The sequence below is a fragment of the Triturus cristatus genome, chromosome 10 (assembly GCF_964204655.1).
Source record: "Triturus cristatus chromosome 10, aTriCri1.1, whole genome shotgun sequence".
Taxonomy (NCBI): domain Eukaryota; kingdom Metazoa; phylum Chordata; class Amphibia; order Caudata; family Salamandridae; genus Triturus; species Triturus cristatus.
In genome coordinates this window covers 239,341,158-239,629,515 of record NC_140593.1, presented here as the reverse complement: position 1 = coordinate 239,629,515, position 288,358 = coordinate 239,341,158, and the positions used below count along the sequence as shown (strand labels likewise).

At 45.3% G+C, this 288,358-nt stretch overlaps 1 protein-coding gene across 1 annotated transcript; it reads right to left on the bottom strand.

Annotated features, from left to right (window-relative positions):
* Positions 1-141,398: 141,398 nt before the first annotated feature.
* Positions 141,399-287,160, bottom strand: C1GALT1 (core 1 synthase, glycoprotein-N-acetylgalactosamine 3-beta-galactosyltransferase 1). Its single transcript, XM_085630876.1, has 5 exons — positions 287,029-287,160; positions 277,689-277,789; positions 206,721-206,960; positions 200,796-201,463; positions 141,399-145,034 (listed from the first exon to the last, which is right to left on the bottom strand). Exons 3-5 carry the CDS (start codon positions 206,941-206,943, stop codon positions 144,834-144,836), a joined length of 1,092 nt encoding a protein of 363 aa, XP_085487002.1. The 5' UTR covers positions 206,944-206,960; positions 277,689-277,789; positions 287,029-287,160; the 3' UTR covers positions 141,399-144,833.
* Positions 287,161-288,358: the final 1,198 nt, after the last annotated feature.

The window sequence follows — 288,358 nt, the reverse complement described above, 5'->3', positions numbered from 1 at the left end:
CGGACAGCCGGCCATAGGTCATCAACTCTCCTGTCATGGGGGAGAGATTTACATGAGGATCGACCACATATAGTGTTATGTCGTCCACGTACATAGAAACGGTCAGAGCCCGGGAAGAGAACCCAATGCCTCTAGCCGCATGATGCTGCCTAATACGGGCCGCCAATGGCTCGGTAGCAATCGCAAACAGCAGGGGCGACAGGGGGCAGCCCTGTCTAGTGCCCCTGCTAATGGCAAAGGGCTCAGATATAAGTCCGTTCACTCGTACTCGGGCAGTGATGGTAGTGTAGAGTAATCTAATATAACGAATAAAGGCCTCACTCATCCCCATGCGCTGAAGTAACGGAAACAGGAAACCCCACTCCAAAGAGTCGAACGTTTACGTGGCGTCCAGTAGCACCACTGCGGCCTTTACGTGCGGGGCCAAATAGTGCAATACCCCAAAGAGGGTTCGAAGGTTATGAGTCGTGGAGCAGCCCGGCACAAAGCCTGATTGATCTGGGCGTATCATGAGGGGCAGTACTGGCTGTAGTCGCATCGCGAGCATTTTGGCGAAGATTTTCACATCAGTGTTGATTAAGGATAATGGCCTATATGAGTCGCATTTCTGGGCATCTTTATCCGGCTTTAAAAGTGCGATTACGATGGCCTCTCTCATTGACGCTGGGAGCATGCCCGCCTCAACCGACTCCGCATAGACGGCCAACAGCCTGGGGGCCAGGAGTTCAGCGTATTCCTTATAAAACTGCGCCGGCAGGCCATCCGGTCCTGGCGCCTTTCCGGCCGCCAAGGAGCCTATGGCGTCCTTTACATCGTCCACTTCAAAGGGTCGATCGAAATATCCCTTTTGGTGCGCAGTGAACCAGATCAGCTGCACCGTGTCCAGGTAATCAGACAAGTCCTCCAGTGGGGGACCTCCCTTTGATCGGTACAAGTCTTTATAGAATGTCCGAAATGTGTCCAGAACTTCTGGAGGAGTGTAGACAGGTTGACCATGCGCCGTCTCGATTGATGGGATGTAAGAGGAAGCCCTTTGCGTAACAGATTGGCGAGCGTTTTGCCCGGGCGATCTCCCTCACCATAGCGGCGGGCCGACACATGTTTAGTTAGAAATTTGAGTTCCCTATTCGCCTCAGTCTGGTATGCCGTAAGGGTAGTGCGCATATCCGCCAGCGTTGCCGCCGAGGGGTCAGAGCAGTACTGCACCTCCAGGGCATGTAGTCGATCCTCCAGCCCCTTTAGCGTGTTTCGTATGGTCTTCAGCACTCTGGCTTGTCCCGCAATGCAATGGCCTCTTATAACCACCTTGAAGGCGTCCCACAGGGTGCCCACAGATGATACCGAGTTCGTGTTAAGATCGAAATAGTCGAGGATGTGCTGATGTATTTCTTCACAAAATACCTGATCTAACAAGGCCTGCGGCGGCAATCGCCATGCGAAGGGAGTGACGTATGGCTGGGGGACTCGCAGCAGCAGCTCAACAGGGGAATGGTCGGAGAGGGTGCGCGCTCTGTGAGAAACTTCCGTTACCCAAGCATGTACATGTGGGGCCAACAGCCAAAAATCTAGTCTGGACCAGGCCTTCCTGTGTGGGGTGAAGCAAGTGCCCTTCCGCGACGCGGGGTGCAGTATCCGCCACGAGTCCAGCAAATTGTAGTCTTCCATAAGACCTCGGAGAGTGTCCGCCGCGTGTGGGTGATGTGTGCGAGCGGCCCCTTCTCTATCTAGTTCCAACGAAAGGACCACATTAAAATCTCCGCCCCAAATATACGCCCCCACGCCCATGGATTGCGCCTTAAGCCACACTTGCCGGAAGAAACCTGGGTCATCCGAGTTGGGGCCATAAGTATTGATGAGTATAACCTGCTGGTTAAATAATTTCCCCATGTATCTCCCCTCGGAGTCTGCGTGCGCCCTCAGTGTCTGCCAGGGCAGGCCCCTCCGAATCAAAATGGCCACTCCCCGGGAATAGCTGAAATAGCCGGAAGTGTGCACCTCGCCCCATCTGGTATGCCTAAGCCGCTCCCCGGCTCCCTGCAATAGGTGGGTCTCCTGTAGGAAACAGATGTCTATATGGTGTCTGGCCAAGTGTGCCTGAGTCAGTCGGACCTTGCGGTGGTCATTTAGACCGCGAATATTCCATGTAAGGCAGCGCAGCGCGGTCAGAGATGTGTATGTGCCCTACGTAGCGGTGTGTCTGTTCGCGGCACAAGAGGTGGGGCGTGCGGTGAAAGTCGTAGCGTACAATATCTAGCACCCAATAGCCATGCGGGCATGGTAGGGAACAACGCCGCTCTATCAGTAAGTCGTGGAAGCGAATGCTGCAGTACATCAACACAAACCAACAAAAAATATACCCTCCCACCTCCCACTCCAACCCCCAATCAGGTTGAGATTCATCGCCCCCCCCTCAAACAAACCCAACAAAAACTTTCCTGTGACAGTAGCATGGGAATCATCCCGGTGAGGGCGTGGGGTCCCCGGCACACTCCCCCGTCTGTAAGTGACAGGGTGGCCGAACATTTTCGCCTTCTACATTTACAATCAGTCTAGGGCCATCAGGACATACCCCGCGTAGCATCCACCATAACCTTAGCTCACGGCCACAAAAGTGACATCAGAGTCCGCCCCACGGCCAATCATCTCCGTCAGTCCAGGTCCGCGTCTATTGCCAGTTTCAGACCGCAGGCAAACACTGGGAATGAAAACGGCATATGCTGAACCTAGAACCCGCAGGGCGGCAGGCAGCACTGTGATCAGCCATAGTGCTCGGATCCGCACACTTAACTATTCAATGTCGCTCAGCTGGCCAGACGGGGGGGTTCCCCGGCCATCGCTCAGTTCCCGATGGGTTTGTTCTGTCTGTTGTTTTAACGCCTCCTTCGCCTCCGTGAAGATCACCGGCTTCCCTTTGATTTGAACCCTTAGCTTGGCAGGGTACAGCATGGCATACTTGGTCCCCACTTTTTGGAAGATCTTTTTGGCTGGCAAGAACTCACGCCGTGCAGTCTGCACAGCTTGCGTAAAGTCCGGGTATAAGGAGATAGCCATGTTTTGGAAGGTTAATTCGCCTTTTTCACGGGATAACCTCAAGATCGTATCTCTGTCTCTGTAATTCAGAACTCGGGCCAGAATCGGGCGAGGTGGCGCTCCCGGCACTGGGCGCGGGCCCTTCGTCCGATGCGCGCGCTCGATCAGAAACATGGCCGACAGGTCAGTTCCAAACAACTCACGAAACATACCTTCCACGAAGTGTTCCATATTGCTAATATTGGTGGATTCCGCAATCCCAATAATCCGTATGTTATTTCTACGGGAGCGGGCTTCCAAATCCTCGTTGCGCCCACGTATTACTTCCAGTACTTTATCCATGCGCAACAGTTGTTCTCGAGTGTCGCTGTGTCCCTCCTCGCATTCCGCAATCCGCGTCTCCGCTGCCGCCAGTCGCTCCACGTGTTGATCAACTCTGTAGGACATGCCGTCCATATGTTGTGCCATGGAGTCCAATTTAGTGTCTATGTCTTTGAGGCATCCCTTGAGGTCGTGAAACATACTCCTGACGTCGTCTTCTGGCGTGGGCTCCATCTGTGTCTCAGGGACCACTGTCTGAGACATGCGGGTCCTCTCAGCGCTCCGGGCTGTGCGCCATTCAAAATGCAGTTTCAGCTGCTTGGCATCTGTCTTCCCCATGATGGTTTAGGGGAGACACCTCAGGGGGGCACCAGGGGGGGGGGGCACCAATTGGCCACCAATTGGCCACGTCTGTGGGTCGCCCTCGTTCTGATCGGTGTGGCTGGCACGTGGCCGTACTCTCGCCCGGCCCCACAGCCCCCCGCCGTGTAGATAATCCCGTGCAAGCCGTTCAAGCCCAGTGATTCACCAGAACGCGCTATCTGTAGGCCTATGGCGGCGTCCTCGCCACAGCGTCAGCGCAGTATCAGGATAGGCACTCTGGGCAGGGCAATCTAATCTAGCACTGCATTCAACGCGCAGTAGCACCAGTCCGCAATCTTCCGCTTCACAGGCTATGAACAGTTGCAGCCATGCAGTCAGGCGCTGTAGATATGCAGGTCTGTGCACTCCTCCAGGCATCAGCAGTCATTTCTCCCCATGGTGGCGTGTATTGCAGCAAGCACAGTTCGCCAGGGCGCTCTCCCTCACTCCCAGGGCCTCTGCAGCACGCAGCTCACCTCACCATGCGCCTCACCTTCGTCAACGCCGGCCTGCAGGCTGACGGCCAGTCGGATGGTCCGCTTCAGCAGCCCCGCCACACACGGCGAGCCAGTCTCACTCCCGCGCCCCGTCTGGGCTGCGCAGCTCCGCGCGTCGGGTCACAGGCCCGCAACCGGGGACTCGAGTATCTCCTCTGCCCGCCCAGCGAGGCGTGCGCAGACCGCCGACGCAGCGAAGGCCCCAGCGTCCGATTGCCGCCGCCGATTTCAGTCACGGTGGCCGCCTCCGGAGCCGCGGCGCGTAGGCACTCCCCTCCGCAGATTTATTTCGTAGATATGAAGACTTTAGGCGGATTGGTGTCCGGATTGTGTGTTCGGCCGGCGGAGCCCCGTTACTCGGCGGCCATCTTGCGGCTCGGCTCGGCCACGCCCCCGTAATTCATTAAGTCTTAAATTAATTCACATTACGAATACTTCCTGCCCGATCCGTATCACAGCGGCCGATCAAATCGGGCATATTCCAGTATGTTCTCGTCAGCAAAATGATAATGTTATCTTGTATCTTTATAGCTTCAGCGTTGAATTTTATTACTAATCCCCATCAGTGGCCACTAAATATGATAGCGGCAAAACTCTCCCACTCCACTAACCAATCTCAAACGTTCTTGTCTGCTTATTCAACCAACCAATCAGAGTAGTCGTGTTACCAGTACTGCGCCGTAAACACCACACATATAACAAGCAAATGTATCCTTGATTTAAAGTCCATTATCAGTCCAAAAAAACATACCCACTCACTGATTAAAAATACATCCTCATTCTATATACGTATCACAAGTTGATATCCCATTCTAATGTAAACTATTTAAATAATTTGTTCCTCAAATGATGAGATGAAGCAACCATTTACTATGTACATTTATCATGTATGCCAATATTGTAAAACTAACTCCTAATAGTTGTGACCAAATCGTCAAGCGTATACAGACCCACATTTTTTTACGTTTAATTAACAGTTTCATCATTCCAAGAAATAATGTAGCTCTGTATCACTATTAAGTCCCAGCTCTAACGATCTACACCGACTTATCCATCTTGCTTCATTTTGTCTAATTCTAAGTTCCCAATTTCCTCCTCTTTTTCTTGGTACGATTCTCTGAATACCATGAAACTTGATGCCACTCTCCCCAGGATGTTTCTCCTTAATATGTAAATACAGTGGGGATCTATTATCATGATTCATTATTGATCTTCTATGTTCTTGAATCCGAAGCTTTAAACTACGCTTGGTACTACCAATATAGATCCTTCCACAAGCGCATATTATGGCATAGATCACGCCCACACTATTACAATTGATAAATTCCTTAATAGTGTATCTTTTCACAGTGTCATACATAAAGTTTTTAATCTTGTTAATGCCAAAGTCACACACATTACAGGAACCACATGCAAAGAAACCATTCGACGGCTTGGGCAACCAATTTGCATTTGTTTTTGCTATCAGTTCAATATAATTCCTTGTGATCATTTCTCTTATAGTTGGACTGCGTTTATATATCACCCCAGGTTTATCCCCAATGATATTGGTTAAACCCGGTACGCCTTTCAATAGACCCCAATTTCTTCCCAAAGCCTTAAAAATTTCATTTTTTTGTGAACAGTAAGTTGCCACAAATTATATTCGATCAGCAGAGTTGCTTCTGTCTTTCTGTACCAAGGTGGTATTTCTCTCAACCTTCATTATCTTGCCCCTGGCTTTATTCAGAATATTTTTGGCATATTCTCTCTGTGATAATCGTTTGTGGAGATTATCCAATTCCTTAATGAAATCAGTTTGTAAACTGCAATTCCTGCGTATCCTTATCATCTCCCCATAAGGGATCCCTCCGATCACCGAAACTGGGTGAGCACTTTCCGCCCTCAGAATAGAATTAGTAGCAGTGCTTTTTCTGAATTATTTGCTATTAATGGCATCTCCATCAATGAATAGTTCCACATCAAAAAAATGTATCCTTTCTGAACTACATCCCATTGTAAAAGTAATATTAAAATTATTACAATTGAGATATTGCAAATACTCATTCAGTTTCTCTGTGTTTCCTCTCCAAATCATTAAAACATCATCAATAAAGTGGACCCAAAATAGAATATAATCAGTCCATTCTGAGGCACCACGACCCCAGGCATGCTCCCTCTCATACCAACCCATAAAGCGGTTGGCATAAGAGGGAGCAAACCTGGAACCCATCGCTGTCCCCCTAATCTGATGAAACCACTCATCCTCAAATAGGAAAAAATTGTTATTTAGTATCAATTGACTCATTTCTACTAGCATCATAGAGTGGTCCCTCAAACTCGCACTGTGACTGCTTAGGAAGTAATTCAATGCCTCCACACCTCTCCCATGATCAATGATCAATACATGTGTAGAGTCCAACCACATCTAATGTGACTAGACTCATGCCCTGTTCCCATTAAATGTCCTGTAATTTATTTAGAACATCCAGAGTGTCCCTTATGTGAGAAGGTAAGTTCGCCACCAATGGTTTTAAAAACATATCAACGAATTCTGACAAATGCTCAGTCATGCTTCCAATACCCGATACTATCGGTCTCCCTGGCGGGTCAGTTCTGGATTTGTGCACCTTAGGCAGAGTATAAATAAACGGGAAGGTAGGATTTCTTATATACAAATACTTGAATTCTGCCTCATCTATTATACCCTCCTCTTTCCATTCAAAAAACCTTTCTAAAATACGTTTGTTGGCTTGCTCAATGGGATTAACATTCAGTTTCACATAACAACTAATGTCATTCAGTTGCCTACGTATCTCTCTACTGTAATCCCTTCTATCCATGATGACAATATTTCCGCCCTTGTCGGCTTCTCGAATAATTATACTATCATCCAATCTCAGATTTTTTAAGGCTATTCTTTGATCATATGTCAAATTATCCTTTGCTTTAAAATACCATTTATCTTTGTTGTCACGATCCTCCAATTTGTGAAATTCCTTGATAGTACGTTTAACATACATGTCAATCGCTGCAAATTGAATTCCCTGTGGTGTGAATTTAGATTGAGGCTTCAAACCACTCGTACAACTGTAATCTGTTGTCACATTCAATAATGAGGCAATATCACCCTCCCCAAATCTCTCACCCTCAGTCAGTGACATAAGTAATTGAACATCACGGAACTCTGCTATTGTCATGTCTGATCTTTTAATTTTGGAACATACATTTACATTTTTATCCATTGTAGAGAAAAAACTCTTCAATTTCAATATTCTTGAAAATTTAAACAAATCAATCTCTAGTTACGCAAAGTTACAATGGTTCACAGGGCAAAATGATAATCCTTTTTTAAGAACATTTAACTCCTCCGAGCTCAAAATTCTGTTAGGGAGATTAATAACCTCCAATTCATTCTCCAATGTATCATTAATAACCATACCCTCTTCAACAGTAGTCTTGACCTTGTCCTGACTGTGGGTTTCTATCCTTGTATTTCCTATGTTTCCTCCCCCTTCTTGTTCTGTAGGAGTTTTTTTCTTGCCTCTTCTTATTCTCATAATTTCTTCGGAAAAAGAAGAGCTTTTCACAGGGACACCACCTACTGCTCCCAATGAAAGTTGTCTGTCACAGCAGGCAAGACTCCATGGCTGGTGGACACACAACACAGTTCACGAGAGTAACCAGAGATCACATGTGGGGGTCAGACACAGTGATATGTGCATCAAAAGGTTAATTACAGGCTCCCAGCTCTACTCTTTTTGATTCCCATATCAGTCCCATCTTTTTTCCTGAGGTGTGTCCAGGCGCCTTCCTTGTGATCGATCGCTAAATCAAAGAGGAATCTTTTGAAGTGTAAATGGAGGGTCCCTTCCTCCAGTGTGTGTCCCACCCAGCTCACGGGGATGCAGCAATTGTAACGCCCTGAACGTCTCAGGATCGTTTAACAGACACGACAATGAGGACGCAACCACTTGTGAAGGGTTAGTTCTTTTAATGAAGGCAAATAAAATACAAAGAACAAACAAAAGTTATAGTCACTGGAATCCTCCAGGCTAAGTACGTTACCAGCCCACAGCACGGATGGTCCTAACCGTCCTCTGCATATACGCCGATCCCGGCGTATGCCAACAGAGGGCAGAAATGAAATGGCCGACAATGCCAATCGGTAGGCTGTGAGGGGCACGAAGAGTGTTGGGGAGAATCGAGGAGTCAGGGAAACACCCAGCCGGGGTCTCTACCTGAAGGGAGCAGCCGCTCAACCTCTTCCTCAGACTGCACCGGGACGCGGAGTCACCTCCTGGTGATGCGTCACCGATACCCCAATCACAAGCAAGAAGACTGAACCGAGAGCAGCCGCTCGATCGATCCTGTGGACTTCCGAGTCTGTAACGCGGCAAACACCTCCTGGTGTGCGTTACAGCTGGCAGTCCCTGTGTCTCTGGTCGGGCTGGGAGTTACGACTCCAACCAGCAAAAGCGCCACTGCGCTTGGACTCAGCCGAGTCAAAAAGCAAAGCTCAATGGTTGACCGGTAGAGCTTCCGGGTCCTTCACAGGTGACGATGGGGCAAGACACGGCCCAGGGAGTAACGACTCGACGTACCTCCGTTCTTGCCTTACTGGAGCACCACTCCGGAACACTGCTCTTCACGAAGCAGGTACGTCGGTGTAAACACAATATCCAACAGCCTTGTACCTCCCGGTTCCTCCCTTTATAGGGCGTGTTTTCCTTGAGTTATGTAACAGCTCTCCTGTTTACATAAGGGCGTGTTTCCCTTGAGTTATGTAACAGCTCTCCTGTTTACATAAGGGCGTGTTTCCCTTGAGTTATGTAACAGCTCTCCTGTTTACATAAGGGCGTGTTTCCCTTGAGTTATGTAACAGCTCTCCTGTTTACATAAGGGCGTGTTTCCCTTGAGTTATGTAACAGCTCTCCTGTTTACATAAGGGCGTGTTTCCCTTGTATGACAGGAATTCTTGACAGTACATCCTCCCTCTCAGCGGCTCCCCACGGGTCCAGCGCTGGCAGGAAAACGCCGATGGAACAAGGAGACCAAGCGCGGAGCATGAACCCCTTCAGCCGGTTCCCATGAATGCTCCTCCGGGCCATAGCCTTTCCACGCAACCAGGTACCACAGCTTCCCCCTGCGCCATTTGGACGCCCGTATGCCCGACACTTCATACTCCACCTCCGACTCCACGCATACCGGCCTAGGTGTCCCAGACGGCTTGGAGGGTGCTGGTTTGAGCAATGATACATGAAAGACAGGGTGTATCCGCAATGACTGGGGCAAGCACACCTTCACGTTCACGGGACCCATACACTTGGTAATTCGATAGGGGCCCATGTACTTGGGATGGAACACACTGTTCTTTCGAAACCTCATGTTTCTTGTGGATATCCAGACGTAGTCTCCCGTGCGGTACAGTGGCCCGGGCCTTCTCTTCCTATCTGCCGCAGCCTTGTATCTTCTCTTGGCCTCTATTAGGACAGCCCTTGAGCGCATCAACGTGTCTTTTATGTGTGCCACCCTGTCCGCTGTGGCGGGAATCCTGTCCTCTCTGAACGGATGTAGAAATGGCAAGAACCTGGGATGTTGGCCATAGTTGCTATAGAACGGAGATGACTGTGTGGAGCTGTGAGTGGCGTTGTTATAGGCTATCTCTGCAACCCTTAGCAAGTCGACCCATTCTTCCCTGCCCTGGTCCACAAAACATCGCAGATACTGTTTGAGCGTTTGGTTCAGGCGCTCGGTTTGGCCGTCCGTTTGAGGGTGGTAGCTGGTGGACAGGGCGGTCTTAACATGCAGCGCAGTGCACCAAGTCTTCCAGAATTGCGCAGTAAACTGCGACCCCCGGTCCGACACGATCACCCCAGGTAATCCATGCAGTCGTACCACATTCTTTAGGAGTAGTGACGCCAATTCCCCGGCCGTAGGGACTCTCTTGCAGGGGATGAAGTGCCCCATTTTCGTCAAGTAATCCACCACCACCAGTATTGCCGTCATCCCCTGGTCTACCGGTAGGCCCACCACGAAGTCCAGTGATATGCTATCCCATGGTCTATCCGGGGTCGGAAGTGGATGTAAGAGCCCTTGGGTTCGGCCATGGTCGGCCTTCATGGTAGCACACGTAGGACACTCCTGTCCCCACCTCCTGACATCCACTCTCATGGTTGGCCACCAGAAATGCCGTCCCATGCTAGCCACCGTTTTTTCAAAGCCCAAATGACCTGCGCATGGAGAGTCATGGCACCAGATAAATGCTTGTTTCCTTAGCCTAGGCGTGGGTATCAATAGGCACCTGCCCTTCAGGGGTATCCCGTCCTTCAGCTGCCATTCTCTGTGACTGAGGAGCCACCTCCGCCATGCGAATGACCTGATCCCTCTCTTTATTCCCCTCAGGAAAGTATCCGGTTGGATAACCCCCAATACCATCCTCGGGGAAATGATGGAACGCTCGGTTGCAGGCAATGGTTCCTTAACTGCAGATTGACGAGACAGGGCGTCCGCCTTCCGGTTTTCCGTCCCCGGACGATATGTGATGCGGAAGTTGAACCCCGCAAAGAAGATCATCCACCGCAGCTGCCTGGGAGAAAGGTGTCTAGTGGCCGTCATGAACTGTAGGTTCCGATGGTCCGTGTACACCGATACCACATGTCTTGCCCCCATCAACCAATGCCTCCATTTGGTGAAGGCGTCCTTGATTGCGAGAAGCTCCTTCTCCGCAATATGGTAGTTGCGTTCGGCGTCGTTGAGTTTGCGGGACATGTACGCAACGGGATGAAGCACCCCTGTGTCGTGGTTGCGTTGGGACAAGATAGCCCCCAGCGCCACATCCGACGCGTCCGCTTCCACCACGTAGGGGAGATCCGGATCGGGGTGAGCCAACACCGGCGCCTTACCAAAGGCGCTTTTCAGGGCCTCAAAGGCTTTGTTCGCTTCAGGGGACCAGACAAACTCCTTGGACTTCCTCAGTAGCTGTGTGATTGGGGCCACCACTCCTGAAAATCCATCTATAAACCGCCTGTAAAAGTTGGCGAAGCCAATGAAACGTTGGACGTCCTTCACGCTTTGGGGCACCGGCCATTCTTTCACCGCCTTGATCTTTCGTTCTGCCATCTCCTGTCCCTCTGGACTCAGCATCACTCCGAGGAATTCCACGGATGTGACGTGGAAGTCACACTTGCTGAGTTTACAAAACAGCATGTTTTCCCTCAGCTTTTGGAGCACAGCTTTGACGTGGTGTACGTGCTCCTCCACACTGGACGAATAGATGAGGATGTCGTCGATATATACGACCACGTAGATATCCAACTCCTCTCTGAATACCTCATTCAAAAAGTACTGAAAGGCTGCCGGGGCGTTGCACAGACCGAACGGCATGACGAGGTACTCAAAAAGGCCGAACCTGGTCTTAAAGGCGGTCTTCCACTCGTCTCCGTCCCTCATGCGCACCAGATGGTATGCCCCTTTCAAATCCAACTTGGTGTAGATACGAGCTTTCTTGACCTGTTCCAGAAGTACACTGATGAGAGGCAAGGGGTACCGATTTTTTATGGTTATCGCATTCAATGCCCTAAAGTCCACACAGGCTCTCAGCTCCCCATTAGCCTTCGGGATGAAGAAGAGTGGCGAGGCGGCCGGAGACTTGGACGGGCGGATGAATCCTAGCTTGAGGAGTTTATCCAGGTACCCCCGGAGATGCACGTTTTCAGGCTCCGTCAGGGCATACAGCCTGCCGCTGGGAACGCTGGCCCCTGGCACCAGGTCGATCTGGCAGTCAAACTGTCTATGTGGTGGTAGCACTTCCGCCTTCACCTCATCAAATACATCCTCAAAACTGTGATAAGCCTGGGGGAGAGCCACATCTTTTTCTGCCGCTGTAGCCACCGTCTGACTCCCGCTCTCATCTGCGTCAAGGGATTCCGTTCTTATTCCACAATGCAGGATGCAATACGGTGACGTCATTTCGATGCGATGTGTTGGCCAATCCACAAAGGGGTTGTGTTTCTGTAGCCACGGCAATCCCAATATGACGCCATATTGGGGCGCTCGGATGATGTTAAAATCGATTTGTTCCAAATGGTTCCTCCCATATCTCATCGGAAGGACCCCCGTGTGCTGTCCGATGGGCCCCGTCACCAATCGCCTTCCGTCTACCGCATAGACGTCTTCGGGTACTGCTTTGGGAAGAAGCACTAGCCCTAGCCTGCATGCCTCGTTGTGGTCCATAAACATGCCAGTGGCCCCTGAATCCACCATGGCCACAACGGGTATCCACTGGTCATGCACTCCCACGTGCACCGTGATAAACAGGTGTCGTTGTCCCTTAGTGACCGAGTTGGAAAGTGAAGGGATGGATGAGTGACTCCGAGATGCCCCTTCTCTGGTCTTGAAGTCCTCTAGTTTTCCGCCGGTATGTCCACCACGGCTGTTACCGACCGGTTGGCCCGATAACGTGACGTCTTCGGTTTGGCAGGGCATTCACGTACGTAGTGGCCTTTTTTGCCACAATATAGGCACAATCCTTGTTTACGGCGTGACTCTTTCTCCGTGGCTGTGAGGCTCGCTCGTATTGCGCTGATGTCCATGGGTTCTCCCTTGGATGCGGTGGAAGTTTCAGGACTTCCCACCGTCACATAGGATGGAAGGGATTTTCCTTTTCTCCCATGATCCCCCTTTCTTTCACTTAGCCTATGTTCCAGCCGTAATACCAGGTTGATAAGGCCCTCACATGTCTTGGGTTGAGGGTCAATATGAGCCACGGCGTCCTTGAGCTCATCGCACAGCCCTTGATGGAAGAGCGCCGTCTGTTTAGCAACAGGCCACTTGGTTTCCGCAACCAGCCTTCGGAACGCGTTGAGATACTGCACCAGGTCGTTGGATCCCTGTCTCAACTCAAGCATTTCACGGTCCGCCGTGTACGAGTCAGCCCTTCTGTCGAATACCTTCAGGAATTCCTCGCGAAAAGCACCCCAATCACATAAGAGGGGGTCGTCCCTGCTCACCAGAGGTACGGCCCATTGTGCCGCGTTTCCAGCCAAATAGGATATAAGGAAAGCCACACGAGCCTGACTCGTGGGGAACGCCTTTGGTTTGCACGATAAATGTAGCGCCACTTGTGTGAGGAATACCTGCACTGTGTTAGGATCCCCACTGTACCTCTCTGGTGTTGCCAAGGGGATGGCTACCGGCATTTCCACTACTACCGCAGGGGTCTGGTTCGTGAGGGAGGTGCTGGGCGTGAGCGGGTCCAATTGGAAAGCATCCAGTCTGGCTTTTACATCGGCTGTTTCTTGCCTAGAGGCAGCCACTTCAACTTGCATGGCCGCTAAAGCAGCCAGCACATCATCAAGGGTTGCCATGTCTGTTATCGACCGGGAGACAGTTAGTGTTATTAAGGTCGGATATTTTGTAACGCCCTGAACGTCTCAGGATCGTTTAACAGACACGACAATGAGGACGCAACCACTTGTGAAGGGTTAGTTCTTTTAATGAAGGCAAATAAAATACAAAGAACAAACAAAAGTTATAGTCACTGGAATCCTCCAGGCTAAGTACGTTACCAGCCCACAGCACGGATGGTCCTAACCGTCCTCTGCATATACGCCGATCCCGGCGTATGCCAACAGAGGGCAGAAATGAAATGGCCGACAATGCCAATCGGTAGGCTGTGAGGGGCACGAAGAGTGTTGGGGAGAATCGAGGAGTCAGGGAAACACCCAGCCGGGGTCTCTACCTGAAGGGAGCAGCCGCTCAACCTCTTCCTCAGACTGCACCGGGACGCGGAGTCACCTCCTGGTGATGCGTCACCGATACCCCAATCACAAGCAAGAAGACTGAACCGAGAGCAGCCGCTCGATCGATCCTGTGGACTTCCGAGTCTGTAACGCGGCAAACACCTCCTGGTGTGCGTTACAGCTGGCAGTCCCTGTGTCTCTGGTCGGGCTGGGAGTTACGACTCCAACCAGCAAAAGCGCCACTGCGCTTGGACTCAGCCGAGTCAAAAAGCAAAGCTCAATGGTTGACCGGTAGAGCTTCCGGGTCCTTCACAGGTGACGATGGGGCAAGACACGGCCCAGGGAGTAACGACTCGACCTACCTCCGTTCTTGCCTTACTGGAGCACCACTCCGGAACACTGCTCTTCACGAAGCAGGTACGTCGGTGTAAACACAATATCCGACAGCCTTGTACCTCCCGGTTCCTCCCTTTATAGGGCGTGTTTTCCTTGAGTTATGTAACAGCTCTCCTGTTTACATAAGGGCGTGTTTTCCTTGAGTTATGTAACAGCTCTCCTGTTTACATAAGGGCGTGTTTCCCTTGAGTTATGTAACAGCTCTCCTGTTTACATAAGGGCGTGTTTCCCTTGAGTTATGTAACAGCTCTCCTGTTTACATAAGGGCGTGTTTCCCTTGAGTTATGTAACAGCTCTCCTGTTTACATAAGGGCGTGTTTCCCTTGTATGACAGGAATTCTTGACAGCAATACACAAATTTAGCTGGGGGGCAGGGGTACACATCTTTAACCATGCAGAAGACTTTTCCATCCCTACAGAGGCACAGAATCTTTCTTTAGTTTTCTTGTTCATCAAAAACTTAACAACTCATCAATGTGCGTACCCTCCCTAAGCATGTACAAGAGATATCTGAGTTGATTACCAATTTAATCCTCATTTACTCTTTCTTACAGAGACTTGGTTGTCTGTCTCTACCAACCCTTTTATCACAGTTGCTGTTCCCAACAATTATTTAATTGTGCAACAGGATTAAGTAACAGAGCCTTTGGTGGGGCCATCATTTTCAAGGCCTCATATAGATGCAATACCTTTCCTTAGTAGAAACTTAGCCAAGCAGAAGGCCTAGGTATTTTCTTAAAAAAGTAATCCCAACTTTTCTCCTTTTCTTGTGTGCTTATGTTTTGCCCTCGCGGAGCTTTCTAGGAGGTGCGTTAGCCCCCTAATGTTTAAACTTTGCAAACTCTTCAGTTTTAGGTGATTGCAATTTACATACGGAAGACCCTAATGATACCTATAGAGATGTTAGCAGCATTCAACTTGCATCAACCTATTACTTCTCCCACTCACATTGTGGGTCATATTATTGATTTGGTGTTTTTGCATATAGACCGGATGGTAGTTCGGAACCTAGGCCCAGTGGTCTGGTCAGACCACTATCGGATTCCCTTTGACCTTTTTATTAAAGGACAAAACATGACTAAACAAGTCTTGCCTAGGATACCCCATAGTTGCAATCCAAATTCTAAACTCGTTTTTTCCCTGGTCATGCACCTGACCCACACGTTGAGGAAGCCTGGCTGTCCGTTCCTAAATGTCTTACTGGTGCTGCCCAGCAAGCTGCACCCTTGCAAACTATCCATTCTACCCGAAGAAGACCATCTGCAGCATGGCTCTCCCCTGTTCTTGACAAGAAAAGAGACACTGTAAACAGCTTCGACGCTGTTGGCGGGCTGGATTCTCTAGCCTAAGTGATCTATAAATCAGCTTTAAAAGAAAGTAATGTAAAAATATTAGCTGGCTCTAGCAGGCATTTTTTGCTGATAGAATTAGACATGCTGATAATTCAATGTATGAAACATTAAAACATGTAAATCCATTTCTTCATCCGAAAGCCTGTCATGTTAAGATCCATGCTACTCGGAAATTCTGCAACCAGCGAGCCACGTTCTTTGTTGATAAAATAGAGAATAGCCAGAGTTCCCTTGCCAATTCTAAGATGCGTTCTCCCTTCACAGGGGTGGCCCTTAGACTCAACTCTCTTAGCACCTTACATAAATTTGACCGAATTTCACTTGATGAACCACGTATGGCAATTCTCCAGTGTATGTCGGGGGTCTCCTTTTGATCCCTGCCCCCAGTTGTACTTTTGCATGCTACTGAATTGATCAAACCATGACTCAAACATGTTTTTTACTCTTTACTTGCCTCAGGGTAGGTTCCTAGAGGTTGGAAACAGGCTGCGGTCATTATTTTACTAAAAAAACCTATGGCTGAACCGACCAAGTTGGAAAATATTCAGCATATTACTGTACTGCCAGCAACAGCTAAGGTGCTGGAGAAATCGGTCAATTGCAACTTAATTCTTACTTGGCAGAAAATAATTTACTCCATTCATCACAGTTGGGTTTTCGCTCAAATTATAGTACGGAAACAGCCTTATTGGAAATATCTGACTAGATTAAATTTCACCTGGGTCAGGGTCAGATGGTCGCCCTTATTGTGCTAGATCTGTCAGCGGCTTTGGACACTTTTTCTCACCAGATATTGCTAACCAGTCTAGCTGACCTGATTACTGATGGCCAGCCGCGGCCCGTGCAGGTAAGAGCGGTGGGGCCAGGTGGGGGATTTCGCTGGACAATGAAGAGGGAAAATTAAATAAATAATTAATTTTCCCTCCTCGTCGTCTGTCGAAATCAACCCCACCCGCACCCACCGCTCTTACCTGCACGGGCTGCGGCTGTCGACAGCACTTCAGTGGCTGCAATAATTGTTATCTGATATAGAACAGTTGGTATATTTGGAGTCATTCTGTTGAGCACCTATAGCATTGAAAGCAAGGTGCCAAACTGCATTCAGCTTCTTAAAAATTGAGATGGCATAAAACAAAAGTACTTGAAGATAAGTGTAAGTGAATTACATGCCTGCAACACCATATGTCGCCTTGAAATCCTGAAAAGACCCCAAAAGGCCGTGCAGCTTGCAATCCAGAGGAACATTCAATGGTTCTAGTGTAGAGTCCAAGTGACGGACTTCTGCTGCCACATCTCCTGCGGTGGCAGTAAATAAGAATATGATATGTAAACAGAACTTGGCCTCCCCATGAAATTATTTTTGAATTATCCTTTCACCACTACCTCAGCAAAAAAGTAAAAGAACCCTCCAAAAAGCATTCTTAGACGTATGCAATATTTGGGAAAACTGCTGTTTTCCATCAGCCAAAATGGGAATAGCAGGCCATGTTTCTATTGGCAGGTGAAGCTGATCGAGGCTGAAGAGAGATATTATGGAACCTAAAAAATACAAGAAAAGCAATAAGAGCCTCCGAGAAACAGGCCCAGGAGCTCAACAGCCACTCAACATCTGCACCCTGCCTTTAACATCTGGAATCTTGGCGCAGACCAGGAATTAAGCAGCTATCTTCATGAGTGCACCAGCACCATGACTTTGTATGTACTGTGTAACACATAAGAAAAACTAGGAGCAACCAGCCCTCAGAAGATGCATGAGAGCTTTATATTAATTTCTAAATCAGAGCTCTAATTGAATGCTTGATGCTGACTTGGAATGATCTGTCGACCACAGACATGCACCCAGTAGCTGCTGCTGTGGAAAAAAGTGTGGGGGGGTGGGCAGAGCGGGGGAGGATAAGTTAAAGAAATGGAAAAACACTTACCTGTTGGCCACCACCTCGGTCCTATTCTGCTCCTCTCAACTCCCAGCAGGCTCCCAGACTCCCTGCACCAATCCAGAAGCTTCTCTCTTGCTGGTAGTACCCAGCTTGAGAGCAGTGACAGGATTGGTCTGAGCAGCCTGGTTTGATGCTCAGTCAGGCCTTGGGTGCCTGCGCCTGTCACCACTCAGCTGTGCAATACAGCTCGGTGGAGAGATCTAAATGCGCATGTTGGTTTAGCCGTCCTAAGACGGCCGGCCAAACCAACATCCACATTTGCAGTAGTATCACCACAGCTTCTGTCAACGAAGATGGCCCGGCACAGCCTCACCGTGGACTTGGCTCAGCAAGGGAAAAATAAAATGATAATAACATGTTTCATTATCATTTTATTTTTCCTTTTTTCATTGCTGAGAGGAGTGGGGTGACGCTCCTCCGCCTTTACAGTGGAGCCGCCACTGTGCGAATCTCGGCAAGGCAAAGGCAGCATTAAGACACTGAATATGATCTTGGCCAGTTAAGGAAGTAGAAAAGACTGCGGTAGTAATACCATTGCTGACAGACCTCAAAACTGGGATGGAAACAGTAGTAATACTGTCACCTCCCCTGTTTGCATAACCTTTCTCTGGGAGCAAACCACTGCTGTAGACCTCTCCAAAAATGTCTGAGTTAGGTCTGGCATTCCCAGTATTGTTACTGCATTGTCCATTGGTTACCAAAGTTCCAAATTTATAGTCCCGTGCACTGCTTATCCAGTACCTGCTGTTGTTCAGTACCACTGCCCTGCAGACTTAAAATGGCAACAAATGGAAAAGTGCACCATGAATAAATTACAGTCCAATCTGTATTTTCCAATTATGAATGTATTCTTTTTTATATCCGTTTAAAAACATCCAATCAAACCATCCAGCCAACGCGTTTCGTTCAAATTGCTTATTGAACTTCATCAGGGCTCATATGTGTGTTATTCATATATCTCAGTTCATATTATAGAGGAATCCTTATAAATCCATTCCATAGATGTTTGGGATTTATGAGTTAAATCTCTTTCTCTCATCAACCGTTACGAATCGACATACATTTTGTGTGGTTGCATCCAAAATAGAAAATAACCGGGAAGAAACTCCCTGACAGATACCTTGATACGTATCCCTTCGCACCATAACGTAGTCTGGTTATGAAATTGTCTGGTGACCAAATTAATAGATATTTCTTCTGCCTCATCAAAGTTGCCCTCATGAACATAATGGGGGTCTCAACTGGGTAGAAGTAACACCTGGTATTCAGTTTCAGTTTATTTATTGAAGTGCACAGTTAATTAAAACCATTGCCTACATAAACCCATTAAAGTAAAATCATTTGAGGAGGAAGAAATAAAGACATAGTGCAAGAAATTACAAATGTAAAGGGATTATTGTGATACGTTGTCCGTAGGATAAGGATGCAGGAATCAATCTTAAGCTGCTATTAAGTTTTTAAGTGGCAGTGCAACACAAGTTAAAAGAAAGGTGTACGCAGAACTTAATCAAGGAGCTTGAGCAGCTGCAGAGTTTATAGAATGGGTTAGGTGGATACTTTTTGGTCAAGTCTGATCAAGTATTTTGTGAGCCTGCAGCAGAGCTAAGTGTTCACTGTGTTAAAGCAAGCTATAACCCTGAACCTTTGAATCCAAACTGGTCTTAAAATTGTTCTTTGATATTTTATGTTTGACTTGCATATGCAGATTCAGTGTCAGGTCCTTGTCTGCATAGTCGACAAAGTTCCATTGCGCTGGTTCGCTTCCATGGTGACAGATGCAGGATTGATGGTAGGCAGCCCAGGCGATATTTTAGGAATGATGTTTTGATTGGGGCTTTAATGTCAGTGCCCAAATACAGTTGTGGTGCTAGCTTGATAAAGGGAAGCCATTTTGAGCCAAGCGTGCCGTCTCAATGCAAATGCATCTTTGTCTGCCAGCAGCAAGCATGTTTTAACTGTCTTGGTTTCCACGGCTTTAACTTGGGAGAAGGTGGAGATTACCTCCCATTGGCCTGCTAGGCCAAGGGCTGCTAGGGAATTGAGAAGGTAGTCCCTAGCCGGGGAGTGGTCTCTGCTGGTGATTTCTGTCCAGAAATGGTAATTCAGGGTCCCACTGTTGGCTTGGTTTAGCTTGTAGTAGAGTTTGATGGAGGCTCCTTGCCTTGCTATTGATTGCTTAACTAGGCCTAACTCAAGCTACAGCTAGGCTGGGGACCAGTGTCCCGGCATTGAGAAGACTAGCTTAAAGAGTTTGGTGAGGGCGTTATCCAAGTGAACAGCATCTCTTCTCCGCAAGGCGTCACTCCCGTAGGCGATCGTCGGGAACAGTTTAGCCTTGATAGATTTCAGGAGAGGGAGATATGTGGAAGTTGCTATGATTATTTGTCTACGCTTGAAGGCTACAGTGAGTGGTATTGATTTCCCGCACATGTCCAAGTACTTGCACTCACTTACCTCCTCTACACTGTCTGTGCCCAGGGGCCACTAGTGGGGGCTACCGCCTGTTTTCCCAGAGTCATTATTTTGGGCTTCTTTAGATTAATTTCCATTGTGTTGGATATGGAATATGAGACTGCAGCACACAGAAGACTTTAAAGGCTGATTTTTGTTTAGCTGTGTAGCACTAGGTCGTAAGAATACATCAGACATGGTAGCAGAATCTTGCCCAGTTTAGGTGAGTGTGAGTTAACCTGGGCTAAGCTCGTGGGCAGGTCAGCTGAGAAGCGAGTGGGGGCTAGTGTGCACCCTTGCGGCAGCCCTTGATGGGTTGTGATCTTTCTCTATAGGTGGGCACCGTCACTTAGTTGATTCTGACCCAAGTGTCAGTTTGAAGAAGGATCAGGGCTTTCAAAAATGCATCAGGTATATTTCACCTGGCCACATTGGTCCACAGCTTTCCTCTGTCTACTCAGTTAAAAGCAGCTTTGTAGTCTATAAAGGAAAGAAAAAGGGACTGATTGGTTGCATTTGGATTGGTCATACAGCAAGGATATAGCCAGTTAATTTATTATAGTTCCTACTCCTTTGGCAAACCCTGTTTGATTGTTCTGGATAAGGCTCTTTTCAATGGCCCTTGATACTAGCTCCTCAAGGAGACAACCAGCAAAGTATTTAGATTCCATGTCCAGGAATGCTATAAGACAGTAGTTTGCTGGGTCTGAGTTGATCCCTCCTTTTTAGATTGGAGTAAGACTGGAGCCTTTCCATGAGGAGGGAATAGTGTTTGAGAAGATTATGCTCTTTTATCCAAACTCCAGGTGTCTTGCCCAGAACGGATTGTCTTCTTTATAAATAGCTGTTGGAAAGCCATTTTGGTCTGGTGCACCTTCTCTATGGCTTTTTGAGATATGACACTCAATTTTTACTGCCCGGATTGGCAGGAGATTTGTGACAACAGTCCGGTTTTAGTATCAGAAGGCGCAGACGTTTGATGTTCTGTGACCTGTTGCAGACATAGCCCACTGCCCAGGTAACTGAAGTGATTTGAGAGGTACTGATACCAATTTTATTCTGAAATGTTAACTATATCTTTAAGCTGAGATAGCCTACTTAGGTTGTTCACCGCCTTCCATATTTTTTTGTGCTGTTGGTGTTGATGTTGGCTGAGAGGTTGGCAGTTAAATTGTCATTGGCGTCTCTTTTTTAGTCCCACAAGTTCTTTCGGTAAGCAAGCTTGGACTTTACCAGTCTTGTTTTTATGGTAAGCTCGAAGAGTTGATTAAGGCCCCTTTTTAGCTACTTTGTTTTTCTGTTGACTATCGGACGGGCGGCTGTTTGCGTGTTACTGGAGATACCACCTGGTTGTTGACAAATTCAGTTGTAAATTGCTCTCAGGTAGTGTGGGCTGCACTCACGTTGTCTAGGAGGGCTGTCAGTAAGCATTTTGCTTCTTCCCATAGGCATGGATTGTCCTAGATGACCATTTCAATTTCTTGCTGTTTATCATGTAAGTGCTGCCTTGAATTCCATCTGTTAATTTGTGGCTGTCGGGGGAAAGTGAGAGGCATACCTCTTGCGGTAAGTTGTCATTTAATTCTTCCAGCGTTATGGAAAAGTTAGAACCAAGTGTATAAGTGGAGCAGAAAGCACTGTGAAGTCTATTAAGGAGCGGGTCTTGTAACTGTGGTAAGTGAAGGACGGTGGGAAGTCATCTAGGAAACGGCCGTTAGTTGCGCGTAGGTTCAGGAACTCAAATTCTCTGATGAGCACACTGGCCTTTTTGTCATGCTTGAAGATGGGATTTTATACTTGTTCTGGGACCAGCCAGAAGGCGTTCTGGATGGACAGTAGGTACTTATCTTGCGTTGACCCTAGTAGGTTCATGTTGTAGTCCCCGGAGGCTGGTATTTTGGAAGGATGTGGTCTGTCTTGAACAACTGTTATTCTGTTTATCAAATGTTCTTCAATTAGCTTTTTTGATTTCGTTGCTGGGGGTATGTAGATGTTCATTAGCGCTTAATTGTAGACCTGTGAGTCCTGTTTAAGAGTGGTTAGGACTGTTTGCAGTCTGCTCCAAACTGTCGGTTTCATGGTGTGATTACCTTTTAGAGCTGTCGTGATGTAGATTGCTAGGCCACAGCATAGGTGGTCATAGGTGGCTACTTTTGTGGCTGGTGTTTTGTAGCTTATATAACCTGGAATAGCTGCCACTTTTTCAACCCATGTCTTGCAAAATAATTATTTGGAAAGAGAGTAGGTATTTCAATGTCTTGTTGTCTGATTTGTTTTGGGGGGGGGTTGTTTTATATAGCGCCGACTCGACCCGAAGGTATCAAAGCGATGTACATGAGCACCAGTTGCGTTACAGACAAACAAATTAATTTTTGTTAGGCACGGGGACATTAAGTGATTTGCCCAGAATCACAGGATGTTGAGCATCCCTGCTGAGACTCAAACCTGGTTCCTCAGCTTCGAAGTCGGTCTAGCTGTTAGGCCACATCCTCTCCCTAATGCATGTCTGACAAACCGTTGATATTCCATGAGCAGATTCAAATCTTGGTAGCCAGGTCGGGCAGTGCAGGTTCTGTGGGGCTTAGTCACGCTTGACGTTTTGATTGACCCAGATCCCATGATCCCACTCCAGTTTATGACATGCAAAGGTCCTCTGGTGGTGCTTGCGTGCTGCGAAAGAGCAGACGAACTTAGGGGTGGAGGTGATCTGCTCGGTGCGCTCCTCAAAATCAAACTTGAGTGTTTGTGTGGAAGAATGGACGCCTGGTCCATCTTGTGAGCTATTAGGACATGGAGTAAGCTGGTTCTGTGTCTGATGACACCAAAATCCCACAGTTTTTGAGGGGTATTAAGACCCCTAATACTTGGTTAGGAGCTGCTGGTGATGACCAAGTCACCTTGGCAGTTTAGTTTGTTCGTCCAGATGCTGGGGCCAAGAATTCAACCGAAACCATGTCCTCTGAGGTCAGGTTCTCGGTTTCTGGAATTTGGCTTTATAGATGAAGGATGTATCCGGGGTTGAGAAGGTCAAATGGCCTCTTGATTGATATTCAGGATACATTAGGACTGTCTGGCTGCTGATTGCGCCAGGTTATTGGGACCTGGTATTGGCGGCACTGTTCCCAGAGCCTTGAGGCTTCTGAGCCACTGTTCTAAGAGGCGGCTCCCGGGCATCTGATTGCTCTTTGAACCGTGCTTCGATGGTGATTTGGCCTAGTTGGATGAAGTCCTGGAGTTCAATTTTTCCTTGACCTGAGTTATGTGAGCCCCAGGTGTGCTTGATGGTTCACGCCATTATTGCGCGGTCCGTGGCTAGCACTGAACAAATGCTCCTTTCTCATGATGTGGTCTGTTATTCACCAAAATTTAAAATGACACAAGGGTGGTATGGAATGATATATAAAAAACGAATTGTTATTATGATATGTGTAAACATAAATCGTAAAGGCAGTATATCCAGTGTATAAACTGCATAACGTGGAACCAGGAAATTGCTGAAATCCCCATTTCACCTACTCAAACAAAAAACTGGTGATTGCGTGCAAATAACTTTCATTCAATCAATAAAACAACACTTTTACATAGTTCTAAAAGACAAAGCTTTCCTGAAAGTCCTAAAGTTTACCAATGCCTCTTAACTCAGCCCATGCAAAATATAGATACAAAAGACTTACGGGCATATCAGCAACAACCGACGATAATTATCGCTAAGCGCACTTAGTGCTAGGATAATTATCGCCAGCTATCGCTGATTGATATCACCGAGATAGCGTGCTATCAACAACGGTTATCTCGATTGTGATAGATAAACCAGCGATAGTTGATAAAAGGTGCGATTATCGCTGGAAATCCAGCGATAAACGCACAGGGACAGAGGTTACCTTGTTGATAGGGCTGGGTGGTCTCAGCCCTATAATCCACTACCCATTGGCTAACATTGTTTAGTCAAAGGAAAAGCAGGCTTAAAGAAACCTGCGATGAGTGCGGTTAGCGCTCCTTTTATCATCGCTGCACAGGTTAGCGTGCAGGTTGATAATAGTAGTAATGTCGCTTAGCGACATTTTCGTAGAAATATCTCTGTGTTACGCCCACTTTGCATCTCATTAGCGATGCAAAGCTGGGCGTTGTTGTAACAGGCGCTAAGTCAGCAAAACACGTGATAGCGTGTCTTTACTGATAAGGCGATGAAATTATCGCCGCTTTTCGCCTGAAAACGGACGCAAAATCGGCGATAATTTCATAGCGCCGCCTTGATGATATGCCCCTTACCTCTTCTTTTTTCCCCGATACCTTATAGTGGCAAATGGAGCTTTTGTAAGGAGATTTTAAAACCCTTGTTGGAGTTCAAGCCACAAATGTGGCCGCCACGCGTTTTGGCACTGCCATGAATCGATTTATTAGTTAGAACCAAGGTTCTAAATTTTATTTTTTGATGCTGTAGGAAGTCGACACCGGTTTCCGACGGCCTGGGAAGCGTGGGGACCTTTGTAAAGTTAGAGCACTGTTCATACTGCAGAATTTCGTAGGACCTGTATTTTTGTAACTTAGCCTTCGCTGTTCCAACCAACAGACAATTACAAAATCTAGCTATGAATTGATTTGCCACTGTTAATCTCTGTTTCTGAGAAACAGTTTTTTCACAGCACGTGTCATAGTGAGATAATAGGTAAATTCCTGGATTTTTTTTCCTTTGCACTGACAACAATCAGAGATTTGCCAACTTGAAAAGAAGTGCTGCGGGCTTTATTGATTTTAAAACTGAAATTAAAACTCTTGGAGTCTTAGAGACATGGATAGATTACTGATGTGTAATTCGCTAAGTGTTGAATTTTTTAAGGATCTCCAAAATCCACTTCTGCACTTTCAGTAGAGATTGAAGAAACACTGAATACAATTTGTCTGTTGTCAGTGTAATTCTGGATTCCTAAACCAAGCTGTAATAAGAGCAGCTGAAGTGACTGAAAAGAAGTGGTGATAGGCATGTTCACTACAGAACTCCTTGTTAGACAACCTGTGGCTCTATCATGCCCAAACATAACACTGCTCATGATTTCCCACACTGGCGAGATTGTCATCCAGGTCGTAGCTACATCAGACCACCTACAATCCTCCTCACCCTTTCCAACAGAACAGCATAGTGTGCTCAAGGTCATTGACTGCCGCTAAGTAAAGCTGGGCCACTATTATCCATCATTTAAAATATAGTGTTTTGAGTGTGCATCAGTGCTGTCTCAGAGAATTAACATAACATAAGGCGGAGTTGTAAAGCGCACGTTCACCCAAGGGCACCTAGGTGCTACATAACAGATGTTTAAGTAACTTTGTGAGCAAAGAAACCAAGATATGTTAACCCCTAACATGTCATTATCTTCGACAACGTCGAGTAGCTGACATGCTGCCTTCATTTCCAAAGGTTTCAGTAACCAAGAGTAATTAGAGCTTTGTGGATAGTTCTCGATCAAACTTATCCAGTGTTGCTTTTTTATTTATTTCAATAAATGGGTTAAGCATGACTCCTTCAAAGACTCCGGAATGTGGCGGGTTCTATGACAGTCATTTATAATATCACGAATATTCAAGGCCTACTTCTAGGAACAACCACAGTATCTTGCAGAGAGGTTCTTTAAATTAGAAAATGTGACCTTCACACTCATTGCTCAAGCCTTTCCTGTGTGTGAAAGCTTCATCTAATAAAGACAGAATTCTGTCTATAATATCTTAGCAGTGAAAATCTTTTTGCCTCACAGGAACTTTTTTGTAAATTTGCAATATTATCAGTGGGGAATGGATTGGAGAGACTTTATAAAGCTGTGCTTCATTTTCCTAAACAGAAAAAAAATTAGGAAGAGATCACTGGTCCATAGGACTACCCTACAGATGATCCCCTTTATGATACCAAACTAATTAAAATTAGCTTGCGGCTTGTGCATGGCAACATCACTGATAGGTGCATTGATTGGGATAAGATACAAATGATTGCACCTTCATTATGGTCATCATGTTACTGGACTAGAAGGCCCAAATGTTGACACTAGACATGTTAGGAAACGTCCAAGAACCGATGTCTGAGTTCTAAATTTTTATTTGAGATGTTGTAGGAAGTTGACACAGTTTCCCTAACGCCTGCAAAGCATGGGAACCTTTGGTAAGTTTGAGCATTGTTTTTACTGCAAAACGTCGTAGGATCTGTAGTTTCTAAATTAGCCTTAGCTGTTCCCTCCAAGAAAGCAATTGCAAAATCTAACTATGAATGTATTTGCCACTGTTAATCTCGCTGTGTCAGAGAAGCTGTTCTTCACAGTACCTTAAATGATAATTTCATAATGAAATAATGGTAAAATCCCTGGATTTTGATTACCTTTGCATTGACAATAATCAGAGATGTGTCAAGTTGAAAAGAAGTGCTGCAGTGTTTGTAGTGTCCTCCCTAGCCTGGGTACCCATCAACAACTACGCCACACATGCAGCTCAGTATTACACGTCTTTATCATCTGCGTGTGACTGAGTACTCCACATTCTAAACCAGCCTTCATTGCATTCTGCTCTAACACTTACGCCACAGTACCAAGGAGTCTATCAGGAACCAAAAGGATTCCATCATTTGTAACTCGCAAGACACTACAGGGCATATTTACTAGAAAACGACGCAGCATAGTGCTGCAAGTCACCTTGCTGCAACGGGCTGCATCATTCGGAAAGTGTAGGGAAGCATCACATTTACAGCAATACGACGCATCCCTGTGCTTTCCTCTGTGCATGGTGCAAGAGTGCCTGCATTGCAGGGATGATTGTTATTGTGCAGGATGGGACACCTTTCTGCACAAAAACAATCATTGACGGTACTTTCCTTCTTCTATGTATGCTTCAGGATGCAGCACAGTTAGAAAGAGCAAACCATCAATAGAAATGAAGGTATTTTCCTCAATACACAGAGTGCTACACATATTTACCCTTTATAAAAAAATACTCAGGTTATACTATAAATTGGGACAAATCGCTCTTATATATTCTGTGTGGGACGGACATTAACCTTCCCAGTGTCTGTACTGCTAAAATAGTCACCAAGGGGTTTAGATACTTGGGGATTTATGTGACTACAAGCCCAACAGCTTTCTATGATATAAACCTGGCCCACTGTCACGATTCCCCCGTGGCGCGGTTCGCATGTGGGTAGGTAGGGAAGAACTACACCACACTTGATGCATCAGGACAGGCAGCTTGGCCTTACCTGGGAGGTTGAGCCGCTATATAAGGCCTTCCTCTAGGGGAATCCGGTGCTTGTCACCTGCTGCAGTATCTGGATCTTGGATCCTGAAGACCGAGCCGTTGAAAGGCGGATATCCTTCCCGCCGCGAGGAGGACGCCATGGAAGCCCTGGAGGCTTGTACCAGAAACTGAGTCATCAAGAGCGGCTGGGAAGCGGCTTACGTTTCTGCCCTCGTACCCCAGCATGTCGAATGGGACAGAGGAGATTTCTGAGGGGGTCTGGAGTCCCGCGAGTGCGCGGTAAGCCATCAGGTCCCCCAAGACTATTTACACTGTTTTGTTGCCTTTGCACGGAGCGCACAGAGCTAGGGCTCCGTCAGTTAACCAATGGAAGGGACCATTCCGGTTCCTATTTTGAAAGGAGATTTGTTTTGTTTGACTGTGTGTTAGGGGAACACACCAAAGAGTCACATAGCCGCTCAGCATTGCTGAGCAAATCATGTTCGTGGCACACATGAGAGACGTATCACACCAATGTTTAACATGTGTTCATTGCTTTTGACTTTAGGGCTGACTCTCATGGAGAGAGCCTTTCCGCGCTGCTCGAGTACTTTCTTTTTGGTTGGCATTACCTCCGTTAAGCTGCTTACTACAAGAGGGCTAGCAAGAAAGGGTTGACTGTAAGTATTTTGATGACCGACCACTAGAGTGTGTGTGAGTTAGTGAGTGGTTACTGGATTAATGTTTATTCTTTCTTTCATATACAGCGCGCTGTGAGCTGTTGATGGAAATACCCTAGTGTGAGCACATTCCAGTGATCCCCGATGTAGGATATTCGTTAGGAAGAGTGCAGCTGAGTTTCTTTTTATTATCCCTTGTTTTCCCCTTTCCCTTGCGCTTGCAGTGCAGGGTGCAGTGTTTTCTGTCCCTCTGTGGGGTAGTGAAAAGGGGGTTTGGGATCTATGCATCACCCCTGCTGGATTTGTCTCTGGAGGTTAGTGAAAACCTTTAATCGGAACCTGACAGAGTGGCAAGCCCAAGACGCACTTCCAGCCTGGGCGATGGATACCAATGCGGTGTTAGCCGCACTCTTAGAACCCATATCTGCCTTACAGGTAGAAGTCAACGCCTTCCATACCGAAACGCAAGACCTTAGGAATGAGATGGGTACCATACATAGGGAAGTGGCTGGGTTAAGCAGGATGGGCCACTCCGACCAAGAAGGGAGGAAGTATATCAAGGACTGGACGCTTCCACCCCCTCATCACAGGTCAATGGATCAACCAGCTGGACCTGTGGACCCCATGGGAGGGGGTGCTACAGGCTCAGGGGTATATCCCTCGTCACACACTCCCGCAGTGTGGGCAGGTGTGACAGTACCGGTTCCCATAGTTCATACCCCACAAATACCATTAGCGGCCCGAGCACTTTTATGGAGACTCAAAGAAGTTTGGGATCTTTATCAGTCAGTGCAGGTTGCACTTCCGGTGGAAACCAACCCTATTCCATGATGACCAGGCAAAACCTCCTTTATCATGTCTTATATGGGTGGGAACGCCGCAAGCTGGTCCATCCCTTTGATAGAAAGACACGATCCTGTGCTGTACAGTTACTCTGACTTCTGCACGGAAATGCGTAAGCTGTTCGACAGAAAGACGCACCTGCTAACATCCGATAGGGGTGACAAAGGCAAAAACAACAGTGGATGGACAGAATGCAGAACAATGTCATACATTCACCCCAGTACAGAGATCTGAGCCTAAATCCATTGTTTTTTTGCTCATCATGCCATTCCAGTTTGAACCCAGCCATATGCAAATCAGTCTAGACCCTGTGCCTCATGGGAACAGTCCAGCCCGAACTGCCAAGCCAGGTCCTCCCTCGATAGGGAGCTGCTCACCCTCAAACAAGGCACTCAGGATCTCCTCTCCCACGTTACCACGTTCAAACGGCTGGTGGTGAGCTGAAGGATGTTCTGGCCCAGGTAATTCATCTACCGTATACGTGCAAGGAGCTAATTGAGCCTACCGTTCAGTTAGACCATTGGATGCAGGAGAGAAAATACAATAAGAACAAGGGCGACTTCAAATGTTTCATTCCTTGAGGTGCTTCTGCTCCTGGAGGAGGAGCCCATGCTCAAGAAGGACCAGAACCTATGCAGATAGGCGGAACACGAGGACCCCTTAACTACAGAAGAGAGAGAGAAGCGAAGGAAACAACGTCTTTGTCTCTATTGTGGAAAGGAGGGAAACTTTATCCGGGAATGCAAGGCCCGAACAAAACTACCGGATAGGATGCCTGCAAACAAAACCCAAGCGGTGACATGGGGGTCATGGAATCAAGGAGAAGAGGCGGGAAACTGAAGGCCCCAAGCCGGTGTGAGACTCCTAGCTCGGGGCATTCTAACTAGGAAATGTCTCCCGTGATCGCCAACACTTTACAGCACACAGTTCCACACCTTAACGTTTGTGTTTCCTTGTGGTTGGAGGACGGAGTCTTAAAACAAGTACCCACCTTAGTAGATTCCAGGTCCACCGGCAACTTAATTGTATGAAACTACACCAAGGATATAGGCATACCGTGCCACAAGAAGCTTGTTCTCGAACCAGTGAAAGCAGTAGATGGAACCGTGCTGACCTCTGGCCCGTCCAATACCATACCCAGCCTATCTTCATGCAATTCGGTTCAGATCATTATGAAACGATCCAGTTTGACCGGATTGACGCCCCTCATTTTCGCCTCATACTAGGAATGCCATGGTTGACACTTCACGACCCCAAGGTAGGCTGGGCAAGTCAGTCAGTGGAGATGGACTCCCAATACAGTAAGGAGCATTGTACGAAGAACCATGCTTTAGTGAGAGAACCTATAGAAACCCAAGCCTTGCTCCTATCTACGGTATGCACTGCATGCATACTGGGCTTTGTGTCCACAGTCCCTTCTGAGTATCAACAATATGCCACAGTGTTCGACTAGAAACTGCTATCTATTTTCCGCCTCACAGGGATTATGATTGCTGGATAGATCTGGTCCCTGGAGCAGCGATCCCATGCAGTCGTGTTTACACCCTGACAGAACCCGAAACCCAACATCTGAGGGAATATTTGGATGAAAATCTGGCCAATGGGTTTATACGTCATTCGTTGTCCCCTGCTTCGTCTCCTCTTTTCTTCATCCCCAAGAACGAGGGCTATTTGCGGACGTACATTGACTTTAGAGCCATCAATAGAGTCACGATAGAGAACAGATATCCTCTTTCTCTGGTACCGGTGCTGCTGGATCAATTAAAGGGGTCATCCATTTTCACCAAGTTGGATCTTCGTGGAGCCTACCACTTGGTGAGGATGAAGTGAGGGTACGAATGGAAGACAGATTTCCGCACAAAGTTTGGGCTCTTTGAATATCGAGTGATGCCATTCGGCCTCTGTAACGCACCAGCATCTTTCCAATACTTTATGGATGAGGTGTTGAGGGGCTTGTTGGACGTGATGTGTATGGTGTACATAGACAACATCTTGATCTACTCTTCTAACATCACCAAGCACATCACTCATGTGAAGCAGGTCCAGGAACGATTGAGAGAACATTCCCTGTATACCAAAATGGAGAAATGCCTGTTCCATGCCTCGGAGGTAGAGTTCTTGAGGTACATCATCAGTTCCAGTGGAATACGGATGGACACGAGGAAAGTGAAAGCAATCACCCAGTGGAAATCACCGATGACCCAGAAGGCCTTACAGAGTTTTATCGGCTTCGCTAATTTTTATTGGAGGTTCATAAAAAACTTCTCGCATATACTACAACCCCTCACCCACCTACTCAAGAAAAGAGTAACTTTCATGTGGTCCGAACAGGCGGAAAACGCTTTCCGGACACTGAAGTCCTGCTTACCGAAAGCACCAATATTGAGACAGCCTGATGTACAGCAGCCCTTTGTTTTGGAAATCGATGCCTCGGATCACGCCCTGGGAGAAATCCTGATACCGGACAGCTACATTCTGTGGCTTTTTACTCAAAAAAGCTCACTCCATGTGAGTTGAATTACAGTATATCCGATAAGGAGTTACTAGCAATCAAGAGGGCATGTGAAGAATGGAGACACCATCTATTGGGGGCTAAGCATACCATCGAGATCTTCACGAACCATCGGAATCTGTCGTTCCCGAAGATGGCCAGAGCCCTCACGCCCTGACAGTTGAGTTGGTCTCTCTTCTTTGCAGACTTGTCAGGATGCAAATTCTTCCTCAGGGTCTGTCGTGAAGATACAATGGCCCACCTCTCGATAGCTTCAACTCTGCTTTCAATGTGCCAGAGTATTGAAGTGATCAAGCGGGGGGAAGGGAAAGAGGAAGGGAACAGCTGGGAAGGAGATCTGTAAAGGAAAACGTTAATAGCAATCCTATCTAAACATTATCAAGTTACTATACTCAATACAACTGTTGCTATCAGACAATTCCGAACAATATCACACTTCTGTAGAATATATCTTACTCAAACTTCAAACTTGTCTGTGTTTTGTGGAACAATTTTCCTGTAATATCACTCACAGCAAAACAAAACAAATCGCCCAAATAAGCAGTATTTTCCACCAAAAACACTGAAATTCTTTGTGTGCCTTTTAAATGCTAGGAGACGAACTTATACAGGCAATTGGTACATATGAGTTATGAACGATCTTTAGCGCTCTTGTAATTCACTTGTCCAAATATTGAGTAGAATAATTAACACATAGCTATAACCACTCACCACAAGAGTATTCCCAAAGTCTTACAAAACGTTCTCCAAACTACATTCCTTTAATGTATGCAAATGAAGGAACGATTGTGCACACGATCGTAAAATAATGTTGAATTCCCTACTTGCAGAGTACGACCTACTCTGAGAACACTGAGATGTTTCTTTACTTTACTTCGAAAGGGGAATTCACTTCGGGAGCCGGCTGGAGCACTGAATTTACCGGTATGCAGAATTCTCAGAGCGGAGGAATCGGCAAACAAAACTCGCGCTGATAGAGTGCGACTCCAACTGCCTCTGTGCAAGCCAGAACTGAAACGCCAACAATCTCCGCGGAAGCCAAAGGCAACAACAGAGGCCGGCGTCAGAACAAAGCCTCGATTCAAAAGGGAAAATGAGCCGCCGGCAAAATACAAACACCGAAGCTCGCGGGTAACACTCCTCACTCAATGAAAGCAGGAGAATAGTGAGCACCAACGGAAGGGCGTGGCTGCACACGTAACGTTACCACGCCCTGAATGTAGTTCCCAAGGACTGCTGGGAACTGTAGTACTTCCTGCCTAAACGGAATAAAAAACGTTATAAAGGCAATATGAAAGGTTATCTTCAATATATCTTTTATACTGTGCCTGCTGTCATAATGTGAAAACAGATAAACAAACATTACCTCAAATGAGTACAGGTTAACCACCATCGTCCTACAGAAAGAGCAGCATGTATCTTTCCACAGGCAACCTTAGTACATAATGGCATACACAAAGGTACATAGACTGGGGCGGGCCCTAGACCGCGTGCCGCCCAAACCTTGACAAGACTACAACTTCGTAATAAACTACAGATCGGGGAGCCAACATGGCAAAGCGGATGCATTATCTAGGCCTAACGACTACCCTAGAGCGGAAGACCAACCACGTTCAACGCCTCCTCCTATCCTGAGTAAGGCAGCATTCTTTGCTCAAGAGATTGCCCTGGTTTTCGAAGAAGGCTTCCTGGAAGACCTTAAGCTAGAGCTGGTGGAAACGGATAAGCAGGCTTGGGTGGAGGAAGACTCCGCAAACGGAAGAGAGAAAGAGTACTTGCTTTATCCTCCATGCTTTGTATTTGACGGAAACTCGATTGCAAGAACAGGTAATTAACTGGGCTCACGACACTATCTATAAGACCATCGCCCTAGTAGAAAGACATTTCTGGTGGCCGGGATTAAGAGAAGCAGTACTGCAGTACGTCCTGGGGTGTGCAGTGTGTGCCCAAGGCAAGACCAGTCACACAAAACCTGCGGGGTTACTGTGCCCTATCCCCATACCAGACCCTCCATGGCACACCGTTTCTATGGACTTTATAGTAGAAATGCCACCAAGCAACAGACATAGTCATCCTGATCCTAGTGGATCACTTGACCAAGATGGGACATTTCGTACCTATGAAATCCATTCCTTCTTCTTCTGTACTATCCAGTGTGTTCCTGCAACATGTGGTGCAAGTGCATGGCATACCAGCGGTTCTCATTACGGATAGAGGCTCTCAGTTTACATCCCGTTTCTGGCAAGAACTATGTCGGATCATGAAAATAGATGTGCGCCTCTCCACCAGCTATCATCCCCAAATCGACGGAAAAACGGAGAGGCTAAATCAAACGCTGGAGCAATATCTGAGGTGTTTTTCACTGCACCATGAAGCTGAATGGCGCGCCTTGCTGTGGACTGTTGAGTTCGCCTACAACAATAGCAAACACTCTACATCGGGTTGTTCACCTTTTTACTGTTTGTATGGATACAATCCCAACATGCTTCCTTTCGAATGGCCAATAACAACCTAACATCCGCCCATTCAAGCTCACCACGCGCATCTCCGTGCAGTACCCATAGATGCTAAGAGTCATTTGCTCAAGGCACAAGAAACCACTAAACGGTTTGCTGATAGGAAGCGGTACCCGGGATCCCCGTATAAAATAGGGAAAAAGGTGTGGTTATCCACAAAGAACATACAACTGAAGGGAACCGACAGGCTGGAACCCAAATTCGCAGGGTCCTATCCCATAACACAGGTTATAAACCCAGTAGCCATGAGATTGGGACTGCCACAAACTTGGAGAATACATCCCGTCTTCCATATTTCCCTGTTACGTCCTTGCCTGTCCCACACTCGACTGATTAGCGGTCCAGACCCTGTTATCATGAATGGGGAAGAAAAATACGAGGTACAGAACATACTAGACTCAAAAAGAGCCAGAGGAAGGGTCTATTATCTTGGAGACTGGAAGAACGTACCTGGGAACCAGTGCACTACCTACACTGTCCCCACCTCCTTCGAAGATTTCATGCTCGTTACCCTACTAAACCTGGTAGACCGTCGGGACGGTGGCCGTTGCGGAGGGGTACTGTCACGATTCCCCCACAGCGTGGTACGCATGTGGGTAGGTAGGGAAGAACTACACCACCCAGCATGCATATAAGGCCTTCCTCTAGGGGAATCCGGTGCTTGTCACCTGCTGCAGTATCTGGATCTTGGACACTGAAGACCAAGCCGTTGAGAGGCCGATTTCCTTCCCGCCGCGAGGAGGACGCCATGGAAGCCCTGGAAGCTTGAGCGGCTGGGAAGCTGTCCTCGTTTTCCAGCATGTCGGCTGGGACAGAGGAGATTCCTGAGGGGGTCTGAAGTCCCGCGAGTGCGAGTAAGTCATCAGGTCCCCCAAGACAAATTTTACCTTTTTTCCTGCCTTTGCGCGGAGCTCACAGAGCCAGTGCTCCTTCAGTTAATCAATGGAAGGAACCATTCCGGTTCCTATTTTGAAAGGAGATTTGTTTTGTTTGACTGTGTGTTAGGGGAGTCACATAGCCGCTCAGCATTGCTGAGCACATCATGTTCGTGGCACACATGAATGAGACGTATCAAACCAATGTTTTACTTGTGTTCATTGCTTTTGACTTTAGCGCTGACTCTCATGGAGAGAGCCTTTCCGCGCTGCTCGAGTACTTTCTTTTTGGTTGGCATTACCTCCGTCAAGATGCTTACTACAAGAGTGCTAGCAAGAAAGGGTTGCCTGTAAGTACATTGATGACCGACCAGTAGAGTGTGTGTGTGAGTTAGTGAGTGGTTACTGGATTAATGTTTATTCTTTCTTTCATATACAGCGCGCTGTGAGCTGTTGATGGAAATACCCTACTGTGAGCACATTCCAGTGATTCCCGAGGTAGGAGATTCGTTAGGAAGAGTGCAGCAGAGTTTCTTTTTATTATCCCTTGTTTTCCCCTTTTCCTTGCGCACTGCAGTGCAGGGTAGAGTGTTTTCCGTCCCTCTGTGGGGTAGTGCAAAGGGGATTTGGGATTTATGCATCGCCCCCGCTGGATTTGTCTCTGGAGGTTAGTGAAAACCATTAATCGTAACCTGACACCCCCCCACAACGTCGATTGCCAGAGGACGTGCAGACTGCCCCTCACGCTACTTTGCAAAGTCGCCCTGTACAAAATGATGGCTCTCCCCCGGTTTGTATATATATCCTGCAGAATACTCCATACCTGGTGCCAACAAGATATTTTCAAACAATAGAATCAGAGATTCGTACTTTGCTCTGGAGTAATGGTAACCCTCATACAGCACTAACTAAACTTATGAAATGTTGGTAAGATGGAGGTTTGCCCTCCAACCAATCCAATATTATTACTGCCCATCTCAATTGATAGTGACAAATCATTGGGTACACTGGCCGCAGACAGAACCAGCCTATAGAATGGACAGATATAACAGGAACCCGGGGAATTATTTAAGAGCAATTTATGGAGGAAGGAAAAATACCCTGAGAAATACATCAACCTCTACTACTGTCACTCTATGGCACAAGGGCTCGACAGAGCTGGGGTGGAAAAACACGATAACAAAGGCTACTCCACTTTTGGAAACAGTGCAACTAGTGATACTAGCAAAGTATCTGGGGTTCGATAAATGGGAGCTGATTGGACTTACTAAGGTTGGAGATTTGTGGGCAAGAGAAAAAATTGTCCCCTTCAATGAGCTCCAGAGAGACTATGAGCTAAATGAGGGGGAAACTTTTTGATACCTTCAGGTATGTAGCATATTACAAAAAGCAATCCCCAAAGGTACTGAATTCTTGGCCTCTTCACCTTTAGAGGATAGGCTATTAGACAACTATATACCAAAAAAGGCAATATCTGTGACATATAGGAAGATACAAAATAACTCACCCGGAAAGTTGGAGAAACTATGTTCAAAATGGGCGGAGGATGTGGGGGACATGAGTGATGAAGAATGGCAAGAAGATTTGGCATCCCCTCGGGATGTAGCGATACGTTCAAGATTTAAATTAATACAGCTAAAGGATCTACTTAGAGCATAATATACCAGTATGGCATTAGATAAAATAGGTACACTAAGCTCACCATCATGCCCCAGGAGCTGTGGTCAGGAGGGAACGTTCATACACCAATGGTGGGAATGTCCAGTGATTAAGTTATATTAGGAGAGAATAACGTCAAAAATGCTAACTTTGTGTGGGAAGGAGTTGAAGATCTTACCTCGATGGTGCCTCCTTAACATATGGGATGCAACGGACCTCACTGCGAAAGAAATAACTTGGGTTTCCCTTCGATATATGGTCGCAAAGCGCAACATTGCAAGGGCATGGAGGGGAACAAACGGACCTAGATACCGAGACTGGATGACAGACATGGATTGGTGTATGCAAGCCGAAAGAGTGGTCTATGAGGGAAGAGGCTGCCCACAAAAAATGGTCCAAGATGTGGGGGGAAGGGAACAAAAGTAGAGGGATGATATGTATGCCGTTTACTGACCCCGCCCAACATGGGGAGTAATGGTAAACAAAGATACGTGTAAAGCGGCTGACAAAAATGATGATGCTAAAATTGATTGTTTTTTTTAATGAAATGAAGGTATTTCTCCATGTTGCACCACTTTAATGCCTTCCCTGGAGAGGCGTTAGAATCTGGCTCATTCCCAGGTTTATGAAGCCTTGTAAATCTGGGAATGTTTCAGATTCCATGGGTGTCGCAAGGGAACACTAACAGCAACACCATGGAACTCCCCTTTCATGCAGAGTAATGTGTGAAAGGGGGCCCTATTTACAAGGCCATGAAAAGCCATGCAGGATGGCTTTACATGGCCTTGTAAATATTGGCGGGCACACTGCCTCTCCAGAGTATCACAAAAGTGATGCTGCAGTAGCGTAAAAGTGCCTCAGGGGCATTGTAAATATGCCCCTATATCTCCCCCTCTGTTAAATAAAAAATATCATATTTTTACAAAATATATATAAACATGTACAATTAAATATCTTCAATCTTTTTTTGGCACTTTAATTGTTTAACCTGATCTTGTTCTTGGAAACTGGGAACTGTCACCACCACTGTCCAGGATCTACATCAACGGAATAGAGGCAACAGCAGTAACTAAGGTTTCAGATCTAGTCTCACCTTCAACAGTTAGATCTGATGAACAATTAGTTAAATGCCGAAAATGAGAAGAGTCTCTGGTAATAAACTTCCAAGGGCGCCGGCCAGTCACCATGTGTCCCTTGGTAGACACCACTTGAAAAAGGTTCTGCATCAAATGGTGCACCAGATTTTCTTCTCTGCTTTTGTCGTGCAAGCACTGGATTTCCTGTATAAGAAACAATGTTTTTGGCATGTCGTCTTTTATCAGCATATGCTTTCATCTTTTGTTTGTTAACCAAGTCCTTCTTATGAGTTGCTTTCTCATCTTTCTTTCCCTGACAGGCCAAATGAAGTAACTTAGTGTTCTTTGCTCTCCTGAACATCAGTGTTGCAGGACTATCCCTTGTGGTCGAGTGAGGTGTTGAACGAAAAGTTGAAAAGGTAGAATTCAACACAGTTTTCAAATCGAGCTTCTCAAGAGTAGCACACTGCACTGTTTCTTTATTTTACTCGTAAAACGCTCAACAAGTCAGTTGGCCTGCGGCCACACAGGTGTTCTCTTCTGATGCTCTATATTCAAATGCTCCAAGAAATATTTGAACTCTCTGCTATTGAAAGGCGGGCCATTGTCAGACTTCACTATGGCTGGAACACCCCATGTCACAAAGATCACATTGAGTCTTTCAATGACTCGCTCATGAGTGGTAGACGAAAGATCTTCAATTAATGGAAATCGTGAGTATTCATCCACAATCATCATTAGGTGATGCTCATTGTCAAGTGGACTGAAAATGTCAATAGGTACTCTCTCCCAAGCATGCTTCCGGAGTTCTGACATGTTCAAAGTGTGTGAGTAGTATTTGTAGAAAAGCAGTTGCATAGATGGCAGGCCTTTAAATTGTTATAAACCCTGTCATCAAGAGGAGGAAACCAGACTCGGTCTCAGAAAGCGTGTTTTGTGGCAACGATTCCACAATGTCGTTCATGAGTCACCTAAATTATTTTCTGTCACAAACTCTCCAGAATCAGGATTCTCGACCCTTGTAGTATAACTCCATCATGACTTAAGGACAGTTCATCCTTTACATTTTTGATATTCACTATCACTGGTGAGCTATCGAGTGTGTTGGTTAAATGACTGATGTGTAATTTTAGCTTTCAACTTTAACATGTCACTATCGTGGCAGTGATAATCTGGGCCAATGAAATGGCAGCTGGTGGGTTTGATTTTACAATGTAGTTAATATAGGCCTCAGCCATTTTAGATTGACTACTGTGACCTTTTACAGATTCTCTGGAAAAGTGGTGAGCAGGTTTCTGATCCTTCCCTGGTAAATGCACAATAGTATAATTGTACTCTTCTAACTGTAGTCCCCATAGTGCAATGTGAGGAGGCATTTTGTCCTTTGGATTGCCAAATATAGTCAATAAAGCCTGATGATCAGTTACCAGTGTAAACGTTTTTCCGTAAAGGAATGCATATGAAAGTTCACAAGTTCACAACCCTTGTTTGGGACAAACCTTTACTTACATATGCCACAATATGCCTTTGAACATTCGGGTGTCTGCTGTGCTGTGCAAGGATCGCACCTAACCTGACTGGGCTAGAGTCAACAACAACCTCTGTATGAAGCTACGGATTGAAATATGCCATTTCATTAGTATTCTCAATAGTTTGTTTGATTTTTTTAAGGCTTTTTCACATTCATGTGTTCAATGAATCGAAACATTCTTTTTTGTCAGGTCTGTAAACAGAGCACTTACAGTGGCAAAGTCTTGTATGTATCTGGAACAGTAACTGGCCATGCCAAGAAATGAACGCACCAAAGAAACATTGTGTGAGGGATCATTATTTGAAAGCATTTGTTCTTTAGCAGGGTCTGATATCATCCCTCATCAGAAAAGATATGGCCAAAGCACTTCAGCTTTGTCTTATGGAACCCACACATATCTGCAATCAATGGAAAACCTGCTTCAGGAAGTAAGCAACATACTTGTTGCTAAGTTGGAGTTGTACTTCCAGATTTGCCTTGTCATAAGCCTTTCTCAGTAGTCTTGAAGTAAGGAACCATCTGAATTGTTATTTTAAAGTATAAGAACTAGCCAAGTGGTGGTAATTTCTACTTGAAGATGGTTTTCCTGCGTGCAAATTCAGCGCACCCTTATAGGGGAGGGAAGAGCGCATTGCCATTGCGCCCTGGCACAGGGTGAGTTCGGGGGAAGAGGGTGGTTAGGCAAGGGGGATCACGCTGGTAACAAATGGGGAGGGTCCCAGAGAAAAGGAAGGTTCCAGGGAGGGGGGTGAAGGGTCACGGGGGTTGAGAGGGGGAGGAGCCAGGGGTAGGAGCGTCAATAATAAAATGTGGCAGTAATAGAATTTATGCTTGGGGTAAATGCACAAAGTATCCATTTAATATGAGGTATTTCGCATAAGTGCCTAAAAATAATATCATGTCATGTGAACGGGTTTAATAACAGAGTGAAGTGCCAGTCTATGTTGTCCTGGTTTAAAACACTGCAAGCTAATATAATTTTAATACAAGAGACACATTATAAGTAAGGCACCTCACTTGGGAAAATTCTGTGATTCATCCAGCACAAGTTTTGTGCCTCATCTAGTGCAGCTATCAGGGGTGTAGCTTTGCTAGTAAGGAAAAATCTCCAGTGTGAAATTACGATGGTTCATGGAGACCACAGTGCTAGGTGGCTAAGGGTTCAGATGAAGATATATGAACGGCTAATTAATATCATGAGCTACTATGGTCCTATTGAGGACTCATCCGAAACTCTGCAATCTCTCTATGATTTAGCAACAGCACAATCTAGGTTGTTATTGATAGGCGGCAATTTTAACATTCTGATTGATACAACTTTAGACTCCTCATGGGTGCACAAACTGCAGACAAAACCTGTCGAATAAGCTCTTGCAAGACTTTATGCGCGTATTTGCCCTGGGTCATTGTTGGAGATGTGAATTCCCAAGCGAGAGGAAGAATACATGTTACTCGGGGCGTTTTCATTCTTCCTCTCGTATCGACTTCTTTCTCATCTCCCATGCACTGTAAAAACTGAGTTATAAATAATTGAAAATCCTTTTTCAGACCATGCAGTAATTACTGTCAATTTTGAATCACAACTCAACGAATGGCAGAGAGTAGATCCATTTTTGATAAATCCTTATTAATCAATGAGCCGTGGGCTATTCTGATGCGCGAGGTGCTAGAGGAGTTTTTAGAACGTAATATGGACACAGCATCTGAATCCTTAGTATGGGCTGTCTTAAACGCTTTTTTTTTTTTTTTAGAGGTGAAGTGATTGCTTACAGGACTAATAAGAGAAAGAGAGAAAACAAATAAAGATTGCAGTTGCAAATTGAATTCAGTGAGGCAACAACAAATTATCTATCCTCACATACATAAGAGAGCAAAACAAAACTAATTTGTGCCAAGTATAACCTCCAGGATTTTTTTTACATCGAAGGAAAACCTGAATTATAACTTGGTCTGACAAAAAGGTTATGAGGAGGGCGACCTTGTAGGTAAATATCTAGCCTTGTCTTTTATAAGTTGAGCGAATGCAAACTGTGTTATAAATAGAGACCTGGTTTCGGCAAGACTTATTTCACATCCTCATCCTTTCTTAATCATTACAAGGGGCTCTATTCTGAGTTGCATAATACATCTCAAGAGAAAGCAGAAAGGTGGTTTGGAGGGCTAAATATTCCAACACTAACTGTAGAACAGAAAGAGAACTTGATCTCATGATCTCTATTGCAGAATTTACACAGGCGGTAAATACATCCGCCTCTGCAAAAGCGTGTGGGTCAGATGGAATACCTACAAAGGTGTAAAAAGGTTTTCTTACCCCCAACATAACACTTTTTTAGCGTCACTTTTTTTTTTTACCCTCATATCACCAGAGAGTGTCTGCAATACTTTATAGAACCCCTTCCTCAAACTAACCACCCTGCGGCCACTGCATTTGCCCTGGTCTGGGTACCTACCGGACCAGCACCTTTGTCGGTGCCTTGGTGGAATCATTAGATTGGAAAGTCGATACTCAGAGATTTACTCCATGTCATAAAGTCCGAACAAATATCAGAAATAGTCCCCTTTTTCCACTCCCTGGTCAAAACGTGCAACTTTGATAGCTGCCCTAACCCAGTCTTCCACATTCGGAGGCAGAGGATCCCACCATTTCATGCAAATTTCTCTTCTGGCGATCAAAATCAGGTAAAAGAGCAGCCCCCTATGTGACCGCCTCAGCACCTTACTGACTTTATCGTCCCCTCCGAAGAGGACAAGAACTATATTCAGATTGATCTCTCTGCCAAAAATTAACCCTGGGCGTAGTTCGCGAAGTAGCGCTACGCGTAGCTATGCAAAGTACAGTTCGCACTACGCGAGCTACGCGTAGCACTTCGCGAACTGCGTAGTACCCTGTTCGCACTGTGCAAGATGCCGTTTTCAATGATTGCACAGTGCGGACAAGCATCCGGCACTGTGCAATCATTGAAAACGGCATCTTGCACAGTGCGAGCTGTAGCTTTCTGACGCTCGAGTAGATTTTTACTCGAGCGGCAGCTTTCTCAACGCGGACTGGTAGTTATTCATCGCGAGCGGTCGTGAGCATACGCGACCACTTGCAATGAGAAACCTGACCTCCCCGCGTTGAGAATCTCGCCGGGAGGTTTATTTTCCACGCTCGCGATCGGCAAGTTGATGTTGCTGATCGCGAACGAGGAAAAGTCTCGCCGGGATGTCATTTTGCTTGCTCGCGGTCGCCAACTTGACGTTGAGGACCGCGAGCAAGCAAAAAATGACCGCTGCACTATGCTATGCATGTTTGCACTGTGCTAGGTGCAATTAGCGTAGTGCGAAGTAGCGCAAACTTAGCAAACTACGCGAGCATAGCGTAGTGCTTTGCCCAAGGTTACCAAAAATACCTTTAAAAGCAAGTTCGATTCCACTCCAATAATCCCTCTGCCACGGACATTAAAAAAAAATATGAAGATCCTTTGCTCCTATACAGCCGCATCTAGCACACTTGGGGGCAGGGGGACTAGAAACAAACTTTGTAATTTTAGCTGGAGTCCAATAAAGACAATTATTAGTAAAAAAAAAAAATTATTCCTCTTCAGGTTGGCTGGTTTAACAAGGCTGTAGTGAAGCCTCAAGGAGTGGTCCCAAACCGTTTGAATGTCACACTCAAAGGAGGACCCACTCCAAACTGAGTGGGGAGATGCTAACTCTTTCTCGTCTGCCTCCAAAAGCTTCCCATACCACTTAGAAACTTTCTTGGTCAAAGGGCTTATATCTTGGAGAGATAGCTCCAATTCTCAATCACCCCTGATTTCATTTATAACGGCCATAGACCAGGAAAAAAGTTGGATGAACTTAAACCTAGAGAAATCATTTCTAATCTTTGCTTTTAAAACTTCCCATGGATACACACCCTCCGATGACATTACGTCTATCCATGTTGTAATACCGGCCCTTCTAAGTGTACCACTTAAGCTATCTTTTAAACATAGCAGGGTCCTGGGGGAGTCCCAGACTGGAGCCAAGTCAGAATAATAACCTAGGTCCCACCTACTGCTGACCTTGTACGACAGGTGTAAGACAGACCTCATTATTTTTAGACGAACTTTCTTAAAGTATCTGGGGGCACCCAACTTATATAGGAACCCATCTCCACCCCATTGCCTTACCATTTCGCCTAGGAGCTTACCCCAAGTAGAGTCGTCAGCCTTCACAAGCAGCATCCAGATGTTTTTAAATTGGAAAGCTGCACAGTACCAATTAAAATCTGACAGGGCCAATCCCCCTTTGGCATGCCTGCAACAAAGATTTTTCCATGGCAACCTTGCACCCTTATAAGCCCATATGACGCTTACGGACTTCCCCTGGATTTTATTGATGTATGATTTGGGAAAACCTAGGGGGATAGCATTGAAAAGATAAGTTAACTTGGGAAGTATGACCATTTTTATTAGATTGACTCATCCAAATATGGTTAGGGGGAGATTTTTCCATCTAGCAAATACACAGTCTATTTCTCTTTTTACTCTTTGTAGATTAAGCTGCGGAATTTTAGCGATCTAATCTACTATTGTGATTCCAAGATATTTGAAGTTAGGGCTAACTTTCCCATCCCAATACTTAATATTACAGCACATCACCTCAGTTTTCGAGGTATTGACTGAATATCCAGATAGGGACCCAAACTCCTCTAATAGATGTTCCACCCTCAGAATAGAAATAGCAGGATCAGTCTTATTGAGTAATAGATCGTCAGCATAGAGCGCAACCTTACTGCTATAGAACTGAGATCTGAAATGAATTATGGAGATGTCAGATCTCAACAGTTGGGCCAATGGCTCTATATATATATATCGAATAACAAAGGTGAAAGGGCCGTGTCCCTCTTAATATACCAAAACTGGGGGTTGGGACCCCATTTAACAGGATCCTAGCTGAAACTCCCACATAGATCATTTTAAGTGTATATAGGAGGATAGGGCCAAAACCAATTGCCCCCATCACCTGCCACAGGAACTCCCATCACTCTCTATCGAACACTTTAGCGGTGTCCAAGGCCACCACGGCAAAGGGCGCAGAACGTTTGATGGCAAGATCTATTGTACCAATGAGCTGCTGGGTCTGCTCCTGTATGTACTTCTTTGGAATAAAGCCCTTCTCGTTAGGATGTACTAACTGTGGAGCGCATTTTGCCAATCTCTCCGCTAAAATACTCATAAAGATCTTACAATCCGCATGCAGCAGGGAGATTGGCCTATAAGAATTAGCTCGAGTAGGATCTTTAGAGGGCTTCAAGATAAGTACAATTGTTGCCTCTTTTCAAGATCGAGGAACTTGACCCCCTGGTTGGTAGATTGAATTAAAAAGAGTTTCCAAAATCAGTACTAGCTCCTCTATCAAAAGATTATATAATTCATTAGGGAGGGCATCGGTACCTGCAGCTTTGCCATTCCTGCTTTTATTAAGACTTAGACGAATCTCCTCCTTTGTTATTGGGGCATTCAAAATCTCACAGCTGTTAGTTGTTAGGCTGGGTAATTGTATCTTTCTCAGCCAGGCCTTGAGGACATCCGGGCTCGGGAACATTTCTTCCCTATATAAAGCAGAAAAGAGAGAGACTAAGCAGGCTTGCATATTCTCCACTTTATTGGAGACATCTCCATTCTCATTCACTTCTAGTTGGTTGATATGATTCCTAGACCGATCTACCCCGGCCTTCCAAGCCAACAGTGCAGCCGCTTTCTTGCTATACTCACAATTCTCCATAGATCGTGTATACCATTGGGCTTTGCACTTTTGATCTAGCTTAACCCTGTATTCCTGTTGTGCCGCTTCCAGCAGTTTCTGTACCCGTGCCCTTGCGTTGGCGGGCCCCGAGTGTACCCAGGATATATCTGCCTCCAATTAGCCCACTTTATCCTCCATCTTTTTTAGGGTTAAAGATTCAGCTTTATTTTTAGAATAGGTGAGGCTATGTAAAGTACCCCTAAAGGAGTCTCATACCACATCCAGGGAGGTAGACCCGATATTAACCGCAAAATAACCCACACATTTGAGTGCTCCTACTATCTCTGGATCTGTGAGCATTAGCCTCTATAAAGTCCATCTTGGTCTAGATGGCTGGCTATAACCTACAAGGGAGACACAGAAGTCAGCATGGTTTGAGATATGACTCGGGATAATGTTGATAGTAGTTATAGATTCTAGAATAGATCTGTCTGCGAAGAGATAATCTAATCTTGAAGAGTGCCCATGTTATTTACTACTAAAGGTGAAGCCTTGGCTATCACCCATCTTAGCCCTTCATACGTCCAATAGGGCCAAGTCATGCATCATGTTATTTAGGGTCTGAAAAACCCGAGGAGAATTATTTTGACAGCTCCTATTTGACCTATCAAACAGAGGGTCAAGTAAAACATTGAAATGCCCCTCAATTATTTTAGGGCCTGCAATTTCCATCAAATTCCATTGGAGGTTAGATAGGTGAGTAGGGTTGTCAATATTAGGGCCACAGAAAGCTGCACATGCTAACTCTGTCCCTCCAAAATCTAAGATCGCAATTAACCACCTCCCTGCTTCATCAGTTTTGGAAGATTCTATCACGCAGCCTGCCCCCGTTGAATCAACATAGCGACACCCTTACAATGTGCCGTCTGCTCTGAGACAAGAAAAGACTCTATCCAGGGGTACCCAGCAAAAATGACTCGACTCGCAAAGATATCCAAGGGGGTTTCCTGAATCAGACATATCTGTGCCTTACTTTGCTCAACATATTTCATGACCAGTCTCCTCCTGCGCTTACACCTGAGGCCATTAACATTACATGAAAGGAATACTAACTGGTCTAAGTACAGTCAAAACTAATATCATAATGAAACAAAAAGCTTTCTGGGTGTCACATTTTAATAGGATCCTTCAAGGTGGCTCAATTCCCGACACTTTCACTCAAGCGGCAGTGGTTAGTTTCATTAAAAAAGGGAAATCTGAGGAAGAGGTCAACTCCTACTGGCCCATAAGCCTACTAAGTGCCGATAATATTCTCAAAGATTTTATGAAACCGTCTTGCACAAGTAGCTCCCTCGATCATCCATTTGGATCAAAATGGTTTCCTGCAAGGCAGAATTCTGACAACTAACATGCACTACCTAACTCAGGCCATTGATTATTTTTCTACAAATAAAATTGGAGTAGTAATAATATTGGATGTGGAAAAGGCATTTGACGGAGTCCAATGGAATGTCCTTTTCACGGTCTTGGATAAATTTGCTGTGCCATCTAAATTCAGCTAGGTAGTGCAAAACCTGTATTATAATGCTAGGGCATCTATAATTATTAATACAACTATGGCAGGATCAATCTCAATCAGAACCGAGGTTGCCACCTATCTCCTGTGTTGTTTTCTCTATTTCTTGAGCCTTTGGTGTATGCTATTTGGCAAGATGGTACCATTCAAGCTCCTGTTTAAGACTCTGCAAAATGTAAACTATTTGCGGATGACATGGCTCTATATTTAGCGGCAGAAAAGTATAACATTTCATGCGCCTTCTCCAAAATAAGCAAATATATGTCAATAGGGGGCTACAGAATAAACCATTCAAAATCAGAGGCACTACATTTAACTGCTCAGCAGACATATTACCACCTTCTATGCAGGCACACTACTCAACCACCTCAGTAACAGGATATTCGGGAATATTTGTGACCACTACACTAGAAGATCTATTCACATTAAAATTCATTTCAACACTAAATAAAATGCGTAAGCTTCTAAAACAATGGCAAAATCTTCTATATCCATTATGGGGCGAGTGGCACTTATTAAAATGAGTATTCTCCCACTGTTTTTTTTTTGTTTTCTCATATAATGATCAAGATTCCCCAGTCTTTTTTGATGCTATCAATTTGGAAGTTATACAAATTATATGACAATGGAAAAGGCTGAGATTGAGAATCCAAGCTCTACTGTTGGATGTGGATGAAGGAGGTCTTGCTCTTCCCAATTTCAAAATGTATTACCAGGCGTCCCTTCCTAATTGCCTAACTATAATATCTTTGTGGGGTCGCAGGCAGACAATTTCTTTTTAAACATAATGCTAAAGGAAGATAGGTCTCCCCCAACCTTACAAATTCGTAGGCTACCTAAGATATCACGATATAAGATTCTTCGGCCATAATGGTCCATTTCCAAAGAATCTGTGAATTATATGGAATCCCTTGGCTTCATCTACAATTAAGGGTTTCAGAATATATTCCTTTGGGGCTGTGGTGGTCCCAGTACACTTACCTTCAGTGGTCTCATTTGGGGTTTCATAGAATACAGGATTTATTTGGCAACAAGAACTTTCTATTATGGCAGGAAATAGCAGATCGAAATTTAAAGATTAACACGCACCTTTTTTGTTGTTGTTATGTTCAAATTAAACAGTTCTGCTTAGGAATAACAGGAAGAGAGGAAACTAGTGGATTGCATCTGAGGAAGGCATAATTTGTCTCTAGAATTGAAGGCCTGGGAAACTAGTATAGACTACTTAAACCTGCAGGAAATAAGCTGGAGATTCCAAATCATTTGGAGGGAATTCAAATGTCCACAGGCTTCTGTTTTAGCATCCTGCAGTGGCAGGGATATAATAAATGGAGTTGCAAAGCAGTAAGAGGAGTCAACCTAAGGAGGATGGCGCTGTTTAGCAAATGAATGATTTATTACATCCATGCCAAACTCCATCAAATTCATCCCGGCATGGATTCCAAATGCTCCAGATGCAGACAATCCAATGGAGACTGACTGTTTTTAGATGTAGTTATTTAATGACCTTTTGGCAAAAAGATATAAGTAGAAAGCTATCTATTCATTTTTCTCCAGGGGTCTTGGTCACTATTTTTGGTATAGCAGGAACAGCTTAAGAATTAACTATCGGTCAGCACCAATTTATTTTTATTGCCACCTCAGTAGCAAGATCACAAATTTTAGCAAACTCAAAATTAGAGACTATTCCGACACCTTCTTAATGGTTTGTGAAAATGCAAAGAGTCTTTACTTGAGAAGTCTTGTATGCAAAAAGGGTAGGCTCCTTAGTAGAATTAATAAAATATAAAGAGTTGGAGCTGAATAATTAAAGAAGAGACAAATAATGGTACATTTATCTCAATAAAATAAGGTAGATATAAGCGATAAAGGAAATTTATGAACATAAATGTATTTAACTACTACTATAATATCTTTGTAGATAGTCTTAGATTAAGTTTTGAGAAGCACTTTATTATTGATGGATAACTGTGTAAGCACTTTCTAAGTAATTGCTCCTAAACTTATTGTACAGTGAAGTCTATTTATTGATTTTTTTTTTAAGTTAGCACAAAACATCATGCAACTTTTCTATCTATTATTGGAATATGTTTGTGGATAGTTCTAGATTAAGCTTTGAGCAGCACTTTATTATTGATGAATATTTTTGTACGCACTTTATAAACAATTTTCTTTTTTTTACAGAATTTTATATAGCTCGAACTTGACCTGAAGGTATCGGGTATCAGAGCGCTTTACATAGCACCAGTTGCCTTATATGAGGACACATTAATTTTTGTTATGCATGGAGAGATTAAGTGATTTGCCCAGAAAAACAGGATGTTCAGTGTCATTGCCGAAGACTCGAACCCAGTTCCCCAGATTTGAGGTCGACCGCCCTAGCCATTAGGCCAACTCCTCTCCCCAATTGATCCTAAACTTATTGTATAGTGAAATTTACTTAATGAATTTGTTTTAATATAGTAAAAATGAAAGCCTAGGAGGGAGAATGTTAATGAGAAGTAATATACTTTTTCCATATAGATCGCAAAATGAATTTGGGGAATGAAATTGGGAATTAATTTGATAAAGTCATTGTACTTTTGCTCTTGTGTTTTCTTTCTCTTTCTGGAAAAAATTGAATATGTTAATTATGAAATTTATTCTCAGCTACCACATCATAAATAAATAAAAACATTTTAAAAAGTAAACAACATACATGTCTAAGAGCTTTGTCATCCTGTTTTTGAGTAGCCCCGAAAACCAATCTGTTATTGCTGTAATTGAAGGCATTAATGATAGGCTGTATGATACGTCGAGTCACGTCTTGAACCAGTTCTGCGGTAGATAATACACCTAAACTTTGGGGTATAGTCACAAGAACGTGTGATAACTACCCCAAGAGTAGCTTAACGCAACTCTTAACATCGCAGCCTATCGCAGGAAAAGTACGCCGTGCCAACCAATTATTCAGGACGCGGCGGTAGCATGCGATAGTCACCAGATAACGCGTCGAATGTCAGCATTAAAATCAATGCCACGCTGCAAAAATGCAAAACGCGAACGCAAAAAATCATGCGATGAGGCCAATCGCAGTGCAAAAGTCAGCGAAAACCAGCCACAGGCCTGCAAATCCCACGCATCTGGCGGGAAAATGCACTATAAAAGAAAGAAAAAAAACACCAAAACCAATCAAACTGCGTAGCACCATGGATGCACCTGGACCGAGTGCAGAGGACAACCCGAAACCTCATAAGCCCCACGGAGGACCAGTCAGGAACCCCGTGTTCGGGGAAGGGCAAGGAGAAGAGGAAGACCGGATTCAGTCCGCAAGAAGACCGGATCATCGTCACGGAGGTGATAGAACACCATCAACAACTGTTCGGCACCTCCACTGCGGCGCTGGCAACCCAAATGGAAATATGGCAGGCCAACGTCACCAACATCAATGCAGTCGGAGTGTCGAAGAGGTTACTGGAAGAGGTCAAGAGGCACTGGCATGAAGTGCACAGCCAAACCAAACAGAAACTCGCCGCCTTGGAGCCCTCCCCTCTCCTTGCCCTCCTGGGATATGTAGAACCCATACAAGCTTCACACCGCAAATTCATTGCGCTTGCCTTTTTGCTTGCTAAAAGAAGAGTTGCATGTAGATGGGGCAGGGCCCCGAAGTTCAAGGATTGGGTGCGGGATCTTACCTACTGCCAGGAACAAATCAGTACATATTCTGAACTTTTGCCGACAACGTCACGTCCTACGGATATCTGGGCTCCATTGCGTTGCTACCTCTTGGCGGGGGAGTCTGCCGCGGACGACAGGGCGCCCACGTAGATACCTGCTGCAGCAGCCCTCACGAACTACTGAGTAGTGGGTGACCGAGAACATTGCCCTCCGGGTATTGTTATGTAGACACTGCATATTGAGAGTCCCCACCCGGATGAAATCTATATTGTTGTAACATGTTATCGATGCATGGGGGACGAGGCGGTGGGCTCCTCCGGGTAGAGAATAACCACAGTAGTCTCTATATGAAACCAACTGATTGTTGTGTGGTACTGCTTTGATGATAATGTCCGCACTATCGCTGCCTGATTGGGCTTGTTTTTCTCCCTACTTTCACTGTATTAACTGTGAATGGAATGTGTACTCATTGCCGCACCTTTGCTTGATGCTGTATGTTCGCTCAAAAGTTCAAAAATAAAAGTTTTTTTAAAAAAAATAAAAAAAAAGAAACTCACCGCCAACAGAAAGGCAGCAACGGCGACTGGAGGTGGGAGTCCTGCGGCACAGGAGGAGCTGGATAAGCTGGAGGAAATGGTGGCCACAGTCAGCAGTGTGGAGACGGTGGCAGGATTTGGGGGCCTGGACACAGCTCGATACGACCTGACCCAATAGCAACAGGGTGAGTAACGACCATGGACTGGAGGGACGTGGGGAGATGGGCACCATGGCACACTTGCACAATTATGTGCAGCACACTGCACACCCACAATGATCGTGAAATATTTCCCTGATAGCTTTGGCACACTGTAGCACACATACAAACACCATGTAGGCCCCCGTCAACAGTGTGCACAAAGGGGCCCCCTCTCTATCACCAATATCACAACCGACCCATGCACATGTGCTGAATCCTGCAAAGCAGCGGCTCTGTGACCCACACTGACTATGAAAGTAACACTGCATGTCCAATAGCATGGCAGCAGCCAAAAAACATGACATGGCCCACTAATCGACATGGAGGTGGCCCAGTGCGGATCACATCCGTAAAGGAGCAGGTCACATTCTGACAAATCCACATGCACCCACCACCCATGCCGTACAATACACGCAGCAGACGCACAATGCACCAGGCCACAAAATCTGTCCGAGAGCACATATGACCCAAGTCAAAAACAAATCAGCCCCCGAAAGGCACCCCGCCTCAAAGGGAGAAGGCTATACAAAATCAGAGCTGCAGGGGCAACTCTCCCACAATGCAGCACACACACATAGCAATCACAGAACATCAACAATGACGGCAATGTGGTACAAAGTGTAACACCAACACCACAGGACAGGGCTCACAACAGGTTCCGCACATGCGTAGTAACTGTCCACTCACATCTGGCATTGCCTGACAATGTGTGATGATAATGTACAGGTACTACCACACATCCGTCATGTAGTCGAAAAACACACTGACTGCCATCAAATAGCTAGCTCCACCAAAACAGTCACAATGTACATTGGCATGCAGTCTGAATGTAAACATCTGCAAATCTTCAACATACATGTGTAACTCTGTTAACCTGCATCTCCCCTTACATTGCAGAGGTACAAACAACACCTTCGGCAGAGCACACCACACTTCCCATCATTGATGATGAAGAGGACAACCTGCACATATGTCAAGACACCCTCCAACGGATAATGGACAGCCTCCGCACCCCATCCCCAGGAGCAGGGCAGGCCAGCTGCCCCGAGGTGACCCCACCACCTGCACAGACCACACAGCAGGAAACACACACCACTACGGCTGTCTCCCAGGACCACCCCGACCAAAACATGGAGTTCCAACAGCATATGTGGGGTTGAAAAGTGGAGTTGGCTGAACAGCTGCGGGTGGGTTTCGAGCTTGTGGCAGCCAAACTCTATGCCATAAGTGGGTGTCTGAGTCTTATCAGGGACCACGTACAGTCCCTATCGGACAACCCCTATACGCACCATGCTCCCCCACAGACCTTGGCTGACCTCACTGGGGCCACTAATCGAATACAAGAACTGGCTAGTTAGACAGGCACCAGCGTTGACAGCACAGAGTTGGCACAGATGCGGAGGTCAATGGAGACCATGGAACAGATGCAGGCTGGAAGTATGGCTGCCACAGCTGGACACCAGCGAGTAGTAGCTGGGAACTTCAATGCCCTGCAGTTCATCATCTTGCCATTGCTGCCACTGAGCCTGTCCTAGATGACTGAAGCGTGAACATCGACACACACAGCTCCGACCCCTGATGTGTCAGTGGCACACAGTGATGCTGCCCCAGCACCTTCCCAGCCTGATGTGTCAGTGGCACACAATGATGCAGCCCTTACCCCGCCACACACACCTGACACACCGGACACAGAACCCGTATCAGGGGAGTAAGATGGGGATGGTAATTACTGTGTGAGGAAGGAGGCAGTAGAAGCCATCACTGCCAAATGGCCTGTCCCTGCCTGGTTCCGCCCTATGCATCATGCCCTGGGACTATACCTCCCTCTGACCCCCGGAACACTCTGCGACATTCACCCAGACCCCGACACGGACTGTCATACCTTCACTGCTGGACAATTACACAGCAATCCTGCTGCGGACTGCACTCCCCCTGCACTTCCTAATCACTGGTTGGCCCACCACTGGGCTTCCATGTAATGTGGGCTTGGATGGCCATGTACAGCTCCAGCTCCGTCAATCACCTGAATGTGAATAAAACATTCTAAATCACACAGCTGTGTCATGACTATGTTCACTCATGTATGGAAGTATGGCTGGATGCAGGGACAATGATTGCACATGAAGGTACACCCTTGTAACTGACATCTATGCACATGTGTATCCCTGAGACACATGGCCAATAGGATGACTGTGAAGGTGAGTACTGGCTGTGTCCCCATTGCACATCAACAACAATCTCACAACCCCCAAACGTAGGCACACGTCCATGTATTGAATAGGGCTGTGTGTAGGAATGTCCAAATCGGTAGCAGGCCAGGAGTTTTGTCCTACATCAAATGTGATAACAGAAATTCACGTCGCATACCTACTCACACATATCTGTGTGGACACATTCAGTTATGATATATGACATTGCTCCACATGGTCAGAGGTTGGACACCATACTCACAGTGCTGAAGTCACGTAAGTGCACAGGTCGGCCAGCACCTATCCCACAACAATGTCTGGCTCACAGAGGTGGAGCTTGCAAAAGGGAGCCACACCCATTGCACATGCGTCAGTCAGTTTCTCCCTGTGTAGGAACGATGCTCATTGTGGCACACGAGTGGACAATCTAATCAACACACATCACAGTTAGACACCAGTGGAGTGGCATAGACTTTATTGGCATGTGCGTGTCATTACGGACGAGGCAACAGCCACAACATGCTTAAGACACTTACACGCACTTACACGCAGAATGGGTACACGTCGAGGTTCAGAAAATGGTGAGGCAAAAATAGACAACAATCATCACGGATGGAAACAGTCTCAGCCCACCTTGCCTTGCTGGATGAGTCATGTGTTTGGCGTCTGCCCATTGCCCCGTGTGAGAGGGCACGAATCACTGCCCATGGGATCTGCATAGTACTCTGCCACCGGAGTGCGCCGATTGTCTGCTCTGCTGACAGTGATCAGGTGAAAGGGTCCGACAGGTTCACATGTTGTGCTACATTGCCATGTGTGTACTCTCCCCCAGCAGTGTGTCCGGATTGGTAACGTTGCCAAACGATTCTGTGTTGCTCTGACCATTGACCTCCATCACCTTGCACAGGTGTGTGTACAAACGCATAGTTCCATGCACATGCGTCCAGCGTCCAGACGAAGGCAGACATGTCCTCTGTTGTGGTGGGATATGTGAGCATTCCCCACGATGCAACACATTGTTGGGACCTGTGCTGTGGGTGACAATCGGATGTGGCTGCAGGAACGTAGTTACTCGTCCATGAATGCCCATGCAGCTTCATGTGTAATGTGTTCCAATAGTACGTCGTTGTCGTGTTCAAGGAACACCAGGGTGAACCAATCCATTAACTGTCTGGGCAGGTGTGCTCAGCCCACGCCGTTTCCCCAATCTGCAACACAGCCCGATAGGGGAGCGCCTCGATGTGGTCACTGTACACAAGGAATTGTGCAATCTCCCATGCACAACTACCAATACATACGCAGTGTGTCAAGGCATCCCATGAACGGCTGTCTCGGTTACACTCCTGTTCGTGATCCAACAAGGGGCGAACACACAAGCATAGTCCAATTCATCTACGGTTGTTTTGGATAGGCAGACATCCATGGGACACTCGAATATGCATGTTCGGCAGTGGAACCAGGGCTGGATGCAGGTGACGGAGGCAAGGGGGAAGCTCAGCCGGTAACTGATCCGTTGCACTGCCAGTGGCAATGCGCCCAGTAAGTGCAGCATACGTGCACTGTACTGTTCCACATGATGGGGGTTGCGCATGTGCCCGGGATGGCCTGCCATTGCATTGGTGCGTCTCGTGGAACTGGCACTCTTCTGAACTGCGGCAGTTGTGTGGAGGATATGCCACAGCTCTGAGTAATGATTTGAATGTGTGTGCAACGTTGGGGAGAATGGGTTGCTATTTCCGTGAGTGTCAAGGGCATCCCATGCGGGGGTACCTCAGGCAAGTGCTTCTGTGTGTGGGGTGTGAATGAGTCTGATAGTTCATTTGAGCAATGCGTGGTGTGGGAGTTGTCCCCATCGGCCATGGCATCTCTCTCAGGGTGTTCCAGCTGCGTTCCGGACCAAGGTCAGAAGTGCAGATGTCCTCCCGCATTCTGCATTGGAACAATGAAGCTTTCATCCCTGATGTTTGTCTGACTACTACTTGCATTTCCGGAATGTGATGTGGCTTTGGCGCTGAGATTGGGACAAGGCCTTGGGCTCATGGTGTATGGATGGCGATACAGACATACCTGCTGGCATGTGGAGACAGGTGCTCGAGAGTCTTTGCGCTGCTTGTGCAATCTCACTCCGTCTCTCTTCCTCGCTCTCTCCCTCTCTTTCCATTGTTGGGCGCATGGTACACCTGATTGTCCAGTGTAGACCCGCAAGGACTCATCCGAATGGTTGTTGTGACTTTTGTGTGAATGGTATTTTGTGTTGGTGATTGCATTGCTGTATGACTGATTCTCAATTTTCTGGCCACGCATGTATGTTGATTTTCGTTCTTGTGCAACATCAGGCAAGATATTTGTTTTGGGATTCGTGGTGTTGGTGTGCAGTTTTTTTGTCCGGGGTTGGAGGTGGGCCCGGGGGGGGTATTGCGGGCCTGGGTGTGGTGTCGGTGGGTGTTGTGGCCCTCTTGGGTGTCCGTGCTGCATGTCCAGTTGCTCGGGGGCATCTGTTCTTCATGTGTGGCTATGGGCTGTGATCCCTTGTCTGGTGCAGGTTGTGGCCCGACTTTGCACCAGGTCTGAGCAGGTGTCAGTTTCCTGGTGCTAACGTGCCTTATCGCCTGTTTTGTGTTCTTATCGCAGATCTGGCTGGTCGTTGAGAATTTTGCGGAGTGATGTTGTCGCTGCTTTTTGCTCGGGAACGCCTACTCTGCATCTCATTAGCGATAGTTGCCGGGGTCATCTGTGGCGATGTTTGTTGCGGATGCTAATGCCGGAAAAGTGGTGCTGTAGGCTGTTTGCACCGGCTTGTGAATGGGGAGGTAAATTTATCACGACTTTGGCTGCGCTAAAGTACAGTTAAATCGGAGATAGCTCCTTGAGAATATGGCCCTTTGTCTTTTGTATCAATACAGACCAACGTGTTGAAAAGGTTGTAATGTACCTGCAATCTTCTTCGAGTTCCAACTGATGTTAACCTTTATTTAAATCAATGCGAGAGAAGACCTTTGCATCGTTTAATTGTCTTATGTCAGCAATGTGTGGAGCTGGATGTCATTCTCGTTCAATTTGCTTTGTTTGCCCGACGCATATGCATACAGCTCCTCCACTGTCCTTTTTGATATCAAAGCAAACTAACTAAAATTAGCTTGTGGCTGACGCAGGTCAGCATCACTGATAAATGCATTGATTGAGACAAGATGTAAATTATTGCACCTTCATCATGTTAATGATGTAAGCAAATACAATTTTAAAAGCCTCTACTTTATCTCTGTATTAAGGATGTGGGGTAGCACATGCTATCTGTGCACAGAATAAAACGAAGGCAAGGTACAAAGAATGTGCCTCACCTAAGTCACCGGTCATTCTGATTTTCATATAGCTCTGTCTGAACTGGGGTGGCAAAGTGAGCTAAAGAACGATGATGGATTCAACTCAGATCTGTGACTGGGGGTGAGTGTCTGAAAAGTTTCGGCGCTCCGTCCATCATCTCCTTGTGTTTGCTTTGTTCGCCCTATGTTGTCAGGGTATGCCCAAATGTGGGTCCCTTGCTCACTTTGCTACTGGATTCAAGCTAGCCTAGCTGATGAGGGCTGTTAGCCCAAAACCAGTCCCAAGATGCTTGTTTCCGGTCCAGGGAAGAAATGGCTTGGCAGTTCGGACTGGACTGTTCCCATGAGGCACAGGGTCAAGACTGATTTGCATAAAGCTGTGTCTGAATTGGGGTGGCGAAGTGAGCAAAAGAATGATGATGGATACAACCCAGATCTGTGACTGGGGGTGAATGTCTGAAAAGTTTCAGAGCTCCGTCCATCATCTTCTTGTGTTTGCTTTGTTCGCCCTAAGTTGGCAGCGTATGCCCAGACTTGAGTCACTTGCTCACTTTGCCACTGGATTCAAGCTTGCCTGGCTGATGAGGGGTATTAGCCCAAAACCAGTCCCAAGATGCTTGTTTCTGGTCCAGGAAAGAAATGGCTTGGCAGTTTGGGCTGGACTGTTTCCATGAGGCACAGGGTCAAGACTGATTTGCATATAGCTGTGTCTGAACTGGGGTGACGAAGTGAGCTACAGAACGATGATGGATTCAACTCAGATATCTGACTGGGGGTGAGTGTCTGAAAAGTTTCAGCGCTCCGTCCATCATCTCCGTGTGTTTGCTTTGTTTGCCGTAAGTTGGCAGGGTATGCCCAGATGTGGGTCCCTTGCTCACTTTGCCACTGGATTCAAGGTAGCCTAGCTGATGAGGGCTGTTATCCCAAAACCAGTCCCAAGATGCTTGTTTCGGGTCCAGGGAAGAAATGGCTTGGCAGTTCGGGCTGGACTGTTCCCATGAGGCACAGGGTCAAGACTGATTTGCATATAGCTGTATCTGAACTGGGGTGGCGAAGTGAGCTAAAGAACGATGATGGATTCAACCCAGATCTGTGACTGGGGTGAGTGTCTGAAAAGTTTCAGCGCTCCGTCCATCATCACCTTGTGTTTACTTTGTTCACCCTAAGTTGGCAGGGTATGCTCACTTTGCCACTGGATTCAAACTAGCCTGGTTGATGAGGTCTGTTAGCCCGAAACCGGTCCCAGGACGCCTGTTTCCGGTCCAGGGAAGAAATGGCTTGGCAGTTCGGGCTGGACTGTTCCCTTGAGGCACAGGGTCAAGACTGATTTTCATATAGCTGTGTCTGAACTGAGGTGACGAAGTGAGCTAAAGAACAATGATGGATTCAACCCAGATCTGGGGGTGAGTGTCTGAAAAGTTTCAGTGCTCCGTACATCATCTCCTTGTGTTTACCATAGAGAACACACAGTGTCTACACATTAGAGTTTCCTCCATGACATATGCTTGGAAAACAAACATTTGAGAAGAAAGGGGTCCCCCAGTGGCGTAGCTAGAGCTTCTGGCGCCCGGGGCTATCCCTCAGATTGCCGCCCATGGCCAGTAGCAAGGGGCGGGCGGGGCTGGGGAAAAAGGACGGCGAGCAGCAGGGGTGGATTGGCAGGGTTTAAGTTACGACACCACTCTCTACTCCACTGCAGGTGAAAGCAAAGGTCGGAGCTGAGTTTGCTACGTGCTTCCACCCACTATTTTCTTAAGGTGAACACCATTCACCCTGCCAAGAAGTTGGGCCACGCAGAAATATGCTGAACTTGTCCCGGTATCATTTTCAGACTCCTGGACAAGTTATACTAATTATGAGATCCTCCGCTGGCTTCTTGTGAGGCATAAAAGAGCCTAGTGATTGTACACCATTCTATCTACTCTTTCTCTGCTCTTTGTATCAGGGATACACTTTAATAATACAGCCCAATATTAACTTTGCACGCCACAAATAAAAATTTGCTGAATGTCCTCAGGAATAAAATAGCTTCCTTTTGGGACAGGGCCTTTTAATTTGCATTGGCTAGAGAATGACCTTCCCCTATTGTGCATAAAAAAACTTAAGACTTGTATGTAATCTGTATTTTATCATTTTGATCTATAATTCTCTATGATTTTCCTTGTTTTTATTACACTGTTTTTTCCTATTAAGTTGTTCTATAGTGCCAGGAATCCAAGTTGTACATGCTTGTATTAATAAACCATAGCATAACATCAAATGTGAACTGAGCTCTCGGAGAGCTGTCAGCTGCTATTTGCTCTCCCAATTCTCAGCTCGCAGTTTTGAACTGAGCACAAAGAGAACTGTGAACAGTTCACAGCTCACTGAGTGCTCAGTTCACAATTGCAATAAGCGTTTTGAAAGAGCTATGGGTTGTTCTCAGCTGAGGGAATCTTGAGGAGGAGGTCATGAGGGAGAGCCCAAGAAGTGTCACTTGCCTGGTACTCCCACCTCAGAAACCTCCAATTCCCATCAAAGGGGCATTACAAAGAAATATACTCTATTTTGAGAGCGATAACATTTAGAAAGGGATTTGGAAAGAAAATAATGTGTATTAATGAGCCCTTGTAAGACTAAGGAGAGATAAAGGAGGGCCCTGAAGCAGGCCTGGCATATAAGTAACAATCGGGCGTGCAGTGGCCCACCCGAATGTATCCTTGGCCCAGCCGAATAAAAATTCCTGTAACCGGGCCTGTTGGGAAGAAGCACTGTGCGGCAACACGTACGTCACGGGTTCAAATACCGGTAAGGTGGGCAAATCGTTTGAATCTGGGCAGAAGTAACTATCATTCAAGCACCTTGGGACAATTTTCTGTTTGTGCGCGATATGACGACAGAACATTTGCGGTCACCCAAAATGTGACTAAACATGGAGCCGAAAAAACAATTTCATCCACACACTTTTGCAAACAATCCCATCTACCCCAGGATAAAAGAGTATCGCGCGCCACAAGGAGAGGCCCTTGCGTATTCCCGCCATTCTACGTTCCACTCCATCCATTCAGTGCAGAATGGTTTGATTTCTCACAAAAAGTACGCACCGTTATCGCCATTGGCTAAATCTGTGACTTGAGCAACACCACAGGCTATGTTCAAATTATGACTACGACTGCCATGATTCCAAGCACAAGTTCAAGTGATATGGTCAAATGCTATGTGGCCACACTTCCAGCTTGTCTTGCCTTTTTGGCCGCATTCTAGGAATTGTAGTTGCGTTGTAAACATTGAAAGTATGTGCCCAAAATATTATCTTAATAGCCAAAACTGGTTGGCGGTGTCGCGCATGACAGGCACTAGTTGGTACATATACATTTGAACTCTTATAATTTAAAATTTAAAACGCCGTACATAACAAGTGTTATTAGTGCACTAGTCAATAAGGAACTCGATTTATCGACCCAGAAGTAAATATAGTGTGGACCCCGAAGTGATTAATACTAATCACCTGCTGATAATACAGACGAGCAGAGAATTGTAGCGCGCTGCAATGATGCATTTTACTCAGATAATGTGCGAAGGGCCTGCATTCATGCAAACATTGATCAGATCAAATGCTCTTTTGGACAAGTTTTGCTGTTTGCTTTTAAGTAAATGGATCAAGGGGGTTGCTTGTGTCAATATTATATCAACTGATGAACCAGGGTAAAAAGGGATAACGAACAAATTCCAAGGTGCAACCTATGTTCATAAACCATTTTATGCGAAGGTTTTTCAGAAATAAAAACAGAACACAAAATAACAAAACAAAAACTGATTATAAAATTATAGGAAAGAAGGAAATGAATTTACCTCAAATGTATTTTCATCTTTCACATTTTTACAGTTGAGAAAATATATTGTTTACATTTCTTGTTACGCAAACACGGCAAATCAGAGAAAATTCAGTATGCCCCACATGCAAAAACCTGTGTGTGCTATGGACTGCGATAACTCCTGTTTGCTCAAACGCTTGAACGCCATTGGCGACGAGGCAGTCACCAGCTCTGCTGTTCACATACAGTGGAAGAGCTGCGCGCTCAACAGACATCCAATGAAAGCACTTCTTACCCAGTAACACTGTGGTTAAGAGAAAGAAAACAGACCTGACATCCGACCCCTGTGAAATGCAGACAGTGTCTGCAGCAGATCTGCATTTCCCAGCACGAGACTCCTCCACTCAAAAGAGAGCGCACGTGGTGGTGTGCGGCGTGCGCGACAGTGTGCATCACCGCTGCAGCGCAGGGCTGGCCAAAAATTATGCCCAGGGCCGTCATTGGTAGCGCTTGACGCTTGCTACAAGATTGACGGCCCTGGGACTCACATAAACAGTACTCCGGCGCCGCACCACCACTAAGTTAGGTGGAGGTGGTGCAGCATTTTGTGTGGAGCGGCTTTGCTTGCAGTAGACACCGCGGGGCTGGCCAAAAATTGTTCCCAGGGCCGTCATTGGTAGCGCTTTACGCTCGCTACAAGATTGACGGTCCTGGGACCCACATAAACAGTACGCCGGGCCCGGCGCCGCACCACCACTATGTTAGGTGGAGCAGCATTTTGTGTGGTGCGGCATTTGGGTGCAAGCAGGTGCGCTTGTACTTACAGTAACACGTGTGGTGTGCTGGCTGCTCAGCGACGGCACCAGTGCCACGCAGCTGCCACGCAGCTGCCGCTGGCCACCGAGAAAATCGTGCTACGCCACTGATTTCACTGCGCCACTTCTACGACTTGACTGCATCACAATCCTTCCGCCTGCTTCAAGCAGGCGTAAGGACTGACGCAGGGCCTTTCACATGGGACTCGCCCATGGGCAATGGCACATTGCTAGAGTTGCCTCAAGTTTCTGACACACTCCAGCAATGCATCATTACTGTGCCAACAGATACGTCAGGATTCCTAACGTATCTGTTGACTCCTTGGGACATGGAGCTCCATACAGTAAATACGACGCATCCACGGTGTTGCAAGGAGGGCGCAATGAAAAGTGTTGCATCGCTGTTTTTAACCCGCGATGCCACACTTTTCATAAATGAGGCCCTAAATTATTATCAATGGTTGTTTACAAAATGTACCTAGAAACGCTGCCTTTGTCACAGCTTTCCCCAAAGGAGTGCTGAGGGGGAACACACTATACCACGTCTAATTACATTCATGTGTGTTTACTTTTCAGCAGTTTATTGGACAGAAGTGCTTTAAAAAGAGCATTTAACACATATTTACTGAAAGTTGCAGTGTCCCTTGCTCACTGTGCTAAAAAATGGGCCATTTCCAATATATTATTACAAACAGTTGTAAATATAGAATAATAACACTTAAAAAAATACTGCAAAATGTGCAACATTCTTTAAAATCTCACCATATTATGTCTTTTATTAAAAGATATTGTGAGGGATCGAAACCCATGCCCATCACCGAGACTCAAGTGTTGTTATTGGGGACCGTGCTCCCCCAAAACACCTCGCTCCGGCTACGGGCTGTTTCTGCACCATCTTCCCCTCTGTCTGCACCATCTCCACCTCTGCCTGCACCATCTCACCATTTGCCTGCACCATCTCACCCTCTGCTTGCACCATCTCGCCCTCTGCCTGCACCATATAACTCTGTCTGCGCCATCTCACCCTCTGCCTGCGCCATCTTACCCCTGTCCGCACCATCTCTCTTTGCCTGCAGCATCTCCCCCTCTGCCTGCACCATATAACTCTCTGACTGCACCATCTCACCCTCTGCCTGCATAATCTCATCGCACCCTCTGCCTGCACCATCTCCCCCTCTGCTTTTACCACCTCCCCTCTGCCTGCACCATCTCACTCTCTGCCTGCAACATCTCTCCCTCTGCCTGCACCATCTCTCCCTCTGCCTGCACCATCTCTCCCTCTGCCTGCACAATCTCACTCTCTGCCTGCACCATCTCTCCCTCTGCCTGCACCATCTCACTCTCTGACTTCACCATCTCACCCTCTCACTCTCTGCCTGCACCATCTCACCCTCTGCCTGCACCATATCACCCTCTGCCTGCACCATATCACCCTCTGTCTGCGCCACATCAACCTCTGTCTGCGCCACATCACCCTTTGCTTGCACCATCTCCCCTTTGCTTGCACCATCTCCCCCTCTGCTGGCAGCATCTCCCGCTTGCCTGCGCTACATTACCCTCTGCCTGCATCATCTCACTCTTGGCCTGTACCATCTCTCCCTCTGCTGGCACCATCTCACCCTCTTCCTGCACCACTTCCCCCTTCCCTGCATCATCTCGCCCTCTGAGGGCACCGTGTCCCCCTCTGTCTGCACCAACCCCCCCCTCTGCCTGCACCATCTCACCCTCTGCACATCTTCCCCACAGTCTGCACCATTGCCCCCTCTGTCTGCACCATCTCTCCCTCTGCCTGCACCATCTCACCCTCTGCACATCTAGCCTCTGCCTGCACCATTTTCCCCTCTGCCTGTCCTGTCTCCCCATCTGCCTGCACCATCTCACCCCCTGCACATCTCCCCCTCTGCCTGCACCATCTCCCCCTCTGCCTGCACCATCTCCCCCTCTGCCTGCATCGCCTCCCCTTGTGTCTGCTTCTCTTATAACCCTTTTCTTTTTACCTTCTATCCACCCCCACCGATGCTTTCTGTCTCCCAGTTCACAGCTCTTCTCAATGTGACTGAAAATAAACTCTCGTGAAATGTGCTTTGAATTTGTGCACGCGACACTAAGTGAAAAGTTTAAATAACTCACACTCACCCTCACCTTCACTCTGCCTTCGAGCACACCGCAGGGACTGGGGAGGACTGGTCAGGCAGGGAACAGGAAGCGTCTAAAGGGAGGGGTTTTATGGAGAGAAGTGAAAGTTAGGCATGGAGCTTTGCTTGCAGTAGACACCGCGGGGCTGGCCAAAAATTGTTCCCAGGGCCGTCATTGGTAGCGCTTTACGCTCGCTACAAGATTGACGGTCCTGGGAACCACATAAACAGTACGCCGGGTCCGGCGCCGCACCACCACTATGTTAGGTGGAGCAGCATTTTGTGTGGTGCGGCATTTGGGTGCAAGCAGGTGCGCTTGCACGTACAGTAACACGTGTGGTGTACTGGCTGCTCAGTGACAGCACCAGAGCCACGCAGTTGCCGCCGGCCGCCCCGAAAATAGTGCCGCCTGGGGCGGACCTCCCCCACCGCCCCCCCCTAGCTACGCCATTGGGGTCCCCTGCTACAAGATAACTTGCCCAAAGTATGGATAGTATCAATGAATTTCAAAAGAGTCTCAGGCAACTATTTACAACACAAACAAGGTAGGGGGAACATTCTTAGCCAAACAGAGATACATGCATGTTGATACAAAAATGTAAATGTCCTGTTTATTATTATTATAGATAGAAATATCACTTTTTCACTATACATAATTATTTCAAAAAGAATACATGATGATTAGGTTTTCTCTTCAATAGAATTATTACAATTAATTCACATGACATACTCAACATTGCACATACTCATACGTGCATCCACTTCAAACACCTCTCATACTAGATATTGTTTGAAAATAAATTGTAATCATATAGGGCCAGATGTATGACCAGTGTAAATTGCGAATCGCAATTTGCGCTCGATTGTGAGTGGCAAATTGCGAGTCGCAATTTACAATGTACAACAGTGTCAGAGACACTGATTGCGATTCCCAATGGGGTCGCAAAATGCGAGGCTCATAAATATTAATGAAGCACTCGCAATTTGGGACCCTATTGGAAATGGCTGGCTCTCCTAGGGATGGTGGCCTCAGCCGACCTCCATGTCTGGGACTGTTTTAAAAAAAAAATGCAGACTTCCTTAAAGGAAAACGGGATGCATTTAAAAAAAAAAAAAATGAAACATTTTCGTTTCATTTTCTAAGGGCAGGTAGCGGTCCCTGGGACCACTGCCTGCCCCTAAAACTAAAAAAAAGTGTCCCCTACATTTGCGACTGCATTACCACCCTCTTAAAGAGGGTGGTAAATTGTGAGTGTTTTGCGACTGCAACTGCGGTCGCAAAACATTCACACATAGGGCTGCGAGTCGCAATTAGGAAGGGACGCCCTTGGAACGCTGTAAAGATCCCCAAGAGACAATGGTATAGTAGAAATAATGTATATTTTACTCAGGTAGGACTTAACACCCCAGCCTGCTAACAACACCTATAGCTAAGATCTAGTAAAACTTTCAGTGAATCAAATAGATACATTCTATACTGAAGCACAGAAACACATTACAATGACTGAATGTAACTTACAAATAAATGAAGGGGAGAATACCACACATCTCCCTTCCAATAACAAAAAAAATAAACCAAAAAAAATAAAGTACAATGTAAGTCAATAAGAAACATTTCTAATGCTGTACAAAATCATCCAAATATTTTGGGGTGACATGTGGCCTGGTACTTTTTTCTCGCTCCATATCATCCCTACAACCTTGCTGTTTGAGTAGAGCATCATTTTTTGCAAAAACATCAGCAGGAGAAACAACAAGTTTGGCAACTCTGTTTAAATTCCAGACTCTATGATCTTCAGTTCTAATGGCATTCTTGAATACTTTAATTACTTTCATCGGTTGTAAGAATTTGGATCCGCAAGGTCATGGCCCTTACGAGGATTACGAATCCTAACTAAGTCACCAATCCTCACAACCGTGTTTTAACAGCTTTCCTTGTGTCAAACATTTCTTTATTCATGTGCATTTTCTTAACTTCTTTTTCAATGCGTTCTTTGTCACCCTCCTCAAATATCGAATTAGAAGATTCATTAGATATCCAGGAAGGACATAACATGGTGGAAGATTTTAGTTTGCGAAATAGCTCAAAAGGAGTCCTCCCTGTCGTTGAATGAGGAGTCAATCTATAACTTTTAACCTTGTTTTGTACTTCAGAATACCAACAACTGTGATTAGACAAAGCTCTTTGAATGGTCTCTTTGAGTACCCGATTAAAGCTCTCAACTATTTCATTTGTCTCTGGATGAAAGAGAGAGGATCTTTTGTGTATAATACCCATCCAAAAATTGTATCATTTCTCTTGAGGTGAATTGAACACCATTGTCAGAAAGTAGTTTTGAAGGAAAACCTCAGGCCACCTAGAGTAAACATCAAGAAGCACAATGAGATACTTATCCACACTAGTGTGCTTTATGGGCCCTAAAACATCAATACCTACCTCATCCCAAGCTTCCTTGGGAAGCAACCTTAAGGTCATCGGTTGTACACGAGGTTTCAAAATCTTATCACACCTGCTGCATTCACCGCATTCTCAAACAACTCTCTCAACTATTGTGTCCATCCCAGGCCACCAGTAGATTTGTCTGAGAATCTCTTTGGTTTTGGAGATTCCAGGATGTCCATGGTGAGCAAAATCTAACAGTTGCGATCTTAATGAGGTTGGAGGTATCAATCTAGTACCTCTCAACAAAATCCAATTTTTACAAGCTAGTTCCTCTCATACTCGAAAGAAACTACTGAGATCCTCATGTACTTTTGCGTGTTTGTCCCAATTTCCTGCAATTCCATTAAGTACAGATTGTTGTATAGCATCTTTAGCAAGTTCATCTTCCCACACAGCCCTTTTTATCACACTCTCATTGGCTAAGCACCCAGCGTACTCCTCTAACTCATCACTCTCATCTTCAACGACCTCACTCTTGGAGATATTGATGTCCTCCAAGCGCGAACAGCAATCGGCCAAATTATTTTTTTACCCAGGAACACAAAAATCAAACTCTTGAAGAGCCACAACCAATTTCCTTATCCTTGAGGATATACTGTCTAAACCCTTTTTTCGAAGATCTCTCTCAACGGTTTGTGGTCAGTTTTGACAGTGAATCTGCATCCCCACAAGAATTTTCGTAGTTTCCTTATCGCCCAAAAGATGCCCAAAGCTTCCTTTTCCACTACAGAATAATTAAGTTCAGATCCTCTTAGCATCCTAGATAAGAACAGTATGGTTCTTTCTACTCCTTGATTATTTTGCTGCATGACAGCACCTAAACCTGCTGAACTAGCATCAGTCATGATTACAATATCATGACATGGTTCAAAACTGTTTAAACAGGAAGCTTTGGACAACATCTGTTTAACTAAAACAAATTCTTTTCACATTCAGCATTCCATTCAAAACTTACTCCCTTTTTTAGGAGGAGCTTCATTTTCTGTGTTCTCTGAGCAAAGTTAGGTATGAATTTTGCATAATATTCTGTCATTCCAAAAAATGTAATAACATGGCCTTTACTACTCGGACTTGCCATGTTGTGAATAGTGTTAACTAGTTCCTTCTTGGGTTCTATGCCTGAAGTAGATACCTTATGTCCCAAATAATCAATTTCAGTAAGACTAAATTTGCATTTTTTTGCTTTCAAAGTAAGACCATTGGTTGCCAAGATTTTTAGGACTTCTCTCACCCTTTTGTCATGTTCTTCTTTGTTACGAGCAAAGACAAGTATGTTGTCTTGATACATTTTTATACCTCTAACATTACCACGGATGCGTTCCATCATCCTTTGAAATACTGCAGCAGCAGATATCAACCCAAAAGGCATTCTGAGGAATTTAAATGTACCAAATGAAGTGATAAATGCTGTTAAATCTTGCGAGTCTGGGTGCAACTTCACTTGGTGGTACGCTGAAGCCAAATCCAAAGAGGAGAAGAACTTGGCTGCCTCTAAAAGAGACAATATCTCTGATATGTTAGGAAGGGGATAATGATCAACCACCACACACTTGTTGAGTCCTCTCAAATCTACACAAAGTCTGGATTCTCCATTGCTTTTAAGTGCCATCACGACTGGTGACAACCATTCTGAAGCTTCAACTTCAGCAATAATTCCACCACTCAAAATTTTGTCTAATTCCATTTTCATATTTTCTTTCACCTTAATGGGAGCTCCTCTTATCTTGCTAATAACAGGAACTGCCCCCTTTTTTAAGATTATTTTATGTGAGTATCCATTCAAGCATCCCAGCCACTCATTAAAAACCAAAGGAAAATATTTCTCAAAAGAGGAAACGGAATTGGAACCAGATGACTCAACTTGACTTAAAGGTGCACATTTGTTACTATAATCACAAGTTTTTAACATAACCGAAGGCGTTTCATTGGGATCCAGTATAACTCCTAGATCCTTTTGATACAACCAACTAACTAACGAATCACCTCTCTCTGACACATAAACCTTTCCAAAGGTGACACGATCCTTGAGATCAATATTCCCATTAAAATATCCTGAAAGTTTAATCGATTCTCCACCATACCCTTTTGCTTTGATATCAGCTTTTTACAGTACAACTTTATCCTTCAAATGTTTATCATATACATCTTTAGGAACAAGAGTAATTTTTGACCCAGATTCAAACAACATTCGAACAGGAGTACCATCGATGTGAACTATTTCAAAGGGAGCACTCTTTAAACCTTCAGAGACTCTGAGTTTTATTTCTTCATCTTCATGATCTTCATCACAAACAACCTCCTGAACTTTCTTTTTTTCAATGCCAGAGCGGCAACATTTAGACACGTGTCACTACTTTCTACATTTCTTACATGTTGCCTTCCATCCAATACAACCCTTGAAACTGGCTACATGTCCATGTTCTCCACATTGGTAAAATGTAACTTGAAGTTTGCCAGATTTAATAGAACTTCTGGTGTAATTGGTTTTATTAAATGGAAACTTATTTGTGACAGACTTGTCAAGATGGGAATTTGTCACATCATTTTGTTTGCTTTTGGAGTCGTATACAGTTTCTACTTTGTCTTCCTTGGGTACCTCACCATTCCCTTTTTTAAGTTCTGCTACACATGCTTTTGTGTGTTCACAGGATTTGGCAATCGTAATTACTTCTGATAAAGATGGATTATCTTTCTTCAAACAAGCTTCTTTGACTTTGTCTAGAGAACATCCTAACATGAATTGATCTCTCAAACTTTCCTCATAATTCCCCCAAAAATTGCAGGTTGAAGCAAGTTACCTCAGGACAGTGACATAGTCCTCCACAGTCTCTCCTAGTCTTTGCATACGTTTACCAAAATGATGTCTTTCTAGCACAGTAGACACTTTGGGTAGAAAATGTAAATCTAACTTTTTTAAACATATTTTGTAATCATTTAAATTATCTGCTTCAGAAGTGGATAGATCTGGAAGGTGTGAAAAAATCTCTTGTCCCTCAGGACCTAAACAGTGAAGAAGAAGAGACATCTTTCTTTTCGCACTCAAAGAGACACCACACACACGAGAATAGTGTGAGAAAACATTTTTCCACTTTTTCCAGGGAATATTAGGTTCACCTGGACTCATCAGGAAGAATGGAGGAGGTGGAACGTTTGCATTATGAATGTGAAGCAAGTATAAATATACACCTGTAAAAGAAGAGATTTGTGTGCCAGTCACCGTATAGAAATTAAAGGCAAAGAAAAACAATAAAGAATATTTAAACAAAATAATAATTAAGGTTGTCAGTGTGTTCAATGGCGTTGTTTGATATAATATTTTTGACAAGCAAAAATAAGAAAAATAGTGTGCTTGTCACTGAGATGAGTTTGACAAGCACAAATTAAAATAGCGTGCTTGTCACAGAGAGGAAGTATCCAATTGAAGAAGTAGAGGAATTTTTCCCACGCTGATTAGAACACATTAATCTTTGAAACAATGAGTCATAATTAATAATGTTCCAAAAGGGAATTTCCCATGAAGAAAAGATGAAGTGGAATGGTGTATTGTGAGTAGAATCTTCAGGGAAGAACCTTCATGCAGGTTGGTTCTTAATGCAGTACACAAATGTTCCAAGAAAAAGAAGGTGAAAACCATGGAAACCAGCGCGCATAGAAGAGCGTGAGCAGTGCGCAGGAACAAGAGCCACGGGACCTCTTTAGAAGGTAAACAGGAGCGTGAGGAATGAAGGTACCAACAGCCACTTCCCGCTTCACCGCGTGTTGAATAAAAGAAGGTCACAAATTAGGCAAAGTAAGACGGCAAACGAGGGAAAATGACACAGGTGCAGAGTGAAGCATGCATAAGAAAGCAGTCAAATTCACGATTTAGACTGATGAGACAAGTCCAACACATCCACTTGAATAAAGGAAAAGTTTCCTCTAACACAGTTCAGGAACACATGTAAAACGTCGACATACAATTAAGTATGAATCCTCTAGTATCAATAAGTGAAGCGTACACAAAGAGTATCAAGCGGTAGACGTAATCCTTGAAAACAGTCAATACTTGTACAGTTTTGAAGACGGTCATACCTATGTAAAATGCATGAAATACGATACCAAAAGTTCCAAAAGCTCGCTGGAGCCGGTTTTCTTCTTGTTGTCTTTAAAGATGAAATAAGAAGATCTTGTCTAGTTTTCTTTTCTTGTGAGGTGGTAGCGTTGAGGTGTGAAATAAAAGTCCAAAATGGGTAGTTCTCAGCTCATTGCCATTGTAAAGATCCTCAAGAGACAATGGTATAGTAGAAATAATGTATATTTTATTCAGGTAGGACTTAACACCCCAGCCTGCTAACAACACCTACAGCTAAGATCTAGTAAAACTGTCAGTGAATCAAATAGATACATTCTATACTGAAGCTTGGTGCTTGTAAGATTCAGGACAGTATGATGTCATATTACAATGTTAAGGATAATAGCACAGAAATACATCACAATGACTGAATGTAACTTACAAATAAATGAAGGGGAGAATACCACAAACGCCCCTTCCTAATTGCGAGTCACTAAACACTATTTTGTGAGTCGCAATTTTGGCGACTCGCAAAATAGTGTTTGTAGATGGCCCACATCGATTTTGCATGCGCAAACGTGTCGCAAATCCGTTTGCGCATGCAAAATCACTTTATACATCTGGCTCATAATGTATAAATACATCACAAAATATAAAGTTTCTTTTCTGATGCAACAAAGGTCAGTTCATATTTGTGGCCCAAAAAACATTTATATTTATATTTTTCTACGCGTGTTTCGGCAAGCTGCCTTCTTCAGGAAGCCACGAAATTGACGGATCAGAGCTACATCAGTGGTCAACAAAACAATCCTTAATTCTAGTATGTGCCCTCAAACCTATAATGATATAGGCAAATATATAAACTTTTAGAATTGAATAGTTAAAACAAGAACTTGCGTCTTTAAAATGTTTCTTCCGTGGGAGCTACTTTTTTCTTCAACTTTAACCAGCCTTGGCGAGTGCACCTCGGCCATCTTGTTGCCTCTCGTTGTACTGCCCCTTCACTCCCCACCCCATTGCTTACTTTTTCAAGACATCGTTTCCACTTTAATTTAAATATATCTTGCAAAGCTGGTGTGGCAGCACACTCTTGCCTTTTGAAAACGCTTCCACGTGGATTCTTGCACAAACATCACATGTTGCACAATACTTTCTATTTAGGGCATTCCAGTGGCATAGGTATATTTAACATTTTGTCAATGTTCTTTTTCCTAATTCTGGTAATGAACCCAGGATATTGAATAAAGGCTGCTCTGCTCCCAAAATGTTTTGTTCAACATCTTTATCCCTGATAAAGTTGTAGGAAGAAAGGGCTTGGTTGCTGTGCCCTGTTTTTTGACTGCCTTGTGGCTGCAATTCTTTAATTGCTGAATGTTGCTGTTTTTCGTGGAAGGTGTTTCACCAACATATGTCATGACTTGTTGCTGTACACACCTGGCAGTCACCTTTATTAGTGTGTAGCAGCAGGGTGCCTGGAGCCAAGCACTTTAAAACTTGCCGGCTTCTCCAATGCGTGTTCATGTTCCTAAGGCGGGTTGTGTTTATTATCGGCAATAAACAACTGCCGGAAGGGGCGATGGTCACATACTTTTTGTTTTCCTTTTGCCGTGTAAACTTTGCAGCAGAATCGCACTTGAATCACTGGAGGACACATAAGTGAGCAAGGAGGCACACGTATCTTAATTGTCTACAGGTAGGGCGACTGTGCGATAACTCTGTGGGTGAGTGCCTCTGTTGCTGAAATCTGAATGCAACCTATAGGACATAGCTTTGAATATGGCAGGTCTGTTCATTCTTCTAGGTCAATACTATGAGGACCAGGCTTACAATTTACAATGAATGACAAAGGCAATAGGTGAGAGCTACTGCCTTTGTCAGAGTTAATTTTTTATTTTAAAGATGCTGCCCAGTGTGTGTCTCGATGCTGTAGGGTCCATCAAAAAGCAATTACCAAAGCCAATAGGTACCAAAGATGAGACCTATTGGCTTCTCCAATGTGTGTTTGTGGGCGAAGACATTGCAGTCCAATCATATCAACACGTCCATCAGTCTCTCTTGCATCACCAAACTGCATAAGAGCTAAACACTTGGAGGCCTACCTGCCAGCGGCTTCTTTGAACAATGTACACCCACCCCTATGCTTACACGGCTAGGACACCCCCCACAGAAGTCCAGAAGGGTATAGAGCTTTTTCATCTCTGCAGTGGCGTAGCTAGACGTACTGACACTCTGGGCAGCCCCTAAATTTGCCACCTGGGTGCAGGTAAGAGCAGGGGTGTCGGCGGCCGACGGATCACTAGTTCGGGGGGGGTGATCGATAACAACTTGTTCAGGGGGCGGTTGGCAGCTAGCGGACGACTTGTTCTTGGGGCTGGGGGGATGGTGGTAGTCGACAGACACAACTCCCCCCCCCGCCCCAAAAACAAACAGTGCCCCACCTCCCCCCCTCTCCCCTAGCTATGCCACTGTATCTCTGGGACCTCTGTGAACATATTTAGATCTCTCTCATGCCTGCTACAGACATAGGGAAGTTTAGGATAGGAGGAAGCTGCAGCCAATCGCACAATCGCACACACACAGTAATGAATGCTTGAAACACATAGTAACGGCACACGCACTACCTATGAATATTGACCCTGCTAAAAAAATATCACAACACAAGCAGTTAACGAGAATATTAACTGATGGACCAAGGCATGCACTGTAGCAACGCATACTCAGGGGCGCATTTACGAAATTCTGGTAAATCTGACAATGCATCAAAATTCGTGGAAGCGGTTTTGGAACACCCATGCAACACCTTCCCAGGGCAGAGTAGGGCAATGCAGCAATTTGCACTGCATTGCTTTACTACAGATATCTGGGGCCACACAAGGTGGCCTTGCGTCAGTGCTTAATTTGTTAAACAATAAGTGCCAGGGCCCTGACCAGGAGGCCACTGCAGCTTGCCCCACCCATCACCCCTGTCATCGCTGAAAAACAACTGCTAACCATCTCTTACCTGCAATTGCGACAGTTCAGATTGTTCCAGGTCCCCAAAGCGAAAGCAATGGCTGGGGAGCAATCGCGGCCAGCATGATTCCCATGTGGGAAAGGGGGATCATGCAGGGACGGGAGGTTTATAAAAAAAAAATTATTTAAACTTACCTTCGCCTCCGTTTCTGCGTCGCATCTCCTCTCTGCGCCTAACGCCTTACAGGAAGCAGGAAGCCTCCCTCTCTTTCCCTAAGCCAATCACAATGCTGCAATGGCAGCGTTGTGATTGGCTAGAACGCCGACCCCACAGGCGTCTATGGGGAGGCCATTTTCTCTATGTAGGCTGCATGCTGCCTACATAGAGAAATGCAGAGTGTGCATGACTGGTTTGCCGACCAAACAGTCAGCGCCCACCACAGTGGGCAAGCCACTCCTCCGCTGCCTGCTTTCTCGCAGTGCGAGAAGCAGAAACATAAAATGGTATATAAAATACCATTTTATGTTTCTGCATCTCGCACTGCAAGAATGCCGCTGACCGCGGCCCCCGCAGGGGGCCAATAGGCGGTCGGCGCCTTAGTGGCCCCGGGGCACCGGTCCCCCCTCCCACCGGGGGGGGCGGGGACGCAGACCGGAGCCCCCCTCCTCGGGCTTGGCCGGAAGTGACGCGCAATGCGTGTCACTTCCTGGCCCTGGTGTGAGGGGGAGGCTATTTAGCCTTCCCCCACCCTTCCTGGCGACCTCTTTGTCTCCCACCTCGCTTTTTGCAACATCGGTCGTGGTTCCCATCTCGTTGCACTGGGCGTCGTCTCGTCGCTGAGGCCTAGCACTTACGGTGAGTCTTGCTGTCCCACTCCGCCCTGACCCCGTCCCTGGGCAGTACCAGGTCGACGGGGCCCTGTGGCTCGGATGGCCACGGGCGGAGGGGGTGCAAGATCATGGCGAGGGTGGCGATTTATTAGAGTCTGCCGGCAACGCAGCAGGAATAGGGAGCGCGTAGAATGTGAAATACAGTAGGAAATAAAACCTTCGTGAGTTAAAAATTGCATTTTCCCTCGAGATAGGGGGAATTGGCATGTACTGAGGCCGCGGCTGGACACAGCTGTGCTGGCGCAAGACTCGGGGGGCCTAAGTACAAAGTCCACGCCTATTCGTGGAGAGCTGGGCCGGCCCTCTGAGGCATAACACTAGAACCTTCAATAATGCGGCTGGCAATGAGGCATCCATGCTGAAAGGAAGCCATTTAGTGGGTTGAATGGGCTCTAGAAGAGGTCCCCTGTACTTAGCATTAGGGGGTCCGCACGGAGCCCTGCCACCCGTTAACGACGGGAACAAGGAGCCTGCTGGCAGTGCGTTACATAAGGGCACCTGGCCACGCAGAAGGGCATAAGCCACCAACAAATGGCTCGTCCCCCACGTGTGAAAATAGGGGAAATAAGAGGCTTAGCGCAAAGCGCTTCTTCCACTTAACGGAGGAAAAGGGCCCTGGGCAGCTTACGGCGCACTTTTGTTTCATAGTTCACAGGGGTGTGTGGACGCTTTCTTTTCCGTTTCACAACTGCTCTCAAACAAGTGATTTGCTCTCACACTTGGCCACATACTGTGGCAAAAGCCACTTTCTTCTCAGGGCAAGAGGGGATGCACTTTCTTTAGCAGGTGCAAAGGCAATTCCGTCCGATACCGCCTCTCCTGAGCGAGGTTTTATGTGTCTTGATTTCACGTGACAAGTGGTGTTGGCAACTATGTGGATTTATTTTCGTGTTGACTTTGCGTTGTCATAACCGTTGCCCCACCTTCCTCCCCCTCTCTGCCCCTGTGTAAATGTGTATGCAACTTCCTCCTGCGCTCTTGTCTTACGGCAGGAACTTTCCTGAACGTCCATGTCTGGTTCTGCAAGCAGCGCATCAGGGGCGTGACCCTTGCCCTATGTACTGCGCGCATGAACCATAACCATGAGCTATGAACCCAGAGGTTTGGAGTTCGAGTCTATATTCCTCTCTACCCGCACCGTGCCCGAATGTGTAATGAAAATACGAGCTCTGTTAAAGCGCCTCAATAACTTCAGGTCGGGTTCGCGCTATATAAGTCTGCACCCTGTGATACTGGGCAACTCTCTCAACCGCACCGTGCCTGAATGTGTAATGTGAATACGTGCTATGTTAAAGCGCGGCAATAAATTTGGGTCGGGTTCGCGCTATTTAAGCCCGCATCCTGTGTTTCCGGGAAACTCTCTCGATTCACCGTGCCTGAAGGTGTACTGTAGATACGGGCTTTGTTAATGCGCCCAGTAACTTCGGGTCAGGTTCGCGCTATGTAAGTATGCATCCTGTGATTCTGGGCACTCTCTCAATTGCACCGTGCCTGAATGTGTACTGTCAATACGGGCTTTGTTTTTGCGCCCCAATAATTTCGGGTCGGGTTCGCGCTTTATCAGCCTGCATCCCGTGATTCTGGTCAACCCTCCCAACCGCACTGTGCGTAATGTAAAATGTGGGCTATGTTGAAGCGACCCAATAGCTTCGGGTCGGGTTCGCGCTATATAAACACAACAGGCGGCATGCGATGCTACACCCGGGGGCGGGGCTCGAGAGATCGGGGACGGTAGAATGTGTGATTTAAATGCGGCGCTCATGTGAAACGCGCCTATACCATCAGGTTGGTCTTGCGCTACTAGCATGTAGTGGCTGGCCGCCTAGAAGGCCGATGCTTGATGCAGGGACAGCATGGTGCAGGAGAATTTTGCGCCCATACCTTCTGGTTGAGAGTGGGCTATGTTGAAGCGACCCAATAGCTTCGGGTCGGGTTCGCGCTATATAAACACAACAGGCGGCATGCGATGCTACACCCGGGGGCGGGGCTCGAGAGATCGGGGACGGTAAAATGTGTGATTTAAATGCGGCGCTCATGTGAAACGCGCCTATACCGTCAGGTTGGTCTTGCGCTACTAGCATGTAGTGGCTGGCCGCCTAGAAGGCCGATGCTTGATGCAGGGACAGCATGGTGCAGGAGAATTTTGCGCCCATACCTTCTGGTTGAGAGTGCGCTACATAAATATGCACGCTGCAACTGCTGGCTGCCTTTAGGGCCTTAAGTGACATATATGGGGCACCAAGTGCAGTTAGCATGGGATTCGAACGAGCAGGTCAGGTAGAAAGCGGAAGGGATGGGCCTCGGCTGGACTGCTGATTTGGGTGCTGGTAACCAGAGTTCGATCATTTTGGGTCGCGTCCACATCCTGTGATTCTGGCCGAATCACTTAATCTCCCCGTGCCTGAATGCGTAATGTAAATACGGTGTTCATGTAAAGTCCTCCAATACCTTCCGGGCGAGTTCGCGCTATATAAATATGCAACATGTAATTGCTGGCTTCCTATAAGCCAGATACATGACACAAGTACAAGCATTATTCACATCACGCGCTTACAGGCATTACTAAACCCCCCGCACCTCAATGGTTAATCTGGTGCGGTACTCGCGTGATTTGGCACGGGGTTCGTGTTATATGGTACGAATCTCTCACTCTCCCCGTGCCTGCTTGTGTGATGTAAATATGGTGCTCATGTAAAGCGCTCCAATACCTCAGGCCAATTTCGTATTGGAACAGTTAATACGGTACTGAGCTCCCAGTGCCTTGTGATGCTCATGCAAAGCGCTCAATACCTCGGGTCGATTTCGGGCTATATAGTAGGCAACAGGTATTGGTTGGCTGCCTACATGGGCAGATGCGCGATGCATAGATTGCTTGGCCACGAATTTGGCGCCAATTCCTTCGGGTCGTGTTGGCGCTAGATGAATATGCAAGCTACGATTGCTGGAGGCTTATGAGCTCATGTGCAGGCAGTGTTCGCAAGATCTCGATCGTGCCTATATGCGCGCGCATTAGGTGATTCAGGTCATTACTCGTTGGCGCGTATTACTGTTTTAAGGAACTTCGTCGTTCCCCGCGCAGGCATGTGTAGCATGTAGCGGGCGTCCAGCGCTCCAGTACATGCGCCCTCACCTGACCTGAGTTAGGTGGTACGGTGCTCGCGTCCAGGCTCAGTTGCCTTGGCGTGCAGTGGCGTTAGCGACAGAGTCTTCGCGTAAACGGGTTGTTTGGCCTCGCGTATATTGGGGCCGGTAGATTGACGTTGTGGCCTTTTGCTCCATACGCTGAGCTGGGGGCTACTGTCGCGTGATGTAATGGGGACAGTTGTGCGAGTCAGGAACGAAGCCAATAGTGCTGACTTGTGGTAGGTATGATGTTACGCGTATCATACAGCTAGGAGCAAGGTCAGAAACAGCAAAATTACAAGTCGGCCCGCACAGTATGCTGAGCACATAGTTGTGCTTTAGGCCCCCCCGCACCTCAAGGGTTAATCTGGGGCAGTGCTCGCGTGACCTGGCACGGGGTTCGTGTTCCATGGTACGAATCCCTCACGCTCCCCGTGCCTGTATGTGTAACATAAATACGGTGCTCATGTAAAGCGGTGCAATACTTTTGGCGGCGAATTCGCGCCATACAAATATGCAACATGTATGTGCTGGCTTCCTATGAGGCAGATACTTGATACAAGTGCAGGCATTGTTCACAAGATTTTGCTCCAGTTATCTCGGGTCGAGTTCACGCTAGATAAATATGCAACATGTGTTGGCTGGCTTCCTATAATGCAGACACATGATACAAGTGCATGTATTATTCACAAGAATTTGCTCGTGCCCACATTCGCGCGCATTAGGTGAATCTGGGCATTACGACACCCCCTGCACCCAAATGGGTTATTTGGTCGGTGCTTGTGTCCGCGCTCTAATAATTTTGCGAGCATTACGGTTTGATCTAATCACTAATCCACCGTGCACGAATAGGTATATATATAACTGGGCTATCACTGATCACCCCATGCCCAGATATGCATGCGTGCTGCTGGGCCTGGTCTGCCTGGACCCCCGAGGGTCGCGAATATGCATGCGTGCTGCTGGGCCTCGTCCACCGGGCCCCCCGGGGGTCGCGAATCTTGGCGGCTCATGATCCCACTTCCGTGCCCGAATATGTATGTAGATATGGGGCGCATGGACTGCGCTCCACATACCGTCGGGAGAGTCGCGCTGTGACGGCGGGCAGATCACTTAATCTCCGGTGCCCGATTATGTATGTAAATACGGTGCTCATGAACTGCGCGCCATTACCTTCGGATCGAATTCGTGCGGGGTTTGTGACGCTGGGTAAATAAATGAATATCGCCGTGCCCGAATATGTATGCGAGCTGCTGGACCTGGTATGCCTGGGTTCCCGAGGGTCGCGGACCTGGCGGCTCATGATCTCACTCCCGTGCCCGAATATGTGTGTAAATATGTTGCTCATGCACAGCGCTGCCATACCATTCGGGTCGAGTTCGCGCAATATGAGAGTGCTAATTACAGCAAGGGTCGCGCAGTACGATCCTGACCACACGTGACCACGTGTAGCTCGTCGCCAACCTTTTGCTGAAAGGGGGCTTGGGTCGTTTGTCGTTTTTGTTGTTGTCTCGACACCCACCCCCATTGCGTACGGCCTCGCGCTCCCAAGTGCATCAGTCCTTGGGTAGGACGGACCAGAGTCGGGATAGTCCTAACGTAGAACGGTCATTGCCATATTAGTAACAGTTAAACACGGGTCGCTGACGACAGTCTATAAGAGGTATGCTTATGCCCGCATCTCTGCCCCGCCAACATGCTTATGTGGGCCGCCTTCAACTGTCACTTATAGTGGCACTGATATGGGGGAAACCACACATAACTAACTGTAACCTAGACACCCAGGTGGGTGCCTAGTCGGCAGGGCAACGCAACCGAGATAGAATGGTAGTTATTATCTAATGCTAAAGGAAGTCTGGATTGAGCCACTAGATGGGTGTAGATATGGGTGTAGCTCAGTGCCCCAATCGCATTGGATACGGGGACGCACTGACTTAGCAGCAAAAGAATAAGTGGTCACCACATAGGTTACCGGCGTGATTGACCAAGTGGTTGCGGGTGCGCCGCTCGCGAGCGGATTTTAACCCATGGTTATTTCGGTGTTTTGGAGTGTACCTCTGTCTCAAATCCACCGATAGTTCATTGTTAAGCCGATTAGCCTGCAGCACACTGAGCTGGGCACCATAACCAAGAGTTTGGCCTGCAGGAGAAGTAGCTAAAGGAACCATATAGGAATAGGTCCAGGTGTACTTTGGGGGGCATTCCACTGCAACCAAAGACAGATTTCGGGTTGCTTCAGTGAAGACCTTCCACCCGCGCTTTAGCCAGGGCGGCTTGTGGGTGGTATAGTTGTTATATAGCAAGGGTGCAGTCGTTCAAAAGTTTGGTAAACACCACGTAGAGCCTCATGGCGTCAGGGCATTATGGACCTTGCAGCATTCGCAACATTCAGAATAGGGCCGGTATTTGCACCAAAGTTTCCGGTTGGTTCCCACAGACTTGTCCGCCCCCGAGGTTACCCTTTAGGGGTAGAACTTGAGACTAAGGGGTCATCTCCTGCTCCGGCGTCACAAATAAGCGTTAGCTACGCGGGGATGGAGTATCATGCAGGTCCTGCCACCATTGGGTTCCCGCCAGTCGATTGGATCATTTTAGGTGGGACCATGAAGTCTACGGTTCCTGGGAAGCTTCCAGCCGTAGGGCAGTTAGCATCAGATGAAAGTATCAGCGTGTGGGTATCGGACATCTGCTTTCAGGGAGCACCGTGCCCTGGGAGCACGTGCGTTGCCCTAATTCTGAGGCCTACCCATAAAGGGGCCGAGTAGCAAAACAATTAAATAGGCTCCATAGGCGGGCCTCGGGCCTTACAGCTGGGTGAAACCACCATCATTTGGAGATAGGCCCAGGTAAAATAGGGCTTTTCTTAATGTCTAGAGGACCATTGCGGTTGGGGGTATCCCCCACTGGATTCACTGGTCGCGTACCGCAGCTGCGGGAGACTGGGATCCGGGTTTACGGACACGTTACCGCGCTAGGGGCGCTGCCAGCAAACATAGGGTGCTGCTGTCCCAGTAACTAGGGTGTCAGCGGGGCAATCGCAAGGGGACAGTATGTCAATAGTACATTTGACACGCCCAGGGTGCACTAAATCTCCACTTCAACGGAGCAGGAATTTGGCACCGCTGGGGATGCTCTGGGTTTGTGGTGGGGGGCACCCCCCGCCACCCTCCTTCTGAGGAGCATGATGGGAGGGGCGTAGTAGGACTTAGTCAATCCTCAATGCATGAACTTTACTGACCGCACGCAATGTTTAAGCCAGACAGATTCCCGAAGCTGGTATACCTAGGGGGTTACATCACTGAGGGATCTGTAGGGGCATAATTCCCATAAGGAATAGGGGATGGTGGGCAGGGGCAGGAGTCGCCTCTTGCCCACGGTCACGCGCTGGCAGCTAGGAGCACTCCTGTGCTCCAGGTTTAGCAATCAGAGGGGGCTGGCCAAAGGTTAAGTAAACCCCTTCTCGCCTTCATAGCCTAAAAGGGCAGGCCCAGAATTGTGAAGAGGGTAACCTGCCCGCATGGGGGGCGAATAGTTCTTGGCACATCTCCCCAGGCCCAACGGGTCCTTTATTTCAGCAGACCCTATTCCGATTAGGATAGCGTCTCGGGCCTTGGGGGCTTAGATGGGGCCATCTACAACACCAGGAGCTATAGCTCACTGGTAAGTCTTGGGCCTGTGGATATAAGGGATCTCACAAGGTTTGAGTCCCGCTAGCGCTGTCACACTGTCATGAAGTGGCAGAATTTAAAACTCTTCTTTCTGCTAGGATGGTTCCCTTCCAGCTAGTTGCAGGAAGCCCTAGATAGGAGAGGTGGCAGGTAAGACTATAGCGGGTTGGTGGGGGGCCCTGGCTGCGACGGTGAGCCGCCTCCAGGGCTGTGGCGGAGTTACAGGGCGATCTGGAAGCAGGCCGGTACAAAGGGTACCTCTGCGAGGCACCAGAGGTGGTGCCTGAGCCAAAACGAGGAGCCTCATGGGAGGTCCCGGAAGCCGTGTCGGCGCCCCGCTAGTCCTGCGGGCGGTTGTGGGCCTGAACAACCGGGGGCTTGCTATGTGACGCTCCGCCCCGATAGGGGGGGCGTGAGTAGAATTACCAACGGCGCGTGATCATAGAAAGAATCACCTGGAGGGCAGCAACGGCGGGCATCGCTCCCGCGCTGCCCGGCTCATCAGGCGGGCAGGCGACCCAGTTGGTTGCCTGCACTTGGATCGCCCGTAAGATAACCCACCCATTACATATTCTGGAATTATGTAATAAACCTGCAGCATTTTGTTACCCAACACCAACTGTCTTGTGTGTCATTTGGGTAACCCATGATGGGGGAGGGGGGACAGCGGGGTGCCCCTGGGGGTACTATGCCGCTGACCGCGGCCCCCGCAGGGGGCCAATAGGCGGTCGACGCCTTAGTGGCCCCGGGACACCGGTCCCCCCTCCCACCGGGGGGGGCGGGGACGCAGACCGGAGCCCCCCTCCTCGGGCTTGGCCGGAAGTGACGCGCAATGCGTGTCACTTCCTGGCCCTGGTGTGAGGGGGAGGCTATTTAGCCTTCCCCCCACCCTTCCTGGCGACCTCTTTGTCGCCCACCTCGCCTTTTCCCTCCCTACCGCTTACCCGGCGTAGGCGTTGGGTGGGGGGGGGTTTTGCTGAGCGTTGTAATGTTTTCCTTTTTCGTTGCAGGCGGAGTTACAGGGCGATCTGGAAGCAGGCCGGTACAAAGGGTACCTCTGCGAGGCACCAGAGGTGGTGCCTGAGCCAAAACGAGGAGCCTCATGGGAGGTCCCGGAAGCCGTGTCGGCGTCCCGCTAGTCCTGCGGGCGGTTGTGGGCCTGAACAACCGGGGGCTTGCTATGCGACGCTCCGCCCCGATAGGGGGGGCGTGAGTAGAATTACCAACGGCGCGTGATCATAGAAAGAATCACCTGGAGGGCAGCAACAGCGGGCATCGCACCCGCGCTGCCCGGCTCATCAGGCGGGCAGGCGACCCAGTTGGTTGCCTGCCCTTGGATCGCCCGTAAAATAACCCACCCATTACATATTCTGGAATTATGTAATAAACCTGCAGCATTTTGTTACCCAACACCAACTGTCTTGTGTGTGTCATTTGGGTAACCCATGATGGGGGAGGGGGGACAGCGGGGTGCCCCTGGGGGTACTAAGCAGTAGGGCGACGCTCCTCCTCTCACATGGAGGAGCTGCCCCTGCTGGGGAGCCAGGTATTAGTAATTTTTTTTGTATGCAGTATTCATAAACAACTGTTGTTCTGCTCATCTCTAAATTAGATGAGCAGGCCACTATGTGTCAGACAGTAAAAAGTGCGGTGTTGACAATTAAGTGCCAAGCACCGGAAACCACCGGCTCAAATTAACCACTACCTTGCGTGGCATCAGAAATCTCACTTAAGGTTTGTACTGCGCATGTACCACGTTGCGTGGTGCATACGAGATGCAAACTGGGTCATAAATATGCCCCTAGAATGCAATTGCTCTTTGTGCATGGCAGTGAACGATGTATGCAAATGCTGGAACAAAGTCACACAACATAGCTTTGGCATTTTAACAGAAGACCACTTATGACCATAAGTATGATGCTAAAGTACAATACATGACGAAAGGATGTCACATGATACACAATTATACGAGTGGCAATATTTGGCACGTTCACGGCTGTTCACATCTGCCATGCAGAGGTCATGACCACATGGATACAACCAGGAGCTGCACTGCTTCAAAGGATAAGGGAGCGCGCGCTGTAGACTGATCATAGGGTTCATTAGACATGCAATTCACCTTGCTCACTGGCCCAGGATTCTGCTTGATGCAAAGATAATTTGTGGGGAAAGCAGTTTACAAAATGTTTTTGCTTACTAAAGCTTAGTAACTAACCGCTCCCACTGCATGCAAAATGAATGAAAAATATTTGGTTAAAAAAAATTCTAATTTTACTCAAAAAACACAAGCGGACAACTTGTTTGACGTTTTTCAAACGCACTTGCACCACAGACGTCAACTGGGACAAAATCAAGAGGCATGATTGAAATAAAGGTTCCTATTTCACACAATTCAGCGCCATCCGCGGGGCTATGGGTTTTTAACTGTCTTGCACTTTACTGTAATGTATTACTGTCTTGCATCGGTTTGGAGACTTTACTTTATTGTAATTGATGTATGTACATCGCTTCGGAGACTTTATTGTAATTGTTGAATGTATTGAGGTAGAATAGAGCTTTAGCTCGGTGCAGAACAGCTCTCAGCAGACGACAGCAGGAGAAGTGCGTGCCAGTGCAGCCGAGACACTACGTCTCATTAGGTAATGCCAGTGCACAGCAAAGAACGATTATGCGTGTCTTTCCAGGACATTATCGTGATGACGTCTATTCATGACGGGATATATTTACAGAATATGCTCCGCGGGCTTCATGTACCGGATTACCTCAGTGAGCAAACACGCACACAATGAACGCCACGTGTCGCGGTTTCCCACCGGTTCGGTTACAAGGAAATGTCATTTCTTCTTCCTTTTGCCTACACCCAAAAGACGCAGAGGAGCCAGAAAGACAGGATTACATGCAAACATCGGACGCGGAATGTCCCCCTTGCTGGGGCGTGCATAATGAATGTGGCTGCCCTTCCTTGAAAGAGTTAGGTAAATAAAGGAGGGCCTGGGCGGGAGGCCTTCGGGGTGCGGCTTTTAAACTAGGTAAGAGAAGACAAACATGAGGTGAGGTTGTGTAAGGGAGACTTAGAAGTAAGGTATTGTGCGTCTCTCGTTTTTAAACATATATTTCAGAAAGATCCGCTTAAGAAAGAAGGTAGAATAGGCGCAAATTGGAATGAGTTTGTTGGCGTGAGTACCTAAAATGACTGAACGAGACCAATGTTAGAGGGGTGGGGCAACGGGAGATCGTTTACATCCACTCAAGTGCACACTGTAAAGAGCCGTGGTTAGTACACCAGCAAATACTGTTATATGAGGGGCTTAATTTAAAAAAAAAAAAAAGCATAGTGCCAGGGCTCTCGACAGGAGGACACTAGAGCTTGCACTATCCGTTGCACCTGGCAGCACTGCCAATGACAGCAGCAACACACTACTAGTGATCACACTCTTAAAAGTGTGACCATTCATACTATTAAAGACCCACAAAACTATAAGAATGGCTTCGGAGGCAAATACTAATAATTGGAAATTAAAATGGAAATAATAAACAGAAGTTGTTGTGCTCGTACCAAAATTGGCAGACACCACTACCATGTGGCAGATAGTCATAAGCCCCAGTGCTGGCAATCAAGTGCAGGTGTCGAGCACCAGCACAAATTAAGCACTGGTTATATGGAGCTAAATACAGCGTAATAATAGTGAGTAAATTATGCAACTTCATTTGTTTCAAACATAGGCTTTAGAGTCTTTACATCAGACTTTTAATCAGGAAGCTTGTGGATGAGTGACCATTCATAGATGCGGCTGTATATTAACTTTGGCAAAGCCAATAGGTCTTGCCTGTGCGATTGTGTTTTAGCCATGCTGTACACCAGTGTAGTTGCTGTTTAGCCTGGCTATAGTGGCATGGGGTTGAGTGTGGTAGAATGGAGTGGGGTGAATTGGGATAGATAAGAGTGTGGGAGTTGGGTAGATTAGCATGGTAGATTGGAGTGGGGTATATTGAATTGGGGTTGATTGCGGTGGAGAGGAGTAGATTGAGGTGGAGTGGAATGGGGTAGATTACACTGGTATATACTGGAGTAGACTGGGATGAAGTGGGGTAGATTGGGAAAGAGTGGAGTGCAGTGGATTGGGTTAGAATGGAGTGGGGTAGATTAGGGTGGATTGGAGTGAGATACAATGGGAGTGGAGTATATTGCTGTAGATTGGAGTGCAGTGGGATTGAATGGAGTGGAGTAGTTTGGAGTGAAGTTGGATAGAGTGGTATGGGATAAATTGGGATGGAGTGGGGTAGACTACAGTGGGGTAGATTGTGTTAGGGTTGGGTAGACTGTAGTGGAGTAGATTGGGGTAGACTGGAGTGGGCGGATTGTATTGAGTAAATTAGAGTAGGGTAGTTTGTGGTGAAGTGGGGTAAAGTAGACGAGTGGGGTGGATTTTGGTGAAGAGAGTTAAATTGGACTGGAGTGGGGTAGATTTGAGTGGCATGTGGTAGCATGGAGTGAAGTGGAGTGAGGTAGATTAGGTAGAGTAAAACTGAGTGTGGTAGATTGGATTAGAGTAGAGTGGGGTAGATTACAGTGAGGTGGGGTGGAGTTGGAAAGGTTGGAGTGGAGTTGAGAATGGAATGGAGTGAGATAGATTGGGAAAGAGGGGAGTGTAGTGAAGTAGATTGGAATGGAGTAGGGTAGATTGAAGAGGGATGATTGTCATGGAGTATTTTGAAGTGGAGTAGATTGGAGTAGAGTGGGGTAGAGTGGAGTGGGGTAGAGTGGTGTGGGGCAGAGTGAAGTGGGGTCGATTAGAGAGGTGTAGAGTGGGGTCGGGTAGATTGCAGAGGGGTGGAGATTGGGGTGGGGTAGATTGGGGTGGGGTGGGGTAGATTGGGGTGGGTGGGGTGATTGGAGTGGACTGGGGTGGAGTGTGGTAAATTGGAGTGAAGTGGACTGGGGTAGATTTGGAAAGAGTGGAGTCGGATCGACTAGGAGAGTGCGGTAGGTTGGGGTGGAGTGGAGTAGATTGGGATGCAGTGGGGTAGATTGGAGTGGGATAGATCAGAGTGGGGTAGATCACGGGAGAGTGGAATGAGATATATTGGGGTAGATTGAAGCGGAGTGGGGAAGATTGGCGAAAAGTGAAGTGCAGTGGATTGGGGCAGATGGGAGTGGAGTGTGGGGTAGACTGGAATGGGGTAGATTGAAGTGGAGTGGGGTAGATTGGAGCGGAGTGGGGTAGATTGGAATGGCGAGGAGTAGAGTGGAGTGGGGTAGATTACGGTGAAGTGGGGTAGATTGGAGTAGGATAGATATAAGGTGGGTTCATTTGGAGTGAGGTAGATTGGAGTGGAGTGAGGTAGATTGGAGTGGATTGAGGTAGATTGGAGAGGAGCGTTTCTGCTAGAGCGGGGTACAATATGTTTAAGTCGTATTTTCCTTTAGTTAATGCTCATATTGTGTCTTAAGTGGATGACTTAGCATATGCAGAAGTTAGAGTCTGAATTAGTAATTCTAGTTGCTATTTAAACATTTTTGCTTTCCTCTTCGCAATGGTCGAATCCCTCATCAGTTCCCTTCTAAGTCATGCTTTCCCAGCCCCCCCCAATGTCTTCAAATACCTTGATAAGTTAAAATACCAGATAGTGCACCCTGTGTATTCACAGTTGTACTGCATATTTATTTATTTATTTGAAAAGTTTTATAAAGCGCAAACAAGACCCAGAACGGGTATCAGAGCGCTGTACAAAGAGGAAAATTAACGCGGACGTGAAGAAACAGTACAAGTACAATACAAAAAGACAACATAAAAAGAACGACAATACAATTCAAATCCAAAGTGAAAAATGATTGTCAAGTACATATTTCAAAACATGAAGAGAAAATGAATGTCAGGCATACATTTCAATACACAGTGTAAGTATGATTGTCAAGCTCTAGAGGGAAGTGAATATCACATGACATAGAAGCTATTGCTGCTGAAGGTCTTCCAAAAGAAGCCATTTGACCTGTTTCTTGAAAAAAGCAGTTGAGGGGTTGGCTCTGATTTCCCTCGGTAGGGCATTCCAGACTCTTGGAGCCAGCCCTGAGAAGATGCGATTGTAAGTTCTTTTTTTGTTGAATTTAGGTGGTTTCAGGAGTAAAGTATTGGAACTTCTTAAGTTTCAACTGGAACCAGAGAGCTCGAGTTTCTTTGCCAGGTAAACAGGGCTGTTGAGGTGTATAGCTTTATGTGTCAGACAGACTTTCTTGAAGCGGATCCTTGCTTCAATGGGAAGCCAGTTAAGTTGAATTAGGTCAGGTGTATTATGACCATGCTTTCTGGAGCCTGTGATTAGTCTGGCAGAGGCGTTCAGAGTAGCCCTTAGCGGAGCTAACCTGGATTTAGGAAGCCCTGCTAGGGTCACCAAGCCATATTCCACTTGCGAGATAACAAGTGATTTGACAGCTGACTGGATGTCCTCAGGAGGTAGGAAAGGTTTGAGTTTCCTAAGAGTGTTGAGCTGATGATTGGCACTCTTAGTGGTGGCACTGATGTGTCCTTGCTTGTTTAGACATTTGTCCAGGGTGACTTACCTAAAGAGCAAGCGGAGTCCACCATATGCGGGGTGCAGTTGAGTGCAGAGATATTTTTGATCCAGTTTTGCATTGGGGTCTCTTGGTTGCGAGGGGTAATCAGGAGAAATTCAGGTTTGAGGGAATTTAGTAACAGATGGTTATGTGTTAGCCATTGTTGAGTTTTTTGGAGCGCTCCATTAAGAGTTTTAATGTCACCTGGAGAGGAGATCTTCAAATACAGTTGAGTATCGTCCGCGTATGGTACTGAATGTTTTACCCATTCAGAATAGCAGTTAGCGGTTCCATGAAGAGATTGGAGAGCGTGGGCGAAAGTGCAGAACCTTGAGGTACCCCAATAGTGACTGTGGTGCTGGCAGCCAAAGATTGGTTGACTTTGATTCTTTGTGTTCGGTTGTGCAGGAAGGAGAAGAACCAATTTAAGACAGGGCCAGATAACCTCATCCTATATTGCAGAAGGTTAATCAAGTTATCATGTTTGATAGTGTCATAGGCAGAGGACAAGTCCAGAAGAATTAGAAGACAAGCCGTATCCTGGTCCAGAGCTCTCAAGGTATCATCAACAATGTGAGTTAGCGATGTTTCTGTACTATGACCTGATCTAAAGCCTGACTGATGTCGGTCTAGTAGCTGAAATTTCTCGATGTGTTTGCAGAGCTGTGTGTGAAAGCATTTCTCAAGCAACTTCGCTAAAGATATGATGCTGGTGATCGGCCTGTAGTTATTGGGGTCTGTTAGGTCTGCATTGGGCTTCCTGGGGATGGGTGTGACTTGCCCCATTTAAGGAAGCCGGGAATCCTCCCCTGTAAGAGAGATTGTTGGATGATCTTGGACCAGAGAGGCAGAATGGCTGGGATGAGGTCTTTGAGCAACATAGCGGGGAGTGGAGCACTGAAATGGTTGGATGGTTTAAGAGATGCCAAGGAATGTGATAACTCCTCCAAGTCGGAGAGTAGGAAGGTATTCCAGCAGGCATTGTTTTTGGGTGTGTACTCTGTGGGGTAGATCGGAGCACACACTGCTGCAGGAACTGTCAAACCCGGGGAGCTCATCGACAACAGGTTAGCAGCGGCACATTGCGGCTCCCGCTCAATACTCCTAGACATTCCAGAAAAGTGCGCTGAGAAGTCCGCCTCATTGGAACCATCGGTTTTGATTGCTGGAGTAGGATTAGCCTGTTGTTTGATGATATCAAACAGTTTTTTGGGACGTTTTTTAGCACTGTCAAGGTGATCTCTGAAATGATCTGATTTAGCAATGCGAATGTGTTTGTTATAAGAGCTTCTCATCTTCCTTAACTGTTTGAGACTAGAGGTGGAGGGGGCATTTCTCCAACTTCTCTCAGAGAGCCGCTGTTGCAGGATTTTCTTGATCGGACGTCTGCTGCAGGATAGACGGGGTGAGTTGGAGCCCGCTCACCCCCTTGGTCACCAAGCCGCTCATTTTCCTTGATATGGCTGTTGATGCGAGTTTGGCGGGGTGAGTTGGAGCCATTCTACCCCTGAACCGCTTGCTGGATCGAGGCAATAGTGTAACCTGAGATTCCTATATGTAAACTCGTCCCTACCATGGGGAAAAGCAGGCAGGCAACTGTAGATTAAAGTGTTTGTAAAGATATAGGGGGGCTGCTGCGTTAGAAGAGACGACAAGAGTCTTTTCCACTGCTGTTGACCCCTTCCCTAGGTTTTCCCACCATGGATGCTTATTTGATGGGTTAATTCCTTATACTCAGGCTGCATCTAAATCCTACCACTACAAATGTAACTCTCTTATTTATGAGCTACATTCCAACCTATGGTGCCTGTTAAACCTGGCATCCTTGGCATGGTTTTCCCCTGTATTTTTGCCTCTGCCTCCTGTGTTTTTGCTGTGTGCTGAACTTCGTTTTTGCTGATCTTGATGCTTTGGGCACTTTACCACTGCTGATCAGTGCCAATGTGCAAGTGCTCCCTTTATAAATTGTGAATATGGATTTGTGTTTTCATGATTGTCTTGTTTGACCTACTTCTAAGTCCCTTGTACAGTGCACTGTGTGTGCCCAGGGCCTGTAAGTTAAATGCTGCTAGTAGGCCTGCAGCACTGATTGTGCCACCCACACAAGCAGCCTTGCAAAAGGTTCTCAGACCTGCCACTGCAGTGTCTGCGCGCAGTCTCTACTGCCCCCACTTGCCAGCCCTAACCTTCCCTTTCCTTACATGGGAGTCACCCCTTAAGTAGGCCCAAGGTACCCCTGTGGACAGATTGCAGTGCACGTGAAAGGTAGGACATGTCCCGATGTGTGTACCATGTCCTGATAGTGAACTACAGTGAATTTCATTTTACACTATTGAAAGGCTATCTGTCCCATAGGACAGAATGGGAGTTTATTTATGACATCCTAGTAATATAACTTCCCACTGGGACAAGATGAGAAGATAACGTTTAGTATGCCTGAACTCAGAATATAAATATGCATCTTTTGGTAAGGATGTTTTTTACATTCTGGTTTGAAAATACCACTTTTAGAAAGTAGGTATTTTCTTGCTTAGCAATCATGTGTGCCTCAGCTGGTTTGTGTATTGACTCTGGTTTTGGAGTGACAAGGGCTGGAGATGTGCATTTACTGTAGAGAGCCACTGGGGGGCTGAGGTGTGTCCTGCCTTTCCTGGATGAGACAGGGCTGGGCTGAATAGACCTGGGCTGCATTTAGAGAAGGGGGAGATTTCCTTGCACCTGAATGGGCCTGGTCTGCCTTAAACAATGCTGTCTCCATCTCCTACTGGGAAGCTGACCAGAGAGGACAGAACTGGTTTTGACTGAGCACAGAGCCTCTCTACCACAAGAGAACAAAGAGAAATGCTGTATAAATATTGGGGCCCTTACCTTAGAACTTTAGATCGTTTCTGGAATTCAAAAGGAACCTTTGCCAAGGAGAAGAGCTAGAGGACCTGAACAAATATTACAGCCCCTTTGTTGTGTGCTGTCTGAGGTTGGCCTGCAGTGGCTGTTTCTGCCAAGGAAAGGATAAGGACTTTCCTGTGTGCTGTGTTCCCTGCTCGAGGAAGATCTCCAAGGGCTTGAAGTAGAGCTTGCCTCCTGTTCTGAAGTCTCAGGGACACAAAGACTTCACCCCCAGTCCCCTTGAACTCCAGTGCTGGGAGTTCTGACCTGCCAAGTGGTGCTTTCCAGTGTTCTGGGCCTCTTGAGGTCACTTCTGGGGGTGGGAACTGCAAATGACGGAGGAGCTGAGAAAATCGACGAATCACCTGGTTCCAACGAAACGCAGTGGTGTTAGAAGAATTTCCGCCGCATCGCCGCATCCGAGGAACCGATGCATCGAGGGGACATGGCTGAAATCATTACAGCGCCTGTTTGTCACCGCCCCGACCATCAGCGCATCCCGGATCTTCACGCATCGCATTGTCCCGGATCGTCATGAATCGCATTGAGGCGCCAAGTCAGTTGCAAGGCTGAGGGACACAGTAATAAACCAACGCATCACCTCCCCACGCAATAAAAAACGGGCTAATCACCTCATCTCCGGTAAGAAACCAATGCATCACCTCCCATGCGCAGCAGGAAGGAACCAACGCATCCCCACCCCCGGAGCAAGGAACTGCCGAATCCCCTTCCCTGTGTGTAAAGATCCAACACCTCACCACCCCTGCATCACTTTTTGCTTACTGTTTTGATGCATCTAATGTACTTTGTGTTGAAAGTGTCATATCCATCATTTCCTATGGACAGAACTTTTTACATTCTAAAAGTCATATTTTGATTATTATATGTTGGATTTTTGTCGTTTTGATCTTGTTTGGTTTAGATAAAGTTTGCTTATTTTTCTAAACTGGTGTGGTACCCATGTGTAGTGTTTTCACTGTGTTACTGTATGTTTGCACACATGCTTTCCACACTGCCTCTGAAATAAGCCTGTCTGCTTGTGCCAAACTACCAAGGGGGTGAGCAGGGGTTATTTTAGAACTGTATCGCCCTTACCCTGACTAGGAAGAAGAGTCCCTACATGGACAAAGCGCCACTTTCCCCAAACCACTCTTCTCTTTCCAAACCTGTCATGGCAATTTACCAAAATGGAATACTTTTGATGGGGGGTTACCACATCTTTATTGTAGTAAGCATCACACATTCTTCTTTGATTCCAATGACACTGCCACTACTAGATTCCATCATTTATAACTTGTGAGATCTGTGCATAGGTATTGAAACTTAGTGATATGAAAGTGTGCTATCCAGGCTCCCCTGCACTTAGTGGAATCCTATGGATCTAGGTCCTTCTCACCGAACGCAAAGTTTTGGAAGACCAAGGCCTCTTTCCCTCTGTTATTTCTTTGTAATTCCCCGCATCTCAGAGCCCGGACCCTTTTTGGGAATCCTCCTCATATACATTACACTTATCAATGTTCAGGAAGGACTGTACCTATGAATTTAAATATCCCACCTTCCCACATTTTAGTTCTTCACAGATTTTTTTTCCCCCTCAACATATTTTATTCTGTTTCCAAGGCACTTGGTGGGTGGAGCCCAAAGCATACAATATAAAAACAATTCGGATTACCAAGTACCAATTATTTTTAAGCATCAAACTAGTCTGCAGAACGGCTGGCCCAAGAACTGAAACTTGACACAGGTTACCAAAATATTTACTGGATGCAATATGACTAGAGGTGAAAGTACAGACAAAGCTACACCTCTTGGGCATCTTAACAGTCAGATAAATGGACAGGCAGAGTATGTGGGGGGTCAGTTTGTGGCAAGAGAGGTAGTTATATGCCTCTAAACGTCACCCAGGGGGACCAAATCTTCCTATGTTTCTGCAGGGAGCCTCGTGCCTGATAGACATCAATCTCCGCCCCCATGCATCTATCCATGGCCATTCCCCCACCCACCTACTGTGGGCGGTGAGGTCTCCTTCCATGCATGGGTGATGTCCCTGTTAGCAAGTGTAAGGCCTAGAAACAGTAAGTGTTGTTTGTAGCGGTTCCCGCCAATTCCCTCTGTATTGTGGAGCAGAAACAGCTTCGGGTCAAATGGGAGGTTCCAGGACAAGATGCGGCCTACTGCCCCACAACTCCAGACCGTGTGAAAAAAGGTTCTGTCCGCTATCCCACATCTGAGGCACGTAGGGGACTGGATAGTACCCATCTTCCAGAGTCGGGAGCGGGTAGGCTTGGTGGTTCTTCACAGATTTTAAGATGCAATCTGGATTTGTCACTCGTGCAGTTTGCTTCCGTTGTCTCTGTTTGCCTCCCTGTGACAATCTTTGTGTTACTTTCTCCCATCTAAGTCTTTGCTTGTGGTCCTCACCATCAGTGCCTTCCAGACCACCCCTTACATTCTCATGCTGTCTTGGTCTTATCGTCAACGTCTCATGTCTGTTCCATCCATTGATTCCAACGGCTTCTCTGGAATCCTTTGCATTCAATTTTTCTTCCATAGACTTCATTGCAGGGTCCAGTAGGCTGGATTTTTTCGTATTTCATCTCCACCTTTCATAGGTGTGGTATAAGTCTCAGGAATCATTTCCTCTTAGTGTTGGGTTCGTAGAAGTATCCTGAAAAATACACTTCATCATTTTTAAAATGCTATAGTCTATGTGCCCATGTTTTTTGCCACAGTGAATATTTATTTTGTCAGTTAGTTTCACAGACAACACGCCAATATGTGGTGTGGTTAGTTAATTTTGCTGCTATTGCAAGATCTCATTCTGTGCATCAGCTGGAATTCTAAAGATTGTTCAGAAGTTATTTGTAGTAGGTTTTAAAAAAACCATGAACAGGAACGATATCATATTCTCCTTGGCCGGCTAGATTGTCCCTGAAATACGGGCATTGTCACTGTTGCTTTTATCTTCCAACTCAACAATTTGTATCCGTAGTATGTACAAGTTCATGGCCTCATTTTGGTTGTGCGTCTATTCACCTCTCAACATCTGCAAGTCTGTTTTCTGTTGAGGTCAGTTCTTTATAGGAAGAGGTGATCTCCAACCTAAGTAACTGTACTTCAATGGTCGTGGATGCCACAACCAAGTTCAGTGTGCCAATGTATACTTTAATGTCTGTAAATTCTTTCAGCAGTGTGCTCAAGGCTGATTGTTGGATTGCTGACGTGCCTGACATTTTCTGCCTCAGGAGGTTTCGATTTCAGTTTACTGACTACAGCTTCAGAGAAAAGGAGTTCCCTTGTGTGTTTTAATTTCGACATGTGCAAGGAGGGGTGTTACAGCTTTTTATGTGTCGGGAACAGTTGAAGCTCTCTACACCACACGACAATAATATAAAGAGTATTTTGCAGTGCCCTCCTTAGTTGCATAAATGGCTTAAGCTCCCATCATTCACATTAAATCTTGGTTCCAAAACCACAACAAAATGCATTTGGGGTTCTCCATGGAGGATATCCATGTCCGATCAGTCTTATCTATGTTCATAGATACTATTTTACAGCTGTGGGGGCTCCTCCGCTATGGCGGAGGAGCGTTACCCCACTGCTTTGAAGCTGTGCGAAGTAGAAGCGTAAAATTGTAACTTTAATTTCTTACTATTTTACGCTTCGTTCTGCTTTGTGGGTGGGCGGGTGGGCAGGGCTGCTCTGCTCTCAGAGCAAGGCTGGGGAGGAGTGGTTTGCCCACTTCTAAGTGCGCAATGACTGTTTGGTTGGCCCTCTCGGGCCACCCACACCAGTCATGCACACTTTCCCCATTCTCCATGCAGGCTGCATTACAGCCTACGTGGAGAACAAGCTCAGGCCCCGGTTGACAGTCAAACCAGGATGCTCAAAACCAATCACAATGCTGCATTCCAGTGTTGTGATTGGTCAGGGGAGCCTGGGTGCCTACCAATCACAACGCTGTGTTTTCCGCCGAGACGGAGAAGAGCAGGAGCAGAGACGCGGGACCGAGCACAAAGGTAAGTTTATTAAAAGATCTTTTTAAAAAACAAAAATATGCGCTACCCCTGCTCCACAGCCCCCCACTCCGCACACCGTGACCCGCCCACCCCGCCACTGGCGAGCCATGCCAGTTGCCACTGTTTAACAGTCTCTCCGTCAACCCTTGTATATCTCGTCTTTTACCTGCGGAACAATTTGATGCGACCCAGAGACCAGCACTCTTCATTCCATTGATTTGGTAAACAGATGTTTCGTTGGCCAGATGAAGTTGTGCTCCAAACAGTCAGAGCCTCTCAGTATTACATCAAACCACTTAACCTCTTCCACGATGGATGCCATTTCTGATGAACAATGACTCCTGTTTTTACTTCTACTGTTTGTTTGAACCATTCTCCGGTCCAGTTATCCACAGGCAGCCTGTTGGCTCCAAAGGAGCTATCAACAGATGTCTTAATACTGCCCTCACACACTTGGTAGTGTCATGCTTCATCATTGGGCCGCATCATACATCCAGGTGCAGACCAACACCTTGGATGGAGCGCAGTTTTTTTTATATAAAAAGATGAAGAGAAGTGGTGAGGGTAGAGTATAATAAAGAAAGACAAAACGAAACACAAAAGTGTAACTCAAATCAAAAAGGAAAACAAATCTTCTCCTGGAAGAAGGGACCAAGAGAGGTGCAGATATAGATGTAAAACTGTCTCGAGGTTAACCCACAAATTTTATTATTGTCAACCTCTGGCAGGATTAAAACCAACAATATGGGGTATTTAGGGAAGGAAACGACCCTTCAATCCCCACTGCAAAAACCAACATGTTTCTGCCAGCTTTTTATGTGCCCAACCGGAACACTCTGGCATTCATCAGGGTGTTGGTCCCTATTCACTGGTCTGTACCACTAATCGGGTATTCTTTACCTTTTTACTTTGTAATTTAGGGTGTTGCCCCAACGTCACTCTGTCTTGAGATTTCGAAGAGGATATACAATTCTACAGCAAAAAAGTTTCCCATGCGTCTATTTAAGTGATTCATGTTTATCATTGCAGCCTATTCTTTCAACACAACCCTCAGACCTGTGCAAGTGGGCATCACCCCCCACGTGGAACCCTCAACCAAAGGTGTAAGTGCCAAGAGATTCTTGATCAAGGACCTACAAGTGTATTTACAGTGCTTATACGTTAAAAACAGCAAATTGCTCAACCATAAATCTCTCTAGAACCCCAGAGAGGAAGCATCAGGTGTTTATTGTCAATCTAAGATTGACAAGAAACACCTGATGCTTGAAAGAATAGGCTGCAATGATAAATATTAATCACTTAAATAGACGCATGGGAAACTCAATAAGAATTAAGGATATTGAAAAGAACTATGAGATTGGAGATCACGATGTGTTTTCCCTCTTCTGTTTTTTCTTGCTGTAGAATTGTATATCCTCTTGGAAATCTCAAGACAGAGTGACGTTGGGGCAACACCCTAAATTACAAAGTAAAAAGGTAAAGAATACCCGGTTAGTGGTACAGGCCAGTGAATAGGGACCAACACCCTGATGAATGCCAGAGTGATCCGGTTGGGCACATAAAAAGCTGGCAGAAACATGTTGGTTTTTGCAGTGGGGATTGAAGGGTCGTTACCTTCCCTAAATACCCCATATTGTTGGTTTTAATCCTGCCAGAGGTTGACAATAATAAAATTTGTGGGTTAACCTCGAGACAGTTTTACATCTATATCTGCACCTCTCTTGGTCCCTTCTTCCAGGAGAAGATTTGTTTTCCTTTTTGATTTGAGTTACACTTTTGTGTTTCGTTTTGTCTTTCTTTATTATACTCTACCCTCACCACTTCTCTTCATCTTTTTATATAAAAAAACTGCGCTCCATCCAAGGTGTTGGTCTGCACCTGGATGTATGATGCGGCCCAATGATGAAGCATGACACTACCAAGTGTGTGAGGACAGTATTAAGACATCTGTTGATTTTCCCACGTTTAGCGTCCAGTAAAGTTATTTGTGTTATCTATTGTTTCTCTGTTGTGTGAGACTAAATATCGGTAAGGGAGTCAGAGAAAGTTAAATCCCTTGTCTCTTCAATCTTGTGTTTTCTTCCAAAGGAGCTGTAACACGATGCTGCCATGCTCCTCAGCGTCAAACTCCGCTGTATATGAATGCATGTTTTGTACATGTCCAGTTATGGTATTTTGGTAGTCTTGAAGTCTTTGAAGTGAAAGTAGGTTGCTAGGCCACTGCAGAGGTCAGGTATGGACAGCTTAGAAAACATTGCAAAAACTCTTTATGGAAAGGCTAAGAATTGGACCTTTTCAGTCTGCTTAGGAAGCAGAATTTGACTTTTAGTACTTTTTTAGTGTTAGAAATCCATGAGAACTCGCAGACCACTATGAAGGTGGGAAAGGCTATGGTGTAGACTGGTGTGATACTGTAGGGGCAATAAAAATGAAAGATTTGTGACACAATCGCATTATTCTAGACTCATCCAGGTTGAGTTTGAGATGGCTGGCTTACATCGAACAGTGTACATGTTAAACACTGTAATAGAGTGCTCTGGTAAGCTATGGATAAACTGGGACGTTAAAGCATTTCGGAAATGTTATAGACATCTTGAACTGAGCGCCAAGAGTAGATAATGTAGTTAATGAAGGAACAGAGGCCCTCAGTGCTGCAAAAATATGTTTATGACAACAAAAGATAGAAAAATATGTCAAAGAATGCGGAAGTCTTGGACATCAGCAGCCGCATTACACAAGCAGTGAATGTACCTAAATTGCGCCTGGCGCAATGAAGGTAAATGCGCTGCATTACAGGTAATGCGCTGCCCCCAGGACAGCCGCGAACTCGCGCTGCCCTGTGGGCATCGGATTCAGGAGAAATACAGAGCAGTTGCTTTACAGCCGCTCCGTGTTCCACCAGCACTTTTAAAGGGGCACACTGTCAGTGCGCCTCCTGATGGCTTCTTTGCCTCCGCACTTGTGTCGGTAATACGGCAGGTGCAGAGGCGAAGGGATTCCCTCATTTGCATGGGGCACACACCCATGCAAATGAGGGAACACCTCCTTGAAGATAGGGCTGTTTATGTGCGCCAGTGCTATTGATATTACAGAAGGGGCCGCAGAAGCGTTTGCAACCACTTCTGTAATAACAAAGTGCCCTGGGGGCGCACAAAGTGGGTGCAAACACCCGTTGCGCCCCCCGGGGCACTCTCTGTAATATGGCAATAGGATACTAAAAAGAGACTAGCTTAGCTCTTGCAATAAAAATACATATGAGGGCAAATATGACGAATAAGATATCGGTAAACCATATGTTGTAAGAAGCAGTAGGAGCTGAGTAGGTGAGGAAGATCTCAAACTCAGTACTGACTGAAGAAAAGCAGTAGAAGGTACCTGTTCTTCTCAGTTGTCCTGAGTACTGGAAATGCTTCCTGCCTTTAATCACTTAATACAATAACAACAAGCAGTAAAAGATTTTCACCTAGCCTCCTTGACCTAATCTTGATATTTTTAGAGAATTTAGTAAGGGAACCAGACAGTGTCTAACCCATTGTCAAAGTGCATGGTGTGGCCTCTACACAGTAGTGGAGGAAGCCTATGAGGTATTTATCCGAACTATCAAGCCTGCAGCAACTACAGTGCAAAAAGCTAGAACAGAGTTGGAGTTCACTTATGTTACCTGGCACTGAGTGATGACTGACACACACATCAAGGGAATGGGTTGAATTATAACCTACACTGTAGAAGCTCATGTCAAATAAACCAGTCCAACTGCCTGGCACTGAACAACAACAATGAATAGTTTGTTAACCCTTTTGCTGCTAGGCCTTTCCCACCATATGCTAAGCCTTTTTTGGCTATTTGGGGTAGTTCGCGATTAGGTCCCTGCATCCTTTTTGTCCACATAAGGTATCCATGCCAAATTTGCATCCTATTCTTCCAACATCATGAGGATTTTAGAGGTACTAATGGTTTGTGGATTTCTCTGGAGGGGACCCAGAAATCAGTCAAAATACAGCTACATTTTTTTTTTTGAATGGGGAAAAAGTGCTGCAGAAGAAAGCATCTGGCTTTCTCCCTGCAAATAGTATCAACAAAGGGTTTGTGGTGCTGACATCACCAGCTTCACAGGAACAGGCAGACCCTTGTCAGAAAACCAAAATTATCTGCACAGTTTTGGCATTTTACAGGGACATACCTTATTTTTGCTACTTTTTGTGCTTTCAATCTCCTTTCAGTTAGTGGCAGCATTGGGTATGAAAGCAATAATGGATCCCAGAAGGCTATACATTTCTGAAAAGTAGACAACATTCTGAATTCAGCAAGGGGTCATTTGTGTAGATCCTTCAAAGTTTTATTATAGAAACTAACAGTTGAAAGTAAGAAATATTGAAAATGTTTTGGAAAAAACAGCCATTTGTGCCAATGTTTTCACCTGTAACTTCTTCTAAGTATGACAGATTTTTTAAAGCAATATACCGTTACATCTGCTAGACCATTCTGGTTGTGGGGATATATAGGACTTGTAGGTTCACCAAGAACCAGAGGAACCCAGAGCCAATATCTGAGCTGTGTCTTGCAATGGTTTTTCATTGTGTAATGAGTATATAGCAATTCATTTGGTAAAATATAAAGGGTGAAAAATAGATATCAAGGACACCTATGTATTCCCTAAATGGGAACAAAATTTGGAGTTTAGAAGCAGTAGTTATTTGCACAGCTCCAAAATTGATCCATACTAGCATTTGAACTATAGGATATTTTTCAAAGTGACTTCTTTTTTACACATTGTCTTACATTAGGAAGGCAGAAATGCGTAGGAAACCAATAGATAAGAACAGTTGCACTACAATTCTGTGTTCCCCCTAAATCTCCTGATAAAAATGGTACCTCACTTGTGAGGGTAGGCCTTGTACCCGCAACAGGAAAGGGGCCAAAATGCAATATGGACACACCACATTTACACAGTGAAAACTGACCCTTTTTTTTTACCAAAGTGCCGAGCTGTGGATTTTGATCCCTAGCTCTGCCGACACCCAAAGAAAACTAGCAAACCTATATGTTTTTGAAAACTAGACATCCAGGGGAATCCAGGATGGGGTGACTTGTGTGGCTCTCACCCGGTTCTGTTACCCAGAATCCCTTCCAAACCTCAAACTTTGTAAACAAAAACAAACACATTTTCCTCACATTTCTGAGATGGAAAGTTCTGGAATCTGCGTGGATCCACAAACTTGCACCCACCCCGCATTCCCCAAAGTTTCCCCCAAAAAAATGGTACCTCACTTATGTGGATAGACCTAGTGCCCGTGACAGGAAACAGCCCACAACGCAATGTGGACACATCACATTTTTCCAGTGAAAACGGACCTTTTTATTGCAAATTGTCTAACCTTGGATTTTGAACCCTAGCTCGGCCCTAGCTAAGAAAACCTAATAAAACCATACAGTTTTGAAAACTAGGCACCCAGGGAAATCCAGGAAGGGGTGACTTGTGGGGCTCTCATCAGGTTCTGTTTCCCAGAATCCCTTGCAAACCTCAAACTTAGTAAAAAAAAAAAACATTTTCCTCACATTTCTGTGATTGAAAATTCAGGAATTTGCATGGCTCCACAAACTTCCACCTACCACACATTCCCCAAAGTCTCCCAATAAAAATGGTACCTCACTTGTGTGGGTAGGCCTAGAGCCTGCAACGGGAAAGGGGCCAAAATGCAAAATAGATATACAACATTTTTACAGTAAAAACTGACCCTTTTTTTGAAAAGTGCCAAGCTGTGGATTTTGATCCCTAGCTCTGCCGACACCCAAAGAAAACTAGCAAACCTATAAGTTTTTTAAAACTAGACATCCAGGGGAATCCAGGATGGGGTGACTTGTGTGGCTCTCACCCGGTTCTGTTACCCAGAATCCCTTCCAAACCTCAAACTTTGTAAACAAAAACAAACACATTTTCCTCACATTTCTGAGATGGAAAGTTCTGCAATCTGCGTGGATCCACAAACTTGCACCCACCCCGCATTCCCCAAAGTCTCCCCCCAAAAAATGGTACCTCACTTATGTGGATAGGCCTAGTGCCCGTGACAGGAATCAGCCCACAACGCAATGTGGACACATCACATTTTTCCAGTGAAAACAGACCTTTTTATTGCAAATTGTCTAACCTTGGATTTTGAACCCTAGCTCGGCCCTAGCTAAGAAAACCTAATAAAACTATACAGTTTTGAAAACTAGGCACCCAGGGGAATCCAGGAAGGGGTGACTTGCGGGGCTCTCATCAGGTTCTGTTACCCAGAATCACTTGCAAACCTCAAACTTAGTAAAAAAAAAAAAACATTTTCCTCACATTTCTGTAATTGAAAATTCAGGAATTTGCATGGCTCCACAAACTTCCACCTACCCCACATTCCCCAAAGTCTCCCAATAAAAATGGTACCTCACTTGTGTGGGTAGGCCTAGAGCCTGCAACGGGAAAGGGGCCAAAATGCAACATAGACACACAACATTTTTACAGTAAAAACTGACCCTTTTTTTGAAAAGTGCCAAGCTGTGGATTTTGATCCCTAGCTCTGCCGACACCCAAAGAAAACTAGCACACCTATAAGTTTTTTAAAACTAGACATCCCGGGAATCCAGGATGGGGTGACTTGTGTGGCTCTCACCCGGTTCTGTTACCCAGAATCCCTTCCAAACCTCAAACTTTGTAAACAAAAACAAACACATTTTCCTCACATTTCTGAGATGGAAAGTTCTGGAATCTGCGTGGATCCACAAACTTGCACCCACCCCGCATTCCCCAAAGTCTCCCCCCAAAAAATGGTACCTCACTTATGTGGATAGGCCTAGTGCCCGTGACAGGAATCAGCCCACAACGCAATGTGGACACATCACATTTTTCCAGTGAAAACGGACCTTTTTATTGCAAATTGTCTAACCTTGGATTTTGAACCCTAGCTCGGCCCTAGCTAAGAAAACCTAATAAAACTATACAGTTTTGAAAACTAGGCACCCAGGGGAATCCAGGAAGGGGTGACTTGTGGGGCTCTCATCAGGTTCTGTTACCCAGAATCCCTTGCAAACCTCAAACGTAGTAAAAAAAAAAAAAACATTTTCCTCACATTTCTGTAATTGAAAATTCAGGAATTTGCATGGCTCCACAAACTTCCACCTACCCCACATTCCCCAAAGTCTCCCAATAAAAATGGTACCTCACATGTGTGGGTAGGCCTAGAGCCTGCAACGCGAAAGGGGCCAAAATGCAACATAGACATACAACATTTTTACAGTAAAAACTGACCCTTTTTTTGAAAAGTGCCTAGTTGTGGATTTTGAACCGTAGGTCTGGCCGCACACTGGGAAACCTAGAAAACCTATACATTTTATAAAACTAGACAACCAGGGGAATCCAGGATGGGGTGACTTGTGTGGCTCTCACCAGGTTCTATTACTCAGAATCCCTTGCAAATCTCAAACTTGGTAAAAAAACACATTTCCTCACATTTCTGTGGTGGAAAGTTCTGCAATCTGCATGGATCCACAAACTTCCACCCACCCCGCATTTTTCAAAGTCTCCCAATAAAAATGGTACCTCACTTGTATGAGTTGGCCAAGTGTCCATAGCAGGGAAGGGCCCAAAACTATTTGTGGAGACAACAAAATTACCAATCACAAAACAACCTGGTTTTGCAAGGGGGGGACCTGGGTTTTTGGCCCTGGACTCGGCGGCCATCTTGGGAAACCTACCAAACCCCACTTTTCTGAAAACTAGACACCCAGGGTGGTATGGCCCCAAAGTTGTTCTACCCAAAATCCCCTGCAAAACTCAAATTTAGCTGAAAAAAAATCAAATGTTCCCACATTTCTGTGTGGGAAAGTTGTGGGATCATTAGACTGACACAAATTTCCTACCACCCAGCGTTTTCCTAGGTCTCCCGATAAAAATGGTACCTCACTCTTGTGGGTCGGCCAAGTACCTGGAACAGGCAAGGGCCCAAAACGTATTGGGGAGACATCAAAATTCCCTATCACAAAATGACCTGGTTTTGCAAGGGAAGGCATCTAGATTTTTGGCCTGGGGCTCAGTGGCCATCTAGGGAAGTCTACCAAACCCACACATTTCTGAAAACTAGACACCTTGGGGAAACCAGGGAGGCATGGGTTGCGTGGATCCCCCAACGTTTTCCTACCCAGAATCCCCTGCAAACCTCAAACGTAGCTGAAATAAATCAAATTTTCTACACATTTCTGTGTGGGATCACCGTGTCAGCACAAATGTCCTACCACTCACCGTTACTCTCGGTCTCCCGAGTAAAATGATACCTCACTTGTGTGGGTGGGTCAAGGGGCTGTGACTAGGAAGGGCCAAAAACATAGGGATTAAGAGTATGGCACAGCGAATTCTAAGCGCTACATTTTTTTTAAAATATGTTTTTAGCCAAATCTGCATAGTACAGTCGCACAAATGAGGTATCATTTTACTTGGGAGACCAAGGGGAACGCTGGGTGGTAGGACAATTTCCTTGGGAGACCAACAGGAATGCTGGGTAGTAGGAAATTTGTGCCTGTGCGGTGATCCGACAACTTATCCACACAGAATTGTGAGGATAATGTGACTATGTAAGTAGATTTGAGGTTTGTGGGGGATTCTGGGTAAGAAAAGCTGGGGGGATCTTGCAAGTCATACTGCCAGCCAAGAGTCAGTACACGCACACCACCATCCACGCACACCACCAGCCAAGCACCATCCACGCACAATGCCAGACAAGCGCCATCCATGCACATCGCCAGCCAAGCGCCATCCATGTACACCGCCAGCCAAATGCTATCAATGCACACAGTCAGCCAAGCAATATCCACGCACACCACCAGCCAAGCGCCACCCACGCACACTGCCAGCCAGGCAGGGCCGGACTGGGAACAGCAACCAGCACTGGCAGATTGCTGCTCTACCGGCCCTGGGAGAGGGGGGCGTGCTAGTAAAAAGCACTGCTCCCACTTTTGTTACTGGGGCCCGATATTGCAGCACTGCTGCAAAACTGGCCCCCGTAACTAAACCGCCCCCACAGCCAGAACCAGCCCCCCAACCCTCCGGACCACTGGGGAAACGTCTGGTGCCCGCTACGGCCAGTCTGGTCCTGACGCCAAGTACCATCTATGCACACAGCCAGCCAAGCACTAGTCCACATACACTGCCAGCCAAGTGCCACTCCAAGCACACCACTAGGCAAGTGCCAATCTACACACACCATCATCAAGCGCAAGTCCACCCACACCATTAGCCAAATGCAGGTCTGCACACACCGCCAGCAAAATGCCAGCCAAAGGTCAGTACACACAGGCCGTCAGTCACACTTCAGTTTACACACATACAAACTCTCCCTGGTATCTAGTGGTTTTCTGCCCCCGCTTGGGGGCAGATGAGAATAAAAATATCACTGAAACAGCCAAAATGTGTGCTTAAAAAAGGGAGTGACCATTGCCTATGGGGTTTCTCACTGGCATGCCTGTAAACATATCTCTGGTGCCTACTGGGCTTTCTGCCCTACCGGGGGGCAGATTAAGGACTATTGCCCCTATCTACCTCCTGGGGGAGGTAGTCAGTCTGTAGGAATTTTTGGGGGGAGGGGCGGGGCATACCAATTTTGGGCAGCCCCCACCTCCTACGTATAAGTACAAAACAATCCATGGTGCCTAGTGGGCTTTCTGTCCCCCGGGGGGACTGAAAGAGTGTAATATTGCAGGGTGGGGGCATTGGCATGCCCATCTTGGGAAGCCCCCACCTCTAAATTCAATATAAAAAATAATTAATGCAATCTAGTGGGCTTAATGTCCCCCATGGGGGGCAGTTGGGTGTTACTGCCCCCATTTGCCCCCCAGTGGGAGCAGAAAGACTGATTCCCCCCAAATTATTTTGGGGGGAGCAAAGGCCCTTGCCCAAGGGGCCCCCTCCCCGGTGTCCAGTGGGTGGATCCCTGTTTGGGAATCGCCCTCCGGGGGTGATACCCAAGCAGGGATCCACTATAAAGTGTAGCATCGGATAGGGGAGTGTCTCCCTTTTCCAATGATACCTCTCCTGTCTTTCTACATGCTCCGGGGGCTGAGATAGCCCCCTGGGCACGTAGAAAGTGAAACTGAAGTGAGCCTATAGGCTCATTTCAGTTTCACTGAAATTACATCAGTGCGATTCATTTCAGGGAAACCAGGGGAACAGCCTGAGGAGCTGGGGAAGCTCTTCCTGAGCTCCACAGGCTGTTGGGGGGCGGTGGGAAAGGAAATCCCTCTGGCACCCAAACCAGAGGGGCAGGAGCCGTCTGACGCACATGAGCACTTATGCGTTGGACGGCTCCCGCGCTTCCGACGCATAGAAGGGATTAAAGTGGAATGCAACAGGCTTAGGGGCCGTATTACACTAAATGCCCGGGAGGCGCAACAGGCATTTGCACCAGCTTGCGCACCTTGGGGCACTTTGGTATTACAGAAGGGGCCGCAGACGCTTGTGCGGCCCCTTCTGTAATACTGAAAGCACTGGCGCACATTCAGCGCCGACCCGTTCTCAAGAGGGCGTTTTCTCATTTGGATGTGGCGTGCCCCATGCAAATGAGGGAATCTCTTTGCCTCTGCATCCGTGCCCTATTACAGACGCAGGCAAAGAGGCACAGAAGCTCCCAAGAGGTGCACTGATATTGCGCCACCTAAAAGGTGGCGTAATGTCAGTGAGCCCCCTGATAGCATCCCTCTATATGGGGGTAAGTGGGGCCTATGGATCCCCCAGATGTTCCCTTGCAGGTGAGTGTAGTCATTTACCGCACCTGCCTACAAGTGGATCTCTAATCGCCTTTGAACGTGCAGACGGCAACCCACCTGCACAGTGAAACAAGGTGTGGCAGCTTCAAAGTCGCTCTGTATTTCACTTGAATTTACTGCCCCCTGGGCAGCGTGAGTTCAAGGCTGCCCGGGGTCAGGACGTTCTATGTAATAGGGTGCACTTTCTCTGTTTGCGCTCAACACACCTATTTTAAGATGCGCTAGGGCGCAAACAGGGAAAGCGCGCCCTATCCATAATAGAGCCCAAGATGTTCAATGTTGTGTGATACAAGTAGTATAGAGACAGCATCCAACAGCCCAGCTCAACAACAGGGCAAAGGTACAGGAATGTAGGTGGCAGCCATCTGCTTGGGTATATAGAATTCTGATATCAGTGGTACCCGTACTTTGGTCCCACTCACTTGATATTGTTTTGAAACATTAGGAAAATATGACCAGTGTCTCCCATATAACTTTTCTGCATTCACTGCAGACAATTGACCAAGGATTTCTATACTCTTCGGGGCTCAGTATAAGGAAAGACCAAGACAGGCATCTAGAATTTCAACTTTTGTACCAAAGAATGACCTGTAAGCTAAGTTTTGCCTCGTTTTTTCTTCTGATATTGTATCATTATGGACAATGTTGTGCATTTGTTCAGTAAGACATTGCCACTCCACAGCATAAACCATCAGTGGAAACTTGGAAGCACTACGGTCTCAAATGTGCTGACCAAATAGGAAACGTGCAGCCTGATTTAGAGTTTGGCAACTGGGCTACTCCATGACAAACATGACAGATATCCTCTATGTTACAAGTGCATTATATCCTCTGGCACTTGTAATATGGCAGATGGGACATCTGTCACATTTCTGACGGAGTATCTCATCCGTCAAACCCTAAATCGGGCCCTCTGTCTTCTTTTGAAGTAAGCTTTCTTATGTCTGAATGATCAGAGAAACAGAGCTGAAGCATAATTAGTAATGAAAGAAAAGAGAGCGTTTTAGTGCGAGATTATGATTACATTCACCTTAATTTTATTTAAATGTTGTTTCTTAATATTCTTCCTTGCTTTACAGGCAATCAATATTAATGTTGAAGCCCCTAAAATTGAAATCTAGCAACCGACATGCGTTATCAGTAAAACTATTTCTGATGGGCACTTCTAAAAACAGATTCCTCACTTTGTGAATATTAACCAGGCATCAGACTGGATCCGAAAACTTTAAAGCAGTACTCCTGCATGCCAGTAGGAGGCATTGTGCAGATCCGCGCTGACGTCGTTCTGCTTGGACGTGATGAGTGGAGCCCCATATAAGCGCCACCTTCACACGCTGACAGCAGTTTCTTTTTTCCTACGTTCCGATGTGGATCCAAGACCATTTTTAGCAAAAAATGTACAGTATGGAAGACAAATGTCACGTCCTAAGACAACAGATTTAAAAGCAATCAGGGACTGTTGCAAACAGATGACTGTTATAGACCTCACAAAGTATGTCTATGGGGCCAGAGCATTATTCCAGAGTCTGTGACGACTGCACCCAGATGAATCTGAAGGCCATACAGGGGTGTGAGCGGAAGCTGTGTGCAGCCAAACATCGGGAGACACCATGCTGTGACCGGTCGAAGTTGAAAGGAGGGGCCCGTTCCCAGAGTAGTTTCCCAGGTCAAAGCATTCAGTTAAGTCCAAGAAGAAGTACAAGAAATCGATGTGGAAATCTCCCCTTCCAGCTGCTTTCGCTCTCCAGAGAAGGTACGAATGTGTCAACATGCCACCTGGTCTCACTACTAATCTTCAATGGAGCCGACTTCAAACCTGTTCCTGCTGCGCCCTGTATTTTCAGGTCCATTGGTGACATCGCAGCAAGTTTTAATGGCAGTTCCACACCACCACAGGGTGTCCCTGATGCAAGCTATCCAGGGCGGGTGGCCATGAAACAGCTAAATTTGGGTTTCACTCTGGCTTGGACACGACACCAGGTGAGGCGATGGGTAGAAGTGTGACACTTCTGTGCCACACCAGGATGAGGGCTACGGTCTTCTCCGGGGATGTCCATCTTTAATGGACATGCCTTTCGACAGCTCTCACCTTTTTGGTAACATAGCATATTCAGTCACGGAACGGTTTAAGGAAAGCAGGACCACATCACATTCCTTGGGCCTGGTACCATCACTCTCTCAACGCCTTTCTCTGGAACTGCATATTCAAGATGCTCATACAAGCCTAGGTCTGGTCTGCTCTAGATCTTGGAGACTGGATGGTGCCGTTAGACCTGCAGGACTCATATTTCCATATCCACGTCCTGCAGGCCCATAGACACTACCTGAGGTTGACAGTGGACCAGGAGCTCTGTCAGTTTGCAGTACTACTTTTTGCCTCAGAAGTGCCCCTAGGGTATTCACGAAAGTAATAGTGGTAGTCTCAGCACACATCTGGAGGTTGGGGTACCAATATTTCCCTACTTGGCTGTTAAGGCAGGCTCATCTCAGGCAGTCGTTAACCACCTCCAGATGATGGCGAACCTTCCAACATCATTGGGGTTCTCTATCAAAGTGCGGAAGTCACACCTTACTCATTCCCAAACACTCCTTTTCATCAGAGCCATTCTGGATACAGTGCAATGCTATATTTCCCCCAGAATGGAGAGTCCAGGGCACTTGAGTAATGATCCAAATGTTTCAGCCTCTGTCGTAGACACACTGAGGGTACTGGGATCGTTGGCCTCCTGCATCCAGCTGGTGTGACATGTCAGACGACATATGAGGGCACTGCAATGGGATCTGAATCTAGTTAACACATCACTAGGGGACTCTGCCAGATTGTATGCAGAGTTTGGAGGAGACTTCTGGGCTGCGCTGGGCTGAGGAGGCCATCTGGAAGAAACTGAGATAGGAGGCATTTGGTCTCTAGTGGAAGCTCGACTCCACATCAAAATGTTGAGGGTGTTTAGCCTGGCTTTGAAGGTTTCCTGCCCACCATCAGAGGAAGGCTTGTGCAGGTTCTCACAGACAACACCACTGCATGTGGTACTGCACCATACAGGATGGGGTAGGGATCTTGGGTCCTTTGTCAAGAGGCTCTATGCTTCTGGAAGTGGCTGGTCGGTCTGGGAATTTCTCTGGTGGTGAATCACTTGGCAGGATCTCTAAATGCACGGGTAAACAAGTCTCAGGTCTGCCACTGCAGAGCTTGTATGCGTTTACACTGCCATGTCGACTTGGCATTTAAATCCCCATGCCAAGCCTTAAACTCCCTTTTTATCACATATAATTTACACCTAAGGTAGGCCCAAGGTAATCCATCAGGCAGGTTGCTGTATAATCAAAAGGTAGAACATGTACTTTTAAGTTTTGCATGTCCTAGTAGTGACAAACACCCAAATTGTTTTTACCTACTGTGAGGCCTACCCCTCTTATAGGTTAACATCGGGAATTCCTTAATACACTTAATGATGGTGGAGAAGTGTGGCTCAATGGTTAGAGCGGCAGACCCTGATGCAGAGGTCTAGCCCGGGACCAGGGTTCAATTCCCTGCCTCGGCGGGTCTTGGGCTCAAAAATTCCACAGACCTGATAATTCTCGCCTCGGTGCCATTCCAATCATGGAGTCCCACTCTGCAACTCTGGGCAATAGCTTGCTTAATCTCCACAACAGCCCCCACAACGCTAAGGATGCCTGGCCTCCACCTTGGGGGTGCCCAGGAGTGGACGCCTCACAGGGAAAGCCAGGATGGGTTCCACAGCGGTATTCGTACAAGCGCCTTGAGACCCTTGCGGGTGAGTAGTGCGCTATACAAGTATCAATTTACAATTTACAATTAATAAGCTATAATTCCTGATTAATACGGAGTAGATCTGTCATGTTTCATATTAATTGAACTGTAATGATGAATCCTCTGTACTGGTAAAAACGAATGTATCATTATCCTTTTAAAAATACCACTTTTAGAAAGATGGCATTTTTCTGCTCTTAACCCTGTGTGCCTGCAGCCTGTCTCCAATACACATCTTGGGTAGAAAACAGCTAGACTTTGTGCATTCCCTCTAGACAGCCACTAACAAAGAGATCTTAGGTGCGACTAAGTGGCCAGCTACATCCTGATGGGTTATGCTGGGCAGGATGGGAGAGAGGAGCCGACACTTGCACCTGAATAGGCTGTGTCCTGTCCCCACACAAAGGGCTGTATACACTACTGGACTGAGCCTGGATCCAGAGTTGGCAGGGAGGAGCTCTGCACACTTCAAAGCCCTTCTTTTGAGTCATCCCCACTTTAAAGGCACAACTGGGCATAAGTATTGGGCATCTGACCCCACCAAATCAGTACAGTACTGGACCTGTGAAGAACTCACTCTGCCAGAAGGAAGGACTGCCACTCTGCTGCTCTGGAATGACTGCTTTTCTGCTGTGCTGCCCTGCTGGCTGCTATCCTCTGCCTGACTGAGGATTGTCTGGACACATCTCATTTGAACCCAGAGTGACTCGAAGGGCATGCTAATTATCTCCCTGTTCTAAGTATCAAGGACATCAAAGAATTTCTATCAGCCTGCTACAGCACCTGGACTTTGCTTGCTGCAAGTCTTGCCCTGCTCAGTGGTGCCAATCCATTCCTGGGCCCTTGGAACGGAGTATAAAGTGCTGTATCTGCCTGAATCCATTGATTGACAACATGGCTCTGATCCGAACTTGCTCATCTCATTTGACGCCGACGCATTGCCGTAGCTGGACGGACCACCGACGTTACAAAACTGACTGTGCAGTGTATCGTCTACAGTTTCCGACAAATCTCTGCCTTTGCGCGGTTTGACGCTGGCGCATCACCTTCAATCATTTGCTTTGACGATGATGCATCGCCTTTTGCTTCCAGCATCTCGGCTCAATCCACAACGCATCTAAGGTAGTTTGCAGCCGACCATGCCTGGTCCCTGTATTGGACCTGCGCTCCAATGTGGTTGGCCTTAACTTTTGGATTTACCCTGCACTAGCACGACCAGATAGTCCCGGTTGGCGCTTTAAGCTTTTAAGCACTATAATTTAATGTAATCTTTAAAATTCATAACTCCTGTTATACTTTATTGGATTTTTGTCATTTTGGTCTTTTTTCATTCATAAAACTATTAATATTTTTCTAAACTGGTGTGGAGTATTTTTGTGATGCTTACACTGTGTCACTGTTTAAAGCACTGCACATCTACTTTACACATGGGTGAGCACAGGTTAATTTATAGTGTGTATCTCACTTGCCCTGACTAGGATTGTGGTTCCTGTTTAGACAGGGTTCATACCTCTGCCAACTCCAAACTCAATTTCTAACAGTTTGGGATTTGCTCGTGTTGTGTGTTCATTATTTTAATGTTTGAGTGCTGTATAAATACATTATACATCGCTTCTAAGTTATGCCTGACTGCTTTTGTGCATAGCTACCAGAGGGTAAAGCACAGGTTTATTCATTTACTTTTGTTGTTCAGCCTGGTAAAGATTATGTTATTACTTGAGTTGGGAACTCTTCTTCACAACTAATAACTTAATTCCTTAAAGTGTGGTACCCAGCATTCATGGGCATGCACATCTGTCCTCTGATCAAGCTACGGCTTTGAGAGGATCCTCTGTTGCAGCAGCAGGGCACAGTGCTATAACCTGGCCAGCCCAATCTGCACCTCTATGCTAGGAGACTAAGCTGCGACAGATGACCTAATTTAAACTTCTTCTGCAAATCAGTAATGTCATCTTGGCGGTGAGCTGCCCCTTCTACAAAACTGGTTTACTCCAGTCATTGGAGCAAATTTGCAGCTCAATATAGTACTCGCCAGACAGATCCACTGCACGCCAGGTTCTGTTGTATGTTTTGTCTGTGGTCCTGTAGGAACTTCTTTTGGGCACTTTTAAAGGCTATTTGTTGGCTCTTTCAGCTTTTTTTAAGTTTGCTGAATGATCCTTCATTATTTAAATCACCTGGTGTGATGAGATTTTTGAAAAGTTTCCAACACTTATTTCTACCAAAACCATTTCTGATGCCACATTGGGACTGGAATTAAGTTCTCACTTTTTGATGTGAACCTCTTTTGAGCCTATAAACAGCTGTCCATTAAGACTTGTGATGTTGAAAACGGTCTTTAGTACTGCCAAAAAATTGCTAGACATGTGAGCAGGGTGCAGGCTCTTTCTGTCAACCTACTCTACATAAGTTTCTTCACAGATAAATTGCTGTCGAGGAGCAGAGCTTCCTTTCTGCTGAAAGTCACCACTCCATCTCATGTTGAACAGGCTATCAATTTTTTGGGCATTCTTTGTTCCACCTCATCCAACTATTAAGGAATATAGACTCTACAGCTTGGACCTAAAGAGAGCACTTTGCTTTTATACAGATTGCTTAAAAGAACATCAGGTGGAGAATCAGCTTTTTTGTGAGGTTCTCCGATGCAAAGAAAGGCAATGCAGTGCAAAAATCAACCATCTACCGATGGACTTTTCTCTACATTAAGATCTGCTGCCCAATGGCTAAGAAACAGCTCCTGGAAGACATGCCGACTCATTCCTACAGACACAAAGCTAAAACACTGCATTAGCATGCGGAGTGCCTGTTCTGGATATCTAGCAAGAGGCTATGTGGGAGTCGGTACATACATTCACAAACCACCATTGCCTCGACAGTCAGATCCATTGAGAGGAGCCGGTTTGCGGGACTTTTTGATCAGCCACTTCACACTCACGTCCTGGGGAGGTACTACTATTGTATCTATTCACACAGTGAATAGTTGGAGGTTAGAAGTATCTATCAGAAGAACAAGTTAATTACCTTCGGGAATGATCTTTCTGGTGGATACTGTACCTGCAGATTTCTCACCAATGCTCCCACCTCACCGTTCTGTCGACTGATCTCTTTTTCCATTTTAAAAGATCTGCTTACTTGTAATGCCAATCTAATAATAGGCTCTGTATCTGAAGGAGTGGACAGCATAGGAAAGCAACTGACATCAGCTTGCATGGGTGGCGCTTATATGCGGCTCTGCTTGTCACTTCTGCAGTGGTATGATAATGGTGTAGAGCTGCACAAGGCCACCCACTGCTTTAAAGTTTTTTGATCCAGTCTAACGCCTCAGCAATATTCACAAGGTGAGGAATCTGGGGTTAGAGTACCTTCAGAAATGTTATCGGAAGTAAGTCACTTGTTGGTTTCATCCCATCATGTGAGTAATTAACTATGTAGTTCATTATTGGGCAGTCCATCTCAACATTTATGTTTGTATGTTTTATAAAGCACATTTACTGCCCCTACTGGGGCATTTGGAACTAAATAGCGGTCATAAACTTAACCCCAATCTTCCAATTTCTATGAGTGGGTCTGAGAGAAAAGCTAGGTCTTCAGCTTTCCTCTGAACTTCAAGTAATCAGATTACATTTTCAGTCCATCTATCAGACTATTCCACTTCTGTGCAGCTACTGCCCAGAAAGCCCTGATACCTACTGTCTTTCTTCTAAATCTAGAAATCTCAAAGCTAAATTTAGAAGCTGATCTTAAAGAGTGAAACTGGCAATATAGCTTGTAACGTTGTTTAAGAGGAGTGTGGCATGGCTGATACAGTACCTTGTATAGTAGGCAAAAAGATTTTGACAAGATTATCTCCCTTATTGGAAGCCAATGAAGCTTGGCTTAAACTGCGCCAATATAAGAATTCTTTTGTACAGCTGTTTCTAATCTAGTTGCAAAATTCTGGATCAACTACAATGTCTTTATTAAATAAACAGGGAGGCCCAGGAAGATGGAATTGGAATAGTCTAGTGGTGATTGCAGTACATGTATCAAGGAGTGCAATTGGGATAGACAATTTTTTAGTAACTATTTGCACCTATTCATTTAGAGACTACGTGAAATCGAATTTAATTCCTAGACTTTTTACCATTGGTGTCAAGGAGGGAGGCAGCCCTAGAGTATTGGCCAGAACCTGCATGGAAGTGGGTTCAAAGGTTTAGCTAAACTTAGAATTTCACTATTTGACCCATTCAGTTTTAAATGTTTTGCGTTCATTCCATGCATGTACTGTCTCCAAAAGTTCCCTCATTTTTGTTGTTGTATTTAGATTGTTGTCCTTACAGCTGGCTATGATCTGTGTATCTTCTGCATATAAATAGAAATTCAGTTGAAAGGAGTCAATCAATTGGGCTAGTGGGATTAGGTACAAGAAAAAGAACTGCGGTAACAGAATGGAACCCTGCGGCACTCGACAAGTGCTATACCTCGATGAAGACTCATGTAATTATAATTTAACTCTGAATGACCTGTCTTTTAGAAAATCTTGGAACCATGTTAAAACTGTGTCCTCAAAGCCAATATTCGAGGGTGCAAAGTAGGATCTCATGACTCACAGTATCAAAAGTCACTTTTATATCTAGCAATATTAAAGTTGTTGGTGTTGCCTTATCTGCCATTTACATTAGTGCATCTAAGTTTATTACTATTGTTAGCTCAGTAAAATATCCCTTTCTAAATCCCATTTATGGCGGGGGGCAGAAAGTTGTTTGTCGCTACATAAGTTGCTAATTGCTGGAACAGTCCTGTTCAAGGATTTTGCTGGTAAAAGGTAGTAGTTAAACTGGTCTATAATTAGAAAAGTTTCTAGGTCCAGGTCTGCCTTTTCCTTTTAAATAGATTTTGCTGGTGAAAGGTAGTAGTTACACTGGTCTATAATTAGAAAAGTTTCTAGGTCCAGGTTTGCCTTTTTCTTTTAAATAGTTTTTATTGAGATCCGTTATAGCAAAAAAAAAAATACAGAATCGGCAGATATTCTACACCAGCACCTAAATACATGTTCAGAACAAATTCATACCAGTCAAAATCCTTTAACAGACAGGTCACCCTCAGACTATGTAATTCATTATGCATGGAATATCTAAAAAACAATCTGCTTTTTCTACCCCTTACCCAGGAATTTCCACCATAAATGGACCCCAAATGTTAACAAATTTTGTAACCCTGCCCCCGCCGCAATGAAGGGCATATAGCAACTCTTTATCTTTCACTTGTTTCATCTTCACTACTCACTCACCCATGGAGATCAGCCGAGTCCTGCACCTTTGAAGCCATAAAGATCTGGCAACCTCCATTACAGCATACATTAGTTTTTAGGTCGAGCCTATAGCGGCAGGGCGCATGAGCTGCTCGCTTTGCGAAGCATGCAGTATTCAGTATGGAGTGGAAGCTCCGTGGAAGCTCCGACCTTCTTTTTCATTGGCTTGTGTCTTAAATGCTGTCTTCCGATTGTTTTAAGGCTTTTTAGTTTCTCCTATGTCGGCCATGTCATTTGTATCCTTCCATGGTTACTGGCACCTTTACTTCGAGTGTTGCACAGTATATTTTTTTAGATTGTGAGCACTACTTTCTTCCTGTGCCTCCCCCCACAGTCTATGCCTTCTTACCCTCCCCGCACTCCCGTTTGTGCCTTCTCGACCACCCACACTCCCGTTTGCAATGCAATAGGTCTCACGTAAATGCGAGTCCGATTGCATTGCAAATGCTAGTTTGATTTAGGGAACCCAATATTAATTTTTTCTTATGAGAGAAAAAACGGGTACGTTTGCATGTTTACCACACAGGTACACACTATGAACTGATAGATATCTTGGTTATCCAAATTCTGGTTTTGTTCCCTAGAGCTAGAGTCTCCTCTTCGACTGCCACTCAACGTCGTATGTTTACAGTCTAGCCGTCTAAAAATGTTTTCCTTTTTTGTCCATGACCTCGAGACTGCGCGCCTTTTTTATTTTCAAAATCTTTGTGGTTTCTCAACAAGGACCAGCCTGGACTGTATCCCTTCTGGACACCAGGTATTATACTATACTCACCACATTTGTATCCCTTGCTGATAATCATCACTTCTGCAGAGCGGGAGGGGGATCTTGCTCTCTCTTTAATACTTTGCTGAGGGTGCATCTCGCTAACAATCAGCTCTCCAGAGCCTGGTAGTTTATACAAATAAGCATATTGCAAGCACAGCGAGAAAACCCCTCCAGTTAGTGGATGATACTTCCGTGTGTAAACTGAGACATACCAGATTCTCTACGGAGCGTGAAAGCTTTATCGTGCGGCTTAACCTCGCTGTAAAATCTAACTAATGGTAATATACATGGTGTTTTAATTCTCCCTTATGTTATAACTCACATGGCAGCAGCTGATCTTCAGTCTTGGTCAGTGACATGCCTGCGGTGCGCTCGTCACGAGATGCTGATGTTAGGGCAGTGAAATGCCTTCAGTGGGGCTCCAAAAGGCTGCTGTACATGACACTATAAACCGCACGTAATACGTGCTTTCATGTTACAAGCAGCCCATCACTTGTTTAATATATGCACGGGCTCGGCGCATGATCACGGCGCCCGCCTAATTTAATGTGCACGAGCGCTGCGTGGCACAGCAACAGAGGAGGACTGCTTGCTGCAGAGACGGGTCTGCCTATGAAAAGATGGCGGCCCAAAGTGTATCTAAAGAAACTAAACCAGGAGCGCTGACATCAGCTTCTGTGCCTCGAAGCTGACATGTAAAGCAGACTACGAAAGGAAGTGCTCTCTCTTTTGCATGGCACTTTGATTTCCATGTGCATGCGTGAGCCCGGGCTTTGCTCTGCTAACTCCAAGTTCCTCAACATGTTTATCACTGGTGGGTCATGTAATCTGATGATCTTGCAAGTGTGCGTGTGTTTGTACATATGTAAAGGATGGACTGCAAATTTGTTTTCACAGGGTGACCGTAACAAAAAGACACATTAATTGGCAGTGTTCCTGTGGGATAAATACGAGAGCTCAATATTTCTGTAAACTACTTAGGTCGAGCTTGAGTCAGTGCAAATGCACTTGCAACCGCCGGTTCAAATTAAGAACTGGGTGGAATGGTGTATTTTCTGTTTTTTTTAGTTAGATATTTTTTTATTGAATATAAGAAAACACAGGGTTACAAATATAAACTAATCAATAATGTTCAGAGTATAAGCATACAAACGTTCTAAAAAATAGTAACTGCATAATAGGATAATTGTACATATAAGGTTACAGAGTATATAAACATTTATAATAACGTGCTTATAATGATAATAAATTAAAAACAGGGAGAAAGAGAGTATACCCAAGGGAAAAGATATAAATCTAGGATATTACAGTGGTATACAAATAACCTGTGTGCATATTAAAATGAATATAATATTTAAAGTGGTAGAGTAATTTTTATAAAGGAAAGAGACAAGAAAAAAAAAAGAGAAAGAGAGAAAACGAAAGAAAAAAGAAAGGAAACGAGTGAAGAAAAGAGAAGAAAAAAGGAAGAGAAAGAGAACTCAGTAATAAGAATAGAAAGGGATTAGAATGATAATGAAAGATAAGTCGTAAAAGGTAGCCACAATAAATCAGATTTAATTTGAAGGTGTAAAGAAGACTGAGGAATAGAGGCAATTCTACGCTCATCACATATAATCAATCAATCAATCATGGAATTTATATCGCGCACTACTCACCCGGAAGGGTCTCAAGGCGCTTGGGGGAGGGGGTCTGCTACTGCTCGAACAGCCAGGTCTTGAGCTGTTTCCTGAAGGCGAGGTGGTCCTGGGTCAGCCGCAGGTGGACGGGCAGGGAGTTCCATGTCTTAGCCGCCAGGTAGGAGAAGGATCTTCCTCCGGCGGTGGCTCTCTGGATGCGAGGGACGACGGCGAGGGCGAGGTTCGCGGATCGTAGCTGTCGGGTGGGCGTGTAGAAGGTCAGGCGGTCGTTGAGGTACCTTGGGCCCAGGTCGTGGAGGGATTTGTGTGCGTGGGTGAGGAGTCTTGTTGACAGGGAGCCAGTGCAGGTCTCTCAGGTGGCTCGAGATGTGGCTGCGTCGGGGGGCGTCCAGGATGAGACGGGCGGAGGCGTTCTGGATACGCTGAAGTCTTTTCTGAAGCTTGGCTGTTGTACCGGCGTAGAGGGTGTTTCTGTAGTCCAGTCTGCTGGTGACGAGGGCCTGGGTGACAGTCTTCCTGGTCTCGGTCGGGATCCATCTGAAGATCTTGCGGAGCATGCGGAGGTTGTGGAAGCAAGATGAGGAGACGGCATTGACTTGTCTGGTCATCGATAGGGAGGAGTCCAGGATGACGCCCAAGTTGCGTGCGTGGTCCGTTGGCTTGGGTGCGGTGCCCAGGGCCGGGGGGCACCAGGAGTCGTCCCATGCGGAGGGCGACGGTCCCAGGATGAGGACTTCTGTCTTGTCCGTGTTCAACTTCAGGCGGCTGATGTTCATCCATTCGGCGACATCTTTCATCCCTTCGTGTAGGTCGGCTTTGGCGGTGTCGGGGTCTCTGGTGAGGGAGAGAATCAGCTGGGTGTCATCGGCGTAGGAAATGATGTTGAGGTTGTGTTGGCGTGCGATGGCAGCGAGGGGTTTCATGTAGATGTTGAAGAGAGTGGGGCTGAGCGATGATCCTTGCGGGACGCCGCAGATGACTTCGGTGGCCTCAGAGTGGAACGGAGGGAGGCGTACTCTCTGTGTTCTGCCGGAGAGGTATGAGATGATCCATTCCAGAGCAATCCCCTGGATGCCGGTGTCGTTGAGGCGTTGGACTAGGGTGCGGTGGCAGACAGTGTCAAATGCTGCGGAGAGGTCAAGGAGGATGAGTGCCGCTGTTTCACCTTTGTCGAGCAGGGCTCGGATGTCGTCGGTGGCTGCGATGAGGGCGGTCTCGGTGCTGTGGTTGGCTCTGAATCCGGATTGCGATGGGTCGAGGGATCCGTTCGTCTCGAGGAAGGAGGCCAGCTGCTTGTTGACGACCTTCTCGATGACTTTGGCAGGGAATGGAAGGAGCGAGATTGGGCGGAAGTTCTTGAGGTCGGTCGGGTCCGCTGTTGGTTTCTTCAGTAGTGCGCTGAGCTCGGCGTGCTTCCAGCTCTCCGGGAAGGTGGCTGTGTCGAAGGAGGCGTTGATGATGTCTCGGAGGTGGGGTGCGATGGTAGAGGCGGCCTTGTTGAAGACATGGTGGGGGCATGGGTCGGTCGGAGATCCGGAGTGGATGGTGTTCATCATGCGTGTCGTGTCTTCGGGGGTCACTTTGGTCCATGTCTGGAGGATAGCGGTGGGGAACCTGCTTCGGGTGGTGGTGGACCGTGTTCTTCTTGAAGCTGAAGTGGACGCAGCTGTGGTCAGTCCAGTGGAGTCCGGTGCAGTGGCTGAAGGTGACGTGCTTGCTGGATGAGAAGAGGGGGTCGAGCGTGTGGCCGGCGTAGTGGGTGGGGGTGTTGACCAGTTGCTGGATTCCGAGGTTGGCGAGGTTGTCCAGCAGGGTGGTCGTGTTGCGGTCGTTGTTGTTCTCCAGGTGGAAGTTGAGGTCCCCGAGGAGGATGTAGTCGGTGGAGGGGAGGGCGTGAGGGCTGATGAAGTCCGTGATGTCTTCGCAGAACTGTGCGCGTGGTCCCGGGGGTCTGTAGATGAGGGTGCCTCTGAGGGTAGTCTTGGGGTCGGTGTGGATCTGGAAGTGCAGGTATTCGGCGGTGTTGAATGCGTCGGCGGAGTCAGTCGAGATGCGAATGGTGCTTTTGTGAGCGATGGCGATGCCCCCTCCGGTCTGGTTGTTGCGATCTCTCCTGATGATCTTGTAGCCGTCCGGGATGGCTATGGCGATGTCGGGGGCTGAGGAGTCGTTCATCCAGGTTTCCGTGAGGAAGGCGACGTCTGGAGATGCGGTGTCGAGGAGGTTCCAGAGTTCCACGGCGTGCCTGTGGACGGAGCGGGTGTTGATCAGGATGCACTTGAGGTGGTTGCTGTTGTCCGTCTTGGTGGGCGTGGTGCTTGTTTGGAGGCAGGAGAAGTTGCAGGATCGGCAGACGAAGGGTCCATGGGTGCGCCGCGGGGACGCTCGGTAGCATCCGGGGGCTCGGGCGGTTTTGAGTGCGATGAGCGTAGTTGTAGGTCCTGCGGGGGGCTGGCAGGTGCGGGGGCCAGGGGGTCTGGCGCTGGGCGCGGTCCAGGCGCGGACTGGCGCAGACGGGCTTACCTTTGGCGCACCTTCGGCGCTCCCGCTGCGCGCATCCGCTGCGCGGTCGCTCCGGGGGCGTCATAAATAAGGAGCCGGGAGGGAGGGTCAGCTGGGAGGCGGGAGCGGGTTGTCCAATGGGCAGTGAGGGGAGGCGGGACTGCAGGCGGAGGCGGGAGCAGGAAGGAGGAGAGCGGGTCAGCGACGGCAGGAAAAACGGAGCTGAAGTGACCGGGGCAGCGTCGGAGGTCAGCGGGCGAGGAGGGGCAGCAGAGGCAGGAAAGCGACAGGCGGAACCTGAGAAGCAGCAGGCAGCAGGCAGGAGGCGGCGGCGGCGTGAACCAGGTAAGTGGCGTCAGGCGGTAGTTACAGGGTGGGCAGGTGCCAGGCAGCGACAGGTAGGCAGAGCAGTGGAGAGGAGCGACCGGCTGTGGGGGCACAGGGGTCACACTGACCAGCCCGCTACTGTCCCCTTAAATAAGGAGCCGGGAGGGAGGGTCAGCTGGGAGGCGGGAGCGGGTTGTCCAATGGGCAGTGAGGGGAGGCGGGACTGCAGGCGGAGGCGGGAGCAGGAAGGAGGAGAGCGAGTCAGCGGCGGCGGAAACGGCGGGAAAAACGAGCTGAAGTGACCGGGGCAGCGTCGGAGGTCAGCGGGCGAGGAGGGGCAGCAGCGGCAGGAAAGCGACAGGCGGAACCTGAGAAGCAGCAGGCAGGAGGCGGCGGCGGCGTGAACCAGGTAAGTGGCGTCAGGCGGTAGTTACAGGGTGGGCAGGTGCCAGGCAGCGACAGGTAGGCAGAGCAGTGGAGAGGAGCGACCGGCTGTGGGGGCACAGGGGTCACATATAATTCCACCAATGTAAAAAGGATAATTTAGAATTGTCTTTCCAGCAGGTTAATATGACTTTAAAAGCAACCGCAAGAAATACATCAAATAGGATTAACTTGAGCCAAATCAGGCGACATGGTGCCTAAGAATATATTATGAATACTAAGTTGAATTTTGTAAGAGAAAATCAGGGTACACTTTGACCATATAACAGTCCAGAATGCATAAACCTTAGGACAATAGAACAATAAATGCAATAAAGAACCTTCAGCATTAAGACAAGACCAACACAATGGTGAAGCAGAGTGGTTCAACTTTTTTAACAAAAGGGGAGTAATGACAACTCTATTAAAAATAAAGTACAGGGACTGTGTGATATTAGCAGCTTTGGAAGTCTTAAATATTTTCTGCCAAAACTTATCCCATTGCGATATCAACCAAGTCAAAGAAAGGTCATGTTCCCACTCTAGTTCAACCTTAGATTTAGTCCGTGTACCAATAGGGGTGGACAAAGATTTATAGATAAAAGAGGCACTAGGAACAGTATCAGCAGAGCTTTGATATAGTGGAGTATCAGGAAGAAATGAAGCAGGAGTTGGCAGAGAGAGACATTTCTGTACACAATCCTGAAGTGTTAAAGCTAAAGTGTTATACTGTTGAGTACAGGAGTCAGGTAATTGAAAAGATTCTTGCAACTGATGGAAAGTAAGAATTACATTATTCACAAACATTTGGTGTACATAAATAAGACCCTTTTCTTTCCATTGTTTGTAATAAAATGATTTGTGACGAAACTTAATGTATTTATTAAACCAAAGTGATGACGCTAGAAAAGATTGATAATCATCCAAATTCGTAAAGAAAAGTGTATGTAACAAAAATTGAGAATGTTTCAAAATAGGGTATTTGGAAAGAAAAGTACAATTAGTCATGTGAGCAACATCTCGCATTGAAAAATCATTTAACAATGAACATTCAACATTGACCCATGAAGGTTTAGGTGAATCCTGATAATCTATAGATAAAGCATAAAATTGACGAATCAAAAAGGCATTATGATATAAAGCAAAATCAGGGAATCTTACCCCCCCCCCCCCCTCATTCTTAGGACGAATCAATTTAGACAAAGCAATACGTGCATGTTTGTTATTCCAGAGAAATTTAGTGCATAATGAATTAATCTGAGAAAAATAATATTTAGGAATTTTAAAAGGTAGCATAGATAATATGACCAGATTCTGAGGAACAATCATCATTTTAATTGTATCAAGTCTACCCCACCAAGAGAGGAACAGAGGAGACCAGATGTTTAACTAATTAGCAATTTTGAGTTTTAAGGCAGTAAAATTATGGGACAATGTGTCATGAATGTTGGGGGAGAACCATATGCCAAGATATTTAATTTTTTGGGGACACCAAGTGAAATTAGATGAGTCAAACATATATCTATAGCATGAAGGATTTAAGGGTAAGATCTCAGTTTTAGAAAAGTTTAATTTGTAGCCAGAAACCTTAGCGAATGATGAGATCTCCTGCAAAAAGGGGGGTAGGGAAGACACAGGATTAGACATATAAATAAGAACATCATCAGCATATGCAGATAATTTGATTTGTTGGTACTTGAAATTAAAACCATTAATGAGGGGGTTATTTCTAACATGTTCCAGAAAAGGTTCCAAGCATTACAAGAAAAGTAGTGGTGAAAGGGGGCAGCCCTGACGAGTACCTCTTTAAAGAGAAAAATAAGGGGAGAAGAGACCATTAACAAAAATACATGCTTTTGGATTGGTATATAACAATTTAACATATGAAATAAACTTTGGACCAAAACCAAACCACTGTAATGCATGAAATAAGAACGCCCAATTAACACGGTCAAAGGCTTTTTCTGCATCCAGGGATAAAGCAGCAAGTGGGGCAGGATAATTTCTACTAAGAGCAATAACATTGGAAAACATTCTGGCGTTATCAGAAGCCAAACGACCTTTAACAAAGCCAACTTGGTCTGGTTTAATGAGAAGAGGGATAATTTTTTCTAAACGAGAAGCTAAAATTTTTGCAAAAATTTTACAATCATAGTTAATTAATGATATAGGACAAAAAAATTTGCAAACGAAGGGGTCTTCATCTGGTTTGGGGATTACAATAATAAGGGCTTCCAAAAAAGAACCACAGGCTTGGGAGTTGGATATAAAGGAATTAAAAAGTTGTAACACTTTGGGAGCAAAAATTGAGGAGAAAGTGGAAAATAATTCTACTGAAAAACCATCAGGGCCAGGAGCTTTCGCTTTTTTCATAGACTTAAGAGCATCAGTTAATTCTTGTAGAGAAATATCTTCTTCAAGGGGCTCGAAATTATCCTGGGAAGTTTTAGGTTTGGGGATATCTCGGAAAAAAGAAATAAAATCTTCTTCAGAGGGCATGGTAGTTTCTGTATATAAGAGATTGTAGTATGATTGAAATGTGGAGATAATATCGGAGTCAGATGAAAGGAGTGTGTTGTTCGATTCCGAATGAATGGGACCAATAACTTTACGTTCTGATTTAATTTTTAGATAATTTGCTGGCATTTTCCCAGCTTTATTTTGTCCTCCATGAAATTTTGATTTAATCTTAAGGAGGATGTTACAAGCGTCCGCAGTGACTATTTTATTCAGAGAGGATTTAGCCTTAATTAATTCTTGTAGTGATGAGGGAGATTTAGAAGAATAATAGTTATGTTCTAACGTTTTTAGAAGGGTTAGGGTTTCTTTATATTTAGTGTGCAGTAATTCTTTCTTCCTTGAGGAGTATGCAATAGTGAATGCTCGAAAGGAAGCTTTAAAGGCGTCCCAATTGTTGTGAACGGAAGTGTCTGAGGAGTTATTAAAGGTAAAGAATTCCTTAATAAAATAAGTCGCTTCTAGAATAAAGGAACGGTCCAATAGAAGGGAATTATTAAAACGCTATCTACCTTGTTTACATGTGGTGAGAGATAGGTCGATAAGGGTGGAGACAGGAGCATGATCGGATATAAATATGGATCCAATGTCAGAAGATTGGAGACAAGGTAGTAGTGATTTGGAAACTAAAATATAATCAATACGGGATCTGGTATGATGGACAGGTGAAAAGAAGGTAAATTCTAAGGTATCTGGGTTACATGTTTTCCACGTATCAAATAATGGGCAAGAGGAAATAGCTGTCTGAAATGATTTGTGAGATTTGTTAGGTTTGAACTTACAGTTGGATTGCCTATTAGAAAACGGATCTAACCAATTGTTGAAATCACCCCCAACCACAATATTAGAATTAGCACATGACAATAGTTTCAGCTTTATAGAGTGCCAGAATTCAGAATCTGGTTTAACAGGACCATAAATATTGAAAAAAGTTATTTGCCTTTTATTTATAATAACCCCTGCCAATACCCACCGACCATCAGGGTCACACTCTGACGATATAATCTGTGCATTAATGGATTTATGGAACAATATAGCAACACCACCATGATGATCAATAGCAGGAGAAAAAACAATTTGATTAACCCAGTGGCGTTTAAGTTTAAGGGATTCTTTGTCATTACAATGGGTTTCCTGTAAAAAAGCAACTTGGGTATTAAGCTTAGCAAGATGAGACAATACCTTTTGACGCTTGACTGGATGACCAAGACCACGAACATTCCACGAAGTCACATTAACCATAACTCTGGGAACAGGTAAACATGAGGGAACAGGAGCACAAAACTGCAAAATCGACAAGACAAAAGAAGGAAAGACAATGTTCAATATGTGAAAAGAGAGACTTAATATTAAAAATGAGACGGGAACAGAAAAAAACGGATTAAAGCTGAGTAAGAATGAGCAGATGAAAAGAAGAGATAGACAAAAAGAAAAAGAAGCAAAAGAGAAAAATTAGAGGAGAAACATAATCCAAAAATTCGGATTAAACATAAAAAGAAACAGAAACGAGGGAAATGAAAGAGAAAGAAAAGAAAGGAAGGAAACAGAAGAAAGAAGTAAGCAAACAGATCAAGGATTAGCATCCAGATCTGTAAAGTAGAAGGAAAGCTGAAAAAAAGAGGAGCATAGTGACGCCGAAGGACACGGACCACAGTAATAACTACAAAAGATGAATGAGAACCTCATGAATACAATAAGAACAGATAATCAGAGGATATCAAACAGGCAAATCAATTTAGTCTAATTAGCAAACCTAAAATATAAGAAAAAGTCAAACATTTGTATCCATGCCCTGAGGTGAGAGACTATGAAGAAAAAGTTTACGTTTATCCGGATCATCAAAGGAACGTGACCGACCATCATGTGTAATTTTACAAAGGCAAGGATGGAGAATTCCATATTGAATGTTAAGTTGTCTCATCTGAGGTCGCAAAGCAAGAAATTCCTTGCGATGGGCATTTTTTGCATTGGAAATATCCTGAGATATGAAGATATTATGGCCTGACCAGGTAAGACGGCGTTTAAGTCTTACAGCCTTCAAAACTTGCATAAGCTCAGTGAATTAAAAAAAAAGCATTATGATTCCACGTGGCTTGTTGGCATGAGTAAGAAGACGCCCCAATCAGTGAGCTCTTTGTATATTGAGGAGGCTCGACGATGGTTGAAGATCTAACAGTTTTGGAAGGAATTTCTGCAGAAAAGAGACCATGTCGGAACCTTCAACATTCTCCGGAAGACCATAAAGGCGCAGATTATTTCTACGATTGCGATTTTCAAGATCCTCTGTGTGGATTTTTAACTTATGGATTTCTTGTTCCAGTGTGGGGATCTTAGAAGTGATGTCTTGTAAATCGCTTACACGCTGTTCAAGTTCCAAGACTTTACCCTCCATGACAATCCATCTCTCCTCAATCTGCTTTAACTTTTCGTTATAGTGAAAGCAAAGAACAATGGTTCTGTCGGGAAGTAAACAAACTTGCTTGGACATGTACTGAATACACTTTAGAACTGTACGGGACACACACAGACCCAAAAGAAACAGAAATAAATTCGTGTTGCTGGATGGAATAGTATTAATTATTGTAATGAAAACACCGAAGTGTTTACAGGGACAGACTTTCTTGTCCAACTATTACAAATCGCAATGGAGAAAAACTACTTCATCTTCCATAACACGTTTTATTTTCAGTGTAGAGGAGTAGCTATGGGGGCCGGATTCGCGCCGTGTCTAGCGAATCTGTATATGGACCATTTTGAGGACACAAGCATCTACTCTGTCCTGAATCCTTTCATTGACAATATCACAGCGTGGAAGAGATACATTGACGATGTCCTTATGTTATGGACAGGGTCAGAAGCCCAACTAATGTCATTTGTCGCATGGTTAAATTCTCGAAACTTGAACATTCAATTCACTATGGTACACAATAATGAGTCTATTCCCTTTTTGGACCTTACATTAGAAGCGGAAGAGGGAAGTATTCTGATGTCTCTATACAAAAAGCCCACTGATCGTAACACCTTGCTACAATACAATTCTCATCACCCGAGAAACCTAAGGGACAACCTACCGTACGGACAATTTTTAAGATTGCGACGCAACTGTTCGAGAAGAAAAGACTACTTCAAGGAAACAGATATACTTATCGGCAAACTGAGGGAGAGAGGATACCCAAAGGGACTTCTCAATAGATCACGCAAAAGGGCCTGGTACAGGCCAAGAGAAACTCTACTGGAAGTACAACCCAAATACCGAGAAATGGAAAAACTTATTTGTGTTACAACATTCAATACTAGAAGTAACGAGATAAATAAAGTTATTAAGAAGTATTGGAATTTGGTTGGATCTGACATTGGCTACACTGAAGCCCCCCTGTTTGCTTTTAAGCGCGCAAAAAATATCAAGGACTTTGTTGTATCCTCATATCTAGAACCACCACCTACACCAAACATAAGATCTCTGCTCCAACTACCACAGATCCTAGGACATCATAAATGTGGTCACTGTAAGGTCTGTGAATATACCATGATTGGAATCAGCTTTAATCATTATGGAAAGACCTATTCTCTTAATCACTTTACCAACTGCAATAGCCAAAACGTGATTTATGCCATCAGATGTCCATGCCAAATGATATATGTAGGTCAAACTACCCAAAAAGTCAAAAATAGGATCCAACAACATCAGAGCAGGATCAAGTGCAAATCACTAGGAGCTCCACTAGTTGAACACTACACAAACGCACGACACACATACCAAGAACTGGAGTGGTGGGTTTTAGAAAAAAATCACACTACACAGAAGGGGTGGTAGCATGGGCACTTCTCTTAACTATAAGGAATGTCGTTGGATCCATCTCCTTGATGCAACCAATTCTGGTCTGAACGAACATGAGGAGACTTATTTGCAAATGAGTAAGCTCTAATTTCATTGCTGGTCATTTTCCTTACCTCTTCAACTGCTTTATATGCCATTTGGTTAAGTAAGACATATTACTTGGATCTTTTCCCTCTTGCAATCCTGGCATATATATGAACTTGACTTTTTTATTAGCATAACATGTTGACATTGTTTTATACGTCATATGTCATTATCATCGTCATGTTATTGTAATAATGTACATCATGAAACTATAATGTATACCGTGCAGTCCAATCATTTGGGATATTGTCATGTATACTGTGGGATAATCCATTTTGTATTTTATGACATTTCTACACATTATGTTTTTATAACTTGTATAATTGAAACATCCGTATCTTCGTACACATGTAATATAATGGCCCGTATTTGCTTTGCAGTTTGACTATGTTAGAAAGCTCATTGATAGGCACAGTGTGAGGAAATCCCGCGTTGCGATCTATGAAACTTCGTTTGCAATGTACAAATACTACACTTGAAGAGTCTTGAAAGAGACGCCAATACGATCGGCTCTCATTCGCTCTGCATAAAATTGTCCTCTGCCTTTTAGGTACCTCAAATTGCACAAGCCCATTCCGTTTTCAATCACTCCGTACGAGTTCATTCCCGACTAATCCACCCCGGGTTTTCCCGATCGGTCTACGAGTTCAGGTCCCCGCACGTACACGGCCTATCTGAATACGTAATATAGTCGGCTCTAGCGAGCGCTCGCTGTCAGTTGCAGCTGAGCCTTTGACGGATAAAGACGTCCAGTTCGCGGACTCCACGTAAGTCGTTTCACTAACGTCAGGGTTTTTTCAATTAGTTTCACTACGATGGTGTGAAACCACTGTGCCGTAATTGCTCTACCTAATGTCACTTCCCAGCGTTCGGCAATTTTAACTCCTTGTAAGTTGTTTCACTAACGTCATGGCTCTTTCGCTCAGTTTCACTACGATGTTGTGAAACTACTGTGCCGTAATTGCTCTACCTAATGTTGCTTTCCAGCGTTCGGCATTCCTTTAACTTAGTTTCCATGTTAAACGATTTTGCTACAATTGTCTAATTGCCACCGGTTTGTCCCCCCATTTTTTAAGTGGTAACATTGGGGGTATGACAGCCCTTTACATGTACTAGAAACAGCTCAATTTATGCTGTTCCTTGCATTTGTTGATGTATAAATGTGTACATATGTCCTTAGATATCTCGCAAGCGATTATTACCCCTTCTAATTTAACCTCCTTGGCAACCTTAATCATAGTGCCCCCTTTTTGTCCGCAGTACGTGGCGATTGTCGTGACAGCACCACTTTTCTTTTCGAATCGAAATTACCGTCCTACAGGTACGTGCTTTTCTTTTAAAACCGGGTATATTTTAATTACGTTAACACGTAGTCTGTTTAATCCGTGCAACAGCCCCTCCTCTTTAATTTTTGCAGAATTTGAGCAGAATTCACTACCAAAGTTGATGTCGGCCTCCTGCATAAGAGACACGAGGAATCTATTTCCAATTAATTAAATCGTTTTCCCAGGTGAGCTATTCTGCCGCATAAGGGAATTTAACCATTTCCTTTACATGTGACGCACACATTGCCCTGACACCAAACTCTTTGCGCTTACAGGTCCCCAACCTATTCCTTGTCCTGATGAAGACCCCCTTTGATGCATACTAATTGGCACAACCATATTGGGTCGAAACGTCGACGTTACCTGTCCTATGCTTCCGTGAAAATCCACATATAGAACAAGGAAATCACAGCCTATAGTGGCTTATGTACTTCAAGCTGGATCTGATTGTTTATTATTTCTATGTATTGTCTATTGTACATATCTGTTATATGTGATTTTTTGTTCAAGTAACCACTGTTTCACCAATTGTTCCATTTTGTATGTGTATTCTGGTTGGTTCACCCTGTAAACACTTCGGTGTTTTCATTACAATAATTAATACTATTCCATCCAGCAACACGAATTCATTTCTGTTTCTTTTGGGTCTGTGTGTGTCCCGTACAGTTCTAAAGTGTATTCAGTACATGTCCAAGCAAGTTTGTTTACTTCCCGACAGAACCATTGTTCTTTGCTTTCACTATTACGCCCAGGTTCTGAGGGTTACTGGGTTGCCCCATTATCTTTAATGGTTAACTTTTCGTTAGTCGTGGACATAAAGGGTTGAAGGCCACATACCTCGTCTAGTATAGAGTCCAGGACCGGGTTTTGTGAGGAGAGAATAGGAGACGGAGGATAATTTTTATGTCTTTTTGGCTTGGTACTGGAGGAGGAAGAGCGAACAGCATGGGAATCACTAGCCATTGTGACTTAAAATGCTCTGCGATGGATAAAAACGCAAAAATATAGTGAGAATGTTCCATATATTAATAAAATACAGATATTTTATAGAACTCACCACGAGTCACAAAGTGGAATAAAAATCAAATTGAACACTAGTGACATCAAATCCTCCATACAGAACAAAAAACGTCTCAGCTGGCATATATTGATGCAAAAAATGCCATTCCAGTTGGCGAAGCCTCAGTATAGAAGAAGTCCGGCCAAAAAACGATGCACTGGCAGAAAAAAGACTGTCATGACAAATATTGTGAGAGGCGCTGAGTGACGTTAGCGGTTAAGGCTTTGCCATTAGGTATTTTTAATATGGGCTGCCATATCATTCACTTATACAGAAAAGTGCACTGAAATGCTCATTGCTCAAACAGACCACTTGCAGCAGTTGGCATTGGTACATTAACAAAGTGACACACCAAAAAGCAACTGGAGTGAGCACTTATGTCGTAGGGTGCACCCATTATATTATTAAGGAGGCAGTAGGCAAAGTTTGGCAGTAACACGCCAAATGCAGCGCTCCGAGAGAAGAAAACGCGGGCGCCGCAATACAAAATGGCAGGCGCCCGCGAGTCACTGAGGAAAAAAAATAATCACCGCCGCAGCGTATGGGCTCGTTTGCTGTATAACGACGATTCAAAAGCGGTATTCGGACTCACCGCATCGTCAGACAGCCATGCCCGCCTTACAAATACGGGGATAACATCCGTGTGAGGCTCCGCACAGGTTAGAGGTCCCGCATCGCTGCGGAGCCTACATCGGGTCCGCCATTTCACTTCGGCGCTCAAGCCACGCCCCCCAATGGTGTATTTTCTAACCCTGCCGGAGCAGAGCAGGCAAAATCCCTACTACCCCTTTTCTGCCACCATGCTTCTACAGAATATTAACAAGAATTTGCAATGCAATAGGTCTCACATTTACGCGAGTTTAAGCTTTTGCCATTGTAAATGACAATGTCTTTTATTTATGTTTAAAAAACAAAATAAAAGGCATAGCCATTTACACTGCCAATAGTTCACACTTGCGTAACTGCGAGACCTATTGCGTTGCAAATGCTTGTTTAAATTTGGGGGCTAATTGTACGTCAGCATCATTACCTATTAAAATCAACCACATATTAAGAACTTGTTGTATCTGACAAACTGCTTACAGAAACCGGAATAACTCTCTCCAGAATTCTTGAATGATGGCGTAATGCCCAACGATGGACATCAATCACTCCCATAAAATTCATTATCGAGTGCGCAAGATTAGGATTAACCAAAAGCTATTTCGAGTTTGAAGGAGAATATTTCCTACAGACCCATGGCACTTCAATGGGCATGACCTGTGCGCCCAGCATAGCCTGCCTTTATGTCCATGATTTTGAGACAAAGTTCATCAATACCAACACCAACCGGTTTTATAGAAAAATGCCCGTTTGGAAGCGGTTTATAGATGATATTTTCCTCATCTGGAAAGGGGATGAAAAAGAAGCCAAGGACTTTTTAAGGTGGCTCAACTCGAGGGCTCAGTACCTAAAGTTCACAATGACAATAAAGAAAGATTGGATTACTTTTTTAGATTTGAAAATCTGGCCAGATAATGGAAAATTGAAAACCGAAGTCTTCTACAAGCCCACAGATGTGAACAATTTACTGATATATGGTTTCCACCCAAAGACCTTAAAAGACAATTTGCCAGTAGGGCAATTCTTAAGACTCCGCAGGAATTACACAGACAAAGAGACCTATGACGTTCATGCTAAGAAACTTAAAAAAAAAAACTACAATGTAAATCGCACCCAAAAAAACTTGTGAAACAAGCATACAAAAGGGCCAAGAATAATCCAAGAGAATCATTACTTGAGATACACCAAAAACCAGAAAACAAGAGACTGGTATGCGTAACCACGTACAGCACAGAATCAAACAAGCTAAAAGGGATTATATTAAGACATTGGAAAACCCTAGTTTCAGGAACCCTTAAAATGGACAAACCACTTTTTGCGTTCAAGCGGGGGAAGTCACTTTGGGATTCATTAGTACATACCCGTTCAAAGAAAAAAACAGGAGCAAGAGAAAACACCAATACACTCTGGAATCTACCCATGGTAGTGGGACATTTTCCATGTGGTAGTTGCAATATATGTTGCCTAAACCCCATGGCAACAGAGAAAATTCTCAAATTGCAACAGCCAAAATGTGGGGTACACCATGACTTGTAAATGTCATTGGCATGGCTACGCGAAAAGTCAAAGTTCGAATAAATGAGCATCGTAGCACCTTCCGGTGCGGCAAAACGGTTACCAAGATGATGCGTCACTTTCAAACAGCAGGACACAATTGGAATGATTTTACATGGTCAATCATTGAGAAATTACCAAATACATGCAATGAAAAACAACTCCTTAAGTTAGAACAACGCCGGATCTACCGGGTCTCAAATGTTACATATGGTTTAAATGAAGAAATTCCATGGTCACTGCTGATGTAACAATACCCGCAAAAAATAAACAAGCCCCAGTTCAAAACGACTGTCTAGTTTGCGGATTTGAAGGATAACTTTATTGTCCACAAAATTAAGCAACATCGACTAGAAAAACGGTCTAAAAAAACCATGGTGAATGCTCCAATGGGTAATCGGGAATAATGATCACAACCGTGTAGATATGAATAATTGAACATCGGGCTCAGACCGAGAATAACGAACGAACGTGTCATGAAAGGCAGAACAAAATAAAATAACAAAAACGTTACCCTCAAGAACTTCCTTTTTAGAAATGCTAGCAATAGGGGACATATGATAAATAGAAACAAAAATCGGGGCGAACCTCTTGAAGAATAAACAAGGATGTGATAACGTGTGGTACAGAAATAAAAACAACGTTGTTTTGATTCTCCCTATAAACTACGAATCCCATAGGCGCAATTGACTTTGAAGCGCCGATGACGGGCTAGGTCGTCACAACATTCCGCCAATGGGAGGACACGTGCGAAATAGAGCTGACACCAAGTTTCAAAAGAAAGGAAGTACTTAAGACACCGCCCGATTACCGAAGTCACACTGCGGCGGGCGGTGAAGCTTAGGTGGCATCGCGGTGACCGATCTTTGATGAAGTAAGTCGGGTGTGTGTGAATGGCGGACACGAAGGGGTGATCCTAGCGTGTATAAATAATGATACAAACATATGGTTAATGAGTAGACTTTGAAACGAGTGTGAACATCCAAAATAACCCACATATAACAATTGGCTTAGTACATTTGACAACGAACAAGACACAGCAAACTTTAAAAACCTCGCTCGAAGTATAAATATACATGGGTTATATGAAAGCACTAGGGTGACTCGGGAATGACGTACAACAAACAGCTTAGTGGATCTGACAATGAACAAGACGCTGCAACATTAGAAGCCTTGCTCTATGTAGAAATATATACGTGTTTATATCTAAACATAGTTGGGAGTCTGGACGAATTTTACTGAATGTTTTAACAACGGTGATCTGGGCATGAGTCGACTGAATGTTGCTTAGACAATGACCACCTGTGGGAAGCATTAGTCTGTGCAAGTAGGATATGTCTCTATCAGACACAGTTACGGTACAATCTCAATGAGAAACAAACTTAGCAATTGATTGAATAAGGTTCAACAAAAAGAAGAACGCAGGAAAAATAATAGATCGCGTTTTTAAGTTCTCAAATGCGAAGTAGAAGAAAAATGAATATCGCATATAGAAATGATTGGGCGGATTTGAAAATAACACAAAACAACATCATTGTGTGAGAGACATGTATGTGCTTTATTTCTAGTGTGTGACTACAAGACGGCACCCTAATTCACAAGTCCCGTATGGTGCATAGTAGCACCACCCAGTAGGTGAGAACAGTGAACTTTAGGGGTACCATGTATCACCTAGAAAAACTTAACATCAAGACCAGAGCATGTATCTATAAGGAATGCGTGTTTCCTATAAAGATCCCTGCGTTTTTTAAAGAACCACATCAATCTCTTTTAGTGGACTTTCTTAGGTGATTTTGTCAATTTTAGAACATCCCCGATATCCTATTCCTTTAAAATCAAGCCCATAAGATAATTCCTTAACATTCCGCCTGACCCAAGTTTCGCATTAAATCTGGATATGTATTGTGCAAATTAAGCAAAATAATAACCCCTCAAATTGGGGAGTGCTAAACCACCATCCTCCAAACATTTATATAAAGTGCCAAGTGCTAGTCTAACAATTTTATTCTGCCAGATAAAAGATGTAAAAAGAGATTCCACTTTTCAAAAAAAAAAAAAAAACTTTAGCACACACGGTATAGCTGAAAAAATAAATTAAATAGGAAAATAACTGCCATATTAATCAGCAAGTTCCATTGTGTCAAGAAATCTTTAACTTTTAAAAGTAACGGTTAAAAATCAAGATCGTAGAAGTCTTCAATCTTTGATTAATAGATGATACCCAGGTACCTCTTCAGTTGCTCATTTACTTAGGAGGACATATTTGGGAGCAATAGATCAGGCTGGCAATTACAATGTCTTCAGTCTTCTTCTTAATAATCTTATAGCTCCCTGGTACATCAGGCTCGCAATTACAAACAATGTCTTCAGTCTTCTTCTTAATAATCTTATAGCCCCCTGGTACAAAGAAAGGACCTTAAAAGCTTTTCCTGTGAACACCTGCAAGCATGAGGAATCAACATTATGTCATCCGCATGAAGTTTTATCTTACCCATCTGAGAATGTCCCTATTCTTCCTGATTGCAGTCGCTAATGGCTCCATGAAAAAGGCAAATAAAGCTGGTGACACAGGACAGCCCTGCCGAGTGCCACAGCAGACTTGCACTTTACCCTCCTCGGATACATTAGCTATAATCTTTGCTTCAGTCCTCTCGTACATTCTATATATCAACCTCGTGACCTGAGACAGTACCGAAAACTTCTCTAGAATACAGAAAAGCGTCTCCTAGATCACAGGGTCAACGATTTCTCTGTGTCTGATAAAAACCAGCATTGGCATAGCCAATAGGTCTTGCCTTTGGGACCTTATAAGTTTAGCTGTGTAGCAGATTATCCCCTATTAGCATGCCCAGACACTCAACATGTTGGCAATATTGCAGGGGAGAAGCAAAAGGGTGAGTGAGGAGAAGATGGGATTAAGGTCGTGGCTTAAATGTACGCAGGCTAAAAATCTGTACTTAGCATAGTGTGCAGCCCAACTAGTATTTTGCTGCTTCTGTCTTTGCATACAGATATGTACTACTGATAAAACAAGTAACATTACAAGTACAACAAGCTAGGGCTACATAACCATCATTTTTGTTTTAGAGCATTTCTGGGTTGTTTTGATCATATGCAGCCAAATCACTCGCTTTGCACAGTCTCTGGCCATGTGCAGTAGAGGTGAGCCACAGAGCCTGGCTTCAGGCCGGATTCTGCACCAAAAATCACCATGGGCTGTGTTTGGTTGTGTGCAGTATCCAATCCAACACGGCTGTTCAACTTCCTGCTGTTTATGGCCACAGGGACTGGCTCTGGCAAAATCCTGCCCCCATCTCTTCCTGCACACGGGGAAGTTGGCAACAGGGCAAGAAGGCGACAAAAGATAAGTTGTTTTACCCAGTCGATAAATCAGGGACAAGTTCAAGTCAAAGATAATCCCACTAATATTTCTCTCTATGGGAATAAAGGTAAACCCATGGAATTAGTCAAGGGGGATTAAAGCTCCATTTAAAATTCTCAAGCGAGGTGTGCACAGAGATAATTGGAAACATGCACACATATGGAAGTGTGAATATGGGCATGCTGTGTATGGTCCTGTTAGATTTGGGGGTCTCTAGTTGGCAGAGGTAGGTACCTTTGACCAAATAGGGGCCCTTGCGTCTATACAGGCTTATCTCCGAGGCAGTGTGTTAAGTATTTGTGAACACATACAGTAATACAGTGACAACACTACAGATGGACACCACACAGGTTGTATTATAAACAATAAGTATCTTTATAAAGGCTTAACACAAGACCACAAACGACAAAAATCCACAATACTGTACTTTAGAATGGTAGAAATAGCTTAGTTCTCTTTAGATGGTAAATGTGACACTTTACGCTCAATGTACCTTTGGATGCGTAACGCTATACAAACAAAAGGGTTGCAGGGAAGGTGATGCGTCGGTTCCTCAAACGCAAGAACTGTGATGCGTCGGTTCCTTGCTTCGGGGGAGGTGATGCGTCGGTTCCCTACTGCTGCGTAGGGGACGGTGATACGTGGGTTCCTTACCGGAGAGGAGGTGATGCGTCAGTCTTCACTGCCTGGGGAGGTGATGCGTCAGTTTCTTACTGAGCTTCTGTGGCGATGCGACTAACAATGCCGCAATGCGATGACGACCCGGTGCAATGAACAAAAATGGCGTCTTCTTGCTGTTGCGACAACAAAGGGGTGATGGCTGCACGCACGACGGCGACTCAGTGAATCTTCTTGAGCCGCGACAGGCCCTGCGACACTCTTCTATGGTGATGCGACGGCGACACTCTTCTCCAGTGATGCGGGGCGCTTGGGCGATGCAATGGCGACAGCACCCTTCTTCAGCGATGCGACGACAGCTGCTGCAACAGCGACATGCTTCTCCAGTGATGCAGTGACACTCTTCTCTGGGGATGCGAGGCGCTTCAGCGATGCGATGGCGACAGCGACGGCACGCTTTCTCAGCAATGCGACAACTGCAGCAGCGGCAACACGCTTCTTCGTCTTGAGTCGCGCTTCCAGCTCCCAGCAACACGCAGTTTCTCAGAAGGCCCAGCTCGACAGCAGGCACTTCATATTCCCAGCAAGGGAACTCAGAGGAGCTGGTTGGTGAAGTCTTGTATCCCTGAGACTTCAGGCAGGAGGCAAGCTCTAGTTCAAGCCCTTGGAGATCTTCTTACAAGTTGATGAAAGCAGTCAGAGTCCTTTCTCCTTTCTTTGGCAATCAGGTAACCACTGCAGGCCAATCCGCAAACAGCACACAGCATAGGGATAGTCTCCTCCTGCAGTGTCTCTCTCTGTTTCCTCTACTCAGCAAAGGTTCTTCTTGTTTCCCAGAAGTGAGCTAAAGTCTTGGGGTCTGGGCCCCGGACTTTATACTCATATTCTCTTTGTTCTCTGAAGACAGAGAACTTTGCCTAGTCCAAACCAGTTCTGGTCAGTCTTGGAGCACTTTGTTTACAGGACTCCTTCTTTCCTTTGACAGTGTGGGCCAGGGATATCAGACGCATCACAGGAGGTGGAGCCAGCATTGTGGAAGGCAGGCACAGCCCTATTCAGTCCCAGGTGCAACTCCTCCCACCACTCTACATGCAGATGGGTCTATTCAGCCCTGTGCTGACTCACCCGGTCTCCTGGAATCCCCCAGCCCCTGCCCCGGTCACTCACAAACCAGACATGAAATACACAACCTAGCAGAGGTAGGCTTGGACAGTTAGGCAAGAAAATACCTACTTTCTAAAAGTGGTATTTTCAAAAACAGAATGTTAAAACCAAATTGACTAAAATATGTATTTTATCATTCTGAGTTCAGGCATACTAAACTCGAATTTCTACCATGTTCTCTGGGTCAGTTAGGATTATAGGATGTTATAATCAAACTGCCCATTCTGGCCTTATGGGAAACAGGTAGCCTTGCAGTAGTGAAAAACGAAAATGGCTGTAATTCACTATTAGGACATGCCACACATATCGGGACATGTCCTACCTTTTACTTACAATGCACCCTGCCCTTGGGCCTACCTTAGAGGTGTCTGATATGAAGAGAAGGGAAGGTTTAGGGACTGGTAAGTGGGTGCAATTGGCCAGTCAACATGGCAGTACCAGACTGCACATAGGCTCTGCAATGGCAGGCCTGAGACACACGTTACAGGCTGCTTTGGTGTGTGGCACAACAAGCCCAATAGCAGCATTTGATTTACAAGCCCTGGGCACCCATGGTGCACTGTACTAGGGTCTGACCAGTAAATCAAATAATCCAATCATCAATTTACAATAGGAAGCCCTTGCACTGTTTGACCGGCATATGATGCATGCAGAAATACCATGTTGCATGTGTGAGGTGCTTGTGAAGCAGGTCATACCCTTACACCTTCAGTGATACTTAGTGGACTTTGGGTATTTGCTACCTTGTAGGATATCCCCTTGCCCACACATACTACCAAGCATGTATTTTTGGAATTCCACTGCACAAAATGCCCTGGAGTTTGTGAACCTCTAACCTTCCATACTGAAAGATGAAACAAATATTTCCAGACTTCTTCAGTCAATCAAAGTATGGTGATTCAAGAACCACTTCAAAAAACATGAAGAGCCCCCACTGAAAAAAGAACTTGCCGGCTAATCAGATTACATTTTTCATTTAAATATTCAGTATGGAAAAACCAGCTGTCGAAAAAGCGTTAGATTTTTTTATTTTGCGCAAAATAATCCCAGACCTAGTCTGTTTCCAGTCCTGGATAAAGGTAAGCAATGTAATTTAAAATTGAAGAGAGAAAGAGATCTATCTATCTGTTTGTGTGTGTGTGAGCAGCAGCTTGTGACACACATAGACGTATAAATCTATGAAAAGCAGCCAACCAATTGAAATGTTAACTCTTTTCAGTGCGAAAGGTTTCTTTAGATATGTTAAAATAATTCAGCCATCCGTCTTCTGCGATCTTGGGTTTTTCCAAACTTGGCAGCTTGTAATAAGTAGTTGAACAGAGATGGCGAAGAGGGTTTTTTGGCGGCATTTGCATTTTATGGCACCTATTTCTATGCCATACTGAGCTATTCTACAGAGATGAGATGGTCTTTGAGGCACCTCTGCTGTATTTGCATTTGGTAAAACAGCCTTAATGTGTTGAGAGGTGCCACCCCTGCCATTGTTGAAGCTGCCGTGTGGGGGCCTGCTAAGTGTAGGGGGGATCAGTGTACACAATTTATGGTGTCTAGAGCCATCCTTTCCTGAGACACAGCCCCGGAGACAGAGGATGTTTATTTCAAGGAAGTCCAGCGGCCTTCGCGTCTGGGCTGCATTTTGGAAAACAAAGTACACATGTTTAGAAGCATTTACATATTCATAAGCATTTAATCCATCATGCAAACCTCTCATTGCACGCGGGTGGAATGTTTCTCTACTGCGTGTATTTTTGGCATCAACAGATGCAGGGAGGATGACGCTCTGTTGAAGGGTGCAGCGTGGGACCCATGGTGTCCTTGGTTGTTAAGTAATGTTTCGGCTGAGATAACATTGTAAAGGCTGAAGCATGGGTAGTTAAAAACAGGTGCAATAACAAAACGTGAAAAATGCACATATAGTAGTTGATGCAGCAAAATCTATATAACCGGTATCTACTCTACAAGAGACCGCTCTGAGTGCTGTCTCCACGTTCCACATTTGTGGCTGCTGCTAAAGGTTGCATCTACTGACGTGAGTCGCATAGAACAAAAGAAAGGCGCATGGCGGCCATTAAGAAAGTTAAAGCACTTCATGGCGTGCTGCCCCAAAAAACGAGCGCTGAGAGACCCGCGCAGCCGCGAAAGTTAAAGCGACGTGCTCTCTGGACTTTTGGGTACATTTCACTGCCCCAGCAGTAAGACTGAAAGACAAGCGCAGCCGCGCGCACTCTTGTGGAGGTGGGGTGGAGGGGACGTGCCTTTAAAACCTGACCCAAACCAGACTGCCCCTGCGTGCTGCTGCTGTCTCCCGAGAGCAAAACGCTCTGGGAGTAAACATTTCCCAAGAAAATGGAACATCCACACGCCTTTGGCCAATTGTGTGCTGAAGCCAGACACAAAGAACAATCGTGTGTGAGCACCACACGCACGAGCTTCTACTGAAGCTGAAGTGATTCCAAGAGGTCGATTTCCTATGCAGCGCATGCGCGCTGCCATAGGCTCGACCTAAAAACTGTGTCAGGGATATTAACGAGGCGATAATCCAGCGCCTCAGCTCAATAATGTGTATTTGTCCCAAACTGTCCTCCAACAATAAAACTGTTTTGTCCTGGTGTATTAATTTCTCAGCTGTGTAATTAAATCTATTGGCTAGCAATTTTATAATTATCTTATAATCTGAGTTTAAAAGTGTAATCATGCGATAGGAGTTTAGATCTTCCTCATTCTTTCCTTTTTTTAACAAGCTGACAACATTCCCTATATTAAACGAAGACGGTATGGGGCCGCCCTCCAGCAAGAAATTAGCAACCAGCAGCAAATATTCCACTAAAACCTCAGAAAACTACTTTTAAAACTCAGCCGGAAAGCCACCTGGGCCACATACCTTGCAACTTGGAAGGCTTCTAACCACTTAGACTAGCTTTTTTTTTTTCAAAAAAGGCGAGCTACACTTTCCACATCTTCCTCGGTAAGTGTGAGAATATCCAACCCTGCCAGAAAATCCCCCACGGCTCGCTTATTGGTTATGGCTATAAATTCACCTATAGTGTTTAAGCAAAATTTCACCCAGCTCTTCCACTTCCTTACAGCGAATTCCGGAAATAGGGCTCTCTGAAACATGGATCTTGTTACTCGAAGCTTGTTCTCAGAACTGCCATGCAAGAAACCTTCCAGTAAATTGCTCTTTTCTGCATGTAGGCCCAATTTAATGTAAAGTACTCAGCGTAGTAAAAGTTACTTAATTCTCGGTTAGCCTTCTAAAGCTCTTTTCTGTTCACCACAGAAGGCTGCCTCAAAAATGTATTGTGCATTTCCTTGACACCCTTATCCAAGGCCTATTTTTGCTCTTTGGCATTTGTTGCCCACGTCATTCAATATCACCAGCCCTCTTATATATGCTTATAATGCATCCCATACCACATTTGGTAGGCCGGCCCATGGCTCCTTGTCACTAAGTCTTTAATCTCTTCTTTGCCTATTCGGACCCATCCCGCCTCCTGTAAGTCCTACCTATTAAAAATCCACCTCCTCACTTAGGGACTGCCCCTTTACACAAAAATCTCCAGCTCATGAATTGTATAGGCCGAGAAAGCATCAGTTAGGGTTAGCTGACCTTTAAAAATCAGGGTTTAGAGATTTTAAAAAATAGTAATCCACGAGGAGCTTTAAAACCTTCCTGAAAAGCATGTAAATTATTCTTTTTACTAGAAAGGTATCCCGCCAATGATCGATTAACGAAAGAGTTTTTTGATAGCTCTGAATAAAATTTGTGACCCTGGGCTTTAACTGTTTTTTGCAATTCACTGAGGAATCGATTCTGGGATTTTACAAAAAAGTTAAAATCACCACCCATAACAATCTCCCCTGGGGACTACCAATAATGATTGAAATAAATCCTCATATGTCCTAGCGTGATCTTCTACTGGAGCATAAAAACTACCGAAAGTGAGCCACCTAGAAAAAAAACAAGCAATTAAACAGGCACCAGTGGCAGTGCGTGCAGCCGACAAAGTGCCCAAGTCCCTCTACTATTCCCCTCCAGCCACCAATCAGCCAAGTGGGCAACAACCTACTTTCTCGTACTGAACATGGACAGTAGGAACATTGGGTTCACACAGCATTAACTTCTTTAACAGTGCAGAGTCTTTTGCAATCCCCTCTCACAATACTTGCAAAACGTCCATGTCTCAACACCAAGATCTGCCCATTTGGCCATAGAGCCACCTCGACCTTGAGTGGAATCTGTCTGCTCCTCTGTGCCAGCACTAATCATGCCCTAAGATGCCAAACCATTACTCGAGGTTGCTTCTTGTTGAGTGCACTCATATAGGGTTCCACATTCAGGCCCAGACTTTACGGAGTTTCACCCTGGCTACTCCGCCTGATGTTACTTCCACTCTTGGCTTTCCATTGACTGGTCTGGAATAAGGGGAACAAACCACCATCTTTTGTGCTCTCCATGGTCAACCCCCCCTTTTCTCCTCCCTTCCTGGAAAATATTACGACCATTTTCTTGGTCTTCCTCTCACCCTCCCAGTGGCCTGAGCCAGATGTTTTTGTGGCAATGTTTGCACTGGTGAACCCTGTATTACTGCCGTGCTTCACCCAGCACTGCTTGCGACTCACAAGCTCCCCGAGATCTGCCCTCCAGGTCATTCTGCTGGCCTCCAGAACCGAGATCAGTGGGCAGCTTGGTGAGCTGGCAGGGGTACTATCAGGTGAGGCAGCGAGCAAGCCTTTTCCTACTTCCATTTCAATTTGTGTGGCCTGCACAGTTGCTAGTGTCCTAGTGAACTCCAGTACACTTCTCTAGGTGCTCCTTAATTCAGCTGGTGAAGTTTTCTTCCTCCTGCCAGAGTGCTTAGTTGATTTTAGTGCACTGGCTATCTTACCCGGTATGTCCTTCGCACACCTTGCTACTCCTTAGCCAAAGAGCCAGGGCCAGCCCCCATTGCACAGACAGGCTTGAAGAAAGAGCGGAGCAATGGGGGAAAATGGGATACACAAATGCTCAACAAAGCCCAGCGGTGCAGAGTTCCCCAGAAGCAAGGGGCAGAGACCAATCCATTTCCCGTCAATCACAAATTGTCCCCCAGAAAGCAGCAAGCATTAGAGGTGATCATGTGCAGGGGCATACCAAGGTGGATGTTGTAACGGTAAGAATGATCTATACTCCAAGGTGTAGATTAAAGTAAGATGGTTTACTTATCTTAGTTCCACGTAATGAGTTTGAATAGTAAGCTTCTAGTATAAGCTAGATGTTAAGCTCTAATGTAAGCCCCACCAGTTCAAAGCGGTCCAGGGCAGCACTTCAAAGAGGCTATCCTCAAACGTATTTAGCCACAATGATTAAATCTACCACTAGAGGCAATCCACCACGCTCTGCAGCACCAACCTTCAAGCCAGCGTTGAGGGGAGGAGAGCCTTCCAACTTACAACCTTGCAGGCAAACCACATTTGACCTGCTTGGACCGCTATGAGCCACGCACCTTCAGGAAACCTCTGTATGGCTCCGAAAAGAGGCTGTGCACTGGGTGTGAACCTAAAGGAGCCTTCAATGAAATGCCGTCTCCCTCCATGTCCATGTCTGACACGCTGCAACCAGGTTGTGGGGCTGTAGCCAGACGATTCGGGGCTAGGAGACATGCTTAGGCGATGAAGATGGAGCATTCGCCTGAGTGCGTATACTAGGCTCAGGCCTGCCTTTTTTAGCAGATTGTTTACAGGTTAAATTTTTTGTTTTATCTGGGACCAACCCTTCTTTTAATGATGAATCTGAACTAACCGATGGATACAAACTTAAACTAACTGAAGATAATATTCAAATGCCAACTGTATCTTGAGCTTTTTGAGGAATTGTAAGCATAAGTACTTTCCTGTTGCTAAAGTGTTACCCTACCCTAATAAAACAAGTGAAATTGCATCTACTGTAGCGAACTTTATCCCTATTGTTGTGTGGGCATTTTTATCCTTTCCCTTGTAAATACTGAATCCCTTGAAGACTTTTTGTTGTTGTGCTGTTAAATATACATCTCAAATGTCATCTTAAAACCTCCACAAAAAGTAAGTTAACAGTGGTTTAACAAACAACTGAGAATGGTACATCTCGATCTTTCAGCACTTGACTGGCAAACGTGTTTCATCTTGCCTGCTAACAATGAGTAAACCAACCACCATTCACCATCTACTCGCATTGGAATCAATACAAACACACAAGATCATCAATATATTTACATACTAGTTAGATTCAACCCAGAATTACAAAATATATAATTTATTTTTTACCATTGTGCAGGTCATAGTTTACAGTCATTTATTCAAATGTTAAAAGGCACTTAAACATGAAAAATCTTTAAAAAATACAGATTTTACTTTTGGTAGTTAAAATAGGCAAAATAGCATTTTGCATATCAGCACAGATGCTGTAATTTCATAGAATAGTATTTGTTTACTGCTTGGAAAAAGTGCAATATTTTACTTCAACATTGCTTGCTTTTCACAAAATATTCTTCAAATATATAATGGTTTGAATGAAGATTTCTAGAGTTCATACTTCACATAACCTGTATGTGCAGTGGTACCAATATAAATATTATCACACCAAAGAAAATGTTAATTTAGAACACAACAGAAGGTGGTCTATTTTGTACCACGAACACTTCAAATACTTAGAAGTTTGCAGTCACAATAAACAGAAACATAACTGTGCTGCAAACTCTCTAAAATAGAAGGTGTTAACACTTCACACAGGGCGCCAATTTGCACACACAGCATGAAAAATGTTTCTTAGTCACACACTAAATGGATGGCTCTAATCCAAGTGATAACACCTACCCTTTCTACTACTGCAATACCAGCATTCATGAGTTAGCAGACTAGTAGTACTCCTTAATTTCACTTCATGCTGCAAAGAGATCTCATGGACGCAGTTAAGCAGAATAAGAAAGGTTTTGGAAAAGCCTCAAAAGCTCAAGGACTATAGCCAAATGATATTGCTGAAATATAGGCAAGCAACTCAACAAAATGCTCGAAGGAAGTTGACATTCTTTAAATAACACTGGACTGGGGTGGAGACTGGAAAACTATACCTGGATGCCCTTGTTTTAGTCATCTGTCTGGACTTGTTCTTAGGTTTCGAAGCTCTTCACATCAGGAACGTTTTGTCCTTTTTACGCCTAATGACACCAGATTACCGTGTTTTGCAACAAAATGTAGATGATTGCCTTCAAAGAATACGATGCCCTCTAAAAACACAGAAAAGGCAATGCCCTTCTCAAAATCTGGGCTTTACTTTGTTGTTCTCACAGGTTGTAATCCAGGAGTGGAGGTAGCACGTTGATTTGAGCTTCCTATTATAATGGCACAAAACTAACGACAGGCAGGGAAAAATATTAGGGAAAAGCAATTTAAAATAGGATGGGTGTGAGCGTCTAGCTTTACGGTGCATGAAGCATCTAGTTTCCAGTGTAATAATAGCCGCCCTGTAGTGTGACAAGTTTAGTTAAATCAATATTTTTCGGGACAGTGTAAAAACAATATACTATTTATGTTTCCACTGACAGTCTTTGAGAGGTAATGCACCTTGCGTGCTAAATAAATAGATATTTAATTTGATGTATCCTATTAACATAGGCCGCTTAGTGCTTTATACAATGCACATGAATTATCCATATTTAATGCTCCCAGGTACTGCTCTGGTAAGATGTGAATTGCAGCCTTCAATATAGCGAGTTTCAGATCAGCAAATCATTTAAAAAAACATAAAAAACACAAAAAAACAATGTTTTTTTTCCATTGAGCAAGATAAATAGACTTTACGTATGTAAAAATACAAAACCTGTAAGGGTACATAAAAATAAATATCATGGAAATGCCTTTATGTATATTATTTACACTTTCGGTTTAAGTTAACCAGAAATAATTATTTACTGAAACTAATCAATAATGATTATTGCTAGAAATATCTATATAGAGGAAAGATTAAATTATATTAAGGGTTTGATTAAGAATTCAGTTACTCTGTTAGTATTTTACTCTGTTGCCCTGATGGACTAACCGCGCTCCAAATTTAGAGATGTCTTTTGCCTCTGTGGACATGTCTTACACTGTCAGGAACAAGGAGGATCGAGTTAATATGTTAAAGGCGTGCAGTTCCTCTAGCTGAAAAACTGAGCCATACAGTACGTTTTCAATTTCTTTTTATATTTTCAAAAAGAAAATTACAAAGCTGGATTTTCTTTTGGAAAAAAAAAAGCAATGACCTTTCTCCCAGGGTGTAGGCGCCATTGAAATGTGTTTACTTTCACTTACCGCCACGTTTTTAATGGTGGCAAGTGTAGTAAAAACCTGCCATTTGGTTGCACACTCTAAATAGGGTGGGTAAATGAAAAAACCTCCTACAGCCCTTACTTCGTAGGGGTGTATGTTAATGGTAGAGATGGAGTAGTCTCCGACACACACGTTCTGAAGGTCTCAAAATGAGGCAATTGGACCTTTAGTACTACATAAGGGGTTCTCTGTCGCCGCTGAAATGAAGTATGCTTTCCGCCGCACTCTAAATCAGGCCCTAACGGTATTCAATCAACAACTTCATCAACAGGCAGAACTAAAAAAAAACTGAATAGATTAAAATAGGCAAACATAGATCATTTGGGCTTGCTACAAACACAAAGTAATAATTAGGCCTGGGCGCAATTTTTTATTCCGCCAGCAGAATCGGAGGAATTTGGTAATTCCACATTACGCTTGTGACGTGGAATTACTGATAAAGACCACTGGTAAATGACCTACTTTGAACTGCAATGTTTTTTTAAACATGGAGCGACTGCTCATTCTTCCCCATGTTTAGAAACCATTGCATGCCTCCTCGGTGTCCTTACATACTCTGCAGTGATGTAATGTTTAAGTCACTGCAGTTTCTAAATGTCGGGAGACTGCTCCCTCTTCCCTCTGTGTTTAGAAACCACTAACAACTTAACACCCTTACATACTCTGCTGTGATTAATACTTTTAACCAATGAGGAGTATGTAGGTTGCTTGGGGGCCACAATATGTTCCAAGGCAAAATGCATGCTTGCACCCATTTTTGGATGCGAGGGTGCATTTTGCGTTAAGAAAATAGCACCAAATGCCCAGTTGTAGAATTCTGTGGAATCAAACTCCATGAATTCTGCCCTACCCTAGTAATAATGCAGACATTAGAAATATGCTTGATCTTATAATGGACCCACAGAGGCTCTATACCTTTAAATGGTTTACAGCATTTCTTTTATCACAACCTTTAAAAAAAAAAATATAAGAAGCTGAATATGAAATCACCGATTAACGATGTAATCATATATTCAACTGACAGGTAAACAGTTTTGAAATATATACTTATATATCATATGAATATATCAATGTTATTGAAAGATTATGGGATAAGCGAGGTGCAGGCTCCGTGGTGCTTAGCATGAGGAGTGTCAAAGAACATTTGCATTTTCACCAACAACTTGTAGTCAATGGTTTGCAGGTAAACCTTGTTGGACACAATTTTACAACTTGGTTGAAAATAGATGGTCGTTGATCAGATATCCCTTTCTCTAAATATCCAACGCTGTCCTTGAAGTCTGATCTTGATGCACAACTTCGGTTCATAAAGTTGCATCCATCCATGAATGTGATTGCTTCTTTTGATCACAGATACAATATCTTTTAGGCAATGTCTTTGGAGTATTTGGATTTATAAGCTGTGTCTTCTTTAATTGGTTTGTTTATATTCTCATGTACAATGGGATTGTATCTGTATTTGTATCCATATGGACGGAGGTGGTAAGTGAAGTATTCCAACTCGTACATTTTTGTAGAGTCAACATAGTGGAACGACACTGTCAAATCTGAACAGCACCCAGGCCCCTAAAAAGAAAGAGAAGTGTTTCAGAAATGTATCATGGCAGCACTTGTTTTCCAAAATGTTTAGCAACAAATAAATATATTTGTATTGATGTTGCATCATGCAAAAAGGTATTGCTCTTCACCTATACAATAGTGCAAGTACCATCTTTAACTCCTTTTGCTAGACAATATTTTACAAAGCAACAGACAAAAAGGCAACTATAACAACCACCATATTCATTATTTATTAACAATGTCTCCCAAAAGACAAGCTTTCTATATTACCAAATCTAAAATGTATTCAGTTTTACAGACATTTCTTCAGAGAAACAAAATTTGACCAAACATTGCATTTTATATCACAATTTTTTGCGGACATTGGTTAAGAGATTCAGGTTTTACAGGCAGTTAACATCAGAGGGAAGTGCCTCAAAAGTTGGCTTAAATCAAAACACAATTGTTAAGTTGAAATATTTTTCAAACTGTGGACATGCCTCTAAACCTATTCAAACCCACTCAAGTAATTTGCAGGGCAACACTGACCTGCGTGAGCGCTGTTGAGCTGCTTCCTTAGTGTAATCGCTGGATGCTGACTGTTTTCTCAAGGTATAGCCAAGCTTAATAACTATCTGAGGCTCAACTCTCTTGCCCTGCTGCTTTTCTCTTCTGTTTTGAAAATGCCTTCCAGGCTAAGGAGCCCTGAGACACTGACCCAAAGCACCAACATCTTCCCTCACCAGATTCAGGAGGAGAGCTGCCAAATCTACAAGTTCAAGAGACCTCGCTCTCCATGAACCGCCAGATCAACACCATCGCCTCCACCACTTTCAACTGCCTGTGCATCCTCCGCAAGACTTTCAGATGGATCCCCCCCTGATTGCAGAAGGACCGTCACCCACGCGCTAATAACCAGCAGACTGGACTACGGCAATGCACTATATGCCGGAACCAACAGAGCTCTTCTACACAAACTCCAAACCATCCAAAACGCCGCAGCCAGACTCGTCCTCAGGACACTGCGTCACGAACACATGACCCAACACCTACGAGACCTCCACTGGCTCCCCATCGAGAAGAGGGTCACCTTCAAACTCCTTACCCACGCCTACAAATCCTTCAACAACATCGGACCCAAATACCTCAACGAGAGAATCTCCTTCCACACACCCAAGAGGAACCTCCACTCCGCCGACCTCGCCCTGACAGAGGTCCCCTGCATCCACAAAAACAGAACTGGCGGGAAAGCCTTCACCTACATCGCAGCCAAGACCTGGAACAAGCTCCCTATGAACATCAGATGCTCCCCGACCCTGCACATGTTCAGGAAGGACCTCAAGACCTGGCTATTCGACTGATCTGGGGCTGCTACCCCCTCTCCCCTCCCCCTCCCCCTGAGACCCTCACAGGTGAGTAGCGCGCTTTATATACCCCTGATTGATTGATTGATTGAGAGAAGTGGGAAGCACAGTTCTGCCTTATTGCCACATTTTCTTGGTCACCACGAGGTACCTCCTTACCCAGAACATTCCTAGTAAACAAGAGATTTATCTGTTATGTTAGTGATCAGTAGGTAACCAGTGTCCAGGGTGCCAGAAAAAAGTGCCTGAGTCACAATTTGACATCCTCTGACCCTGCCTGACAGCTCAGACAGGTTCAGTGTGATCCTTGGGTGCCGCTCGGAGTGTCTCACTCTACTTTCCATGAGGGCGAGATGCTAGACTTTCCACAGTAATTGTCAATACCTGTCTCTCTTTGACATGGAGCCATTGATCTAGTTTTGTTAACGCTTTTGGATCATGACATATGCAAATTTTAAAGTACTGTGAGGGGAAAGCATGGCAAAACGACCAGCATGGCAGGCGCACAGTGAGGACGCTCCGGAAATTATGCCCCATCAAATGCTTCTGAGTTGGTGTTGGATTGCCAACCGGAATCTTTAGGAAAGCATTGATCTTACCTTCCCTATGAACCCCCCCCCCGTGGAACGTCCTTAAATGGGCTAGCAGGCCACGTACCTTTTTAATTCTCCAAGGTTGCGAACCCGGGATTGCAGGCGGGCACATTGGTGGGCAGAGCTGTAGTGTGCTGGCGCCATTCTGCCCATGACAGCACTTGGGCTATCTGGCAGGAGGCTCCCTGACATTGCCGCAAGGGCCTTCCGCCCCCCAACACTCTGGACATGGTGCATCACCTTCCGGAGCCCTAAGGGGGGAACCCAGACTGTTTTTCTGCCAGGCTAGCCTGCAGCTGTTTGGCGCTGCAGTGCAGGTGGTCCCTTCTGTGGACTGGTGATGGGCAGAGTGGATCACCATGGCAGGGTAAGGACCACAATCACGGAGGGGGTAGGGGATGGAGTAGTTCAGCCGCTGAGGTGGTTGGCATTGCCTGGAACCATACAAAGGTGCTATATGTTAATTGTGCTGCAATAGACTGGGCACCAGCGGAAGCCATCAAAACACAATAGGAGCGAGACTGGTGGGGGCCTGCTTTCCATATCTCCTCTCTTCTATTGTGACTCTTTTCTTCATTTTGAGGACCCGAGGCAGCCCAGAAGCCTGGGCACATGGTCACTGGGCACTGCGTTGTGCTCCTAAGGCTGGGAGCGGTCACTAGCCTCTAATTCCCTGAGGGGGCCCAAACAGGGATTTTTGTGAGACATGCTTTATACAGCAGGTCCAAGCACTGAGGCACACTCCCCGCTGGAGTATAATGTGAATGTGGTGCTCCATCTCCAGCATTGTGCACATATTCTTCACTCTACATGCCTGTCTGACAGATAGTTGCGGCCCAACTGCCCACTGCAATACAGGACTAATCTGTAGTTGGAGCCCGCTTTTTCAGGCAGCACAGATGTTGCAGGGGAGTCCCTTTACAGCACACATACCCAGTTTAAGACAAACTGCACCACAGCAACTCCATCGTTAACATCACACCCTACAAGAGGAAACGGACACAGACTGTGCAGGGATCCAGTGTGAAAGTGCCTATACTGCAGACGCGGTCATGGCTAGCAGGTCTGTGTGGCAGGTAGGAGGTCCTTCAAACTGCATGTGCCCTTGGTTCCCCTGGGCTAAGGACCCTTGATTGGCCTCCGACCCGGGGAGAAAAAGGCCTTGCCTGGCTTCACCGAAGAAAACTGATGCTTCAGGAATGGGGAGAATTAAGGGGGCTAGATCAACCCAGCAGCCACCTGTGAATGTTCTCGCAAGTAAGAGTATGGATTCCACAATCATGGAGTCAACATCACACACATTAGCAACACTAATAAACTGGACGCTATCCTAAAGACCAACTACATGACCAGAACAGCGAAGACCCCAAGAGACTTATGGAGAGAGGGACACTATCATAGCGAACGTTACAGGAGTAAGCTGCAAATCTTGGATGTACACCAACAAATGAGTGAGTTGACGGATCATGCCCACATCCTGGAGGGCAGGGCTAAGGATGCTGCAGATCAAGCTTGAAAAACAATATTAGGGTCCATGGGACACCCAGAGGCCTCAGAAGGTCAGGACATGGTCAAGTTCCTAAAAAAATAAAAATAAAAAAAAAAGATAACAAGTTTTGTGGTGCCCCATAAAATGTATCTTTTTTTCCCTCAATTGAGAGGGTGCACAGTGTGCCGAACAGGCCCCCTTCGCCCTCTGTACTGTACCCAGATGTCCCCAAATTGTTAATACTGGAAGGACAGGGACGAAGTCCTACAAGCGGCTCAGCAGGTGAATCATCGACTACACATTTTTCCTGATTACACCTTGGCTGTTCAGCATCAGAGGGCCTCCTTCGGAGGAGAAAAGTGTAAGATCTGTGAAATGTGGCCGTTTTTCCCTGCAAGACTGAAAGTTATTTTCAGTCAGCACTCGTACTTCTTCACGGACCTTACTATGGCCTGAGAATAGGTCGAACAACTGGTGGCAGTGGCCATGCAGACACTGCAGGACCACGGGAGCAACAGAAACAAATCAGACGTAGGCCTGGAATGCAAGAAAACCTCTGTGGCACCTTCCAATGGTCAGGCTCCCTGAACAGCGCCGCCTCCGCCAGGGCAGAGAAGGTTGGGACGCCAGAGACTAGGAGCAATCAGGCTCTTCCAGCAACATCCTAATGTGGTTTCAATCCCACCACTTCCTCCAGTCTGTGATTTCACAAACACCAAATGACATGCTTTAGAGACACTGTGCCTGGGTATTAGCGGCCCTTGCTCATAAGCCAAGATGGAACCAATGAAAAGCCAAAACAGCAGCTGAACAACTTACAAGTCTTATACTGTTACATTGTTAGTATGTACGGTTAGATGGCGTCTTGACATCAAAGCCACTAAATAGCTATCGAGGCTCTGCCTGCACACAACTGTGTGCACTGACAATGCTCATCAAATGAGTTATGCGGCCAAGACAGACCTACTGCGTCCATTCAGTGGTGTCTTATAGCTCAAGGTCACAAGCATCAAACATCATGGGGTGCTGGGTGGACTCTAACTATTGGTGGTTACACACTAGGACTTTGGTTAGTTGTAAGGTTTGGATGGGAAACCATCTGCAAACTGCCCTATGAATTGCAATGATGTGCTAGTTCTACATTTGTATGTTCACAGATGCAGGTGAGAAGGGACACATACTTCACTTTTAAACAGCACACCATTCCATTGCTGCGGCAGCCTTCTCGAAGAAAGGTGACTGAGGACAAATTGCTCGCACAAAATATACCCATCTACCCTAAAACAAGAATGACAAGCTTAGCTAACCTTGTGGTCTGTATATGGAACATTATAGTTATGCAAACCGCAAGCAAAAGATACACAATACACTTGTACATTAGGTGCGGATACACATGTGGATAACATCATGCAGCGAGGGAGGGAGGTTTTCGCCACAAACTACTCCGCCTACTCCAGGGGTGTTCGAAATAGGGTTAAATGGGGACTGCCTTTCAGCCCAGGACTATAATCTCAGACAAAGAGGGCAGATTTGTTTTAGTCGAATTACAGTTGGATGGCAAATGGGTACTGCTGGCATTATCTATGCCCCCCAAAGTGAGCAGATGATCTTTCCAGGCAAACTATCAGAGCAGTTGTCCCACTGGGCACCATACCCCGGGTCCTGGGGGTAGGTTTTAGTTGAGTCTATGTAGTCGAACTAGACATATTCCACTCTCCTCTTCCAAATGCACCCACAACATGCAACGCAATGCAAAAGAGCTATCCTTCTGGCTCGAAAAACGGTCCTTGGCACGTGTGTTGAGGAATTAATCCAAGGGTAAAAATGTACTACTTTTACTGGCATCCACACAATCTTTAAATTTGCCTAGACTGGATATTTTGCTCCAAATCCCTCTGTTCACCACCTTCACACCCAGCCTACCTTAGACTGCCAATCTTTGATCATAGCCCCTCGGCTACTGGGTACCACTGATTAAGGGTCCGCCCACCTATTCCTACCTGGAGGTTGCAACACATTACATTGGAGGACCCTCCATTCTGTCCTGCCCTGGACAAACAGATACGCAATTACTGTGTAGGTAATGCTGCCATAGCATCCTTATTTGTAGTTCACTAGGAAGAATTGAAGTTGGTGGCCAGGGGCACTCTTTTTATGCAGTTGACGGAGCCCGCAAAACTATAGAAATGGAGTTCCACATTGTAGAAGAGTCCATGTCAACTAGAAAAGGAAGAACTTCTGGATCCCACTTGCAGAACTGAACTCAAGCCAGTGTGCACAGTGTACGCTGCTATGACTAATTGACTAAAATGCTTAGATGACAAAGCATATGTTGCTTAGGCACATTCAGAGGGTGCATGGCTTATTGAATGAGTGCATCATTGCACCTCAATCTCTTTCCTTCAAACGGAACACTATAACAGATTACACACCAGAATGAAATTCAAGCAGCCTTTAGCGATTGCTAATGTGAGTTATACAGCATTAATAGTTGCAACCCAGTCCCCATGATTCAGGAATTCCTAGATCGCATACTGATGCCCTCAGTCCATCTGGACCTGTGAGGCATGATGGACTCCCCCACAGCAGACAAAGTCTTGATATACGGGGAAACCTCTAGGCTTCACTGGCTTCCCGGTGGAATTTCTGGGGACCTTATCTCGAGCAATAGCTGTCGCCGAGTGTTGGTGGCTACTCTGCAACTCCTGACAGACCAGGGAGGGCTAAGGACCTCTAATTTCAAGCACCACTACCTACTGGCACATCTGCAATAGGTGAGCCGTTGGTTTTAGGGGCACTCACTGGAGGATACCTGTCAGGATATGGGCAACTACAACTTTAACACCTGCTAAAATGTTTCCTTGCATGTGCTAAGGTTGGTAGGGAACAACCTCGACTAATACAGATAGTTCAGAACTGCTTTTGGCGATGCTTACTCTTTACGAAACATGTGGTGCCCTATGTGCCTTCCATCCCTCTTTTGGGGCAGTCAAATTATTAGGGTAGGTTCATTGTTGGTGCCCTGGGCTTTTGGAAAGCAATTGGTATTACAACACTAGGTGAATTATTCAGGATAGCCAACTCCTCACATCGGCTGCAATTCAGCAACAATTCAAAGGTAAATTCTTAGCACACAACTGTGACAAGAAATCTGAGGTATGACAACCAGAGAGCCACAAACATTCATTCAAGCACTATTCAAGATTGTGGGGGGCTGTCAGCTAGTGAGCTGACTAAATAAATCCTCAAGAGTCCAAATGCAGATCTTGGTAGAGTCTGCGCTAAGAATAGGAGAGAGATAGGGATGATAAAGAATAGGGCAGAGTGTCTGCATACTCGCACACGGTTTCACGTAACACCAGATTGAAATGCATTCAGCTCAATGTACTTCACAGAGCATATTTGTCCACAGACTAAATTAACCAAATCTACCCAGGAGCTGGAGCAATGTGCTCCCAATGTGAGGCTCCCTCAGATCTCCAGCACATGCTTTAAAGCTGCACCTCCTACCTAGGCTATTGGCCTACAGTCCCTGGTTTACTCGCTAATATCACAGGCTATCGCAATCTTCACAGCTGGGTGGTATGTGCTCTGAGCCACTTCAAGAGAACCAAAAAGAATAAGCTAGATTTCAGTTTTCTGGACCTGCCCACTACTATCTGAGTGAGCCATAACCTTAGAGCCCCCCCCCACCCCAACCTGTGGAGGACGGGCAGTTCATCACTCTGAAGTTGGCAGAGGCCAGGACCTAAGCCCTGAGACGAGAAAGCTAAGGGGCTTCAAAAATGTACCATAGACGATGAGTGGGATTACATACTTCATAATTTTAAAAGCACTGTGAACGACGATGCCCAACCACTGTAGCAGTCTTTAAGAAAGACAAGAGCTCTCCTACTGGAGGCTCTTGGGCTGTGTGTAACACCCAACACTGATTCTCTCATGCACCCCTGCCTGCATAGATTTTTTTTCTCTTTGGTATTATTGCTATGTTATAATATTTCTACACTTAGATTGACTTTATGATATGAACAAGGCCATGGACAGTACAGATCAACGACAACTAAATATGACAGATATATGATATACAGTATTCACTGCGCATGACTATCTGAATTCTATGAAACAAACATCACTGTTGGTATATTCCATACAGGCTGCCTTCTTTACGTTCTGCATTGTGATATATAGAAGGGTCAGCTAGTTATCATGATCAGTACTGTAGGAGTACACGTTTTGGCAAGAGGATTGCAATTCTTACTGCTCTGAAATAGTATTATATACAATTTAATTTAATTTAATTTTTAAAAATGTATAAAGCGCACGTTCACAATGCAGTTTCATGGCGCTAGAGGGATTCCTGAACAAGAAGAGTGCGGAGGACTATATGCTGAAGGCCTGCTAGAACAGGAAAGTCTTGAGGGCCTTGCGGAACTCCATGTAGGAGGGGGAAAGTCTGATATAAAAAGGGAGGGTGTTCCAGAAAGTGGGCGCAAGCACCGCAAATTTCTATCCTCCTGATCTTTGCTTCTTGAAGCGAGGAATGACTAATTGGGATTTGGTGGATGAACAAAGAACTCTGGAAGGGCAATAGTTGACAATAGCGGAATTTATAAAGGCAGGGGCCGTGCCCATCCGGGCTTGGAAGGTAAGACAGCCAAGTTTGAACAGGGCCCGTTGCTTAATGGGGAGCCAATGAAGGGCGATGAGAAGGGGTGACGAATGGTGAAATTTAGATAGGCCATGTACCAGGCGAGCTGCCTGGTTCTGCACAAACTGAAGACGTTGAAGTGCGTAACCGGGGGCACCATTATAAATAATGTTCCCATAATCGATCTTGGATAAAACCATGGCCATTACAATCAATTTGAGTGCAGAGGGAGAGAAAAACCGGGATACTTCCCTAATGATACGCAGGGTAAAGAAACAGGAAGAAACAACCAAACTAATGTGGGAGTGGAGTGTCAAATGATGATTAAGTGTGATACCAAGGGTCTTGACTGAATAGGAGGGTGTGGGGGTAAGCCAAGGGAGGGGAGCCAAAAGGAAGAAGACCAAGGGTTGCCACTGCCACCCGTCAGAATCAACTCTGTTTTGTCCGGGTTGAGTTTGAGATGGTTCGCATTCATCCAATCCCGGATAAACAGCATGACGGACTGGAAGGCAGTAACAGCTAGTGAGAGGGAGGAGAAATTAAAAATGAGTTGGAGGTCATCAGCATAATTGTAGACTGTGACCTCCATTTGTTGCAGCGCGAAAATAAGGGGGAAGATATAAAGGTTAAATAATAAGGGGGAGAGAGAGGAACCCTGCAGGGTGGAGCGGAAAATTCAGCCAGATGGACGGCCTGAGTGCGGTCAGCCAGGAAGGAGCCTATCCAGGCCAGTGCTTGTCCTCCTATGCCCGCCGCCTCGACACGGGACAAGAGAATAGAATGGTCCACCGTGTCAAAAGCGGCGGACAAATCCAGGAGGACCAAGGCCTGAGGAGTGTTGGTATCGAGACCCTCCCTGAGTTGATCCATGACCGAAATAACCACCTTCTCGGTGGAATGGCGGGGACGGAAGCCCGCCTGGCAGGGTGCAAGATAGTTACTGTCCTCAATAAAGGTGCTAAGTGTCTGGGTGGCGTGGGACTCAGCTATCTTGCCCAAGTAGGGGAGAAGGGATATCGGGCGGTAGTTTGTCGTGGAGGAAGGATCTGCCCCCAGTTTTTTTAGTATGGGGAAAATTATAGCAGTTTTGAAAGGGGCAGGGACGAGGCCATGCGTGAAGCAGTCGTTGAGGAGGGTAAGGACAGGGGAAGGACATTCGTCAAAGATCTGACGAAGAATACGTGCCGGGCAGATGTCAACTGGAGAACCTGACTTGACACGGCTAAGCAAGGGAAGCAGGGATTCTCTAGTGAGTGCGGGGATGGAAGTAAGGGACAAGGTATTGCCTGGAGGGAGGGAGTGGGAAAAAGTGAGCGAAGGGGGGGGAATATTTGCTTTGATACAAGCTATTTTATCAATGAAAAATTCGTTAAGCGAGTCGCATAGCACCTGAGAAGGGAGGATCTTGGGCAGAGTTCTGTCCGAAGATGCCAACTCGTGGACGGTGGCAAAGATATCCCGTGGCTGGCTTTCTGCAGCTAAAATACGCTCCGAAAAGTATTCTGTCTTAGCTGCCAGAATAGCTGGTTTGTATTCGCTAAGAATGGTGGTGTAGTATTGTTTCCGGGTTGGGCAGTATTCTCTTCTCCAAGCTCGTTCGGCCTGCCGTAACTCCAATTTTTGGGCTTTGAGGCCAGGGCTGATCCACTTGTTGGCATTGTGGGTACGGTTGATGGTAATCCGCTTCAGGGGGGCCACTGCGTCGCAGGCTTTAATGAGCCAGCGATCTAGAATGATAGCCTGGGAGTGAGGGATCAGGCCCGATAGGTCTGGGCAAGTAGTAATTAACGAGTTACACTGGGAAGGAATATCGACTCGATTCCAGTTCCAATTATGTACAGCACCAGGATACAGTTCAATGCATTTCTCAAAAAGTAGATATTGATTGTATCTTGGTTACTCATTAAAGGTATAACGAACTATATAAATGTAGGTACAATACAATATCCAGTGTTCTTTGTGATCATTGTTTCTATTATGTCTGTTGTGTGGACAACTGCTATTCTTTGGTTCTACTTTTTACTGCATATTTATACATTTTGAAGTTGTTGTCAAAGTTTTTTTTCTAAACTAACTGAAAGTTTTGGCTGGACATTCCATTTTGATTGTGGGTGAGATAATTGTGCTATCAAATATATGTTCTTAAGCTTCTCACCAAATCTTTTGAGCCAGGCCTTAATTGTCTGACAGCGCTACCTCAGAGAGTCTAAGATGTTTAGAAGGTCACCTTTGCATCAAGGATGCAGGGACTCAGAGTAAAACCATGTTAGATTGTTAAGTTCTTTACAGCTTAAATGTTTTGCTTGCTGTTTCCTGCATAACCACAGTTTCCCTTTCAATTTAGAACGTGCACCTGTTGGCTCTCTTTACATTACTTCACGCACGGGACATCACAGACCTTATCACTTATCACAAGCTTGACACTCTTAAAACAACAAAGAAACATGTTACCCCCACATTCTCGTACATCCTACATGTCTTTCTTGCCACTAGGTGTAGGCACTCTTTGACTGGACCGTGCACTTAAGATGGGAGAAGGCCTCACTTTCATCCACAAGTCGTCCTGGTTTCGCACCCTAGACAAGCATGTAACACCCACCTGCATGGTGCTGCTAACATGCCAATCCCCATTTCTGCATTTCAAACCACCACCTTTCGCCTCATCTACAAGCTTCCCAGGCAGAAGGACTTCATTGATGAATTCTCAGATTTCTTTACCACCTCATAAATGCCCACACCACCCTCAAGAATAACTCCAATCCCCCAAACATCAAAAGCACAACAAAATAGACACACCCTCTTCAAACTCGTTGACACACTAAAGGTTGTACAGAATGTCACACAACCAATTCACCCCAAAGGTCTATCTCAACTTTATCCTGTCACCAACACCAACAATCTACCTACACTTCTGAACTGGGCTAACCACTTTGCTGAGTATGGAGAGTGCTCCATACTCAGCATCCTATCAACAAACCAAGGTCAACACAAAAGAGAAGATCAAACCTTCAGACTTCGACATGAATATATCGTACCACCTCCCTAGTGGAGATGCCACTTACAGCCAGAAAGATATAGCCGGCATCTGTCAGTCCTGACATTCTTAAGACAGGCTAGATGGTTGCCAAACAATCAGATCTGGTGTTAATGAATCGGGGACCAGAGTCATATTGCTTATCGGGAGATAAGGTGCGACCCCACTCCTCCCTGTGTGTTACTGCATCACAGTAGTGTTATCCAGCAAGATAGATCTGGACAGACTTGCCGCAGGAAGGCCTGAGCACCAGCCACATCGCATTCAGCTCTAGCATACTGATGTGCAATATCTGCTCTTCTGGAGACAAGAGGCCTCTGATCTCCAGTTCCCCCAGGTGGGCTCCCCACACTTCAGTGGACACATCCATGACCACTCTGGTCTCTGCTGAAGAAGGCTGGATGGACATTCCTTGAGCTAGGTTCTTCTCCACGCTACACCAAATGAAAACAACTGCAGTGTCCCCCAAGATTACTACAAAATGTGATAGATCTCCATTGTGTTGAAACCATTGTGTGCAGAGGCACCAATTGAGAACCCTTATGTGCCAGTGTGCGTGGGTGACTAAGAGGTTACTAGCAGACCTTACGAGCATAAGACCATCAGGACTGGACCATGTGCTCTGCCCCAAAACATTGTAATCACAACTTGAATATACTTTAGCCTCCAGGGAGGGGGGAAGGCTCAACTCAATGTCCAGTGCTGCCTCTATTAACAGGATGAGCTACGAGGGCTTCAGTTAAGACTTGGACCTGTTGATAGAAAAGCCAAGTTCGATCAGCAAAGCTGCCGTTGTATGTGAGGTGTTATAGTATTTCTGGAAACTTGGGCTTGAGGAGCCAATCGTCCAAGTATGGAAATACTGGGATTCTCAAATGTCTTGTTGTATAATCTTGGGCTCTAACCTAGTTCTACAAGTTTTGCCTTTCCCACCCACGGGTGCCCAAACTTAGTTCAGTGCACCAATGCTTGTGCGTGAATGTCCAGGTTATTGTAGCCCCAAACAATACAACTTGATATTCTCGTCCGTGCTTTCTGGGCTACTAACTGCCCCGTAAAGGGGTCAGGGATGCAATGGTAATTTAAACTCAATTTCATTCTTTAGAATACCACACACAAGCAATGTACTAAGGAAAAGACACTATATATTCAAAAGTGTTTGGTTCAACAGTCTCATCCTATTGCTTAGTACATGGGTAAATAAAAATCACAAAGAGTATACTAAAACAGCACTAATGCATGTCACTAACAGCGAGAAATAATATGGACATTTGTAACATGCGCTATACTATAAAGGAATGGAGTAGCTTACTTACCTCTAGAGTTTCTTGGAAATCAGTGCACTGCATAGCTGTTCGCAGAGGAGAAGCTATGGTTATCAGACTTCAGCCAGGAGAGAGTGTTCCCGATGAAGTAAAGCACACATCATAGGGGCTCAGTTCATCATCTCGCTGTATTGGCTCTCAGCATAGGAATGACTACAGTGACGTTCTGGTAAGACCTCTTGCGATAATTTGTAGCGAAGAGCTCACTACCTCAGTGGTCAATTCATAGGATTTTTATAGGGTGGACCACTGACTTTTACCCTACACTGGAAGACTTTATAATTAGTCCAAGACATAACCTGTGTTAACCAGTATGACAAAAATATGTCAAATCAGATTGCAAGTTTATTTTGCACATTCATTGTCAGACCTTGAAATTATCACATCTGGGAACACCTAGCAGACTTGTGTCATCTTAGGTGTTAGTAAAGTCATTGTTTGTGTGAACTGACACTCACGATTTCTGCGAAATATAATGATATGCAGCAAATGGGCCAAAGGCAGACAGGCTAACTTAACAAGTTCAAAATGGAGTCTGGTTTTGGGCTCTTTACAACTGTTTGAGATGGGCCATTACCACTGCCACGACCTTCATGAAAGATTTTAGGAGCCTAAGTCAAGCCAAATGGAAGAACCACAAATTGGTAGTGTACAGATCCCACAGTGAAGCATAGGAATTTCTTGCGAGAGTGAAGGATCAGTATATGAAAATACGTAGTTAGCTGACTGATGAACACCACCCAGTCTTCTGTTTCTAGCACAAGCAAAACACGAGCCACAGACAGCATTTTGAACTTTTCCATGGCCAGAAACCAATTCAACACCCTAAGGTCTAGGATTGGATGAATACTGCCATCCTATTTTGGGACCAGAAGGTACCAGGAATAGTATTCCTGGTCTCGTTGCCACTCTGGCACCAATTCCCTGACCCTTTCAGGAGCAAGATCTACCCTTCCTGATGAAGGACACATAAATGGTCTGTGAATAGGAGAGAAAGAGAATTGGGATGGGGGGGGGGGGGGGGGGGTGGGGCAGAGCGGGGAATTCATGGAAAGGGCAGAGCATACCCATTTCAACGATCTGCAAGACCCAAAGGATTTGAAGGTATGGCCTCGCAAGCTTGTGGAACCTCTCTGATACTAAATCTGCTTTAGCCATGATTAATCAGGAGCCTTTAAATGGGAGGCCCCGTAAGGAAGTATGGACATCGATTAAAAAAAAAACAGAGTTATTCACCCAGGCACGGCGTCGAAGAGCAACAGACATCCTCATAGCCCGCACTACAGAGTCTGCTGTGTTCAACCCCGACTGGATGACCTGCCTGGCTGCATCAAGTCCATCTCTCTCAAGCTCTGTGATATGTAGCTGTAGATGTTCTGGCACATTTGGGATAACCAATTGTGCCATGCCCCTAAGGGCATGGTAGTATCTACCCACCAGGCATATAGCGTTGAGCACCATGCTCCCAATCAAGAAAGCCTTTCTGAAAAATTGTTTGCTCTTCTGTCTGATGGACTGGTAGGGAACACACCAGGAGAGAATTTTGAGGAAATAGATGCCTGAATGACCAGACTATCTTGTGAAGACTGTATAGACAAGAAATCTGGGACATGTGTGGCCAGTCTATACCTTCTGGCAACCTAGCGGAGAAAAGTGGGGAGAGAATTTGGTTTCTCCCAAGTTGCAAGGACTGCTTCTATCAGAGCTTCATTGAATGGAAGCAAGGATTCGGTGCATTGAGTAGTTGGGTGAAAGACCGCTGTAAAGAGGTTAGACTTGGTCTTTACAGAAGGAAGAGGTAGATAGAGGACTTATTCTACCTTTTGTATTCTGGCATGATAAGAAGTGATCTCTGGAAGAAGAAGACAAGTGTGAGAATACAATTCGCACTCAGGGGAGGTGTCAAGCCCACTAGCATCTTGAAGGGTGGTGTAGTCATGGTTCATAGCGACAGATTGCCTAGGCCAATTATCAGTATCTTCTCTGGGATCCTCTAAAGGATCAGATTCTCCTCGAAAAATGAACTTTCAACAGCTGTTGTGCTTTCCACCTAGACCTATGCGCAGGGGCAAGAAGGTCTATTAAGGGCCATGGGTCAGGAGCCAAAGCCGGTGAATGTTGGTCCAGCAACGATACTGAAGACCCCATCTGTATGTTAAGGGGACATTTAGGTAATCGTGGCATCAGAATCACAGTTGTGACTGTAGTCAGTGATTGTATAGGGGCCGGAGATATAGCAGGTAAGGTGAGAAAGGGGGCAAAGGAGGCTGGGTTAAACCCCGCCAGTGTCATCCTGGAAGGTAGGCCCATACGAAGCATCGGTGCTAACCATGTCCGTCATGACTACTGGCTGCCTAGATTACATGTAGATTCATATCACGCTGCAGCATGGACACTGCTATATTACACATAGTGGACCATACCCTCTTGGCCACAGATGAAGATGACCCCATGCCTCCTAATATTGCTGGACCTCTCAGTTGCCTTCAACACAAATCGACCTCCCACCCTCATACACACCATAGTCTTTTTCTTTTGGGGGGGGATTTATATAGCACATAGCTGCCCAAGGGCTTCCCAGCGCTGAGAGAATTGGCAGAGATTGCATAGAGGATTACGGGAAGAGCCATGTTTTGAGCTTTTTTCTGAATGCCAATTCATCAGTTAGCATGCGTGTTTCCCTAGGCAGGGAGTTCCATAGTCCCGGTGCCAGATACAATAAGGATCTACCCCCCCATCTGGCTCTCTTTATCCTGGTCTGTTTCATAAGTAGATCTGTGGAGGATCTAAGCTGCGTACCTGGGATGTAGTGTGTGACAAGTTTTTTAATTAAAGTTGGGCCTTTATCATTCATGGCTCTATGAGCGATGCAGAGTGATTTGAACTCTATTCTGGCCTTTATTGGGAGCCAGTGTAGTGTCTTCAGGGCTGCCCTAGCTGACTGCTGTCTAGGGATGCGGAGTAGAATCCTAGCTGCTGCGTTTTGTGCCACCTGTAATCTGTTTATGACGTATTTGGGTGCGCCAAGATACAGGGAGTTGCCATAGTCCAGCCGTGACAGTACTAGGGCCTGTACCACCGTTCTCCGAGTGGTTTCAGGAATGAGCGGTAGGATCTTCCGTAGCATTCGCTGTGCTCCGAAGCATGACCCTGATATTTTTCTAGCTTGAGTCTCCATGGACAGATTTTTGTCCAGCCAAATTCCCATATTCTTTATAAGAGCAAAGACTGTGTTGAGTGATGGGCAATGAAGGATAAGGTGTGCTACATCCCCTTTTTCTTTATTACAGTTCCAGCATAGCGCATCCTCCCTGAGGCCTAATGAGTGTAACCGTGCTGGGGTCCAAAAAGCCTTGTGGAGCAGCCAAAACTTTGTGAGAGTACAGGGGAAATCGTATTGCATGAGGCCGAGGCCCATAGTGTGGACCATTCTTGTTGGTTATGTGTGGTTTCAGCTTAATTATCCCAATAGGCAATTGTCTTGTCGTTAAGTTTAGAGGATTTGGGGCGGAGGAGTTTGTAGAGCTGCGAGACCTTCCCAGAATCTTTACCTCTGTCTTTAGGACTGGGGTATCTCCCAGTTCTGGAGGCCAGCTAATCGTGTTTCTTGGGACCTCCATATTACCCAGGAACATGAGCTCTGTTTTGCCTCCGTTCAATTTTAGGCACCCATTATTCATCCAGTCTGCAACTTGCATCATGCATGATGCCAGTTTGTGGTGCCTAGATTGGGGGCCCTCCGTCACAGATAATATCAGTTGGGTGTCATCCACGTATGACACTATTGACAATCCAAATTACTGCACTATCTCTGCTAGTGGTAGCATATATAGACTGAATAGTGTCGGGCTTAGTGCAGAGCCCTGTGGTACTCCACACGACAGTTGGAGGATATCAGAGTAATGCTCACCTTCCATTAGCTGGAAGGATCTGTTTTCTAGGAATGAGGTCATCCACTTTAATGCAGAGCCTGTGACACCAGCTTGAATGGGATTCACCCACAATGTCCTTGATTGGTTCTTGTTTAAAAGGGCACCTCCAGGTTCTAAAAGATCCTTATCAACTGTAGTGCTCCCCAAGGTTGCATACTGTCCCTGTCATCTTCAGCCTCTCCTTGGAGCTGCTTGGTGCTCTACTCACAGCATCAAGCTCCACAAATATTCTGATGATACATAACTCTACTTGAAAGTCTCTTCTGATTCAGACATCCAATGCTTCAAAGACTTCTTGCACATCATCCAGACCTGGATTTCCAGCAAATGCCTGAAGCTCAATTCAGCCAAGACAGAATTCCTGTTATTGGCCAACAACAACCAACAAGAAACATTACAAGCCTGGCTGAATGCCATGAACAGTGATGGCTTCAAAACCCAACTTTCACGAAATTCCATGTCACTTGGATTCATCCTGGACACCAACACCTTACCCTTAAGGAAGACTACCTGGTAAAAGCTCTCTTTTCCTTTCTAAAGACAAAACTAGAACATGTGCTCTATCCTGAAACATTGGAATCATAGTTTGAATATCTTATACCCTATCAGGAGGAGAAAAGGCTTGACTCACTGCAGTGTCCAGTACTGCCCCTATGAACCGGATGTGCTGAGAGGGGCTCCAGGTAAGACTTGTGCCTGTTGATGAAAGTCAAGTTGGAATGTCAACTATGTCATTGTCTGCAGGTGGTATTGTGTGAGAAAAGGTAGTTGAAGAGAAAAGTGACTTCGGAACTGCTGTTCAAGCCATTGTACTCTTGCATCTGAATGGTGGAAATGACGCAGATTCCAGACTGGCACGCCATAGGGGCATCCTACAGGTTGTAGGACGTCTCATCCAAGACCTTAATTAATATGATCACATTGCCCCCATTTTAATTTAACTCCATTGGCTCCCCTTGTCGCACTGCACCATCTTCAAAACCAACTGCATCCTTTACAAAGCCATCATGACCAGCACCCTGCTCTTCTTGGAGACTACCTCAGCATCTCTGGTGGTTCCTGGCAAGCCTGCAAACAGGAAGCCATCAGATTGCAGACAAAGAAATGAAAAACAAATACAAGGCAGCAGGCCTTTACTATCTATGCCCCAAGAATCTGGAGCAGCATAACTGTATTCAGCAGAAATGCCCCATCGCTTTGTCAATTTCGGAAAGAGTTGAACAGTCAACTGTATTCCATTTAGGAAAGAGTTGAATAGTGAGCTCTTTAAAGAACACTACATCAAAATGCATATACCGCCCTCAACCTCACTCTCCTTTCTCTCATTGAATTTATGCTGGTCTTTGATCCTGTACAGCACTCCTCGGTCTTTAGGCTACGTCTGAGAGAGAGAGAGAGAGAGAGAGAGAGAGAGAGAAGAAGAGAGAAGAAGAGAGAGAAGAAAAAAGAGAAAAAGAAAGAGAAAAAGAATGAAAAAGAAAGAAAGAGAAGAAGAGAGAAAAGAGAGTGTGTGTGTATATTATATATATATATATATATATATATATATATATATATATATATATATATCTATATCAAACCAAACTTCCTCGCATTCACCAAGAAGTCGAGCACACACGGGGTTTCAGGAAGAGCTGCTTTTATTAGACCTCCGGCATGACGCGTTTCGTTATGTAAACTTCCTCAGATGCCGCTAATCTCAACAGGTTTTCCCGCCCTCCTTTTGAATCGTCAATGCCCCTCTTCGATTGGTTGAGGCATCGCGGGCAAATCAGGATAGACAAACTTGACACTGCGAGTCCGTCCGGAACAGGCGACCTTGGTAAGTACAGCCCCAGTGGGCGGTGCCTGCTCCTTTCTCATGCTCTGCCATTTGTTGTTTACGGGGGGGTGGTGAGCAGCTCCTCTGATCCCCACATCTTGCCGCTGTCCCTGGAAATAGAGCCTGTAGATTCCGTCTAAGTAGGCGGCAATATCCAGCGAAGTCGCAGTTTTCAACAAAGTTGATCGGGCTCACATTGCAGGTAAGCGGGGTTCCGGCGTTACCAAAGAGTTTTTAGTTACACCAAAGTTTGCCACCAAACCGCCGGAGCTCTTGGAAGATGGGCGCTCGTCGAGTACTGATGACTGCACTCTAAATATCAAACCAAACTTCCTCGAATTCACCAAGAAGTCGAGCACACACGGGGTTTCAGGAAGAGCTGCTTTTATTAGACCTCCGGCATGACGCGTTTCGTTATGTAAACTTCCTCAGATGCCGCTAATCTCAACAGGTTTTCCCGCCCTCCTTTTGAATCGTCAATGCCCCTCTTCGATTGGCTGAGGCATCGCGGGCAAATCAGGATAGACAAACTTGACACTGCGAGTCCGTCCGGAACAGGCGACCTTGGTAAGTACAGCCCCAGTGGGCGGTGCCTGCTCCTTTCTCATGCTCTGCCATTTGTTGTTTACGGGGGGTGGTGAGCAGCTCCTCTGATCCCCACATCTTGCCGCTGTCCCTGGAAATAGAGCCTGTAGATTCCGTCTAAGTAGGCGGCAATATCCAGCGAAGTCGCAGTTTTCAACAAAGTTGATCGGGCTCACATTGCAGGTAAGCGGGGTTCCGGCGTTACCAAAGAGTTTTTAGTTACACCAAAGTTTGCCACCAAACCGCCGGAGCTCTTGGAAGATGGGCGCTCGTCGAGTACTGTATATATATTCACTGAAAAAACCATAGGTTTCACACACGTTATAGTTAGGAATTAGCATTTAAAAAACCTTGCAAATTCACTTAAAAAACCATAGGTTTCACACATGTTATAGTTAGGTGGATATTTCACTCGTAAAAAACCAATGAAATTCCCCCGTTATAGTTAGTTCAGATAACTATAACTCGCGCGCCCGCAATCCACTGCTCATGTCGTCACATATTACATCACTCATGACATGGTCAGTGGCATCACTCATGACATCACTGATGACATCATCCTTGTGATAGAGTGGCGGTCGCGCGAGTTATAGTTATCTGAACTAACTATAACGGGGGAATTTCATTGTTTTTTTACGAGTGAAATATCCACCTAACTATAACATGTGTGAAACCTATGGTTTTTTAAGTGAATTTGCATGGTTTTTTAAATGCTAATTCCTAACTATAACATGTGTGAAACCTATGGTTTTTTCAGTGAATTTGTACGGTTTTTTAAATGCTAATTTATTTATGTATTATTTTTTATATATATTTATTTTACAATAAACTACGTATTTAAAAATTATTATTATTTTTTTTTGGTTTTCACCGGGTGCGCATGGTGCGCGCAACCCGGGATTTAAAAAAAAAAAAAAATTCTGCCTTCGGGGTCCTTCAGGGACCCCCTGACAAAGGCTAGGGGGTCAGGAACTCTCTACCCTGCCCCCTTTTCACGTTCGCCACCTTCCATTTTCACTCTCGCACTGAAAACAAACAAAATGGCGGCCGACACTTCCTGATTTCGACCGATTCGAACGTTGACTAACATGTAACCACCAATCAGAATTACGCTCGCGCACGTTAGGGTGCTCGCACGGTGCTCGCACGGTGCGCGCACCCTGCGCGCGTATAGATATTGATATGCTTTTAAATGCTATTTTCTCAGGAAATACTGAACAGATTTACACCAGACCTGCAAAAGGCACTTCCTTGACCTTATGGCTACCTCTCTGCCAAATTTCAAGTAATTCTGTTCAGCCGTTCGGGCTGTAGCTGCGTCTAAAGGTCCTATGGGAAAATGCATGGGGAAAACGCGTTTTGGGACCCCCCTTTTTTCTCGGCCCCCGCTTGACGAATCACCCCGAGACGTTCAGGGTAGGAGCTGAACGGAGCGCCCCATTAGTTTTGAAAATTTTGCGAGGATTCGTCAACCGGCGCCAAAGTTATTCAAAATAGAATTTTGAGATTTCCTATGGAAACACGGTCCTAACTATAACTATCTACTGGCGACCGCCAGTAGATAATATATATATATATATATATATATATATATATATATTCACAGAAAAAAACATAGGTTTCAGGGGTGTTATATTTAGCTGCCCATTTCACTCATATAAAACCATAGAAATTCCTCCGTTATAGTTAGTTTTGCTAACTATAACTCAGGCGCCCGCAATGCACAGCTGATGATGTCACATATTGCATCATTCATGACATGGTCAGTGACATCACTGATGACATCACTGATGACATCACTGATGACATCATCCACTGAATGTGGTTTAGTTTGAAATTTAAATATGTATTATATATATACCAATCTGTATTGAAGATTGAGTGGATATATAACTGTCTGGATGGAGGATTTAGTAGCTGTCTGACTGTCTTTTTAAGTGAGTAATTAAAAGTGTCTCACTTAATACATGGATTAGTAACTAAACTATGTGAATGTGTGCAGCACTGTCTTTGTTGTTGTATAACATGCCGCATCAGTTGGTCACTAACTACATGAGTGTGTATATTAGTTATTGATTAGTTGGGTGAGTATTTGTATGGGACACTGAGTTTGTGTGTGGTTGGATGGGGTGTGTGTAACTCTATGCATAGATGTGTGAATGGTTGATTGACTAGGTGTATGGGTTTAAGAGTGCATGTGGAAACAGTTGTTTGGGTGACTGAGTGTTTTATTTGTGTGTTGGTGAGCGAATATATGTTTGAGTTGTACATCTTCAAAAAAGTAAAAAAATAAAAGGCATTGTATGTGAGAGTTGGTGTATATAAATAAGTATGTGTAAGAGTCAGTGATTGTGAGAGTAACTATATGAATGAGTGTATAATTGTAATGGTGCTTTTTTAACATATTAACGATGAGTTACTATGTGTTTGAATAAATGAGGTGTTGTTGGATAATTGTGTAAGTGAGTAAATTTAAGTGCGATAAATTTTTTTCATGAGTGAGTAGGATGACTGCATAACCGACTAAGATGACTGCTGATGTGTCAATGTCTATATATGTGTATAAGTGCATTTGATAGTGTTCTATTAATTAATGACTGCATGTATAGGTGATTATGTTGTTGAATGGGTAGTTGTGTGTGGAGACTTAGGAATCAGTGAGTGGGTATGTAGTAACTGGTATTGGTGTGCCAATGGTTTCAAATATGGTACTCTGTATTTTACAGTGAGTGATGAAAGGTTATACTAGTGTATGATGAGGTGTATCAGATTGTCAAGTGGATGATGTCATCAGTGATGTAATTTGAGATGTCATCAGTGATGTCACTGACCATGTCATGAATGATGCAATATGTGACATCATCAGCAGTGCATTGCAGGCGCGTGAGTTATAGTTAGCAGAACTAACTATAACGGAGGAATTTCTATGGTTTTGTATGAGTGAAATGGGCAGCTAACTATAACACCCCTGAAACCTATGTTTTTACTGTGAATTTATAAGGTTTTTTAAATGCTAATTTCTAACTATAACGTCTCTGAAACCTATATTTTTTTTCAGTGAATTTCAAAGGTTTTTTAAATGCTAACTTTTAAGTGTGATAGTAGTTATATCTATTTTTTTGTACTGATTTTCTACAGTTTTTTAACTGTTTATTTATAAATATTTTATTCAATAAATAACATTATATATTTTTCTGAAAATTGCAAAAAAAGAATTTTTTTAATTAAAACTGAAATATTGATTAATTTTCTTGTTTTCATTTTTTATTTTAATATATTATTTTTTCGGAGTCGCGCACTCAAAGTGTACACATCATGGTGGGTGCGCGCATTCTAGACGCCATTTTAGAAAAGTCATGAAGGATCTGCGTATGGTGTGCGACGGCTGCGTGTTTTTCAGTTACATCATATACATTTTATATCACGTGATATGCGCGATTGGTATGCGACCAGTCTGCGACTCCTGCTCCCGCGCATTTGCGACACATGCGTATTACGGTACGAGATGTTGGCGCGGTTGTGGGTCCCGCGTGACATCATATACGTGCTGGGGCGCGCTGGGTGCGCGACTCCCGCAAAAAAAAATTATGTTCCAAAATGATATGTATGTGTCTTTAATATACATATTAAGGCAAGAGATTATGTAAGATATTCATCAAAATTATACATTTGTACTTATAATAAACTTACATTATTTTTAAATATATTTTCGCAAAGTCGGGTGCATGCATCGTGAGTGCAGAAAACCAGGTCAGCAGAGCTGCTGTAGAGCCAGAGAACCAGGTCAGCAGAGCTGCTCTAGAGCCTAAGAACTAGGTCAGCAGAGCTGCTCTAGAGCCAGAGAACCAGGTCAGCAGAGCTGCTGTAGAGCCAGAGAAACCAGGTCAGCAGAGCTGCTTTAGAGGGAGAGAACCAGGTCAGCAGAGCTGCTTTAGAGCCAGAGAACCAGGCCAGCAGAGGTGCTCTAGAGCCAGAGAACCAGGTCAGCAGACCTGCTGTAGAGCCAGAGAAACCAGGTCAGCAGAGCTGCTTTAGAGTGAGAGAGAGAACCAGGTCAGCAGAGCTGCTTTAGAGCCAGAGAACCAGGTCAGCAGAGCTGCTCTAGCTGACACTGACTGACACTGACTGACACAGATTGACTGACACTGACACTGACTGACACTGACACTGACTGACACTGACTGACTGACACTGACTGACTGACACTGATTGACTGACACTGACTGACTGACACTGACTGACTGACACTGACTGACACTGACTGACACTGACTGACTAACTAACTACTCTCTACTACTCACTCTCTACTACTCTCTACTACTCACTCTCAACTACTCTACTACTCCCTCGCTACTACTCTCGACTACTCACTCTACTACTCTCGACTACTCACTCTCTACTACTCACTGTCTACTACTCTCTACTACTCACTGTCTACTACTCACTCTCTACTACTCACTCTACTACTTTCTACTACTCTCTACCACTCACTCTCTACTACCCACTCTCTACTACTCTCTACTACTCACTCTCTACTACTACTCTCTACCACTCACTCTACTACTCTCTGCTGCTCTCTACCACTCACTCTCTACTCCTCTACTACTCTCTCTCTACTACTCTCTCTCTACTACTCACTCTCTACTATTCACTCTACTATTCACTCTCTACTACTCGCTCTCCACTATTAGCTCTCTACTACTCTCTACTACTCACTCTCTACTGCTCTCTACTACTCTCTCTGCTTCTCACTCTCTACTACTCTACTACTCTCTACTACTCGCTCTACCTCTCACTCTCTACTATTCTCTACTACTCACTCTACTACTCTCTCCTACTCTCTACCACTCACTCTCCACTACTCTACTACTCACTCTCTACTACTCTACTACTCTCTCTACTTCTCACTCTCTACTACTCTCTCTCTCTACTACTCTCTCTCTACTACTCAATCTCTACTACTCAATCTCTACTACACACTCTGTACAACTTGCTCTCTGCTACTCTCTAGTACTCACTCTACTACTCACTCTCTACTACTCACTCCCTACTACTCACTCTCTACTACTCCACTACTCTCTACTACTCACTCTCTACTACTTACTCTACTACTCACTCTACTACTCACTCTACTACTCACTCTACTACTCACTCTCTAATACTCACTCTCTAATACTCACTCTCTACTACTCACTCTACTACTCACTCTCTACTACTCACTCTCTACTACTCACTCTCTACTACTCTCTACTACTCTCTACTACTCACTATCTGATACTTTCTCTACTACTCTCTACTACTCACACTCTACTCTCTATTACTCGCTCTCTACTCTCTACCTCTCTCTCTACTACTCTCTACCTCTCTGTACATGCACACATATATATATGCATATATATGCATATGCATTTATATATATGTATGTGTATATGGAATATGCTACTTAACAGTATGCATCTGTTCTTGGCATGTAGAGCTGCAGATCTATACACTGTGCATAGATCGCCATCTGGTGTTGGGCCCGGATGTTTGCAGTTTGTTTTTCTTCTTGGACAGTCTTTGGAAGTCACGAGTTCGGTGACTCCTCCTTCGGTCCGTTCTGCGCATGGGCTTCGGCTCCATCCTCAGATTGTTTTTCGCCAGCAGGGAAAAGATGGAGCGTAGTAATAATAGTGAAGAAACCCATGTGTGTTGTATCTAAATAAGATAGACTGCAACGGATACAGGTAGCCGGGGAGGTGGGTGGGTGTGTATAGATCTGCAGCTCTACATGCCAAGAACAGATGTATACTGGTAAGTAGCATATTCCGTTCGAGGCATATGAGCTGCAGATTATACACTGTGCATAGATTATATAGCAGTACCCAACCCTAGCGGCGACCACCGGTATCCATTGCAGTGGTTTGAAACAGTGTCTTTAGTACAGCCTGGCCCACACTAGCTTGTTGTTTGGAGTGCACGTCTACACAGTAATGTTTTGTGAAGGTGTGCGGTGTTGACCATGTGGCTGCTTTGCAGATGTCATCTAAGGGTATGTTCCCTAGAAAAGCCATAGAAGCCCCTATCTTTCTTGTAGAGTGGGCTTTAGGTGGAACAGATAATGTTCTTTTTGCTTTGTGATAGCAAATTTGTATGCACTTTACAATCCACCTAGCTATCCCTGATTTTAAGATGGGGTTGCCTTTATGCGGTGGAGAGAAGGAGACAAACAACTGTTTAGACTTTCTGAAAGGTTGCGTTCTTTGTATGTAGTACAGTAAAGCCCTTTTAACATCAAGTGTATGTAGAGCCCTTTCCGCAACAGATTGAGGTTGCGAGAAAAAAAACGGTAATTCCACCGATTGATTAAGATGGAAGTGGGAAATGACCTTGGGCAGAAATTTTGGATTTGTGCGAAGTATCACCTTGCTGTGATGCATCTGTAAAAAGGGTTCTTGTATAGTGAACGCTTGTATCTCGCTAACCCTTCTAAGGAAAGTGATAGCTACGAGGAAAGCTGTTTTCCAAGTCAGGAACTGTAGCTCACATTTATGCATTGGTTCGAAAGGCGGGCCCATTAGCCTTGTAAGAACTACGTTTAGATTCCATACAGGTGAGGGTGGTGCCCTGGGCGGAATTACTCTTTTAAGGCCTTCCATGAAGGCTTTAATAGCAGGCACTCTGAACAGCGATAAATGCTGTCTGTTTTGTAGGTAAGCAGCAATTGCTGCTAGGTGTAGACGGATGGATGAGTACGCCAGGTTACACCTTTGAAGATGGAGCAGATAGCATATGATTTGCTGTATGGATACATCTAAAGGGTTGATTGTATTGTTACGGCAGTAAACAACAAATCTCTTTCACTTTGCGGCATAGCATGCTCGAGTGGTAGGACGTCTGGCTTCCTTGATAATGTTCATGCAATCAGGGGGAAGGTTAAGGTATCCAAATTCTAAGATTTCAGGAGCCAGATCGCAAGGTTGAGCTGAGCTGGGTCCGGGTGCCTGATTTCTCCATGGTTCTGGGTTAGGAGGCATGGGGACAGGTGCAGTTTTTGATGTGGTACCACCGAGAGCTGTAGTAGTGTGGGGTACCATGGCTGCCTGGCCCATGTTGGAGCTACCAGAATGAGTGTGAGGGAGTGCTGTTGTAGCTTCCTTACCACTAATGGAATTAGCGGGAGAGGTGGAAAGGCGTATGCAAATCTGCCTGACCAGTTCATCCATATCGCATTGCCTTTGGACAATGGGCGTGGGTATCTGGCGGCGAAGCTTGGGCATTTTTTGTTTTCGTGGGTGGCGAAGAAGTCTATCTGAGGATGCCCTCACTTGTGAAAGAATGGGTGAAGAACTTGTGGATGCAGTTCCCATTCGTGCATTTGCTGCTTTTGTCTGCTGAGCAGATCTGCCATGGTGTTTTGTATGCCTGGGACTGGTTGTGCCAGGAGAAAGATTTTTTGTGGGATTTCCCATCTCCATATGCTCTGTGCTAAGCGAGAGAGCTGGGGAGAGTGTCCCCCCCCCCTGTTTTTTAATATAATACATTGCAGTCATATTGTCTGTGCGAATGAGGACTGCCTTGGCTGAGATTTGTTTCTCAAACGATTTCAGGGCTAGAAAGATCGCCAATAACTCCAGATGGTTGATGTGGAGTAACCTCTGTTGTGGCGTCCATACACCTTGCACTGTGAGGTGTAATAGGTGCGCTCCCCAGCCGGAGAGCGATGCGTCTGTTGTTAGAATCACCTGAGGAACCGGGTCCAGGAACGGTCGCCCTTTGGAAAGGTTTGTGGTGTTCCACCACTGCAGAGATCGATGGGTGCAGCTGTCCACCAACACCAGATCCGTCAGCTGTCCCTGGGCCTGGTTCCACTGGCGTGCTAGGCACTCTTGGAGTGGACGTATGTGAAGTCTTGCATGAGGCACTATGAAGATGCAAGACGCCATCATCCCTATTAGTTTCATGAACACTCTTGCTGGGAGAGAGTGCTGAAGAAGGAATTTTTGGCGCAAGGCTTGTATGCTTGCGATTCTGGCTGAGTTGGGATAGGCTATAGCTTTTGAGGTGTCTATAGTGGCACCGAGGTATTGCTTTGTGTGAGACGGTATCAAGTGGGATTTTTGGTGGTTCACCGTAAAGCCTAGCTGGTGGAGTAGTTGGATGGTAGTGTTTGTATGCTGCACACACTGGTGGTAGGACGCGGCTTTTATGAGCCAGTCGTCCAGGTAGGGGAAGACGTGAATGTTTTGTCTTCTGAGGTGTGCCGCCACTACTGCCAGGCATTTGGTAAACACCCGTGGTGCGGTTGTGACCCCGAAGGGGAGAACCTTGAACTGATAATGTTGGCCGTCCACCACAAATCTGAGGTACTTTCTGTGAGCAGGGTGTATTGGAATATGAAAGTATGCGTCTTTCAAGTCCAGTGTAGTGAGAAAGTCACCCTGACAGAGGAGTGGGAGAACTTGTTGAAGAGTTACCATGTGAAAATGGTCTGAATGGATATATGCATTTAGAGGCCGGAGGTCTAGAATGGGCCGTAGGGTCTCGTCTCTCTTTGGTATCAGAAAGTACAGAGAGTAGACCCCTAAATTTTGCTGATTGACGGGGACCTGCTCTATAGCTTGTTTTTGCAGGAGGGAGAGTACCTCTTGTTTCAAAAGTGTGGTATGTTCTTGTGACATCGCACGGTGTCTGGGTGGAATATTTGGGGGGGTAGAAGTTAGTTCGAGACAGTACCCTGACCGAATAATTTGGGTCACCCATTTGTCTGATGTTATGGTCTCCCAGGTTTGAAGGAAGTCTTGTAGTCTGCCCCCGACCGGAGTGGAATGGTCTGGGGGGAGCGGGGGAAAGTCATTGTGTGGGCGGTGTGGCAGAACGGGCGGTGTTGGTTTTGCCCCTGCCTTTATTATTGTTTCCTCGATATCCACCTCTTTGATAGCCCTTTGTGAAGGTATTCTGAGGAGGGGACTTATAGGACGTAGAGGCGTTATCGGAAGAGTAACCTCTGCCAGAGCCGCGAAAGGAGGAACGGCGAAAGGAGCGTCTAGGGGTGTGTGATTGTAGTGCTCCCATAGACTTCGCCGTATCTGTATCCTTCTTAATTTTTTCCAGGGCTTCGTCTACTTTTGGGCCAAATAAGTGTTGTTGGTCAAAAGGGTGGTTTAATATAGTGCGCTCTGTCATACCGCGCCAACAGCGCTTGCATGTTGGCGATGCGCCACATATTGGCAGCTTGCGAGGCAGTGCGTTTGCCTGACGCGTCTAAGAGCTTGGAGTCCTTATCGGGTGGCGGAGCTTCACCAGATGACTGAGAATTGGAGCGCTTCCTAGCTGTGGATACCACTAATGAGTCTAAGGGCGCAGGTTCTTTAATATAGGCAGGATCTGTGGGGGCTGCCTTGTATTTCTTTTCTATTCTGGGGTTTAAGACCCTAGCTCTGACGGGGTCTTTGAAAACCTCTGTCGCATGTTTGGTCACCCCTTTAAGCATGGGTAATATAGCGGTGGATTTATCTGCTATGTCAAATGTGTCAAGTAGGAAGTCTTCCTCAACTGGATCACTGTGTAACTCCACCCCGTGATAATGTGCCGCCTGTTGTAAGAGGTGGTGGAACCCCAGGGAGTCCTCTGGTGGAGATGGCCTGGATGGATAAAGATCATCCTGAGGCACATCTGGGACATCTGGATTTTGATACTCCTCCCATGGGTCAGGTGTTCCTGGAGGAGTGGGGTCCTGCGGGGCATCTGTTGGATCATAGAATGGATCTCCTTGGTCATCAGGGTCTGGAGACGGGGTTGGAGAGCGATGAGGCAAGAGTGGAGAAGGTGGGGGCGGAGATGGAGGGAGTGGAGGAGGTGGAGGTGGTGGGGAGGGTACTCTGAATGGGGATGTGGCAGAGTCCTTCCGTTTTGGTGGTGGAGGAGGAGTTGGCTTGTCTAAATGTCTTTTCTTGGAAGACAAAGTTAAATGTCCAGTCTTTGGATCCTTTGTCAAAGTCTTTTGAAGAGGATCTGGCGTGAAAAGCTCCTCCGGCACCGATTCCTCTATCGGTGCCGATGTTTTCGGAACCGACGGCTTCGTTGGTTTATCCGCGCCATGCTTTCTCGGGGCCTCAGATTTTTTGTTCGGCGCCGAGGCAGGCTTCAACACGGAAGCGTCGGTGCCGAGGGATTTATGTTTGGTCGCCACCGAGAGGCCAGGTTTCGACACCGATGACTTCAGAACGGAGCTTGTTTTCTTCGGTGCCGAAGGGTGTTTTTCGGCGCCGCTAGGAGGCTGGCTCGAGCCAGAGCCGCCAGGAGACTTGTGATACTTTTTCACCGGGCCCGAAGGTGGGGTGATGGAAGCGGTATGCTTGGTTTTCCCTAGGCCCGGTGGCGAAGGGGTAACCGGAGTCTCATTCGGTATGGGCGCGGGAGTGGGAGGGGGTAGAGTACTCACGACCCTCTGCGCCGGTGTGATCTCCTCCACGTCGGAGTCGTCGGCCTCGGAAGCGCTGACGACATCGTCCTCCTGTTCGGTGTGCTGCTGTCCCGAAGCTCCGGTGTCTTCTCCGAAGATGTCAGGTGGAGCCGAGGTCGATGAGTGCGCCATGGTGCGTCGAGCTCGTCGATCCCGAATAGTCTTTTTCGATCGAAAAGGCTTGCAAGCGGGGCAGTCTCGGGCCTCGTGATCGGGAGAGAGGCAGAGGTTGCACACCTGATGGAGATTGGTGTGGGGAAATTTAGACCCACATTTTGGGCACTTCTTGAAGGGAGTCCTTTCCATCGGCCGAGACCGGAGTCGAGATAGGCCCGAAGGCCGCTGCCTGGAATCGAGGAAGTGCCGAAGAGAGAGATGAAGAAGCCGATTTCGTCTGAAGAATCTCGATGGACGAGGATTTTTCGTCGAAGGTCGAACTGGAAAGGTTCGAAGCCGGAGCACGAAGTATTACATGCGAGCCCGATGGCGGAAAAAAACAATCTGAGGATGGAGCCGAAGCCCATGCGCAGTACGGACCGAAGGAGGAGTCACCGAACTCGTGACTTCCAAAGACTGTCCAAGAAGAAAAACAAACTGCAAACATCCGGGCCCAACACCAGATGGCGATCTCTGCACAGTGTATAATCTGCAGTTCATATGCCTCGAACATATATATATACACATATATAAACATATAAATATAATCTGCATATCTATATAAATATAAATGCATGCAAACATATACATATACATATATGCATACATATGCATGGTATGTACATGAACGTTTGAAAAACTCTAATACAAGCAAAGCTAAAAAGCCACCTAATTACAAACAGATTTGCTTTAACTTAAACGAGGGCAAGACCTATTGCATTTTCAATGCTTGTTTACTTTGATTCCATCAAGAAGGCATTCAGATGTGTCACACATTTTCCATACATTCTGAATGGTAGCACTCTAGTTGCTCATTAGATCACTGTAGTAAAGCTACTGCTCACCAGGGAAGTCTGCTGCTGGTATTCAAAGTGCATGCTTCAGTCTGCACGTCAGAATTTTTTAATGAAATGGAATAGGATTTGAGAAGTCAAAATGTGCCCTAATCTTTCTTTCTGCAGCACTAATCATAATTTCTATGGCAAAATGAACCCCCTCATTTTGTTCCTTTGCAAATTAAACGTTTTAAGTGTTACCACTTTATTCCAATCAAGATGGCATCAGGTGTGCCATACTTTTGTCATAAGTAAGACTGTTAGCGCTCTAGTTGTTCTTTAAAACACTCTGGGACATTCTGTCATTGGGCTATAATTGGGCTTTGATTCCATCAAGAAGGCATTCAGATGTGTCACACATTTGCCATAAATTCGGAATGTTAGCACTCTAGTTGCTTGTTAGATCACTGTAGTAAAGCTACTGCTCACCAGGGAAGTCTGCTGCTGGTATTGAAAGTGCAGGTTTCAGTCTGTATGTCAGAATTCTTTAATGAAATAGAAGAGGATTTGAGAAGTCTCTCAAAATCTGCCCTAATTTTTCTTTCTGCAGCACTAATCATACATTCTATGGCAAAATGAACCCCCTCATTTTGTTCCTTTTTAAATTAAATGTTTTAAGAGTTACCACTTTATTCCAATCAAGATGGCTTCAGGTGTGCCATACGTTTATTATAAATAGGAGTGTTAGCGCTCTAGTTGTTCTTTGGAACACTCTGGGAAGCTGCAGTAGCACACAAAGGAATCAACTGACAGTCTCTGCCCTTGTTGGATGTACATGTTTTACTGAGAATGTCAGACTTCATTCTCACATGACTGAGAAAGATAATGTGAATTTACAGAAAATATGCTCTCAGTTTAGCTTATAGATCACCTTCCAAACCTCTGTGGGAAAATCATGTGAAAATAGTTTTCTCTCAAACATGATTCATGATATCCCAGCAGAAGGCTTTTTCACATGGTAAAATCACCTTAGAACATACCACAATTCCTAAAATGAGTATGGTACCATCAACAAATGATTTATAATGTAACTAAAGTCTTAAAACCTTCTATTAACTGCAATGCTGTTTAATGAGGTGCTATCATGTATATTGGTCCCAAGATGGCTGCCAACACTTCTTGGATGAAGTGCTGACAGCCAATCAGATCTCACGATGAGATGTGTGGTTAGGCTCCGCCCAGATATATATGTGATTTTACTTTTGATATTCTCAGGAACTACTGAACGGATTTACACCATTTAAACAAAAGGCACGACTCTGAACCAAGGTCTACCTTTCTGCCAAATTTGGTGCAATTCCGTTCAGCAGTTCGGGCTGTAGCTGCGTCAACAGGTCCTATGGGAAATTGCATGGGGAATAAGCGTTTTGGGACCCCCCTTTTTTCTCAGCCCCCACTTGACGAATCACCACGAAACTTTCAGGATAGGAGCAGACCGGAGCTGGCCAAAAGTTTGGAAACGTTTACGAAGATTCGTCAACCGGCCCCAGACTTATTGGGAATAGAATGTTGCGGATTTCCTATGGAAAATAGGTCCTAACTATGACTACCTACTGGCGAGCGCCAGTAGGTTATATATATATATATATATCAAACAAACATAAAACGAAATCCATCTGAAATAAACTGTTGGATGGTTAATACTAGGTTGAAGGCCACCTACTGCAATGCATGATCAGACTACCTGATTCCAGTGACAAGACATCCTCCATTAACATATAAGGCTATCACACCTTTAAGCAATTTTTCAACAGGACGACCTAGCCAAAGATCTAAAAGTGACAGACACCATCATATTCTTTCCAGATTATAAATCAAAGGGAAGAGTGGACACTTTAAATAGGGGGGAAAACATTGCGACTCCTGCAGTCAATTAAAAGCCTAGAAAAACTAAGCTCAACAGACCTGCTCTCAATTGAATTCCAACCAACTGACAACCAACAGTACCTAGAAGCAACTAAAACTATATGGAAAACAAATTAGACTGCCAATATAATAACAAAGGAAGTAAACATATTTCTACAGTGGGGGATAAGACTAGAAGTTGGAAAAAACTAGGCTACTCCCCTCCTAAATGGATGCAACAATGAATTATCACACACTGTCACAACAATCTTAAAGGGAGCTCGTAGTAGATCCCCAGGATCCCATCTTATTTACTTTAAGACCACCCACCCAAGGGCAGGCCTTGAGCCAAAGGGCCCAACGTCTCTACCAACAGACCCTAGTTGGACCCGCATACGGCGAACAATAACAGCCAATCGCATCCGATAAGTCCTGCCCAAGACCACCACTGGTGGAGTCAAAAGAAATCTGTATATGTATTTGGAACATCAATGGTCTGGCGAACAAGGTGGTGGATCACGAGGTACTAAACTACCTAAAGACATTCAACTTGATATTACTCCAAGAAACTTGGGAAGATCAAGCGATAGAGCTACAAGGGTTCACACCACAACTGTTGGCAGCAACAAAGGGATCTAAATTTGGCCACCGCTCAGGTGGTTTGATGATATATGCCTCAATACTTACAATAGGAGCCATTTCACCAGTAGAGGCACAAATTGCAGTCCCAAGTGCCATACAGGCGGAAGAAACAACAATTAAGTTCAACGAAGAAGACTGGCCAATTATAATAATCAATACATACGTACATCCAAAGCACAGGTTAAAAGCTGGTAAAGAACTAATCAAAGAACTAACACGAATCACAGAAGAGCGGGATACAGAGAGCATCATTCTGGCAGGCGACTGCAACCTTCACCTCTTTGGAACTGTATCAAAAGATGAACTAGTACAGGAACTAACCACAGTGTGGGAAATACCAAACCAGGGCCCACCATGCTCAAAAAAACAAACACGATGTTCAACCTATTTATTTAAAGAACTCAAACAACTAAATATGAGAGCTTTAAACGGTCATTTAAACGAGGACAATCCACTGGTTCCAACTTTTAACTCCACAATCTCCAACTCTTACCTAGACTACACCTTCGTAACTTTCCCTTTATTCCACATTATCCATTTTTTCTGAATGGGTGATAATGAACAAAGTGATCACTTGCCGCAAGAGGTGGCATTAAAAGCAAATAGAGGAAACCATATGGAGGCGAGCAAAAGCATTGGCCCAGAATACACCTCAGACTTCAAACGGATAAGATGCAACCCCACCTCGATTGAAGAGCTATCCAAAACTGAAAAGGCACTCCTCTGCCAAGGAAACGATGACAACTCATACAACAACAGCGTGGGAGAATTTCACAACGGCTCTTGGGAAGAATGTTGCCACCAGGACAGGAACATAACGGTAAAAACAGCTGCCTCTTGCCTGTAAAGGCAATTACCGCAGAGACTAGAAACCTTAAACACACAATAAATCAAACGTTAAGGCAGCTACGCAAAAACCCTCAAAATCTAGTCTTGCAACCGACCTGCTTAAACTGAAGGCAACACTAAAAAGGAAGAAATGGTACAAAAAAGGCAAGAAAACAAAGAACTTTGGGCAAGGATATTGCATGATTCTAAACTCAAGAATAGTGCCAGGTTCTGGCGGACGATCAACAGCCTTGAATGACCAGCTCACCAAGGAATAAATTCCCATATTACAGAGGACAACTGGGCAAAATATCTAAATAATCACTTTAATAACAATGTGAAAGAGGAGAACTTGGCCGGGGAAGAAACTCAGACCAACTGAAGGGGCAGAGGTGGTACATCCAGGGAAAAAATTAGACAAGGGCCCAAGCAAAGATGCTACCCCTAATAGACAAAAGCACCACAGGGTCGAAGTGGCAGCAGGCCTAGAATCACCACAAAACAGCGACGAAGAACGCTACAAAATAACAGCATCACAGATCAAGACACAAATAGCCAAAGGAAAGCTAGAAGGAGCTCCAGGTCCTAACGGAATACCACCAATACGGTATAAACATGACCCCGATTACTGGAGCAAAGCACTTGTTTCAGTCTTCAACGACATACAGGAAACACAAACAATCCCGGAATTATGGAAAGGATGGACGGTCTGCCCTATCAACAAGCAGGGTGATAACAACAATCCCAACAATTACTGACTCGTCGCCTTAATCGACATAGCAGCCAAGTATTATGCTGGAGTGATGCTGGAAGAATTAACAACCTGGGCATTGTCAAAATCCATTGTCCCCATGAACCAGACTGGGTTCTGAAGAGGACTGGGAACCACTACTTACATTAAGGTGCTGGATCTGCTGATGGATGTGGTTAAAGTGGCAAAGCAACTGCTATTTCTATGTTTCATAGACTATAGCGCAGCATTCGATCACGTAGATCGCGCTAAACTATGGAAGAAATTGGAAAAGTGGGGGATACCGAAAGCCCTCCTAAACCATTTGATTTTGTTACACACTGACACCTGAGTTAAGATAAAGCTGGTAGCTAGGACACACATTTCTCAAGGTGAATTAACACCTCCAAAGGCCTAAAACAAGAGTGCGTTCTAGCACCCCTGCTTTTTAACCTGTTTATGGCTGACCTCCTCGGGGAGCTGGACAAGAGCATATCGCATGCCCCATGACTAGGAAAAACACCCCTGTCCAACCTTTTATATGCAGACAACCTGGTTTCAATAAGTCGCACACCAATTGGCCTGCAACAACTCCTGAATACCAATAACAACTTTTCACAAGACAATGCACTAAACATTCATTTAAAGAAAACTAAAATCAAAACAGTGAATTATTAAAGGAAGAAAAAGATGAGTTGGTATTTGGATAGGCACCGCCTAGATTGGGTAACCGACTATAAATACCTCTGAGTCTTATCGGACAGTAGAGGCTCGTACAAACCCCAACTGGAGGCCCAGCGCTGGAAGGGCACCACAAGCTTCTTAGCAATGAAGCCACTGAGAAAAGTTCTGCCAGACTTAACCCTAGATCCTTTTTTTGCTACAGGTCATTCGAGCAAAAGTACAACCAATGCTAACATATGGGAGCAAATCAATGCAAGGGAGAGATGCAATGGCCCTGGATAAAATAATCACCAGCGCTTACAGAGAAATTTTTTATCTTCCAAACTATGACACCTGCCCAAATATGCTCAGAATTTGGCTTACAGAAACAATCAGTGGAAAGAAGGGGGGCATATATAAAAAGCTGTCACAAGAATCAGAGGTGCTGAGCCAGGAAGTCTAAACTCGCATATTAGGAGTGAACTGACATGTCACGCAATTTCAACCGCTAGAGAGTATTTACTCGATTTACTAAAAAGATTGGGACTAACCAAACTTTGGGCCACCTCTATAGCTCATCAGAGTTTTAAAAAGGTTGCAACAATAGCAACAAGAATATCTATAAGAGAAGACAAGAAAATCTTGGCCAAAAGGGCACATGGCTGGCCAGTGCTTAACGACTATAAAGTTCTAAAACCTCAAACTTAAAGACAGGAGTTGAAATGAAGATAAAAGAAAAATTCCCAAGGCTACGTTTTGGTATTTTACCAATCCTCCCGTACCTGCCGCCTTGGAAAAGGAGACCAGGAGAGCAGATTTGCCACCTTTGTGGAATAGGAAGCGAGGACCTTGTGCGTGTAATCCGTATCTGCCCTAGCCTAAAGAATATCAATCGTATTTAACTCCGTCCAACATTCAAACAGAGTGGCATTAGGATCTGCAGGCAGGCAGTAAAGTTAGGCTTCAATCCAGCTACAACTTAGATAAACTGCCGACTCAGAAAGTTCTTCGATACAGTGGAAGAGAGACTTAAACGCAAGCCTCAAACGAACAGTGACCAGCAAAACAGCATTGATTATGTTCATCCAAATGCATGGGCACTTTAAATTGGCATATTCAATCTTGCCATGCCATTGGTTGGCTAGACTGCGCAGTCCAAGGTTACATCCTGAAGCACCGACACTTTAAATTTGATATGATTTTTGGGCCTCGACATCAGGATTGAGAACTGGTCCTCCACTCATACCGTATTATCCGAAAGCTCAATGTAAAAGACTGTACATTCTGATATAATTTATAATTTGCTGCAGAAATTGAGAGAAGGATGTTTTTTTTATGTGGTTTTTAAATGTGACAGTTATGTTTTTATATTGCGAGCTTTAATTAACCGAACAATAAATCATGACTTACTTCCATTAGAATATTGTAACGTGAACGACATGAAATAACTTTTTATCAGTGAGTTAACATTGTCGACGGCCACCAAAAATACTGCCATAACATCCTCTTTGTAGAAGACACAACATAGCTTGACAACTTTACAGAGTAGAGCACAGAGAGTTGTACATGGAACAGTATTGTGTTCGTGAGGTGTGCAATTTAATGCAACAGCGGACATTATTTGACGTTTTCAAACTCTAGGTGTATCAAGTGCTACTTTATGGAGTTAATTGGGAAGAGCAGAGCAGGGCATAGAAATACGTCATTTTACTGCTGCTTGTGTGATATATCGAAGTTAAAAATACTCAAATGTAATGTTACATTGCCGGTGACTGAGTTTGTTCAACTGCCTAGGGGTAAAGAAAGAAAAGAATCATTCATAACTTGTTCTTTGGCTTTCCTCCTTCATCTTTTCCATCTGCATTCAGCGCATGGAAACCACTTTCTGGCAGCGTCAGCGCTATACAAAAACTACAAAAGTTAACATTTGAGTCTAATGTGGTATCAAACAATTGCACTTTCTGATTTATCCGATATAAAATACCGAGCAACCTCGTGAAAAACTTCCCTGGGTGTCTATACAATAAACTGCTATTACTATAATGGAACTAGTCCTTCAAGGGTACAAAAAGAAAGCTTTGCCCTTGGTTGGGAGGAATGCGAAACGCTGCGCCCTCAGCAAGGTGCTTAAACAAGGAGAACTGAATGATACTTTGTACGACGCCTTTGTTAATAGTGTTTGCTTGGCAAATGTTTGTTAATAAATACTTCAGTTTCAGGTGATAAACCAAAAAAGTATGAACGAACATGCCACGTGGAACAAGCCACCGTGAAGCAATCTAGGAAAGAACAGGTTTGCCACACGGATGCTGGGCACATTAACTGTGCAAATAATGCAAAGCAGCAGTAGCTAGAATATGCACAAACAAATCGGGAAAAAATGACAAAGCTAATACCTCACGCAGGTTTTGCCGATGCTAGCTTTATTAACGATCTTGGTGGACAACACTTGAAAACTCAAGTCGATGACGTCCAAGCAGACTGTCCAGAGACTCCTACTGACATGCATCGTAAAGCAGATATGAATCACCTCGAAAGTACAGTATAAGAAACGAGTCCGAAACGACTCTACTTCACAGTAGAAGACTAGGGACATACTTACACAGGGCAGAGGTATTTCATCTAGGATTAACCTGCAGAGCTCATGTGATTCACTAGATGTTCGACGTGTGCCTTACCGGGGGCGTGCTGAGTACGCTGCATTGCATGGAGATGAGTCATCAGTGGGATGGATGGTCAAACCTCAGCACAACTTTCTGGCTTTGAACTGAGACCACAGCATAACCTCAGGTTGAGAATTAAGAAAAGTGGGCAGGGTGGCAGTCCTTTGCAGCTGTGTGTATAGTGAGTGGTGTTTACTGTGAGTACAGGGTGAGAAATGTGTATTGTGAGTGCAGGGTGAGCGGTGTGTCTGTGTGAGTGAAGGGTGAGCATTGTGTTGGAGTGCAGTGTGAGTGCTGTTTATGTGACTGCAAGCTTAGGGGAGCATCCCTATGAATACAAGGAGGCCGCCTTTTGTGTGAGTGTAGGGTGGCTGATGGGCCTGTTTGGAGTGATGAGTGAGTAATGGCTCTGCTTGCAGGATTTTGGCGTGTATTCGGAGTGGATTTTACATATGAATGAAGGGAGGTGCCTGTGTGAAGTGCAGGGTGAGTCAGTAAAGATAAGCAGTGCGACTAGGATTTCAGGGTGAGAAAGGTGCCGAGTGTCGTTTTTCAGAGTCTCGGAGGGTTGGTATGGGTGCAGGGTCGGACGTGTGTGCATGTGTGTGCCTGTATGAATGCTGGGCGAGTGGTGTCTCTTTCTGAGTGCAGAGTGAGTTGTGCCTGTGTGAGTTTATAGTGAACGGTGTGTCTGACTGCAGGGTGTCCCAGTGTGCGTGCTAGATAAATAGTGTGCCTGTGTGAATACAGGGTGAGTGGGGTGTCTGTACCAGTGAAGGTTTCAGCACATTAAAGCCAATTAATTGGCTCTGCCTGCTGATCAGTCCTGCAATGTTCTAAGACAGAAATGAGTGCTTCATCGATGATGATAGGGGAGGGCTAGCAAATATGACTGCAAGGAGCTAGAAACCCACAGATGCATTCTTTTTTTTTTTTGCCTAGTTGATTCCCTTAAAATGACATTTTGAACGTCCCTTCATTTTTACTGTGAAGTTCTATTATCCTCCTCATGTATCAACTGAGCGAATATAGATGTTCAATCTAAATTTGACATTTGTTCATTTTATCTTATTTAGTAAGCCCTTAGAAGATACTCTTTACTACCTTTTAATTTCATCACTGTGGCCCTTTTCCACCTTATTTTAGCTCCTCGCCGTTTTCAGGTTTGGAAAACGAGGTACCATATTAACTGTTCCTAGACAATAATGGTTCCAGGGTTGAAATTGCCGTTGATAAGCAGGCCGAACGAGGGTGTGGCCGTTGTAAGAGGGAAGTGAAACTCAGCTGCTCTTGCACTGACGAGAAGTACAGCGCGGGCAGGGCCGGACTTGGAACCAAAACCGGCCTTGGCAAAGAGCTCGGCTGCCCCCCGGGGTTTGAGTGGGCGGCCGAGCTCTTTGCCAGGGCCGGTTTTCGGACGATTTTGTTACAGGGCCGACTTTGCAGCTATGCTGCAAAACCGGCCCTGTAACAAACCGGCCCCCACCAGTGCGGCGCATCGGGGGATTGAACGGTGCCCGCTACGGCCAGTCTGGCCCTGAGCGCGGGTGGCGCTCCTCACTCTGTGTATATCTTGTAAAGCTATGACTGACGGCTTCCGGGGCACACGGAAGCAGAGCGTGACACAAGTACAGCCCAGGTGCTGCAAAGATGGCCCTGAGCAGGCGCGCAACACCCATTGGACTCAAAGGGCTTCAGCCCCCCCCCCCCCCCCCCCACGTCGTGTGTGGCAGCCCGGGATGAGACAGCTTCCCGCACACACAGCCGCACCCGAGCACTTCACAGGTCTTTAAAAGACCATTTGCATGTTAATGAGGCCTCGCTGTTGTTTCACCCCTTCGAAGAGCCCCTGCAGCTCCACTCTGCCTATGGCTTAAAAGATTCAGCCCACCCTGAAATTTTTTCTTAGCCCCCCCCCCCCCCCCCGAAATTTGGCTCTAGTTGCGCCTCTGGCCCTGAGCACTATATCTCCTCTGTTCCGCTCATCCCCCGTGTGTAGCAAGCAACACACCAGACACTGAATAGTTGTCTTGTGGGCTGATCCAAAAATGTGTATAGCACTCCTAGTAAAGATATTGCTGAAAGGGGTGACCAAAAGCCCCTCTTTAATTGTTATGAATTCATCATTCTAAAGTCCTACAGCTGTCTCTAAGCCTCACATCAAGACTAGAGCAGATCTGCAGAAAACGAGCATCAAAGGGTGTATGAAGAATTGTAATTTAGGGATATGCATTTCATGGGACTTTGAAGCTTACACTTGTCCAGGATTCATTAAAGGTGATGACAGAAAAAAAGATTGGGAGGCTAGTTGTCAGCCCATTCCCCTTACCGGGGTTCCACTTGGTTCCCCGAGCCCCTTAAAGTGGGGGAAACCGGGGAGCTATTTCAGGTAAGTTTGGTGGCAAATGCTCATACACTATTTGCCTATCTAATTCTGTGCCGCACTTTCCCTTCCATACTTGATAGACAGTGAAATAGCACATACATCTAACAAACCGACTTTCAGTGACTGAATAATGTAGGTCTGTAGAGCTGGGGGTGAGTGGGCAAAAATATTTCTGTCCGGTTTTCTGGATGACCCTGTTTTCTGAATCTTTCAACAATGTAAAGCCTGCACAATCCATTTAGCTGTAATGGAAGCCTTGTTTTAAAACTCAAACACCTATCTCCGGCCAACAGCAATTACAGACGTCTCCTGCATCATCCTGGCCATGACACCCGGCTAGGTGACTGAACACTCCATGATTACCCACCTATGCCATCACAAGGTGGGATGTGAGAAACACATGATGCTACTCCACATTTCAGCATCCTCCTGAGCACCCAAAGGGGTGAGAAGAACATGATACCCAACTATATGGAACATCTGAGCAGCGTTGGGTGGGTGCTCTGAGGTCCTTATTTAGTGCTCTATTAGATGTGCATGTGTTGTTTCCTGCAGTCACTCATACTGTCTCGCTTACATCAGCTCTCCCTTGCTTGTACTGTGACCAGTCACTTAAGTGTTGCACACAGTCGGACTATCATCCATATAAAAATTGGATAATCTTATAAAATGTGTGTCAGGTGCCTCCGCCTTTTACAAGTCTGTGTCCAAGTGCTTCACATTCTGCTACAAGTTTTGAGAAATGTTGCAAGGCATCCTTAAGTTAGAGTAGTTAAAATAAAAAGAACATACATGTAAGTTGAATATAATTTTGGAATTTAGTCAATGTTAAAAATCTTCACAAGTAAAAGATGCTCTAAAGTAGAAAGTACTATTAAACTACATGTAATCCATCAGTCACTTATAGTAGCATTATTCATTATTTATTTTAAAATCCATGCGTAGGTATTATAGTGCTTTATTAATCCTTCTGACCTGGTATATAGTTACAGTACTAACTTCACCATCGCCCCAAATCCCTTTGTAAACTATATGCAGAGATACTCTTTAAGCATTACAGGCGTGCCAACAGCGACACACCCTATGAAAAGAGAAACTGACGCCCAGGTAACTGCGTTGCTAAGGAGTAATTCACATACCTAGACACAAAGCCCCATTCAGGAGTCACAGCATAAGGTTAAGTGGAGAGTTGTGGATCAAGTATCTTAATTCCACCAAACTACTTAGATGAAATCTATGCCAGAAGAATAAATCCGACACCTTTGCAGCCCATTCGTTTACAAAAACATCAGTTTACGGTAGACTTGTTCCACTATTTCCACCAAAGGTTTACAAATCAATGCTCATGTTTCTTAATTTCAGAAAATGGAAATATCAAAATGTAACTACACGAAATCATACTGGTATTTAGGAAACGGTAGAAAACAATGCATTTTAAGCTTTCGCCAACCTAATAGTAGACCAAAAGCTACCATTTTAGCGTACATGTTAGAAAAGAAAACATGTTTTTCAGAGTACACAAAAGCTTAGCAATAAAAGTAGAAAGCCTTAGGAGGCACATACATTCAAGAACGCTTGTAACGTGCTTTTGCTAAATGGTCATGAAACCGACATGGGCCTGTACTACCGACAATCCCTCAGCTCCCCGACGCCCGTGGAATGCTTTTTTTTTTTTTTATATATCCTTGAGGTCGATTTATACTTCTGTTTTCATATTGGGTGTTATACAAAAGGCAATTCGCAAATGATGGGGATTTCAAAGATAACTAGAGTTTGTGGATTCCCTTGCAGGAGTTTAAGGAAATTGTCAAAATTTGGCAAAAGGTTGTTTTCTATCCCAATAAATGTGAAAAAGTGTAGGATTTTTACAAAATGGCTTCAGCAACAGATTAACTGTGCTAAAAGTACACTCTGCACTTTCTGCAACAGGCAAAAAGTACAACAGCAAAAAAAATGTTCTTTCTGCGCTTCTGTAAATCGTGGACGACATTTTCCTTTATTGTACTTTGCACCTACTTACAAAACGTAGGGGAAATGGGGGCAAAATTAATGAGTGAACCCAGAAAGCTGTAGGTTTATAAAAAACAGACAGTTTTAAATTCTACAAGGGGTTATTTGTGTAGACTGTACAATGTTTTCTCTAACAATGAGATATGAATTCACAAAAGAGTTAATTTACATTAATAAAAGGAATTAGAAACTAGGTTAACATCTGTAATGTGTTGCATTCAATAAAAATCATATACCACTATGTGCCTAAGACTCTTTTTTTTTGCAGAGATGTAAAACTTTCCTAGTTTGTAGAAAATACAGGATATGGGGGAGTGAGCAGGCGTGCTCATCTCTTGCTCTCTGCCCGCCGTCTATAGTAACCACGAAAAAGCCAGATGAAACCCGGCCGTCCCGCACCTGAAAGAGGGGGGACGATATGGCAGCCGTGGCAGAGGAAGGCCTTCCACATGGCAAAGTAGAGGCTTGGTCCTTAAGTTGCCAATGCAGGGGAGCCCTGAACAAGTGATGGGCAGCATGAGCTGATAGGCCCGGCTACCTCCTGGCAAGAGGGGCAACCCAAAGCACACAAAAGGACCCTGCTGCCAAGGAGAACACATGGTGGAGCAGGGTGTGCTTTGAACCCATATTCAACTGCTCGAACAGTGACATGTCGGATGGGTACCAAGAACATCCACGCAGTGACTCTCTGACCAGGTAGTGGGAGATGATGGTGATGGTTACACATTGATGTAATTACCGATAGTGGAGTAAATTCTAGGTATAAGAGTACTCAGTTAACCACATCACTTCAACATTGGATCCAAAATGAGAGAGAAGAGCGGGGTGCTGGGGTCCTGCTTGGGGAGGGCTGCGTATCAGCACCCCATCTGAAAGAGGAAACTTCCCTTAGCAACATATGAAATAGTTTGCCTCAGAAATGACAGATGGCCAGGTTCAATCTTTTGCATTGACATATGTGGATGGCTCCCAAAAGTAACATACCGGAAGAATTACGTCGGTTTTTAAACACCATTCGAAAGTAGACAACTTGGAAAGGTCAGAGAGAAACAAAGAAAGACACTCGAGAGGCAATGAGCAGACCTGCAGAGTGCCCGGCAGTTGCTTGCTCAGACTGGACATAAAGGAAAACCTTATGAAAGAAACAGAGCACAATATTCAAAATTTCATGTCAACACTGGGCATGAAGATTAAGAATGTGCACAGAGACATAGATGCAGTCAGATCCAGAAGCGTAGAAGTCAAAGCGGTGAACCACTGAAAACTGATATTTAGCAGTGATTAGGAAGTGTGGAGGAGCACCTGGAAATGATCCCAAAAAACACAAAGAGCTGGAGAAGAGACCAATGAGAAAGAATATGTGTGGTGCCTCAAATGGACATATCTCACTTGAGGGAGCTCTTCTACTCAATACAGGACACATTCTAAAATCCGACTGGATAGAGTGGAAGACAACAGAATAACACAGCAAAGAGATAGATCCAGAGACTTTTTACGCATATTCACAACGGTAAATATACATGTTTAGATTTACTTGTGTATATTTACTACAAACGCAGGGGTACATCAACTCACGATTTCAAAGTGTAGATTTATATATAAATGTAGACTTACATGTCTCTGTTCTCTGGTGGAGCCTCCTACAACAGGATTTACATAAATAACATTACTACAAGTACATTTTCACGCGTAAGTTGAGTTCAATACCACTGTAGCGTAGAACTCTCTATGGGAATGTATAGGAAAAAGAAATTAAAGTTTATTATTCTCATTAAAACTATTTTAATGTAAAATAAAAAAGTAGAATCATTTCTAATAGTCAATATAGACCTAGACCTGTTAAAATAAAATGTTACAGAAAAGAACTGCTGATGTTAAATGTGTATGAAATAATATATATTACATTAATAAATTATATTTCTTAAAGAATAACTACAAAATATTCCCATCCACAGTAACATTTTTACTTTTATTTAGTATACGTATTAGATTTTGTGAAACATTGTGTGCAGAAATCAAATGATTTTGAATTTGTTTAACAGAAGTTTGAGTTTAATTACATTTTAAATTCTATTTATTATTACATTTTGAAATAAAACAATTATTTCTTTTGAAGGCAATTTGATTCTTGGACCATAAAACCTCTTGACCTGGAATGCCTTTACTGCAAGCAGTGATCTGATGTCCCTATCCTGGGTGTATCACATAAGCGGTGGCAGAATCATATTGCATTTTGTGTATCTTTAGTGTGTCCAGACCTTTTTCTTTTGTCAATAGGACTACTGAACCCTAGTGTTTAAAGTTCTGCTGTTATGTGGAACTCAGAAACTTTCAGGGACATTCTGTGTGAATTCTGCGAGTGTGATTGAGTGCGTTGTGTGTACGTCTGTCTATGTGTGTGTGTGTGTGTCTGTCTTGGAGAGTAAAATACCGATGTAAGGAGGACAGAAATAGGGCAATCTTTAGAAATGCCATTAAGACTGTGTTAACAAGAGGATGGTGATTAGTTTGTCTTGAGCACTACCATTTGTTGAACCCTGGGGGTGAGACGATAGTTTCTGTTTATCAAGGTGAAGAAGTTACTCTACATGGGCTGCCTTTTTGTATGGCCCTGATTACTGCTTTAGGAAGGCTGATAACTGCCAGGTGCAGATACCTTATATTACACTTCATTGTGCCCCTCTTGTGTGTATTCCAGCTTGGAGCCAACCTCACTGCTATCTGCAGTGAGAAGCATCACTTTATACAAAGGCGGAGTCTGGAGTGCACCCTGTGAATGACATATGAAAGGGGATAAACCCTTAACAATTCTGAAACATGAGTTAGCGAATCCACATCCATTGTCTGGAAAATGTGTACACAAGCAAGAAAAAGAGCGCTCCCTAGAATCCTAGAAGACTGCTGTGTAACCAGGGTTGGCTTCTGTCTGAAAGCCAGACTCACCGAAATAAGGGAACATCCCCTGAAGTTAACACTTTCTGCTGGAAGAGCACAGGATCTGCCTGAAGTTATCAGGAGCCTGCTTGTCACAACCCGAATCTGTGCAGGATATCAAGATTAATCTCTCCTTCTCTCCCTGAGGGTTAACACATTGCACTTTCTGGGTAAAACTACAGGACAATGTGCATGGGGGAAAAAGGCTTTTGGGAAGAGAGGGAGAGAAAACAATTGCTCCAGCAGGTGATTTGAGGACCTGAACTGGATTGACAAGGCCAACAGTGAAGGCGCAGCATCTAGGACCAAGTGGAGGGACTGTAACATAACTGCCAAAGGGGGGAGAGCACAATGTAATCACGAAAGGACAAGTAAGTATACACATGGAGTAAAGCAGCCATACAATGACTTGACTTATCCAGTGCAGAGTGCAGGTGGTATGTGACTAACCTTTGGGCAAACCAGGAATCTTGTTGAAGAACTCAAGTAGAATTTAAGCACTTCTGAAGCACCAGTAAACAGAAGAGCAAGGCAAGAACAAGCAGCAAAGATACAAAAAAAGCTGGAAGTTTAAAGAGGAATAGCGAAAAGGGAACCAAAAACAGTACATTAATAAAGGTGCAGGGATGGAAGGCTGGGTGCGTACTACAGTTAAAGCAAAGGAGTCATAACTGATGCTGGCAGATACTGGTTTACTCGCGGGTACTACTTTACCTAGACTGACCTGGGAAGTGCTTCGCTCTAGCCAGCCCTATAATGGCTGATGTGGCATAGTGAACTACGCTGCTCTGAAAGTTTAAGTCCCACATGTTTGTAGGTTCCCCTATCCTGTCCTCAATCATCTCAGCAAATTAAGTCTTTTAAGTTACTTATGCACTCGTACCCCTGGTGACCAGAAATGGCCTGTGTGCTAAGAGAGGGAAGTGGTGTGCCTGTTCCTGCAGGAGATGACAAGGAGGAAAGGCCCAGAATGTTCTTGTTGTATGGAGTTCTCAGATGAAGCAGTCAAACCCATGAGAGTGACCTAGGAGTGACCCTCGCTGTGAAGGGATCCCAGTTGTCTATATCCAATGTTCATGAAGACCTGGAGCTTAGACTGTGAAGTCTGTGCCGCCAGGAAGCCTGTGGTGGGCGAAGTGACTGGTACGGTTGACGCTGATGAGAAGGAGATCGATTGGTCATAACCAGGCAGGCCCTTAACAATCCAGAGGCTGCAAGTGCACAGCACCAACCCAGACACAACCCTTCCCTGATGCCCAGAGAAACCTCCATCTAGAGACTGTAAACGGTTTAAGAAGAGTGCTGGTCTGCAGCAGACCTCGGGAGACTGCCATTGCGGACGAGTGCAGCTGCAGAGTAAAGCTCTGTCCCTGAGCAGCCCTGAGAAGATCGTTCTGTGTGTGTGTTGACCAGTGCTTCATTTGTAAAATATGAAGTGCAGGTGCTCAAATGTTTTTGGAGGCCCCACCCACTTTCCTCTGGCCCCACCCACTTCTTCCACTGGCTCCACCCACTAACTATATTAGCTCCACCCACATCATCAACTGGCATTGCTAAAAGTCAGATGTAATATATATCCGATCTGAATTTCTGCAAGGGAGCCTTCCTCATAGTAAGGTTTTGATAGGAGGTCCCCTGCCCTGTGAACATTTAGAAAAAGATTAAATCAAAAGTGCATTTAAAGCACAATTTTGGAATAAATTAGCTAAAATCACTAATGCATTGAAAAGGGACAATTTCAGTGCTGTATGTGCTGATTTGGGGAAAGGACAATACTGGGGTAGGGTATGCCATTTTGAACAGAGTCTAGGAGTACAAAGGTACACCTTTTACATAGCTTATGTGGCAAAATAAACCAAAATGTTGTGAAAACACTCTAACCAGATAAACTGAATAAAATCATGCAATACACTTGAATGAGTCAGTCACAGTCACTTCCAGTGGCCGAAGAGGTATGGGGTTATTCAGTATATGTCTACCTCTAACTGATTGTCTTTACTTTAGTTTCTCTCTAGTCTACCTATTCCTCCCTCAACACCCTGTCTTTCTATATATCCGTCCTTCTCTCCTCACCCATCTCTTGCTCTGTCATCTCTCTATAGGTATGTGACCTCACGGCTCACCCCGCTTTACCTCGGTCTCTCTCTCTGCTCTCTCTACTTCCTACCCTTTCCTCCCTACTGGCATCTTCTAAGTTATTCTTCACCTCACCTCCCTCTTGCTACCATGCTTCTGCGGCTGTTAGTAATAATGAAGTTAAGAAAGTACAGGCATAAATAAACTTCATTAAGCAAAAGTATTTCTTTAGTAGAGACAGATACTGTTGCTCTGCCAACCTCCGCCATAAATAAAAGCAAACTATTCTTGGGAAAAATAACTACCCACAAGTCACTGAAGAAAGCCAGTGGCATGAAAAGTCAAAGGGGCAGCCTGTGTAATCAAATGCTCAGGTGGCAGCCGGCACGCGTTATAGATTGCTTTGAAGTTTGAATTAAATTAATGGAGGACACTGAGAGGGTGATGGCTGACCTACTCCTGTCAGTTTTTTTGCACATCACCTCTTTAATACATATTACATCATGCTACTACTACCAGGCGGCGACGTGACCTGCTGCAACCGGCATCACGCTGCCTACCACCACACTGCACATTAGGCAATATTTCTACCCTTCGCAACAGGTTACTTCGCTCAGGGCTGGCTTTAACACTGGTGGCGACGTGGCGCCCTGTGCGACATTGTTGGCGCCCCCCCAATGACAACCCCTCACACGCATTCCCTCAGTACCACCCTGTAACACTGCCGTTCAAGTCCCCATAACATAACCACTGTCTCTCAGAGTAATTTCGTTCTATAGTGCCTCTAATACCAGTGTAAGGTGTCAGAGCACTTTGCATCAGACACACATTGCATAGATACAATCCTATGTGTGTAAATCAGTATATAGGGAATGTTACATCAGACAGAACTACAAGGTATAGGAGTCACATGTCATCCATGATTGTCATTGTAAGCAATATAGTTTAAGAGTTCTAAGTCAGGAAAAGCGCAAATTCAGAATTTAAAACATAACAGTATTGTTAGGGGTTCTCTCCAATAAGAATTGATTTCTACCCAAATGAACCTTTTTGCAAGATTAGGATAATGAAAGATTGGGCAAAAAAAACCATATAGCTCTAATATATAACTTGCAGTTTGCATGCAGCTCTAGGATGACAGTTAATAGCTTGCTGTTCTATGATAGGATTTTAACTTACAAACTGCAAGTAACAAAAGGATCTCTCTGACAGAAGCAGTAACACAATGACCTACTTTATATTATATGCACTTTTGATCTGCATGGTAAACGTTCTTTGCAGCAGGTATATTAACCATCTGTATTACCTTACAAGCAGTCACAACTTCCCCTAGACAAAACTCCTGTCTATCTCCAGGAAGACGATTAATCATCAGAGTTATCTTGACATTTTAATTTATGCCTGAATATTACTGAGACCAATAAGGAACTCGGCAGCAGAAGGTGCTTTTAAAACAAGAATATACATTGCAAAGCTTCTCATTCTTTTCTCGGATTGTCTGAGAATAGAGAGTTGGATTGTGTCAACATCAACTCACTTCCAAGTTCCACCCAAGTGCAGGGGGTTAGCCCGGCCTCCGCTTACCTGTGGGACTACTGGGCCCCCCACCCCGGCCCAGTCACAAGTTCAAGCCCCACTAAGGTCACCGAGTTAGAATGCACGCAGTAGAATTGTGACTGGACCCTGTCCTCTCAGTCTGTGTGTTTTGTCTGATGAGGATTTCGAGGGTGGACGGAGGCACCTGGCATGCACGACTGTGCGCACCCAAACAAAAAGCAGCGTTCGTTGGTTCGTTTGGCAAGCAAGCAATTGGCATGGGCCACCACCACGCCACCGCCACCCACGGGACGAGCAGCATGATCATGGTGGCATCACATGGCGGCTACAGCCGCTACCTTACTTTACAGTAACAGTGCAACCAGCCCGTCACAGTGTGTGTCAATTAAAACTTAAGTTACTGGTCGGTTCGGGACAGGGACACACACACACACCGACTACTGCAGTAGTGCGCAGGCTGCAGCCTTTCTTAGTTTGGCTGCTGTGCAGCTTTATTTTAAGTTAAACTGATTAGGCCTTGCCTCACCTGGTGGCTGGTGCGGTTACTGGCGGGCGGCAGCCACGGCACTGGCCAGAGTCAGACTGGCCAGTAGTAGTACTCACTCACTGCTGGCAGCGACTACGCCACTGGGGGCTACTCTGAGTCCTCAATGCCAATAAGTCGCCAATGCACGTCGTCACACCGCAACAACGTTGTCTGGCCTGGCCGTTTGCGCTTGCTGCTGGCTTACTTTTCACACCTAAGTTAGAAGTGAACCGACGCTGCTGAACGGTTCTTGTACCCTTGAACAATGGCCATGATGACTCGGTGGTGGTGAGATGCGGTATGCTGGGGTGTGGTTAAGCAGCGAATGCGTGCGCATTACCTTAAAAGAAATCTGCGCAACGCTCCTTGCCGCGCACAGCCCCGACCCCTGCAGAATGAGATTTGTAATTTGTGGAACTGTCCGAATCCATCCAGCCCGGGCCGGGACGCCGGCTACCATGCCATCATCATCAAATTCAGTCGAATCGAATTATAAGCATAATCGCCACGCCATCATCAATCAACATATAATCAGTCAAATAATCATAAACAGTCTGAGATATTGAAATACATTCATGAATCTCCCTACTCACTGCTCTCTTGGCTGACAGTGTACACTGTGCCCGCAACACTCTACTGTGGGACGGGACCCTGACCAGTAAGTTGAATGGGACTGTGGGAGTCGTCTGGGGTGGGACCTGACTCACTCAGGACTCTGTCACGGATAGGCTGCTGCGCACTGCGCAGCTTCATTAACTGATTAGGCCGCGGCGCCTGCCAGGCCCCTGTCTCACCTGGTGCTCCTTATTGCACACCAGGTAACTGTGTGACTCGTGAAGAAACAGAATCGTCAGTACTTCAACATTAGTCATCAGTCATCAACAACACAACGCAACCAGTACGTAACAGTCTAACTTACGCGGTAGAGTAGCACTCAACTAATTACTATCAAGTATCAAATCAATTACGTGCGGTGCACTAAATGCGTGTAGACCCGGCCCTTATAATTAAGTGCCTGTGCTATGCACTGGCACAAATTAAGCACTGGTGTTGACCCTGTTTCCAGGCAGGTCGCTCCCCATGCCGCACAGCACCACCTGTGTGTCCGCGCCCTCCAAGCCCACTGCCTGAAGTTCGAGGCCAGTGGTAGGCCGTAGGTTCTGTGCCTGCTGCCTTGCTGTGATTGTGCCTCTTTGCCTCCTTTACTGTGTTGCCTTTTATTGTGTCCCATTCTGTGTGTTTTTATTCTGTTTATTCCCCCGTTTTCATCTCGTAAGTTACTGTGCTCTTCCATTGATTTTTTTCCGCCCGTTTTTCCTGCCGCTGCGTCCCCGCCCCCTGCTCGTCCATTCGCCACCCCGCTACCGCCTCCCAGCTGCTCCTCCCTCCCACCTCCCCTTATATGGCGCGCCTAAGGCAAGCCCGTCTGCGCCCGTCCGTGCCTGGACCGCACCCAGCGCCAGAACCCCTGGCTCCCACGAACGTCACGAAGCCCGACACAACTACGATGCGAACACCCTCCACGTACTCAACACCGGACGACCACACACCTGCTTCCTGGCCTCCCCGAAACACACACAAGGACCCTTCTCCTGCCGGAACTGCAGCTTCACCAGCATCCGATCCGCAAATCCACCCACCGGGAAAGAACGCAACCATCTCAGATGCATTCTTCTCAACACCCGCTCCGCCCGCAAACACGCCGTTGAACTCTGGGACCTACTCGACTCAACCTCCCCAGACGTCGCCTTCCTGACAGAGACCTGGCTGAACCCTCCTCGACACCTTACATCGCCATAGCCATCCCGGACGGCTACAAGATCACCTGCAGGGACCGCACCAACGGAGTAGGAGGAGGAATCGCCATCATCCACAGGAACACTCTCAGAGTCTCGACCAACACCGACGACACCCTCAGCACCGCCGAACACCTGCACTTCCAGATCCACACTGATCCCAACACCACCCTCAGAGGAACCCTCTTCTACAGACCCCCCCGGACCCGGACCACAGTTCAGCGACTCCATCGCAGACTTCGTCAGTACTCACGCCCTCGCCTCCACAGACTACATCCTTCTCGGGGATCTGACCTTCCACCTCGAGAAGAACACCGCCACCAACTCCACCACCCTGATCGACAACCTCGCCAACCTCGGACTCAGGCAACTTGTCACAACACCCACCCACTCTGCCGGCCACACGCTTGACCCCATCTTCTCCGTAAGCTCCCACGTCTCCTTCAACCACACCACTGAACTCCACTGGACCGACCATCGCTGCATCCACTTCACCTTCCGGAAACCCACCACGCGCCATCGCACCCAACAGATCCCCCGCCGCTGCTGGAACAAAGTCACAGAAGACCAGCTAACCACCACCCTCGCCCGGAGCCCACCCACCGACCCAGACACCGCCGCCTGCAACCTCAGACAATGGATCGACGACTGCGCCAATACCCTCACCCGATCAAGAAACCCTCCAACAGACACACCAGCAAGAAAGCCTTCTGGTTCACTGAGGATCTCCAGGCCTCCAAGCAAACCTACCGAAAGCTAGAAAAGAAATGGCACTGTGAATAGACACCGGACAGCTACGCGGCCCACAAGAATGCCACCCGCAGACACCATCACCTCATCAGATCCGCAAAAAGGGCCTCCTTCAAAGACCGCCTAGACAACAACGCACACAACAGCAAAGAGCTCTTCAACATCGTGAAGGAACTCTCCAACCCCAGCTCCAACACCAACCACATCCCACCTTCGCAAGACCTATGCGACTCCCTTGCCACCTTCTTCCATCGCAAGATTGCAGACATCCACAACAGCTTCAACGTCACGACCGCCCCGACAATCACTGAGACCTCCGCCCTCACGGCCACCATCCGCACCCATCCCCTGCTTTACTGGACCAACATAAACGACGACGACACCATCTAAATCATGAACACCATCCACTCCGGATCTCCGTCAGACCCCTGCCCACACCACATCTTCAACAAAGCCAGCACCATCATGGCACCTCCGGAAAGCCATCAACATCTCCTTCTCAGAGAGCTGGAAGCACGCCGAGATCAACGCCTTACTCAAAAAACCCAAGGCTGACCCAAAGGACCTCAAGAACTTCCGGCCCATCTCCCTGCTCCCGTTCCGGGGAAAGTCATCGAGAAGACCGTCAACAGACAACTAACCCGCTACCTAGAGGAGAACAGCATCCTGGACCCATCCCAGTCCGGGTTTTGCAGCAACCACAGCACCGAAACTGCCCTCATCGCCGCCACCGATGACATCAGGGCCCTGCTGGACAACGGAGAAACCGCGGCCCTCATCCTACTGGACCTGTCAGCCGCCTTTGACACTGTCTGCCACCACACCCTACGCACACGCCTCCACGACGCTGGGATCCGAGACAGGGCTCTGGACTGGACCACCTCTTTCCTCTCCGGCAGAAACCAGAGCATTCACCTCCCCCTTTTTGCTCCGAAGCCACCAAGATCATCTGCGGCGTACCCCAGGGCTCATCCCTCAGCCCAACACTGTTCAGCATCTTCAGGGCACCGCTCGCCCAAATCGCCCGACCTCAACATCATCTCCTACGCCGACGACACCCAGCTGATCCTCTCCCTCACCAAGGACCCCATCACCGCCAAAACCAACCTCCAAGAAGGATTGAAAGCTGTCGCCGAGTGGATGAAGAACAGCCGACTGAAGCTAAACTCGGACAAGACTGAAGTCCTCATCCTCGGCTCCACCTCCTCAGTCTGGGACGACTCCTGGTGGCCGATCGCACTGGGAACCACTCCAACACCCACCGACCACGCACGCAACCTGGGGTTCATCTTCGACTCTACCCTCTCCACGACAAAGCAGGTCAACGCCGTCTCGTCCTCCTGCTTCAACACCCTCCGCATGCTCCGCAAGATCTACAGGTGGATCCCCACCGAAACAAGAAGAACGGTCACCCAGGCCCTCGTCAGTAGCAGGTTGGACTACGGTAACACCCTCTACGCAGGAGCCTCGGCCAAACTCCTGAAACGACTTCAATGCATTCAAATTGCATCTGCACGCCTGATCCTCGACATCCCTCGCTGCAGCCACATCACACCCCACCTAAGAGACCTGCACTGGCTCCCCGTCAACAAGAGGATCACCTTCGAGCTCCTCACCCACGCACACAAGGCACTCCAAAACACCGGACCAGCATACCTCAACAGACGACTCAGCTTCTACACCCCCAACTGCCAGCTCCGCTCCGCAGACCTCGCCCTCGCCACCGTCCCCCGCATCCGAAGACTGACCTCTGGCGGCAGATCATTCTCCCACCTCGCCGCCAGGACCTGGAACACCCTCCCCATCCCCCTACGGCAGACCCAGGACCTACTAACCTTCAGAAGACTCCTCAAGACCTGGCTATTCGAGCAGTAGCAACATCCCCCACCCACCCCCCAGCGCCTTGAGACCCTCACGGGTGAGTAGTGCGCTTTACAAATGTTCTGATTGATTGACTGATTTTAGTTCAAGTGCGGATATTCTGATGGTTTTCCACAAATTAGTTGGAGTCAGTTAGAAATGTACTTAAGTAAGATGGAGAAGTAGCAAGGTGAGAGATGAGTTCAATCTTTAGGTTGTCGAAGGAAAGATCTTTAAACGATATGAGCTTCTTTTTTGTAGTAGGCACTGACCAGTTCGATGGGGCCAGTGAGGTGGTTGGTTCAGTTTCTCCAATATGAAGAAGTACATAACGTGTGAACTAATCCTGTTTTGTCATCCTGGATTTTGATGGTATATTTAAAGCACTTGGCCATTAGCTGGCACCAACTGGGGACTCAAGACGAAAACAACTGCCAGGTATTAGAACATGAGAATGGTACAACACCTTCTTCAATCTGGTATGGATCCATCCAAAGTACTAGAGGGGAGAGACTAAGGGCCAGATTTAGATCTTTGCGGACGAGTTACTACGTCACAACGGTAACGGATATCCCGTCTTCTAAATTATAAATCCCATTAAAGTCTATGGGATTTATATTTTGGAAGACGTGATATCCCTCCGCCAAGATCTAAATCCGGCCTGAAGTCACTTCTCGCTATGTTTTTTTCCAGGACCTGGTATCAGTGCTTTGGTTTTTTCCAGGACCTTGCATCCGCCCGGTCATTTGCAGAGAACAGAACATTTTAATTCTGGGAAAAAAAAGAGATTCATATTACTTAACTTATAAGCATGGGCCAATGTCAAGTTACATACCCAGAGACCTCTGGTCCTGTTCAGACAGAGTAAAACAGTGTTAACATGCTTCTTCTGGTTTGAACGCTGATTCAAATCAAGTCAGACTAAGGTGAAAAAGGCAAATGTACAGTGACGGACACAATTTATTCTAGATGCTGCAGTTTAAACAGTTTTTTCATTGTTTTCTCATTTGTAAAATAGGAATTTAAAAAGTAGAAAAAGAAGGTGTTTTGCATTAATGCAGACATTAAGAGTTGTCTTGTAATTTTAAAGGTGAACTTAGGGAAGTATTTTTAGATATGAATGTAACTGAATGTATAGAACTAACCACTAACAGAAGTGGGTGTTACAAAAAGAAAGCAATTTAAAATCCAAGGACAAAACTAGGACCATACATTGGGATTGGAGTGCATGCAAAGGCACAAAGAATGCAAGTGCAAAGTTTAAAAATGCAAGTGCAAAATTGAATAATGATGCGAATACCAGAAAAAGAAAGGTTTCAGAGTTCGAAGTACGTAAAAACTGAAGGTTACATGTTTGTTTCCTAGAGGTTTTCATTTTTCAGAGGCTGAAAGGTGAAACAACAGATATGAGTAATAATAAAATATGGGATTTGTAGACAAAGGACTGTAGCATAAAACGTTGTTTTATAACCTGTTTTTGTATAGCACGTAGTAGGGAGTGTCCTGCTTTACAACGCTTTAAATTATGCATTCTTCGAAAAAATGTAAAAGTGATGTCAAAGATGAAGACCATGATTTTCAATTGGTTTTGTGTGTGTGCAAACCCTCACTGTAGGAAGCAGTCACACGCAGTGGCACCCCAGGAACTTACTTTAGTCCCTAATCCATACGAGACTTTGCTGCATGCTACCACATCCTATCAAGACATGCCACAGGCTCCCGCATACGGTCCAGTGATGTGCCACATACTAACCCACACCGCATAGGTTCCAACCTGTCAGAGATGTAATGACGCCCTGAGGTTCATGTGACATCTAAATGGCCCTACACATAGTCCTGGCAATTTTGCAGGTGGGTTGCACAACCCAAGCACTGATGGACAGCACAGGATGTGGGGTGCAAGCACCCGGAACCGGTCATGGATTGTGTCTGCATCAGCGTAAAGTCCTGACGTTTTTAAGTTGAAGGGAAAAAAATTGCTTCTGGTTAAATGCAAAAGAATCCTCGACCCTTCCTGATGTGACCACGAATGACAAGCAATATGCCAAGGTGTTGCTATTCTTCAAATTAATGGTACTTGCATAAAACACATTTTTAGTAACTTGAGCAGGTGCATCGAGTTGTTGTGATGGGTGATATGACAAACTCGGTCTGTGAACTTGCCACTCACAAAATTGTGTTTTCACGGTGCTCACAGCTTCACACCTCAATCTGCGGTTGTTAGAAGCACACTCATTTTGCCAGCAAAGACTGCACATTTGAAATCAACGAATTATGAATGCAAATCTTACCTCAACCGGAGGATAGTAATTATAATTCCAGTACCAAAAGTCTTTTGGTAAATAGTCCCTAATTATAAGGTGCTCTGGAACAAAAGGGTGGAAAGTTTCTTTTCCAAGAGGGTCTCTGGAATCGCCAGCTTCTACCTTAATGTTCTGCATACACTTGCCTAGGGCAAGATCCTCCACGGAAGAGCTGTGAGTGCATGTATTCTCCTTAAATGCAGTCACAAATCTCCGCAGAGCTTCTTTACTCAACACATACCCAGCGCCTCCACTCATATAACCCTGCTTCACAAAAGGTTTGAATTTCCTCCCAAAATATAAGGGTTTTTCCGGGTCGTGTTTGGATAGAAGCCATCTCAGATTATCCAGCACAACGTAGGTATCGTCGTCAGCTTTCATGAACCAGTCAGCGTCGTCCAAGTGATGGTCATGCACGTACTGGAAGGCTTTGATGGTTTTCCAGTAGAGCTGATCCCGGCCCTCTTTTGTTTCTAGCCCCACAGTTGGGAAGTCTTTGTCCTCCACTGAACTCATAAACAGCACTTTATTACAGCGTTGAGCCCAGGTCGCCTTCGCATGTCTGGTTTTCTTCTCCAGATTCTGAGGGGCAGTCATCACCCAGCAGAGGACGCGGACATTCTTAAAAAGGCCATCAGCAAGATTTCGATTCTCATCTAAAGAATAAAAGAACATTCTAATCAGGACACTATTACTGGAGACTTTTGAAGTACCACTGCATTGATAAGGCGAGATGCAGACCATATGTGTGGCCAGGGAAACGACACCAAAGTAGCACCGCTCACCGAGTTTCAGATAGGGTTGCATGATGGGCTCCCTCCATGTCGATGAGCAAGGCTATACACCAGTGATTCTTAACCATATGACTTCTGTGGACCCCACTTAATCATTACTGGAATCCGGGGCCCCTAAAGAGTCATTACTGGAAACCAGGAGCACCAGTTTAAAGCAATGCTGATGATTTGAACCGCAAAACATTACTAAAAAATACAGAAACAAGCATTCAAAAAATACACAACGAAATATTTTATTTAATTCACAAACAAGGAAGGGTGTGGTTTTTCTAAAATCAACTGAGGCCACCTATCTTCGATACTATATTCGGTTGATCAATTTGTATTGCTCCCACAAATTAATCTGAGGATACCAACGGACTTTTTAGCCTCTAATTTCAAATGTGGCCACATTTATAGAACATTTCCTATTTTACTTAATTATATACACTTTAATCATCTATTAATATTATTTAATTTTCTAAGCAGTCACAGACTGCCTTTATAGGAGTCATGGACTCCCAGGTGTCCACGTACTACAGGTCAGGAGCCGCCGCTATAGACTGCTCAGCTGAACGCTAAACACCTATTCCCCGTTTTCTAGATCTCACTTCTATACTCTTCTCCATGTCTATTTCTACTTCCGAACCTCTTCCCTCTTCTCTGTTCTGCTCTACTCTACTCTGCCACCCCTGCAAAGAGTGCTTTACGGAGTTCAAGTGTATTGATCAATTGAGACTCTAAGGTTAAAGTTGTATCTTCTTTGATATTCCATCTTCTCCTCCCATTAGTGTTTCCCATTTAGGTTTCTCTTCCTACCTGGTCATTGACTCAATTGAACCAGCAAATTTCGGTGAGCCCTGAGGATGAAAAGAGTGGACTCAGTCAGAGTGATTCTGTGGAGGCTAGGAAGCCAACTGTGAGAGTGGTGGGAGGCAGGAGTGGGGTGAAAAGAGATGAGGGTATGTGCAGAATCGGGGACACTACATGGATTGTGGGAGTCAGGCTTGCTGGAGCCGCTGGCCTGAGATGAGATCTGACTGGGAGATGAGGGAAGCTCTGGACTGCTACAAGCTGCTGTACCTGGCGGCCGCAAGGGCCAGGAGAGCTATACAGACAATGTAGCCACTGGCACTACACCCATCACAGGGCTGTGGGCAGCAGGTACGTGGGACATGGAGTATGACTTACAATCATGCTTTTGGGATCTTGTAGATGTATTTCTCTAGGTACTGCTTCACACCATCCCAGCAAGTGTCCGCACATATGGGGACGAGCCCAACATGTCTCCGATCTTTCTGAAGAGAAAGTCAGCATGAAAGTGAAGTGTTTACATACCTTGCTCTACCTTGAATTGATAGGGTTGGAGAGAAAGGGCAGTCTTTTATATGCTCTTGGACACGGTGGATGTTTTTTCAGTAAACTTCGGGAAAAGTGGAGGAATCCATGAATAGAATCTTTTATTGCAGTCCGATAACAACCTGCGTCAAGCATGGCCTTCACGAAGACCCCACTGATCTTTACTGAATAGGTAAAGGGAAGCAGAGAAGAACCGACAAGAAAAAAATGCACATATATTGCTACTATTTCCATCCCATTGTCATTCAGATGTAGGCACGGTTGCGTCATGTATTAACATTTATAAAAATTTAAGGGAGGATAAAGAGGCAAGCTACAACTAGAGCTTCAAGGTCTAGATGTGGGCTATAGCAAGCTACTGCCTGTGTGACAATATTATTATTTAAACAGAGGTACTAGCGATCAAATTTACAGCAAGCTAAGATCGAAACAGGCATGAGGAAGTCCAGTGGTTTTGGCTTCTGCATGGATTAAAGGAGTCTACAAGAGTCACTAGCATTCACAGCCTAGCTTTACAGCAGGAGCATAAGAACTAATGACAGAGAGAAGTGGTACAGCATGGCTCGTAGCACAGTACACACGCAATTCTCCCCCCATAATACTTTAAGGAAGGATAAATTAATTAGAGGCTCCTTTTGCCATTATCAACAGGTGGCAAAACAGATAGGATACATTTTCACTTTCTGAAGGAGAAATCACCAGGGCCCAAACACTTGCATTAAGACCCACTAAGAAGTGGCCCTGCCTCTGCCTTAATTCAGGAAGGACCTCAAGTCATGGATCTTCGACTGAACAGCAGACACCTACCACCCACGCCTTGAGACCCTTACGGGTAAGTAGTCACGCTCTACAAAACCTTGACTGAATGATTAGGAAGTAGCCTCCAACTACTGTCTGCCAGTTCCCGCCTCCCAACTGATGACCCGCGTCACTGGTCGAGTATGAGGACGTGATCGCCAGGGAACTGGACCTGGGAAACAGTGAGGGAAAAGCAATGTAAGACCAATGGCAGAAGGAGAAGCAGGAGCTAGGTGCTATTGAGAATTCCCAATAGCGGAAGATGGAAATATAACAGAAGCTATGGGGGGGCAGAGTGGATGCGAAATCTACACACACTTAAAGGAGACCAGGGGCAGTAAAGAGACACGATTGTGAGTTTCCTTCCATTATAGAGGGAGCCAGGCAAACGGGAGGCAGGGCATGCCTTCTTTTGTAAGAGCAAACACCAGATGATGTACGGAGTGCTGAAACTTTTCACTCACCCCCCCTCAAGAGATCTGGGTTAAATCCATTGTTCTTTTGCTCACCATGCCACCCCAGTTTAGACCCAGCCATATACAAATCAGTCTTAAACCATGGTGAGCAAAAAAACGAGGGATTAAACACAGATCTGTGACAGGGGGTGAATGTTTGATTAGTTCAGCATTCTGTCCATCATCTGTTCTTTTTTCTTCTTTGGTTGGAGGGAAGGAAGTAGTGACAGAAGGATATTGTGAAGCAGCTAGTTGCGTCTGTATCTTGAACACCACTGCAACATAGTGATGTAGGAGTGCCACTAAAGGCCAAAATGTAATAACAATAATATGGTCAAATCAAGCTACATACTACTAAGAAAACTGATTAGTTTCTATTTGAGAGACAAGCAAAACGTCTTCTCCATGTTAGGCTGAAAAGATGATTTGTATAGCGCGAACAGTAGATCAGAGCGCTTTACATGACGAGTAGGGTATCAATTGAACAGGTAGACAAATGATACATGTGTGCATGACAAACATATATAAAGGTACATAGAGTAAAAAGCTTGATCTCAATTATAGTCGGTAATAAGATGGTCAATCGTCATAGAGAAGTTAATATGGTTACATTTCCATAGGCAAAGATAAATTGTCTTAGGGTAAAAACATAGTCAGCAAAAAAGAATTTGCTTCCTTTTTGCAGGTGGTGGAGTGTTGATGGCAGGGCAAGGCAATCTAAAATTCTTACCTTGCAACTCAGCGAACAAACACGCAGGTTAATCACAAGCATTTGCAATGCAATAGGTCTCGCATTTGCAAAATTTTAAGCTACTGGCATTGTAAATCACAATGCCTTTTATTTATCTGTTTTCAAAACCAACACATAGATAAAAGGTTTGTCATTTACAATGCCAGTAGCTCAAAGTCTCGCAAATGCGAGACCTATTGCATTACAAATGCTTGTTATAGACTACCACTTCTATAAAGTGCAGTGATATAATCAAATGTTCTAAAAGAAATTGGTTCTCTGTGTTAAAGACACAGTCTTTTTTTTTTATAACAGTGCATCATATTTTTAACATGAATTTTGTTGCATGAATTACATGCCACATATTTTGATGACTCGGCTCTTGCTCTTAGAGCCAATCCAGAACGCCGGCTCGACTCCCTTTATTAATTGGCAGGCATCCCCAGCTGGAGGTATATTTTGTCAGCCAGTGCTTTGTCTGTGTGACCCTCTGTGCCTTCTCACTCGCCCTGCAGTGGCCAGTAACCTACTGCAGCGTAACTAGCAATTACCACCGCCACCCTGCGCTGACAAGGGCCGAGTGGCGGGTAGGCCTGTGGCCAAACACTGCACATCTGGAGTGTAAGTAAACGCCATCAGAGCTGGGGGGGGGCCTGCAGTTCTTTCCAGAGCACGCGTTTTATGGCTCAATTGATAGCTAGCCTCCTGGTCTCTGACTCCTAATACATTTTGTTCTCATTTGTGAGGAGTCTGTCCAACAGCCCCTCCCTTTGGCACGAAATATATTGAGAGCGCCGTGCTTTTGTCTGTCAACAGCACAACCCTATTTCAGTGTTTTATATCTTGTCCTCGTGCCCCCTCTTGGCCTCTGCAGGGCGCCATGCATACAAACTGGTGAGGTGGAGTGGCCCCGCACCCAAGCCTACCTCTGAAGTTAGTATGGTCATGGGAAATGGGGCACAAAAAGCAGCTGTCTACCCACTGTGCGTGTGTTAATCAGCATGCAGCTGAAGGAAAGAGGGGGCTTTAGCTTTAATATGGCGCACTCGCGTATTTCTTTTGTTGTGTACTCGGCACGCAAACATTGTTTTTAATTGAAAATGACAACAATGGCGCCTGTGTTATCTATTTCAATTAAAAAAAAATACTGTTTGCGTGCTGAGAACAAAACAAAAGAGATGCACTTCAATTAAAGCGTGGCGGGAGGAGGCTGTGGGCAGCGGCCGCCACTGTGTCAATTTCAGTTATAAAAAAAAACTGTTTGCGTGCCGAATACACAACAAAAGGAATGCACTGCAATAAAAGCGCGATAGTAGGAGGCTGTGGGCGGCGGCCGCCACTGTGTTAATTTCAATTAAAACTAGCAGCTCTGGCAGCAGGAAGTGATGACTCGCCACTGCGCCATGTCTCACACTTAAAGTGAAAGCGCGATGTCGAATGAAAAAAAATGTAGTGCTTACTGACTAGTTAAAGGAGACAGTGTAACACCGCAAGTAAAAGATCCAGTCCGGATGGGCGGGGCCAAAAGGAGACAGGGAGGTAACAAAGCCTCATTTACAATCGAAAGCCAGCGTTAGGCATGGACGATAATGCAAGCCAATGGAAACAAGGGACGGGGCTTCAACTCCACTTGAAAAACTCACCCCACTACAATATGCCTCGCAGAGCGAGTAGCGAATGCGCGCTTCAACGCTGGGCGAGACCTAAAAAAATGAACATATCCGGTCACGTGCACAAAAATTCTATTGCGGACGTTATTTTTTAAACTGCTCATTCCAGTCAGACTTAAGTAAAATACCTTTATGTTGTTCGACATCTGCATTGAAGTTCATCTGCCCCACGAGCTGCTCACTTCCGGTATCTTCGGAATGTCTTCCATGAGGGTCATTATGCAGAACTTTAGCTGGATTGCTCGGCTTCTCCTCAAGCACAACGGTAAACATCAAGTGGCAAAAAATGAATCCCACTGCTAACCCCAAGGAGAAGGTAGTTACATTTAGGATGAATTTAATCGGTGCCATTTCCTGAAGGCGGATCTCTGGAAGTACAAACGTGACAAAAAAATTACTGAGAACTACATATAACATTTAGTTGGAGCTAAACATTTAAAGCCAACATTGAAAAAAAGCGAGTCAAGATCACCATTCCATATGCTCAAAGATATACACATGGTGCCATTTTTGCACATGGGTGCCAATATTGTGCAACAATGAATTGCTCTGGCACCGCCATGCCCTTTCAAAAGGGCTTGTAAGAACAGTCTAGATACATGCATCAGGTCATTAACACTGTAGGAGTTTCTGTTCACGACCTTCATCTCCCAGTTGCTCATTATATCTCAAGAATGTTTAATTGTGCTGCAGAATTTATATAGTACCTCATGTGCAGGACACGGCTGAAAATCGCCTCGATTCTTACTGGGTGCCATTGGGGAGAGCTTGCTTGGCGGGCTGTCTTGAAATTACCCCTAATCGAAAGGTGCTGAGTGAGGTGTGTGAGGTTGGGAGATTTGTCCCCATTGTGGTGCAACAAACATGTAGATTCTATCAAGCATGGGGTGCCGCAGAAAAGTGTACGCAAAGCCGCAGATGTGCAGGCAAGTACCCACCATTCTGTGTGTTTTAGCAGTGATCGGTTAAACAGAATCATGCAAAAGGAAACAGCCAGCTTTCTTAGCTCTCCGAAAATGAAGATGGTTTTCACTTCTTCTTGAAGCAACAGAGTTCTGTTGTCGCTTATCCAGGTTGAGAAAGAGCATCAACCATTGCAAGACTTTTTGAAGGAATTGATGGGCAGGAGTGGGGCAAACCTATAATGCAGAGATCTAGTTTGGCAGTAGGCGTTCAGTTTACGTTGAAGGTATAGTGGTGAAGTACAGTGAAAATGCATGGTCTTTATCAGAAACAATCCTCCAACCACATGTGTGATAACACCTTGCTTGTGACAGCAAATATCATTCTAATAAACAAGCACCCATCTGGCACCTCTGCTATTCCAACCAAACGTTAATAGGCTTCACTAATTTGTACTAAATATCAAATGGGGCAAGAGGAGCTCAGAAGAACATCTGAGGTCTTAAAACCCAAAGACAGCTGAACACATGGCTTTGTAATCAATATGGGTGATATCAACAGTGAACTGTGTATGTAAATTCACTAAATATGCAGCTAAAGGGAAGTTAAGGATGACAGGGTTGTTCTGGGTGCCAATACTGGCTACAACTGAAAACCTAAAAAGATGTGAAATTCAAATGTTACAGTCCTAACTTAACAACCCCCATCGTCATGTGTGAAAGATGGAAAGAAGTTATGAATGAGAGACTGTGGGAGCAGAACTGTGTAAGAGTTGGTATGGTTTGTATATTCCAGCCTGCTCTCTCTATTTGAATTAACTTGTTCTTAGTCATTAAGCATATAATGCTAAATTTGATGTGCTCATTTACAAGACTCCAAACTTATACAACAAGCACTGTTATAGCCAATAGGTCTCGCCTTTGGAGTCTTATAAGTGTTTAGGGAGAGCTATTGACTTTGCCAATGTGTTTAAACTGTGCTGTAGAGAAGTGTGGCTGCTGTGCAGCATGCTGAAAAGTTGTAATAAAAAAGTGTCAGAAGCATTTTTGTTACCTTATATATAACCAAGGAGGCATTATGTTCAACAGAACGACCATATTAAAAAATGTATGTACAATAAAAAAATTCCTCATTTTTCTTTTGTTCTTGCAATGCTGGCAACTTGTTTTTGCCTATTCCAATGGTTGTTTGTTAAAGTTTTTTTTTTGAGGGGGCATAAACAATTGAAGGTTGAAGGTTGTGAACTAGTACCTGTATTAGAACACTAGCAGCGGGCAGACGCTAGGGGAGAATCAACAGATGGCAGATTCTGAGAGCAGGCTGAGGTGGTGTTGAGTGATGTTGAGGTGGTAGTGGTGGTGGTGACTGGTGCTGAGACAATGCTGAGGTGATGCTGAATGATACTCAGGTCTTGCTGAGTGATGATGATGTGGTGGTGTACTATTGCAAAGGCGATGCTGAGTGATACTGATGTGGTGTTGAGTGATGTTGTGGTGGTACGGAGTGATGTTGTGGTGGTGCTGAGTGATGTTGTGGTGGTGCTGAGTGATGCTGTGGTGGCGCTGAGTGATGCTGTGGTGGCGCTGAGTGATGCTGTGGTGGCGCTGAGTGATGCTGTGGTGGCGCTGAGTGATGCTGTGGTGGCGCTGAGTGATGCTGTGGTGGCGCTGAGTGATGCTGTGGTGACGCTGAGTGATGCTGTGGTGGCGCTGAGTGATGCTGTGGTGGCGCTGAGTGATGCTGTGGTGGCGCTGAGTGATGCTGTGGTGGCGCTGAGTGATGCTGTGGTGGCGCTGAGTGATGCTGTGGTGGCGCTGAGTGATGCTGTGGTGGCGCTGAGTGATGCTGTGGTGGCGCTGAGTGATGCTGTGGTGGCGCTGAGTGATGCTGTGGTGGCGCTGAGTGATGCTGTGGTGGCGCTGAGTGATGCTTACCTGTGATCTTGAGGGGAGCCTCGCTGGCTTTACTAACTGGTTAGACAAGTCTATGACCTTGCTGGCTACTCCCACCTCCTCTCGGTCCTCGAGAGTTTCGCCATCAAAGCCCTGGTTTTCGGCTGAGCTGCGCGCGCTTAAACAGGATTGCAAAAAGCTGGAACGGATTTGGCGTCGCCGGGATTACTGTCCTTTGGCTAAGGCCGCTTTGAGGGTTAGTCAAAAGATCTATTACTCTGCCATCTTCCAGGCAAAAAAGCAATATTTCACCGAGCGTATTGAGCAGGCCTGTAATAATTCGAGGGAGATTTTCCACATAGTGCAGAGTTTTACATCTCCTGCCGCTCTCAACTGTTCGGGCCCGGCCACGGATGGCTGGTGCAACACCCTCTCCTGTTTCTTCTCGGATAAAATCCGTTTGATACAGCAGTCCCTGCCCGTGTGTGCGGCTTCCCTGGTGGAAGATGGACGGACTGCGCCTCTCCAGGGTGCTTTGAATCACGCCCTGTCGGTCTTCTCTCCTGTTGATCTCTCTAGTTCTCTGAAAATACTTAAGGGTCTCAAGTCCGGTTCGCCCTCGGATTTCTGCCCAGCCAGACTGCTGGCAGCAGTTGCGGAGACCATCAATCCTGAGGTCAATGCCATTATTAACCTCTCCCTTGGGGAGGCTTGGGTTCCGCCGGAATGGAAACAGGCCAAAATTCTTCCTTTACTGAAGAAACCGTCCCTTGACCCTGCGCTGCCTGGCAACTACCGCCCAATCTCCCTTCTCCCCAGCCTAGCTAAGGTCTGTGAGAAGGCAGTGACCAGACAACTCTCCGAATTTGTGGAAAGATCTGAGGCTTTGCACCCAGCTCAGTCTGGGTTTCGGGCATCTTATAGCACGGAGTCAGCGCTAGTTGAGATCTCGGAAGCAATTCGGGACGGCTTAGATGTAGGTGGCAGAGCAGTTTTGGTGATGCTTGATTTGTCAGCAGCATTTGACACGGTGCCGCATGCCAGACTGCTCTCCCGCCTCTCTGAGATTGGGGTCTCTGGCTTGGCTCTGGCCTGGCTGAGGTCTTTTCTGGAGAGTCGTACCCAACAGGTTTGGTTGCCGCCGGAAGCCTCTTCCCTGCAGGAGGTCTCCACAGGTGTCCCCCAGGGCTCGTCCCTTAGCCCCCTCCTCTTTAACATCTATGTTACTCCTCTGGTTTTTATGGCCGAGAAGTTGGGGGCTAAGGTGATAGCCTATGCCGATGACACCCAGCTTCTTTTCACCTGGGGCAAGGGGGATGATTCCGTCTTGCCTGTGCAGAAGTGTTTGTCTTCGGTATTTGGTTGGCTTGCTAGAGCTCAACTCAAGTGCAATGAAGACAAATCGGAGATCCTTCTTTATGGTAACTTCCCCTTGGACTTCAGATGTAAGATCTGGCCCCCGGATTTCCCCCCTCCTTCTTCTAATGGGAGCTCCGCTAAAAACCTAGGAGTCTGGTTTGAGGATAATCTTTCATTTTCTGTCCAGGTGAAGAAGATCTCGGGCGGCTGCTTTGGCCTTCTTAAGGTTCTTAGGAGTTTTCTCCCTCTTCTCCCTAGATCTGCCAAGGAAACGGTTGTTCTATGCCAATGCCCTATATGTTGGCTTACCCGGCTATTCCATGAACAAACTACAAGTGAACCAGAATGCGGCCGCAAGGCTGCTTCTTGGTATCGCTAGAAGTAGTAGTGTTCGCGCTCATCTTCATGCCCTGCACTGGCTTCCCATGGTTGAGAGGGTTAAGTTTAAAGCATTGGTCATTGCCCACAGAGCCCTCCACAATTTGGGTCCCATCTATTTGCAGAGGCGGTTTGCCTTTTACGCTCCGACTAGAGCACTACGCTCCTCAGCTCTTTTGTTGGCCAGGGTTCCGCGCTTCTCCCGGTCCAGGATATGTGGCAGCTCGCTTGCGGTCAAAGCCACCGTGGCTTGGAATGCTCTCCCATTTTTCCTGCATAATACTCAGGACCCACTCTGTTTTAAGCGTCTCCTTAAAACCCATTTGTTTCCATAGTTTTCTACTCTGTTTCTCCTCACTTGGCTTCGCGCTGGGACACTCTTCGGAGTAACTATTGCACGTTATAAAAATATCTAACATAACATAACATGCTGGGGTGGCGCCGAGTGATGCTGGGGTGGCCCGAGTGATGCTGTGGCAGTGCATAGTGATGAAGGGGGAGTGAAACATAAGGTGATAGAGTAAATGTAGGGGGGGGGGGGAAGAGAGAGAGAGAGAGAGAGAGAGAGAGAGAGAGAGAGAGAGAGAGAGAGAGAGAGAGAGAAAAGAGAGAGAGAGAGAGAGAGAGAGAGAGAGAGAGAGAGAGAGAGAGAGAGAGAGAGAGAGAGAGAGAGAGAGAAAAAAAAGAGAGAGAGAGAGAGAGAGAGAGAGAGAGAGAGAGAGAGAGAGAGAGAGAGAGAGAGAGAGAGAGAGAGAGAGAGAGAGAGAGAGAGAGAGAGAGAGAGAGAGAGAGAGAGAGAGAGAGAGAGAGAGAGAGAGAGAGAGAGAGAGAGAGAGAGCATGAAGGGGGGAAAAAGGAGAGAAGATGCAATAAAAAATTAATACATTAATACATTGCTAAATGCCTCTGCTTATGTCGCCTTGTCCTGTATCAGCTGCTTGTTTCTGAGAAAAAAAAACAGTGCACGAGGAAATAACAAATGTTATCGTTTTCAAAAACATCCATGTAACATAAATTGTGTCACAATAGATAGCTAATAATAATATTGTAAAGCACACGCAAAATAAAAGCCGTGCAGGAGTGAATAATGCTAATTTGCTATTTGCGCGCGCTGTAAAGCACACGCAAAATAAAAGCCGTAAAGGAGTGATTAACTAATGCTGATGTGCGCGCGCAGTAAGGGTGCCCTCGAGTGATGCACTTAATTAGGAAGACAGAGGAAAGCCAGATGGCGCCTCTGCACGGAACTGTGCTTGTGACCGCACGCTCTACGCTACACAAAAAGCATGTGGTCAGATTTTTCAATGCCCAATTACTAAAAGTCTTGCCACACAACGCATGCGCTGGCTCAGGCGAGACCTAAAAATGACCCTTTTAAGGAAAGCAGTTGAGCGACAATGTTGAATGTTGCAAAGACATAGTAAAATGAGGCCTCCAACACCAGCACCATCTACCTCTAATCTAAGATCAACAAGTCTTCACCGTCAACTATGACACCATGGGGTTTTCAGCTGCGGGGTGGACTCTGCATTTTTAAATGTAGTATAGGCCAATTCAGAAGCTAAAGATGAGTTGAGGATTTCCAATAACTAACCTCTGTTAACGAGTGTTAGAAGGTGGTTCTGACACTATGGGCCGTCCGGATTTTTCGCTTTTTGAGCACCTAATTGTTGAGCTTTTACTGTGGGGGAGCCTCATAAGTTGGGACTTACCCACAGTGAACTCAGGATGTAAGAGACTACATGGGGATTTTACTGGTGTTCCCCTGGCTTGACCAGGCCACTGTGCAGCAGCTGGAGTAAGGGACACCGGGCTGGTTACATGCAGACACATGTGTACATGCATCTGCACACGAGTACGGGCTGCGCAGGGGAGATTCCTAGCGTGCGCAGTCCAGGAGCAGCTACAAAGTGAATGGTGTGGCAGGACTTATGCAGTATTGGGTGGTGACATGGAATAGGCTTTATACGCTGGAAAGAAACATGCCAGGGAAAGTCAGTGTGTTTTACTGTGTTTTCACTTCATTATTCCCCTAAGGGAATCTGGGGCCCATGGCTAGATTAACTTCCACCAGGCCTACAGTTTCCAGACATGCACTAAAGTCCTTTGTATTGGAGGTGAAAAGAAGTATTCTACAGAGTCCAAAGTCATATTTGTACTGCTCTTGGGTCGTCCAGAAATGTCATATTTCTCTGAGTCTCTGGCTGGGGTCTGGCCCTGGCAGGTTAAATTAATGCCCTTTCTTCCCTGAGCCAAGATCTTCCCTCCAAGGAAGGGAGATAGGTGGAGCCGTGGGTGCCAGGCACCAAGCTGAACCCAGGTGAAGGCAGCACTGGGGGAAGGGGAGCATGTGGCCAGAGACACTGGACGACGCCATGTTTGAACAAACCCAGTGGCTGGACAAGAAGGAGGGAGCAGGGGCAGGGACGTGATGTGTCGCTGTTTGATAGGACCAACAGAGACTTCCTGCCAGCCCCCTACTCAACTTTTAAAAAGTGCTTGCACAGGAAGAGAAGCTCTCTCTGGGGTGTGGTCTGCTGAGGCTGAAGGTGCTGGAGCCTGGTACAATGGGCAGTTGGAAGGAGAGACCCCTTGACTGCCCCCAGGACCCTAACAGCACCAGAAGAAGAGCCCAGGTCCGGTGCGCAGGAGCAGTGGCCTCTGCGCAGGGAGAAGAGAGGCCATGGAGGAGAGCCAGTCGAAAGGCTGGCGCAGCGAGCCAGTGAAGACAGCACCCTGCTGAATCAGAGACCCCGAGGGCGGAGGAGAGTGTTCCCAGTGGCTGGGGCTGGTAAATAGGAGCATGAAGCACCCCATAATGCCTCGCAAGGCATTTGGAAATCTGCCGTTTTGGTGCTCTGTGGCCCCCAGAGGAGAGGGTCACCCTCACTTGTGAAAAGGTGCTGGGCTAGCTGCTGGAGAAGTGCTGTCTCCCCCAGCCCCCCCCCCCCCTCCTCAGCATGAAGAAATCTGCCGTTTTGGAGCCTGGTGGCCCCCAGAGGAGGGCGTCACCCTCATGTGTGAAAAGGGGTGCAGGGGGGCTGCAGGAGCACCGCAGCCTCCCCCAGCATAAAGAAGAACAGTCCACCCATAAGCTTCACGGGGCATCTGAAAGAATAACCCCTCAAGGGCTCAGCCAGCCTTTAAATGTTGTAAATGTTGTAGACTTGTAAAGCGCACAGCTGCCCCAGCAACGGGGCGTCCCGGCGCTGTAGACCGCTGGGGAACCCGTCCTGGCTATCCTTGTGAGATGGTCCCTTTCTGGGTATCTCCAAGGTGAAACCAGGCATCCCCGGCATCTGTGGGGGGCCGTTGTAGAGATGAGGCAAGCTTAATGCCCAGAGTTGCCGAGTGTGTTCCTGGTTAGAGTAGGTACCGAGGCGAGAATTATCGAGTCCGTTTTGACCCTGGTCCACGACCCTGCCGCGTCGGGAATTGAACCCTGGTCCCTGGCCGATTCTCTGCTTACGGGTCTGCCGCCTCTAACCAGTGAGCCACACCTCTCCACCTTCTAGGCTGGAACTTATGTTCTACAGCTGAGGGTGTACTATGAAGTGCATCATGGAGTGAAGGGCTGAGTTGGGGATGTCTGGAGAAGGGCATCCCCTGGAGGTGAAGTGGTGTAATTGCACCGAAATGCATTTACTATTGTTTATTTCTTTTTAGGTGGACTGAAAGTCACATGTGTAAAGTGAAGTACCTGTGAAAGGTGATGTTAATCTAAATGGAGTTATGTTGCTGGACCTTCCTGCTAGGGGGTCTGGCTGTATTTACGTAATCCCATGCTTTTACCTGTGATTCCTTTTAAAGTGAAGAGGCGCACTGCAGGAGAAGTGTAGTTGCCAGGAGTACTTCTTTTGAAGGGACTGTAAGTCACATGTGTAAGGAGATGTCATAAGCCAAGTGGGGCTATGTTGCCAGACAGTCCTGCTAGGGTGTCTGGCTGTATATGCGCAATCCTGTGATTTAATCTGTGATGCCTTTAGGGGCTGTAATTGCAATGCATTCAAATGATCAACCAAGGAGATGAGTACTGTAATTCTAAAGTGTGCGTAAACATGGATTCTTGCTGCTGCGCTTAGGTGAAGTCCCCAGACTGCTAGCCCTTAAGATGTAGAGGTGCATACTTTATGGTCCGTAGGAGATGCTCAGTCAGGGTCATGTGTCACCAAGGCAGGTTTACCCATTTTTAATGCTTGTTGAGATAATGGGGTGGGTCGCCACTGGGATGGTGCCAGTGCGCAGGGCCCTCGCTCCAGGTTATGTTCAACTATCTGCATTGGGGGCAAGTTGATGTGCATACATGGGAGTGGCGGTACTAGACCCCACCCCCCCCCTTTGCGGGAGGGGTGGAGATGTTATGCAATGTCACAAAGTAATTCCAACAGCTTATGTATATTTGTAAATTGGTGCATAGTATTGAGTAGTGTGTGTGTTATTTTTGTGCACCTGCAAATGGCGATTACTAGCCCACACCACCTCCCTTGAGTAAGCCTCAGACTGCTCTGCAACGCTACCCTCTGAGAGTCAGGCGCTACAATTGGGTGTTTGGTTCCCAGTGAAGGACAAATGTAGTCATGTTATTTGTGCAGGCCTCACAGATGCTGCCTCGTTTTCCAACAACGAGAAAACAAGCAGGTGTCTGTCGGGCACAGGTTTATCGAGGCAACCAAAGCATTTCTGCTGTTCTGAAAGGAGAGAAATTATCTCGCTGGCTAACACCATGAACATGCAACCTAACATAATTTTACTATGTACATATACCCCTGAGTGCAGGGACATCTTAAGGATGTTGGGGGCCCTGGTCCAAACTTATTTTGGGGACCCGTGTTCGAAACTGCTTTGAATTTATGATCCAATTCAAGCTTTTTCATGCCCTCTTTGGCCAGGCCACTGATAGTGCACAGGCACACGTGTCCAAATTCTAAATGCGTTTACATAGAATATTCAGGGATAGTGACATATTTTTAATATTTTAACACAGCAGCAGCTCACTAATATTACTGCAAATACTCTGTGACACCCTCCCATTTCTCATATATGAGGTCCTGTTTTAATCTAATCAAAACTATTTTATTTATGGTGAGTGAGACAAACACATTTCTGTGCAAAATTTATGTAATAGAATCGAACACATCACCCACATTAAAAAAGAATTAAATGAAAATTGTATTTAAAACAATCCGTTTAAGAATTATTTAAGATCATAAGGGCAAGGCTCTCTGCAGAACACAGCTGGCTTTATCAGGGGGGCCTCAACGGCTGGGGGGGCCTCAGCCCACTTTGCCCATGCTTTAAAACGTCTCTGCCTCGGTGTGCGTCGAGTCTCATTTAGTTTCTACACCTTGCTCAACAGCAACCCGTCTCTGGAGCTCAAAACAAAAGAGGTGGTAGGAATGACTTGTTACCGCTTTTGTATAGAGTATTTAATCAGTCTTGCTAGAGATATGTTGAGCATGAGTGTTACATTAAATCAGATATTTATGTTCACCTGTCTCTGAAAGACATGCTCTTCCCTCATCCTGAGATATTTTTTTACTGTTTTTGCTACTAAAGATTCAAGCTGGGAAAAAAGTGGAGGGCGAAGAGGGAGATTTCAAAAAAACAAAGTACTTCAATTTTCCCTTCGCATTGCGTTCAAGTGGAGGGAATTTTATGAGACGGAGCTAAAACAAAGCGATTTAATAGTTGGCACACATTCACATATTTTAACTTGTGGCATCTTAAAAGAAAAATAAATAGAAAAGACTGTAGATAAGTAAAAGTTCATAACAGTTCCAGCATGTCCTTAGACTTATAGTATATAAATGCTAAAGCGAAAAATTATTATTACAGTATTGGGACGAGGGAAAGAAGATGCGCAGCTGGCTGACAGCAGAGAAAGAACCGCCTGCTCCTCTGTCCGCGCTGAGGAACTCTGACGTGAGCGGCCATGCTTGGAAAGGATCATTGTGCTGAAGTGCAGAGGTCAGAGGACGGAGGCCTCTAGATATCAAAAGACTGCCAGAAGAATGGCGGGATTCCCAGCAGCCCCGAGAGGGCTCCATTGTTGATGGGGGACAGTGGGCTCAGACATCAAAGGGCAGCAGTACCCCTACCCCCAGTGCCGTTCTGGACATAGACAAGGAGCTGAGCACAGCAGTCCTGATGCCTCTTCACCTCCTCATGCCGCAGGGCAGCAGATCAATGGCATCTGCATAACATCATGAAGCAATACAAACACCCCCACAGCAAAATAATGGAACATTCCATCCGAGTCAGTGGTGCCCAGCGATGAAAACGTGATAGTGTATCGTGCTGCCTCGCTTCTACTCAGGCGCGAAGTAACTTGATCATTTTATGCCTTTAGGGCAGGAAGATGTCACCGAAACCAGGGTTTGGTTGATTTTCAACGCATTGTAAAGCACAAATTAACAAAGGGCGTGTAAGAAACATAATACGTGAACATGTATCTTGATTATGGGGCCAGGCTACATACTATTTATCAAAAAACTAATGAAAATTGTTTTGTGTCATACCTTTTTTCTTGCAAACCTTAAAAGTCCAGTAACATACCTGTCAAGTTGGTTATTATGAAAAGTGAGCAAAAAAGTGAGCAAAAATAGAATAAATTTAGTTTATATACTTTTTGCATTTGCTCAGACTAATATTTATTAAAATGTACTGGCTGGAGTGAATTTCCAGAGCTACATAGAAACAAACGTGCGTGCCTCGCGCAAGTAGGGGGGTGGGGGTGGGGGGTGCGGCCGAGAGCAGGCAGCGCTTCCCTTGCGGGAGCGAGCGCAATATTTGCTAACATATGGCGCCGCTCGCGCCCGCAAGGGAATCGCCAAGCGTGCATGCGTTGCATTGAAAGCAATGCAACGCGTGCACGTTTTTGCCTGCAAAGCTGAATAGATTTCAAGAGGTCTCTTTCCTATGCAGCGCATGCGCGCTGCGTAGGCGAGACCTAAAAACCTAACACTATGTTCAAAACAAATGACTTCTTTTTCGTCTGTTCAATAGCACAAACTAGTGCTCATCCAAGTTTATGATTTGCTGTGATATATTATGGTCTAAAATTCACATGTTTTCTTATACCCCACAAAATGTTCAATTTTCCCAATGCATTTGGTGTTTTTCTCTTCTTCAGGGTCAACCAAGCAATCTCCCTTAAAAACAGAATGCCCATGTTCTTGCTTCTCATCTGTCACTCCATCGACGTTCTCCAACCTTTACAGCAAATACACCCAACAGGATAGAACTTAAAGAACACAACTGTTTTAAAGAATTTGTCACTTAAGTTGAAATACATTGATATGATGGCTGCATAAGAGCACATGTTGATGCCTTGCTTCACATCTTAACTTCAGCAGAATGTTTCTTAAGAAATATGAGGATTGTCGAAGGAGAAAGTACTCAAGTGGAAAATGTGATCACGTGTTGAACCAGGGATTGGCAAAGCCAAAACGCTTGGGCAGGGAAAATTATTGACTTGGCAAAGGTTTTTTTTTTAAATATTAAATATCTACTGTAGATGCAATTGCATCTGCGGTGGACGTCCTGAAATGTTTTTTTTTTAAAAATGAAAATGCATTTAAAGACGGCTGCATAGATGCACAATGGCCATCTTTGAATGCTTTTGTATTATTTGAATAAACTCATTCAAAGACGGCCGCAGTGAATGTGCCGTGCCCACACTTAACATCTTTGAACACGTATGTAACCTTTGAACAAACCCAACAAGCATTTGCAAAGCAATAGGTCTCGCATTTGTGAGACTTTGAGCTGTTAGCATGGTTATATTACAATGCCTTTTATTTATGTGTTGCTTTTTATAAAACATAAATAAAAGGCATTGTCATTTAAAATGCAAATAGATTAAACTCTCGCAAATGCAAGACCTATTGCATTGCAAATGCTTTTTATGTTTTGCCATCTGGCGCTGCATCATGGGTGGACTCTGGCACACCAAGACAATGGAAGGGGCATCGGTTTATGCATCGACTCAAAATATGCGTGCAGATCAAGGGGTAGTCTGATTAAAATCCTAGAACCTCGGCATTAAATGAGACGGTTAACTTTGTTAAAATCATTAACACTTGTTTTAAGATTAAAGTAAACATTTTTAGAAAATAATACATCGTTATTACTTTGAAAGCACAGTCTATATATCAAGAGTATTTATCTTCGAACACACTTCACACTGAGCCACATTCCTTGCACGATGCCCACATTTGTAACCTCTTACCCAGCAGGGACTTTAGTATTGTACCTTGTAGTTTTCCTACAAGCTGCCACCTTAGAACTGGAGAACTGCTCAGTAAAGCGCTCCAATAACTTCTGGTCAGGTTCGCACTTGTGGTTGTGTGAGAGTGTGTCCAAGGAGACATTTACAGCCACAGAGTTTTTAATTTTTGGTTCCATTTCACAGAGGAAAAAATTGAGAAAGGAGGGTAAGAGCCCTTTTTTGAAGTCATCGCTGAGTTGCCCTCTTCTGTCTCCCATGGCCCCTGAAGAGCTCCCCGTTTGCTACGCGGTAAACTAGCCAGGCGTCATACCTGCGCATTAGAGACCCTACTGCAGTAAGAGAAACTCATTAAAGAAAATAGTGCTTACAGACTAAAGACGATATACTGAGTAACAACCGAAGTAAAAGGGCCAGTCCTCATGGGAGGTTATAAATGAAGACAAGGCAGTACTAAGGAGGGACTAACAAGCCTAATAACGAATCAGAAGCCAGTATTTACGAAGGACAATGACACAAGCCAATTACAAATATGGTTGGAGAGTGGGCGGTGCTTCAAGCACATACTCCAATACAGCATGGCTCGCAGAGTAGCGCATGAGCTGCCCAGGCTCGACCTAAAAATGGTTGCAGTGGATCTGTGAACAATCATCCATGACTATCATCTCTGAATGGGCTCTTGTGCCCATTGGCAGCCAAGTTATAATGGATCAAAGTCGATTTTATGATGGCCTTCCTCTAATAGCAAGGTAGGCAAACAAAATGTTTTTTTTTAAGTTGGAGAGTGGCGAGGGAAAGGGGTGACATGCAAGAAAAGGGTATGAGGAATATATATATATATATATATATATATATATATACATATATATATATATATATATTTATTAACTCAAGAGGGATGGACCAGGGCTAGCAAAGGGAGAGCTGGAGGTAGGAATAGGAAAAAGCAGAAAAACATGAGCTAGGAGAGGCATAGGGGAAGCTACACCGGGGTGGAGCAAAATGAAGGCAAAAGTACCAAAGGGAGACAGATCATGAAAACATGAGCACACTCATGAACTGCTTAAAGAAAAAGACAGAATTAGTTACCAATATGTAAGCAACATCAGCAGCGAAAGGATACAAGTTAATAAACCCTGCGAGATCTAAAGGCTCCTGGGTAGTACACACACAACAGTAAGAAGTTAAGCTATCAAGGGCACAACTGAAACGGACAACAAATCATGAGCATGGTTAGCCCATGTTTACCTTTTGTTGGGCCATATACTTTTGCTAGCTCTAAACTCTACGCACTTTACCCCTGCTAACCAGTAGTAAAGTGCCTGTGCATCCACTTTAAACATGCTTAAAATGGCACATTTAATTTGTTAGAAAGCCCCTAGTATATGGTGTATAAAGTGTACAGAGCAAGGAAGTGAAAAATCACTTGGGGACTGTAGCACATCCGCTAGCGTGACGAGGAGAGCATTGTCAAGTCTTGCTTAACCAGACTGTTGAGCTACATGTACACTTGGGACACGCATGAAAGGGAGAAAACAGGATGCCAAGACAATTCTAATGTGTTCCCTGTATGGTTCTCAAGGATGTTGCTTATGCCCTAACCGACATCTGTCTCTGGATTTGTTGTGGGTGCAGTGTCTGCTTTAAACTGGATTTTAGTGTTAGAGGTTGGATGACACTAGGACTACCACATTACACTCCACACTCACACCCTAGCCTCACAGCCCAAGTTTAGTGTGGCTAAAGACCTTGCCCATCTTGGATTTGCCCTGACGCATTGCATTTTGAGCCTGTTGCAGTAAGACATACAGGAACTACTTAAGAAGTACGTAGGTCAGGAGTTGGGAACTTTTACCCCATTAGCTAGGGAGAGGCCAGGAGTTACCCCTACCCACTAGTTAGTTATGTGGCATAAATGTGGCATCCCCAGGCACCATATTTGGAACACTTTCAGGCCATGCAGAAGATCATAAGTGGACCTGTTGTCTAAGAGGAGCCCTAAAGGACTGAAACCGCGCCCTCTTGTGCCCAAAACAAAGATGTGGACTCCAAGGGTACGCTGATTGACCTCCTGTTGTGGCTACAGGGAGACAACAAGCTGCAAGAGGCCTTTCACTGGAATTACCCAGCTGTCCAGTGGCATCTGGACCCCGACTGGACCCTACTGTTGGCCTGTGCCTGACACCCTGTAAGACTAAGTGCCTCCTCTGTAGTAACTGGGGCCTTAGAAGTACACTCCTGTGGTTGGTTTGAACTTTAAAAAATAGGCCAAAAGGTGAAATCTTTAATCTGGACGAACAAGGTCGGTATATCCAAGCTACACGCTATCGAGGTCAGCCTCATTGCCGCTTTTCTCTTTTTGGCACTATTTTTACTTAAGACTAAATTTTCATACCTCCAGTTCTCCTTATTGGGTTTTTTACATTTAGGTGTTGGTTTGTATATTAAATGTTGATCTATGCTTTTAATTTGGCTTGGGATTTTTATTGTTTGGTATTTTGATTTTATTACTGTTTTGGTACTGCATAAATACTTTACATATGGCCGTAAATTAAACCTGTCTGGTCTGTGCCATGGCTAAAAGGACGTTGAGCTAAGGATAATTTAGTAACTTTAAGAGTTCACCCTGACAAGAATTGTGAATATTCCTTGAGGTGGGTAGTTAATTACCCACCCCAAATAATAATCCAATTTCTTACACACACTCTATAAATCTTTAAAACAAAAGGTCTCGGACAACAGACAGAGCGATCTGCAGACGCGAACTAAAAGGGCTTTCTCTTGGGACACATATTTGAGGGCCCCTGACAACCTGTGGTATTAACACAGATGATAATTTCAAATGCTTTTCATGTGCTGAGTGACATACTTACACCAAGGTTTTTTCTACCAAGGATGCTCCAAAAGTTATTTCATAGCTTTGATCCCTATACCCTAGATTTGGAGCTTTATTTCCATGGCATTTTATCACCTTTACATGAGTGACTGCCCCTTGTATAGTTAGGAGCCATCAGAAATTGCCATCTCTCAGGGCCTGATCTGCAGTTATCTGCGTGCCTTCTTGAAGTTGTGGAACCTCTTAGTATAGGTATATGCAGCACTTCACCTTAGAAATGCAGAAAAGTGCACTAAGGATGACTTCTTGCACAGAGACAATTGGCCTTGAAAGCAATGTCAGGCAATAGTTAGTGCTATTCTGCTGGGGCAGAATAAGCCAATTTGTTCATAAAGGCAGGGGTAGGAATTAGTATTGCCCGAAGTCTGAGTTATGTTGTTTTCTGTCAAGAACAAGAAGATTTATTTTTTAAGTTGCCTGTCAAATAAGTATTAAATTTGGTAAGCAGAGGCAAATCTGTAGCCCTCTGGTCCTCAGAGCCAATCAGGAAGGCAGGTAAACATTTCTTTACATTAGGAAACGTGTGAGGCCCCTAACCGTCCAGAAGCCCTTACTTGGAACCAGTATGGGGGTGGGCTCAGGGGCAGGCACTGTGGAGCTGCAGACAGCAGGAGTGTCCATACTGAAAAGCAGCCCTTCCTTGCCCCCCCAACCCCCCCCCCATACCTCTGCCTGGAGAGACTTCAGGCATGAACAAAGTTGGCAATTGCCCAGGGCCCCCACCTACGAAGCGCCCCCCCCCCCATCCCCCGGTAAGGTGAGTGTGGCAGTTGCAATTATAGCTGTAATACTGGTGCTCACCAATAGCTTTTTCCCCAGTTGACAGCTGTGACACTTAAAAAGATCTTGGGGCAATTCTACTATTTACTTCATTCTGCGTAGCAACCAATGTTACTGAGCTGTGTTGCATGAAAGGGGGACAGTGAGATAGCACCAAATCTTCCAAAGCGCTGGCATGCTCTGACACTGCCTATTGCCACTCATACAAACACATACACATACACCTATGCACTAGAGTGCAAAGGTGTCTGAGTGGATATAGCATAGCTTTTGTACTGGAAGGTAACCCTCCTCATACAAAATAGTATGCTTAGACTTTAAAACGTGTTCCACTGTGTATGTGTGCCGTACAGCACAGCACACACACAAAGTTATAAATGTTTAGAGAAAAGAAAACGTTTCTCCTTCTTTACGTCTGTCTTGAGGAGGTTATTTTTTGGCACAAAGGGCTGTCCACACATGTTGCTTGCACTACATTGTGATACTTTAGGCAACTTTCCACTGCAAAACATTTTTTGCACTGGAAAGTAAATCCCAAATTGGTAACTACATCAGAGCAAAGGGTTGATAAATCTGGCCATTAGTGTGTGTGCTGGCGCGCCCAGCCTTCACCCTCACTATCAGGCAGATGGTGGCAATTACATTGAAAAATAATCTCTGTCATTTCCCTCACCCGTACTTCATCTCACCTCATCTACCATAACGCTTTCTCTTAACATCTCTTTAGCTCTATATATACGTGTTACTTCATCCCCTCTATTGCAGCTCTCTCTACCTCACCCTTGTCTACATCACCTCACAATTATTATACTCAATATATCTCATTCAATGTCATTTCTCTGTACCTCTGTGCTATAAACTTACCCTTCTCTCCAGCAGACTCTAAACCAACCTCTCTATTGCAACTTTATCTACCACATCGTTTCCATTGTATCTCACTGCTCTTTTGCCACCCCACATTCTTCTATTTCTCCTTCACCTACTTCACTTCTGAAACAAGATCATCTTTAGCTTTACCTTACATCTGTCTCTCTCCATTTCCACTTTACCTCTCCTCTACCGCTCTTTCTCTCTGCCTCACCAAATTCATTTCTTTCTTTGCCTAACCTCTGCCTCACATCTCTTTACACCATCACGCACTCTCTCTCTCTCTCACTGTCTAACCTCTCAATTTACCTCACCATTAGTTCACTACCTCACCACACCACCTTCCCTTTTATCTCCGTTTCTTTTACTTATCTATGTATCTTACTCTTTTCTGGTTAGTTTTAATTATCCACTCCTACCTCTTTTTCTATATTATCAACTTCCTTCTCTCTCTATCTCTCCTACACAGAAACATCTCTCTCTCTGGAGCTTCTTCTCCATTTCAACTCATAACCTCCACTTCAACTTTCTCGGTTATCCTCTTTCTTGATAGATCTCTCTACCTCACTGTCAGAGGCGGCCGGCGCTGGTAAGTGCAGTGGAGCGGGCGAGGTTGGAGGGGGGAGAAGTAGACAGACGATGGAATAGTTAAAGTTTAAATGCGCAGGCACATCCGTTCACAAGCTCGCACCTTTTCCTGCGCATTCGTGATTGTGCGATGCTTTCAGAAAGATCTGCTTGGAAAATCGCGGATGTCGAAATCAGAGCTGCGGTGAGAGATTGTGCCATGTGCAGTCACCACTGACGTGAGACTCCACTGAGTCACCAAGACTAATTAAAAGCAAGATTATGCCCAGAGTGAGAGATTCCCTCCAGTGAGTGTGCCCAAGGTGCTTGGAATGGCATTGAAACCAGGAGGACAAAAACGCTATATACTTACATTTAATTTCTGCTCCGATGAGCAAGTGTCCTGCTGCGGCCCCTGCAGGCCGCCCGTTCACATCAGCTCAGCGGCACCAATAAAGGGCCCTTTTCTCCTTGCCCCTCATGCTGCACTCCTAACACACACATAACCCCCTCCCCCCGAAGCTCTCAGTTCTGTCCCACCATGAAAGCAGCCACAGTGGCAGCTACGTTGCCCTTAACTACTCCTGCCATGCTCGCCCTAGTGACGGGCAGCGACGCTCACAGCGCCTAGCTCTTGTTCGTGAGCCACGTCCTTCTACAAGGCACTCCCTTTCCTCAGACGCAACACACCCTCTGCACATGAAAAGGGTGCAGCGATGCTAGCTGGCCCCTTCTTACTACTACCACCTCCTACCGAAGGAAGGGCACGGTTATCCCAGCTCTGTGACGCCCTTTGAGGGTAAGCTCTCCGGGCACTGCGCTGGTGACAGTCTGAGTGAATGTCGCATCCCTTGCCCCCTCCTCCGCAGCCCATCGAGGTTTGGCCCTTTGAGGATACATTTCGCTAAAGTTGGCCGCCTCACACACCAGTGAAGGGCACCTTTCCCTGGCCCTCCTCCCCACCCCCTCCCGTGCGGTGCGCCCCAGGCGCTCTCCGGGCCTGCTTGCCTCCTCACACTTCAAACCTCCCTTCGTTGCCCGAGGAGGCTCTCAGAAAGGGCTTTTCTTTCAGTCTTGCAATCTCAATGAAAGCTTGTGACACAAAACACCAACAAGCATTTGCAATGCAATAGGTCTCGCATGTACGCGAGTTTAAGTTATTGGCATTGTATATAACAATGCCTTTTATATATTTTTTTAAAACGGAAACAAAAATAAAAGGCATTGTCATTTGCAATGTCAATAGCTCAAACTCACGTAAAAGCGAGACCTATTGCATTGCAAATGTTTGTTTTGTACGGTGTGTTTTTGCAGAATGTCTCTCGGTCTGTATGATACCCTGCCCTTAAGAGGATGTATATTTTTATGTGTGCAACAGGTGTACTTCTGCAGTGCACCTTTACTGTTTTGACGAGTCTACAGGAAGGTGTCTGTGCAGGGTGGGGGTCGGGAGGGGCGGTTTTGTGTGTTGCACAGGCTAGCGCTGGTCTGTGCAGGCGGTTGTTTGAAGTTTGCAGCCTGTAAAGGTCTTTACAGAGAGGACACCAACATTTGCACAGTTTACGAACTTTTTTAGGCAGGGATTGTGACTTCTGATGTGTTCCTTCAGCGCTCCGAGTAGCAGTGGCCTGTTCTCTTTCCCCAATTCTTCCGGCGTATCCCCCTTCCAGCGGAATAGCTCATCCGAAGCCTGGTTGGCACTCACTCCTGTGGCCAGGGCTGCTGGAGTGAGGTCAAAGGGCGATCCAATGTTTGCAGGGCGTGTGTACATGTGTTCATTACATGCATTCATCTTTGTGCCGACTGTCACACTCTGAAAGGGCGGTGATTTATTACGCAAAAAGAAAAAAAATGCCTTTCGGCAGCATCTCTGCGAGTGCGCAATTAAGGATGTGTGTGTGATCCTGCAGGATGCGTCCAGCCTGTGTGCACGATTCTTTTTTCCTACAATGGAATTCCAGCTACCTGCCGTTAGTAGGGACGGCCCTTTGGTGAGCTAGAGGACACTGTATGCGTGTCACTGTACGTTAAATGTGTGTATGCCTGCAGGGTCTGCCGCGGTGTGTCTGCAGGGAGGGATTGTCTGCCTGCGGGATCTGTGTGTATTGTTCCATTACTTTGCATCATATTCATGTTTGTGCTGCCTGTCACGCTTTGTTAACAGTCCTTGCTTGACCTAGAATGCAGATTATGTAGGCAGGCAGAGACGTTTTAACCCATGGATAAAGAGTGAAATTGCCCAGGGCCGCCAATCTTCCAGGGCCCCCGAGAAGGTGAACTTTCTCTCTATTTGGCCTTTATCGATTCTATTTTTCTTTCCAAACCGCTCTCCTGCTCTCTGTCTACCTTTACCTTCGATACTGTATTCATGGACCCAGTGTCATCTTAAGGATGGTCGTGTCTCCGGCAAAAACCATTTCAAGTACATGTGTAAGAACTAAAAGCTTAACATATAATTCAGTGATGTATGGCATCGAGCACCCTTAAATTAAAGAGAAATGGGAAATTCATTTCCAAGCTATTTTGAACAGGGGCCCCCAAAATACGTCTTGCCCGAGGCCCCCAACATCGTTAACATGACCCCTGTGTATCTTGCAGGTCTGTGTGTCGGTGCGTAGTCTACTCATTATGTAAACTCCCGTGTGTTTTATATATTCATTTGTGAATAGTTCTTGGTTGATTCATTGTATGTTTGTTGCATCTTGGCTTTCTACCCTCCCTTTTGGGAGGCTCCTTAGTGAAATACACAATTCTTAGTCATGGCCATCAACGTTAAGCCCATGAATACACCGTGCATTCCTGTGGTGACCATGCACCGGATAACAGGGACGTTCCTCTGTTGCTCTGGTGTCTCTGTTATTTCCAGTAACCTCACTCCTTCTGTTCACTGATTATCTTTTTATGGATCGGTCTAATTTTTTTCCTGAGCCAGTACCGATTTTACAACAGTTTGTGCAAATGGATTATTTTTTTCTCTCAGGTAATGTTTTATTAGAGGCCAAGAGGCCCTTTGTTTCACAGGATCCAATCATAATCGTAAACAATTGAGTTACTACTTGGAATGTGCAAAACACGTGTAATCGGCGTGAGTAATTACGCAAAATTATGCCAAACTGACACGCAGTTGCGCTTAATAATGTGAAATGCTGTTATGTTGTTTTGCACCAAATTCATCCTTGCGCTGTTTGCGCAATGATGCATTTAAACAAGAGCGCCATTAACAGCAGCCACTCGTGTTCCGTTGTTCCTGTACCGCAAATGGTGCCAGTCATGGTAAATGTTTACGGCACTATTGCATAATTACGCAAAGTGGCGTAAGGCCGTTATTTCAGGATTTTGCATAGTGCATAATGCAAAATCCTGAACTATGCTGACCTAACATAAATTTAGCTCAGTCCTACTTAATGCACCCATTGCTGTGAGGTCTGTTAGTACCCTTTATTTCACAGGTTCCAATTCTAGTGAAATAGGGCAAGACGTACAAAAATGAATTTTTGCATTTCCTAAATAGCGACACCATAGGAATCGCTATTTAGGAAATGCAAAATCATATGTATGAAATTAGAGATTTCCTAACAGCGATTCCTACATAGTAGGAATCGCTGTTAGGAAATCACAAGCACGAAATCCCATGCCATTCGTACCAATGGGCGGGTTTTGTGTTTCCTAAATAGCAATTTCCAATTAGGAAATCGCTGTTTAGGGAATGCTAAACCAAGGATGGCTATGAACATAACCTCCCCATAATGCACCCCAAAACTAGTGGTTCACATGTAGAGCACACATATTCCCTAAGGGCATATATGGGCTCTATTGCACTTTAAAAGAAGCATTTGTAATGCAATCGGTTTTGCCTTTGGGACCTTGTAAGTGTTTAGCCAAAGCTATTGGCTCCGTCAACGTGTTTAAGCTACCTGACGTAAGCGATCAGTGGTCACAATGGAAACAGTCCTATTTGCGTAAGAGTTCTCCAGCTATTTGGCAGACTTCTACCGTTATGAATTACAGGTAGATTTATTAGCAAAAGATGAGTTTGAGACTAGACAATGGCACGATCTCGCTGAATGCAGTTTCTCCACTGGAAATGGGGGCGGGGAGGCAATCCAGAATGACACTTGCGCACTTCCATGAAACATTATTGGAGTATTAAATTAATGTGTATTGAAATCTGCCAAGAGGGACCCCCAATGTAAATGGCACCGGAATGATACTTCAGTGAGCCCATGGGATGATGAGATGTATTCTAACAGTGCCACAAATGGCGGGGACAGGGCAGAGAGAGTCTGTTTTAACATTTATGTGCACAGTGTGCTATTTCACAAAAATGATAAATAAACGTACCGGGAAAGCAAATTTGCTTTAAAAAATAAACAAAAACAATTTCCTTTCAGGTGTCTGTAACAGCAACGGATTCCTACCCACCCGTTTGTGGCCTTTTTAGAGCAATACTTGTGTTTGCCAAAGGCGGTAGAACACGGTTTATTTACCCATGTCTTGACATATGTTCAAATTTTGAGTAACTTTCTATGACGTTATTCCAGTTGGAGAAGCAGTGCTGTGTTATTGAGCTTGTTTTGTTTGGCAGGTAGTGCTGGGCAGATGTTAACAGCCAGAGGTGTAAAATTCAACTACAGGTGAAGATTCGCAGTTATACTACTAATTGTAATAAATGTTTGTGAAGCAGCGTGCTACACGGCGATGCTTTCCAGGCTTGGCTCGTGGTGTAGCTACTGATGCCAAGCTGGCTCTCCCACGGAGGTGGATAATTGAAAGCGACACTAGGAGCGTGGGGATTGAAATTAGTCTGCTATACAAAGCATGTATTTGTCAGTTTTATTATAAAAAATAAAAATCGGATCCTGTTTATGAGCCAAAACAAATACTTTATTTAGCTAGTAGGTGGGAGAGATGAATGTATAGACAAGATAAGTAGATTTTTGTAGAATTTTGTCCTTTGAACAAGTAGATAATTTAAACATTTCCACAACCCGATCAAGATGACAGTCCTTTACTTTGATCCCTTCTCATTTGCTAGCTAACACGAGCGACCAACAACTGCAGAACCTTTTTCATCGTGGACAGAAAAAAAGCAACACGCATTTGCAATGCAATAGGTCTCGCATTTGCTAGAGTTGGAGCTATTAGCATTGTAAATGACAATGCCTTTTATTCATTTGTTTTGAAAACCTGCAAGTGGTGCATAAACACACACTTTGTACCTATAATCCTTGATTACGAGAAGCAAGGCTGTCAGTAAAAGAGACTGCCAGCTTTGCTTCTCATAAGTAAGGACTATAAGTACAAAGTGCTTGTTTACGCACAGCTTGCATGTTTTCAATCGCATAAATAAAAGGCATTGGTATTTACAATGCCAATAGCTCAAACTCTCGCAAATGCGAGACCTATTGCATTGCAAATGCTTGTTAATCATAGGAGTTATATAGCTGCAATAGTTCTGTCGGGGAAATACAATTGCTTTGGGATGTTCACAATATGAATTACATTACATGTAACATGTATCCATGATTCAGGAAAAGAAAAGCAAAACACCCAAGCGAAAGTTTCAATCAATATTTTAAGAAGTAATAAATAAGTGAGGCTACAATGGTACAATTGAAAGAAATGTGAAAGAGGGGTGACATGTAGAAGTAAATACAGACAATACACTTAATACACTCAATATAACAAATAAAGTAATAGTTGGGAAGGTGCGATTTTTGGTCAAGTCCATATGATTGATATGATATGAATACATATACCCAGGTTCTGAGGGATACAGGGTTACCCCATTATTTTTCATAAATGTTAATCATAGGAGGGCAATTTTTTTTTTTTTAAATGAAGGAGATAACCGCTAACCCACCTCCTGAGAGGAAAAACATGCCATTTTGTATTTCCACATTCTAAAACAGCACCTTCTACAAGATAGCAGAGAAATGCAGCTTTCAAAAGAAGAATTTCTAAAAACAATATCTTTCACACGAGGTGCAGTGAGCCCAGAGAAATCTCGGCAAAACACGATTCTGAAAAGTAGACAGCCTTGGAAATGCCCGGTGGGGAAGCGAATCGTCCAGCATGGTTTTCCAACTAAACTGATGAAGCTGTTGCCGCTGGTAGGGACTCGTCTGTAGTGCCTAATAAAGCATCACTAATTCATGATCTAGTTCAAAGCCATCTCAAGATCATATTTCTTCACTGCCACCTGCTGAAGTCTGGGAAACGAGTAATAACCGACATTCCAGACTATACTGAAAATAATGATGGTGGACTCCGCATCCAAGCAGGGTTCGGTCTTGGGATGAGGAGGGAGTCTGATGCGGGCAGAACCTCGACTGACCTTTGAATATTTGCTGGTTGCATCAGCACCACTGTCCACAGAGGAAGGCCGGAGTGCTGTGCATTTATGAAAACATGGAATCCAGAATTTAAGGGCGTCTGTTGGCGTCAAGCATTTTACTGCCCCAAGGAGTTTCCATTTCCTAAATTCGAAAACAACGTAGAAACAGAATTCCCATTCAAACAGCGGACAGGGAGACGTAACATATCAACGGATAGCGAAGCCTTTTCCCCCCTAGACCCTCTTAAGTGACAGAGAGAAGTGCCATGGGCAAAAGCCTCCCTTCCTTCCTAGTGCCACCATGAAAGCAGCCACTTAGCTGCAGTGTCAGGCATGCCCTCCCCCCCCCTCCCCCTCAGCGGATGCAACAAGAGACTGAAAGACATGCTGGGAAGCACAACTAGTGGTTTCAGTAATGGAGGAGTTGTGAATGTAACAACCTGCAAAGAAAAAGCTGCCAAAGTATCAATCAAAACAGCCCCGAGGCTAAAGAAAGAGCAAGAGATGGAGTATGTATGTCCTTTCCATACTATTTCAACAAAAACATTTGCTGAACAATTCTTAAACTACTGATTTGGAGAAATGTTGTGAAAAGCTTTCTAAATTTACCAGGTAAAGGCTGCAAAGAGAAAACTCGAGTATTGGGAGGGGGTGGCAAATGGTGTGCACTTTTGCGGCCGCTTTGATGTTCTCAGTGGCCGCGCGGCTCACTGAGAACATCAAAGCGGCCGCAAAATGATCACGCAGGCTGCCAAATGGTGCGCGCGCCCGGCGCACATGCACTGTAGTTGGCGGCCTGAAAGCACTGGTTTGCACTTCCAAATCCCCTTTTACAAAAGCTCTCGCGAGAGCAGCGCTAAAGCGCTGGCTCAGGCGAGACCTAAAAACGGAGTAAACTGTGAAATGCACATTTCTGTCAAACTTACTCTTGTGAATAGTTCACACATGGTATGCCAATAATTGGAATAAAGTTACAACAAACAAATGATGGACGGAATGCTGACAATGCAGACATTCTCCCCCAGTCAAGAGATCTGGGTTAAATCCATCGTTCTATCCTGGCAGATGACGGCTGATAGCCAGAAACCAGTCCTAGGATGCTTGATTCCGGTCCAGGGAAGACATGGCTTGGCAGTTCGGGCTGGACTGTTCCCATGAGGCACAGGGTCAAGACTGATTTGCATATGGCCATGTCTAAACTGGGGTGGTGTAGTGGGCAAAAGAACAATGGATTTAACCCAGATCTCTTGACTGGGGGAGAATGTATGCATTGTCAGCATTCCGTCCATCATTTGTTTGTTGTAACGCTTTTTGCGCCTAAGTGGGATGGGTATTCCCAGACGTGGGACCCGTGCTCACTACGCCACTGGAGTCAAGCTATCCTGGCTGATGACGGCTGATAGCCAGAAACCGGTCCTAGGATGCTTGATTCCGGTCCAGGGAAGACATGGCTTGGCAGTCCGGGCTGGACTGTTCCCATGAGGCACAGGGTCAAGACTGATTTGCATATGGCCATGTCTAAACTGGGGTGGTGTAGTGGGCAAAAGAACGATGGATTTAACCCAGATCTCTTGACTGGGGGAGAATGTATGCATTGTCAGCATTCCGTCCATCATTTGTTTGTTGTAACGCTTTTTGCGCCTAAGTGGGATGGGTATTCCCAGACGTGGGACCCGTGCTCACTACGCCACTGGAGTCAAGCTATCCTGGCTGATGACGGCTGAAAGCCAGAAACCGGTCCTAGGATGCTTGATTCCGGTCCAGGGAAGACATGGCTTGGCAGTCCGGGCTGGACTGTTCCCATGAGGCACAGGGTCAAGACTGATTTGCATATGGCCATGTCTAAACTGGGGTGGTGTAGTGGGCAAAAGAACGATGGATTTAACCCAGATCTCTTGACTGGGGGAGAATGTATGCATTGTCAGCATTCCGTCCATCATTTGTTTGTTGTAACGCTTTTCGCCCTAAGTGGGATGGGTATTCCCAGACGTGGGACCCGTGCTCACTACGCCACTGGAGTCAAGCTATCCTGGCTGATGACGGCTGATAGCCAGAAACCGGTCCTAGGATGCTTGATTCCGGTCCAGGGAAGACATGGCTTGGCAGTTCGGGCTGGACTGTTCCCATGAGGCACAGGGTCAAGACTGATTTGCATACTGGGGTGGCGTAGTGGGCTAAAGAACGATGGATTTAACCCAGATCTCTTGACTGGGGGAGAATGTATGCATTGTCAGCATTCCGTCCATCATTTGTTTGTTGTAACAATAATTGGAATAAAAGTACGTTTACGGGAGTATGAGCTTTACACAAAGAAATCTGTGACCTGTATGCATTTCTGAGGCATACATACTTCTTCGGAATTTGTGAATCCCCAAAAAGTTGAAGAGGTCCACAATGCAAAGATTTCCTCATTTTTAACACTGTTTACGAACAATGCGCAAACTCCTCAGCAAGGTACAGTGAAAGCTAGACCTTGCTCAAAAGATCTCATAGTATTGCACTGGGTAGAATATATATATATATATATATATATATATATATATATATATATATATATATATATATATATATATATATATACACATACTCGCACTCCATAGTTGGGATGTTAACAGAAAGGTTTATTGTGGTAACGGGTTTCACACGAATCTTCATGGCCAAAACTGAATACACTTTGGGCTCAACCATCTTTTTAAAGAAAACTAAAAATAGGAGTAGACAAGGAACAAAACCCGGAAGGGCTTGCTCCTCAATGATATGGACATAGAAGACAGATGTCTTCAAGTCATACACAAGCTGATATACAATATTGAAATATACATTATGATTTATAAAATGCATGGCAAAGTAATTCCAAATTTATAATCCCATCCTGGAAATAACATACATTTAGAAAAATTGTAAACATGAATTTTACACGACAAGCCAATTTGACAGAAACCCCTCAAAACCCATTTCTCATAGGTGTAAGAGCAAATCAAAAGTAGCTAGTGTGTTGACAATGTAACGACCATGGGCAAAAAAATGTCTGGTAAAAATAGAAACCCCCAAGAGAGCAAAATCAGGCTAGTGCATGTGTTACAGTATTGTAGAGTTGCCCAAGGGGGATCATTAATAAATGCTGAAACCCTTGGAGGGGAGACAAAATTCCGGTCAAGTGCCCATGCTAATACATACCAGAGAAACTTCTCGCTCGGGAAATGTCAACATTCAAAATGTTTGTCACATTGCATTCCAAATGACAAAGAAACAGCTGTTGTATAAAAAGTAGAACAATAATAGTGAAGGAGATACAGTAAATCAACAACACATTGAAGTCATAGCCACGTGGCTGGACATAGAAGAACCTAGCTTGAGCACATCATTACAAAAAATGTGAAACTTGTTAGCATCTAGTAAATATTTAAACAATCACAGAAACTGGCAGGACAATAAAACAGAAAAGGATGTGGTCATAAAGAAAAAACTGAAATAGAGGAGCTTACATTTCCATATGGTAAGACATAAGTCTTCCAAGGCAAGAATGTTACACATCTACCAAAACTGACAGGAATACTCTAGTTAAAAATGCCTCAGAGATGGGATACTAAAAGGAACAAACATTTACAATGCAATAGGTCTCGCAGTGACATTGTTTTGAGCTATTGGCATTGTAAATGTTATTGGGTTTTTTTCCCTTCGTGAAGCATTACTCAAATGGTGTAGTGCAAAATGGCAATAGCTCACTTTGTTGTAATTGCGAAATCTATTGCATTGCATTTGTACTAGTGTGAGTTTTGTATTGTAAATGGTACTGGCTTTTATAAATGTTTTTTTTATCACATTAATCTAATGCATTAAAAAGGTTAATCCCCCAGGCCTCAGGACAGCAAAAAGCGATTATTATGGGCACTGCCTGCTCTGCTTATGAGGACTGCTGCAAAAGGCAAAGGAACCACTGGTCCTTAATGAAGTGCTTCCTGTTGCAAATGGCCACTGTATGCTCTGCAAACCCATTGAACCAGAGTATTTTCCCAGTAAATATCAGTTATCCAAGGGGGTCCTACGTGATTCACAGTTTGTTGCGTGCGAGGGAGGCTAGTCAGGTTCGCATGGAGAAATGTATGAATTGAGCATGGGCAGTACAGCCAACTACTGCAGTGGCGCCGGGCTGGATATGTACCAGAAAACTCCCCAATGGCAGCCCCTTTGCTCCCGCCTAAAGTAACGGCCTCACACACAAGAGCTACATATCTTAAAGTTAAAAAAAGAAAACTCTGCACTTGGCTTGCCTTCATGTGACATCTCTGCCTTAGGACAGCCAGGGAGACTCTTGGGAGTGTCAATGGCATTTGCTGTGTTCGTTTTAACCTTTCAGCTTCAAGAGAATTCCAATGGATTAGAGAAAATGACAGAGAAAAACAAGCATTACACGGACAGACCTAAAAAACAAATTGCCCCTGCGTGCACAGACTCGGACGAAATGAAAACAAGACAAGTAACAGATAGCCCCCCTAAAGATAAGAAATTACTTTGCGACAGCAGCAAAGCAGACAAGCCTGTCCGGATGGGCCGTCTGAAAAAGAGAAAGGGCAGCGACTACAAAACCCCATTTTCAATGGCAGGCCACCATTTAGCATAAACGGTGACGCCAGTCAATGAAAATGAGGGGCGGGGCTTCAAGACCCTTTTTCAAAACTCCTCTCTAACTATATGTCTCGCCGAGCGATCAGCGCATGCGCTGCAACGCTAGGCGAGACCTAAAAAGGAGAGAAGAAATACAGTCTACACTTATCCTATGCAATATTAGCCGATATGCACGTGTAGCTCCTCATCCTCATTCAAACTCCCTGGGGATTTACTACCAAGCAGGACAATGCATTCTGATTCCAAAACCCTAAGTTTCTGCTCCCTGTCTCCTCCAGGGACACTGGGCAGGATCCTGTCAACACCAAAGAAGGATAAGAGATCAGCATTTTTGTTATGAACATTCGCCCACTGCCTAGCCACTGGGTAACTCTTATCCAAATTTCTGATTGCTCGGTAATGTTCCAGAACCCTCTTCTTCACAAGCCAGATGGCACTGACAACATAGTTCAAGCCACACGGACACATCAACACATAAACAACAATAAATACATTTGTTGATAAAACGTTTCCTTCCAGTGGGTAATGGAATTCTCCACGATTTTTACTGTTCTCGCAGGCTTTGCACCTGCCACACTTGTGGAAACCCCTCTGTTCTCTCAGCCAACCACCTCCCAACATGTGTGTGTTCACTTAACTATGTGCAAGATGGTCCTTCAGAGATTTACGATATGTGAACTGAGGATAGGGTGACATAATGTTCCCAATGACTGGATCTGACCTGACCAGGGGTCAGTGTTTATTAATAATGTTCCTTAAAGCACCTGATTCATTGTTGTATGTGGTGATCAGTCTGACAATATGTGGATCCCGTGTTTTCTTCACTTTATGGGCCAAAAGATGTTCTCTTTGTGTTTATGCTACTCTTTTATGGCCTCCTTCATGATTTTGTATGGGTATCCTCTAGCTCAGAACCTCCAAAACATACTGCCTTCTTCCTTTTGGAGACTGTGTGTGGTGCTACATGCTCGTTTAGCCCGTACAAGCTCTCCGTGCGGGATACTACACTTCATCTTATTCGGGTGATGGCTGTAGGCGTGGTGAATACTATTGCCTGCCGTTTCTTGGCGGACAAGGCTAGTTTTTATCTTACCATCGATTACTTTGACCGAGACGTCAAGGCAATCCATTTCCGTTTCATGTATTTTATGTGTGAATGACAGATTCAGGTCATTCTGTGAGATGTGTGTAGGGAAATCAAGTAACTCATTACTTGCACCATCCCAAATCACAAAAAGAATGTCAATATAACGGGACCAAAAACTGATGTGACTCGTCCATCTCTCATCCGTCCAAATGTGTTTCTCCTCCCGCAAACCCATTAAAATGCAGGCATAACTGAGAGCAAAACAGCTTCCCATCGCAGTCCCCACTAGTTGGTGGTACCATACATCATTAAACACAAAGAAATTATTCTCAAGGCAAAAATTAAGCACCTTCAGCAACATCATGGGATGGTCAAATCTGTGCAAAGGTTTGTCTTTCCTTGGATTTTGTTACATTGATTACGGGTCCTGCACCCGCATACTCACGCCAGCCCTGCAAGAGTGGATGCAACAGGCGAGCTTGCAGGAATATATATATATATCAAAAGTACATTCCCAAAGTGCTGTCTGCTAAAGCAGAACACAGACTCCAAAATTGTGCTGGTATTTAGATGTTTATTCTTTTATTCCATAACATTAAATATAAAAGAACCATAAAAAGCTCATCACTTGTTACAAACACAGTGAACTGATCATGTTCCTCACTGAATGGTGTCTACAGCACAATTTCTTTATGTTTGATAACAAAGTGTACCAGCAGCTCAGGGGTGTTTGCATGGGAGCCTGCTTTTCCCCAAGCTACACATGTTTACATGTGGGCTGGTGGGAGAGGCGGGTTCTCATAACAAGACACTCTGATACATGGAATAATAACATCAGGTGCTGGCTTTGCTACATTGATGATGTCTTTGTGATCTGGAGGGGCAGCTTGGAGAGTGCCAAAGCGTTTCTATCAGAGATCAATAACAACGAGTTAAACCTAGAGTTTAATGCTAGTATGAGCACAGTCTCTGTTGAATTTCTGGATGTCAAGCTATATGTATCACATGGCACACTAAACTCTACACTACATAGAAAGACCATGGCTGGTAATTCCACTCTACACGCCTCCAGTTTCCACCCCAGACACCTTATTGCCAGCATCCCCTATGGCGAAATGGTGCGCTTGCTTAAGATTTGCAGTTCCACTAGTGACTTGATTTCCTGCCAAAGGGATGCACGTCAGATTCAAGGCACGGGGTTACGCTGAAAGAGAGATCATCGCTGCCACCAATAAAGCTAACTCAACACCCAGGGAGGTACTCTTGAAGGGCAGGCCCACCATGAGTCCCAATGACACGGATACGCAGAAGGAGCTTACTAGCCCTGGTACTGTCAATACCCGCCTGATCATCACTCATAACACTGAGGAGCGCGCCATTAGGTCCATTATTAACAAACATTGGGGTATCATCAAAACTGATCCTACCCTTGGACCGATGGTAGCTCAACGCCCTGATATTACATTTAGGAGGGCGGTCTCCATGCATGATGCTTTGGTTAGAAGCAGTTCTGAAGTCATCACCAAATCCAACTGGCTAGCTGACATAAAAAGGGTTCTTCAAATGCAACAGCTGCAGGGCCTGCAAGTTTGGAGTTAACGTTAGTCAGATCACTTCTACGTTCCGTGCAGAGCCCTTGACCATCAAACATAGACTTACATGCAGAACTGAAAATGCAGTTTATGTACTTGAATGTAAATGTGGCCTTAAGTACGTGGGCAGCAGCAAACTACAGGTACATCTACGCATGCTTTAACACCTCAGGGCGATGGTCAACAGTGCCCCCACGTACCCTGTTGCACGACATTTTAAGGAAGTCCACAGCAATAATCTTGAACACTTGAAGTATTATGGTGTGGACTGTGTACCCTCACTCAGACGTGGAAGTAATTGAGAGAAACGACTCCGTCAACTAGAAACTAGATATATTCTCGAACTGAATACCAAGGCTCCCGCAGGGCTCAACATGAGTGATGACCGTCACAATTTCCTGTAAAGTTAACTCAAGTGTTGCACCCATTAGCTGGTCTCTCAATTATCTCCGGGGCGCTTCATGTTGATGCTTCACCCTTATTGTCTTAATAGTTTCTGTGATACTATTTGTTCATATGTCTTGCTACCTGAACTTTGCCTACAGATTGCCTGTATTTACATGTGTAAGTTCCACTATGTATGTGCACTAGTAGTGACTATGTAACTCAGTTCGACTGTTGCTTCAGGGTTTTCCCTCCATGCGCATCCCACACCAGTGACTATGTGGTTCCGGCTGGAGCCCAGTCACAGACTCAGAGCTGCCCTTTTGCCTTTTTTGACATACGCTGCACATCATAGTTTAGATGGGAGGACATTTTTCTCGGTTGGCTTTTAACTCACTTGAACACCTTACGTACACTCGACACGCCATTATTAACTGTTGGTTACATCCCCACTTTCAGTCGTTAAGCACTCTCCCTCACACACATTCAGCACTCCAGCACTTTCCCTGTTTCCCCTATCCCATTGGGTTCCTCCCATATGGATATCCTTTTGGGTTGTGTTCTTCGAGTACGACTTAATTTTTACTTTGGGTAACACCACTCAGGTATTTTCGTTGCTGACCAGACAATGCGCATTTGTGCAGATAGTATCTCACAATGACCTTGAATGACCGCTGATTTAGGCGTTTATCTTTCGACGTTCCCCTACGTGCCTGTTCCCAGTCTGCATGACTCTCGGGCCTCTTCATGGACTCTGCTTCTATCATTGTGTGTGACAATTGTTTCCACGCAGCTTTCTAGCTTATCAGAGTCTTTCTACCATAGGACTCTCAGTGAAGTCTGTGACCGTGTTTTACCCGGTGTGGTTCTATTCAAAAAGGGTTTTTTCTTTTGCCAATATCTTTAACGCCGTTTGACGAATCTTCCTGAAATTTTCAAAACTAATGGGGCCCTTCAGTTAGCTTCTGTCTTGAGAATTTCGGGGTGATTCGTCAGGCAGGGGCCGAGAAAATAGGGGGGGTCACAAAACGTGTTTTCTCCCTTGTTAATTTCCATAGATAACTTTAGACAAAGCTACAGCTTGAACTGATGAACGGAATTACACCAAATTTGGGAAAAAGGAAGCTCTTGGTTCAGAAATGGTGTAAATCCACTCAGGAGTTCCTGACAAATTAAAAAATAAGAAATATTGATATCTGGTGACCGCAGTGGATCCGCGAACCCTCCAGTGCACAAGCTTTATTCTGATTGGCTGCCAACACTCTAAACCAAAAAGTGTTGGCAGCCATATTGTGACTTGGTAGAACCGAGTCACAAGAAAAAAGGACATAAAATAAGGCGGCAGGGTAGAAACACCCTGTCCTCCTGTCTGGTCAGGGGGTCCCACAGGGACCTCCAGGGGCAAGAAAAGCATTAAAACAAGCATTTGCAATGCAATAGGTCTCGCATTATTTGAGTTTAAGCTATTGGCATTGCTAAATAATGCAACTGCAATGGCTCAAACTTTAATAATGCGAGACCTATTGCATTGCAAATGCTTGTTCTGAAAGGTACTGTGTATTGTCATGTCTCTTCTCCTAATGCTGATGGTCTTTTACAGATAGGCGTTGACATTTTGTGTCTTCCAGCATGTCGTGGCTAAAAGTAATTTTCAGATTATTTTGGAGGACCGGTGGTTACTGTACTAGAAGAGTCGGATTTGAAATATATAAAATTTTATTTTTATTTCATTTTATGAGTTTATATATTGCATATCGTTGTTTTTAATGGTTGCAATAAAGCGTTCTTTTCCGCTTTTCTAATGGTTTTCATTATTCCATGTACATTTGAGATTGTGTTCGACATTCTAGGGAGTACTGTAAAAGTGGACATTTTCTGAAACATTTGCTGCAATTACAGAGAGAGATAAAGTGAGAGCAGCATAGGAACCATTTTTATTCAGGCACAGTCTGCTATTCTTTGAATGCAGCCTCTCAGCGCTTCCCTAATTTCATAAGTATCTCCGGAAATGCGCACACACGGTCGTGCAAACAACCTAGAAAGATCATGCAGAAAAATTATACTTTTTATCTTCATTCGAGAACTAGAGAAACATTTTATAAGTGACGTTAAGGAAAGGCCTATTTTCCGACCCTACAAATGCACAGAAACACGAAGGTTTCACTAGCCAGTGAGCATTCTGTACCTGTAAATTGGATTTACAATATGAAAAGCAGATCTACATTTGACAGAAAAGAAAGAAAAAAGTATGGTTTGATATGGAACTAAAACACATACATGCTAACACTCTCAATTTAGGCGGGAGATTTCTATTTTCTCGGCAGATTTAAAAAAAATATTTCCATACTTTCTATTCAAAGTCTAAGTCAATGGCCAAAATATAAATTTTGCTCTTTCGCGCTCGTGGAAGTTCTGACTTGTTGGCAGTTAGTTATGCACTCGGGAGGTGTGGGGAAACTAAAGATGTCGCAAGTATGATTTATTGTTAAACAGGTATAAATAATGGAAACTCAACATCCCACAATTAACAGTTTAAACTTTATCAGTTTTACAGTGCTGTCAAATATAGTGTAGACATACTGAACTGTATATCACCGTAAGCACTAATTCAGTGCAAAATAAAGGCCATATTTTCAAAAGAATTGTAAACTAGTGACAAGTCTTCATTTTAGAAGTAGTCTTGGCGCTATTTGTGTGAAGATTATAAAGATGTTCAGTGTGGTGAAGTCTCTGCCATAGATTTGTATCTCAGTGACTTAGTATGTTCTATTTTCATCTACAATATTTGTAGGGCTTTGATTATCAGCAGAAACTCATTCAGTTACTAAATGAAACCCAGGATTTCGCTCCTTTGATGGAGACATTCACTGTATCTGATCTAAGAATGCACTGTGTTTATCGTCTGTCTCTGCTGTGACCTTACTGTGACAGTGTGTCTTGTCCTTGTTCACTGTTATCCTTTATGAAGGGATTTGTTGCAGTCCACGAAGATGTGACCAGTTGAATGACAGCTCAATAAAGAGACTTTCAATATAAACAGCTGTTCTCAATGTTTTCATTTGGACGGCTGAGACTTATGCACAATTCACCACGGGGGTACAGTAAGGGAATACAAATACTACCACTTGCTAGTTAAAGCACATACAATCTGCAGAAACATGGTATAAATTGCTATAAGAAAGCACGTTGCTGATATTATTAATATGTGCTGAGAGAGCTCCACGCACAATGTGTGAGAGTTTGCTTCACCCCTTGGGGACCACCAGGTGTCCGAGTTAAGCTGATTGTTGTCTCGTGTGAGTGTGCCCCACACACAGCTGGGGGAATCGGACGCACTCCTGCAGGATACTCGCATACACGAGTGAGGTCTGACACCCCAGAGAGGAGGGCGGGATACTGATCAGGGTGAGGACTGGCGGAAGTGTGGGTGGCACAGTGTGCATGGGTTTGCTTCGGGTTCGAGGTGCTGCATGCAACACTTTTTTTTTTATTTACATGCATAGCTATTGTACAACATTCACCCTGTTAATAAACAGGGCCGGGGCACAGGACTGACTCTTCCTTATAAATTAACTTCGGGTGTAAATTGGCGCTGCATTGACTCCTATGCCCCCCCCACTCTGTGACTCCTCCTCACAGATGACACCTCTTGAAGGTTCTCTGAAGCACGGATTTCACACACCAGTGAATTCTGATTTATGGGAGGACGGGGGTGCTTTGGTGATGCTCACAGCTGCAGCCATATGGCTGTTTTTTTCACAGTTTTATAAAGCTCGAAGCCTCAAAATCGCCCCGAAGGTCTTGGAGGCGGTACATGAGCACCAGTTACATTACTCAAGGACACATTCATCTCTTGTTGTCACGGGGAGAATAAGTGATTTGCTCAGAATCACAGGATGTTGAGGCGACGCCCAGACTCGAAGCTGGTTTTCCCAGCTCCAAAGTCAGCAGCTCCGCCCGCTAGGCCACATCCTCTCACTTCTTGTATTACGATTCGTTCACATTTAACAGTATGATAACTATTTCCGCTCCAACACTCTACCATAATGCAGACTTCTTTTCACCCCACGTGAGGCTGAATGAACAATATTCAGGGCCTGTTCATGCACACAGTGGGGCACAGCACTAGTGAAATGTGCACACACAACACAAGCCACTCAAGTCCGCAGACATACATCAGTGACAAGACTTGCTACCTTCTCACGTGGTCACACAATAAACCACGGACCCCCTCCCTGCACCCCTGAGTCTGCGCTTGAATGGACGGATCTGAAGCTTCCATGGGTTTCTCACGCTGAGGCCCAGTCACCGACTGAAGGGACAATGTGAGGTGGAGTCCGGCCGAGCAGCAGCTGCAGAGAAGAGGGGGCAATGGGTGGAATGTGAGGAGGGGGGCTAAAGGTGGGGGCCGGGGCAATGGACGGAATGTGAGGAGGGGGCTAACGAGACGTGAGAGAGGCAATGAAAAAGAGCAGAGGGTTCATGCGTCTGCCAGAGTCACCCGAGAGCCCCCCGCGGACGCTGCTTCTAGCCGCTTTAATCCCAAAGAGGTAAACAGAACAAGTCCTTGTTATTTACAGGCCCACCAAGTACCACAAATGTGGCATGAGAATAATATATAGAATCACTTTCACAGCAGTCAGGACTAACTTTACCGTAGTGTAAACTTCTAGTGCATTGACCAAGGAGCTGTGTTTGTGCATACACTTCCTTGGGGATGTATACACATGCGTAAGGTGTAAGTGGCCGGCGGCCGCGCTGAAATGTGTATTCGGAACACACTGGATTTCAAACAGTTCGAGCAGAGTGCTTTTAGCCAAAACGTTTTCTAACGAAAAACTGCTGAAACACTACATTGCTTTTTTAGAAGCGCTGCGGCCCCAGCAATCAAAATAAAACAGCTCGTTTCTATATAGCTTCCAGTAAGGCTTTTTACTGCCGCCCCTCCCCCCAAAATAAAAAAAACTAATCTTTAAAAAAAAGCGGCACTGAAAGCGATCTATTGTAAAAAACAAAAAAAAGAAAAAACACGTCCTCAAGTGGTGCGCGTGCGTCACTGCGAGCCATATGTCTTCAATTATTGCGCCCGTGTCTGGGCCCGATAATTGAAGACATATGGGCTTTGGTGCGCGTAACAGACACCAATAGGCCATGGGCGGAACAATGCGCCCGCCTTTGGCCTATTGCGTGCTCTGTTTGAAAAAAACACGCACGCACAGCCCAATCACGGAACCCAAAAGGAAAAGCACACGCATGAGCGTGTGTGATTTCAGGGTCTGTTTCTAAACTCCCTACAAAACGGCTCGCCTGCGCGAGCACTGCTGCGCAGTGCATCACGAGGGGCGAGCCCTAAAAAATATATAATTTTGGAGTGATTCGCGCAAGGTATGTGAATCCGGCCGAGAAAAGAAAAAAATAAATAAATAAGCAAAGACTCCCGCGCTTCGTTTGTTTTAAAACCCCGGGTTGGCCAGGTCCCGGGGGTTTAATTTGTAGCAGGGGCCCCCCCTCCCCAGGGCTTTGTTTATTATGTGTGTGGGGCACGCGTCCCCCGCAGCCCTGGTGAGCACCACCTCCCCGGGGCATTGAGTGATAAAGATATGGGGGTCCATTGCGGACCCCCGGCACCAGGGACCACCACCTCCCGGGGGTATGTATACGTTGGGAGGGGGGCTGCGCAGCCCCCTGGAGCCCTCCATGGTCCTGGGGACCGCCAACCCCCCCCAGGGCCGGCTCCAGCAATGTCCCGGAGTGCCCACCCCCGGGGTATAGAAGTTTGCAATGGCAGGGCGTGAGAAATGCTCCCACCCTGCCATTGCAAACTTCTGCTTCGCTTCATGGAAGCGAAGCAGAATTGATGTTGGACAAGGGGATCTGCATGTTAGCAGCTTCCCTTGTCCAAAAGCAATGCCAGCTTCCGCAGGAGGTGGGGAAGACGGCTGCGAACGCGGGGGTACTGGGGCTCACCCCGCGGTGCCCAACGTAAGACCACGCCCCGGGGAATAGGGTCCCCGGGGCAGATATCGAATAATGGAAATGGGGCATGATTTTTTTTCCTTTCGATTTTGATCCACCTCAAATAACTAATTTAGTAGTATATAATTTAAAAGGTAGTGTTGCATTTGTGAAGTTGATTTATGGAGGCAGTGTGATTGGAGTTAATAATAAGATTACATTTGATAGTGTTAGTAAAAATATATAAATCAAAAGTTAACCCTGAAAAGTGTATTGTGTTGTAGTACATAGAATTCATGCTTTTGCAGATTCGCGACGGGTGCGCGAATCCACAAAAAATTTAAGAGTACGTTTTCATTATGAGTTTGTTGTAGCTACATGTAAGTGTGGATACACAGCTTTAGATTGTTGAGAAAGACTCTGTTCCCTTGCTCTGTGAAGTGTACTCCATCACTTCAGTAGACGTCATCCATATCAAAACATAGATTGTTATAGATGGAGCCCATTCTATTGTCTCTGAGGAAAGCAGAACAGCTTTACTGACATTCTTTCAAGCTTTCTCAATCTGTGGACAGAATTGATTTGACCACTTCCATTTCTGTCTTTGGCATATATATATATTAGAGTATACAAAGACAGTTTGAGGAAAAGCAACATCAATTGTGCAAAGGTATCCTTCATGAGCATTTACTGTCCTACTCCAGTCAACGTGCCTAGGTCATTGCCATCACAGTGCACAATCATGAGGTCAGGGGGCTGGAGATGCAAAAAGGTTTTATCCAAAGGCATCAATTGGTGCCACTTTAATCCTCTCTGTGAAATCCATTTAATATCCACATTTCGCAAAGCTACGTCTTTGTCAATACCTCTGTGTTCAGCATACCTTTTGCACCAGAAACTTAGCTGTGCCCTACAATCCATACTGTAAGCATCTTGAAGGGATGTCTGGAAGTAATGAGAATATGTCTGTAGCTGAGGTAGTCAGTTGTTAGAATGAGAGGTATCTAAAATGGTAGACAAGATGCTGTTTTGTTCATGAACATTGTATACTCAAAAAAAGGATGCATGTTACTTTCTTAAAAAAGCATGTTTCTTATTGGTTATTCAAAAATGTTTGAAAGGTACAGTAGATAGGATAAGGTAATATTTTGCAAAAGTCAACCACACCTGCTGTTTGCATGTGTAAGCTTGCGTGCTGAGCTTGAAAATATGGTGAACTTGTGACCTGCCAGTTCAGTCGAATGTTGCAGAAACTGTTACTATGGAAACTGGGATTAAGCAGAATGGGGGAAGGGTTGAAGGTTAACTGTGCTTTTAAAATATGAAATTGTAAGTTATGTAAAAGTGATATGGTATTAAAGTAAGATTTCCCAAATCAGTAGTATGTTTAGAAGTAGTGTGTTCTTAAAAAATAATAAGCATTATTAGTAATGGGTTTTTGAACTCCCTTGTGGATTTGCGGCTCCACCGCGACGCTTTAGTGAGGCACAGCTGTGGGGTCGAGACTCCTGAAAATTACTGAACCAGTTTGGGCACTTTTAGAAGTCAGTTGGTAAGGGTTAATATGTCTAACCTATAGAAATGTGTTTCACAATTTGAATTAATGTAGGAAGGAATAGGATTTGATTATTAAATTTATTTGTGTGGAGAAAGAGAGGGAACGTTTGCCATTACTGGTTTTACCTTGTTGAGAGTGGTTAATTACATTGATTGTGTGCAAAAGAAAATCTTTTATGAGTTTCTGATATTTCATATTCTACAATACTATTTGAAAGGCGAGTTACAAATTTGCATTATGTATTAGCTTTATTTTCTAACTTTATAAATTACTGAAGAACTGTGATGTTTGAAATATGTTATTAAATGTAGCGATGTGTATTGTAGTTTGTTAGTATTTAGAGAGGTCTGCATGGTCTTGTGTCTGAAGTATGTCTCTACTTACACATGTATTCTGATATGTGTTATCCATCTGAAGATGCTAGACGTGTAAAACACAGCTATACATGTACTTGTATGCTTCTTTTATATATGGTGTCACTAGCAAAAGGTACACACACATGCATGCACGCATGCTTTTAGAAATATGGGGAGACTTACAACAGAGACATGTGAAGGGTTGCTGCTTTGTATTTGGCTATGCTCAATACCTGAGTAGTAGTAGAATAGTGAAGCAGCAGCAGCAGAAAAGTGATGTTTAAGATAGGTCAGGTGAGGAATTAGTGATTATGCTACTTTGTAAGAGTCTGTGGAAAAGTTCACTTGAAAGACGCTACATAAATCTAGGTGTCTGTTTGAAATGTGAAGTGCAGTCTGTGAAGTTTTAAGGTCTTCGTGGTCTTGCGACTGCGGTATGTCTCTACTTGCAGATGTATTCTGATATGTGTTATGCATCTGAAGATACTAGACATATAAAACACAGGTATACACCTATTTGTATATTTCTTTTATATATGATGCTCCTAGCAAAAGGTACAGACATATGCATGCATGCTTTCAGGAATATTGTGAGACTTACAGCTGAGCCATGTGATGGGTTGCTGCTTTATATTTGGCTAGGCCTAACACTCTAAGTAGTCGCAGAATGGTGAAGCTGCAGCACAAAAGTGAGGTTTAAGACATGGGATTAGTGATTAGGCTGCTTTGTATGAGTCAGTGGAAAGGTACACTTGAAGTACGCCTCATAAATGTAGGTGTCTGAAATATGAAGTGCAGTCTCTCAAGTTTCATGGTCTGCATGGTGTTGTGACTGACGTATGTCTCTATTTACACATGTATTCAAAAGAAAATACAAATAAAAGAAAGACATAAATAGGTGTATAAAACACCATAAAGGCCTTAAAACTTGACAGATTGCACTTCACATTTCACGTAGACACTAAAAATTATGTGGGACACTTCTGTTTTACAAATGTAGCATATTCAAATAGATAACACATATCAGAATACATGAGTAGGTAGAAACATATCTACTTAGACACCTACATTAATGTAGCAAACTTCAAGTGTACCTTTCCACTGACTCATACAAAGTAGCCTAATAACTAATCCATCTCCTAACATGCCTAAAACATCACTTTTGTGCTGTGCTTCACCATTCTACGACTACTTAGGGTGTTGGGCCTAGCGAAATATAAAGCGGAAATCCTTCACATGTCTCTGCTGTAAGTCTCAGTATTTTCCTGAAAGCATGTAAATGATGTTGGCAAAGGGATTAGTGATTAGGCTACTTTTTATGAATTTGGGGAAAATGTACACTTTAAGTACACCGCATAAATGTAGGTGTCTCTTTCAAATGTAAAGTGCAGTCTGTCAAGTTTTAAGTTTAAGATCTGCATGGTCTTGTGATTGATGTAGGTCTACTTGCACATGAATTCTCATATGTGCTATGCATCTGAAGATACTAGATCTATAAAACACAGGTATACCTCTATTTGTATGTTTCTTTTATATATGATAGTACTAGTAAAAAGTACAAACACATGCATAAATGTTTTCAGGAAAATGCTGAGATTCACTCATGTGAAGGTTTACTGCTTTATATTTGGGTAGGCCCAAAACTGAGTAGTCGCAAAATGGTGACGCTGCATCACAAATGGAAGGTTAAATACATGTTGGCAGACGGTTTAGCGATTAGGGTAATTTGTATGCGTCTGTGAAAAAAATACAGGTATAGAACTATTTGTATATTTGTTTTATATATGGTGTCACTAGCAAAAAGTTCAGACACACGTATGGATGCTTTCAGGAATATGGTGAGACTTACAACCGAGACATGTGAAGAGTTGCTGTTTAATATTTGGGTCAGCTCAACACTTTAGGAGTTATTTTGAATTGGAAACACCAGTCTGTGATGTTTAAGGGACTTTATGGTTTGTGAATGACGTACGTGTCTACTTATACATCTATTGTCTGATGTATTATACACGTGAACCTGATTGGTTTGGGTAGTAGTAGAGAAATCCTTTAGTTCTGCTCTCTCATTCTGTTGCAGAGGTTGTGATGTCTTCTAAATGAAGGAATTGTGCAGTGTCTAACATAGCTTTGCAATGCAATTGAAGGGATTTGTTTATTTATAGCTAAGGATATTTGTATATAATTATTTTACTAATAAAAAATTATTTTGAGAAACTTTTAAAACTTTTTTTTCAGATATTCTCCATTATTAGTAAGAAAGATTGAGTAGGACAAGAAAAGTTAAAAGGAAAAGACAAGAAAAAAAACAGTACTATTTAAAGGAGAGAGTAAAGCAAAAATTATATAAAGTTCAAAATGAGACATTGAAGAAAAAGACTTCTGGTAAGAGAACTAAAGAAATTGTTAAAAGACTTTTAAAGGATGTAATGAATTTTCAAAATGTGTAAAAGAGATAGAAAAGTTGTACAACCAATCAGAAGGAAACAAAAAAAGGACATATTAATGGAAAATCATGTTATGGGAAAACAATCCATGTGGAAAGAAGGATGAAAGAATATAAAGACATTAGGAAGAGAATATATAAAAGTAGAGTGCTACAAAATGTATTGAAAGATTGTAAAAAATATCAAAGAAAAGCTTACAAGAAAAAGCAACAGATTGAAAGTGTAGTAGAAAAAGCTTTTGAATTTACACAAAAATTATTTATATTGGTATTGAAGAGAATGAAAACATTGAATAAAACAATGCAGTTTATGTAGGAGAAAAGCAAAAGAAAAAGACTGGTTAAAAGAAGTAACTTTTGCAAAATATTTACTGGTGAAGGGAAGCACTCTTCTAGTACTGAGCCTTTCTTTAAAGAAGAAAGCTATTTTCAACAAAATACATTATTTTATACAGTGGATACTAGTGGTCGATGTTATGAAGTGAAAGATGGTTGTCCAATTTCAAAAGAAAAGATGGTTCTTAGGAATGTGGAAGGAGTAATAGTTGAAGAAGTTCAAGGAAGTCGTACACAAGCTACGGTATATGGTGGGATTGTAGCAGCATTTGTAGTATTCGACAGGAATCTATTGACATATTATGAGTTTATTTTACGAAAGTATGCACAAAAAAAAAGTCTTAAACAGAAGATTAAGATGTTAAAAGGACTAGATCCATGTAAAGTAAGAAAATATACTAAATTGAGGGGTCATTCTCTGGCTTGCCTTTCAAGAAAAGTATGTCAAGGTACTTTCCATCACTTAAGAATGTTAGCAGTTCACCACTCAGAAATGCGTAAGTTAGTAAGGAGACTATACTATGTAAAAAGTCCTGCATTACGTTTAAGTGAAATGAACACAGCTCTTTCGCATGGTTCAGTATCAGATGTAAAAAAAGTTTGTGATGATATCCAGTTTCCTTTCTTTGGTTCACAAGAGGAGTATAGAGAAAGTGAGAGCTTGATAAGTGTACATGTTGAAGAACAGGTGGTAGATATTAGTACTGACTAGTTTGCAGAAGAAATTATAAAGTTTAAGACAGTTTAATTTGAAAAACCAAACTATGTTTGTATTTGTTGTCGACGTACTCACTATAGAAGTCAAACAAGGAATGTCGATCTATGTAAAAAGTGAAAAGGAAAATAATAAGTGGGAGCTATTTGGTGCTTATTTGTTGGCGGAAGGTCGTTTTGAGTTGGCAACTGATCAACATATTTGTAAATATTGTTACAACAAATCAGAAGAGAACCAAAATCCAGCTAGAGCTGTACATAACAAGTTAGAGTTGGTAGCTATTCCTCTGGAACTGGCAGATTTAAATACATATGAGTCAATTTTTATTCAATCTGTGCACCCGTTTCAGGCTATAGTTCGTATGGAGCCTAAACAGGTAAGCTGCCTCCAACAGATTTACAAAGAGGTCTGAAAGGAAGAGCTGTGTACTTACCTTTAGATTTTAAGAAAAATATTGAAACTGTTGGTATAGAGAGGGCGGAAAGTGAGCCTGCAGTAATTCTAGTTAAGGTTTGTACCAACAGGGGGCGTGGCCTAACATCATGGCCGGCTAGCTGCATTTCTCCGGAGCTCCTGCCCCAGACGAATAATCCTGCCTGTATCCTGGCGTTCGAGTCACCAATTCCCGATGATAACAACAGCGGAATGCCCCCTGAATAAGTGGAGCTGGTCTCGGGAGTCACCGGAGCCGGAGTGCATTGAGGAGCCGTCAGAGGTGGTTTCGGCAGCCTGCCTGTTTGCAAAATGGCGAGGCCTGGCTGTGTTGTACCGTAGAATCCGGCCCAGGAGACATTTGGCGGTAAGGGAGCCCTATACGGGGGCATAGTGCTGTGGCGGAGCCTGGTCGCCGACATCCACAGACGGCATCGTGGCAGAATGACGGAGCTGACGCCGGAGCCCACCTGGAACGTCGGCGATACTCCATTTGCCGGCACTGTGGGGCCCGGTGCCACTGTAGGTCCCTGTGCCCGTAATGGTGGCGACGGAGCCGGAAGGCCCAAGAGTAGAGATATGCCAGACGCCGGGGATCGCAGTGTGACGGCCTGCCTGACTCTGTCATGGCGGAGCTGATCCTCCCCACAGATCGCCGTTGAGATACGAAGGGCGCATCCTGGGCCCCGTCGGGTGCGGACAGCCCAGAGAGCCGGGAGTACCACCTTTTGTAGTGAGGGGAGCTTCACCGCAACCAATTTCGACACCCTACAGGATCCTCCCTTATAAGCTGCTGGAGACAGGGGCCATTGTTGGTGGAGGCTGCCTGGAGCGCGATCGCACCAGGGTGGTCCAACTATACAGTGCGGTGGACGGCTAGTGCTCGCATGACTCTACGGGCCGGAGGGTAGCACAGCATTCTGAGACGCCCAGCCGGGGAGCCTGGTTGCACGGTGGTCTCCTCGACTGCAAGGAAGAACACCATCATGCCCTGATTACGGCCCCCCCCCCTCCCTCCCCCAGAGTCTGGACGGCAGGGGCATAGGCCTTCTGGAGTGCGAGGAGCCCCCTGCTGGTACGCTGGAGGGCACTGCCGGGCTGGGAGTTAGATCGGCTGGAGACACTGAGCCGGGGGTGATGGTACGGTACGGTCCAGGCGTGGCAGCTGGAGGTTCCCGGACCCCAGGCCCTGGACAGGGAAACTGAGGAAAGACACTGCCAGATACAGGCAGAGAATGGGTAGAGACAGACAGCTGAGGGGACCTCAAGCCAAAGCCAACAAGTTTGTGCAGTATACGGTGCCGGGCCCAATGACATCTGACCACCCCCAGCACGATCCTGGACAGGCGCAACACCCGGGAAACATGGTGCAAGATAAAGCGGATATCGTAGCGGCCATTAGAGACTCCCGAGTGGCGCTAGAAGCCAAGATGGACACCATGGCAATGGATATTAACCACCTGCGCCTGAACCTGCGGAAAGTAGCAGACCAAGTCACTACTACGGAGGGGGACTTGTGCACGATGCGGGAGGAGGTCCAGAGGCTCAACACGACGGTGGCCTCGCTTCAGGAGCAGTCTTCACGCCTGGAGGAGAGAGCTGAGGACACGGAGGGGAGATCGAGGAGAAATAACCTCCGATATCTTGGTTTCCCAGAAAAAGTTAAGGGCCCGGCAGCAGACCAGTTTCTTGAGCGATGGATAGGGTCGGCCCTCACAAATATTAGAATCTGTAAACTGTTTGCTATAGAAAGGGTCCATCGCTCCCTGGGGCCCCCTCCGAGACCGGGGGCACCGCCTATAGCCATGATCGCTCGTCTGTTTCAGAGACAGAGGCACTAAACTCCAACATGTGCGCACTCATGGTCCTCCCCGGTCTGAAGATCGAGATATTCAGATTTTCCCTGGCTATACTAAAAAGGTGCAGGAACTTTGGAATGATTTCCTAGCGGTCAAACGGCGACTCAGAGATAATAACATTAAATACAGTCTGATGTTTCCAGCCCGGCTCCGTGTTCAGTACGATGGCAGGGTATTTTTTCACGTCACGCCACAGAGGCCATAGACTGGATGGACTCAATAGGTTTTGCCGGACCGGACCAGAACAGGGGCTGACGAGAACAACGCAGGAGACCTGCCTGACAGAAAAGTCAACGCCGCACCACTGGAGAACAAGAACACACTCCCCGTAAGGCTCCCGAGACGGGAAGGATAGTGGTGGGCCCGGATGGCACCCTGCAGACGGACTTGGAGGGCATACCTACACCTAACTTGTTCTCCCCGCTTTGTCTGGTACAAGAGAACCAATTGCAGGAAGAGGGAAGACCCAGCTGAACTGGGAAGCTGCACAGCAGCCCCTGAGGACTATCTGTTAGGATACAACGGAACAAAGGGGTCCCGCGGTGGACTTCTATGGACTTGAAAGCGGCAAGTACAGGGTCCGACAACATGAGGGGAGCGGACTACGATAAGGGCTGGCTCGGGGGTTGGTATTCTTGATAGACTCTGAGACTCAAAGTTTACTATCATGGTTGGTGCACGGAACAGCCGCAATTCAGTTTCGACTGTCCCAGCTGTGCCGCACTGGAGCCGTCTCGTTATGCCTCCAGCTGGATGGGGAGATCTGGTGCCCGACAGGCTGGCCGAACTTCTGACCAAATATTTTTCTTCGAACTCATCTAGTGTTTTGATGGACTGTGAAGTTGAACAATGGGTTGCAGGGTGGGGGGGGAATTTAATGTGGGGCTGAGTCTTGACTCCTTGGATAACAGTTACGCCTTGGGTGTTCGATACTACTGCCTGAGGGAGGGGGTGGGGGGGGGGGGGATTGTTGGGTTTACACAGTTTGGTTATCAAGTTTAGAACCGGCAGTTCACAAGAGAGGATATCCTGAGAATTGACTCGATCCAACCGGGGCAATTGCCCGGCTATGTGGGAAGGTTTCCCCCAGACAGAGGAGAGGCTGAAGAACTATAACCTATTATACCCATGGCAGACACTGGTCAGAAATATAAGTTTATAACATGGAACGTTAGGGGGCTCAATAGCATGATTAAAAGGATTTGGATTGCTGCATACCTTAGGCGCTATAAAGTGGACGTAGCATTCTTTCAAGAGACACACCTATGGGGGGACTGCCTTAAATATGTCCAACGGCGATGGAGAGGCCAGTTTTTTGCGACATCATACTGTGAATTTGCCAGGGGCACGTTGATATGGGTGGCATCCGCTGTCCCATTTCAAGCAGGGAAATCTAGCTCGGATCCATCAAGACGGTATGTTATAGTAGAGGGGATGCTGGATTGGCGAAAGGTCAGCCTGGTGAATGTGTATGCCCCAAATAGTGATGACGGAGGGTTCTTAGGGTCGGTTCTGGGCCTGGTGGATCTGGCTCCGGATGTAGAATTGATTCTGGCGGGGATTACAACTGCGCAATGGATGGCACCCCAGATAGACAACCCCCCCAGACCCGCAGCTAAACCTAGAATCAGAGAGGCTACGCGTCAAATGTTAAGCAATTATAACTTAGTGGATATATGGCGCCATCGTAAACCCTGCTGACTAGTATACTCCTGTCACACGCCCGCAACAAACACCTATAGCAGACTAGACTATTTTTTTGTACTGGCAGGAATGGTAAACAGAATCGAGGAGTCACAGTATCTGGCCCGATACTTATCAGATCATTCCCCGTTACTTATGGTGTACGCTCTGGGTAGAACGAGATCTAGAGTGCGCTATGTAGAATTAATACCGAGGCACTCACTGACCCAGACACCATTGGTAGGGAGCTACAGGGGTACTTCGATGTTAATTGGAACACTGCTAGTGCTAACGGTATAGAATGGGATGCCATGAAGGTGTATGTCCACTGAAACTGGGGTCAAAATGTTCCTGCAACGAGATCTGCAAAACCAGGAATGACACTTGGCTGTACTGGAAAATGCACTCCCCACTGATGTGAAAGGTCCTGCCAAATGGACAACAAAAAGACAAAAGGTAGGGGAGCTTTGGGATACGTTAGATAAATACCATAGAAACAGTAGTAGGAGCAGGTGGTATGCAGAGGGCGATAAGGCCGGCCGCCTCCTTGCACGGCTAATTAATATGGAGACGCCACCTCGACCGATCCTAGCAATTAAAACTGACCGGCAGCAAATGGTCTATACACAACACGAAATTAATTTGAGGGGGCGTGGCTAGCGACCGACAACAATGGCCGCAGCTTGAGAGGGCTCCGGTGAACACCGGGAATTCCCCCAAAATCCTGACAGTAATCCGATGTCTGCACCGTAAAAAAACAAAGACGGAGGCGCAGTGAAGACTCGTGTGGTGGCCGTCAGAATTTTGGGAGACAAGAACGCCACCGAAGCCGCCGCAGACCTGGGGGCGGAGCTAAGGCCTGAACCTTGCGGCAGAGCCGGGACTTTGCGTACTCTACATGGCCGCCTGCGGTTGGGGTCAGACTTCTTGACGCTGCGGGGCCCCTGGTCGGAGAGCACAAGAGCAGCAAGTTGGCAGACGGAACGATATCGGCACCGCCTGCGATATCGCACACACTAAAGTCAGAGCACACGTAGCGGCCCGTACAACTGCGGGATTTGCCGGGCCACCGGGAGCCTTGGAAACAACATGGGCGCCCTGGCGGGAGTCCGACTGAGGCGGTAAGCAGCGGTGGCCGTGGGAAGGAGGGCGCGGGGGCCACACATTGAAAGAGGCACTGGTGTGGACTGCCTTCCTCTATTCCCCCGCATGAATAAAAGATACGGCAGTTGGGAGCCGATAACAGTCGTGGTGTGGACTGAGGACTCTGATGCCACAATGCAGATAGGCTGGAGGTGAGCGGGGGCCGCGCTTTGAAATAGGCGCTGTTGTGCACAGCCTTCCTCTGTTCCCCCGCAAGATTAAAAAAGACGGCATTTGGGAGCCGATACCGGACACGGCGTCGTCGGAGCACTCTATTGACGCAATACAGATAAGCAGGGTCAGCAGGTCACTGAAGGAGAGAGGTGCAGAGCCCTGGCAGCCTTGGATCACCTTGGAACAAAGCGGCAGAGCTGCGGAAGGATCGCGAGGGACCAGCACAACAGCCAGCGCTGATGCACGGGGCAACCTTAGACCCCAAATGCTATGGAGACAGGGAAGGCTCACTGGAATGAAAATCGGCTGTGGGGTCACCGGAACAACGCACTGGCGCGGACTGCGCCGACCAGACCGGCCTGTTGGGCAATATAGTCCTCCCACTCTATCACAACTTGGTCCCCAGCAGATGGGAGGATTGCAGCGCACTGTGAGGCGCAAGAGCGGACAATAGCGGCGCGCCGCCTGACCTTCCCAGGAGCAGCGGTGTGACAAATGATCGGAGGGGAGCAGTTGGCAATCCGCCATTAATACTGACCCAACGTTGATAGACCGTAGCGGGCGCGGACCCCCCTCCACCCGCACCACTTGGACAGAGAATACTCTCCTGAGACTCTAAGCACCATGGGAGGAAGGGGGCAGAGATCGTACAGAGCAACCGGATTGATAAATACGCCGTTACTAAGGAGCAACAAGACGCATCAAGTATGACTTAGGACTCATATGGCCAGCAAGCGGAGAAACAAAAAGAGATCACCCTGCAAGATGTGATGACCACCCTTCAGCAAATGCAAACCTCCATAGGAACAATTTCATGCGACATAACACTACTCAGAGCGGATGTTTCCAAGATGAGCGCAAGAATGACGGAGGTCGAAAACACCACAGCAGCCCTCTCCTCGGACACTGCGACGCTGCAACGGCAAGTACGACACTTAGAGCAAGTGACCAAGCAGACGGCTGAGAAACTGGATGACCAGGAAGGGCGCTCGCGGCGCAAAAACTTTCGCCTGGTAGGGGTGCCAGAAAGCGTCAGGGGGGCGGCTCTAGATCTTTTCGTGGAAGATCTGATCCAAACGAAGCTACAACCTCGCGGACTCTCTAAATTCCTCTCGGTGGAAAGAGCTCACCGAGTGCCAGGCGGGCGGCCCAAGCTAGGAGCCCCTCAGCGACCTATTCTGGCGAGGATTTTTAACTTCAGAGACCAGGATGCGATCCTGCAGGCGGCTCGAGTCGCACCCCCCCTTACGAATAGATAACAGCGACGTAACAGTATACCCGGACTACGCTGCGGGGGTCACTAAGCAGCGGCGGACATTTTTGGACGTCAAACGAGAGCTAAGAAACAGGGGACTAAAATATGCAATGCTGTTCCCAGCGAAGCTACGAGTCGAAGCAGAGGGTAAAAGCTGTTTTTTCGCGACACCAGAAGAGGCCAAAGACTGGTTGGAAGGGCGGCGCCCGGCTAAAGGAATAACAGACAAGGGGCAAAACAGAGACAGCAACTCTCACAACTGGCCTAATCCAAAGAGACAGGAATCTCGACAGAAGTAAACGCCGACGCAGGGGTCGGAAGAGACACAGAATGACCTTTTCAACGACAAGCCTCGGGCCATGAGCTCGTCAAGAGGCGGCATTGCCATGCGAAGGAATAACTCACCGACATGCCAAGGCAAGGACGACCTGTAGACAAGCAGCCCGGCTGATGGGGTGACATATGGCCCTATAGACTGAATGACAAACACAATGATGGCCGCTTGATTCTATGTCTGAAAACTGCAACTCGGACCACAAGACTGCAAGGTGCAGATCATACACTATAGACTACAAGGACATGATCTGGTGTGTGTGGGGGACACGGAGTGACTCTCCCCCCTTATGCAAGTACACAGTTATGGGACTAAAGCACTCTGCTGGGTTGGGGAGGCGGGTTGTTCTAAATCCGCGAGGGAGGGAGGGGGGTGGCGGGATGGGGTCAGTTAATTATGTTCTTTTTAGTTGTGATGGTAGTCTTTATGGTAGGTGCTACAGCAGGGGTTAACACAGGTGACAACGCAGGAGACAAGTTCCAATCAGCCCAAGAACGGCTGACCATTACTTATTATTATGACAAGGACGAACCTAGAAGACAGTGACGCCGGTCTCCAGACGCAGACCTCCCAGGGACTCGGCCCACCACTGAAAGCGATTTCATGGAATGTCAATGGCTTGGGGGACAAAATAAAACGAGGTTTAGTACTACAATACTTTAGGCGCAAAAACCCTGCAGTGGCACTCCTCCAGGAGTCTCATCTACAGGGAACGACTGTAAAGGCTCTGGACAGATGGGGGTTCAAAATAATAGTCCACTCCGAATTTACCTCTGGATCCAGAGGGGTTGGGATCCTAATAAATAGGCGTTTCCCCTTGGTAGTCACAGGGACATACAAGGATGATCAGGGAAGATTTGCGGCAATCACATGTCAATGGGACGGTAGAACATATAACATAGTCTCAGTATATATTCCATCGGCGCTGCACCAGACTGTCTTTCCAGAGTTAGGGAAATTCCTACTCGCACTCCCCGGTGGAGAACTGATTATGGGGGGAGACTTCAATACCACCATGAATGCATCCATAGACCGACAACCCCCTAGAGACCCTAGAGGACCCAACCACAAATTAGTAGAATTTGCAGACGCACTTGGCCTATTAGATGTCTGGAGGACCAGGTGCCCGACAGGACGGCAATACACATTCCACTCTGGGGTACATAATAGTCTCTCTAGAATAAACTATGTCTTTACCTTAGCCACAGGTATGCTAGGAATGACAGAGATCACACATCTATCCAGAGGTATATCGGACCACTCACCGATACTTATCGCCCCACAAAATCAAAGACTGTTCGCAATCCGCCCAGGGTACCCCAAAAATCGTAAAATAAGCAAAGACCTCATTAAAGTGATGAAGTGCTATTTTGAGGAAAATCAAAATTCGGTACCTTCACCAACGACTCTATGGGAGGCATACAAGACAGTACTTTGTGGGCACGCGATCTCCTTAATTGTAGGACAGAAGAGGGAATGACAAAACCACATAGATAAACTAGAACTGGAAGTCTCGTTGGCGGAGGCCGCACATGCGGCGGACACTACGGATGAAACGACACACAGACTACACCTTGCCCAACAGGAATATAAAGTTTACAATAGGGAGGAGGCCGCTAGTGCGCTCACAAAAACGCAACACACGGTCTACGAGCATGGCGATAAAGCGGGTCGGTTGCTGGCCTGGTTGGGAAAGAAGGAAAGGGCGAATAACTGGATAACACAGATTCGATTAGAGGACGGACGACTAGCGACCGCACCGCAGCAAATCACGGAAGCGCTGGCGACACATTATCAGACAGTATACACGCCAATCGCTACCACAACTAGGCAAGACAATCTCGCTTTTCTCCACGACATACGCATGCCCACCTTAGCTCCAGACACACTGGCGGCTCTAGAAGAAGATATCACACCGGAGGAACTCACACAGGCAATTAGAGCACTACACACAGGAAAGGCGGTAGGACCCAACGGGATTCCGGTAGCATTCTACAAGATAGCGTCGCCCCAGCTGGTGCCACATTTGTTGGCCATGTACGTAGATAGCTTAGAAAAAGGGATCTTACCCAGAGACCAGCGCCTTGCCACTATAGTGGCGATACATAAGCCGGGCAAACCAACACAGGAGTGTACATCCTATAGACCGATATCCTTGATTAACGCAGAAGCAAAAATACTTGCAAAGATGCTGGCTACAAGACTGCAACCTCATCTATCCGCAGTGATCCATCCGTATCAGTCCGGACTTATGCCCAACCGCAACACAGCACTAAATTTGAGAAGGCTACATGGGGTGATGGAGCGCAGATCGACCATAGCAGAAGACGCAGTGATATTGTCGTTGGATGCACGAATGGCATTCGATTTAGTTTAGTGGCCCTTCCTGTTCGCATTCCTTGAACATCTGGGGTTCGGGCCCAAGTTTTGTGCCTGGATCCAATTGCTATATACTCGGCCAATAGCGCAGGTGGTGGTAAACGGCCATATATCAACTACATTTCCACTGGGGAGAGGGACACAACAGGGCTGTCCATTGTCACCGCTCCTGTTTGTGCTAGTGCTTGAGCCTCTGGCTGCATGGATCAGACAGGACCCAGTGATACGTGGCCTATGCTGGGCACTCGACTGGGAAGACCGTATATCGCTATATGGGGACGACATATTACTGTACTTAACGTCCCCGGCGCGTTCCATTAACTGCCTCTTAGATATATGTGCGTCATATGGACGAGTGTCGGGATACACCATTAATTGGGAGAAGTCCCTTCTCTATATTTTACACGGATCCCTGCCACAGCTCCCACGCGGGTGTACTCTGAAGGTGGCCACTGATGGTCTTAAGTACCTGGGGATACTCATAACACATGACCACGCACAAATCATTGCGCAAAACTTGACACAGCCCTTGATCAGATTCAAAAGAGACGTTCGGCATTGGCGCACGCTACTACTGACATTACTGGGAAGGGCTGCCCTCTTTAAAATGATGGCACTTCCTAGATTTCTCTATGCACTGCAGAATACGCCATTCCCGGTCCCCTTGAAGTACTTTACAGCAATAAATGCGGAAGTGTCGACATTGCTTTGGGACGGGAAAATTCCCTGTATAGCTATGAAAAAACTCACTAGAAACTGGTATGATGGGGGTACTGCCCTCCCAGATTTTAGAGCATACTATTGGGCTGCCCAGTTGGTGGCGATTAACCAATGGCTCCACATCCCCCAAGCAGACCCTGCATACCGAATGGATAGGCACCTGTTAGCCCCGTCAGGGACCATGGGGGCACTATACAACAGGGGGAAAAGACACAACCTCACAGGCCCAACTGCACATGCGATACACATTTGGTTTGAAGCACAGAGAGTACTGGGATGGGAAGGAGTAGTTACACAAGCTATGCCATTATGGGATACAAAGAGATTGGGTGTGCTGCCCAACACCAATGGATTTTACAACTGGGACTTGATAGGGATATCCAGAGTTGGAGATCTATGGAAGAAGGGGGCAGTAGTCACATTTGCACATCTACAGGCCACCTACGGGTTAGCGCAGACAGAACTATTCCGCTACATGCAGGTTAGGCACGCACTACAGTCCATGCTGCCACCTGAAACGAGGTTCGAGGAATCCTCCCCGCTAGAGGATACACTCTTAACGAATTATCTCCAAAAAAAAGGAAATTTCACAAACCTATCGTAAAATAGTCACTAATCGTTCAGACCCCACGACAGCACTGAAGGCCAAATGGGAACTAGAGGTGGGAGACATTGACGAGGAAGGTTGGCAGGAGGCACTGGCGTCCCCTAGAGAGGCTGCATTATCATTGAGGCTTAGATTAGTGCAATTAAAAATCCTACACCGCACGTACTATAACAGGACACTGTTGCATACGATACACCGGGCTGCCACGCCGCTTTGCCTTAGAAACTATGGAGACACAGGTACATATTACCACACCATATGGCTCTGCCCGGAGATAGCGCGCTACTGGAAAGTGGTGATGCGTACGCTCTCCCAAGTCACAAATATCACAATTCTCGCAGACCCGAGATGCTGTCTCCTCCACATCTGGGAACCTACGGACCTCAACACTATTGCTCAGGACTGGGTTACTCTAGGTATGACAGTGGCAAAACAAAATATTGCCCTACTCTTAATCAATGGTGCAAGGATATGGCGATGATGGCGGAAAAGTCTGTATATGTACATCGAGGATGCCCCAAAAAATGGACAAAGGTTTGGGAGAGATGGAATACATACCGGAGAAATATTTGTGAGCCCCCCCCCCCCCCCATTGGATGAGTCAGACTGTAGTGAATAAACGCACTGCAATATATGATGCTTCGAAGACGCACCCCGAGGGTTCGCTTGATTTCGCTGGTTTGGTGGAACAAATCTCCGGTGTGTAATATGATATCAGTATTCCGTGTACAATAGCCTATCTCTGTATGTACACCTTGTGCAATGTACTGTCACTGTGGCACTGACCGAAATGTTAATAAAAACTGTTTGGACGCTGAGGCCCAGGACCTACTGGGAGCCCCCTTTAGGGAAGAGGAAATATATTCCATCTGAAAACAGTCCATCCATGCCTGGGGATTTAGCTAACAGACGAATTCTACAAAGCATATGCGGGGCTATTGGCTCCCAGATTGCTGGAAGTGGTTGACGGAGCGAAGGAGTCCGGCGTCTTACCCGGTTCAATGCGGGAAGCATTGATAGTGATGATTCCGAAGTCCGGGCGGGACCCGATGCTACCGAGCTCGTACAGACCCATCTCTAGGCTGAATGTTGATCTTAAACTTATTAGTCAGGTGCTAGCAAGTAGGCTGCTCCCATATCTCCCCCAGTTGGTGCATGAGGATCAATCGGGGTTTATACCCGGTAGGTATACACTCAGGAATATTCGTCGCCTTGCACATGTAATGCAGACACTTGGGGACGGCACGGAAGAGAGCGCGTAAGCGCTTTTGGACATCGAACAGGCTTTCGATTCGGTCCGCTGGGAATACCTCTGGCAAGTCCTCCTTAAAATGGGACTGGGACCGGAGTTTGTGGCCTGGATCAGACTACTCTATACGCAACCCAAGGCGAGAGTCCGCACGGGACGGTTTGTATCAGAGGCAATATCACTACATAGGGGCACGAGGCATGGGTGTCCGCTGTCCCCCCAGCTGTTTGCCCTCGCAATAGAACCACTGGCATGTTCTCTCCAGATGGAACTGCAGGACCATGGCATCAAAATAGGCCCCACTGAACATATTGTGTCTCTGTACGCAGACGACTCCTTATTCTACCTGCGCCGCCCGGCCCGATCGGTGCCAATATTGCTTAGCACATTGGGGAGATTTGGGGAAGCTTCGGGTTTATGTATTAATAAACAGAAATCACAACTGTTTCCAATAGCACGGGTGGGGGGGGGAGGGGTCGATCCCAGGCTTTGGAGTTAGGACTTCTGTGGGAACTGAATCCCGCAAGGTACTTTGGGATCCGTGTGACGAGGGAAATAGGTACCTTCTATGAGCACAATATGGGCAGGGTAATAAGAGGCCTCCAGGGGAGTATAAAATTCAGGAACACCCTCAAATTATCCCTGATGGGGAAAATCGCCCTGATTAAAATGGTGGTGCTACCTAGGTGTTTATACATAATGCAGGGATCTTTTTATGAAATACCACATAGGATTTTCCGAGACTTGGACAGACTTCTTCTCCAGCTGTTATGGAACGGAAAGAGGTGCAGGGTAAGCCTGGAAGTGATGAAGCGACAATGGGGTAAGGGGGGCTTTGAGGTTCCTGACCTAGAGCTCTACTATCTAGCATCCCAACTGCAACATGCAATAGCGTGGCTGGACACAGATCCATCCTGGGAACGCGCCCTGTTAGAAGGCTCCTATGCTAGGGGCCGACTGGAGAGGTTGCTCTGGATGACTAAGACTCGAGGTGAGGAAACCCCCTGTTGATCAGACTCATGGGCACCATATGGGAAGAACAGTCAGACGACTGATCAAAAAGGTACCTTATGCACTGGAAGCAGATATCTGGAGTATGCCCCAGTTCTCTTAAATAGAACAGGATATGTCTGTTGGAAGATGGAAAGAGGGGGGCTGTCTAATGCTTGCTGATCTCTACCCAGAGTATAGGTTAATTACCTACCAAGACGCAGTCACTACGTTTGCACTGGGGCCGGGTCAATTTTTACAATATGCTAAAATAGCGGCCATGACTCGCCGCCTTTGGCCGATGTTCCTGGAAGCCCCTGACCCTACCCGAACATAGGTTGTTTTAATTGCAATGGCGGGTGGGCAAAAACTTCTCTCATATATATAGGGCGCTCAGAGAAGATAAAATGGTTAAGCCCCTGAAAATTGAGGAAAAACTGCAAGCGCTCAGCGCACACGTGATCTCGACAACAAACTGGGGGAAAATTCATGAAAATGTCCGGAAGGTCTCACTTTGTAATAGGTTTAAACAAATACTATACAATATCTTACATATGTCCTATCTCTCGTCCAAGAGGCTACACACCATTAATCCATTGAGAGACCCCCAAATGCCCCCGTTGCCAGCACACCCCAGCCGACTTTATCCATGTGGTTTGGCTGTGCCAAGTTATACACAGATTCTAGAACAACTGAACAGAATCACAGGTTGGGCAATAACCCTAGAGCTACACATGCCTTCTTGGTTTATCTCCAAGAATCCCAAACGTAAAACTACCACACGGTTCCTGATACTGGGTCTTACGGTGCAAAGAGAAGAATAGCGATCCACTGGTTATCCCTTCAGGGCCTGCAGTTCGACAAACGGAAGAAGGATCTTAAAGAATGGACAATGGTTGAAGAACCCCTATGAGAAAAACAAGATGGGATGATAGGCTTCCGGAGGTCCTGCTGGCGTGGGGGGAAGTGATACAGGAGATACAAGAAGTAGGTGGGGTGGTGTCAGAGGCCCCAACTGACCCGGGGGAGGACAATGGAGCACCTGACCATAGTCAGAACAGCGAGGTTAACGGCCACATAACAAATTGGGACCGAGTTAGAGATAGGATATCATTGAGCGACACCGGTTAGTTAAGGGGGTGGGGATTTCACAGAGATCCTAAGTTCATTAAAAAGACTGTATTTTAATTCAAAATTGATATCACTCAGGATAAAAGGGGGAACAGGGGAGGTGAGAAAAGGAAGGACACAACAAACAAAACAAAAACGGAAAATGTCGACGTTAGTCATCTCCTCATGTATTAGTAGATCCATGTAGTGATACCATGTATAACTGCTGTAAGATGTACACTGTTTGTTATAATGGATATCAATACTAAGTAATAATAAAAAAAGAGAGAAAAAAAAAGTAATAAGGGTGTACCAACAAAGAATCGAAAAATATGGCAAGGATTTGTTGATGTTAACAAACTTCAGAAGGCTACATTGTATCTGGTGCAGAATAATATTTATTATATGAATGTAAGCATTGATGAACAGGAAATATGTTTAGAACATGAAACTGAAATTTCAAGTGGCCAAATAGAAAAAGTGGACAAGTCTAGTAGTGAAGAGATTTATGAACATTACAGTATAGATCCTCTACATTCAAAAGAAGTTATAGGAAACAATATTGAATTATTTCAAATGAAGAAAGCGAAGGTAACTCCCATGAGCGTATAGAAAAAAGTTTAGAAGCACGTTGTTTTCCACAGCTGTTTCCCACTGGAGAAGGTGGATGAAATGGTGAACGAGTAGTACAGATTCCAGCTTCAGAATGCCATTCGACAAGATTGTATTCAGAAGATCCAAGATTACGACAGTGTATTCCATATATATTTCATCTTCTCTTTGAAAGTAAGTTGATACTTGTATAGCGCACTACTCACCCGCAAGGGTCTCAAGGCGCTTGTACGAATACCGCTGTGGAACCCATCCTGGCTTTCCCTGTGAGGTGTCCACTCCTGGGCACCCCCAAGGTGGAGGCCAGGCATCCTTAGCGTTGTGGGGGCCGTTGTGGAGATTAAGCAAGCTATTGCCCAGAGTTGCAGAATGGGACTCCATGATTGGAATAGGCACTGAGGCGAGAATTGTCAGGTCCGTGGAATTTTGAGCCCAAGACCCGCCGAGGCGGGGAATTGAACCCTGGTCCCGGGCCAGACCTCTGCATCAGGGTCTGCCGCTCTAACCATTGAGCCACACTTCTCCACAAAGTGATTTGTCTGTACTTTCATATGCACTTAACCATATATTAAAAGCAGGAGTTCATCTTCCACATGTTTCTGCAAAGGAATTCATGGATAAAGTTCAACAAAGAGAAGAACAGTTAGAATCTCAGTTACTAAATTTGATTGCGCGTCAACGTGGTACCAATGAGTATTGACATTGTCGTCATGGAGATCTTAAATCTATGTTAAACAACGTAGGTACCCCTACATGGTTTGTGACACTTAGCTCTGCTGAATATGCATGGGATGATTTACTTGAATTTCTATGAGAAGCGAATTCAAATGTAAAAAATATTGAATTGAAGACACCTGGAGAAGTATGTTCCTTGGATCCTGTAAATGTGTGCAGATATTTTAATCATGGGTTTCAAGCTATGATGTCTTATCTGCAAAAAAAAAATAATCCACCTCTTGGAGAAGTTACCGCTGTGCGTGGGCGCGCAGCGGCCGCCATTAAGTAGGAGTCGGGGATAGGGCGGGACAGCTGGTAGGCGTGAATGGGAAAACGCAGGAGCGGGAAAACGCAGGAGGAGCCATGAGGGCAGCAGCGGCAGGAAACGGCTAGAGGGGGGACAGAGAGAAAATGGAAATCAGGTAAAGGAGACTAGGAGAAAAGAAAAGAGTAAAAAACAAATAAGTGAAGTGAAAAAAAGAGAGTGAAAAAAACAATTAAGTGAAGGCACAGGGCCTTCAGGGGGCACATGAAAAAAGGCAAGTAGAGGAAGAAAGAAAAAAAAAGAGACAGAAGAAAATGAATGAGGGCACGGGGCCTCGAACCGCGGTAAGCGGCAGTGATCAGGCAGAAGCACTGCCCAGGAGCGCTGTTGGTGGAGCTGCACGCAGGGAGAGCAGAACCTGCGAAGTCTTGCTCGTCTCAGCGTGCAGCGGCTGCCATTAAGTAGGGGTTGAGGATAGGGCGGGGCAGCTGAGAGGCGTGAGCGGGAAAACATGGGAGGGGTCGTGGGGGCAGCAGCAGCTGGAAACAGCTAGAGGGGGCAGAGAGAAAAAGGAAATCAGGTAAAAGAGACTAGAAGAAGAGAAAAGAAAAGAGTAAAAAAACAAATAAGTGAAGTGAAGAAAAGAGTGTCAAAAAACAAATAAGTGAAGGCACAGGGCCTTCAGGGGGCACAAGAAAAAGGCAAGAAGAGGAAGAAAGAAAAGAAAATAACATAAAAAGAGACAGAAGAAAATGAGTGAAGTCACAGGGCCTCAAACGGCAGTCAGCGGCGGTAATCAGGCAAAGGTACTGCTCAGGAGCGCTGTTGGTGGAGCTGCACGCAGGGAAAGCAAAACCTGAGGGCTTAATTATCTTCCTCCCCAAGATGTAGCATCAGAGGCCTAACCCTGCCTGAAAATCATTCCCCAGGGCAGAAGTCTTCTTTCCAGGTGTACGTGATGGGATTGAAGCTACCGAGCATCAATCAGCCAGCTGTCACCAGGTGCCAGGCACCAAGCCTGTTCCACGCCTGGGCTGGGATGTCAGCGATTGGCGGAAGTGGGATTTTTAGAGACCATGTGGCAGGGGACCCCTGGAAAATACGATGCTGAAGTATATCAGAGGCATGTGCAGGAAGGTGGGAACAGGGGCAGAGAGGTGATGAGACACTGCAGGACAGGCCAGTGGTGCATTCCTGCCAGCACCCTTCATGCCTCATTAAAAGGTTTTCGCAGGAAGAAGAGCTCTCTGGGATGTGCTCTTGCTGAGGTACACTGGGACTGGAGGCTGATGCCATGGGCACTCGGAAGGAGGAAGCCCCGACTGTCTCCAGGACCCTGAACTGTGCCTCTGAGGGAGACCTGCACCGGTGAGAGAAATCCTGCATTTCTGCACAAGGAGAGAAGCCCAGAAGAGGAAACCAGGTGAGAGGCTGGTGCAGGGAGCCAGTGAAACCAGCTCCCTGATGAGTGCATTCTCTTGGAGCCCAGAAGGAGAGTGCTCCGGGTGGCTATGGCTGGCCACCAGGAGCGAAAAGAGGTCAATATCAACGAAATCGGCCTGGTGGGGACCAAGATATGCCCCCCAGAAGGTATGCGACCTTTAAACTCTGGCAAACCGACGATAATGTGCGTGGGGCTCCGCCGCCGTTCTCCAATGTGCCCCTGGGTTGGGTCAGGTCCCGGGGGCTGCCCCTACAGAAGACAAAGCAGGGGAGCACTATTGCGCTCCCCATGAAGTGGCCCCAGAAGCAAAGAAAGTCAGGGAGCACTGTTGCACTCCCCGCAAACTGGCGTGGGGCCCAGAATGCCATCCCTGGGCCCACAAGAAGCCAAGGAAGCTGGGGAGCACCGTCAAGCCTCCTCGTGAGGGTGCCCGGCCGCCCAGGATCCCATCCCTGGGCCCCAAAGAAAACCAAGTAGGGGAAAGCAGTCGTGCTTCCCCGCGACCCGAGAGAGGAGTAGGGAGTGCCGTTGCACTCCCCCGTAATCAGAGAGAGGGGGTGCTGTCGTACTTGCCTGTTTCCCTGCAAGGCCGGCCACAGCTCCGGCTTCTGCCCGCAGGCAGGCCTGAATGAAGGGCCGGCTCCCGTGGCAGCACGCGAGGGTGCCAGAGGTGGGCTTCCCGACTGCTCTCCAATGCATGAAAGGCACGCGGGGTGCCCGGGTGGGACCGGGCAACCCGAGTGGGACCGGGCAACCCGAGTAAAAGGGCTGCAAGAGGCTGCTTACCAGCAGGGGAATCCAGCGCTGCTATTCCCCCGGGGAGCCACTGCTATAATACGTACGCGTCTGGGAGAGTGCCCCATAATGCTCAGCAGGGCCTGGCCCATTCTTAATGGAAAAGGGCTCGTTATATGGCATATGGTGACCCCTGGAGGAGGGGTCCCCACCTAATTGAAGCAATTGTGTGGAGGAGAGCTGCAGGAGCAGCACAGGCTCCCCCAAAAGAGTTGGAAAGTCCCCAGCCTATGTCTCTGGTGACTATGTGATAATAATCTCAATAGAGATTTGGAACTGTTTCAAGCCTTCATAATGCTTGAACTTTTGTTCTACAGCTAAAACAGCTAAATATTAGGGCAACACACCAGGTGTGAGAGGACTAATATGGGTTATCATATTGGAGGTATCCTCTAGACATGTAAGGGTGTCACTGCACAGAGGTGCATTTACATTAAGGTTGTCCCTTGGAGATTAAGATTTGTATGTAGTATTTTATGCCAAATGTGAGTATATGTTACAGGCATTCTTTAGGGGTGCCTGATTATAGCTGCATAGTCACGTAATTATACAGGTGATGCCTTTTAGGGGCTGTAATTGACTTGTGTTATTCATACTAATAGTTATGTTAAGTACTCTTTACTCCCAGTCATACTTAGACATGTATTCTTGCTAATGCCTCGGTTGAATAACAAGACTGTCAGCAACTGTGATTAAAGTTTGAATACTTTACTGTCAGTATCAGGTGCTCCCGTCAGGGTTACATGTAACTATGTCATGTGTTCTCATTATGAAATACTTATTGAAATAGTGCGGTGGGCAGCCACTTGTTTGGTTCCAGTGGTAAGGGCCCTCACTCCAACCCATGGTCAACCCATGCCATTTGGGGGCAAGATCTTTTTTATACATGTGAGTGGTGGTATTGGACCCCCTCCCCCTTTGTAGGAGGGGTGTGAACGTTCACGCAAAGTCATCAGGAAGTATTTCCATCAGCTTATGTATATTTGTAAATTTGTTGCATAGTATGGAGTAGTGTGCGTTTAAGTGTAATAAATGTACTTTATTTTTAACTAATGAAAAGCACAGACTGGACTGTCATTTATTGAATGTTATTACTGTCTATCTGTGAATAGTGATTACTAGCCCACATCACCTCCCTTGAGTAGGCTTTGGACTGCTCTGCAATGCTACCCTATGAGAGTCAAGCGCTACAATAGGGTTTTTGTTTCCCAGTGAAGGACAAATGTAGACCCATTACTTGTGCAGGTTACACAACTAATGCCTCGTTTTCAAACACTTACATATTTGTGTACCTAGGGAACATTCAAGGGAGTTATGTCGGGAATTTGCAGAACACTGATAGACTATTCTCAGACCCGATATCCAAACAACTGAGAGACTGGTGGCCGAGCAGACTACAGGTCGATCACTCAGAGGAGGAGTGGTGAGACCTTATAACAACACACAACAGGCCCATAGGGAAGCAAGCTTAAAACTAGGATACTATAAGATACTTCATAAATAGCACTGGTCCCTGAAAAAACTGAGTGCAGCTGGAATACTTCCTGGGGCGCAATGCTGGAGATGTGAAAACATGAACTGCGACAACGTACATTTGCTTGGGAATGCCCCGCTCTCAATCACTATTGGGGTGATGTATGGAGGACAATAATTCATACTATTAATGTAACTGGGAGTTTAACAATTCACGCTGTATTGTTGCATGACTGTACCTGTAGATCACATTTTGCCAAGCATGATGGTTTGCGATGGCCTTAGCCACAGCGAGGCTCTGTATCCTTGGGCAATGGAGACTAAATGCTGCCTTAGAATAGAGTCATGGGTATAAAATTGCTTCCTCGACCAATTAGACACATTTCCAGAAATATGGGGCAGATTTATTGATTAAATAATGTCCTGTGACACTTTGCTCCCCATTACGAAACACTGTCTAGACAAACAAGATAGACTGTTTGGCCTAACCCGCCTACCTCAACTGGGCAAAAGACAGTAAAAGCTTATACATGTCACAGGCCTACCATCAATAACTTCACATAAGGCCACAGACTAATACACAACTAGTGAAGGATATATGCCCTGGTGATATAATTGAGAGATTGTGCTATGAATGGGAAATGAACTAGGGATTAAGCTTCGTTTATAGGATAATGTTCGGGACACTTTTGCAAGGAGGTACATATTGTGATTTATGCTCCTATAGAGAATATAGTCAGTAGGCTGGAAACGGCAAAGAGAGGCCAAATCGTTATCGTTTTTGGGTGCATCAGACGGGTGGGGGACGGAGGAGCGGATGGAAAAAGAATATTTGCATAATGAGGATGATTGTAGTGATTTGATATTGGAAAAGTAGAGCTATTGTGCAAGAAAAATGCACAAGAATTGTTAAAACTACAAATAAATTAGGGCTTCCGGACACTTTCTTCATCAAAATATCTTGTACCGACTAAAATATAAAAACAAATACAAATTATTTACCAGAAAAGTAGTCCTGAAATGTCCTTAGCTTCTTCATTGAGATTAGTGAACTGTTTTTTGCAAATTATTTGAAGAGAAAGGAAGTTATGGTATGAATGTGGTGGTCCTCGCTAGAACTATAGGGCATTCTGGCACTTCTACTCTTTCAAATGTCAAGTGATCACATTTTTTCTCAATCTTAATTCAGTAATACATTGCATGTAAGTAATATCCTTATATAAATGTCATGGTCTCTACCGATCCTCAAAGGAATTCTGCTATTTTCCATTAATGTTTGCAATATTCAAGACAAAGCAGCACGCTCAAAAGAAGAGCTCCACTAATTTGCAAAAAATGTGAAACGTCCATAATGAGTTTGCTTTCATGCAAACTAATACTCATTTTAAACTACACATGAATACTTACTGTAGAAGCTAGCTTCTCTGACCAAAAGTACATTTTTCAAACATTATGTGTGTATGAAAAAAGTATTGATAATCGTATATGCATAGTTCCTAATTGTTGCAGCGTTAGAAAATTACTAATATAAATAATGTATTTTTAAAGTTAAAGGTGGTCTACGAAATGGACCCCTTCATATACAATATAATTGCATATGCAGAGTAGCTTTTAAATTGTTCTAGAAAGAGGAGCAGTGGAGTACGGAGTGGAACTTAAACTCTTTTTGACACACTGTTGGGTCAAAGATAAGCATATGTAGCAGAAGTATACTTTTAGCAAGAAATGTCACTATTAAATACCCACTATGGAAAGATCCTTTAGAAGGGAAACTTCAATTAACATTAGGTAGACTATGATAATAAAACCTCTATTATGTATTCCTTTATTAACAAGATGCATTAAACCACACTCCAGAATGCCAACCATTACTCATCTGTAACCGCCACTTACAATAACTCAAATTATAACCCTAAATCTTACATAGCTCTGATCCCTCCCTTACGCATCATACTGTTCTGAGTACTAAACCTTACCCCCTAGGATCCACAACCTTTTATTGATGTAAAAATATTTTTTACTGATAGCATTGAAACGGAATTTACATGCTATTTCTCTTTCACTGTACTGACCTAAAAAATTAAATTAGTAAGAACTGCCTTTCTCCGTGATGGTTAACATTCGTACAAATCAAAACACCAGACTCCCACGCAAATAATTTGTGAAAGTGAGACAATGGCATTCATGCAAAGCACTGACTGTTAATATTATTCGCTGACATTCTAGGTACCACCAAAAACACAGTGGAAATGTCACAGTCAGCACTTTCTCTTGCATACTTGGCTATGTCATGAAAGGCATGGGAGTGTTAAAAAATGCAGGGTAGATGTGCACAGCAGATGACATTCCAGAGGTGTTCATAAACGGCAAAAGGTAATTTGATGTCCCAAAATCACTCAAAATAATAACAATCAATGGCAGTGGTCTGGTACAGGCTGGCTGGATTTTATCTTTGACAATGCATCTTTTCTCATGGTTTTTGCATAATTTTATATTTGCGGATCCAGCTGGGCCCTCAATAACCTAAAAATATATTGGCTAAAGCAAGAATATTTTGGGGGTTAATAGTAAAACATTTCCATAGTAGTCCCTGGTACTTATGTGAACTGCTGTGTGTGAATGTGCATTTTGTGAAAATGCGAAATTCTGCCTCTCACAGTGAAGTTAGCTAATGGCTGAAGCAGCGCCCCATTTGCCCATGAGGTGTACTGTAATGGGCAGATGTGAAATGCAAATTATTGAATAACAGGCCAACGGACGAAGAGGGCTGGCAGAAAACCCATTTCCATATATTATACCTGTAATTTTAGTAAAATCAAAAGGTCTTGCTTAACGCTTTGACTAAAGTCAGAACTGAAAAGAAATCCACTGAGGCTTATACTTAAATGGCTTCCAGAAGTACAGAGCACAAATGAACCCTATCTGCTGCACTTATTACAAACGCAATAAACATTAAAACATTCTGAAAATGGCATAGGTATGTTCTATTACACAAAGGCCATCAGAGAAGTCACCATCTATCTTTCGCAAAAAAAGCAACAAAGTACAAACTAACGAACAAAAGCAGAGTAGACATTATACATTCTTTTGAGGGCTTGAATCCAAAGGTACTAAAAACAAGTCTTCCAACAAAGGAAGTGCTGCGAAGGGGTTTCTTTAAGATGGAACTGTTTGATGAAACAATCTTTTCATCATCACTTGTAGACTTTATCAATGAATGTCCCCTGGAACTCTTACCAACATTCTGACATGACACAATTGTCTCACTCTTCTCACAACATTTCCCTTGATTTTCAGGCTGCAGACTAGGCCACAAAGCTTTAACAAACCTTTCCTCACAATAGGCTTTGACCTTGCAAATGTTGGTAATGTTCTCAATATGATTAAGAGCTACCTCGGATTTTTCCAACCTTGTGTTGGATGTGCACTTTTGAGATGCCCATTTCCCAGATGCAGGTGACTTATCTTTGAGACATGAAGTAATGATTCAACGGAGACCAATCTCGGAACTTGCCTTTTTCCCCTCACACCACATCAATTCAAACAGGGATTTATTTGCCAGCGGGCAATTATTTGCTAGAAGAAACATGAGGAGGCATTGTCTGATATGCCCAGAAAATGCACCAAACAGCTTCATCCCACATCTTGTCTGAGACACTAAGTACTTCAATTACAATCCACAAGCTCCCAATTAAATCTTTTAACTATGTCGTTGCATTTGGGCTGGGAAAATTGAGTTGAAGCAGCTAAAGAGAAACCAAATGGCATGTGGCAGAATTAATAAGTGACCTGTAATCCAACATGGTGAACTACTCTGCTTGACCGCTATGTGATAAATTCTCAGTCTTGGGAAGGGGAAAATCCTCAACTAACAATATTTCATTCAATTGTCGAAGATATTCACAGACAGGCAACTCACTAGATTTCTTATGCGCCAACATGAGGTGAGATAGCCATACTGTAGCATCAACAGCCTTGGTCACTCCTTTCAGTAGCATTTCTGGTATGTGAAGATCTTCACGTACACTAAGTGGCACAATCAAAACTTGTGCTTAAGCGGTACACAATCATTTTTAATCTAGGTTACAAGCATGGTGCCTGAACAATTACTGTACACACTTTTGAATATCTCACACCATGTCTCCACTTTATTATTCTCTGCTACTAGGACTGGCACTTTCTCAGCCAGTTTAAGATCGCCTGTAATAATCGAAGTATGGAGATATGACCAGTTTGATTTACATGTATGTTTTTTGAAGAGTTGGTAAATCAGGAAACACAAGATAACAATTGATGTATGATACACAATACCTGCATACTACATCGCCTTATAATGTGCTTGGTGACACCACCTCAAAACATTCAAACCCTTTTTATCCACATAAACTCTGCCTCCCATGACGCAATTCTTAAAGGATATATTAGCCCAAAAATAACCAGTTACATTATTTCTGCTACCCTTAAAAGCTACTAGAGTAACATCTGATGGGCATAAAATTGTGTGCTTTGAATAATGCTCATTATCTTCGCCCCAAAATCTGCCAATAAATCACCAGGGAACTTATTTATTAGTACTTGAGTGTGGGAAATCAGCACATTTTTGTAACCCTCCAACACTCAAGTGTGCTTAATATCCACAACCAAAATCCATTCTTACAATTTGTTTACAGATGCTTCCTCGGCTATGTCACACACTCTCATTATCTTCCTCAACATACCTCTGCACACCTTCCTGAAGTGTCCTATTTTCCTACATCTGTACATACCTCCCAAACCTCAGGGTAATTGCAGTAACTAGATATGGGTGAAAGTGAACTACATTTGAAGCAGATGAACCCCTAGCAGATTACTGCCTGGAAGATGTTCTGGAGATCAAATACTGCAACCTATTCTTGACCTCAGTGAAACGCTCTTTACCTGCATATGTTGGATAACATGTGCAGTTTCAGAGTGTGCCCTCATTTGTTAATGGTCTAGGGCTTATAAGGACATGGTGTGGAGGAGACACTAATATAAGCACAGCTCTTAAATTAATCATTTTGCAGTTGTTTAGAATCTGTTTGGGCCCTTTTAATGCTGAATGTGATGTAAGAACTATATCGAAGGTAGAATTGTTGTATGCCAATAGCTGCTTTTCAGCATTTTTTATAAAACATCTTACAACAAACTAATAACTTATCACTCATGAATTGAAAGCCTCTAAATTGCAGTCCTTAGAAAACAGTTTAAGTGCTGTAACAAAGCCCTCACTGGTTCACTGGTCCCTTGTAAAAAAAAATGTATTGCAGTAGACTACCAAGCTCTTTTCCCTTTCAAAATATTTGCTTGAATAGGTATTTCAAACACCTCTATAAAGCTCATCTTATCAAACTTGATCCTTCCTACCTCTACATGCCAACGATGTGCGGCGGACCCCGCAGACTTCTTTCAAGCGGTCTGGTCTTGCATTGTTCTCACCAGATACTGTTCAGCAATAATGACAGAACATAGCGATATAGTAGGTTGGACAGTCCCCCTTAGTCCCCTTGCCCTACTCCTAGGGGTATGGATGGCTCCTGAGATGATAAACTGTTACTAGGGGTGGCCACCATGGTGGCTAAAAGAGACAATGCAGCTGCCTGAAAAGACCCTGCCTCCACATCCATCGCAAAATGGCGGAAAGGAGTGGATTGGTGTGCCATGCAAGAGAAACCAGTGTACCAGGCAAGAGGTTGTCCTGCCAAATATGGGCACATATGGGACAAATGGCTGGGTTCGGTGAACTGAAGATATGCGGGCGGGAAATGGGTAACCTCAGTATGCATTATGTGATCAATTTGACCATGTGGATATTGGGTAATATCTGGAGAAATAAATAACGGTGATGTATGCCACTATGTAGCATTGTTGTGTATTATTGTCTGAAAACCAATAAAATTGATTAAAAAAAATATATATTTATCAAACTTGAGCTTGAAAAACAAAGCTTGCCGCCAATTGGAACTGATCTACATCCAACCATAGTGAAGAAGTCAAGTGTCGGGCAAATCCAGAAATACAGACATAAAAAGGCAAGCACAGTACACTCACCCAGAAGTACAACTGAACTCTATCAGCTGCACGTATTCGAAACACATCCAACATTATGACATTCTGAAAAATACATAGGTATGTTCTGTGATGCAAAGGCCATCACAGAAAATTTCCGTCACCATACTACTTTTAAGAAATTTGCCTCAAGGTACAGTTGCTAGTTATAGTTTCCAGGCTCCAGTTTTAGGACCGTAGAAGTAATGAAAGGAAAATGTTTATAATTGTAAAACATATGACATAGAAAACAGCTATTTTACAGTAACTTAATATTAGAGTATTTAGACATGGCTATGGAGATTAGAAAAGCGTACAAGGTTAAAGTATCTTCATCATGTGTATGCTTTTTAGGTCGAGGACTACCGGTCTGCCGAAGGCAGAACCGGAAGTCGGAGATTTAATGTTTTCTAGAGTGGCTATTTAGCCCGCCTCTCTTTTTGCTTCTCCTCCATTGGCTGGCTTCCTAAACGGAGGCCAACCATTGGAGGAGAGAGCCGTCCCTCCAAATAGGCTCCGTCTTTTTCAGATTCGGGGGCGTGTTCCTTGCTGTTCTTTCCACTTTTTAGCCACGCCCTTTTAGAACAGCAGGAACACGCCCCCGAATCCGAAAAAGTTTCGAAGCTTCCATCCGCCATTTTTTTCCTGTCGTCTGCCCGTGAGGATCCATCCATTCGGCGCCGTGTTGTTGTGCCGCTGCGTTTCTCTTCCCGACCTGCCCCCATTCCTACAAATACTTATGCGGTGATTTATTTATGTAAACGACACAGTGCCCGGACAGCTGACGTGACCCCCGACCTCCTTCGTCGACCGTCCCTGTTCGCAGTGACGGACATTTTGGAATGACGGTGTTCGGTATTAAATACAGGGGTGCTGAAAATTAAACCGCTACCATAGACGAATACGTTGGCAATATACAAATAGTGAAGCTGTCGTAAGAGCAGTTTTGTACGAATGTTGACTATGTAATAATTTTTGGATACTTAAAGAGGTCCGTTCTTCCACAGTGTGAGCATTATGTCCAATCTAGGTATAGGCGTGTCCACTTCTCTTTTCGGCGTCATCGGTACGATTGGTTAATTGCTTGCTACTGAATAAATAACTAATACACCTCTTTCTGAAGATGACCGCTGCGGTGACAGCAATTTTGCTCTAGGTGCTTCAAACAATTGATTAGACAGGAAATTAATATGCCCTTTGTCTCTTTTCTATTTTACTGCCATGCTTCGCCTCTCTGAGACGAGGAAGTGACGTTAATATCTTGTGGAAAAGAAACAGTCATCCACGTGCGCTTATCCCGCGAGTCAGCAGGCTGGTGTGGACCAATGGGTGCGCGCTTCGCTTCGTGTAGTTGAGGCCAGGCTGTGACGCGAGTAGGTGACAGGGGCGTGGACCGTGGAGGAGTGCTGAAGAAAGGTAGTGTCAAGGCGGGCTGGGACGGCAGTTGTTGGAGCGCGGTCAAAGGTCTGGAAGCACCCAACGAGCAGGTGAAGTGCTTTACTTGCGGGGTTATTCTGGAGTGTTTTGTGGGCATAGTCATTATTTCTTTTGAACCACTTTTTACTTGCATAAATGCGCAGGCGCGGCTGAATAGTGGCAGTGTTCCGGCGCCTGCGTAGTGTCAGCTTACTCTCGGTAACAGTTAAGTGCGTTTTGGAGTATGCATTACTGCCGTCTGTAGTGTGTATCACTGTTTGTCATCTATATCTTTGGAACGTAGTGAATTTGAAGTCGAAGACGGCAAGAGTATCATGCCGCGATTTATAGTTGTTAATTTAATTGACAGCCTCTAAATATGTGCATGGACGGCCGACTAGTGTGATTGTTTCTATCTACCTCACTCTCTCTCACTACCTCACTCTCTATTTCAATACCTCACTCTCTATCTCACTACCTCACTCTCTCTCTGCTAATGCAATAGGTATCACACATGCAAAAAAAAAAACTAATGCCAATAGAATAGACAATGCCATAAATTTAGGGATACAAAAATCATAAAAAAATAATGAGCAATACCAATAGCTCTACCTAGAATGTTGCCGAGACCATTGCATTGTAAATGCTTGTTTAATTTACAGGTAAGATGGTGTATTTTCAGTTTCACATTCATTTAGTAGAAAGTAAGAAATGAATTTGAAAATTTTAAAGTAGAAGAAATATTTCTTATAATTTGATTTCTCGAAGTACAAAGTTATAAGCCATATAAAACTATGTTGAGATTTTAATAAACTTTACAGCAAGACTGTTCTACTGGAGAAAACAACTTACTAGGAAAGCATAAGGGTAACAACAGACCTACAGGCAATGGAAGGTTTACAGTCTCACAAAAATTCTGTACATAAGAAAATAAAATTTCTACGCATGAAGGCATAAGGATAACTAATTGTAGGAGACTTTAGGAGTTGTGGCATAAGAGAGATAACATGAAACGGGGTTGCTCGCTTGTTTGTATTTATGTGAGGCTAGTTATGAAGTAAAAACCTAGCTGTAAAGCAAAAGAGACTTGTTCAAGAGTAAGAAGACTTACTTACAGTTTGGCTAGTTTGCTTTGGTGACATCGGCGTGGGGTAAGAGATTTGACTGATTACTTCTGGATAAGGTGTTCACTGACTTGCTGCTCAGTGCCCAGGCCCTGTGAAAAAAGTATTGCTTTAGTTTTAGAGAGGTATGGACACATTTATTCCCAAACGTAATATTCAACAGTATCAGAGATACTTTACTGCAACTAGACTGTATGACACAGAGACCATCAGTATCAGCAACAGTGTAAGGGTGATAAGCCATACCAAGAAGCATTATCCTCTCCCACTGCCAAAGTTAGTACTTAGAAAGTTGGTGATAAGGGAGTAAGGAAGGTAGTCTGCACCATGCTTATCAGATATTGTGATGTGTACTGCTCTGTCTGATATAACTCTCACTCCACTGGAGCGAAATAGGCAAAAGGCAGCATTCATTCTTTTTCACATGCTATACAGCTGAGACAGGTTTTCAAGAGGTGACTGCAGGTAACCTGGTGGATATGGTTCATTTGATTTATAGTGAGCATCTGCCTCCTCTAGAGGATCTCGGCTGCACCTGATCAAGCCAAACCTCAATATGTCCAAGCAGGCCATAGGATGTGCCAAACATCTTCTCGACCCCCCAGAAAAGAAGATTTTGGCACTGGGCTGAGCTTTCAACTGCAGTAAGGAGTTATCCAAATCATTTAATATAGAAAAGTAAAAATCTCGGTCTATAGCTGAACCAATGTTGAATCTCGTCTCGGACTTTAACAATGCACAACTATGACCACTATGTATTCTCTTCTCATATGTCTTACAAAGAATATTACAAAAAAAAAACATAACTTCCATTCCTGGGAGAACCCTCACCTATGACCTATTAAATAGTACCCGGTTTACAGTACTCTTCCGCTTTTGCTTTAAAACTCCAAGATACATAACAAAGATGGATAGAACTCTGAGGGAGGCACATCATTCTACATTGCTTATTTTAGAGCTTAGGGTGGAACACACCAAATTGAACTACTGAATATATACCATGAAACAAAACCCACAAAAGATAGGGAACAGGACCACAGCAGCAGTCTCTGACATTGACAGTCCAACCTCTGAAAATCCCGAACACATCAGTGAACAAAATATAATTTGACGTCAATTGAAAATTAAGATATGATTATCAAGATGGAGCCAGAGAACTGGAGGAAAAGAAACATAACATGTCAATCAAACAAGCAGCAGAAATGACTCTGGTAGGAAGTTCATACTCTAATGAGACTAAAAAAATTCAAACTGCATAGCACTTTATTACGATAACTCTAAAGATAACTAGTGCATAATTATCAGAATAAACCTGCCATCATGCAGAGACAACAGTACTTTGTTGGAGTTAGGGACCAACCTTTCTTCAAATGGAGAAAAGTATGGGGTCATAAGCAATGCTAATCTCATACTTACAGGGTTGCATATAGATTCAGACATCCTACAGCAATGTCATTTGTCATGTGTACACTGTGTGCCATCGAGTTCAAGATGCAGTCCTGGATGTCTGATACACCCTCACCAAAAATGTTTTCCCTTATTTCTCCAAGGTTCAAGAAGTCCTTCAATCAATCAACTCTGACTTATAAAATGTGGTTATTCACCCGCGACGGTATCCAGGTGCTAGGTTCTTTCTGGGATCAGTCAAAGAGCCAGGTCTTGAGTTCCTTTCTAAATTCTAGGAGAGAAGATGATGTTCGGAGGTGAAGGAGGAAGGTCATTTCAGGACTTGGCGGCAAGATAGAGGAAAAAAAGCCCTCCACTGTAGCTCCGGCCAATGCTGGAGTGTTTGCAAGGGCGTCAGAAGCAGGAGTCTGGAGGGCTGGTGGAAGCTCAGGCGGTGGTTGGTGTATTCTGGTCCTTGGTTGTGATTGGGGCTGGTAGGCGTGTATCAGCATCTTGAATTGGAATCTTTTATGGATGGGGAACCAGTAGAGGGCCCTAAGGTGCGGGCGATGTAGAACTATTTGGTGAGGTCGAGTTTGAGTCTGGCAACTGAGTTCTGAATCGTCTCGAGTCTCCTCAGGGGTTTTGTGGTGATTTCTGCATAGAGGGCGTTGGTGTAGTCCAGCCAGCAGGTGACTAGGGATTGAGTGACAGTTCTCCTGGTGATGATGGGGAGCCCTCTGAAGATCTTTCAGAGAAAGTGGAGGGTGTGGAAGCAGGCAGAGGAGCATTTCATGGCAAGTTTGCTGTTGAGGATGATGCCAAGGTTGCAGGTCTGATCTGTCAGCATGGGTCCGAGTTCAGAGGGCCACCAAGTGTCGTTCCATAGGTAGGTATTGTTCCCAAAAATCAGCACTTCCGTCTTGTCTGTGTTGAGCTTCAGGCAGTGGGTCTTCATCAAGTCTGAGACACTCGCCATGCAGTTGTGGAATTTGGCCCTTTGTGTTGGAGGGGGTCTTCTGAGAGCGAGAGGATGATCTGGGTGTCGTCTGGTAGGATATGATGTTGATGCCATGGGTTCTGACAATGTTGGTCAGGGGCATCATGTAAGTATTGAATAGGGTGAAGCTGAGGGATGAACTTTGAGGGACGCTACAGATGGTGCTCTTTGGTTCCGAAGTGAAGGGCGGTAGGCGGATTCTCTAGGTTCCACCTGTGAGGAAGAATGTGATCCACTTGAGGGCATCTCCCTAGATCCTGATGTGGTGAAGTCGCCTGATGAGTGTGTGGTGGGATATGATGTCAAATGCTGCTGAGAGGTCGTGAAGGATCACGGATGCAGTTTCCCTGTGGTCAACGAGGGTCCTGACATTGACAGTGGCAGCAGTTTTGGTGATGTGGTTAGCACGGAAGCCGGATTGGGAGGTGTCCAGCAGGTAGTTTCTCTCAGGTGTTGGGTTAGTTGGCGGTTGCTGGCCTTCTGGAGGACTTTGGCAGGGAATGAAAGCAGAGAGATGACCCTGGAAGTTCTTCAGTTTGCCAGGGTCGCCGGAGGCTTTCTTGAGGAGGGGTCTGACTTTTGCGTGTTTCCATCCATTGGGGAAGGTAACCCTCAAACTGCTCTTATGTCATTGAATACTGTCCTACATGCAGCGGCCAGACTTGTGCCATCTACCAAGAAATTCAACATCACACCTATCCTTGTTGAGTTACAATGGCTACTTGTCAATGCAAGAATAAAGTTCAAGATGGGCGGTGTTGTCTACAAAGCTTTCAACCTCAACTACCTGTCATATCTTGCCACTGTGCTTAAAGAGTTAGGTGAATTCAAAGAAGCAAGAACTAGCTACTTGAGACACCCTCCTTCAAAATGTTCGATACCCAGCAACCTTCCAAGGTGTTGTCTAGATTTTGTAGAACTCATTAACCAGGGACTTGGGAATGAAACCCATTTAGAAGTCCTTGTGCAAGTGCCTGAAAACGCATCACTTTGGACTATATTTGTCAGACTAAGAAAAAAAGTCTATCATTTGATTTTGTTTCTCCTTCTGTCTGTCCAACCAGCTCCTCACTTCTCGTACTATTGATTATAGCTCTTAATTTAAATCATTCTCTTTTTCGCAGATTCAATGACCAGTGTTCAATGTAGGCCTTACATCACTGTTGTTCTGCGTAAAGCTGTATCTCCGGCTCATCCGTACAACAACCATCACTCTCTAAGGTGAATTTTATTTAAAGGGTAGGGGTACAAAGATTTTGTTGTACTGAAAAAAATCTACCATTCAAAGACTGCATGCTTCTCCCAGCCTCGAGATAAGAATTGCTCCATAGATCTAGCAAATGCAAGCACTCGGGACAATGAAGCACAGAGGATACAGAGGCGGCATACTACAACCCATTAACAAGCATTTGCAATGCAATAGGTCTCGCATTATAAAAGTGTGAGCAGTTGGCATTGCTAATAATAATGCAACACTAGCTATTGGCATTGTAAGTGATAATGGCATTTATTTAGGTGTTTGTTTTATAAAATAGATAAAAAAGGCATTGTCATGAACAATGCCAATAGCTTAAACTTTTGCGAATGCAAAACCTATTGCATTGCAAATGCTTGTTCTACTATGGTTTGTGTCAACCTGTTTCGGTCACTAGTTTGTGGTCAGTAGGTCTGCAGCTGGTGATGCCTGGCTGTGTTGGGATGTTCGCCAATGGTGGTGCATTTTCCTGCACCATTAGTGTTTGTGCAAAGATGACATGGTCTGGGCTAATGACCTCATAGTCCAGTCTATGGAAGCGATGGTCCTGGCAAGTGATAAGATAGTCACAGCCATTGATGTAATAGTCCAGGCAAGTGACATAATAGGGTTTCTGACAATATTATCTTGACCTGGCATTAATGGTCCGTCCTCCACAGACCGGTTAGGGATGCTGGTGATTTGAGCTCTCCAGTTGCCTGGGGAGGGCTGCGATTGTGTCACTGTTGGGTAAAATCTGAATTCTGGGGCAGAGTCTGACGCTGTGCTCCCCTGATGAAGCCCCCTAAAGGTGGCCTTGAGCATAGACAGGCAGGGCCTGGGCCTGGTTTGATCCTACACCAACCCTTTACTGTACTCACAAGTGTTACACAGAGGTCAGTGGAGCCGGAGCCGCCGTCCAGGACTGCAGCTGCCCCTGCAGCAGGGGCATACCATCCATCACAAGTGGAGGGGGGTTTGTCACCACCTGGTACGGGGGATGCTTTCCCTCTGCAGGCATGTGAACAATGCCAGCAATGCTCCTGTGCCGTTAATTACAGCATCCTCGCCAGGGACAGGCACCAGGCACTGTCCGTACAAGTCAACACCATGTGTTACTTTACTGCAGAGGTCACACAGACCACTTCCCTGGGTACCAAGAATGGAGGCCTCCGCCTAATAACATGCTTAATGTAGCGCCTAACCTCGGGGCTTCCGAATACTGCATCCAGATGTTAGTACCAGTCATCTCCATAGAGCTCCGTCGACGGCAGAAGCATGAAGTACAGAGTAAGCCCTGCTTGCAGCAAATGTGTCACCTGAACTGCATACGCAGATCTCCGCAGCAAACGCATTAATCACTCAAACTATCTCATTGACTTTATATGTGATAGAGGATTCCGAATTATACCTTTAAACTGCCCGAAATTGACGGTGCGGGTTTCTTTTGGTCGAAGGGTGCGCGCAAGTACTGCAAACACGCTCTGGAGTTGCCATGTAATTCCACGCCTGCATGTCATCCTGTTGTTAAACCTGCCCTGCTCTCCACAAATCACGTTCACATGTGTAATCCAATCATTTCACACGGAGAGTGATCCAGCAACCCAGTTATTCAAGCACCAAAAGACAAATCAGTTTTTGGTTGTTTGTTCTGTATAAATGGTAAATGTCACTGGCTCAGGTAATGAATTGTGTGGGAAGAGCATCTAGAATTTGTTCGCATGGTCAGTTACAATGAGGTAATGCTCAGAAAAGTGCTCAGAGAGAAAAAATGTAGAATTCCAAGCTTTCAGTGTGCAAGAGAAGCAGCAGATCTTGTTGGAAAGAAGTAGACAATTTACTCCCTAGAAATTTAGAGGTGCGGTAAAGCATACTTGGGTGGGAAGACTGTCCTCTACAAAGTAAGATTACTTTTTTGCCATTAATATTCATGCTGAAACAAATTCGAATAAAATTCCATTAATTTAGCTTCCTCCAACAATGAACAAAACAAGACTTAAGTTAGAACTTCCTGTATGAAATAGTTCTGGTCTCTCCAACAAACACTGTGCTGTGCACTGCCAGAATAGAGGACACGCCCATTGGCTTACATAAATTTAATTGCAAACGGGCCAGCGGATTTTCAGCAATTATACGCAATTTGCACCTTGTCAGGTGGTTGCACGTAGAGCGCAGATCTGACATTACTGTGGCCTTGAAGCACTATGGACTGCTTCACTGGTGCCTTTCCACATGGAATCGTGTTACAATACGACAAAATCTCATTCATGTATTGGCGTGTGGCATGTGCCACTGGTTTCAGAGTAGAGTAGATATGGTTGCCCATTGGCGGATATGTCAACGCTGTGCAGTGTACGCAATCAGAGTCATCTGTGGCTGGGAGCAAGTGTGGCCCAGCTGCATCTAACATGCACTGCTGTGTTTCTTGCACTCTGTGTGAGTATGCGTCAATCACTCCCATATAATCTGGTGGTATCGGACAACGGAGTTCTCCAAATGCAAAAAAGAATCAATGTGGAAAAAGTGGTGAAAAATTTGAAAATCCATATTTTCCCGTATTCAGCAGTTAAATCACAGCAGTAAGATGAGGTGAAGCCTGCGGGCCAAAAATTCAAAATCTACAAGTTTCTTACATCTCAGTCCGCACCTTTGGGACCATAGATATACCAAACAAAGGATACATCTTAAAATATTGTGGGAGTAATTTTGCCGATCACAGATGTACTCTGTAGCTGTGACAGCACTAAGGAAAACTACCGGCTTTGCGTAGGACTTGCAGTCTTAGCTGTACAAAGTTCTCTAGTAACAGGTATAGCCAATCCTTTTGCTGGCAAAATTGACGGATATCTGTTTGCAAAGCTCAGCAAAAATAATAACTGTTTACGCCAAGGAGGAACAATAGATAACTTTTAATTGTTGCTAACTTCTGCCTATCGTTGTCACCCACGCACCAACTAATCCGAGATGTCATTCCGGGCAAAAAGCCTGGCTGCAGTAACCGGATGAAACGGACACAAAACAAAGTTACTGAAGTGTCAAATGCGCATAGTCGCCACTTTGCACCTCATTAAACAAGCCTGGCGGAGCGTGGCGCGCGCGCTTGGCGGGGGAGCGCATTCCAGGCTTGGGGGAGCGGACCCTTTGAAGTGCTCCCAAAAGCGGAGTGCATGGCGGCACGATGCGCGTGATTGTACGCGTGCTAGCCATGCAATGCGCTTTTGGGAGCACTTTGAAAAGCCCTTTTACAATAGTCTCGCTTTGCGATCGCTTACGCGATAGCAAGGCGAGACCTAAAAAGCAACAACAAGCAGCCTTGTAGAACCAAACAGAAGCTCAGTATTTCTGAGAGGTGAGTGAGAGGGATAAGAGAGTGCTCTGCAACCAAATGAAAAATAGGTTGACTAATACTGCATTTACCTACACAGCTGTACCTGTGACTTCCATGTTGTAAACACCGTAAAGGTGAGATATTTGTCTCATAATTATTCTTAAAGTGATTTCAAGGTAAGTCTTCAATATATTGCTCGTCTTTGATTCTACTTATGTTTGCGTTATATAAAATTTTAATTCAGGATGATAATGCTACAGTAATTATGCAAGCTCCGAATGCAGCATGTCGGTGTTGGATTTAATAAACTACCTTTAGCAATCAATGCTAAGTCTCTATGGGACAGTATTTTTAGATTTGTTAATGTGATAATAAATTATGATCTTAAAAGATAACTTTAATTAAGAAGAGAATTAAATAAGTTTATGTAATTTTAATGCCTGTGCTGCAGTCTACACATAGAAGTGCTATTGTCTCTGAAAACGATTAGTGCATTGAATTGAGGTAGAATAAACTCGGCCTATTAGTGATATCAACACCGGTTTTGTTTTGTTTGGCAAGTCCATATTTATATTATTGAATACAGTCACCTGGATTTCAATTTGTTTATTAGCTTATAGCTAGAAACAGTGCACTACTATCAAGCTTTTCTTTATAAACCTAATCCAAGATCAATGGAAGAAAAAGAAATAAGCACTGGAAAAGCCAAAAGGTCTCATCAATGCAAAAGCCATTGGCTTTGCCAATGTGTTTTAGCTATGTTGTACAGCACTATAGCTAAAAGTTAGGAAACAATTGTTATGAGACAGCCAGAGTGGGCCACATTGTACTGCTTTTTTTCTGGCAGGAGTAAGAGGCAAGCAATAATAGGGGAGAGGGTTAGGGGAAGCAGGGGAGGGGCAGGGGAATGTCACGAAGGGGTTGATAAACCATGCAGGAGGGGGGTTGATGTTGCAAGCAACAATGACGGGGCAACAACTAGTGGGAGGAGGGAAAAAGAATGGGAAGGAGATGGACTGCAAGCATATTCACACTTTTGGAGTACTAGACTTAAAAGAAAAAAAAGTGGCCTGTGATTAAAAGAGCGAGCAGCGAAAGGGCACTCACTGGGCCTGGAAGCAGTACTTAGGCCATGCTTCAAAGGAGGGATGAACAAATGAAAAGGAAGTAAAGCCAGCAACGGCTAACCAAAGATAAGCAACAAAATGAGAGTGACGATAAAGCCAACCAATGGTAAGCAATGGGCTCTAAAGCCAATCATAAGCTAACAAAATGTCTAGAAAGAAACAGCGTATGCTCTTTCTCAAGCAAGACCTAAAAATGCTGGCAGCCCACTCTGTCATCTATAACAATAAGCAATCCCTTTTGTCAAGATTTGTGCCTTGGTATGGGTGTCAGATGTCTGCACAGACTCAGTAGGTCATCCGGAGAAACAATGATGCACCATGCCTGTTATCTTGATCAAGAGAAAACCCTATATAACACAGTTACTGTTTTAAAAACGAGAAAATAAAGAAGAACAAGAGGAGACCACAGTAATTGCTGGTTGTATGATACTGCACATCCCACCTTCAATAGAGGCAATGAAAATAACGTTTATTCATGGCGCATTCACACTTCCATTTTGATTTGTATGTGCACATGTTGAAAGCTGGTGAATAACACACTGCACATGTGCTTATTACACGTGAATGATCGCTGAAAAAATACAGAAATCTACTCTAATATCGTACTCAGATTTGAACATGTGATCTGCGGGGTGCAATGAATGCTCTTCACAAGGCACATTAACAGTTTAAAATGTTTCCTTCGTCCATCCGATTACATACAGTAACAGATCTCTGTAGCACGTACATTAACCACCCTAGTTATATTTTCAGTATTTTATCATGCTAATTGCTGTGCAGACAGATCGCTGAGCAGTTTCTTACACTAATTAAGTTATCTTGGCAGCCGATACATTCGGGCTAGGGAAATAAATGATTAGATACTTCAGGGTGTAATGCACCTAATAGGTACAACTCAGCCTTTCATTCTCTAATTGTGCTACTGAGAAGCGCCTCAACCTCTCCTTTAAAAGTATTGCGGCGCTGCTCATAAGGGCTAGTACTTTCCTTTTTAATTTAAAGAAGTGTACTTTCCTTCTTAATTTAAAGAAGTGGAGATAGCCAGTACCTGCACATTTAAAGCACTGCCTGCAGAAGGAAGACAATCTTCGACAGTACCTTGCGAGATATAAAAAAAATAATCACCCTCTTTGGTTAAATATTATGGAAACCGTCTCCCAAAACATGAGGAATTTTTCTCATGTGTCACCAAGCTAACTCCTCTCTACATACCAACCTTCGCAATCTATATGGGAAACACACAACGACGGCCTTACCTTCCGCCAGACGGTCTTAGATTTACGAATGATTGTGCTGTGCTTCCTACTTCAGTCAACTTCATTAAATGAAGACCAGAGGAAGGTAATTGAAACTAGCTAGGCTTTCGGTGAGTGACATGCCAAAAAGGCGGTGCTAAGAAGAGCTTCGGGCTGTGTTTCCCGTTAATCCTACGATTGGTTGGCGAAAAGTGGCCCGCCCAGATGTAAGAAGCCCAGCCCATCCCGGAACGAATTCGCACCAACAGCAACATCGGAAACAACAGTCCAGCTGCTCCGGAAGGCTTTGCTCAGGCCGCGCGCGAGCCGGCGCTCCAGGCGGTGTAACTGGTTGGGTGTTTACAAGCACCACTCAGTTCTGGTTATTATGGCCATCTGATAGGCGAGTCCGTCGGCTACGCTGCCGACTTTGGTGCTGGAAACCGGGGTTGGAGCGTCGAGGTCGCGTCCACATCCTGTGATTCTGGGCAAATCACTTAATCTCCCCGTGCCTGAATATATAATGTCAATACGGTGCTCATGTACAGCGCTCCAATACCTTCGGGTCGAGTTCGCGCTATATAAAAAATGTAAAAACTTTGTATAACATAATCTGTATTCGTTGATAACATGGCCTCTCTGTTTTTGTTAAATTATCAGTCGGGCTATTTAGGGCAGCTGTAAAAACATTTTAAACTGTTTTCTTCGTACATTTACTGTTTAGGGTGTTGTGAGATCGTTGAATAACATAGTACCCCCAGGGGCACCCCGCTTTCCCCCCTTCCCCAAATTAGGTTACCCAATGAAACACAAGAAACAGTTGTAAGTGGGTAACAAATGCTGCAGGTTTATTACATAATTCCAGTATATGTAATGGGTGGGTTATCTTACGGGCGATCCAAGGGTAGGCGACCATCTACTTCACCTGCCCGCCTGATGAGCCGGGCAGCGCGGGAACGACCCGCAAGTGCTGCCCCCCAAGTGATTCTTTTAACGATCACGTGCCGTTGAAATTCTACTCACGCCCCCCCTCTCGGGGCGGAGCGTCGCATAGCAAGCCCCCGGTTGTTCAGGCCCACAACCGCCCGCAGGACTAGCGGGGCGCCGACCGGCTTCCGGGACCTCTCTGGAGGCTCCTCGTTTTGGCTCAGGCACCACGTGGTGCCGCGCAGAGGTACCCTTTGTACCGGCCTGCTTCCAGATCGCCCTGTAACTCCGCCACAGCCCTGGAGGCGGCTAACCGTCGCAGCCAGGGCCCCCCACCAACCCGCTATAGTCTTACCTGCACCTCTCCTATCTAGGGCTTCCTGCAACTAGCTGGAAGGGAACCATCCCTGCAGACTGAAGAGTT

Bases quoted from the DNA above. Each gene is read 5' to 3' on its own strand.
- C1GALT1 (XM_085630876.1), bottom strand. From the start codon at position 206,943: ATGGCACCGATTAAATTCATCCTAAATGTAACTACCTTCTCCTTGGGG. The intron at 201,464-206,720 runs GTATTTTACTTA...TTTATTCTTTAG, and splicing joins AGATGTCGAACAACATAAAG to ATGAGAATCGAAATCTTGCT. The intron at 145,035-200,795 runs GTAAGATTTGCA...CTTTCTTTTTAG, and splicing joins ATTACTATCCTCCGGTTGAG to GGGCCTGGGTGCTGTTCAGA.